The sequence below is a fragment of the Microtus oregoni genome, unplaced genomic scaffold, assembly GCF_018167655.1.
Source record: "Microtus oregoni isolate MIOR12 unplaced genomic scaffold, Mior012 000063F_ref0000156, whole genome shotgun sequence".
NCBI lineage: Eukaryota > Metazoa > Chordata > Mammalia > Rodentia > Cricetidae > Microtus > Microtus oregoni.
Genome location: NW_024543873.1, coordinates 4,702,096 through 4,942,747, shown reverse-complemented (window position 1 = coordinate 4,942,747; position 240,652 = coordinate 4,702,096). Strand labels below are relative to the sequence as shown.

At 39.8% G+C, this 240,652-nt stretch overlaps 3 protein-coding genes and 2 pseudogenes across 6 annotated transcripts; 2 read left to right on the top strand and 3 right to left on the bottom strand.

Moving 5' to 3' along the window:
- Positions 1-11,633: 11,633 nt before the first annotated feature.
- LOC121439856 (ras-related protein Rap-2c-like) lies at positions 11,634-23,461 on the bottom strand. Its single transcript, XM_041640471.1, has 3 exons — positions 23,176-23,461; positions 20,557-20,870; positions 11,634-12,060 (listed from the first exon to the last, which is right to left on the bottom strand). Exons 1-2 carry the CDS (start codon positions 23,446-23,448, stop codon positions 20,592-20,594), a joined length of 552 nt encoding a protein of 183 aa, XP_041496405.1. The 5' UTR covers positions 23,449-23,461; the 3' UTR covers positions 11,634-12,060; positions 20,557-20,591.
- Positions 23,462-50,279: 26,818 nt separating this feature from the next.
- LOC121439891 lies at positions 50,280-51,097 on the top strand (annotated as a pseudogene).
- Positions 51,098-132,936: 81,839 nt separating this feature from the next.
- LOC121439857 (muscleblind-like protein 3) lies at positions 132,937-236,306 on the bottom strand. Of its 4 annotated transcripts, XM_041640475.1 has the most exons (9): positions 236,223-236,306; positions 152,922-153,086; positions 142,674-142,865; positions 141,235-141,471; positions 138,999-139,149; positions 138,203-138,238; positions 135,777-135,871; positions 134,775-134,848; positions 132,937-132,999 (listed from the first exon to the last, which is right to left on the bottom strand). In XM_041640475.1, exons 2-8 carry the CDS (start codon positions 152,973-152,975, stop codon positions 134,792-134,794), a joined length of 822 nt encoding a protein of 273 aa, XP_041496409.1. In that variant the 5' UTR covers positions 152,976-153,086; positions 236,223-236,306; the 3' UTR covers positions 132,937-132,999; positions 134,775-134,791. The 4 variants fall into 4 exon arrangements, with proteins under 4 accessions (XP_041496409.1, XP_041496406.1, XP_041496408.1 ...); XM_041640472.1 differs by lacking the exon at positions 138,203-138,238; XM_041640474.1 differs by lacking the exon at positions 138,203-138,238 and having other exon boundaries at positions 138,999-139,044.
- On the bottom strand, positions 166,657-167,196 carry LOC121439859 (60S ribosomal protein L24-like). Its single transcript, XM_041640476.1, has one exon. The coding sequence runs from the start codon at positions 167,177-167,179 to the stop codon at positions 166,706-166,708; it is 474 nt and encodes a 157-aa protein (XP_041496410.1). The 5' UTR covers positions 167,180-167,196; the 3' UTR covers positions 166,657-166,705.
- Positions 183,969-184,860, top strand: LOC121439858 (annotated as a pseudogene).
- Positions 236,307-240,652: the final 4,346 nt, after the last annotated feature.

Here is a 240,652-nt window from a genome sequence, read left to right as displayed (position 1 = left end):
TACCAGGAATATATGGATACTGTTTTCAGCACACACGTACTAAGAGTGAGGACTGTCTTTCACCTAGTTTTGCTAATTTAGTTATCAAAAGGATGTTTTCATTTCAGACAGTATGCTGGTCTACACATTTTAACAGTTTCTACAGAAGAGAACAATTTAAATTGCTACATAAAACATATATAACCATATATAAATTCACATATAAGAATATATATCATGGGGGAGAGGGAAATGGGAGGAGGGGAGGAGGTGGAAATTTTTAATTAAAAGAAAAGAAAAATAAATAAAATAAAAAAAAATATATATGCTTGTGTAATACACACACATAGAATATTCTTTTTACATTTTTTCTAACATTTATTTATTTATTTACTTTGTGCATGACTATGCTTGTCTGTATAGTCCATGATGCCTGTGGAAAGCTCAGACAACAACTTGAAGCCATGGCTCTAAAGTTCCAGGCTCCAAACTCAGGCCGTCAAACTTGGTGTCAAGCGCCTTTATCCAATGAGCCATTTTGCTGGCTTTTCTTTTTAAATTAATTAATTTAATTTAATTTTGTCTATTTATTTATTTATTTATTTATCCATTCATTTGCTCATTCAGTTGTTTGTGTGAGTGTGGGGGGGGAGGGGCTTCTGTGGTGCATGCATGAAGGTCAGTGGACAGACCTTAGGAGCCAGTTCTCTCCTTCTACCGTGTGACTTCTAGGTACTGACCTCAGGTAGTTAGGCTCAGCAACAAAGGCTTTTAATCCACGTCACCATTTTGCTGGCCCTGAAGTTAAAGTTTTAGGTTCATGTCTATTGGTTCAAATTATGAGCACGTGTGTGTGTGTGTGTGTGTGTGTGTGTGTGCGCGCGCGGGTACGTGCACACAAGTGCATATCTCGGGATTCAGATGAGGGTTTCAGATCCTGTCTGGAGTTAGGGTGATTGTGGGACACCTGACACGGATGCTGGGAACTGAACTTGGCTCTTCTGTAAGAGCAGCACCCATTCATAGCTGCTTAGTCATCCCTCCAGAGCTCCAGAAACCAATTTTGAGTTCGAATACAAACTGGTGCTTTCACTGTGCCATTTTTCTAGATGTTCTACTTTCTTCCTAACACCTTCTCCCTCCTCACTGTTCCCCTTCCGACCTTCAGTCATCCTTCCTTCTGTTCTCATGTCACATGTGTGTCACTCTCAAGACTCATGAGCCCTCGGAGTCCCGCTCTTTGAATGACAGCAAGCTGCTTTGGCCTGGGTATAGCACTGTGGAAGAGGAAGAAGACCCTGATTCCATTCCCAGCATTGAGGAAAAGAAAAAACTGGAAACAAAACAAAATTAAAGCTAGAAAGGGACCCTTCTCTATGCTGTATTTCTACAATTAATGAGAGCCATTCAGAAGCAATACCGGACAGAAAGAATATTCTTGTGTGAGACAATACAGATGCACACACTACACAATGACTGGCCTCCGTTGGGTGAGGGATCTCTGCTTAGATTCCATTACACCTCTCGGGATTCTTTGATAGGGGCAAATAAAGAAACGTATCAGAAATGGAATTATTTGCCAAAGGGAGCGGATATGTTTGTCGCTAACGCTCTCAAGAAAACTTTCATTGGAAACTGAAGTCTCTAATTCTTCCTCTATCCGTAAAAGGTACTTCTGCCTTGACATACACAGGCCATGGAAAAGATAGGAGAGTATTCATTTGTTCAGGAATGGATTGTGGCACCCAGAGATTTCCTTGGGTTGAAGGAACATGAGCAGGACTGAAAATCAACCACGTCAGTTGTATGGGCTGCAGGGATGAGGCAGCCTTTACTAGAATCATTTGACTTGGGCTACAACTTGTCACTTGAGGGTGACAGAGGAAAACATACATATTTTGCCCAAGTCCAGTCCCCATCTCTCTCTAGGCACAGAGTCGGAAGCAAAAAGACTAGAAATTTAGCTTGGCTCACTTTCTTTTGACTGGTGGGTGTGCATTTGCATAGTTGCTGTAGTTGTTTGAGAGAGAGTCTGTGTTGTCCTGGGTTCAAGCTCTTGCTGTCTCAGCCTCCCAATTGTCCGGAACTACGAGTGTGCACCGCCCCACACAGCCAAATTTGCACTAATGTGAACTGGGAGGTTGACAGCTATCTCCCTGGACTGAAAATAGTCTCTGGCTCTGCTTTAAGAATGCCATTCCATGAAAGGATGGAGGGCAGGAGCTTGTGCCTGGAGAGGATCACAAGCCTCCGCACCTGTCAAGGGTTGAGCATGCCCCAGATTAAAGTTACAACGCACACCATTGCTCCCATAGCCCAGTAGCTTCCTCATTCTATACAGAAGTCCTAATAACACGATCATTCTAGTTCTGTGCTTAGTCCAAGAAGCTTCTAGTACATGCAGAAGCGGCTAGGCAAGCAAATTCAGAGTCTAAGTAAAAGACAGGAAAAGAAAGGGAAGGGGCTTGCAGCAGAGAGGACCCGTTTTCAAGAATCTCCAAAGTCATTTGCTATTGGAGGGGAAGGGGCACGAAGGGTAAAAGGGTGGAAAAGGAGAACAGACAGCTCAGCAGGGGACAGACCCCACCAGGAAGTCGGAACCACATTTGAGCCTGATAAGCAAGCAATCTCCAGGGAGCTTTTGACCTGGGAAAATCAGGCTGGGCTTGTATTTACATTTGTAAAAGATTAGTCTGGTTGCCCCACAGAAAGGATCACAACAGAAGGGTGAAAGTGGGGTGCAGGCAGGTGAGGGAGTGTGAGAGGTGGCTCAGAGCTTGAGTTCCAGGATTGGTCTAGCTGAGACAGAAGGATGTGGAGTTCTGGGCCAACCTGGTCTCCAGGACAAGACACTGCACCCATCCCTTCTCTATAAAAAGCAGAGAAGCCTACACAGAAACAAAGAGAATTTAGGGCCAATGCCCAGACTATTGGCCACAGCTTTACTCCTATCCTAGGATGGCAAGAATTAGCAGCTTGACTGGATTTAGAATCACCATGGAAACACACCTGGGAGGGTGCATCTTCAGGGGCATTTCCAAAGTGCTTCACGGGAGCAAGAAGAGCAACCATGAACGGAGGCAGCACTATCCTATGGGCTGGGGTCCAGAACAGAGTGGAAAAGAAGAAACTGAACCCAGCCCTTGCACCGCTCTGTCCCAGTTTTCTCATTGTGGACACAGTGTGATCACCTAGCCCCCATGCCTGCTGCCGTGCCTTCCTAGCATGAGAAAGCTGGGAGCAAAATTAAGCTTCACGTTTTTCCTCTTTTAAGTTGCTTTTGTCCGGAATTTTGTCACAAGCCAAGGAACTCATACACCTTTTTAATAATGCATCCGCAATAATCACACCAAGTCCTGCGATTTCTTCATCTGAAATTCATTTAATCCCTCAGTACTTACTGAATCCTTCTGTGCAGCCAATGGGCATGCTAGGGTTCAAAAACAGGATTTCTTTCTCATCTCAGAGAAGGTGACTGCCTCGTGGAGCTGACTGATTGTGAACCGGTAAATGTGAATTACCGCAGTAGGTACTTACTGTGTACTAGCCAAAGAACCCTCTTCGGGCAAGAGGCTGGGGAAGGGGTGCTGTATGAGATGGGATAGTTTATGTGAGAACATGGGAAGAGAGGGCATGATGTGTGGGATCCCTGCCACCCAAGATTAGTTCTGGGAGAAGGAATGGAAGATGAGCTGGGAGGGGTGGGCCACGCTGACATGTGAAAGTCCTGGCTTCGTAAGATGGGACCCAGAGTTAGGAAAAATATTTAAGCTGGAGGGGCTGGAGAGATGGCTCAGTGGTTAAGAGCATTGCCTGCTCTTCCAAAGGTCCTGAGTTCAATTCCCAGCAACCACATGGTGGCTCACAACCATCTGTAAAGAGGTCTGGCACCCTCTTCCGGCCTTCAGGCATACAGACAGAATATTGTATACATAATAAAATAAATAAATATTTAAAAAAAAATTATTAAAAAAAAAAAAAAATATTTAAGCTGGATAAGAGGGATACAGGCATAAGTAGAACTTTAATTGTATCACTATCATTTTCTCTAAGGGTGTCCAGTCTAGGTCCGTCCTCTATATCACTTCCAGAATTGTAGCAGCCTCTTTCCCAGACCTGCCTGACCCAGGAAAGAGTCTCACGGTCCCGTCTATTGAAGCCTCGCAGCAGTCTCCTCTTCATCCTTCTTTTCAAGCCAGAGTGCTTTCGCGGTTATCTTCTCATTGAAGATGCCTTGAGCCTACCAGGGACTCTCAGGACGTATTTGCTCACACTCTTCTTTCAGAAGCCCACTGGAGATGCCCACTTTGTGTAAATTGCTCTCAGCCTTGAAGAAACAATTCACATCACAAATTCCTCTGACCTTCCCTTGACCCAAAAAAAGGAGATCAAATCCTTTCTCTGGACTCCCTGGCATCCAGTACATGCCGATTTCATTAGAGTTCACATCATATTGCCTCACAGTGGTTATTTGGAAGCCTGTCTCCCGGGTCAGAAGGTAAGCTCTATAGGAACATGAGGCCCTATCATATATCATTTATACCCAGCTTCTAACATCATGTTTGGCACAACCTTAGAACCTCAATGAATGGTAAATCTTTTAGGTCCATTTTTTTTTAAATAAATCGCATCAACACCAAGCAACTTTACTGTAACAAGCAAACCGCTTTTCTGGGCAGGTTTCCATTCCTAGGTCAAGGTAAGTGCTATCTTTACCCAGCTGGAGATTTTGAAAGGTCTATGGCTCAGGAACAGCTGGGCCATAGCTACCAGCGGGACTCAAGCACATACTTAGACTTGATTGATCAACAATTAGCATAGAAAGCCTGGCATGTATTTTAAATTCACTCCTTTTCACTTCTGTACATTTTGGGACCCAAGCAAAGTACTGAAAATATGCTTAGAGCGATCGTAGGGAATGCCATGTCTATACTAAAGATAGTCAGTATGTACAAGACAGAAACCACAGGGAGCTCTGCTCTCCTCCCCTAAAGGGTTCACACTGGCAGGGATATTTCTATTTCTCAACTGTGGAATTCACATCTGTTCACTTTTTAAAAAATCAAATGCCCACGTGATCTTACTCACACTCATCACGCTCAGGAATTCCCTTGGTTTCTCGGCTTTCCATTAGTATTCTTGTTATTCCTTCTTGCAGAGGAAGTTTGCAGTTTCAGGCTCAAATATTTTTAAAATTTATTTTTTGAGATAATATTATAATTACATCTGTCCTCTTTTAAGTTGGAAGGAAAGATTAGCATGGGCTTGGCCTGGCACCTCACCAACTCTCAACTTCTCAACATTCTAGCTGCGTGCAGGAGCCCTGGACTGGAAGGCTTTAAACACCGGGACATTCCATGGTGTTTGCTGAAGAGTATGGAATACGTAGACCCTCCGCATCCAGTTCCTGGAGGACTTTCTGGGGCATCTGGAAGACTGCTTATATGACAGACTGCACAGAGCACTATATGGGAGTACATGCTGATATTCCCAGGATAGTCTTAGACTGGCGGAAAGACAAGCAGCAAACTGTTCCAGAAACCGTTGCGAAAGGAGTTAGGAACTGCGTTTTAGGGCTTCATCACTCATTCAACTGATTCATACAGAAAAGGGCGATGGGGTGGGGGTTGAGTAGTTCAGTTAAATTTAAATGAGGTACAAGCTGGTGAGAAGAACAGTAAGAAAATGGGGGTCGGGACAAAGGCAAGGCAGAGGAGTTGACAAGCAGTCTAGGTAGGAGATCATTTGATGGTTTAGAAAAAAGAGGAAATTGCTGCCTTATTAAAAGGGAAACATTTGACAGCTTGGGGATCTTCATGGGAACATTGTTCTCAGACATAAGCATTGAGTGCAGTTGAGTGTAGAGAGGAAAGGAACCCCGAGGATGGACAGCAAATGCTTTCCTGATTATACATTTTAAAGAAATATTTAAGTTTCACTTAACATATTTTGACCATATTTACTATTTATTCCCCATTCACACTCGAACTCCTCCCAGATCCGCGCCCACCTTCCTGCCACCAATCCTGTTGTACTCTTGAAAAAACAATAACCCATCAAGTCCAATTTGTGTTGTCCATATACTCATATACTCACGAGTGTAGGGCCAACCACTGGGGATTGGTTGACCTACCAAGAGCCAGGCCCTTAAAGAAAACTGACTTCTCTAGCCCCTAGAAGTCATAAACTGTCAATAGCTCCTTCGGCAGGGTGGCTGCTGGCCTCCCCTTTCCACTCCATACTAGAATGTTGACTGGCTTGAATTTGTGCAGCTGGCCACAACTGCTGTGGCTCACTGACAGCAGAACTTCTGTCATGTACAGAAGACCCTGGCTCTTACCATTTTTCCACCCCCTGTTGTAGGGAGAGGGCCCCCTTGTTCTTCCTGGTCATTCGGCTAGCTTAGCACTGCAATAACCACACAGAAACTGTATTAATTAAATTACTGCTTGGCCCATTAAATGCTCTAGTTTCTTATTGGCTAATTTTTACATCTTAATTTAACCTATTTTTATTAATCTGTATATTGCCACGTGGCAGTGGCTTACTGGGTAAAATTTTTAGCATCTGTCTCTGGGGAATCCATGGCTTATCTCTCTCCTACTCTACCTCTCTTCCTCCCAGCATTCAGTTCTGTCTTCCCGCCTACCTAAGTTCCGCCCTATCAACTAGACCAAGGCAGTTTCTTTATTCATTATCCAATGAAAGCAACACACAAACAGAAGGAACTCCTACACCAATCCCCCCATCCCTGAGCCTTGGGGAGAAGCTGTGACTGAGTACTCCAGGCACCCTCATTCTCTGCATTTGATTGACAGTTGATTCTATGCGAACCACTGTCCACCGCACGAAGAAATGTCTCTGAGGAGGTCTGAGAGGTACAAATTTTGAGGGAAGTTATACACTATGTCCATTTATTTATCAGAATAATATATAATGTATAATAATATAGTAGTAGGGTCCCCATGGTGTCTGTGGGCTCATGGCCAGATTTACCGTGTCAGACATTCATCTTATTTGTGGAGCAGGTCTTAAATCCACTCATTATAATGTTGTTCCTTGAATCATAGAGGATTTGATTATGGACCCAAGGCTTTTAAATCCAGTCACATAATTCCTATATTTGACATCTATCTATGATATACTGTTACTTTGGAAGTGATTTTAGAAACCACTATTAGAAACAAAATGAAAAGGCATAACAAAAAAGAAATCCAACATTACCAAAGATGAAGGAAAAAACCCATTTCCCAAGATACCCAATGGATAAAGTATGAAAATCCAGCAGGGAAAAAGGGCGGGGGAGGGGTTGCTAAAAGACAAACACCTGGGTGCATGCCTATTTTGTAAAACATTTGTTGGATCTTCGCAACAAACTAGGGATAAGCACCAAGGATAAACAGGTGATGTAGCCAAAGTTCTTGGAGCTTGCGCTCCAAGGAAGCAGCTCAATTTAAAATACAAAGGTAGAAACCACAGCATTTCTGAACGGGGTAACCTGGGCGATGAAAACTATCTGAAAATCATGAAAGTAGTGTTCTTTACTGAAGAAGAACGTGACTGGGACCAGCTGCACTTCTGATTCTCCATGCATACTGTTAAGTTTGAGCACTGGGTCGGGGGGGAGCAGCTGAGCTCTGCAATGGATTCTGGATACAGCTGCTAAATCAAACTTCAGTTCTTTTTGGCACTAACGGGGCTGGATTCTGTCTGGTAGTCAAAGGCTGCCAAATCCCTGATTTAAGACATTGCCTTTACAATGAAAAATAGCTATAATGAAAATAGCTTATGTCTTACATAAACTCTTAGCAGTATCACACACACATTAAATAGGACCCACAGTACTTTATTGCACGTGGACTGTTACACTGAGTTAAACAGCCATTTCTTCTTCTTCTTCTTTTTTTAAAAAGTCTTGTTTCTTCAAGATTTCTACAAATAAGCCGGGCCGTGGTGTCGCACGCCTTTAATCCCAGCACTGGGGAGGCAAGGCAGGTGGATCTCTGTGAGTTCAAGGCCAGCATGGTCTACAAGAGCTAGTTCCAGGACAGGAACCAAAAGCTACAGAGAAACCCTGTCTTGAAAAATCAAAAATAAATAAATAAAACAAAACCCAAAACTTTAACATTAGTCTGTGAAGAATGCTTCCTGAATGTACACAGACTATGTGTGTGTGTACCTGGTACCTACAGGCAACAGAAGAGGGTGGAGTCACTGGGACTGGAGTTAAGAACATTGTTAGTCACCTGATGTGGGTGCTGGCAACAAAAACGCTTTCCTGGTATAAGTACCCTTTAACTGCCAAGCCATTTCTCTACCCATACAAGATTTTAATAGTACCAATTTGATTCTACTCAACGATGAATTCATGTTGAAAATAATCATTTTTTTGTCATGTGATTTTTCCTTTATGCGCTTAAGTCATGACTTTCCTGTGTCTTAGTTTCATCATTATAAATGAGACTATACTTCAATCCTAAGTAAGTCTTACAGCGCTGGATCATGACCCTAGTATCTTATATTCTGATGGAGTGTAAAGATTAGATTAACCATCTTCCTAGGTAAGAATGACCTCTCAGGACCACATGGAGTAGGTACAGGTGATGTGGGATAGAGTTCCTTCTGAAACTTGATGCTAGTTCTAACTTATCTGCTGACTTTTCCTTAGCTGTTTCTTGTTCCAGGCCATCCTCTTTCTTTGGCTCACCGGGTTAAAAATGTGGGCCTTACTGGATGAAAGGATTCTATTCCTTTGGCCAAAGAAAGTTGGACAAACCCTGGAAGACTGGGAGGATGTATCTAATGCAGCATATATGGGATGCTGGAACAGAAGTCTGTGATTGACAGTAACAAACAAACAATAATAATAGTAATAAACAATAAACATTTTCTAAATGTTGTGACACAGGAATTCTGCCAATTCTTTCTGAATTCCCACATGTAATCCATAGGCACCTACACAGGCATTTTCATTTTAAAAAGTTGATCTTAAGTTTAAAAAGTAAGGTTAAAACACCTACACAGTTCAAGTTAAAAGTACTGGTCTTGACAGTAAATTAAGCGACTGGCAAAACCTTCAAATGGAAAAGACAATGTAGCAATGCACCTGAGTTTGCCCAGCACGTACAAGGCTCTGGATTCAATTCCAAGCACTGCTAAAACAAACAAATCAAATGGCATCCACCCCAAAAGCAAAACTACGGTAACTTTTGAACTTTGTTTGAACTTTCTTAATTTGGTGTATCAAAACTTAATTATACACATAGTACTGTCTGAAATTATTAATCTACGGATAGTTTCCAGCCAACCAATTTGTATTTGGATCACCTTCTGCATATGGACTAAGCTATATGCATTTTTATTCATTTATCATTTCTGAGTTTTTCCAATTGATTAAGCATTACAATTTAGGACATATTTTAAAATTCCCTCTACAATGTCGAAATAGCAATTACGGAAATAAGTGAATACATTTTTAATTTCTATTTAAATTATGTACTATAATACGTATCATGTGGATAATGACTTTCTGCTAAAAAAAAACAAGTTAGCAAATCTAGAACAAGAAGCAATATACCAATAATAATTAAAGACACAAGCCTCAGGAATACAGATATCTATTTTATTAAAAAAGTTACAAACTGGTGGACTGCAGGGTCGTCTTACAAAATGACAAGAATGAAATCTATTGGAAAAATTTTACTTTTACAAATCTTCATAGGTAATTGTTCAATGTTTGTACTTGTTATTGGAGATTTTACCGTTCACTGATAAAGTTACAGTACATTAGATCCATGATAATAGGTTACATGGTTTATTCGCAGAGCCCTACTGCAGTGATCTGAACAACTCCTAAACAGATGCCATAGTAAAGACAAGACATATATTGCATTTAATATTCACTTCTTATCCTAATAAGCAACATGCAATCTATTGAGGAAGCTAAAATAACTTTTGGTCCCTTTTCTTAAAATGTGCTGGAGAATCCACCTTTAAAACCACTTTTCCCCTGATTCCTGTGATCCTAAGTGAATCCGAGTGAAATTTGCTGCTGAGGTCAATGATATTGAACACTGTGATAGAGATAGAGGTGACAGAAGGCGAAGAAGGGAAGGAGGGAAGAATGTCCATAGGAAAGAACACTGTATGAAATCAGTCTGCAGACAATTGAAGTCATCATGAATTACTTGATTCCCTTAGAATTTCACAGAGCTAGTAATGTGGAGCCACAAGCACTTACGCTACTCTGAAATGAGGGTTTGGTTTTAAAGTGCAAACTTAAATGAAGTATTCATTTCAAGCTGTTTGTAAATAAGGAACAATGTTTTGATTGCCTCTACCTTTATAATCTCAACATCAAATCCCAAATTGAAGAATAAGAGCTCACTTTGAGGGAATCTGATCAGGAATCAAATGCAACACGATTTAAAAAAAGGAAATCAAAGCTTAATCATTTTCTACTCATTAATGGCCATGCTGACCAGTAAATCACATGAATGTAAATATCACTTTATTTGAACACCATGCACAAGACAAATTTAAAACTGCCACACCCTTCCACAAACCATCACTGCATATAGTAGAGCTTTTCTTGACAAAGTTATTGAGCTATTATTATAGATCAAAAGTATAGTTTTGGTTTTATTTTATTTAGAAGCATGTTCAAATGACTAAAGCTGGGCTCCTAAAATTGAGAACTTTGGTGCAGTAGGTGAGCTGCAGTTTCTAACTTCTGCAAATTAAAAGGACACAAATTAAATCAAATAAAAACTCAAGAACAAAATACTGTCAAACTTATACAACTGAAAAATAATTGCTAGAAAAAGCACTGGTCATGATGTTAAAACTGAACCAAAAGATTGCTCATTGTAAGTTTTTCTTTCTCTGTTTCTATACCTGCGTTACTGGTAAAATGTTCAAGTATTCAGACAAAATGTGCTGATTGGGTAAACAACATGGAAGGCAATGGCTATTAGAAAGCACATTTGCAAAAATGAAAAAAAATAAAAACAGCCAGAGACTTGGTGCTATTCTCCCTCCTGTTACACAGATTTTTGTCTCTCCTACGAACATGCTTCTTGAAAAAAAAAAACTAAAAAGCAGTTGTGACAGTGCAAGAAAAACACCAACAAATATTGCTTTAAACTACTGTTCAGAAAGACAAATATTAAGAACTAGAAAGTGTACATGATTTTATTTGAATTCAATTTTACATGTGCAGAAGTCTACAAGATGTCAATGACATGCCTGACAGGCAAAACTGAGCTATCTCTGTTTAGGTATACAATTAATTTACCATGGACACAATATCCCTTTTCAAAGGCATTGCTAAGTAGGTCACAACTAAGTTTAGAACTTCACAGAAAGGAAAATGTTACTGCCGCAATTCAATGCTGTAAATGAGATTAACACATGTGAAGGCCTAATGAAATCAAATTCTTCAAGTAAATGCTGTACAATCAACTTCCAATATCACCTGTAACTTTCAGATTGCTAATTACAAAACACATCACAAACTGCACTTGAAGAAAAGGGAAATTCCATCCATACAGGTAAAATGTGATCTTTAGTTTCTTTTTACAACACTGCCACACGTAAACAAAGTCTCAAAGTATTAAGCGACCATTTAAAGGAGAAAGATTTTAAAAACAGGATGAAGCATTGGTACGAGGTAATATACAGAAGTAACCATTTGTTTAAGGCTCAATTTTTCTCCATTATATCTTTCTTTTAAAAGGCATTGAGTAGGTAATACTGAGTTTGAGTAATAAATACAAGTTGAGAAAGTGATTAAAGAAATCAACTAACATATTAAAAATTAACCCTTTCATATTAGCCATCAATAAGAACTTAAAAAGCTATAAAAGGACGGATTGATAAAGAACAGATTTTAAATGTATGGTAAACGTGCTAAGCATTACTGTTAAGGTCCTTGGATCTTGAGGGCCAAAGACCTTATGCACTTCATTAGATGTATGGCAACATGCTGTGATAGAGACAGGTTTACCAAGGCTCAGTTCTGCAAACCAGGTTGTAAAGTTCTCCAAAGCAGCATCTGTGCAAATTTCCTCTGAGTTTTATCTGCAAGAAAGATCAAAGAAATTTCATGAAAACTTAAGAGATATACAGTTGAATATTCAGAAGCAACCCTGACAACAGATCCATATGTATGCATGCATGCTGAAGCTCATTAGTATGGGATCTTAGGGTCTAATTTCACTGTGGTCTCCATCAGTTTAAGTAACAGAATCATTTTCTGCAGATTCAGAAAAGTCTCCAGAAAGTATTAGTGTAGTATGGCTGAACCGGAGAGAAGACAGTGCGTCTGTTAGTAGTTGTTATAATCCTATGTATGACACTTCCTACTCACACATATGTGATATTAACAATATTTGTACTGATTAAAATTATCTTACAATACAGAAATTGGGACAAATGGTGCTTCTGGTTTGAAATGGTGATAGATTTCATTGCTCATTATGAGTTACCTTGTAAGTATACTACTTTTTCCAAAGTTTGGCTTTGTGGGAATTTTGTATGATTCAGAGTGTAGATACTCAGACCTGGAGGGTGACACACAGCAGGCCACACGCCCTACTCTGATCTGCTCTTTTCATGGAACCCTCTCACTCACAAGAATTTCTCCAATAGAGATTTTTCAGTTTCTATCCTTATAGCTGACAGATTTCTGCCTTCCATTTAATACTAGGAGAGAAAAAACTATCATTCAGACACATATTATGCCCTTCAGCTGTGCTGAGTCACCAACTGGCTTCTACAGGAATGAAATTGTGTTTGTTGTTTACTGTAGAAGATAAAATATGCTAGCCTATCAGGAAGAAACAAAAGAAAAGCAACTATGAAGGAGTGCCAAGTAAGTTGGTGTGGGATCTGCATGGGCTCTAGCAATGTCTACAACACATAATTCTACATTCACTTAACAGCTACACTTGTATTAGTGTTCAAAGAGCTTGCAAGAATGTGTTCTCATTAGCTGTATCATAAACACGATCCCTTTGAAAGACATCCCCACTCATCATTATTGAGATTCTGCCCCTAAACACACTAGGAAAAGCTTTCTCCTTAGAAACTATAAGAAACCGAAACACTGCTTTCCAGAGTGGTTGCACAAGTTTGCATTCCCACCAGCAATGGGTGAGTGTACCCCTTTCTCCACAACCTCTCCAGCAAAGGCTATCATTGGTGTTTTTTATTTTAGCCATTCTGACAGGTGTAAGGTGGTATCTTAAAGTTGTCTTGATTTGCATTTCCCTGATCGCTAAGGAAGTTGAGCATGACCTTAAGTGTCTTTTGGCCATTTGAAGTTCTTCTGTTGAGAATTCTCTGTTCAGATCAGTGCCCCATTTTATAATTGGGTTGATTAGCCTTTTACGGTCTAGTTTCTTGAGTTCTTTATATATTTTGGAGATCAAACCTTTGTCAGTTGCAGGGTTGGTGAAGATCTTCTCCCAGTCAGTGGGTTGGCATCCTCAGGAATATTAACCTTCATCAGGCGATGAAAGGAGACAGAGACAGAGAACCACACGGGAGCACCGGACAGAAATCTCAAGGTCCAAATCAGGAGCAGAAGGAGACAGAGCACGAGCAAGGAACTCAGGACCACGAGGGGTGCACCCACACACTAAGACAATGGGGATGTTCTATTGGGATCTCACCAAGGCCAGCTGGCCTAGGTCTGAAAAAGCATGGGATAAATCCGGACTAGCTGAACATAGCGGACAATGAGGAATACTGAGAATTCAAGAACAATTGCAGTGGGTTTTTGATCCTACTGCACGTACTGGCTTTGTGGGAGCCTAGGCAGTTTGAATGCTCACCTTACGAGACCCGGATAGAGGTGGGCAGTCCTTGGGCTTCCCACAGGTCAGGGAACCCTGATTGCTCTTCGAGCAGATGAGGGGGGGGGACTTGATCGGGGGAGGGGGAGGGAAATGGGAAGCGGTTGTGGGGACGAAGCAGAAATCCTTAATAAATAAATAAATTAAAAAAAAAGAAACTATAAGAAAAACTCGGTCTTCTTAAAAGTCAGGCTTAAACATGGAAAGCTAAGTATTAGATTAGAACATGGGTTAAGTTTGAGAAAGTACAGTTTCATCATTATTAAAATAGCAAGAAAAATTCTTCCCTCACAGAGATATTATCTCTATTATATAAGGCAATGTGGGAAAGTACTCCATAAAATGAGGATAAAATATAAGGAATTGCTTTCCTTTTCCAACCATGTTATTGATTTTTAAACCGCTAAGATCAGATCATCAATTCTTCAATATCTACACTAAGGATATTTGATTTTCAAGCTTAGTTAGGATTTATGTATCTTTTAAACCAAAAAGTGCTTGATTATTTACATATAATATTTGACTTCTACTAATTCATATTAGACTTCCCCTGATTAATTCAAAACAGTATACTATAAATTCTAATTTTCAATTTTCAAAATAAATATTCAAGAGCTTGGATTTTTCAGATATGATTACAGCATCATATCTAAGATACTAAATGTGACGGTTTAACACTCTACCATCAAAGTGACAAAATACTTACATCCCACAAACCAGCTTACTAATCACAATTTATATGAAATAAAAACTACGTATCCATGACTTCCCACCCAGACAGCCCTGAGTAACATTCGATCTATCTACATGCCTCCAGTGAAATCAAGTCAAGCAGACCAACTCTGCGTCACACCCAACAATGTTAACATTGAGCATACCTTTAAACAAATAAGAGCCACTTTTTAAAAGAGCAATACATTATAATCCTCTGCAGCAATAAATCCTGAAGCAACTTCTTTCATTAAGCCAAAAGGACAGCGTCTATCATATTAGGAATGTTCAGGACGGGAAATGTAAATGTCCTTGCTGTACAGCGACAGCAAAATGTTCAGTTTATTAACGCTCTCGTCCACTTAAAAGAAAAGCACTCCCGACTCTTTAAAGGCAGTCACTCAGACCAGCGCATTTGCACTCTCGGCTATTACACTGAGACACACTTGATGCAAAGCCTTAACTCGCTACTTTCCTTGTCCACAGGCCAGAGGATAATACTTAAGCTACCAGCCAGCAAACAAATCTTGGTTCTGGCAGCTTCTACTCAAACTCTCACTAAAGTGTTTGGTTTTAATTTTTTTTTCTAATAAAATTATCGGAGTAAAAAACAGAAGCAAACAGTAGTTCAAACACTGAGTCAGTAAGTGAAAAAGGACCTCCCAAGTGTAGTAACCTGGTACACAAACGCACCACACACAGACCTGAAAGAACAAAGATCATTATTTATGTCAGCCTGAAGAAAAAGACAGATTCTTGATTCAGGACAAAACACATCAACAAAGGATCATGAGACACTACCAGTCTGTGAAGTTTTTTTAAGCTTAACTAGAGTTTCCATTTTAGAAACAATGGTATTTACTACCATAATTTTTCTCATTTTAGCAAATATAGACGTGCAATACCAGTCAATGTTTTCTTTCCTTTTCTTCTTTTCTAGTTTCAGACATTTGAAATTCTGGAGATTTAAGCAAGGGACAATCCTAAAAGATAAAATTCTTTTTACATTTTTACTTGACGTTTTCCTATTTGAGCTAAATATTAGTTGTATTAATGAAATTCTGTTATGTGTTCAAGGCCGAATTTTATTGTTGTTGTTACCTATCTTGTTTCATTCCTTTATTCTAATTTGCATGAATCTTATTGGTACTGGAATAGGAAGACCAAAACATTAACAGTATTCATTGTCTCCCATTAAACAGACAGCAAAAGATGAATCCATGCTGGAAGGGAAGCATACATGCTGAGTGCACATGATGAACCCTGAGTCAAGAGGAATGGTTTAGATAGTGTTCTTGTTGCCTAGACCTAAGATTGTCAAATGCTTTACCGTGGTGAATTCAATTCCAACATCTCAAATACTGTCGCCATGTCCAGTGGAAATAATGTGAGGCCAATGATGTGACTCCAACTGCTAACTTTGACTCACACCAAGTAAAGTACTGTTCTCCACAAATATAAGTAGTACTTTCTGAAAGAGACATTTCCAAAACTTACAGCTAATCCAAGGACTTGTGCATATGGTTTTGATTGGATACGTTTTCCCCACAACTGACAGGGTTTCATTTTTTCTTAGTTCCATTATCTTCTGATTTGTACAACTCCATTGAGAAGCAATCCCATGAGAATTGTTCCAGTAGTAAGACTAGAACGCTTCCTCAGAGGCACTTCTCCAGCTCCATGATGCAATATTTGTTAATTCTACTGACGATCCATTCTAAGCCAGGGAGGTAATGGAGTAAAACTTAGCAGTCTGCACATATTTCATTCTATATTAAAAGCCTAATCTTGAGGTGGAGAGGAAGCAATTAAAGAGGGAACATGTACACAGTCTCTCTCTAGTCACACCTCCACACCCAGTGCAGGGCTAATGAGGCACCTATCTTGTCCGAAGTGTCAAACTGAGAACCTTGTGGAGGTCAGAAGGGCTGGGGAGAATCAAGAGTGGCAGGGAAGGCAAACAGCTCTGTTCATCCCTAGTGCCCCAGGTCTACTGTAGGCACTCACGGTACTCTGCCCCAAAGCAAGACTTTCCCCAACCCAAATCCTCCTCTTCTCTCTGGCTCACAATATGAAAAGGGGACTGTTTTTCCACTCCAAGTCTCACGCTAAATAGGGCAGGGGACAGATGATACACTTTTTGCAACAGAGATGCACCCTAGGTTCTACGCATATAAGAAATATTTGCCTTGAATACAAAAATGCCAGCATTTTAAGGTACATTGATTTGATCTTGAGGATCTTCCTTTTACATTTGCTGTACTATCATATTTAGTGAAAAGAAAAAAAGATTAAGAAACTGTTCTTAGTCTACATTTACATTAAAAATCTTGAAAATTGGAATCCATCCTAGTCCATTTAAGAAATAATAAACCCAGCTAGAATAAAATCCCATTCATAGATGGCTGAGCCTCCCAGGAGTCTTTGTTACCATCCCGGGCACTCCACTGCCACGTGAAATGACGTGCTAGTCTTGAAATAAGAATCTCCCTTTTTCTTCAGGCTGACATATATAATGAACTGAGGCTGCCATAAATAATGATCTTTGTTCTTTCATTTTGCTTCCTGGTGTTTGGTACTCTGATGCACCATTTACTGTACTTGGGAGAACCTGTTCCATATCATGCTGAGGAAAATGGTAGAACATTTTTCAGACCTTCAGCCCACAGTAAAGAACACATTTCCCTTTTTAAAAAAAGTTTCCTTCATAACATTCATCAAGGCTGGACTGACATATATGACTGCTTCAAGTATCATTTTAAAAACTCTATTTGCCAAAAGGTTAGACCAAATTATCACATAAGAGATAACCTGAATGCACATCTCCCTTCTTTGCGGACATGGCTAGAACATTTAAGGCTATTATTATGCCTTTTCTTCAGATTCCTTCTGTTTAGGAAAAACTCTCCCTTTTATCCCCTGCACCATATCCATTTGCCAAGGCCCGACTCAAATGCTACTGTTCCCAAGCTCCTTAAGCTCACTGGCTCTTAACGAGGGGTCGCTCAATCCCCACAATCAATGGGTAGTCTGCAATTTCTAGAGATAATAGGTTTTGTCAAAAGTGGAGGGTTGGAGCATAATATCAAATCTACAGGGTAACTGCCAGGGATATTGCTCAACCTTTGATGGCCCTAAACATAGGACAGCCCTCAAAAACAAAGCTCTGAGTACCGGGAATTTCTGCTTTTTCCTTCTTCTCAATGCCCATACTGCTCTGATTTTCTTCCTTTATAGTATGTTATTAACAAAACAGCCATCCTTCTCAATACCATTATACCCAAACAGCACATGTCGACTAAAATAATATCCACCAGATGGGACTGAAACAAGGGCTCCAACACTGACCTAGGCTTTTATGCAACTGCGGCTGCCCGGGGAAACAGTTCCACAAAGTGCTTGCTAGAAGCCACTGTGGGTCAGTCAGTAAGGAAATCAGGATGGCAGGTCTAAAGAATCTGCCACACTTCCTAATTTACAATAAAATGACTGCCAGTGGGAGGGTAAAAGGGGAAGAAACAATCATGGGAGCCGGGCCCTGGAGCAGGTGTTGGGCAACAGACTGGTGAACCAAATTAAAGGCTATTAGAAAATAAATGTGAGGAATTACCAGGAGCCATTCTAAGAGCACTAAGAGATCCCCAATCTCAGCTGAATACAGCCAACCATTAGCAGAAGCCATGGTCTTTCTGTCTTAAGTATTACTACTTCTAACCAGACAAAGTACTTTCCTAAGACGAAGGACAAACCCTTCTCAAGTCACCTTTCCTGTCGAAGTTTGATCATCAGTCTAGATCTGGAACTGCCAGCCTGCAGGGCTCCATGACTCACAGGGACTCACAATCCATCACATACTTGTTCAGGTAACAGTGAGGAAGGACAACCACGAACTCCACTGGCCTCAGGTTACAGACCTGCATACCTATCAGTTCCATCTGACTTGGCGCTAGAAAAAACTCTGCATACAGTGCACACTGTTCTAAAAGATCCTTCAGAAATCCAGCTGATTAAGTGCTTTATTTCAGGGGCCACACCTTCAGCCATGTGCTCTGCTTACAAGAAGAATAAATCAAGCAGAAAGCTATATATTATTACAGAGTCACTTAATAAAAATGTGTAATTACTGGTAGAAGTAACATCTGAGTTTAGTTGCTGTTAATCAACAAAAAACATGAACATAGTAGGCTTGGTATATTCAAGTCCTCCCATGTATACATCCCTGTAAGTAAGAAAACTGAGATCATGAGAGCATACACAGTCAAACAAACTCAGAATTTATAATAAAAATTTAAGGATATCTGTAGAAATTATCCAAATCCCAACAGGCGTAACAATTGACCCTTTAGGTATATGAGACTAATTTTGCTTTTACCCTCCTTTCCTACATTAATAACGAGAAGAACCATTTTTCATGTTTTGGTTAATTTTTTATAAGGATGCTAAAACTGAAACAAAGTACATAGATTTACATCTTCTGTTCAAAAGTGTGAGAGAAGTAGAACTTAATAGTACAGATGCTATCAGCATACAGGACTTGTTCAAACCTGAAGCTCGTTTACAACTTAAAAGACAGATTGCAGAGTCAAGAATGTGGGACTCAATCACATACACAGCTACATAAGCCTGTCCCACCTCAAGAACTACACTGGATGGGCGTGACTGTCAGCATCCATAAGCTAGACCAAAGCCCCAGCAGTGCCTGTATAAAATAACAGATGTAGCTAGAGGTTATAAAGAGGTTTTCATCAATGTTTTCAGATGGTAAAGGCATTTTGAAGAAAGCACCATTGTCATCCTTTATTTTCAAAGGTGACACTACCTGACAAGAGTCCTTGTCTAAAGAGATAAATTAGGGTCTGTGAGTCCTTTCTCTAGGCAGCACAAATAAAGGCAGACCTCTGGTTAGCAATCATGTCTGTGATCTGGCATGCCTCTTGCCATTTGCAAAGCTGCTTCCTAGACTGGAGGTCAGCCCGGGCTCAGAAGGGTCAGCTGCATTCTGATACTGTCTTGCTAGTCTGGCATTTACTGTGGTTTTCTTAATCTTCCACAGTATTGGTGCTTTATATGATTATTTAAATGCTACTCTAAGTGAGACTATTTGACCAATTACAATTCAGCTGAAAATCAATCAATCTATCTATCTATCTATCTATCTATCACAATATATATATATATGCAATTATCTCATTTTAAATGCTCAATAAAGTTTTATATGACCTTATTTTCCCAAAAGCTCTTCAAAACATACTATAATTTATCATAAGGTGTGTAGGTTTTTAGTTTTTATTGTTCTCAGTTGCATTACTTATTAAGCTGAGTAGAAATGCCCCCTTGTGCTTCAGATGGTTCCTTCTGACATATGAGAGATGATTTAAGCAGATTTTCACTTCATCAGGTATTCAAAGGAAGTGAAGGTACTTTGTGACGGTGTAATTTGTTATCAGAGGTCACTTAAGTTGCACAAGTGCAAGGTACAGATGAACTTGATTAAATAATCATTCTGTTAAATCAAGGACTTGAGTAATTAGAAAATTAGTGGTTTCAATTATAGTGGCTCTCTTGCCCAGAATATAAAAGTATTAAAAACATCAGAAAATTATTCATCATCTTGTGATATTATTTTTCAGTGTTCTGCTGTGCATATTGGACACTAAGACTACAGAACATGGGAAAGATGTACTATGGGATGAATCATCCCCTCCAAATTTTATCGAGTAAGGCTGAGAAGGAAAAATAGGAAGCCACTCCTTAAAAAACCAAATCTCATCAATGGCAATACACACAATTTCTTACCTTTGTTCTGCTTATCTGCAGTTTAAAAAGGTTTTCTGCATTGAATGATGATGGTTTTATGCTGAGGAAAAAATGTTATTTTAAAAATACAGAAACTTAAGGTGGTGTCAAATGTATGGACATATTACTATTAACCAGTTGTTTATTTTATACTTGATCAAAACCAAAAGGCCACCTGGCCCGTACAATTACAATTCCACCAACAACTAACCTGCTCGGTATGGCCATGATTGAGGTTTTCTTTTTTTACTGGACAACACAAGTTGTACAACACTGATCTTGCTTCTCGGGGAGGGATGAATAGTTCATTTGCCTGACGATCTCAGCAAAAAGTTCATCCACCATTGATTTACTTTTTGCTGATGTTTCCATGAAAGGACAGCCCCATTCTTGAGCCAGAGCTCTGCCTTCTGAAGACATAACCTCTCTTTCTGGTTCCAGATCCACCTTGTTTCCTATTAGGATTAGTGGAACTTTTTCATATCTCTTCACTCTCACAATCTGATCTCTCATTGGCTTGATATCCTATTCAAGCAATCACAAAGGAAAAGAACAAAATTATATGTTTGCATTCCACAGCAGATGTGTTACAATATCGCAAGAATCATTCCTTGGTATCATATAAAGCTAGAACCACATACTGAAACAAAGACAACAATGTCATTTTCCCCCGTGGACATGAGAACTAGATAATCTCCACAGGCATTGGCTGTGCTTCTGCATCAGGAATATAAAATAGAAAAGTTGCATACTAACCTTAAAATTCATCTAACCACTGCCCCCATCCTCCGTCTATTTCAATTAAAAAATCAAGTTCTCAAATATGATTAATACATTTGCACATACAGATGTTTGGCCAGCTCCCTAAACCTGCCTAGCTGTCTTCATTCCCTGTAACACCTGTTATCCCAGCACAAGACTGCAGTGTCTATGAAACTCCTAGTCATTCAGCAAGAGGGCTTAAGAGAAAGTATTTTAAGAAGTAATCCCCCCAAAAATCCACCCCAAAACAACAACCCCTCAAAAACCCACTTTGTAATGCTTAGAAATCCAGTTTTAAAAACAGATTCATACACATAAATATTTCATTTTAAATTGGTTACTATGTGCTTGGCCTTGTACCACCGAACAACTGTCCTAACAGTGAGCATGGCCCAAGAAGGACACTGCATCTGGAGTGTGGGTGGGAAGTCACACATTTCTTCTCCCATGTGCGTTTCCTCCTGATTTCCCCCACGAAGATCAGAGTCATAGCTGCCTTTCAGTAACATCAATTTTTGGAAAGAACTCTATTGATGTAAGACAATATTAGAGGTTTAGGCCCAAAATTACATTTTTTTTTAGTTTTGTAACTAAAATGAGTTGACTTAAAATATAAAATATGTATTTGAGTAACTCCAGTAAACAGAACACTCGCACAGGTCAAGTACACCCATTCAGTCTTCTCTCAATTGTCAAGCTGCTTTTCTGAGTTCCCTTATGGAATAAGTTTAGCTAAGAATACTAACTTTCGCCTCAAAAAAAAATCTGTGTATCTGCTGAAATAATGCCACAGTTCCATATTCCACACTGATGTCCAGAACAGAAGTGGGTCCAGTAAAAATCTTAGGAGACGCCCTTGAAAAGATTCCCAGCCTCGGGAGAGGCTGCTGATAACAAACTAATCTGAGGACCCCTTAGAAAATACCCTTAGTACTTTCTGAAGGAAATGCCTTTATGGTACTTCAGTTTGGAATCTCAGTCTACCTAAAATGTACTTTAGATTCATTTACTCAGGACTTACTATCTTTACAAAGAAGTTCTTGAAGTTGTTCTGAGGTTACTGAAAAAATTCCTATGTAGCACTTAAACTTCAACTCCTGAAGAATGGGAAACTAGCACATTATACTGGCTAAGGCACTTAAGATTTCTTAAGTAAGCAACATTAAGTGCATACCTTTAAATGCAGAAAAAAAATATCCGTTTCCTAAATCAATGGAGGTCAATATAACGGGTCAATACAAGGTCATTTATTTTCAAAGAATAAATAGCACAATTATTGCATCTCTTAAAATAACGTTAACTTCAGTCTGTTTCCCAGTGAAAGACAGGACGCATTTTCTGAAGCAGCTGGACCAGATCCAGGTTGGCTACCCCGCTGGGATAAGAAAACTGCCCGCGCTCAGCGTTCCCAGTTCCACATATTTTCTCTAAGTATAGCCTACGATGGCAGAAACGATTCGGATCAGCGAGAGAAAAGGAGAGTCATTCTTACTTTCTGGTGGTTAGGAATCCTAGGTACTAGTCCTTTAGACTAGTAACTTCCTTTCTGGCTGCATTCTCTCCCCCCCCCCAGTAAAATACCACGAAAACAGGACTTGCACTCATTTTGCAGCACTGAGATTTAGGATTCCAGTTGAGGAACTTAGAGGCGAACAGAGAAGCGGAGGAAGCAGGCGCACAGGTTTTTTTTATCTATGTGTACGAGATAATAGACTTAACAATTTCTTTCTTCGTGCTCCGTTTACTTGAGATTATCTATGAAATATTTTGTTGAGCACGTTAATCAATACTTGTTGAATTGAATACGCAACTTCAGGTTAGAATAAGGGCTAAATATACGCAGGCTGACCTATTTCGTTTTCACTTTTCTTTTCCTTAAAAATAACTTTAAAATGTTTGTCGATGCCTGTGACTTTAGCACTCTCCAGAAATAACCCAGTGCTTGCCCATGCCACACCAAACTTTCAAAAGCCAAACACACTCATTAACGCACAGCTCAGGCAAATCAGAAGTACATGTAGGATTACCACACCCCCTTCGAAGAAATTACAAGACTCGGTTTGATTACCTGAAAAGACTGTTGATTAACCAAACTATACACCAGGATGAAACCTTGGCCGTTTTTGATGTACAGATCTCTCATGGAGGCAAACTGCTCGGTTCCTGCGGTGTCCAGAATTTCCAGTACTGAGGGGGAAGAGTCCACTTCGATCTCTTTGCGGTAGAAATCTTCAATGGTGGGGTCATATTTCTCAATGAAAGTCCCGGTGACAAACTGCACGGTGAGGGCAGATTTGCCAACCCCTCCGCTCCCTAACACCACTACCTTGTATTCCCTCATGAGTCTCACCTTCACCAACTCCTCCCCAAAGGGGGGAAAAATAACACCCGCTAGCTGCACTGCGGCAAGGCGAGGCAGAAGGTGGGCAGAAATGTGCGAACTGGGGAGGAGAGTGTGGAGAAGCCTAGGGCCCAACCGGGGACAAGGAGGAAGTTACAGGAGGGGGAGGGGAAAGAGCCAAGTGTGGGGTGGGTGGGGATGGGATGGTAATGCCCTTCCTATAGGAACCCAAGGCTGGCCAGGGGGGCGTGGGGAGGAGGGAGCGCCCGCAAGCCGCCACGCGCGCACCCCCACGCGGGAAGGGGCAGGGGCCTCGCTGCCGGGGGCTGCCCGCCACCCCTCCCCCGCCCTGCACACAAAGGGGCCCGGGGACCCCGCTTCCTGCTGGCGCCGCTGCTGAGCCGGCCCGAGGCTTCGGGGTCCCGCCGCGCTCGCTGTCACCGGGGCGGGGTCTCTGGGCCCCGGGTTCCCGCGGGAGTCGTCCAGCCTGTAACGAGGGGGGGGGGGGGGAGACGGGGACGGAGGGGGCGGAAAGGGGCGCACGTTAGGAGTCGCCTGACCTCCACGTCGGCCCCCAAAGTCGCCGCCTCTGCTGCCTCCTTCCCTGGAGCCGCCGCCGCTTACCATGCCGCCTGGGAGGCTCAGTCAAGCCAAGGCCATGGCCACTCGGCGGCCCAGCCTTGCTGCTCGCGGACAGGAAAGGGGCGGGGGCCGTCCAGCGGCGGCGGGTAGCAGCGACTCCAGTGGAACCCACCTCGTTTTTTTTTCTTCACCCACCCCCCACCCCCACCCTCCCACCCCCCCAGCATAAACCCGGAAGGGTTTCCCTGACACACTGGCTGAGGTGCCCCAATTCCCCAAGACTGGACGCGTTCACTTCCGGTGGGGAAAGTCCCACCTCTTCTTCGGGGCGAGCCGGGTGGCGCTAGGGCCGCGCCCTGCTGAGCACACCAGCCGGCCTGGCCGGGTTACCAGTCGGGCCATGGCCTTGAGAAAGGGCGCCTAGGTGAAACCTAAGGCTCCCTTGCCTGCAGGCTGGTAGCGATTGGCCGATTTTTCTCAACCCCTGGCCCGCCAGAGTCCCCCTGACTTCTAGGCGTCCACCAGCTGTTTCTGAGGACCAGATTCTCTTCTTGGCCCTTGCAAGACCGCCAGCCAATAATCTAGCAACAGAGAAAACACCAAACATCCCTAGTCTGGAAGTTGCTAGGAAAATAAAACAGTTTAGGAAGTTGATTCTCTTCGCTGACATTTCTTCAACTTGATGTTTGTCCTGAGCAATGTAAGCCAAGGACCCTCAGAGTTGGTTTGGGCTCTGATTTTTTAAGGTGCTGTTTTAGTCATAAGTGCCACTTTGTACTTTATCAATTGGCATAGCTGCCTCACGTCCCTCAGCAAATACAAGCTCTTTTAAAAAAAATCACAAAGATCAAAACATCAACATTACAAGTAGACGTTATGGTGGGTTGTTCAGTTTTGTTTAACACAGCAGAAATGGGAACCAGTATTCAAGAAACTTGATTGCAAATGTTTGGGCCCGTGAAATAATTTTATTTAATCTTTTTTTTTTTTGTCATCTGCATGTCTAAGAAATTGCCCAGCTGGCTGTTCCACAGTGGGACTTTTTTAAAAGCCATCTTTCATAGCCTTGAAATTCAAAAACAAATAATAACTCTCCTGTTAAACTGAGTTCTATTTTTAGAGAAAATTGTTACTGCTAACTTTCTATTTGTAAACTTTATGTCAGATCCACGGGGCCACAAGGCTGGGCAGTATTTTGGGCTTTTCACTCCCTTCTTTATTCAAGCACACTCAGAAATCTGAGCGAGTCGCTGGCCAGCCTAGTTAAAGTGACTCCACATTTCTTCATTTGCAAGCCTTTATGAGCAGTCTAAAGTGTTAGACATTAGGAAAAAAAGGCGAAACACAGAAGAGGGAGGTCCCATTGTCCCTGGTCAATATTCCCCAATGTCACTTACAGTAGTCAAAGGATAGTTTGGTTCAGTTTCTCCTCGGTGGCAAACTGGTGCAATCTCTCCAGCGAAGTCTCCAGCTCTGCCTCCTGCTAGCCTGGGTCCAGCCTGCAATCCAAGGCACTGCCCCCTGCTGGAAGAGTTTTGGCCTGTGAGCTTGGAGTCTCCCCCATAGGTCATTGTTCCTTGCCCACACGTGCTGTTGCCAGATTTGGAGCTCTGCTGCTCATCGCCCAGTCTGGCTGTCTCCAGGCTGTCTGGTGGAATCCACAGCCCTCCACCAGCCATGCTTAGAACCGAATGGGGAAATTCCTCTTCTGATCCCGCCAGCAATGAGCCGTCAAAGCAAGGCAGTGCTCTGTCACACAACTGTCAAAGCTGTTCTTTTCGAGGCCATCTCACCTGTTGTCAACTTTAATATCTTTGTTTTGGCCTCGCTGAGGAGAAAGTTCTTTGCTTTTGCATATACTGAAACACACTCCAGCATGTAACAGAGTTCTACTGAGTTACTCCCAACTCTCTTCAGTACAGGAAGGTCAAATGGTACACCCCACCCCGTCTGAAGAGCGCTTCAGATCTTGGCCGGAAGGATGCTTGTTCACCAGTTACATCACTTGGTAGGAGATTAGACTTGGAAGTAACTTCGATTCCAATTTATTTCAGGTACTTTTTGATAATTGCATATGTTTAAAATGGAATACTCTGCAGTTTAGAGGCACAAGAGTTATGTGTTGGTATTAAAAATGGCCCGTGGAGGACTAAAAGAGAAGAAAAATGAACAAATATATAGTGAAATGTGAGTGCGATACAGCCTTTGACTCGGAAACAAAGCCATTAATTATGGACTCAGAGCATGATGAGTGGACTTTCATCTTCCAAATAATTCTATTTTTTTTAAAGAGCAAAGAGAAATTATTGTAGACAGAAAGTAATGGTAATCTTTGAATTTTTATTTTATGTATTATTATTGTGAATGATGTGCGTGTATGTGTTTGATATGTTGTGTATGGTGTGCATGCATGTGTTTGATTGTTGTGTATGATATGCATGTATGCCATGCATGTGTTTGATTGTTGTGTATGATATGCATGTATGCCATGCATGTGAATAGATGTTGGAGGACAACCCATAGGAACACCAGTTCTCTTCTTCCATTTTGGATTCCTGAGATCAAACTCAGGTTGCCAGGCTTGTCAGCAAACGCCCTTACCCTTCGAGCCATTTTGCTGACCCTACCGTTCATAATGTTTTGGAAGGAGGAGCTAAATAAGATTCTTAATCGCCACTGCATCAAAAACCAATCTCCCAACCGTTTAGGAATGGGTCTGTCTAATTTAAACAAGCTCCGACCTTCTGCCTGCCTCCCTGGATGGCTCTCTGCTTAGGAAAGTATTTCTTATGAATTATCTGATAAGGTCCCAGTTGTTCACCAACATATTCTCAGTAGGCAGTGAGGGTATAAAGACGATTTAAAGTGGTTTGGCCTGGCAGTTGAGAAGCAGTGGTCTAACTGGTACATTTAAATTGTAGCTCTGCAGCCATCTAGCTGTACGACCTTAAGAGACTTCGCAGCTCTGAGCCTGCAGCTCTGAGCCTGTAAAAGGGAGATAAGAGTCTGACATGGGAATGGAGTGGGGTATTAGAAGGAACCAGCAATACACAGGCCCCTCCAGCATTATGGAGCTTCAACACATACATGTGATGTTTGTACAAGAGTTTAATGGGGATGTGCGTGTGGGTTTCTGGTGATAGAGAGATTGCCGAGCATGCACACGAAGCCCCGATTGGAGTCACCAGCGCCACATATATCTAGGCATAGTGGCCCATGCCCGTAATACCAGCCCTTGGGAAGTGGAAGCCGGAGGACCAGAAGTTCCAGGTCATCTTGAGCTACATAGTTGAGCTTTGAGCACCCAAGACCCTGTCTCCAAAAAAAGCTAATAAAATAAAAAGTGAAAAAAATAAAATGTTAGGGAAGAAAACAAAACTTTTAAAGACCTAATGGGTTCAAATGGCACACCAAAATAATTCTCTGACCTATACTGTTAAAAGCTTCTTGTGTTCTGTTTCAGAGTAAAGTCATTACACGACAGTGTGTCTGTCAGTCCCCTTCCTACACACATTTTTTTTAAACCAAAAGAGTATTTACACTATTCTGCACCTTGCTTCTTTGCGCACTTAATACATCTTGATAGTTCTTTTTTTTTCAGAGCATGTAAGTTTACGTTTTTCTATAAGTTTGTTTTCCCTTCATGCCTGTATCAAATAAACCACGTTCCTAACTGAAGGACAATCTTTTTTCTTTTTATTTGTTCTATGCATATTTTACATCATGTGTCTTGATCCTATTCATTTCCCCGTCCCTTTGCATCTGCACTCCATCCCTTCATCCCCCCAGTAAAATAAAATTTAAGAGAGAAAGTATTAAAAAGGAAAAAAAATAAAAATTCTCGACATGGAAGCTGCAGTGTGACACAGTGAGTCACACAGTGATCCCCTTTGTCCATTACTTGCAAGTGTTCATTGCAAAGAGTCATTGGTCTGGTTCGAGGCCTCTGGTTTCTATTGCACTACTGATGCTGTGTCCTCACTAGGACTCTTCCTGGATATCCTTTCGTTGCTCTGTGTCGTGGAGATCCTGCAGCTTTGGGTCTGCGGGTTAGGTCCCACTGAAAAACAGTCTTTGCTTCCAGTTTCTTGCACTGAATGGTTCGTGCATATGTCGTTGTTAGGGCAAACTTCTAGTTGTTCAATAATGGAAACAAAGGGTACTTGAATGTTCATTTCTTTGAGAAAATATCGCTAAATTGTTCTTCTGAAAGGTCACCCGATTTACATTCTCACCAGTGAAGTACGGCCATGTTATCGTCTTTGTAAATTCTTCCTAGGTATTACTAATTTTAGCATTCTATGGCTATTGTTACTTGCTTTGGAGTATCTAGAGGGCTGAAATAGGCAGGGTCTTAGTCTAGAAGGAGCTTGTGCTTCAGCGTCATAAAGCCAGGCATACTTTCACTCCTTTGTTTCTAAAGCTGGTCGCAGTAGTCTAATTCATAGATTAAGCAAGACAGACAACCTGATCAAAGATTTAGTCTTCCAGACACTGACTGTTCAAAGAAGGTAAACTGTTCTAACAATAAATTTTACCCTTATTGAGGGACCTCAAAACCCATGCCCTTGAGATTTAGATCTTTTTCTTTCATTCTGTACACACCTCCTCTCCAATGGACCTACTGCACAGCTCTCATTCTCAAGAGTACAACATTTTTTTTTACCATGGTATGAAAAAAGAGACTAAATTGTATGTCGAATATCTAAATCATAGGTAAATATTTTCAGTTTTTATATCCATCTGGCACATGGTTAAAGTCTTTGATAGCCTGCTTAAGTTATCCGTTGCTCACTTCTGTTAAGTCTCCTGCTCTTCTTTCCAATCCACGCCTCTGTCAGTTGCTGTCCTTAGGGCCTTTAACTGAAAAATAATGTGCTTCAAGATCTCGGGGAAGAGCCATGTCCTGGGGCCTTCCTTCTTTTTGGCCTCAGATTGTGGAGTTCCTCGATGAATGAGTCAATAGTGTTCTCAGTGCTCACTACAGCCATATTCTGAAGGCTGTCTGCCTTCATGGGTGCTGCAGAAGCCCCCCTCCCACGCCATATGGTGGAGACTCTCTGGGGGTCTTTGCAGCTCCTTCTTGCTTCTCAAATCCCACACTCTTCCCTTGGGACTCCTGCCTCCTGGTCCTTTTCTCAGTTTTCCCAGATATTTATAACATCTTAAAATTTTTTCTGATCTTTTTTCATTACAAAGATTAATACTCTTTGCAAAAGATAAGACAAATGTGTCGTCCCATAACTAACGGAAAATCACCATTAAGATTTTACCATCAGTTCACAAATTGTTACTGTGGTAAATAATTTTAAAGATTATGCAGCCCCTCCACCCGTGAACATACATACAAGAAATAAAAATCAAGTAAAATGTTTTACAAAGAATGGAATTATAAACTTTTGAACACAGTGTCGTTTGTTTACTGAAATATCATGTTCGTACACAGAACTAAAACTGCTTCCTACTGTTACCCAAGTTAGTCTCCCTTCCTACACAGCGGTTGCTGTTTAATCCCATTCAACTTTGCCCTCCTGGAATTTTTCACCCATCCACTGGAATTCCATGAGAGGGACTAACTAGTACATAACCCACAATCCCAGCCTCTGCAGACAAATGTGGTGATATTTGGTTTGTGTTTTAAAAAATAAAGCTTGCTTGAAGATCAGAGTGCAGCACTAAGCCGTGAGAGACCAGGGAGTGGTGCAAACCTTTAATCCCATGACTCGGGAGACAGAGGCAAACAGATCTCTGTTAGTTCAAGGCCATTCTGAGCTACAAGACCTTGAATCTTTCTAACAGAGAAACAGAGCTCACACAAAGGAGATCCCAGCACTTGACATCACGTGTCTTTAATCTCAGCACTAGGGAGGTGGAGAGAGGAGCAATATGGCTGGGTCTGGAGAGAGGACTATAAAGCAGGAGACAGGAGCTCAGTGTAGTCTGAGGTTTGGTGGAGGCGCACGGAGTCTGGAGATGCAGTCTGAGGACAGAATTGCCCCTTCGATCTGAGTGTTGGTAGAGGTAAGAACTCTAGTGACTGGCGACTCTGCTTCTCTGATCCTTCAACTTTCACTTCTGACAGCTGACTCTGGGTTTTATTTATTAAAACCAATTAGAATTCATGCTACAGGCAAACGTTCACATATCAACACAGATGTTGTTTTAGGGCTGTTATTGCTGTGAAGGGACACCGTGACAGCGGCAACTCTTATAAAGGAAAATATTTAATTGGGGTGGTTCACTTACAGTTGCAGAGGTTGGTCCTTTATCACCATCGTGGGGAGCATGGCAGCATGAAGGCAGATGTGGTGCTGGAGTAGTAACTGGGAGTCCTACATCTTGCAGGCCACAGGAAGTTGTCTGAGGCACTGGGCCGTATCCTGAGCATAGGAAACCTCAAAGTCTGTTCCCATAGTGACAAACTTCCTCCAACAAGGCCGTACCGACTTCAACAAAGCCACACCTTCTAATAGTGCCACCTCCTATGAGATTATGAGGGCCAAGTACGTTCAAACTACCACAGTACCCTTAAACATGGATATACTTAACACAATCTGAACTAATTAAATTTTTGTTGCAGGGTATGGTGGAACTTTATATCCAGGCCCTCCCTAGTCAATATTCATTAATTTGTTAAATCATCACACTTGTAGCCAGTGAGTTGTTAGGAAGAAAGACAATTAAATCAACATTTCTAGAACAACCTGGAAAGTACTATGATGGAGATATGGCCAGAGAGTTCTAGAGAGTTTCTTTGAGAAGGTTGTTGGACTGCAAGTGAGGAGAGTCATACGGGTTAGTAGGTAGAGGTAGACAAAAATTAGCCTTGTAATAAGGTTTTGACCTTTCCCCTGGATACTGTTGCAAAAGACATCTTTTCAAACATCAGGGAATACCTTACATTAAGTGTAGGTTGGTGGGCTACAGTACTGGTCCGGGTTCAACATTTGGTGGTGTTGCTTGAGAAGAAATTACTTACCTTCTCTGAGCTTCCATTTCTACAAGTGTAAAGGTCAGATATAGCATCCCCCTTCCCTAAATATCTGGCATGTGGTAGGTGCTTAACTCATGGTAATGATGGTCAGGTTTGAACATCAGAAAACTAAAGACATGCTTTCTGCATTTTTATAATTCAGGGCATGAGGAGCTGACTCAATGGGTAACAGCACTTACTGCAAAAGCAGGAGGACCTGAATTCAAATCCCCAGCACCCATGTGAAAAGCCGGGTGTAAGTGTGGGTGCATCGGTATCTATCCATGCACTAGCACTGCTTGGGAAAGGGACAGAAAGATACTGGGACTTGCTGACCACCAGCCTATTTCATGGTCAGTGAGAGACCCTGTTTCTGGACAATAAGGCAAGAGGTGTTAGAGCAGGACACCCATTGTCTTCCTGTGGCCTTCTCTTACACACATGAGTGTATGAACCTTCACACACATGTGCACACACCACACACATATACAAAACGTACATCCTCAAGACTTAATTATTACGACGTATTTGCCACTGCAGGATACTTCAATTATAAAGGTCGGATTGGATGTGGCAGCAAGTAGCATGATTTAATGAAATAATGAAAATCATTTATTGATTACAGATTAGATACTAGGCATTCAGCAAAGTGATTGCTATACATTTCATTTAATTCTTCCAATTGCCTTAAGAGTTATTTTTGTGGAATAATATTTTAAGATTGTTGCATTCATTTATGCTGTGGAATATTTGTTTAATGATGCAAAGATGGATTACATTACGTTGCAGTTGTTTAACTCTGTGAAGCTGTGTTACTTTGCCTGTGTAAAACACCTGATTGGTCTCATAAAGAGCTGAATGGCCAATAGCTGGGCAGGAGAAGGATAGGTGGGGCTGCCAGGCAGAGAGAATAAATAGCAGAGAGAAGAGGGGGAGTGGGAAAGGAGAGGAAGAGAGGACACCAGGGGCCGGACATCCAACCACCAAGCCAGCTATTTGAGTAAGAAGAAAAAAAGGGGGGGGAGGTAAATAAAGAATATAGAGTAGAGAGAGGTAAAAGCCCAGAAGCAAAAGGTAGATGGGATAATTTAAGAAAAACTGGCTAGAAACAAGCCAAACTAAGGCTGGGTATTCTTTTGTTTGTTTGTTTGGTTGGTTGGTTTGGTTTGTTTTTTTCAAGACAGGGTTTCTCTGTGTAACAGCTCAGAGATCTGCCTGCCTCTGCCTCCTGAGTTCTGGGCTTAAAGGCATGTACCACCACTGCCTGGCAAAGGCCATATATTCTTAAGTAAGAATAAATCTCTGTGTATTTATTTGAGAGCTGGGTGGCGGGCCCCCAAAGACCAAAGAATTAAAAAAAAAAACCCTACAAGTTATACATTCCCATTACTCCCAGTTTTGCAAACCAAAGAGTGAACGCTCAGGGAAGTTTATGGGTGGAAGTTGAATTACAACTCAGTTCAATCTGAGCCTGGAGCCTACCCCGTGTTCATTCACCACCTCCCTCCTTACCAACCAGTTCTGTTTCAATGGAGCGCAGGTCCGAAATGCTAGTGAACAGTGTGAAACAATTTGTATTTTATTAGCCCCATCCTCTGACGTTGAACAAGGCCAGTTATTTGGAACAATTTCATATCCCTCGGGGAACTTGCTGCTATGCCTGGCACAGGACCCTTGACCTTGGGTCTGTGTCACCTTGTGCTGAGATGCTGGGGTGGTCACAATTACCTTTCAAAGTTCTCTGGAGCCTTTCTAGCAAACTGTCTCCTCCTCTAGCTGCTGGGACAGCGTTTGACTGCATGGGTAGAGGCAAGGCATGCTTCATTCTTTTCAACATGGTTATTACAAATGGCAGTTAGGTTTATTGTGTCTATAGTTTTGTGAAACATTTTGATCCTTCCAACAACACCACAAGGTAAGTAATATCATTATCTTGAGTTTAGAGATAAAGAAACAGTACCCTGGTTAAGGTAGAAGAAGAGACAGGCACATTCGTTTCGTGTAAACCTTAGAGTATTAATTTCTCTTTACCTCTATGCCTATAACATTACCAACCACAAATCTAATCCTCTTGAATGTCCCTACTGACTACGTGATTTAATTACTACAAATCCTTCAAACACTATTTCAAAAATGCATACACAGATCAAGCCTCATCCTCCAGAGGTGGTTCTTCCCCTCCCCCACTACACATTCCTTCTTCCTTGTAAATATGTATTATAGTAATTACATGTCAGGCTAAAGTTCGGTTGTTTAGCATGGACTCTTACTATAAATCTGAGGGTTCTTCAATGGCTGAGAAGTATGGTTATGGAAAGAGTGTAGCCTCTAGTCCCAGACAACATTACTTTCAAGGAGACTTGAACATTTTCTGCTTTAAAACATGCAGGGTGTAACTGTAATTTAGGCCTCCACGGACTGTGAAGAATATCTGTAGCAGGTAAGCAAATTAAGAGTAGAGATGACCTGAAATTGGAATTTCTGGACCTTCGAAGAGATGGATATCTAATTGCTTCTTCTGACTGGTATTTAGTGTAGGGGTTGATGTTAGAAAACTGACATAAAGGTATGGTAATGTGATGGAGGAAGGTCATTGGTTAAATAAAAAGAAACTGCTTGGCCCTCATTGGTTAGAAGATAGGTGGGAGGAGTAAACAGAACAGAACGCTGGGAGGAAGAGGAAGTGAGCTCAGACTCCACAGCTCTCCTCTCTGGAGCAGATGCCTCAGAGAGATGCCATGCTCCCCGCTCCAGGGAAGATGCATGCGATGAAGCTCCAACCCAGGATGGACTTAGGCTAGAATCTTCCCGGTAAGCGCACCTAACTGTGCTACATAGAATATTAGAAATGGGCTAAATTAATATGTGAGAATTAGCCTAGAAGAGGCTAGATAGAAATGGGCCAAGCAGTGATTAAATGAATACAGTTTGTGTGTTGTTATTTCGGGCATAAGCTAGCCAGGCAGCCAGGGTGCTGGAGGCGCAGCCCCGCCGCCCATATTACTACAGTAATGTGATAGTATGATCGCTATTTTCAAATGGTGTGTGTGTGTGTGTGTGTTGTGTGCTTTGTGAGTGTAGGTGCGCACATACCACAGCACTTATGTGGAAGACAGCATCCAAGAATTGCTTCTCTCTACATTTTGATTTCAGTGTAAGGCCTCTCTTTCTGTTGGTGCTATGCTGTGTGCTCCAGGTTAGCTGGCCAATGAACTATTGACTGATTGTCCTGTCTGCACCTCCCATTGTGATGTAAGAATTCTGGGAGTACAGATGTCACCACCACATTAGGCGACAGGCCCTCATGTCATTAGGCTTGCCAGGTAAGTAAGTGCCTTTATCCCCTTAGCAATCAAATAATCCCCAGCTAGGACTGGTCAAAGAAATATGATGTGGGAAGTCCTTCTGAATATGTGTTGCTTTTATTGCTTAATGAATGAAGAAGCTTCTTTGGCCTGTGATAGGGCAGAATAGAGCTAGGTGGGAAAACTAACCTGAATGCTGGAAGAAAGTAGGTAGAATTAGTGGGACCCCATGTAGCCGCCGCAGGAGACAAACGCACCAGAACCTTGCCGGCAAACCATGAGCCTCATGGTAAAATATAAAATAATAGAAATGGGTTAATTTAAGATGTAAGAGTTAGCTAATGAGAAGCTAAAGCTAATAGGCCAAGACGTGATTTAATTAATACAGTTTCTGTGTGGTTACTTTGGGAGTCTGGGCAGCCGAGAATGAATGAGCAGCCTCTGCCTACAAAAATAGATTTTTTTTTTTAGTTTCAAATTAACGATAACTTTAAAATCCAGATACTGCCCCACCCTTTGTGTGGGACAGTTAGCAGAATATGCAGAATTCTGGCACTAGGTGTCAGCAGAGGATTAAATTAAAAATATCCACTTTAGTTTTTTTCTAATTTTCTACATTTTTCATAGCTCTTAGAAGAATAAAAGTGTAATAGATTTTCTGGATTTCATAACAAAGACACAGCATATTTCCTTGTGGCTGTCACACTATTGATGTGGAGAAGGTTGGATTGCTGGTGTTCAGAGTAGAGACCTTAGGGAGACCGCCATGGCTTAAGGAATCTTTGGACTACATTGGTCTCAGATATGAAGAGTCTGGAACCTAAACATCTAATTATCTTGTACACAGTAAGATAATGTTCACACTGGCCATAGTGCTTGTGTGGGTCACCTACTGTAGTTTCTTCCCATGTGGACAATATGAACAAAAGGAAGAGGACCAAACGCTCTGAGAGTCATGTGTTTGCTGATCCACGGATGCCTCAGACTTGCTATAAGTAGAACATACTGAAAATCTGGACTGTTCACAAGCCAAAGCTTTATCAGTGCCAACATGGCACAAATTGAAAATTCCATGCTAGAGTTGTGGTCAAAATGCAGGTATACTAAAACTGTAGGCCATTCCCTTCCGGCCCTGCGTAGAAGGTGGATATGAATCAAATGAATTTCCTATGGCTCCTAGATGTCATTATGTCAGTATAAATATCCCAAGATCCAAAAGCAGTCAGAAGTCTGAAATCCTCCAGGCTCTAAGTATTTCAGATAAGGGATCCTCGATCTATATCCATACATTTAGCCTTTTCTTTTCCTGTCCAGCCTGCACCACCCTATTATCATGCTTCCTCCCATGTATTGAAAATAGAACTCAGGATACCACCTTCAAGTCTACCATCATCCTCAGTCCCCAAAATCAAAAACAATTGAAATCCTACCAATCCTCTCTTTACTATTTCTTAATTCTGTCCTGTTTGCATGTGTGCTGTAATATATGTATGTATAATGTTCAGAAACATTTCCATGACATCTTAAACTTCGTAATAGTCTCCTAAAAGGTTTGGGTGTCCCCAATTTTTCTTTATACTTTCATGAAGAAAGGCTAGTCTGTTGATAACTTATTTCTTTCTGTTGGCTTCAGCTATGCTTGGCCAAAATTAAATGCATCCATGTATGTACATGCGTGTGGAAGCCAGAGGCTGATGTCTGGGGTCTTCCTCAGTTGCTCTCTGTCTTACGTTTTGAGACAGGGTGTCTCACTAAGCCTGCAGTGTAGTGCTATTTCATTTGTATTTTAATAAATAAAACTTGCCTGGAGATCAGAGAGTAAAACAGCCGTACTGAATCAGCCTTACAGACCAGGCAGTGGGAGCACACACCTTTAATCCCAGTAGCCACACTACTTTGCCATAGAAACCAGGCGGTAGTGGTGAACACCTTTAATCCCAGAACTACAGAGGATTATAAAATGGGAGGAGACAGCTCTCATCCTCAGTCTCATTCTGAGATTCCTGGAGGCAAGATCACCATTTTGGACTGCGGTAGAGGTGAGAGGCAGTGGCTGGCTGTTTTGATCTTCTGACCTTCAGGTTGAACCCAATTTCTGTCTCTGGGTGTGTATTAAGCATGCTACGCTGCAGCTGTTCATTTGTTTAGACTGCCCAGCCAGGGAACTCCAGGTATCCACGTGTCTCAGCCCTACCATCCCAGTGCTTGGCTGACAAATGTGTTTTCTGTGCTCAGCTTTTCTGCAGATCTGAACTCAAGTTCCTAGGACTGTGTGTCAGACATTTTAAATACTCATTAAGCCATTTCCTCAAGATCATCAGATCTGTTTTCTAAAATTCTGACCTTGCCTACTTTCCAAACCAATTTCCTACTTTTACAGTATTATACTCTGTTAGGAGTGAACTCATTAGAATTTCAATAAATCTGGACTTAGTCTCATGTCTTTACATACAATTGTATGCATTATAGTCTACTGCACTGACATCACTAGGTGTATTGCTCCCATCAACATTACATTCAGACTTACTCTAGTACTCCTTGTGTGTGTTCAAGCACCTGAGATTTAAACTACCTATCCCCAGAATACACCTCAGTCAATGAAAACTGGAATTTCAGTTGCTTAGTTCAACCTTTTACAGGTGGACTTCAGTCTTCTAGTTATAAAGTGTTGTGCTATTAAATTTATCTTGAGATACTGAAAGTCTTACGTGTGTGTGTGTGTGTGTGTGTGTGTGTGTGTATGAATAATGTCTTCCTGGCTTTTATGTGGTTTCTGAAAGTATAAACTTCTGCCCTCATGCTTTCAAGACAAGAACTTTTAAAAATGATTTGTTTTTATTTTATATATATGAATGTTTTGCTTGCATATGTGTATGTACATGCACCATGTACATGCAATGCCTACGATGGCCAGAAGAGGGCGCTGTACTCCTTCAAATTGGAGTTACAGATTAATGGGAACTGCTTTATGGATGCTGGGAATCAACCTTTTACTGCTTATGGTTTAGGCATAATATCTTAACTGTTTTGCCAGTTTTGAGGTCATTAAAACACCTTACATTTTCATCTGGGAAATTTTAAAATTAGCCTTACATCTTTAATCCATTTTGATGTTGTTATTTTATGGTTTGAGTCATGGTCTGGTTTCAACATTTTGCATATGAATGGCTAAGTAGTTGTTACAGCACCATTTGTTGAAAGGGGGATTTTTTTCCCCCTGTTTAGTAGTGTTACCAGCCTTGTCAACAATCAATTAATCATAGGCATCTAGTTTATTTCTGAGCTTTTAGTCTGTTTTGTTGCTCTGTATGTCTACTGGTTTTACCCTCAAAATTAATACAAGATTAAATTTTCAAATGCAAATTTAATAAATATCAATTATAAAAGTTATACTTTTAAGGGTGCTATTAAAATTGTTCAAATACCAAGAAAGTCAAAATATAATTTTTTAAAAAATCCCCACAAGAAAAATTCAGGTTTAACCTTGCAGAATATTTAGAGCCTATTTTCAGTTTCGTTTAGGAGACTAAAGAGTTCAATAGCAATTTATTTACCATAGAAGATATTCACATAGTAGTTAAATGGAAGCAGAAAGAGTGACCATACAAATCGATATAAATGTATTCATTCTTTGGCAATGTTATGCATGTACATAATGTATTTTTATCTTATGTACCCCATTCTGTTCCTACATCCTCTTCTGCTTTCACTGAACACCTTTGCAACAAAGAACCAGTGATTCTATAATGTGAAATACATCAAGATTTTAAGAAAGCAATAATGACTATTTTTAGTTAATATATTATTGAGACTAAAACAGTAATAAAAATACACACTATGCATATTGTGTCATTATAACCCTGATTACAAAGAACAAGGAAAAACTAAGAATATTAAATATGAACAATTAAGCATATTAGCATATTAAGATAAATGGCAATGTTTAAGACATTCAAACAAGGTTAATTTGTTTCAAATCTACCATTATTCTTCAGAATACATAACAGTAAAATCCCTTTGTTATAATTTAATGAATATTCATTATTTGCCACTACAACAATTTACTATAAATAATCCTACACAATCTAAAATTGATGGAATATTTTTTGACTATTACAGATTTTATTAAGCTTTAGAATTAGGAAATATTAATCTTCAACATTTATTTTTCTTAATTCAATGTGACAATTTCATTTATTTTATCAGTTCTTTAAGAGTTTTGAGTTTTGTCCAATGTGTATCGATCACACTCGTCCCTTCTCTCTCTCTACTCTTCCCACATCCACCATCCTTCCTTATCCACTTAACTTTGTGGCCTTCTTTTTAAACCCTTCAAGACCCTTCAGTTTATGATGCCTAGCAACTTTTGGATGTGTGGCTTTTCACTGGAACACGGTGGGCTGATAAGGAGTGACACTCTTAGAGAAAACCCTCTATCTCTCTCCCAGCAATAAACAGTTGGCAGTCTTCCCCGACTAGTGTGGCATTGGATGCCCTATCCCCTCTTCATGATGGCCTTTGGACTGACGTGGGCTTGCATAGGTTTTGTGCATGTTGTCAGGACTGCTGACTGTTTTCTTGTAGTCATGCATTGCCTTTGGCTCTTAGACTCTTTCTGCCCCCTCTTTCGCAAACATCCCTAACTCTTAGGGGTGGGTGCATAATATATATGTTCCCTTTATCCACAGGATATGACAACTTACCTTTAAAAAAGCTTCATCTCAGTTTTCTGTATGCTATGTTTACAGGTGATATGTTTATATCTTCTTTAAAGTCACCATCTAACAAAAATATCCATGTACTTGAAACATAACAAAGATGTTTGACTTCACTCCTTAGTGAGAAAAATATGGATTGAAACAAACTGAGGTGCTAGAAGCATCATAATACCTGACCTCAAATTATATTCTGGAGCCATAGTAACAAAATCAGATACACCTATCAATGGACTAGAACAAAAGACTTTCAATAGACACTATATTTTTTAAACAAAAATGCCAAAAACATACACTGGAGAAAAGAGAACTTCTTCCACAAATGATGTGAAGAGGATTGGAATCTACAGGTAAATGAAAAAAAAACTAGATCTGTAGCTCTCCATTCTGCAGGAAAAAGAAAAGAAAAAAGAAAAAGAAAAAAACTAGATCCGTAGCTCTCCATTCTGCAGGAAAAAAAAAAAAGACCCAAAATCGTTCAATGATATTAAGGTAAGATTTGTAACTTTGAAACCGCTAGAGAAAACAAAGGTAAAAATTCTAGATGTAGAAATAAGCAAGGTCTTTCTGAACAGGACTGTATCGTCACAAGAAATGATCCAATAATCAGCAATGGAATTCCATCAAAACTTCCCCACAGTAAACTAAATAAACCAGCAAAGTAAAGAGACAGTTTACAGAATGAGAAAAATCATTGCAATTATATGCTAAACATGGAATAATGTTTATAATATACAAAGAGCTACAAAATTTTGAGTACAAACCAAAATCAACCAAATAATAAATGGGGTAACAAACTGATAGACAGTTCTCAAAAATTAAAATATTCAATAAAGATATGAAAAAGTAGTCAACATCTTTAACCATTAGGTAAAAGCAAATTTAAATTCCTTTGAAATTCTATTTCATCACAATCAGAGTGTCTATCATTAAAAGAAACAACAAAGGAAGGCCAAATGCTACCAAAAATCCAAGAAAGAAGTAAGCTTTACTTACTAGCAGTAGGAATGTAAACTGGCATAGCTACTATGCAAATCAGTATGGAGGTTCCTTAAAAAACCCCAGAAAATCCCACCACCACATGAGTCTCCTGGGGATATACCTGGAGGATTCTAAGTGTGCACCCCATAGAGGTACTTGCATACCTGCATCTATGTTTATTACTACACTATTCACAAAAGCCGGGAAACAGAAGCAGCCTAGTTGTCCATCAACAGATGAATGGATAAAGAAAATGTTGTACATGTGCACACGAGTTATATTCAGCCATAGAGAAAATGATCATGACATTTACAGGAAAATGGATGGCACTAGAAATGATGTATAAGCCATTTTCAAAAATACAAATGCAAGGTTGTTTCTCATATGCAAAAATAAAAGATTTTACTTTATCTAGTACGTATGTGTTTAATGTGGAGCTATTCATGTGCACAAAGGTCATTACAGTAGTGTAAACAGAAATAGAGAGGAAGAAGAGATCTTAGTTGAGGTGGGAAGGGGAAGTACAGGGTAATGGAAACTCTCAGAAGGTGAGACTGTCTAGAGGAACTGGATGAGACAGCAGGGGCATGGCGGTGGGTGGAGCACATTGGGGGAGGGCAATGAATAAGAACAAAGTACAGGGCCACTAGGCATGGCTCGGTGTATAAAATTCTTGGAACATAAGTGTGAAGACCAGAGTTCAGATCCCCAGAAGTCATAAAAGTAAAGCTGGCTTAGCAGCTGTCTATTCCACCCCAAACGTGCATGCACGCACGCCCACACATACACACACTCAAGCAGAAACAAGGAATCTGGAGGGCAAACCAGTTAGCTATAATAGTTGGGAATGGGCAGCTCTCAGTTCAAGGATAGCCCGTCTCAATAAACAACGAGGGTCAATCTCTGGCCTTCACACACACAGACACACACATATGTTGCACACCACACACATACATAAAAAGCTAACATGGAACAAAATATAAAGATATAGGTATGAAAATGTCATATTGAAAATCATTGTTTTGAATGCTAACTTAAAGTGGTAATAAAATAACATTCAAAACAGCATATTGATTTGGTAACTGGCTTTCAAGGACAAAGGCACAAGTATAGTTTCTGAAGTAACAGACGGATCGTTCATCAGGACTTGGTAACTACCTCCTCCATGGTCTGGCACGCGCTTAGATGTACTCAGTTGGATTAGCTTTACATCAAGAGTTCACTAGCCAGAATAAGTGGTCTGTCTGGTCCATAAATTTTGAGTTAAAGCTGAAGTGTGATCATTAAGAAATGAGATAGCTTTTCTTGAGGGCTCTGTAATTGGCTCTGAAAGCAAGTCCCATTCCTGGCGATGTTTTTAAGTATCAACGTCTAAGTACACTGCCTCCCATGGGAGAACTGTGGAAAGGCAACAGTACTTATCTGGTGTACCGGTGACTTCCAGGCTTGCTTAATTTGAAATATAGGATTATTATGAGTTACAAGCTATGCATGTTGGCACACACTCATAACACCAGCACTTGGAAGGCTGAGGCAGGAGATTCACAAGTTTTAGGAGACCCTATATACATCCAGTCCAGGCCTACTTCAGTTATATCAAGAAGGCATAAGTGTTTTGTTTGTTTGTTTTCTGTGTGGGGGTGTTTCAGGACAGGGTTTCTCTGTATAGCCCTGGTTGTCTTGAAACTCACTCGGTAGACCAGGCTGGTCTCAAACTTACAGATCTGCCTACCTCTGTCTCCCAAGTGCTTGGATGAAAGGCATATGCCACCCCTACTTGGCATTTTTGTTATTTTGACTTTTTAAAACTTTTTTTTTCCAGAGTTGAGGACAGAACTCCGGGCCTTGCACTTCCTAGGCAAGTGCTCTACCACTGAGCTAAATTCCCAACCCCAGAAATAGTAAGACCCCCCCAAAGAGTTACATATTAAACCCTAATTAATACCCTTATTATTATAATAGTATTATTATTATTATCCTCATTGTTATAGTTTGGGAATATGAAACATCTTTTACTTCAGTAAGACAGTATTTGGAAGCAATATGCAATATCTCCTCCTTTCCCAAGATTAATACCCAGAGCCATCTCCGTGAAGAAGACATCATGCATTCCATTTAATGGCTGTTGAAATCAAGTTCCAGGGAAAGCAAATGCTGTATCAAAAATATCAGGATCTTCCTCCATGTTTGCAAAAATCGACTAAAGTGGACTTGCTTTTAGTGCATGGGAATTGTTCTTGCTCAGCAGTCAACAATGCAGTATTGGTACAATAGAGTCGGCCCCTTTTCAGTGTTAGAATACCACTTTAACTGAAGAGAGCCCAGCATCCCTGTCATAAGTGCCTGCCCCAGACTAATGTGATAAAAAATGATTTTATTCATTGACAAATAAATGAAGCATATAACTTCCTTTGCCGGTTGTCTACGGAAGGGCTTCCCTCTGCTGTTGCACGGTTGATATGCTTTATTAAGCGTCACGTCTTTTTGACCCACACTACATATTCATCTTGACTACTAATAAATGTTCTTTGTTCTTTGAAGTCTGGACTACTTAGTCTTCGGGCTTCAAAAAAAAAATCACAGCCAAGGAAATGGTAACTAACTAACCCCTGGTAATGTATTTAATCACTCTGAACATGTTTTCTTTCTTGCACCTGGGAATAAAATTGCCTCTTGCTGCCCCTGGGGGCACTGATGGATGATCCGAACGTGGTAATGTATTTGAATGGACCCTGAAGAAGCATAATATATGCTCCAAAATGCACAGATTTTTCCCGCCAGTGATTACGTGATTGACTAACACGTAGTCACTGTGGATTCGGATGTATGTAATTTGATCTGGGCTCTGAGCTGGCTCCAGAGAAAGATGACTTGCCTGTGCTAGCTGAAAACAGGGGAAAGGAATGGCATGGCACAGCACTCAAGTCCTGCTTCACAAGAGTTTCCTTTGGACAATCAAGTGTGGCAGTGGTTACTGCTCACTATCTGAAGCCTTCCACGTGGTGGTTTATATCAATGAACCCAGTGGGAACTTTTCTCTAAGAAGGAGCTCCCTGAAGGGAGACGCTGATTGGCCTACAGAAGGGAAACAAAAAGAAGAAGTAAACACTCTCAGTGTTAGAAGCAGGGGGGCTCTCGGGGCATTCAGCCCTGACTGTTGCCCATTGTTTGATGGCGGGCTAAGCCCTCTCTGCTCTCTGATTACTCAGTTTCTTTAACTAAAGAAGAGGATGGGCTGAAGGAATAACATTTACTTTACTTGCCCTGCTGGAATGCCGTAGATGCTTTGTCAGTTGTAAAGAGCTATACACAAGGTATTAACTCAAGAAATGCTTATTGAGTGCCTACTGTGTAAAACTCACACTTGCCATTTACCTGCCCTTAAAGTCAGGGGAATTAGGAGGTGATTCAGCCAGTAAAAGCGCCTGCTCCGGCAAGCACAGGGAGCCAAGTTCAAATCCTCAGAACCCATAAAAGAACCCATACAAAATGCCCAACATAAACAGAAATCTTTAATAAATAAATAAATAAATTAGAAAAAAAAAGAAGGAAGGAAGAAAGCATCAAGGGGAAATACATGCGATGGGCCCTAAAAAAAAAACCCAAGAATAAAACACAAGTCAGTGATTCCAGAATTGGAGGGATTCAGAGGAGGGAGACAGATCCCTGGAGCTCCCTTGGCCAACCAGCCTAGTGGAATCACAAGTTACAGGTTCACCAAGAGAACCTGTCTCCAAAATAAAAGCAGAGGCTGACCAAGGAGAGACTTTTGAAATCCACTTTGGGTCTCTACATGCACACAGGCACATACTACCCACATAACACAACACCACAGAAACGCACAAAGCACTATATAACACAGACACAAGAAAGGAAAGGAGGAAAGAAAAAGAGAAACAGAAACAAAAAAAGGAAAGAAAGAAACTGGTAGATAGCTCAGTTGATGTTTGCCTCTGCACCTGAGTTCTACACACACACACACACACACACACACACACACACAAAACCTTGCCTCCCCCACATAAACAAAGAAACTGGTAATCATCACAGAAAGAACATATATGAATTATGATGTAGAAAATCATGAGTCTAGTTGTCATCTGGTCTCCACCAGCATGTGACAGGCATGTCCCTTTTCATAGTAATAATAAAGAAAAAAAAGAAAAGAAAAGAAAAGTCTCCATTCAAGGAACTGGTCTTTCCTTTCTTTCTTTCTTTCTTTCTTTCTTTCTTTCCTTCTTCCTTCCTTTCTCTCTCTCCTGCCTCTCTCCCTCCCTCTCATCCTTGTTTCTCTTCTTTCATTTCTTTTTGTTTTTGTTTTTATAACAAGCTTTCTCTGTGTAATCTTACAGGCTGTCCTGGAATTTGCTCTATAGCCCAGGCTGGCCCCAAACTCAGAGATCCACCTGCATCTGCCTCTTGAGTGCTAGAATTAAAGGCATGTACCACCAATACCTGGCAAAACTGGTATTTCTTAGAAATCATGGTAGTCAAAATAGAGGCAAGCATACTATTTCAAAAGACAAATCAAGTATGTGACTGCTGGGCTGGAACTGATCAGTAAGATGGTTAAAATTATAAAGCAATTCCCTTCAAGTACACAGTTTTAGCGTTTCATTTTGTTCCTTGAACTTAATGCATTGAATTTTTTCACTGAGCAAAGGTTTGCTGGACAACATTGTAATGTGGGATTCCCCTACATATGTTATGTTTTATTATCATTAGTTAATAAAAGAAGCTGCTTTGAGTTGTGGGAGGGCACAATAGAGCTAGGCAGGAAAACTAAACTGAATGCTGGGAGAAAGTAAACAGAGTCAGGGAGAAGCCACATAGCCGCTGCAGGAGACAGATACTGGATGCCAAACAGAACCTTACCAGTAGGCCACAACCACATGGCAATACACAGATTAATAGAAATGGGTTAATTTAAGATATAAGAGCTAGCCAATAAGAAGTGTGAGCTAATAGGCAAAGCAGTGTTGTAATATGCTAGAGTCACTGGCCAAGCAATGTTGCAATTAATATAGTTTCAGTGTGGTTATGTCTGAACCAGGCGGCCAGGAAACAAATGAGCAGCCAGGAAACCAACATTGTGTGTTGTTCCCTGAGCTAGGAGGAAAACTATAGCTCTGGAGTAGAAATAAGCACACACAAATGTGATCCAAAAGAACAGGGTGTAATTATGGAAACTAGAGTATTTCAAGTGGGGAGACCAAAGGAAGCAGCAATTGGTTTCAGCTGGGGATGGAGTGAGATGGAGCTCTGAGTATTACAGGTCAACAAGAGCAAATGAAAGTAACTTACAATGTTAATGACTCATGCCATAAAATCACCCCCACGCTCAGAAAGGTTCAAGAAGAGACCTCACTTCTCCCATGTGGGCTCTGATTCCTCTCTTCAGACACCCTGCCATGTTGTCACTGATGATGAGACCTGGACTCTCATCAAAGCTCTTACCATAGTGTTGTCTAGCTGTCCACAACACTGGTAACTATTCTATTAAACTACACACCCCAGAACAATCTCTCTCAATGTCTCTCTTGAACCTGCATTCAAGACCTGTCCCTGAGAATGTTCATAGAGAAGGTCACCATTGAATATAGGAGAGGGAAGATTCTAGGGCAGAAAGGAAGCAAGGAGCATGGTTATTTCCAGCAGAGGGAAGGGCCTGGATGCAAACACAGAGGCAAAGAAGTTGGGGAATGCAACCAACTTTGCATAGCTGCATTACAGACTGAGTTGTAGTAAGGGAAGAGGCAGAGATTGTATAATGGGATCATTTCACTCTCTGTCATTACTTTATCTAGATGCGAAGCTGAAATCACCTTTCCACCTGCCTTGCCTCTGTTTCATAAAATCCCATCCATTTCAAGTCATCCTGAGTTGGAGGCACTTTCACTTACATGTGAGTTTCTGAAATTGTTTACATATATTTTACTTATAAAAGCCATGATACTGAATAGTGCAACTGGATTTTCAGGGCCGTGCCATCTCTTGCATACTGGTTAAAGGGTTTCTATGTGAACTTTTCTTGTCAGGAAAAAAAAAGCGTTACAAAACAAATCCAAATTACCAGTCTGTCTTCTAGAGCTCGGAGTCAGTTGTTAGCCCAATAAATGTTAATGTTGTTTGGAAATGTTTTAAAGCAAATTCTGTGTGTTCCATGTTGACATTACCTTCACTCTATGGCTTCAAGTGCTACACTGTTCATGAGTCAGGGAGACTGAGGCCTTTCTTTTTTGCTGTGGAACCTATGGACTATTGTGGTCAAGCTCACAGGAATGGATACTCAGTGCTCCTGGGAAGCTGACATGTGAGTGCCCCTTTGTGATATATTCCCCACTCAGAATTGCAGAGTCGTTATCTGTTGTTGACTACAGGCAAACTTGCATGGACATCATTCCTGTCTTTTCAGCAGGGATTGGTCCAGTGCAACAGTCATTTGCCATGGGGGAATTCCATTACCTGTCTTTACCAGCAGGATAGATTCTGTCTGGTGTTTACACTAAAGATGGGGGGAGTTTAATTAAGTTCTTCCAAGTGCTAGATTTACTTACACTATCAATTTACTGCTAAAACCACCATTCTCATTTTGGAGAAGTAGAATAGGACCATATGTCTCAAACTTATCAACTGTCAGCATTTCCAGTAATAGTTTTTCTGCTTAGAATAAAAGGAAGACTCTGATTTTTGAGTCTCCAAAGCCCTCCAGTTAGAACCTTAAGGAAATGGTGATTTGGACCCAAAATGACTATGCTCTTTTAACAGAATGAGTTGTGTAACAAATTCAGTTTCTTCTTTGTCAAATGTTTCATGGAAGAGTTTGGCAGAGTCTTCCAAAGGTAGGTCTCTTCTCCTCTCATCACCAGTGAAGTGTATGCAAGCATTGAATAAACAATACCATTGCTCCTAAATCATCTGCATCTTTGGCCAAGTGACAAAACTTTGGCCTGTGGGACAACGTAGAAAACATTAGGATAAGTACATATATTTATTGGCTTGGAGATATATCCAAAGAGATTAGTAAAGATTTCTGAGTCACAGATACATATTTCATAATCCTATCCCAAAATGTTAGCATGGGAGTTCCCCTTTCTTTTCAGCTCAGATGACGGACTTATGGGTGGAACAGAAATAGACATGCATCTTCTTCTCTAGTTTGGAAACAGAATGTTGGACACATGGATAGATGTTGAAAAGCATATCAACTATCTAATAGAACATGTGGTCTGTCCTCAAATCACTTCGAATGCAGTTGGAAAGATGAGGGTGGCATTGCTATTCAACTCAAAGGAAGTTCACAATAAAGGGTGAAGTGAAGAAAAGTTACTGCATTAAAGACCTGCACCTTACGCTCTGGAAAGACGCATCTGTAATACCACCACTCATGAGGTTATGGCAGGAGGGTGTTGAGTTCAAAGCTAGCCTGGGCACACAGACAGACGTCTTACAAATAGAAAAGTTTTTACAAAAATCTTACAAATAAAGTGGAACACTGAAGCACTGAGTTTGGAATCCCGAGGAAAGATTTGGGAAGGTTGTGATTTGTGTTCTGACTGAAAAGCTAGATAGTTTGTACATACAAAATGAAAGGGAATATGGGACATTTTGATTGACAAAGGAGGAAGAAACTAGCAAGACATAGGCAACAGACTCTGTATGGTGAGCAGAAAGTCAAAAAAAAGACCCACAATTACCTGGGAGTATGTGAGAAGGTTGGCATGGCCTGGTGGATTCCCACTTAGCCTTTTTGGTATAATCTTAAGAATTTCGTTTGGTACTGGGTGTGGTGGCCTCCAGAGCCTGTAATGCCATCATTCAGGAGTTAATGATCTTGGGTGAGTTTGTGGACAGCCTAGTCTACATAGTGAGTTTCAGGTCAGACACAGCTGTATAGTGAGACCCTGTCTCAAAGAAAAACAAAAAACAAAAACAAACAAACAAAACAAAACCCAAACAAGACAAGAAAGAATGAAAGAAAGAAAGAAAGAAAGAAAGGAAGGAAGGAAAGGAAGACGGAAGGAAGGAGAACTTGTTTTGAGAGGTTGGCATGGAGATGGCTTAGTGTGTAGGAGATTTTGTTGTGCAAGCTTGAAAACCTGACTCAGCACCTAGGTAAAATGCCAGGTGTGTCCATGTGAGCATCCGCCACCCCAGTGCTGAGGCTGAGAGGGAGACAAGAAGGTCACTGTGGCTACCATCCTGGCTAAAAAACAGTGAGCTCTGGGTTCAGTGAGAAACTCTGTTCCAAGAGTTTCTATACATTGTTAAATTTCCCAAAGCCCTCCTTGCTACACAATAACATGTTTCAAGGCAGAGAATTATGTCTTTCTCTAGCTGCCATAAGCACAGGCACATGCATGTTAGTGTCTGTACATGTGCCTACACACTCACACACACACACACACACATCCATCCACCTCCCCCATGCACGCGTGCGCACACACACACACACACGATTTGAGTTCCGTGTTCAAAGCAAAAGCATCAGGATCCATTGAAGAGCATAACAACATGAAAAAAGCAGTGTTGTGGGACAATTAGTGTAGGATTTATGGGATTACATATGGCCAGCCAGATGGCAAATGCTCCAGCTGCAAAAATTCTTCCTTGCCCCCACAATGAGCAGTGAGATGAAAGCTGAAAACCAGCAGCAAAGCAGGCTCCGTTGGAGAATAGGACCTAACGGAAGGAATTCAGATGCGAAGGACACACACCTCCACCTGGCTTACAAGGCTGCAATGCAGCATTCTGATATAGTGTACCCAGAGGGAACCAAGGGACACATAAACCCAGCAAAGGAGGAGAGCTACAACAGTGAGAATCTCCCGTGCCTGCCACTCCAACCCAGTTTTTATTTACACCACTATCATTGAACTGCCCAGAAATTCATGTTTTCTAATTCTTCCAGACTGTTGGCCAGAACATGCTTTCTCTTGTTGTCTTAAATGCATCTTTTGTAGATAGAATGGCCACCAAAGATATTCAGGCCATACTCTTGGGATTCTGTGAACATGTTATTGTTTAGCAAGGAGGAATTTTGGAAATTTAGCAGCGTATAGAGCTCATGATAGGGAGGCTGATCCTGAGCCATCTGAGAAGGTCAGTTCCAATCAGAGAACTTTTCTTGTCTGTAATTAGAGAGCTACAGAAAGCAGAGGAAAAAGGAAATGTTGGAGAAACATGAAATATGAGAACAACTCACAGCCATTATATCCACTTTTGCTGGAGGGAGATGTGACATGAAAATTGTGCAAAGGAATGGGGGTGGACTCTGGGAACAAAGATTGGCCTCTGGCTAAGAGCCAATGAGGAAATGAGAACCTCTGTCCTACAAAGGGAAGGAAGTGAATTTGGTGTACATCTGAACAGGCATGAAAGCAAATCCATCTCCTAGCCCCAGAAATAAATGCAGCTATCATATCTTAGACTTTGTGATGCCCAAAGCATAGAAGCCATCTAAGTCATAATTTCCACAATTTTTTTTAACAATGGAACAGTAAGCTAATAAATGGGATCTTCTCAAGCTGGCGAGAACTGTTCCTACAGAGGACCTGGGTTTGGTCCTCAGCACCCACATGGTGGCTTAAAACTCTTTCTAAATCTAATTCTGTGGGATCCAGGCCTTCTTCTGGCCTCTGTAGGCACTGCATTCTTGTGGTACAAAAACAGGCATACAAGAAAAACATACGTATAAAATTAAAAATATCTGTAAAAATGTTTTGTCTTTTTAAGATCCAAAGTTCATAGTATAGTTGTACTCTGACAGGCAAGTCATAGAAGCCCAACAGAGCATCCTTCACGCTCTGATCCAATATCATGCTACTTGGCAGGTTTTCTGACTATGCCCACTAAGGGCTCCTGGGTCAGAAGCGCTTTAGAAGGGTGTGATCATGTGTTGCCGGAGACAAGATAATTAGAAGATATTAGAAATTTGCTCGCAGTATGCAAAGAAAAAAAAGATTACACTATTATGAATTCCCTTTAAAATGTCATTCAACTCTAAGGAAAATGTAAACATAGTGTATTCTTTGGATCAGTGGTGAGTGTATTTCCATTATCTCAAGGATGATAGCTTTACATTGTGGTATAACTCTACTATATGATGGAGGGGGTTGTAAGTAGAATAAATCCCCATGTACTAGTAGATGAACATAGACCCATGGTAATGAATGATAAGATAAGCGTGAATGCTATTTAGAAACATGGAAACAGTTAAAAATTAACAGTTAAACATACAAGTCAAAAGGGCCAGTGAACTGGGAGCTCCCACGCATGCACAGTGAGGCCTGTCTGCTTCACTTTTTGGCTTCTACCTTGCAGCTGCAATGGATCCAAGTCTGAAACACAGCAACTTTGACAGATATTATAAGAGACTGAAGTCCATTAGAAATATCCAGAAAATTACCAGGTCTATGAAGATGGTGCCAGGTGAGTGGGAGAAGCCAGCTCAGGGGTACGGAAAAGGCTCCTTGGCTCTCCATGAGAAGGCTGATAGTAAGGGCCTGGGACAAGAAGAAACACACACCTTCTTATTTGTGTGTCCTCAGGTTGAGGGCTTTGTGGGACCATTCAATCCTCGGGAACTATCCTCCCAGCAGCTGGAGAAGAAGTTATACTTGCTAGGATTGGCGAAAAAATCAGGGGCATATTTTAAGGGGCTCACTCTGACCAGTTTTTGGTGTCATTCAAAGACTTGGAGATGAGTAAATCATTGCCCTTGGATTGTTAAATTCTGGATATGACTTTGATGAAGGCTCTATCGTTTTTAATCAGCTCAAATCTGCTATCTCCTGGAAGACAGAAGAGAAGCCCCCTTATCTCTCGATGCCATTGCAGCTGCTGAGAGCATGAGTGTTTATGAGGGCATCGCTGCTGATGTGCCGCAGCAACACCAGGAATACAATCAGCACATCTACCTGAAGGAGTCCTCCACCAGCAAGCACAGTGCCGGGATGAGAGCTATGGATAGCACCCGCAAGAACGCCTCTGATATGATCGAAAAATTGATGCTGATGTTCAAGCTCACCTGCGTGGCTATCGTCACAAAGGAGTTGATTGAAATCATCTCTGGGGCTGCTGCTCAGGATTAATGGAAATCAAGTTGCATCCTTAGACAAGAGGTAAAGAAAGAAAACACAGTAAACTGATTTTGACTGACTGCTGTCTGTCAGAAGAAAACGGGGTCCACTGAGATACAGAGATAGCAAGGTGCTTGTAAATTATCTTATGACAAACAACTTACCATGAGAAAGAATTTTAAAGTTAAATGTGGCACGTCTGTGGACAGAGGAAGAACAGAAATCTTACTCTTCAGAACAAAGCGACAGAACATAGCAATGCACCATAAATTACTTTTGTAAAAACAAAGACTATTGGCTGGGGAGATGGCTCAGTGGGTAAGGGTGCTTGCTGTGCAAACAAGGGGACCTGAGATCAAATTCCAGAATTCATGTTAAAAAGTCAAATGTGGTTGCATGCAAGTCTGTAAGTCCAGCACTGAGTGGGGTGGAGTGGAGTCAGAAAGATTACTGGGTCTTGCTGGCTACCAGCATAGCTCCAGCTTCAGTGGGAGACCCTATTTCCAGGAAATAAGCTAGAAGGTAATTGAGCAGAAGCCCTCTAGTTTCGCCTCATGAGAGTGTGCACCTGCATGCATATTACACACACACATGCACACACACACACACACACACACACACACACACCACAACTATTTGGAAAAATAGTCAGTGATGGCAGTGATGGTTAATTTTTTGTCAATTCTATACAAGCTGGGGTCATGTGAAAAGGGGAGATTTCAATTGAGAAAATGCCTCTATAATGTTGGTCTGTATGCAAGTTTGTTGGGCCATTTTCATTTTATTAATTGATTTGGAAGGGCCCATCCTACTGTGGACGATAGCACTCCTGGGAAGGTGGTCCCAGTGGTATAGAAAAGCTAGCAGAGCAAGCCATGTAGTACAGCTCAGTAGGCTCCCTTTCTCTACAGCCTCTGCTTTATTTCTTGCCTCCAGGTTCCTGTTGTGAATTCTTGCACTTACTCCCCTTCGTGGTGGATTGTAAGCTGTGAGCTGAAATAAAGCCTTTCCTTTCCAGATTGCTTTTGGTCATGGCAGTTTCTACAGCAGTGGAAAGAAAACTAAGACAGTAGCTTAACATAAAAGTTTATGTCATCCCATTTTCTGAACTACATGCTACCAGTTGCCCTGCAGCTTTCGTCAGCAGTAACTGGAGACAAGAGGCTGTCCTTCTGATGAAGGGTCCCAGAAGACAAAAATCTATACTTTTATTTATTTTTGACGTTTAAATTAGATTTCTTCCTTTTTTGAACTTTATGTTAAAGTGTTTTATTTTTAAAATTAGCATACAAAGTAATGGGTTTGGGTATGGCGTTCCCACACTCACTTTTTTATTGTTGAACCTCCTCCCTCCTTCTCCCAATCACCCTGCCCTCCTCCTGTTGGTCCACTTCCGTCATCACACTAATAGTTTTTGTGGGAGTTTGAATGTAATCTCATGGGAAGTGGCACTATTAGGAGGCGTGTCTCTTTTGGCATGACCTTGTTGGAGGAAGTGTGTCACTGTGGGGTGGGCTTTGAGATTTTCTATGCTGAGGATACCACCCAGCATCTCAGTCAACTTCCCGTTTCCTGCACGCCAAAAGGCAGCCAGCAAGCACCACATCTGCCTGCATGCCATCATGCTCCCCGCTATGGTGATAATAGACTGTAAATGAGCCACCCCAATTAAATGCTTTCTTGATAAGAGTCACTACAGTCATGGCTTCTCTTCAGAGCAATAAAAAACCTAAGACAGCTTTCATGTCACAGGTACCCTGTTACCCTCTTTTGTGCCCTCATCCCATCATTTGATACCATTATTTTCCTCTCTGTCTTCCATTCTACCCTCATGATCTATACACATACCTCCACATATATACATGAAGAAGGACGCGAAGAAGAAATCCCACACTAGCTCAGAATTGAGTATAACAGAGGGTTATTTATTTAGGGGTAGGCTCACAGATCATGATCCTCTGCATGAACAGGGAACAGGAACCGAATCATGCCACCCAGAAGAGAGGCCAGAAGTGTGATTTACATAGGCATATACAGTATAAGAGACCATGCCCAAGTGGGCAGGTAAATTAAAGGCTACTGGCTGTAGGAATTCCTACAGCATATCCACATAAATAAGATTAAAATTTAGGAACCATGTATGAGGGAATGTATCCAGCATTAGTCCTTCCAAGCCTGGGTTTCCTCACTTTTTGTAGTAATTTTCTGTTCTATCCATTCTCCTACACATATCATGGCTTCACTTTTCTTTCTTACTGAATAGATCTTCACCATGTTTATGGACCGCATTTTCTCTAGCCACTCGTCTGTTGATGGACAGCTCAGCTGGATCCACACCTGGCTATTGGGAATCGTGTGAAACAATAAACGTGGAACTGTAAGTATCTCAGAGTCATTTGGGTATATGCCCAGGAGTGGTATAGCTGGGTTTTAATTTTTTGAGAAGCTCCATACTGATTCCCTTAGTGGCTTCATCAGCTTTTCAGTTTTAAAAAAGAAGAGTGTGGAGTGCACCAGTTCTGAGCAAGGAATAATTCTGGACATGAATATACAAGACAGTAGCACAAATCTTGATCAAGACAAAGTTCAGTAGCATGAGTTGGTACTTTGTAGCAGGGAGGCTCTCATGTCTATCTCCTCAGAGTAACCAAACCAAACAGCTGTATTTCATTCATAAATGACTTTTTACCAACGTTGTCTTGTCTGAATCCTATAAGGCCAAGCTCATCTAGTTAATGTGTGAATAAAGATGCAGCAGCCAATAGGATCTAGGACTGACTTGAGGGACCCCAGTTTCAGTACCCACTGCACAAAAGTGCTTTTGCTACTGCTGTTTTTAGGGTTAAGTGTGAGCTTAACCCAACAGGACAGACTTAGCTATTATCATAGTTAGCGTTTCTCTTGTTATGAAAAAACATCATAATAAAAAGCAACCTGGGGAAGAAAGGGTTTGTTTCAGCTTACTGTTTCACAAGACAGTCCACCACTGACAGAAGTCAGGGCAGGAAGTCAAGGTAGGAGCCTGGAGGCAGGAACCAAAGCAGAGGCCATAGAATAGAGAGCTGCTTACTGCTTCCTCCTCATGACTTGCTCAACCTGCTTTATTCTAGTACCCAGGATCATCATACCAGAAGTGGTACCACCCGCAGTGAAATTAATCATCATTCAGTAAAATGTACCCCAGGCTTGCTCACAGGGTAATTTGCTGAAGGCCCTTCTCAATTGAGGTTCCCTCTTTCAAAATGACTATCTTATGTCAAGTTAACATAATAGCTAAGAACAGCTACCCATCCCCAACCTGCCAATTAACAGTGGCTTTTAAGGGGCAGATGGGAAATGGCTCACTCAGGAAACTACTTGCTACTCGAGGGTGAGACCCTGAGTTCAGTTAACCAGAACCAAAGTAAAGCTGGACACAGATGTGCATACAGCTGTTATCACTGCACTCCTACTGTGAATTGGGAGGGACAGACAGTAGCATCCCTGGAGGCTCAAGGGCCAGGAAAGCTGGTATACATAGTGGTGAACAACAAGAGAGGTTATCTCAAGCAGGAAGGTCAGGACTGACGCCCATGGTTCTATACCGACCTCCACACACACACTGTGGCACATGAATACTCTCTCCCCTCTCCTTCTGCCCGCCCTCTCCCCTCTCACTTACACACACTTACATACACCCCACAAATATTAAAAATGGGCCTAGTGAGATGGATCAGAGTTTAAGAGCTTCTATTGCTCTTGCAGAGAACCTAGGTCCAGTTCCTAGTGCTTGCATGGTAGTGCATAACCATCTAGAACTCCAGTTCCATGGGATTCAACACCCTCTTCTAACCTCTGAGGATACTAGGCACGCATGTGGTATACACATATACAACAGCTGAAACACTACTAGATATTAAATAATACAATAAATCAGTCTAAAATATTTTAAATAGAGAAAAGTATTAGTAAAAAAGCAGAAAGAAAGCGTCACTGACATGAGAGTTAGGTTTAAATAGAGGGCAAGATGTGTTCATAAATAAGCAGTCTGCTCAGGGGTTAGTCTCAGCCTTCCATTGACACACCATTGTCTTGCTTTTGTCTTGCAAGGCAATCTGACAAATTGTCAGGTGGGAAATCATTCTTGAGGAAAAGTTCTTCCTCTGGCTGTCACCATGACTTACCCCTAGGCAGTTTTACTCCTATTTTCATGTCATATGTACATATATATATATATATATATATATATATATATATATATACACATATACATACACACACACACTCTCTAGGAACCACAAATGAGGGAAAACATAATATTCATCTTGTTGCAATTGGCTTACAATGCTTGTATCAGCTCTGGTTGCATCCATTTTCCCACAAATAACACAACTTCCTTCCTTATGGCTGAAAAAATATTCATTGTATATAAGTATCCTACAATAGAGGAATGAATAAGAATAATGTGGTATAAGTCATGGGATTTTTGTGGGCCCCTCCACTTGGAGTGCAAACACTTGGTTAGCAAATTCCTACTGCTCACACCTCTGCTGCTGCTGTTGCTCCCCCTCATCTTCCCCTTTTGTTTGATTATTTATTCATTTGTTACATTCATTAATTTGGAGACAGGGCTGTGTCACATAGCCCATGCTACAAAGAAGGTCTATGCCGCAAACTTGCAGCCGTCCCCTCTCCTCTCTCTGCCTCCCAAGTGCTGTGTGCAGGCCTGAGTCCCTGGCCTTGGTTTCAACTCTTGCAAAAGTCCACCATCAGCCTTCCTACTCCCAGTCTTTCTTCTTTCTAAAGACAAAATCATGGCCAATGGAGAAGGGGCACTAGAAGAGACAAGCTGAGGCAGTAACAGAGAGGGAAATTAGGTTCCAGTCCCCAACGTGTTCATCTGATAAGAGCCTCCAAACTGAGTCTTGCTACTGCTGGCCTTCTGGGCAGAGGATACACTAACAAAAACACAAAGGAGGCCATTGCCCATAACTGCCAATCAACCCACAGCGGGCGTGTCATAGTACACCATTTATCAGCCTTCCTGGATGGAACCAAAACGAGTCTCCAGTGCCTGTCCCACCAGATTTTCTTTAATTGCCTCAACTAGACATTTGGCAGGTGGATGCCATCCAGACCAATGTCCAAATCAGCACCTTAGGAACTCCTGCCAAGCTAGGAGGAGCCTGGGAAGCCAGTTCACTGTGGGAATCTCTGGAGAAGCTGAGCTGGATAAGTCAGAGATAAAAGATGAGGACTTTGCTTCAGAGCTTTGCAAAGGTTAGCTCTTGGAATGTCCCCATTGTTAGGGCCAGCCATGGCAACCCAAACACAGCAGTGCCTTCAGAGCTTTGGCTCGGTTGCTAGAGTACTTTTCTGGCATACAGAAAGTTCTGGTATTCAACCCCAGCACTGCAGACATGTTGGCACACTCCTACACTCTCAGCACTCATGAGGTAGAGGCAGGGGAAGTACATATTCAAGAGACCCTATTTAAAAAAAAAAAACTGAAGCCTGGAGAGGAAGAGATGGCTCAGCATTTAAGAGCACTGGGTGCTTTTCCAGAAGCCCAGGGTTCAATTCCTATCAACCACATGGGGACTCATAACCACCTGTAACTCCAGTTCCAGGGAATCTGATACCCTCTTGTGGCCTATGTAAGCACTACACACACATGATACACAGACAAACACACAGCAAAACACCCATATGCGTTCAACTGTTTTCCTTGTTTATGCATCCTAGCCAAAGCTTTCTCTCCCTCCCTTATACAATGTGACCACTGTTGTAGAAGAGATAAGTCGAAATTGTGGTGACTTCGAAAAGTGCCTGGAGAAGGGGAACCTCATCTCATCTGGAGGACATGAAGTCAGACAGGGTTTTCAAGAATAAGTAATATCCAAAATGACATATTAACCATGGTAAGAAACCCACAATGACCAAGCCAGGTAGTCATTGTCAAGGAATTCAGTGTCCAGTGAGGAGGACAGACACAGATAACAAACACCTTCTGCATTAAATGTCTGTGGAAAGGTAACCCCAGTGTCCTGTGGGAGTCCAAAGAATGAGCTCATAACGAGAGGGGAGCAAGGGGATCGCTGTTCCAATGATGACTCTTCCTCAGTTGGTTCTTGATTTGGGCACTGTTGTTCTCAGAATGGGCCTGGGTCTAGAGACAGTGATTTTAAAGTGGAAATTATGGTAAAATGCGCTTATTACAGCTGCCCTTGTTAGTTTTCTGTCCATTTGCCACAAGCTAAGGTCATCTGAGAGAAGGAAACCTCAATTGAGAAAGCACCTCCATAAGATCTTCCTGCAAGGCATTTTCTTATTTAGTGATTGATGTGGGAGGGCCCAGCCCATTGTAGGTGGTACCAGCCCTGGGCTCATGGTCCTGGGTTCTATAAGATAGCAGGCTGAGCAAGCTATGAGGAGCAAGCCAGTGAACAGCAGCCTCCATGGCCTTTGCATCAGCTCCTGCCTCCAGGTTCCTCCCCCTGTTTGAGTTCCTGTCCTGACTTCTTTTCATAATGAACTGTGATGTGGAGTGTAAACCAAACTTGCTTTTGTTCATCGTGTTTCATCACAGCAATAGTAGCTGCAAGTAAGACAATAGTGAACCCTAATTCAAGGTGAATTATGACCTTCTAAGAATAAGAAATCTAAATGTAAATTGTTATATCTATGCATTATGAACACAGAAGTCAAAGGATGCCCACTGACAAACCAAGACAATTGGCCTCAGAAGCAGTAAACCGAGGCAACAATTGTGTCTTAGAAACTAGGCTCTGGAAGTATGAGAAAATAGATTCTGTTGTTTACTTGTGTAAAGTCTGTTGTGGTCTCTTATTGTGGCCTATGACAACCAAGAGACAATTCTTTACACTGACTTTAGAAGGACTCTTGACTACTGAATTAGTTGTGTAAAATATCTTCATTTTTGTTTGAATATATTTTTATTTTGAAAGTGATAAATAACAGACCTTTAAAAATTAAATACCAAATTAATAAAGAGAATGATCATGTTAAATATCTTGAATCTTTATATTAAATAAAATGTGGAATATTTGTTTTATTCCAAAGATTTCCATAGTCTTGCGGTTGATATGCTGCTTTCCTAGCCCATCTGACCTATTTGAAACCAGAAAGATGAGAAAGTGTGAAATAAGAGAAAGCAGTTTTAAAAAAATAATATACTCTGTAGAGAAAGTAAGTAGGATTTGTGGAAGAGAATGTATCCCAAATCAGCAAGGTGAGGAGGGGGAATGATGTGTGTGCATGTGTGTATGTGTGTGTATACATAAATGTGTGTCTACACAAATATATGCACACTATATAAATATATAAAATGAATCACCAATCATGCAGTTTAAAGAATGAAATTGCCCTTAAAGGAGTGGCCTACAGGGTTGTATTATTTGGAGATCATAGTACCTCTAGGATGAAAGACATGTTAATCCCCTTTAAAAATCCCCTCAATGGGGTAAAGGGGATTGTATCAAACTTAAAACCTACATATCCAAAGAAACACTTAACACATTAAAGAGATAACCTATGGGATGGGAGAAAATATTTTCAAACCATGTACCAGATAAGAAGTTCATATCCAAATTTGGCAAATTTTCCATAGTCAGAGGTTGCACATCTTCAAATCCCATCAACTTGATGTCTTGAAATATCTTTTAAAATTGTGCCTGTAATAAATACAAACAAAATTTTTCTTGTGACATTCCTCAAACAATACAGTTCGACAGTTGCATGGCTGGGCAGGGGCCACTGGCAGTGGATTTATCCCCACTGCATGTGCTGGCTTTTTAGGATCTTATTCTCTTTGGATGGATATCTTGCTCAGCCTAGATGTAGTACTGAGGGCCTTGGACCTTCCCCCAAAGCAATGTGCCTTACCCTCTTTGAGGAGTGGATGGAGGTGGGGTAAGGGGTTAGATGGAGGGAATGAGAGGAGGGGAGGGAGTGGGAACTTGGATTGGTATGTATAATGAAAAAAGATAGATTGTTTCTTTTTAAAAAAATAGAAAATAAGTAAAAAATAAAAATGTTTAAAATAGAACTCAGGAAATTGAAGCAGGATATTGACAAGATTTTTGTACTCCCATGTGTGTTGTCAAGATAAGGAATCATCATAACTGTTCCTCAATGGATGGAAGGAAGAGAAAATTTGATGCAGGCAGACATACAATTGACTATTTCTCAACCTTAAAGAAGGAAATGCTTCCATTATCATCTGAAGGATGATGAACCATTTAGAACCTTCATAGTCATTAAGACACAACAATTTCATTGTATCATCTGCTTTTGGCATCAGGATGATGATACAAGTTTCACTCAGAACTTTTGAGGAATTAGAAGAGACAAGACCGTATGGCCGAAAACCTGAAGTAAGTGTGTGTGTGTGTGTGTGTGTGTGTGTGTGTGTGTGTGTGGCAAATGACAGATGCAAACATAAGGTATATGGAGTATATATGCTAACAGAAAAGAAATGCCTACTAATTAAAATGTCAAGTAATAGAGGAAACAAGATACACCATACAAAAGACAGAAATTGAACTAAGTCATTCAAAGATTAAAATTGAGCCGGGTGGTGGTGGCGCACGCCTTTAATCCCAGCACTCGGGAGGCAGAGGCAGGCAGATCTCTGTGAGTTCGAGGCCAGCCTGGTCTACAAGAGCTAGTTCCAGGACAGGCTCCAAAGCTACAGGGAAACCCTGTCTTAAAAAACAAAACAAAAGATTAGAATTGAAATAATTTAAGAACTCACTATATCTGTATACAGATGCTAGAAGAGAGGATTACTAAATGAGGGAACATCTGATTGTCAAAAAAGAAGAGAAAGTTAAAAGAGTGTGAGTAAGTGACTTTCACATGGCTTATTAGTATTACTATGTCTTAATTATACACGTTAAAGGGACTCACTGTGATATCTTCACAATGCATACATTATACTTGGCAATAGCCATCTGTCCTAGCTCACTCTTCTACCACGGTCATCGGCGTCTCAGTGTAGTTTTGACATGCATTTCTTTTTTTCTCTTTTTCTTTTTTGGTTTTTCGAGACAGGGTTTCTCTGTAGCTTTCGAGCCTGTCCTGGAACTAGCTCTTGTAGAGCAGGCTGGTCTCGAACTCACAGAGATCCACCTGCCTTTGCCTCCCGAGTGCTGGGATTAAAGGCGTGCGCCACCACCGCCCAGCTTGACGTGCATTCCTTTAACTATTGACGCTACTGAGCACTTTCCTGAGCCAGTATCTTTCTATGTAGCTCAGGCTGCTCATGTATAGGGGAGAGGTCTCAAGAGTACATGTGAAGAGAAGGAGGGTCAGCTATCTCATACTCTGTGTCTTTGGGTTCTACATTATAGATTTATCTATTACAAATCAAAAGTATGTTTTAAGTTGCTGCCATATTCAACATGTCATTTTTCTCTAAAGAACAGAACCTCCCAAATATTTTCTCCCTATTTATATGACAATAGTTATTATGAGTAATCTAGAGATGATTTAAAGTATCTAAGAGGATGTATGGAGATTATATATGACAATCTTCTGTAAGAGCTCTGACCATTGGCAGATTTTGTTACCTTCTGGGCATTCTGGAACTAATGATCCATTATTGCACAAAATTTTCCTTGGGAGATAAGAACAAACAACTACTCAATCCAGATGACCAACCAAAGTAATGATACCACTGATTTGGTGAAGCGGTGAAATTTCTGGACTTAGCTATGGATCATAGGTGATGGGTTATTTCCAGGAGTGTAGATGACCCCAAATCCTCTGCATCACTAAAAAGTCTCACTCCAGAACAGAGAATGAGTTTCTTTTCAGTTAACCTTCCACCCCCTCCCCATATACCCTAGCCTTGTACCTTCTGATTCCATGCGGCCAGATGCAGCTTAGGCACGGATACATTCATTTGGAAAGGACGGTGTTGGATGGAGAATCTAGAATCTTAAGAGAGGATTTGACAACCCTCCCCATCACCACCACACGTTTTTTTCTACCAAAAATGTGAACAAGCCTGAACCTGGGTGTCTCTTGCAAGTAGTCACAGCTTTTTCGATTTAGATGGCAATGGTCATTACGCCCAGAGGACAGAATTCTACAGCACCAACCATACGAGAGTATATTCCATATCTCTTTGGTTGTTCACCAAAGGCTCAAGACCCAGATACTCCCAGTTCAGGAATCACGAAGCAGGTGGAGAAACCCTCTGGAAGACTCATAAGCAAACACCCAGATAAGGGGCTTCCTCCCCTTCTGTGCTTGCCTGTTTGGAGGTTGATAATTGCTCAGCACTATGCCTTCCCAAGGAAGTCGAGCCCCCACCACATATTCTTCCAAGTCCTGGTTTCACTCAGAAACTCTCACATACAAACGCATGACGTCATCTTGAAGTTCACATCAGAATGAGTTCAGATTACATCTTACTTACTCCACGGGGCTCATTGTGCTGCAAATGTCGGAGCCATATTTACTCCTAACTCTGCTTATTTTTGCTTCTTTGACAAGAATTATACTTTAACCAGCTCTGTGAAAACATTAATTTGCAGATCCGATCACTTCCATGTTTATTTTGGGGGTAGTTGACGGTATATCACCCAAGAAGATGACAAGTGGAGTAATCTTTGCATTGTCACATCCAGGGTGTCCATCTTTTATCTTATAAATGCAGCCAAATCCACCGTCTCAGTTACTGAACGGGAAGAGTAGTATAAATAATCAAAATGGCTGGGGGAAAGTTCATTTGGATTTGTTTGGGGGGAATGTACCATAGTTGGTCCTGCAGCAACAACAGGTGTTCCTAATTACGGTTTTGCTTAGGCTAATACTGGAATTAGCTTGCCTGCACTGAACGTATTTATGTCAAGAGCATGTGTAACTGAGTGGGAAGAAGTGACCCAAAACTCTTGATGCTATTTGATATACAATTTGTGTGTGCAGTCTGGAGTTCTCTATTTTTAACTGACCTATCAGACAGCACGCATTACATGAAAGGTACTTTCCACATTGACAGGAGGCATGCCAGATCCAAAGATGCCATTAATTTCTTCGATGGCTCAAGATCTCCCTCTGTGATTTACCCTGCAAGCTGTCTTCTTTCCTAACAGCCTGGCAATTGCGATGTTTGAACCTGGAGGAATTTGGGGGCAGGCGTAGCTGAGAGGCAAGAGGAGGAAAGCAAGGCATGTGGTGGACTCGGGATGAGACGGCAAGCAAGGCTTCAGCCAGCATCTCTTCTTTGCTGACTTCAAAATTCCTCTCTCTGGCCCCAACCTCTCTCCCAACTCTAATGGGGTGTGGGTCTGCCTATTCATCTCCTCTGGAATAGACACAACACACACCCCAGTTACGTTTCTCCTCTTCAAATCCCCTCCGGGATTCATTTCATCGATGATTGTAATATCTCTTCTATCCAGCCTGGGCCTAAGAGTTCAGTAATCATCGCTGCCAACCTCTTTTCCGCTCCGCCACACAATCTTCAGCTGTTGCTGCTTTAGCCTCTTGATTGTCATTTGGATTTGCCCATCGATGCCCTCACTCCCGCTTAACCCAGTCTTTATCGAGTCTTGTCTCTTTGACACAACCATTTTCATATACGGTGTTCTTGCATTGCATCTTGGCCCCTGCCCCTAGCCATCCTCCACAAGACAGAGACCCAGAAACACTGTCAAACGGAATTGTATGTTGTGCCCCGTGCAGGCCTCACACTGTCTTCCTTGCGCATTTGCTTCTGGAGATGCATCCTTTCAGCAAGCTCTCAAGAGCCAACTCCAAATCCCCGTCTCGCCGGAAGCTTTTGTAATTCCTGCTTGCAGCTGCAAATGTCTTCCCCTTTCTTCAAATGTCCCTAGTACTTTCTCCCTCTGTTGTTGTAGCCCTGTTCCCATTAGTATAATGATCCTTGTGAACACAGGGTGCAAAGTGCAAGAGGGGAGAGTCCAGTCATTTGAAAGTAGCTGAGAAAACTCAGTTCACTCACACGAGAAATCTGAGTCTAGTTTGCAGGCCAACTGCACGTCTGTAATTTTGTACACAGATGTAGCCCAAAGACCAGAGGCTTGCCACTTCCGATCTCAGGCCCACTCACTGGACATAGCAAATCAGAACCCGAATTTCCACGTGGTCCTAGGTGATTGCTGGGCACACTCAAGTTTAAGAAGGGTACTGCGGTTTTGCATAAGTGGGGGGGGAGCCACCTCCAAAAGAGACACACACCAGGTCCTGTCATTAATTCAGTCCTCTGGGGCATGGTACTAGCTTCCGGGTCAGTCGCGCAGTATGTATTGCTTCTCTGAATTTACCAGTCCTGTTTCCTTCCTACCCTTAATTTGGGGGTAGCCCCCTTCCCTGAGAACCTTGTCTCCTATTGGCGAGCTGCGGCCGCACAAAGCTGGCCCCAATTAGGGACTGGGATTCCGTACAGCCTGCCTCAATGGATGTGGTCTCTGGCCAAGGTGTGAGTCACACTCGAGTCCTCTGTTAAACATCAGAGAAAGGAATGCCACAGGATGATGTCAAAGTGAGCTTTGGAGCCAGCCACTCCAAAACATCTGGTGCCTGAGGAGTATTCTGAGTTTGCATGAAGAGAACACAAGAGCAATTTGGAGTAACCATCGTGTTTAGTGTCTTCTATGAAACATCTTTGTTTTGTTCCAAAGAGGTAAGTAAATAAGTGATATTTGGAAGAAAGATAAAACAACAACAACAATAAACTACAACCCACCCCCCAAACTCCACTAAAATGATTTTCCTTCCTTCCTATTTTTTCTCTTTCCTGAGATCTTCTGAACAAGAACAGCCTTCCCTTGTTTCCTAGCCTTTCTCTAATTATCTCAGCACAAGCTCGGCCCTTTGCACCCACTTTGTTGGCAGATGCGGGTGGGGCCCATGGAGCACACTCTCACTTCCTTCTCTGTGTCACAGAGAAGCTGGGAATTAGAAAGGCTCTCGAGTTGAGGCAAAGTAGCTCACCCTGGGAAGTGGCAAAACCTGCTGCATTTGCCTCGGGCGTGTTTTTGCTGATAAATTACTGCTCCTCAAAGCTCCTGGCCTCGGTGGAGCTGTTCAGTTTCTAATCAGAACCACACCCAGACTGTGACAGGAGTGGTTTCTGAGTGCCCTTGTGTCTGATGGGAAGAAAGCTAATACTGTCCTCCTGCCACTAAAGTGACACAAAACCCAGAAGTTGCTGCTCACTTCTGTGTCACAGACCACTGACTGTGTGTATTTAATGAGTATATATTGTCAGATTAGGTCTTGCTAGTCAGTGACATACATGTTTTAAATTTAAAAAATCTGAAAGATGATGACACACTCTTGGTAGAAGCTATACAACTCACGAGAAGTTGCCTCCACACAAAAATCGCGAAATAAACACATTTTCCTTTGAACTGTTTCTCCATTTGCTGAGTGTAAGGGTTCTTTTGAAAACAGATGTGTGTGTGGGGGGGGGTAAAATGGGTTAGTTGTGAAGATTGGCAATTAAAAATCCATAGGACAGAGCTAACGAGATGGCTCTGGCGACAAAGGCTTTCACTTTCAGCCTAGGTACCCAGTGTGATCTGGGACCCAAATATGCTAGGAGGAGCAATCCTCTAGTTTGTCCTTTGACTTCCACGCACAGATCACAGCAATGCACGTACGCACATGCGTGCATGTACATGCACACACACGCACACACACACACCTAATACATAACTAACTAAATGAATAAATTACACAAATTAAAAGAAAAAAAGCAAATCCAAAGGGCAGGTTAGCAGCAAGCAGGAAAATCAGGCAGGGATTTCCATGTTACAGAATTCCTTTTATGGTATTACGTGATAGTTCTAGAGTTGAAGTTTCATTTTCTACAGGTCATATTTGATTCCATGTTTTATATGCTCAGTCACAGTAGTAGATAAAGGTAAGGCTAGCCAGGCTTTCTCGAAGAAGACTACATAAGTACAATGTATCAACACAGGTTAACTACCCTGTGTGATTAGAAAGCCATGAAAGTCTACGGTATGGTGACATTTGTCCAGTGACTCCAGCATGCATAGCAAGAGTCTGTGAGGCAGTGTTTAGGCAGCCTGTGAGTACACTTTGTATTGCTGTATCAAAATGCCTGAGTTTGAGTATTTTCTTTAAAACTCTTTGCTTATCTTAGAGTTTTGGAAGCTTTAAGTCTGAGATTTGGCAACTTCATCAATTCAGCGCTTTGTAAAAGCTTTGGTTGTACATCAGGACATGGTGGATAGCACCATGGAGCACGTGTAGAAGAGAGAGAGAAGTCACTTGGTGAGACAGAAAACAAGAGGGATCTGGAAGCTAGGCATTTAAAAAAGATTTATTTTATTCTAAAATTAAATGCACATGTATTGATGTGTGTGAGCATGTGAGTGCGAGAGCCCATGGAGGCCAGAAGAGGGCGCTGGATCCCTTGGTACTGGCAGGTAGTTGCGAGCAGTCTGCTATGGGTGCTAGGAACTAAACTTGGGTCTTCTTCATTTTTGTTTTGTTTTGTTTTTATTTTTAAGCAACACATTTATGTGGGAATTATGGGGAGAACTATGCAAATTACATGAATCCCTTTTAGGGGGACTGTCCCAATGAGCTAATTATTCTTCACCTGGCCCTGCCTCTGCAGCACATCACCGCTTCAACACTCCTGTACTGGATAGAGGCTGACACATAAACCCTTGCGGGACCCACTCCAACCATATTTAATGGATAACAGAATCAAACTCTCAAGGTGTCATATGTGTGACTTTTTTCCTGGGGAGACACAAAGAAACATCTATCTGTCCCAGATAAAGAGGAAACTGAGAAACTAAAAAGGAAAAAGTATTTGTTTCAATTATTTACCAGGGCATGAGCAACCCCAAGATTAGTTTCCTGTAGCATTTATACTGGCAGCCACATCACAGAAAAGTCCCAGTCCCACCCATTGTTTATACCTTGCATAATCTCAGAAAGCAGAAGGGTTAATTGGCCTGATCTTGGGAGGATCTCAGGCAGGTGGTCATAGGTGCCGTGATTCAGGATAGGGACAGTCATACGCAGTCAAGAAGAAACAGCTTCACTGCACACATCAACCAGGAGATGGCCATGGTATTCCAGGCCATATTTTCCCCTTTCTATGATCCTAAGCAGCGAGCCTTCCCTGTGTTCAGAGCTTCTGATCCTACACATGGGACCCTGGAGTTCACTCTCAGGAAGCAGAGTAGCAACAAGGTATGAGTAACTGGGAGTAACTTCGTGTGTTTGTCAACCAAGAAATATGTACCTAGAGTCTGCTCTATGCAGTGTATTACATGTCCAGTTTACATGGGTTCTCTGGATTGAAACTCAGGCCCTAAAATTTGTATGGTGGGTGATTTTACCAACTAGACTATCTCACCACTGCTCTTTTATCTATATATTCATGATACAAATTCTTATTAGATATACAATTTGCAAATTTCTTTTTCATAATCTGGTTGGTCTGCTTACTTTTTTCCTGATGATGCTTGAAATGTTTTATTTAAAAAACAAACTCATTAATTTTACATTTTAGATTTAGTGCCTTAGATATTGTATTTATAATTTTCATCCAGGTCAAAGTCAGAAAATTTTCCTTGTTCTTGTTGTTTGAGACAGGGTTTCTCTGTGTTACCCTGGCTGTCCTAGAGCTCTGTACACCAGGTTGTCCTTGAACTCACAGAGATCCACCTGCCTCTACCTCTCAAGTTCTGGGATTAAGGCATGAATCACCATTGCCTGACTTTATTTTTTAATCCAAAAGCTTTATACATTTAAGCCTTTAACCCATTCTGATTTAAATTTTGTCTATATGATATATGATAAGGATCTCTCTTTCTGCATGTGAAATTCAAGCATCTCAGATTATTCGTTGAAAAAACCCAATTCCTCTTTATTGACTCACATTGCCGTATTTGTCAAAAATCAATTGTCTGTGAACAGATTCTCAATTCTGTCTGCTGCTATTGTGTCATTATTAAACACTTTGATGTCTGTGCTTCAAACCAGGTAGCGTTTTCCTTTTCAAAATAATTTCTTTATTTTTACATGCATGTTGGTATGGGATTATCAATTTCTACACAAAAACCTGCTGCAGTATTGCTGACACTATGGCATTTTATTACAACATCCACTTCAGGCTAATACTCCTGCTGACAGTATTCAGACTCCTAGCTTCTGTTATTTAGATCTTTATTTTCTCTCAGCAGTCATCTAGAGTTTTTGGTGCCTAAGTCTTTATTATATTTTTTATCGAATATATTCTGAAGCATATTGACTTTGATGCTAACATGAATGGTACTTGAAAAGCTTTGATTTTCATGATTTTTTTCTATGACATACAAACACAGCTGTCATTCTTTTAAACTATTCATTCATTTTACCGTGTGTGTGTGTGTGTGTGTGTGTGTGTGTGTGTGCATATGCGTGCATGTGGGTGTTCCTTGGTATTTTCTACACAGAGGATCCTGCCCTGTGTCATGCATTCAATTTTCTCTCTTCTTTTTCAATATGAATGCCTTCCGTTCCTTGCATTTACTTATTTACTTTCTACACTTGATAGCGCCCCCAGAGAAATGTTGAATAGAAGTGAGGAAACTACAAATTCTTGCCTTGTTCTCATCTTGGGAAGCATTCATTATTGCATCACTGAATAAAATATTAATCCGTGTTTCCTTTGATCTCATTTTTGTTTGTAACATTCTTATCAATGTTAGGAAGCTGTCTTACCTTCCTAATTTGTTGAGAGCTTTTCTCATGAATTTATGTTGGCTTTTAGATTTTTGGAAAATCTCCTCCTTCTCTTCTCCTTCCTCTATCCTGTTTCTGCTTTTATTCTCCTCCTCCTTATTTCCCTCCCTTCATTCTTCTTTTACGTCTATTGAGATGATCTTTGGTTGTTTGTTCTCTATTCATCCCAATATAATGTGCTACATAATCAATATTCAACAACATTACATATCTGAAATAAAATTTATTGGGACGTGTATATCACAGGTACGTCGCAATGAGTTTTATTTCAGATATGTAATACATAGATCCACCTAGAAAGGGGAAACAGACAAGATCACCTGACAAGATTGAGAGCATGGGGCAGAGGAGGGAGAGTAGGGAGGGCATAAGGGAAAGATAGGGGAGAAGGGGAAGGGGGAGGAGAACTTGAGGGAATGGGATAGTTGAGATGGAGGAAGGACAGAGATGAGAGCAAGGAAAGAGATGTTTTGAATGAGGGAGCCATTATGAGGTTAGCAAGAAACCTGGCTCTAGAGAAATTTCCAGGAATCCAGAAAGATGACCCCTGATAAGACCCTAAGCAATAGAGGAGAGGGGGCCTGAACTGACCTTGCCCTGTAGTCAGACTGGTGAATATCTTAAATATCATCATAGAACTTTCACCCAGCGATTGATGGAAACAGAGGCAGAGACCCACATCGGAGCACTGGGATGAGCTCCCAAAGTCCATTTGAAGAGTGAAAGGAGTGAAAATATGAGCAAACAGGTCAAGACCATGATGGGGACACCCACTGAAACAGTTTACCTGAGCTAATGGGAGCTCACCAACTCCAGACAGACTGGGAAGGAACAAGCATAGGACCAAACTGGACCCTCTGAATGTGGGTGACAGTTGCAAGACTGGGGCAGACTGAGGGGCCACTCGTCAGTGGCACCAGGATTTATCTCTACTGCTTGTTCTGGCTTTTGGGGGAACCTATCTCTTTAGATGTATGCCTTACTCAGCCTGGATATAGTAGGGGGGCCTTGGACCTTCCCCAAAGTGATGTGCTTTACCTTCTCTGAGGATTGGATGGGGATAGGGTGGGGGGCTAGGTGGAGGCAAGGTGAAGAGGGGGAGGGAGTATGGGATTGGTATGTAAAATGAAAAAAGATAGTTTGTTTTCTTTTTAAACAAACAAACAAATAAATATAATCAAGTCTGTAAAGTTCTTTTTCCAGTTTTGGTAGACTGTGGTTTTGTTGTTGCGATATTTTTGGCCTTTTAGACAATATTTCAGTGTACTATGATAAATAAAAACCCAGAGACAGATATTGGGGTTCAACCTGAAAGTCAGAAAAACAAAACAGCCAGCCACTGGCTCTTACTTCTGCCTGAGTCCAAAATGGTAACCTTGCCTCCAGGAATCTCAGAATGAGACTGTGTGTGAGAGCTGACTCCTCCCATCTTATTTTCCTCTTTAGGGTGGGGATTAAAGATGTACACCACTACTGCCTGTTTTTTATGGCAAACTAGGGTGATCACTGGGATTAAAGGTATGTGCCACCACTGTCTGGTCTGTAAGGCTGACCAGTGCAGCTGTTTTACTCTCTGTTCTCCAGGCAAGCTTTATTTATTAAAACACAAATGAAATAGCACTACATTTCACACTGCAGCCCTGACTGGAGTGGAAGTTGATATATAGACAAGGCCAGTCGTGAGCTCACAAAGATCTGCCTTTCTCTGCTCCCCAGTGCTGGAATTAATAGTATGCACTACCATGATCAGCCCAATTTGCCTTTTTAAAAGGAACTTTTTTAGTTAGTTACATTACCCTATTTGGGGCATGAAAGTTTTTATTAGTATTTGAATTTAATCTATTTAATTTCAGTACTGGTGACAGTAACACCCTCTCTGTCATTCCCGACATTGCCCATCTGTGCTTTTTACTTGCTTGTAGAGTCTAGGGATCTTGATCGGGTTCATTGTCTCTGCCATTTTGTTGAAGAATTAACAGGCAGGAAAAATCTCAAGGACAACAGGTGGCATTGGAGAAATCCCAAACGCCACAGAGTACAGCAGACAGAATCAGCAGGTGAAAGGTGTTTAGTCAGAGCGAGGAAGCACACCCCTGCAGCACACACAGTGGGAAAGACCCTCTGCAAAGCAGAGAAGGACTCAGAAAGCCAAAAAGTCCAGCTCTTCTCTGGGGTTGAGGGTTTTAAAGTCTCTCAAGACTTTTCTTCCCCTAATTGAAGAAGATTGGTCAGTTTGAAGAAAGATTGGGTGGTTGGTTGGCTTGGAACTGTGGTACAGCAAGTCCTGATCAGGCCTTCAACTTGCCCAGCCAGTCCATCAGCTTGTGGAATGCGAAAGCTTAACAAGGCCTTTGTTTCAAGATCTCAGGTTTTTGTCTCAAGTCTGGAGGGGAGGATGAGAAAGAAGTCGGTCAACTTAGAAGTTTGCTGCCTTCATTACCTAGCTATGCCCCCCCCGCCTATATCTATTATCCTACCATAGCGTCTTCCTACCTCTTACTTGCTTTATCTTTGGAGTGGAATCATTTATCACATCTTCTTTTCTTTTTTTAATGGATTTTCAAGATAGGGTTTCTCTTTGTAACAGCTCTGACTGTTCTGGAACTTGCTTTGTAGACCAGGCTGACCTCGAGCCTCAGAGATCCACTTGCCTCTGCCTCCTGAGTGCTCAAAGTAAAACTGTGTGCCACCATGCATGACTCTTACTGAAATTCCTTAATTTTTTCAAGGAAGCCACTTTGGTTCAAATGATGTTCTTTCTGCATACTTTTCCATCTTGTTAGTTATATTTCCCTTTTGTATTTACTTATGGCTTTAACTCTTTTGTCCCCCTCTACTTCTGATTTATTTGATTTGCACTACTAGGAAAGTGGCAAGCATCTACCACTGTGCTATATCCCCAGCCCTCCTTTTATGTTTCTATAAGATCTCACTTCATAGCTCAGGCTTCCTCAGTCTCTCAAGTGCATTATGTTAGTTTTATAAGATCAGGTATTAGAGTGAGATGTTTCTTTTTTGATATTAGGCATTTGATTAAATCTAATCACTCTTCTGAAATTTTTCTTAACCGAATCTCATAATATCTCTCTCTCTCTCTCTCTCTCTCTCTCTCTCTCTCTCTCTCTCTCGTGTGTGTGTCAGAGTTTGATAACTGGCGTCTTCCTAGTTTCTCTTTATCATAGCTTCTGAGACAGGGTCTTTCACTGAATCAGGATTCATTGATTCAGTTAGGCTGTCTGCCCAGTAAGCTCTCAGCTCTGCCTCTCTCTACCTACCCAGCTCTGGTAACACAGATGCATACCACTTGGCCCCACTTTTTACAGATCAAATTCAGATCCTCTTATATTAGCATAGCAAGCAATTTATCAATGGAGTCACCCCTCTAAACCTCTCTAAATTTTATATGTTACGTTTTCATCACCCTTTAGACCCAACAAAAATCTAGTTTCTCTTTGTATAAACTGGCAACATGAGCACTCCATGGTATCGTGGGGGGGGTATTGTAAGTATGGGATAGAGAACAGGCAGAAGCATCTGAAAGGGTCCAGAGCAGAGAGAGAAAGAAGTAGACTGAACATGGCCAGGGCTATCTGCAAGAGAAGGGGGAATAGTGCGGTGTAGAGAACAGAGAAAGCATATTGAGAGAAGCGGTAGCAGAGCAGAGACAGAGAACACTAGTATGTTGAGAATAGCGGGGTTATAAGGAGAATACGTAACTGGAGGAGAGAAGGCCATGAGCTGGAAGGGGTTTAGGATAGAGGAGTCTGTGAGATGCTGGGATGGAGTCTGAAATGTCTAACAGGTACTTGTGACACAGAGGGAGCCTGGAGGCCAGCATGAACTTTGATGTGCTAATAGACACCATGAATAGCCATTTGTCCCTTCTGCCAAAGCTAGTTGAAATGATTCCTTTTGGTAGAGGGGAACAGGCTTCACAAGTTCTTGGGAATGCTGGCTTTTCTTTATCTTCCAGAAATCCTCCTATAGTCCATGTTGAGCCCATTGGACTGCCTTTTGGAGTTGGGGGAATTGAAGCTTCCCTTGGAGCTAACACTCTCACACCCCTTTCTTTGACTAAGCAGGTTGTGTGTATGCATGCAGTTTAATTTTTTAGTATTGGGGGATTTATCCAATTCCTTTGTATTTTCAATTACTAGTGCATTGAAAACCTTTGTGACATCTATTTACTGTGTGGGCATATATGGTGGGGGGGGGCACAAGCCCCACAGAGTGCATGTGGAGGGCAGAGGACAGTTTGTGAGAGTCAGGTCTCTTCTGCATCTTGAGAATCTAACTCAGGTCACCAGGCTTGGTGGCAGGCACCTTTACCTGCTGAGCCATCTTACCAGCCTTTACTGCATTTTGTTTATTGAGCATACTTGGTATAGTTTCAGTTGTTTCAAATTCACTAAAGCATTTCCTGGCCTAGAATACAGTTTATACCGGAGAATATGATGTCTCTGCCTTACAAAATGTGTTCACTGGTTGGGGAGGAAGCTGTTTGATGGTATTTTTCAAGCTTTCTACTTTATTGGCACTTGTCTGCCTGGTTGTTTTGTCAATTATTAAGAAGAGTGTATTAAAATATCTACCCATTGTAAATTATCTATTTCTCTTTTTAAATCTGTCACTTTTGATTCATGAATTTCGACACCTTTGTTAGTTGTGCATACATTTGTAGTTCCTGCCAATTATCCTGTCATTATTAAATGCCTTTCTTACACTGTAAGAGAATTTTCTGGCTTGAAGTCTGTTTTGTGTGGATACTGCCACTTCAGCTCTCTTTGCTTGGTGTCCCTTTCGCCATTTTTTTTTTCTTTAGCACCACCTGTCTTTGAATATAACACGTTTTTCTGTCTCCAGCATCAAGTGGTTTTAACCATATATTTTAGTTTCTTAATACTTTCTCTAGGAAATATAATTATCATCTTAACCCAGCAAGTCTACTTCTGATTAATATCAATTTAATTGTGGAAACCTATTTTCTATAAGAGAGTTCCAGCTCCTTACCCTACCGCACTTTGTTGTGGTTTGATTGTCCTATGGCATATGTGCTTTGTTCCTTTAGAAAATCTTACGTCTTTTAGAAGGAAGAGAAGAAATTAGAAAAAAATAGATCCATAAGGTCTTTTATCTTCACCCACTCTTTCTGGTACTCATTGCTATTCCCCGGGGCTGGAAGTCAGAAATCATTTCCTTCCACCTTGATGGCATCCTTTACTATTTCTTATCCAGCAGTCCCACTAGCAAGGAATCCTTAGTTTTTATCTTTTTTTATTGAGAAAAGGAGAAAAAAAGAAAAAAAAAACAAGTTTCCACCTCTTCCCAGCCTCCCATTTCCCTCCCCCTCTTAGTTTTTATCTTGAAATATCATCTGTATTTCGCCTTCATTTGTGAAGGATGAATTTGGTGTGCACAGAATAGGTAAATGGGGTTACATTAAACTGTAAAGCTTCAGTACAAGAAAAGAAGTGGCTATAGCCTAGAAGACTGCTTGCAAGTCAGACATCTAACAACGAGTAAACATCCAAGCAATTCTACAGGAAGTAAACAACCAAATAAGAGAAGGGCAAAGGAATGAAATAGAGTAGCTGTTCCTGAAAAAGAGGACATATAGGGGTTAACACACCCAAGAGGAAAAGGTCTGACATCTAGAGACTGCTAATGAAAAGATCAGGGCCACCTCACTTCACACCCTTTGCAAAGGCCAGAGATAAATAGTGTTGGTGAGGAAGTGAGGAAAGCAGACCTTTGCACACAGTTGAGGGAAATGTATCTAATTATAGCCATGACTGAAAACAGCACGGGGTGGCCTTCAAAAATATTATATATAGAGCCACCATGAGATTGAGTAACCCTGTAAGCGGGTATACAGCTGAAGGAAAAGAAACCAGCGCGGGAAAAGAGGTATGTGCCCTCTCAGGCTGATAAGAGCACTGGTTAACTGAGCTAAGAGATGGAAACGACCTAAGTAGTCATCAACAGATGACTGGAGAAAGGAAGTGTGGCAGGTTCACTCATAAGCGTACTATCCAGCTGGTCAGAAAATGTTTTATCATCTGCAATGGCATGGATAGGGTTAGAGGCCTTTATAACTAGTGAAATTAGCTGGCCAGAAATATGATTAGCAGAGGCAGGAGATGGGCTTCTCAGGGGAGACCCGGCCTCACGAAAGTGGGCAGTATACTTATTTTCAGAGCTGTTGCACAGTATAGTCAATATGCCTAATAGCTGAATAAAACATTTTTCAGTGCTACAAAAGTGGATAATAAATATTCTCTATGTAGAAGATGGCAAGTGTTTGAGATAATGAATGCCTTGCTGTGTTGATCTGATTGAATACTTCTATGTTGTATTAAAAAGGATAACACAACCCTCACTCTTGCAAATATATAGTTATAAATTATCCTTAAAAAGGAGATTTCTTTGGATGAAGTCTCAAAGACCAGAGTAAAATTTTGAGGGTAAGAGAAAGGTATTTTGAGTCTGGATTATTGAAAAGGCCAAAAAAAAAATATCCCCCCCCCACAAAACAGAACAAAACAACCAAAAAATAGATGTGATGAAAACAGCAGCAAAAGATGGACAGGTTAAGGAGGGGGAGAACAGTTTTAGAGACTTATTTTGAAAGCTTCTTGTAGGCAATAGAAAATGTAAGCCTGAAGCTAGGGAGCAAAGAAAAAGCAGCCAGGAACTTTTCACATTAATACTTTCATGCAGTCATAAGCAGAAATCTAGGGTCACCATTATTACTCCTTTGAAAATACATGCTTGATCCTCATTGCTCTTAATATTTATTTAATAACCCAGAGAGGGAGATTTGTTGTTGCCTCCCTCCCTTCCCTCCCTTCCCTCCCTCCCTCCCTCCCTCCCTCTCCACCCCCTCCCTCCATGTTGTTTTCTTTTCCACGGGAATCAAACAGAGGGAGGCCATAGGGGGAGGAACACACTGATTAGGGGAAGTCATGGAACAGTGGAGAAGTTGAGAATGGAAGAGCTAAAAGGCCCGGAGTTCATAGCAGTCGCTTCCTCCACCACCAGCCTCTAAAACAGCGCTTCTCGGCTTTCCTCATGCTACGACCCCTTAGTACAGTTCCTCATATTGTGATAGCCCCAACCACAACATTATTTTCATTGTTCCTTCATAACTGGCATTTTGCTACCGTTGTGAATTGTAATGCAAATATTTGTGTTTTCCAATGGTCTTAGACGACTGCTCTGAAATAGTCACTTGACCCCAAAGGTACAATAGCGCCTCATAGGTTGAGAACCATTGCTCTAAAACCATGTTGGATATGCTGATCTAGCCCGAGTGATTAAGTTGATCTACCCTGCGTGATTAAGTCTCTCCTCCTTTACTTTCCTTGCTCTCAGTTTTTTTCTTTTTCTTTTTAAGGTTCAGTTTTGCTTTGCCTGCATGTACGCCTGCGCACCAGAAGAGGGCCTTAGATCCCATTGTAGATGGTTGTAAGCCACTATGTGGCTGCTGGATATTGAACCCAGGACTCCTAGAAGCACAGGGCTGCCAGTGCTCTTAAGCACTGAGCCATCTCTCCAGAACCTGCTCCCCGTTTTCAGTGAAAGGTTCACTTAGCTTCCTGAGATGCCTATCTATGTCTTTGTGCCAGTTGCTTTGGTCTTGTCTTTGATTTCGTTTTCCTCTTAGCGTCTACATCGAGCTTTCTCTCAGGAGAAATTTTCGTTCTTCAGGAGCTCAATATTTTGTCCTTCTGTTGGCCCATTTTTCTGTAGAAGCTGGGGCAACTCTTGAGATCGAGTTGCCCTGCCAGTGTCTGTGAACGACCACTAGGTGGCAGTGTCTGAGAGCATTGCTAGTCATGGTATGCTTGCCTGCGCAGATGTAGGGTGCTTCACTAGCTGGCTTGATTTTAGCCTGTGTAGTTTTTTTAAAAAAATTCTTTTCATATATTATTATTATTATTATTTTGGAGGAACACACATACCATGGTGTACAAGAAGAAGTCTGAGGACACCTTTCAGGGTCCATTCTCTCTGTCCACCATATGGAATCAAACTCAGGCCACCAGTCTTGCTAGCAAATGTCTTTACCCGCTGAGCAATCTTTCTCTATTCTTTTTTCTGTTTTTCTTTTTCTTTTCTTTTTCAAGACAGGGTTTCTCCGTGTTGTTTTGGAGCCTGTCCTGGAACTCGCTTTGTAGACCATAGAGCGATCACAGAGATCCTTCGCCTGCCTCTGCCTCCCCAGTGCTGGATTAAAGGCTTGCGTCACCACCACCCAGTTCCACTGAGAAATCTTGTATTTAATGCCAACTGGTTTGTATTTAATGCAAACTGACTTCCTTTGTATTCCTAGAGTTGACCCTCTGTCTTTATTTTCAGCGTGTGTCATCGGTGCCTGAAGAGGACTCACTGAGTCTAACACGATCATTTATACATGGGGAAACTGAGGCAAAGAAAGGGCCAAAAGCTTGCTCAAGGTCACATAAAAAATCCAAGGCAGGCCCACAGGCTAGTCTGATAAGAATCAGAAATCGAATTTGATCCGCTGATTGTGAATCTAGAATCTTTGGGGAGGGGGAATGATACAGGAGAGCATGAAGAAAATGGTTGCTGTGAGACAGCAGCCTGGGGCTTCCGGTGAGCCACGGGGCCAAGACAAAACAGCCCTGGGAGAGGGCTGAAGAGTGCAGGCAGGCCCGTTTCCAAACGGAAAACTCGAGAACTGTGACTACTGTGAGACTCAGTGAGAATTCCAAGATAGGACTCAGTAGGCTTGGGCACTTACTAGGCAGGCTCAAAAATGTCAGGCTTCCTCCCTACTAACGTCAAGAAGAATCTCCAAATGCCTTCCACCTCCAGGAGTTCCGTTTTCAGTGTAAATTTCCACTACATTTGAGTCCCTCTTCAACTTTGCCTCACGTTCCACCATGAGGTTTAGCCCTTCAGCTGAGAGATTAAGTTGAGCTGAAAAATTAGGTCAGGGCTTCTTTCTACTGCAGATGTTCTCCAGAGACGCAACCCCGAGCGATGACCATCAGCTGACTCGAAACCCTGGCCTGTCACATTGTCTCTCTTCCACTTACTCATGAGAGTCTGAGCACCTGGCCTCTGCATCCCACGGCTCCCTTTGTCCTCAGGGCCTCCCAGAAGGATTGGAGAGCTCTTGACAGCTGTGAAACATCCATAGGAAGTAAGTATGACCTCATACTAATGAAAGCGGCCTCCAAATAAAGAGGCTCTTTAAAAGCAGCCTTTCTGAAAAGTGGCAGGGGGGGGGGCAACCCAAGAGCCCTTCAAATTGTTAAGAGCACACCAGTGCCCAAGCAACATGGCTTGCTGGATCCAAGGCCTAGCAAACCTGCTCTCCCCCTCACTCCACAGACACTTCTTCTCTGCGCATGGAACAGTTGTGTGTCTCTGTGGTAAGCGCTGCTCACTGCACAAAGGTGCTTCTCTGCAGACGCCTGAGAACTGCATTAGTGTAGACATACGGCCATATTATGATTCATCTATAGCAACCGAGGGCTCCAAACAATATCCGGAAGTGTCACTGACGTTCCAAGCACCATTAGATCTGCCGAGTCGATAGCCCAAGAGGTAGAGTAGAAATGCGGGTATTTTGCTCTTCCTTCTGTTATTCTGGGCCCCTGCTCAAAACAAGTACCTTCTTGGGTCACTCAGTAAGGGGCCAGGGAGTAAGAATTGACTATCAGAGTAAGAAATAGAGTAAAAGTCACAGGCGCTTACCAGGCGTTGCATCTTTTTTTGGCAGTAAGAGGGGCCAGATGCAACACTATCATTAACCTTAGCAGGGATTTCTTGACATGCGCTGTACCGTGCAACTCCCTAGACGTTCCAGCCAGGTAGAGCCAGCCCTCTGTTTGTTTGCTTTCAGAAGCAATCTTACTGGAAACTGAAATCCTTCTGAGTCAGCCTCCAGAGTATACAGACGATGGGCTTGCGGCCCCTTATCTGACATCTGGCTCCTGAAATTTGTTGGGTTTATTTTCCAAGTGTTGATCAACTGTTTTCTACTTATATTGTTATCTTATATATTTTCCAAGTGTTGATCAACTGTTTTCTACTTATATTGTTATCTTATATATTCAGGCTGCATTGGATGTCTCAGATGGTCTTCAGCTGAAATCCCAAAGAAGTAGACTCTAATGCCAGGGAAAGAATGGACTTGCCAGCTATCAAGAGCAACCAGACAAAGAACAAGAGCTTCCTTCTGCTATGTCCGTATATAGGCTTCCAGCAGGAGGTGTGGCCTGGATCAAGATCTGGATTAGAAGTGGATCTTCCTACCTCACATTAAGAAAAAAATCCCTCACTGGTGTGCCCTCCACATTTGTAATTATATGTTAACTTCAGATGTAGTCAAGTTGACAGCCATGAATAGTCATTACCGTTAACAAACCAGAGGATTCTTTTCAGAGACTGTCATGCTCTCTTTTGTGACTTTCTACTTTTTCCCAAGAGGCAGGGATTCTGTAAATCATTCTGTAGAATAGACTGGCCTCGAACTCACGGGGATCTGCCTGCCTTTGCCTCATTTGAGTGCTGGGATTAAAGGTGTGCGTCACTACCACTCGGCTATGACTCTTAGTTTTGAAATTTGTCTTAGTAATTGATTCTGGTCACACAACTATTCCGCATCTCAAAATATGTGGCTTTCCCATTATCGCACCCTGCCCCAGTCTTTGCTTGGTACATGTGTAAACAGTAGACCCAGTTCATTTTCAGTGCTCATGCTTCTACCCTGACCAAATTCTAAGCAGTTCCTCAAATATATGTGGACAAAACACTTACCAAAGAAAATTTGCCTGGGTAGAAAAAACACAGTTATGGACATTATCAAGTTTGCAAAGAAGCACAGACAAGGCCATCTTGTTCAGCTTTTTGTTTTTAGATGAAAAGACACGTTCAAATGAGTTATGACCTGGATAATGTCCAAAAAGTCAGTGATATTTTGACTAAATTGTCATCTTGATGGTACACTATAACTAGCATGTGGTTCAGAATACACATTGGTAGTTTTTAAAACAATATCAATCGCTTTATAATTTCAAATTTCCAGAAAGTATCCCAACAATTTCATAAATTTTTTATTTTTTATTTTTTTTTTATTTTTTCGAGACAGGGTTTCTCTGTAGCTTTGGAGCCTGTCGTGGCACTAGCTCTTGTAGACCAGGCTGGCCTCCAACTCACAGAGATCCGCCTGCCTCTGCCTCCTGAGTGCTGGGATTAAAGGTGTGTGCCACTTTTTTTTTTGTTTGTGACTTGTCATTCAACATAGAATTTACCCTTAGAAATTTCTGGTCATCTAAAACACTGGCACAATCCTCTCTCTCTTGGGCTGGTCTCAGGTATCTCAGTCCAGTGTTTTGCTGTAGATCTGTGTATCTGTGTCTGTCGATGCTGCTTGAAGTTTCTATGATGACAATTAAGGTAAACATCAGTCTGATTACAGGGGAAGTCAATTTAGGCGTCCTCTCCACTGTTGCTTGATTTCTTCGAGAGATAATTCTTTCTCATTCTGTGCTTCTGACCCTTTCCTCGAGGATGAGGGAACAAAGAAGTGTTGATCTGTTTTCAGACTTTGTTCTGCCCCTTTAGTCTATCGGTCTGTCTAGTCTATTACCAGATTTTGGTAATAACTATCTGAAGCTTTTTTTTAATCATACATTGGAATTCAGAAACACAATATTTCTAGCTTTATATTTTTTCTAAAGATTGTTTTGATCATTTGTGGCGTCTTCTGTCATTCCATACAAAAGACTCTGTTTTTATAAGTGGGGTCTGATGTCTTCCAGTCTAGGCTGCTGTCTCTGAGTTCCCCTGGGTGGCTATACTTGTCCAGACTCTTTAGAATTCCAAGATTAGCAAGACAGCTGTAACTCTGGGTATCTCTGGAATCAAAGGCATGGGGTTCATGCATAAAAGGCTTTTCCTTCTGGGGAGGGGAGGAGTTAAGAGATTGCATTGAAAAGTTTTATTACATTCTTATGGACTTCTTTTATGTGCTTGTTTATGAATAGGTGTAGGTTTACACATGCTAGAACATACACATGTCACAGGACAGTCTGCAGAGACTGGCTCTCTGCTTCCAGCGTATTGGCTCCAGGGATGGAACTTAGGTTGTAAGCATTGGTGACATGAGTATTTACCTGCTAAGTGGCCTAAGAGATTTCATTTTATTTTTTCATTTGCTTACCTTGTAGTGAGTGGTTCTATCAGACATTATTTTGTTGTGTGACCTTGAACAAACCTTTTCTAATTCCCGAGGCTCGATTTTCCCTTCTCTAAAATGATGAAATGGTCTTCTAGTTAGCTTCAGATGTCAAGTTGGCACAGCTCTGAGTTATCTGAGAGAGTCTCATTTGGTGAGTTGCCTTGATCAGATTGGTAGTAGGCATGTCTGTGGGGTATTTTCTTGACTGTTAATTGGGGGTCCTAGGCAACTATGACAGTTACCGTCCCTAGGCAGGGGGTTCTAAACTATATATAGGAAAACTAAGTAGGCATGAGGCAGTGGTCAAGACAGCATGCTTCATTGCTCCATGCCTTGTGCTTTCTGCTTCCTGCATTATTTCCTGTTCTGACTTTCCTTGGTGATGGGTTGAGAGCTGGACATGTAAGCCAAATAAACCCTTTCCTAACCAGGTTGCTTTTGGTCAGTGTTTTTGTCACGGCCACAGGAAGGAAATTAGGACAAATGGATAGATTTCGTTGGGAAGTGTCTTGAAAGATGTAGTCAAGTTTGTTTCTACCACTGTATAGTAAGTATCACCTTCTCCAGTGATAATAATAATCTTGTCTCTAAGGATCATTATTTGCCAAATCCAGTTAGAGGCATAAAACTTAAAAACTGCTTCCTTCTGACCGAGCTCCCTTGGGCGGAGCACCTTGGGCAGTATAGTCTCACAAGTGCCAAGTATTCTTGTCTTACTTGTTTTCTATGTAACCCAGGATGACCTCAGACTTCCCATCCTCTCACACAGCCTCATCTGTCTGGTATCACCCATGCAAGACAGAGTGATAATCGACTTATGCCTGGGAGTAGAAATGAGGCCAGCCTATGAATGTGTGAGGGCGCACTGAGACTGTAGGGCAAATGGGAATATCAAAGACTCGTCAGGCCCAAGAACTTATTGGACACACCAGACCAAGGAAAAGGTGTAACTCCCTCACCTGGACACTATAAAGGTGTGGACCTCTAGCACTATGATAGCAAAAGCTCCCACCAGCCTGTCGTCTAACCACTGTGTGTGCGTGTGTGTGTGTGTGTGTGTGTGTGTGTGTGTGTGTGTAACGACTGGCAGTTAGAGAATGCTGGCGGTCCCCAGGGCTTCAATTCAGCTTGGTCAATACTGAGGTGGCCTAGTTGACTTTGACCTGCCAGTTCATTCGTTCACCCTCCTGGAGTTGCTGGCCACCCATCTTCCCATTCCTTTGTCCGGACCTGGTCCTGCCCTTTCACCTTGGCAGCTAGACCTATGTTAGGTTACAAAACCTATGACCCAGCAGATGCTGCTTTCTCAGCTTCTTTCCTGTACCTTATCAGAAGAGAGGCTCTTATGTCCCTATCAGGTTCCCTGGCTTTGCCTTCTCAAGCCTCTGTGAGGCAACAGACAGGCAGACAGGTGGATAGATAGATCTATAGATAGATAAAGTTACTGTGTGATGGGCAATGTAGGATCTGAGAGTTAATATTTGTAATTTAATATTGGAATAAAGAATTGTTGTCATTGAGACTGACGCATTTTCTAAGTGTATTATTATTCAATAAATGCTGACATTAAGGAAAGACATATTTTTTTATTTGAAGCACTTTCTCTCTCTCTCTCTCTCTCTCTCTCTCTCTCTCTCTCAGACACACACACACACACACACACACACACTGGTTAAAGGGGCACTTGAGGAAATACATTCTGGGGAAAGGAAGTAAAAAATGTAGAAGTTCTGAGGTAGACACAAGTATGTTTAAAAAACAAAAAGAAGCCAATAAAACTGTAGGGCTATGAGCAAAGATGACCAAAGTAGAAAAACTAAGCAGTAACTAGAATCGTGCCACAGAGGTCAGAGTAAGAAATATGGATTTTATTCTGTCGTGAATATGCTATGTCATAAACATAGATGAATTCATCTGTCTCTCTACATCTAGAATTTACTGAATAACAAAGATTACATTACATTACAATCCTGATTTCTCTTGGTAGGTTGACAATCAGGTTCCTCCATTCCAATCTTATCCATTAGACTACTACCCTTCACAATTGTGTATGTACGGTGTGCATGTACGTGTGTGTGTGCATGTGTGTTTGCGTGTGTGTGTCTACGTGTGCAGAATGCCTAGGAAAACTGTGAAAAGTGTACCAACTTCAGAGAAGCTTGGGAGCAGAGATCTGATTGAGATGTGAGGAAAAGTCTATCGTAGACCATTAAGAAACCTTGTAACCTGTAAGCTTACAGCTGTTCAGACACATAAGCTGTTCAATGTAGATTGAAAAAAAAATATTATCACTTTCCTTAAGGGCAGGCTATCCAGTATGTCAGTTTCAAGTAGACTGTCACAGGCAGAAATAGAAAACTGTACTCAAGCTGAACCTAGGAACAGAGGCAGAAGTCCTTCACTGTGGCAATTTTCCTGGATAAGGCCATGTCAAGTGACCGGGTCAGTTTGTTCCTTCCTTTATTGTCCCAGATAAAGAAGCTGTATCTAATGTTATTGGTCAACTCTTGTGTCTTGCGTTTCTGATGGGATTTACTATATTGTCAACAAGTATTGCTATTTTCTGGAGTGCTGGCAGATGGGAGTTGTTTGCTTGTGTACACAAGATGTAGCATCGTTCTTCCTTGTCACTTACACTCAAAATAGCTCAGGTTAAGGCTGCTGCTTTTCAGAATGGATTATTTCAAGGCTAAGTACAGCCTGAAGGCTGCTATTCCATGCAATACAGACTAAACTAGAGTGGGTCCTGCTTTTAGTCTTCCCTAAGCATTTCTCATATAGTCCAAGGTCAGAAATAACCAAAATGTCCAGTACCTTCTGAAGGGACAAAGGAACTGTGGTGTATGCATAGACCTGAGTATTATAAAGCTGGAGGAAGGAATGTGATATTGACGCACGCTCTAACAAGGATAAACCTTTAAGCACACTAAGCGAAAAATCCAGGCATGTCCCACAAAGCTTACCTTCCTAAGTGCACAGCTTAACGGCTCTTAGCTTTCATTTTTGTTTTTTTCCGAGGTCTGCAGAAGTAGCTCCGGCTGGTTTTAAACTTGCTACATAGTTGAGGTTGGCCTTCAACTCCTGATCTTTCTTCCACCTCCTCCCGAGCTAGGAAATTTATTTTTAACATACTCCCAGGGTTTTGTTCTCATCAGCACAGTCAAGTTAGAACATCTTATCACCTTAGAAAGAAATGGTGTTTGTCAGTGAAATTGTTACAATATGAAGCTGGGTTTGGTACAGTGTAAGTTTGAAGGTCAAATCAAAATATTGGGGAGGTGAATCAGAAAGTTAAGAGGAGAGAGCCAGTCTGGGAACACAATACTGGGAGTGTTTCTGGTGACAGGGACTGTTGCAAATTTATTTTTCACTTGTTTTCTAATGAAGATTCAGACTCTATATAATGCTGCATTGAAGAGTTGTTATTAGGGATTTAATATTCAGAGGAAAACGCCATCCATGTGGACTCTAAAGAGACTTTGGATTAAGAAGTCACTCAATCTCTATAACCCTAACGACCCCTCATTCCTGAGCTGTAGCTTCTGCTTCCTAGGGATCTGTGTATATGCTCCACTCAGCTTCCAGGGTACCCATTTCATTTTCATCTTATGCTCACACTATGGTTTACTCTATGCATATTTAGCTTCATTCATTTTCCATTCACATACACATTTTGATTCATACACATTTTGCAGCTATACCCTCTTTCTCTCCTCCCTGGCCTTTTACACTATTATCAGCGAAGGTCTGTATTTTTATAAACTACATAATACATAGTTCCCATTTTAAAGTTAATTATCTTTTCTTAAAATAAAAAATGAGGAATACTTTAAATTTTTATTCAAATATTTACCATTCTGGACCACTTTGTTTTCTTGTTCAATTCCAATTTCTAGCTGTTGTAACTTTTGCCAGAAGGGTTTCTTAAATAATTTTTTTTTAATTGTGAATCATCCCACAAGAAAGAAATCTCTTACTTTTTGTTTGTTAGGAAATAGTCTTTATTTAGCTTTTCTTCTTGAAGCATATATTATTGAAGAATATTTGGGAATTTAAAATTAGGTTCCCTTCTGTTTTGTATTGTTTCTGTTGAGAAGTCTGTAGTCATTCTTATCTTTTTTTCTTTCTTCCTTTTCTTGAATTTTCTCCCAACATAACATCCCAATTGATTAATTGGGAATTTTATGCAGTGTTCCCCAATCTCACTTGCTTCCCATTCTTTCCAGGTCCACCCTCCCACTCTGGTCCCCCCCCTAAAAAAAAAGACAAAAAAATACACTACATCCAATTTTTGTTGTCCATATACTCACTGGAGCATGGTCAGAATCCCAGTGTTCAGCCCCTTAAAGATAACCGAGTCATTCTTTTGTTTAATCATCTATGTAATATGATTCTCCCCAACCCACTCCCCTGATAATGTTGAAATTTCCCCTTTTGTAACAGGGCCCTAGTGACATGGGATACCCCTCTGTTAATAAAGATACTGGCTTGGCCTTATAGGGTAGAACAGAGCTAGGTAGGGAAAACTAAACTGAATGCTGGGAGAAAGAAGGGCGGAGTGAGGGAGAAGCCATGTAGCCCCCACCCCTGCCGGAGACAGACGCCAGATAGAACTTTACCTGGTAAACCACAGCCTCATAATACAGATTACTGGAGGTGGATTAATTTAAGATATGAGTTAGCCAGAAATATGCTTAAGCTATTAGCCAAACCATATTGCAAATGATATGGTTTCTGTGTGATTATTTTGGGGATGAACAGCCAGGAACAAACAAGAGGTCTCTTACTACACCTTAGACCTTAGCACAGTGGTCCTCCACCTTCCTAATGCTTGCTCCAACCCTGTATTAGTTCCTCATGTTGTGGTGATCCCAATGATAAAGTAATTTCTTTGCTACCTCATAACTGTGATTTTGTTACTGTTATGAATCATAATGTAAATATCTGATATGCACGATGGTCTTAGGTGACACCTGAGAAAGGGTTGTTCAAACCGCAAGGGGGTCACAATAGACAGGTTGAGAACCTCTGCCTTAGCACAACTAACACTGTATCAAAAGGAAGCATGTAGGCCCCATCACCTGCCGAAATGGGAACAAAGACCTAATTCTTTAAAATCTAGTCCATAGTTCCAGGAAAGTCCCTAAACTAACTGTGTGTTTTGGATTTTGTAGTTCTGCTTCTTGCTAACTGAAGTGCAACCACCAGAATGTGGGTTTGTACATAAAAGACAAAGGGTTATAAGGCTCAGGGCTGCATGATTTGGGAAAGTTCCCTGTATGGTGGACAGCCAGCAATAAAGATTTTCTCTGGTGGTCTCTAGTTGTCTTTCCTTAAAACTCAAAATGTTACTTATGGATTTTCAGAGATTTTGATATGGTATGTCTTTGTGCTGTTTACATAATGTTTTCCCCATAATGTTCATTGAGATTCTTTTTTTAAATTAATTAATTAATTTATTTATTTATTAAAGATTTCTGCCTCCTCCCCACCATCGCCTCCCATTTCCCTCCCTCTCCCCCGATCAAGTCCCCCTCCCTCGTCAGCCCAAAGAGCAATCAGGGTTCCCTGCCCTGTGGGAAGTCCAAGGACCACCCACCTCCATCCAGGTCTAGTCAGGTGAGCATCCAAACTGCCTAGGCTCACACAAAGCCAGTACGTGCAGTAGGACCAAAACCCATTGCCATTGTTCTTGAGTTCTCAGTAGTCCTCATTGTCCACTATGTTCAGCAGGTCCGGTTTTATCCCATGCTTTTTCAGACCCAGGCCAGCTGGCCTTGGTGAGTTCCTGATAGAACATCCCCATTGTCTCAGTGTGTGGGTGCACCCCTTGCAGTCCTGGGTTTCTTGCTCGTGCTCTCTCTCCTTCTGCTCCTGATTTGAACCTTGAGATTTCAGTCCGGTGCTCCAATGTGGGTCTCTGTCTCTGTCTCCTTTCATTGCCTGATAAAGGTTAATATTCAGGAGGATGCCTATATGTTTTTCTTTGGGTTCACCTTCTTATTTAGCTTCTCTAGGAACAGTCATCCATTGCTGGTGGGAATGAAAACTTGTGCAACCACTTTGGAAAGCAGTGTGGCGGTTTCTCAGGAAATTCGGGATCAACCTACCCCTGGAACCAGCAATACCACTCTTGGCAATATACCCAGGAGATGCCCTATCATACAACAAAAGTATATGCTCAACTATGTTCATAGCAGCATTATTTGTAATAGCCAGAACCTGGAAACAACCTAGATGCCCTGGATGGAAGAATGGATGAAGAAATGGAAGAATGGATGAAGAAAGTATGGAAGAATGGATGAAGAAAGTATGGAATATATACATATTAGAGTACTACTCAGCAGTAAAAAACAAGGACTTCTTGAATTTTGCATACAAATGGATAGAAATAGAAAACACTATCCTGAGTGAGGTAAGCCAGACCCAAAAAGAGGAACATGGGATGTAAGCACTCATAATTGGTTTCTAGCCATAAATAAAGGACATTGAGCATATAATTCGTGATCATTGAGATTCTTGAACATGCAGGCTTTTAATTTTTATCACATTTATATCTAAAAATTGGTTATTTCTTTGAATACATTTTTCAACTCTCGCTTCTGTTTCTTGGGACTTTCAATTACATGTGTTTCCATTATGAATTTATATTCTTTGTTTTGTTGGCATTTGTTTTTCTTCTTCTTCTGTATCATCATGGATACCCTTACTATGTTGCCAAAACACTGAACCTTTTCTTCTGAAATGCCTGGTTTGCTATCAGAGTCCATGCCTCTGAACAGTATGTTTCTGTTTTGCATTATTTTCATGTTAGAGCTTATATTTTTTCTGATTTTTTTAAACTGCAGACAAAAGTGTCCCATATGCATTCAGGGCCTTCAGAGGTCAAAAGAGGGTTTCAGATTTCCTGGAACTGGAATCACAGTAGTTACGAGCTGACATGTGAGCTCTGGGAACTGAATCCAGAACCTCTGACAGAGCAGCAAGTGTCAATCCATCTTTTCAGACCCTATTCTTCAGGTCTTGAGATTGTGTTTTAGTGTTTGTTTTCCATTTCTCCCTTGATTATGTTCAAATATTTTCTGAGCTTGTTTAAAGTATCAAGTCATTGTGTATTAATGCATCCACTCTGTCATTTCTTGTTCTATCACTGACTGACTTTTCTCCTAGTGTTAGACCCATTTTCCCATTACTTTTTATATTTAATAATTTTAAACTAGCTCATATGTTGTTGAGTTTCTGGACTTCTGTTATCTTCCTACCACAATGTTGGGTTTAACAGGTAGGCATTATAAGCTAGTTGTTCATTGCAATGTATTGTCTTGCCTTTTTTTTCTTTGTTGTTGTTGTTAAAACAGGATTTTTATAGAATTTACCTATGGGTTCTTCTGCCACAATCCTGTATCCTTCTTAGGTCTCTGCTGATTTCCTGCACATTACACAAATTCTGTTTCCTCTGAGTGGATGGAATTCTTTTATTGCTATGTGACCTGTGTAGATTTTTCTGCTTTCAGCACTCTTGCTGTTTCCTTTATCCAACCACATAGAATTTTCCCATAAACATGTATACAGCAAGAGACTCAAGATGCCCCTCGTGGTTGTCAACTTGAGTATATCTGGAATGAACTACAGTCCAGAAATGGAGGGCGAGCCTGTGGTCCAGATCTTGAGGCAGGAAGGCACACCTTTAATCTGGACCACACCTTCTGCTGGACACTTATGTCAGTACGGTAAGGATGATGAAAAGAGGACGTGTTTGTTCTTTGTTCTTTGCCTCCCTGCCCTTGTCTTGTCAGCATATCCATTATTTTAGAGGCATTAGAGCCTACTTCTTCGGGACTCCAGCATCTACTGAAGACCAGCTGAGACATCCAGCCTTGTAGGACTGAGCAGCTACTAGATTCTTGGACTTTCCATTCACAACTAGCCATTGTTGAACTACAGCCTGCAAGTCATTCCAATAAACTCTCACATATGTATGTAGGTATATGTATATATGCATGTATGTGTACACACATATATATTATACATAGATAGATTCATTCTTTAAGTTCTGTGACTCTAGAGAACCCTGACTAATACACCCTCTGAGCCATCTTACTTGCCCTAAATATCTTTTCTTATGCCTTTCCCTCCTTTTCTATGCTATATGCAATAGATTCCACTCAGCTTAGCCTCCCACGTACTGTTTTCTAAATTCATTATGTCTAGTTTACTTTACTTAAACGAGTTCTTTCTCTTTACATATGAGAAAGAGAGCAGGGCCCATTTTCCTTCCTTCCTTCCTTCGTTCCCTCCCTCCCTCCCTCCCTCCCTCTCTCTCTAAAACACAAAATTTGATTATGTAATCCTGGCTGTCCTAGCATCTTCTATGTAGACCAATCTGGACTTAGAATCAGAAAGATCAGCTTGTTTCTGCTTCCTAAGTACTGGGACTAAAGGTGTCCACTGCCACCCCTGTTGGACCCTCTTTCATTGCTCTTTTTTCTCATACATCAAAAACCTATGCTTCAAAAATATTTTTACAGATGTATTTTGCCCTAGCTTCTAAATGTGTATGATGGGGAAACAAGCTTAATACTAATTACTCCATGACAGAAGCAGCAGGTCTTTGAAAGTATAGTATGTGTCTTTTGTTTGCAGTACCAATAAAATCAGGGCCCTATACATGCTAATCAAGTGCTGTACCAGTTAGCCACATCTCCAGCCACAAAGCATGATTTTGAGAGCACATTCTGACCTAGTTTTTCTGGTCATTATGATTTTGCTGATGTCAACTCATATCTATTTTTTTAAGACCCAGTATGTGCTTTCAGTACTGTATTCTTTTAGAGATGATCACCAACCGTATAAGCCAGGCTGACCTTAAAGTTGTGATCCTCCTACCTCTGCCTTCCAAATGCTGAAAATGTAAGTATGCACCGCTGCGCCTAGCTAAGATTCAATGCCAGCTTTTCCAGAGCCCTCAGCTAGAGATAAGCTGCCTTTCCTTTGTTCTCCACACTACATGGATTCATTCACTGAAAATCTAAGCAGTCGTACGATGAGCTCTCTGCAGGTTCCAGGCACCACAACAGACTTTGGAGACATATCAAGACATTTCTCCTCTTTAAAAATAAGTGTTTTCTTGAGATGGAGGTTATCTACTGTGACCATGCTGTGCCAGGAAGGAGCATGCCACTCAGGTCCCAGTGAAGGGACACATAACGTTTGAGGGAATCTCAGTCAAAACAGTTCCCAGGAGATGTAATAGCTGGGAGATATGGGAGGGATCAGATGCGTTCTTAGCACTTTCTATTCAAACCCTCAGGGCCCCCCACTGACTGTGCAAACTCCTGGAGCCCAGGGATTATGTTTTGTTTATTTTCCCTTTACTCCCAACATAAACCATTTTGGTCACAGGGTCTGGCACATGCTAATAAATGTTTAGCAATTATCTGGAGGCATGAAACTGGAATATCTTATCTTTCTCTATTTGATCTGTCATCAAAAAAAAAATAACTTCGAACTGCAAAATAGTCTCACCACTAAAGTTCAAAGAAAGCAGAGCTGCAGTTCTAACCCTTGGCGACCCCGGATATGGGGCCATCCCCTTGTTGAACTTCATGGAAAGAAGTCTTGAATACATCAGTAGAAATAGTATAGATACTTGGCTACCATCTGTAAACCATGCTTACAGGAAGTTCTCAAGCCGACCTGCTGTCTGAGCTGGGAATGAATCCATTGGATCATCTCCCTAGTCCAGCTCAGATGCTGTTGCTCGCCTTATTACTCGGGTGATTGCCTGGATCCTTTGATTGGGTCCTGACATGAATTAACGATATGACTAGACTTCATGCCTGTCAACTTGTAACTGACAGGCATACATGATTTGGATCGATGTGTTGCGATAGAAAGGAGTCCATATACCTGAATGCTGGTTTCAGCTCTTTAAGTCACATTCACTATTGTATATCAGGCCTTGGAATGGAGCTCACTTGTAGAGGGTTTACTTAGTATTCATGGAGCCCAAGGTTCTATGTTCTTCTCCACCAATACTAGGATCCCTTAACTGAAATGTGTTGCTTCCTGTGGAATACATACCACTGTTATTACTGCTCTATCGACACATAGCACACTGAGTAGTTTATAAGCAAAAGTAGCTGCCACCATTCAGAAAGATGGAATTCCAGAAAGAAGATGTATCCCTCAAGAGCTTGCTGACCATGCCCAAGATAGCTCCTTCTCGCTGCATCCTTGCTTGGTAGAATGGAAAGGGAATAGATACCATGTACTTATGTGGTGGATAGCCTGAAAGAAAAGGATAAAGTCCCACAAACCTTTTATAAGGACACTAATGAAATCCAGAAAGGTGGAGCCAAACCGCCCCTTAAAAGTCCTTATCTTACAGCCCTGCTACATTGGGGATTATCTTTCAACATGAATTTTGGAGGAACATGAACTTTCAAATCATAAAAAAGTTAGATTGCCCAAATTGAACTGTGACATTTTTCTATTGATGTCAGCATTTTAGCCTTCAGATAATTATACAGGCAGAGGAGAAATGAGAAATTAAAATACACAGGATTTAGAGCGGGAGACATGGCACAGTGGTTCAGAGAACTTGTTGCTCTTGCACATAACGAAGATTCAGTTCCCAGCACCCACACTGTGCCTCACAACGGTCTATAATTCCAGTTCCAGGGGATCCGTTTCTGGCCTCCGAGGACACCAGGCATGCAAGGGATAAAAAGTTTTATATGCAGGGAAAACACCTGTGTACACACATTAAATAAATTCACAGGACTAAATCCATTGAACCAGAATCTAAGCATTTAACAAAAAATTTCAAGGAAAGACTATGTAGAAAATGTGGTTCCCAGACTAAAGCTGAATCCCATTTCTCTGGAAAGTAAGGCACTGCATCTTTGAAGAAGATACTGATATCCAGTTTTACCCCAGGAAAGAACAACTTTTTTTTTTTCAAGAACAACTTTTACACATATCCCAGAGTGGATAGCTACTTGTAATTTTGATGTGGTAGCAGGTTCTGGAAGAATCAGTGGCAGTTCCTTATGAAACAATAAATGGCCCATGTGAAACAGACAGTGAAAAAAAAAAAACAACACTGCAGATCAGTAAACTGACCCACCAGAGAAGGGCACTCAATGATGGCACTGTGAGAACGTTGGTTCATATCATTCCTTGTTTCAGGGAGCCGTCCTGTGCATTGGAGGAGACAGAGTGCCTGCCTGGCTTCTTCACTCCATACCACTCACATTCCTCCACTGGTACCAACCAAAAATGTCTTCAGACATAGTCACGTATCTCCCGAGAAGAGGAAATCCCTGCCTGCAAAGCGCTGCCCTCGAGAACAGCAGGACAGTGAGCTGGCTTGACTCTCAGGGCATTGGGGTTCCCTATAGGTTTTTTGTGGACATGGTTTTTGGCCCCTTTGTTTAGATGTGTTAGCAGCAATTGAGCAGACAGCTGAGAAAACAGCCAATCAATAGTCAGGAGCTGAATAGAGGAGAAAATGCGGAGCCCAATAGCCTGGATATACACTCCCGTCTAATTCAGAAGGAGGAGGTATTTCTGTCAAGAGGGAGGCTTTAGATTCAGAGAGACCTGTCCCTAACCACAACTCTCACTTCCTCCCTGAACCTTACTTTCCCCGACTGTATACACACGCATTTTATTTTCAGTTTGTTTTTGTGGTCATTTTGTTTCTTTTCTGAGACATGACCTTGCTATTATAAGCCAGGTTTACCTGTCTTAGCCCCTCAAGAGCTGAGATTATAGCACCATATCTAGCTTAATTTTAATATCTGTCATGGCAACTAATGTTGCCTTGTCTTCTAAGATGGAACATTGGTTCATCTGCTAGAACACTGAAGGAGGAGCTGCTCCAGCAAGAGAGGAGATCAGAGCTGAAATAAAACAGACAAGAATAGTTTGGAGTTCCCAAGGGCTTGCTATACCGATGAGAAGAGGCTGAAAAAGAAAGGGGTTGGGGAAGGAGCCAGTACACTGGTATACATGCTATAGACTAACCCCATGATTAACCAGAACTGCATGAAAGTGTGTGTGTGTGTGTGTGTGTGTGTGTGTTGGGGTAGGTGGTGGAGGGAATGGGAGGAGGGGAGGGAGTGGGAACTGGGATTGGTGTGTGAAATGAAAAAAAACATAGCTTGTTTTCTTTTTTAAAAAAATAAATAAAATAAGAAACAAGAAAAAGAAAAAAGAAAGTGTGTGTATGTGTGCACGTGTGTGCGCACACAGTCATGCTTTAGGAACACGAGCTGGTGGCACAGGGATATAAATAACACAGGAAGTAGGGGAATCACGCAGCATCATAAAAAATGTGGGTTGAATTTTAAACTTTCATCCCAGTGGGTTTTGAATGTTGAAGTAAACTTGATCTGGGGTCAAATCCTTTTGGGAAAGGGCAAAGTGACACTGAGAAGGCAAGTTTAAAAGGAGTGGAAATGCTTCCTCAAGCTACGCGAGGATGAGAGACAGTGTAGGTAGATAGGAAGTGAACGAGGCTTAGCACGTATTGCAGAATGCCATAAGCGATACCTATAGTCTGTAGTGGCATTTCGCTTGTATTTTAATAAATAAAGCTTGCCTGGGAATCAGGAAAGTAAAACAGCCACACTGGCCAACCTTACAGACCAGACAGCAATGACACACACCTTTAGTCCCAGTAGCCACACTGGTTGCCATAGAAATCGGGTGGTGCATGCCTTTAATCCCAGTGATGCACACCTTTAATCCCAGCCCTGGAGAGGAATATAAGATGAGAGGAAACAGCTCTCAGATACAGTCTCATTCTGAGACTGAGATTCCTGGAAGCAGGACTGCCATTTTGTGCTGAGGTCGAGGTAAGAGCCAGTGGCTGGCTGCTTTGTTTTTTGGATCTTCAGGTTGAACCCCAATTTCTCTCTCTGAGGTTTTATTAATAATGCTACACTAGTCAAGGAAGATAATTCTGAAATTTGGTTGGAATAGATGTAATCAAATAAAGTAGTTATGTTGGGTGCCATGGTGCATGCCATTAATCTCAGCCCTCAGAAGGCAGAGGCAGATGGATGCCAGTGAGTTCAAGGCCCACCTAGCCTATACAGCAATTCCCAGGCCAGTCAAGGCTATGCAATGGAATTATGTCTTTAAAAACCAATATAAACAAACCACTTGCTAGCCTTTGGGAGGGGGCAGTGCTATCTATTTAGGTCACCATATGACATTAAGAACTCAGTGACCATCTCGCTCTGACTATTCCGTGACTGGAGAAATTGTGCAGACTCGGATTTTGCCTCTCTTAATCCTGATCCTTTGCTCTCCATGGCTTTTCTTTGACATACATCTTCCTGTTTACTGTGACTGTCAAAGATTATCCTTGTGTCTTTGTCCATTTCCCAGGCATTCAGCCATTCCTAGAACTTAGTGTGTGACCATCAGCTAAAGTCAGAATCCTTTGAACTGCCCTTTGATCTATTCATTAGACCTCATATCTCTACATACAATACTGCTGATAGCTGCGTTTTTATTAACTTTTCCCCAAGTTTTAATCCTAACACTAAAATACAATCCCAATATACCCCGAAAATTGTTTTAAAAATCTATTATCGATGTGTTTTTACAGTTACTGGAGCGGTAAAATTTGCTCTCAACGGCATCATTACAATTTTCCTGTACTTAGAAAATGTATTTGATCCATGTTTTAAAGCCAAACTAGGGGGAGAAAGTAAATAAAATTACAGCCATCAACACTACTTAAGACTCAGCCGCCAGCGCCACATACAGCGGCAAATTGCTTGTAAACACATTAAAGCTCTTCTCGACAAAAGTGGGTCTTTTCTTTCCATCATGGTAAAATCTAGCCCCTTGAGAGGATGGCGGAGATAGAAGCTCGGAAGAAGCAAGATGTCCTTTCTGCATGTAGCCCAGCAACCTGTGGGCATGTAAGAATAAACAGTGGACCAATTCATCTTGGCATCCCAAGATCAAATAACCCAGACTACAGATTATATCTGGTGGATGGAGCAAGAGGGAGTGGGTGATGAATTTGCCTCCTCCGAATCCACTACCATTGCATAAAGCTATCCTTGGGGCTGGTAGGTTAATAAATATCAGAGAGAATCCACAGTCTTTTCTTTGTTAGCCTTGAGTCCTGAAGCTTCTGAGCAAGTAGGTGTCTGAACTGCACCCCATTCTCCTTCCCATACACCAGACCCTCCAAAGTTGCTGCCTTGTGAATGGGGATCTGGAGATCCTAAGCCTGGAATGGGGAGAATGAAGTTAATGCCAATGGAACGGTCCAGAAGACCACAGACAACATGAAAATTTCCATATCTCTGAGACATAAAAGCAGTGATGGATGGGTTGTGGGTGTAGCTCCCTGGTGAAGAATTTGCCTGACATGCACAGAACCCTCGGTCCAATTCTTGGCACTGCAAAAGGAAAAGGTAAAAATACCCCAGAATCAGACTACCAGCCATTCGAGTGGAAATCAGTAGTTTCTGTTGCCTCTTTGCTTGCATTCTCCCAGGTAGGTGAGTGCATTGCAGGCGGTTTTTAAGTATCTAAATGCTACTACCTCAATTCTGTGTACTTATCGTATAGGAAGTATCTATTCGTGGAGCTTAACAGTAAGATTTCCCCAGGAGCTTAAAAAGGGGACTCGTTACAAATTGAATCCCTCTTACTGTTTTCTTCCAATGCAATGTTCTAAAACTCCCTGTTACTCCAGTGCTCCTCAGTATCCTTTCAGCTTCAGGGTTCAAGGGTAACTCTTGTTTTGGGAGACTCTGTTAGACTTAAGCATTTAAGGCCTGAAAGTAATTCTTTTCTTATTCTTTTCATGGCAAAAGCAGCTCAAAACCCCTAAGCAGTCAGAAAGCAGTCTTTCTTTCTCATTGGAGAAATTTCAGTCTCATTGGAGTTTGGAAGGCTTGCCACAAGGCTATCATAGACTTCACTCGCAAACAGCTTTTCATTAAACATGACTCAGAAGTGCTGAAATCCAAAGGAGATGGATTACAATAATAAACAATTTCCAAATGTCACAGACCAAAAAAAAAAAACCCATAGATGTATTTGAATGGGTTCTGTGATTTTTCATAACAAGGAAAATAAATAAAAGTAAATGGTCTATAAAAATAGACTAAGGAAACTTTGTTTAGAGCTTGGAAGCAAGATGTATTTCTTCATTCGTACCCATTCACTTCCTCATTCTTGCCTACTGTCATTGAGTTTCTAAATGGATTTTCAAATTAGCTTCCTACAAAGATTTTGCTGTCATTTTCTACTGTTACATTTTCATACTTCCTATGAAGCTGTGATATTATCTCAGGATCTCTGTTTAGTCTTAAAGAACTTTAAATATTTTTATTTATACTGTTTCTCCCTCCCTCTCATCCTCCCCACCCTCTCGTGTGTGTGTGTGTGTGTGTGTGTGTGTGTGTGTGTGTGTGTATGCTCATGCATATATGTACTCATGCACACATGCATATTCCTCCAGTAAAATTTCAGCTATGGTTTTTGGGATGGCCTAATAAAAAAGTCATTCTTTTCTGGGACAAAGCTGGATATCAGTACCCTGTTCTTCAAAGAGCACGTATGTGGGGGTCAGAAGATAGCTTAGTAGTCAGGTCTCTCCGTCTACCCTTCAAAGGGCTCTGGGAATCAAACTTGCTTCACCAGAAATGGGCCATCTTGATAGCCCAAGATCTGCTTGTGGTAAGAGGGCACCACATTCATGTTGTACCCATGGAGGCCAGAAGAGGGCAATGGATCACCTGGAGATAACCAAAGGTCGTGAGCCAGCTGCCAGGTCAATCCAAGGAAGTCATGTCTTGCAATGTCTTCCTCTGCAGGAGCAGCAACGCTCTAAACCATCTCTCCACTCCCCAAGTTTTCGTCTTTTAAATTATAATCCTGGGGATAGGCCCCTTACCTAACTCAGTAGGCCCCTAGATATAGAATAGTTATCCACACATTCGCTCAATCAATGACAAGATGATGAAAAGTATGATTGAATAGGGTGTCCAAAGTGAACCATCACTAGAGCATTGGGACTTAGCCTGTTTTTCTGCAGCTTTCCTTCATTGTTATGTAGCCTCTTCCCATAGGATGACAGTGACTCCCACCATCTCTTCCCTTCGTGATTCCAACAGAAAAATGGGAGCACTTCTTTTCTAGTAAGTCCATCAGAAATCCCAGGTTTGTGATGTATTTGGTGTAGGTTGTGTAATCTGCTTGCCTCTGAAGCTACTGCTCTGCACATTTGTGCTGACCTTTGTCCTGTATCCAGCCCTAGGACTGAGTAGGGGATGAGGAGCTTGAGCTATGAGCTCTGTTGTGGTTCCATTGATTAGGCTTCGATGAATTGCATTCTGAAATAGTTGTTCGGCAGTTATAAAGTAATAGCTGTTGATTTTCAAGCATATATGTTGGGTAAACAGCGTAAGATTCGAGTCATCAATAATTGGAGAACGTAAGAGTGTTTGAGAGGTTTTTTTTTTCTTCTGCATGCCTTCCTTCCAGCTGTGGACTTTACTCTTTCATAATTATTGGATTGAGCTTTGAGACATTTTCCTACCTCACACAGATTTTTAAGTTATTTACTTATTTATTATTTTATATGAATGCTTGCCTGCCTGCGTGTATATACTCACCAAGTGAATGTCTGTTGCCTTAAGAGGTCTAAAGAGCAGGTCAGACTCCCCAGAAGTTAAGATACAGATGCTTGTGAGCCCCTGTGTTGGTGCTGGGAACTGAACCAGAGTCCTCTGCAAGAGCAGCAAATGCTCCTAACTGCTGAGCCATCTCTTCAGAGCCTCTGATATTTTTAATTCAGTTTTATAGGATTTATATTATTATAACTATCTTCTCTGCCTGTCTAGCATTTCAATACAATTCCAGGACAATGACAAGAAAACAAAAATCTAGATTTTATGTATTTTATGTTCCTTTTCAATTTCTTGCCTAATTATTCCAGTTCTGTCTCTCATGCACAGGAAAGATGCAGGTGTGTTAATGATGCTTCTTCACATCTATAGGCAAACTCTGCTCTTTGGCCCTAGAAGCTCAACTTCAGCTGCTTCTGTCACAGAATGATAAGAGGATGCTGACAGTTCGGAGTGCACAACTATCCACGCAACCCATCCCATCCTGTACATTTTCTCTAAGGACTTTGGGAGGAACTTTGGAATCATATTGATCCCTCCCACGGGTCATCACAGATTGCATACTTCTCTTCAACCTTGGGCAGTCTTCAGTCACGTCAGATCCTTTTCCCTTTCCTACCTTAGATTGGAGATAGTTTATGTTAGATGAGCCACCAATGATGGCAGGGATTTTTCCCTTCCCTACCTTAGACTGGAGATAGTCTACGTTAGATGAGCCTCCAATGATGGCAGGGGTTTTTGTTTGTTTACTTTCATTGTTGCTTTTTTTTTAAGCTGAAACAAAAAACAGAGGAAGGACTCACATGCCTTTAAAGGGATCCAGGTAAGAGCTGCTGCCTTCAGACATTTGTGAAGCTGTAGCATGGGCTTCCTGCTTCACTTTGCTTCTTCTTCAGCATGCACTGATGATCAGGCACACTGAGAATAGGGAGTATGCAGCAAAAGCATGAAGGGTGGATTTTTTTTGTTTTATTTTTTGAGACCATAGTTTAATCACAACATCTTTTCCTGTTATCTCTTCAACCCCTCCAATATACTCATCCCCCTCTCCCTCAAATTGATGGTCTCTTTTTCACTCTTATTGCATGCATATGTCTTTCTATATACATATGTCCCTAAATAGAACTTGTTGGCTCCATATAATGTTACTTGCATCCATCTTTTCCAAGGTAGACTGTGTGGCACTGGGCCACTAATTGGTGTCCTCTTCCCTGGGGAAGAGCACTTCTCCCATTCCCGGCTTGCCCCAGTTGCCTCTTTGTCTAGGGCTGAGGTTTCAAGAGCTTTTCTCAGCCCAGTTTACCATGTTCCTTGGTGTCACCCTTGCTCAGCTTCTGTTTGGGTGGCCATGGTGGTGAGATTCTATGGGTGTAGCTTCTGATGTTACTAGGAGACACAATCTCACAGCAAAATAGTTGATCCTAAGATTTAATTCTATTCAAAGAAGAAACTATGAAGGGCCTATTGTGATTCGGTGTGATCATGAAAATGGCACGGCATTCAATATCAGGGGTATCCTGGCTTGTTTAGGGATGCCTAACCCACTTGGAAATATGAACAGAGGTCCCCCTGAGAAAGAAAAATGTACATTGCACTTTAGAATTGAGTAAGATCTAGCTAAGCCTGGGGGGTGGTGAGAAAACCATGCCTGGAACACTTCTGTGAGGCTTCCAGAAAGAAGTAGGGCTTTCTGGAAAGTTAAGGAACCCCAGATGGTTCCAATGAATTTTGAATATAGAATAATAACCAAAGTTGGAACTTGATTGCAACCGCTTGAGCTAGAGCAGCAGTTCTCAACCTGTGGGTCACATCCCCTTTTGTAGGGACAAGCAACCCTTCCACAGGGGTTGCCCCAAACCATCAGAAAACAGATATTTACATTCTGATTCATAACAGTAGCAAAATTAACAGTTGTGAAGTAGCAACGAAAATTGTATTATGATTGGGGGTCAGCACAACATGAGGAACTTCATTAAAGGGTCGCAGCATTAGGAAGGTTGAGAAGCAGTGACCTAGAATAAGGCTTTACCGTAAATTCTAGAAGTAGGACTAAATATGGGGATGAGGAAAAAGAAGGCTCCAGGTGGGGCTCCTCGTTTTCCATTCTTGGTAAGTCAGTGGACTATGGCCATCACTTACTGATAGCAAAGACAGGCACAGAAGCATGGCTGATGGGGTAGATCCAGACTTCTGATAGAGACATGTCTAGTTGGAAATGTTTGAGAGACAGCCAATTGGATCATGAAGTCTGAAGCTCTGATGTGAAATGTCTGTGTTAGAGATATCTGCCACAGGAATGGGTGAAATCACCTTAGATTAGAAGGCCCAGCACTACTAACAAGTAGAATAATAATTATAATAATAGGGCCTTAATTGAGCTTTAGAGATCCTCATTTTCTCTTTGAGTAGAGGAAAAGAAATCATTAAAAAATAGGAAAATAAATGCTGTCATGAAAGTCAAAAGAAGATTTTACTTATTTATTTTGACATCTAATGAATTTAATAGTGGGTAGCCTATGCATTTCCAAGTCACATAGTCACATAAATGCCAGTACCACAATTAATTAGGAAGGAGCACTCCATCCCCCTCTATCCCCAGTTCCACTCTGGTACTCTTTGCTCAGCCCCTCATTCAGCCCTGACAACTAATTGGAGTAGGGAGGTCGCTAGTTAGTGCCTGGCTGCTCAGACCTGAAATAACCACACAGAAACTGTATTAATTAAATCACTACTTGGCCCATTAGCTCTAACTTATTGGCTAACTCCTACATATTAATTTAACCTATTTATATTAATCTGTGTATTACCACAGTCCTTTGGCTTACCCACTAATGTTCCAGCGTCTGTCTCTGGTAGGGCTCCATGGCTTCTCTCTGACTCTGCCTTCTTTCTCCCAGAATTCAGCTCAGTTTTCCCCACCTGAATCTACCCTGCCCTATCAATAGGCCAAGGCAATTTCTTTATTCACCAATAATACTCACAGCATACAGAGGAGAATCCCACATCAATTAATGATCTGTCTTCCATTGCCATATAGTGTTTTGCCTTTCCAGAATGATGTTCCAAGGGAATCATGAATATCCTTTTGAGTCTAGCTTCTTTTAGTTGGAAAAAGGTGCACCTGATATTCATCACTGTTCAATATGCCGGGCGGTGGTGGCACATGCCTTTAATCCCAGCACTCGGGAGGCAGAGGCAGGCGGATCTCTGTGAGTTCGAGACCAGCCTGGTCTACAGAGCTAGTTCCAGGACAGGTTCCAAAGCCACAGAGAAACCCTGTCTCGAAAAACCAAAAAAAAAAAAACTTGTTCCCAATTATTGATGGGTGACATCTACTGTATAATTTGTCACACTTCATCCATTCTCCAGTCGAAGGACTTTTGGGTTCCTTCCTTCCTTCCTTCCTTCCTTTCTTTTTTCTTTCTTTTCTACTCTTCTTTTGAGGCAGGATCTCAGTATGTAGCTCTGGCTGGTCTGCAGCTCACCACATGGACTGGTCTGGCCTTGAACTCACAGAGTTCCACCTGCCTCTGCCTTGTGTTGGGATTACAGGTATGCACCGCCACATGCAGGTGTTAGGTTTTCTCTAAGACACTCTAATAAGTAAGTGGAAGTATTCCCACAGCCATTTGGCTTAAAATATTGGTGCATAAGGATGTTCTATATTCAAAGGAACAAAGGACACATGTTCATAGAAAGGACATGAATGGACTATTTGTCCTGTTGCTGGTTCATTAGGTGGCCCTGCTTTTCAAGCTCCCATAGATACAGAATATAGAAAAAAGGGGAGGTGCCTCTGAGACTCCGAACATTCCATCGCAAATGATGTTGAGCAATTACTGCCCTTTTCTTTAAAACTTTCACCTAAGTTGAACAATCATTCACTTAGATGCGTACTCGTGTAGAAAAGAGGTCATTCTCCACAGAGAGGCAGTAGAGCACCAAGTTTGGATGCTGACCCTGAGGCCAAATTATATGTTTGAATACTACTTTTGTTGTCTCACTATCTGTTTTTCCATCTCTGAAGGCGATAATTATACCAGCAGATTCCAGTGCGAGGCCGGAATGTCTTAGTACAGGTCACTGGTGTTAGAACAGTAGCTGGCACATAGCACTGCCCCGAGACTGAGAAGTTCTTGATATTTTTTTTGTCAGTGCAGCAAGGGTAGTTGTTGAGATATTGTGGTTGCTCTCCATCTACTTTCATTTTCTTATATACAGGACTATTTTAGATTATTTTCGCTGCCAGGATTTAGTGAGTTGTGTTGCAGGGTATAAAGTCTGTCTTCCCAGACATTGAATTCATGGAATCCCAGAGATGGGAATGGAACGGAAGGGAAGTAGCCATCTTTAGAGTATACAGAGGCAAGAGTTTTTTGGCAAGCCTTAAGAAGGTCTTAGCTACCAGTCTGGGAAGAGAAGAGTACTGGGGTCAGTGCCTTGGTCAACTCCCAGTGGTAATAAATTTGAGGTCAACTTTAGAAGTCTGGCTAGATTCTAGGACCATGTTGTTTACTTAAGCTGAAGTGAAAAGAGTATCCACGTAGTCCACGGTTCTAGTGGTTCAAGAGCACAGCATGAATATTCTGTTGGCTTCTGATGGGGACTTCATCATTACAGCAGATGCCAGGGAAATGGAAGAGGAAATAGGAACACAAAAATAGACCAGACATGCTACATGCTTTAAGAAAACCAATCTTAAGATGTATTCATTCCCTGGGAATCCTGGCCAAAATTTATCAGAGTCTTTAAAGACTTACCTTCTATTTTAAATTTTCATGATGACAAACACTATTTGAACATCACCGTAGGTCATGAGACTTTATGGATTGACTGATCAACCTGGAGTGAACGCTATTATTGGCAGAGGCTTTCCTTCTGGCATTAAAAGGCAAACAGCTGTGCCTCACCGTTGGTCCCCAGAAGTGGTAAATTAGAGCTGCTAATGTAATTTGACTCTCTCACAGTCCCGTAGAACTCTGTTATCCCACTCTCCATTCACTTTTTGGTTGAGTGTCTGGGAATTTTTTTTAATTAAAGTATTTAAAGTATTTTTTCCATAGAAGTTTTATTTTAAAATTTTATTTTAATACTATTTTATTTTTTGTATGCATGAGCATTTGCCTTCATCTATGTCTGTGAACCTGTGCTTATCTGAGGAGGCCCCCGGAGGTGGAGTGGTAGGTGGCTGTGAACCACCAAAGGACCCTAGGTCCTCAAAAGAGCAGTAAGTACTCTTAACAACTCAGTCATATCTCCAGTCCTTTGGTTTTTGATAGAATCTCATTCTGTATCCCAGACTGACTTCCAATTCACAGTCTTTCTGCATCACCTTCCCAAAGTCGGGGACTGGGAAATCTTGCTGGGAAACGTTTCTTTGTGTTTTTGTTTTTGTTTCTTTGAAATGTAGTTTCTTTGAAAAATATAGTTTCGACTAGCCTTAAACTTACTGCATTCCCAAGGATGACTTTAAACTTCTGATCCTCTTGTGTCTGCTCCCCAAGTGTTAGGAGAACAGTATGTGCCACCACACTTGGGTTCTGTGGTGCTAAGGATGGAACTCGGGGCTTCATATATGGAAGTGTTCTCCCAACTGAGCTTCTTTCCTAGCCTGACTTTTTTTTCCTTAAAAATAGGTTTATTTTATTTTATGTGTGTATGATTGTTTTGCCTGCATGTATGTATCTGTACCACATTTGTGCATGGTGCCTAAGAAGGTCAGACAGGATAATACAGCTCCTGCAACACAGGGTGGGGAAAATATGTCTACCACGTAGCTCTGGAAATGGAACCCAGATCCTCTGCAGGAACAGCATGTGCTCTTAGCTACGGAGCCATCCCTTCAGCCCCAAGATATTTTCCTAAAGTGGCCATATGGAGCTGACTTATCTTGGAATCTTCTTCTGACTTCATTCCTTCTGCCTAGGACGTGCTCGGAGGCACAGCCTGTGGCCCTAAACTGAAGGGCGCAGGTCTGACACGTCAAGACTAGCAGAGCTTTACGTTACTTTAAAACACGCAGGCCTGCTGAGGCCCATTCCGTGCAGCCTCAACTAATCACCTACCCCAAAGGAGGGAAACTGTGGCTGAAGTGAGCAGATCTGAGAACCAGGGGTAGGAAGAGAATATACTCTGTTGATTGGCCCTTTATGCCGCTCTCAGCAACTTGAAATGAGCTGGAAGCATATTGTGAAGCTTGTACAGGAAGAAGGCCTCCATGGGCTGAACACTTGCCTAGCATGCTTTAGGCCCTGGAGAAAACAAACAAACAAATGAACAATAAGGTGTCATAGTGATGAGCAGAGGGTGGTGGGAAATGCCTGTAATCTCACCACTCAAAAGGTGGAGATGATAAAAAACATTAATGATAACCTTTGCTGGAGAGGTTGTGGAGGAAGGGGTTCCCTCATCCATTGCTGGTGGGAATGCAAACTTGTGCAACCACTTTGGAAAGCAGTGTGGTGGTTTCTCAGGAAATTCGGGATCAACCTACCCCAGGACCCAGCAATACCACTCTTGGCAATATACCCAAGAGATGCCCTATCATACAACAAAAGTATATGCTCAACTATGTTCATAGCAGCATTGTTTGTAATAGCCAGAACCTGGAAACAACCTAGATGCCCTTCAATGGAAGAATGGATGAAGAAAGTATGGGATATATACATATTAGAGTACTACTCAGCAGTAAAAAACAATGACTTCTTGAATTTTGCATGCAAATGGATGGAAATAGAAAACGCTATCCTGAGTGAGGTAAGCCAGACCCAAAAAGATGAACATGGGATGTACTCACTCATATTTGGTTTCTAGCCATAAATAAAGGACATTGAGCCTATAATTCGTGATCCTAGAGAAGCTAAATAAGAAGGTGAACCCAAAGAAAAACATATAGGCATCCTCCTGAATATTAACCTTCATCAGGCGATGAAAGGAGACAGAGACAGAGACCTACATTGTAGCACCGGACTGAAATCTCAAGGTCCAAATCAGGAGCAGAAGGAGAGAGAGAGCACAAGCCAGGAACCCAGGACCGCGAGGGATGCACCCACACCTTGAGACAATGGGGATGTTCTTCTGGGAACTCACCAAGGCCAGCTGGCCTGGGTCTGAAAAAGCCTGGGATAAAACCGGACTTGCTGAACATAGCGGACAATGAGGACTACTGAGAACTCAAGAACAATGGCAATGGGTTTTTGATCCTACTGCAAGTACTGGCTTTGGGGGAGCCTAGGCAGTTTGTATGCTCACCTTACTAGACCTGGATGGAGGTGGGTGGTCCTTGGACTTCCCACAGGGCAAGGAACCCTGATTGCTCTTTGGGCTGACGAGGGAGGCGGACTTGATCGGGGGAGGGGGAGGGAAATGGGAGGCGGTGGCGGGGAGGAGGCAGAAATCTTTAATAAATAAATAAATTAATTAATTAAAAAAAGAAAAGAAAAGAAAAGAAAAGAAAGGTGGAGATGAGAGAATCCTGGGAGAATACGAGTTTGGGTTACAAAGCAAAACCTAGCGTTAACAAAGGAAGAGAGAAAGAAAGAAAGAAAGAAAGCCTAAATGCTCCATTTTAAAGATAGCATAATCCTGAGAAAGCTTCCTTGTTCACACATGCTTGGAACATCTACTGCTACCAAAGGAGGGCCAACACTTCACACCGTCTGTGTTTCCCTGTTGTAATAAGAGTTTGTAATGACCAATATACAATAGCCATTAGAGTCAGATGTGTGAGGAACCCGGGTGTCTGGGAAGAGTTCTCAGGCCTGTTGCCTGTTAGATGGTGTGGTAATCTAAGGCTCTGACTTGGTGGCACATCTTCCTTTGACTGCCATCCAAGAAAGTGGAACATGAATCAATTGTGTGTCTGCGTGCTTGGAGTCTAATAGTTTTCTTCCATAGCTATTCTCTCTCTCTCTCTCTCTCTCTCTCTCTCTCTTCTCTCTCTCTCTCTCTCTCTCTCTCTCTCTCTCTCTCTCTTTCCAGAAACCCAATTGTCACTTGGAAAAAACAACTATACCACGTTCCATAAACTAGCTTACTTTGAATCATGCTGATGCCTCTCCATAAAACTAGGCAAGAGTATTTGACAGACCTTTGCGAGCACCCTTAGAGGAGGAAATAGGCCTTTTTTTCTCCTTTCCTCATTCTTTTGCCTGGAATGTAGACATCATAGAGTTTTATCAACCATCTCAAGACACGAGGATGAGGGTTCTACCCTAGGGATACCAGAGCAGAGAGCGAAAAGGAAGCTGTGTGTTTCATAATAGCTCTCTATAAGTATACATACTTTTATAAAAAGTTTTGATTACAGGTAAGCCATTGTTCATTACTTGTTCTTAGAGACATAAAGTGAATGCTAAGAAGTTACCTACAGAATGGAAGTTAGAGAGTTTGCGTTGCCTGAAAAACTTGAAGCATGGTCCCCAAAACCATGTGATTTTCCAACCCTTAGGACAGTCCCCAAGGCACTTATCTCCTATCTACAGGAAGGGAGTTGCTGAAATTGTTTACCCAGAGGGGTAAACGGCAGCAGCTCTCTCAGGACCAGACAACTAGGACAAGCTGTGGTGGGAGGTGATCTCAGAGAAGAGAATGTGGGACAAACGGCGAATCTTTCAAGACCTCGCTCCATCACTACGTCGGAGTTCTTACTCTTCACACCTGGTATATGGCAATTGCTTTGATACTTATTGTGAGGTCTTGCATGTTGTCTCTACCTCTCACATGTTCAAATGGTTTTTATTTACTTTATCTAGTTTCCCCACAGAGTTTTGACATGAGACACTAGAGGTTTTGAATGGCTACGAAAAAAATGTCATTCACCTTCAGATGTGGCAGCATGGACAGCTACCTCAAGACCTGGGAGAAACATGGAAACATGGAAGGATTTAGCACTTGAAGTTAGACACACGTGGGGGACATGAAGTTGGGTAGTTTCTTTTCGCACAGGGCATTGGTGAATTTGAACCTCTTTCTGACATGCCTGTCTATTACACAGAAACCTCATGTAAGTTGCCCAGGCTGTCTCGAAAGGGTATAGTGTTTATTTCAGATAGTCCTGTTGTCTTCCCAAGCTGTGTCTGCAGTTGTGGGAACAGTACTGTGTGTTTTCCTTTGAGGAACATGTTCTGAGATGTCCCTCTCTACCTCCTCTTCCTTTGTCTCTTCCCTGCATTTGTCTCTCCCGCCCCCTGGTTCTCCATTCACGTACGGAGTTTGAAGGGAGAGGTCTCTGGTTCAAAGTCTCCATATAAACTTGAACCTAGTTAGTCTAAAAGTTCCATCTTAGAGCTTCAGGTGTGGGCATGTGGCCCAAACCAGGCCAAAATAAATCAGGCTTAGGAATTATACCGGACCTCCTCGGAACGAAGTACTGTCCCCTCGATGGGTTGTCATTTAGGTGCGAAAATGGGCCTTCTAGAGACTGCAGATGAAGAAAGGAGAGCGTAGATTCCTAACCCCACAGCTGGAGCAACAGCACACAGCTGAGCCAGGAGACAAAAACGCCCATGGGCATTTCACTCACTCACCTAGCAAATGCACTTTATTTTCAGTGCTGGGTGTGGCACCAAGGCCATCACATCTGCTAGGCAAGTGCCCTACCATTGAGCTGTACCCTAATCAGGGCCCTCCGTTCTTAAATCATCTTCACTTTGATTTTTGCCACTTATAACCAGAAGTCTTGTAAATACTCCCCTATATACTTTCTGCGTACCACATCTCCCTGACCCATTTTGCTTACAGAAAAAAAATCACTTCCTGATAGTGTCTGTGAATTGTTCCACGGTGGTGTAGGTCCTTTCCCCCTTTCAGATTAGGCAAATAAGCAAAGACTTTGTTTTCCCTTGCTTTCCATCTCTTCGGGCCAGGCACAAGAGGCCAACAACCATCTGCTTTGTTGCTCGTCTTGCTGTGCTTGTTTGCTTTCTCAAGCATTGCCTTATTCAGGGAATTAATCTGGATAGTCCAAGAGTGGGAGGGAATAGAAGCAAATGTTTGAAAAAACACAGAAAACAAACAGACAAATATGAGAGGGTTTGGGGAAACCCCTTAAACAACCAAGAAGATAAAACGGAAGAGTGTTCAATTGTTATGAAAGCCCATTGCTTCTATGTGAAATGTCCTGTGTCTTTGAAGTGCTCCGGGAGATATAACTGAACCGCCAAAGGAAATGGAGAGGAATTCCGCCTTCTAGCCTTGAAAGGGAATTCTAATGCCCAAGCTTACTGTAGAAGAAGCGGAGTTATCTGCTTTTAGTTTTCAGTTGTTGAAAGGAATAGGCAAAGACCTCTAGCATTTTAAGTATGCACTGGAGGTATTGAACTATGTGTTGTGCAACCATTATCACCACCAACCTCCAGAGCTCTACATATTTTGTGAGGCTGAAACTCTGTCCCAGAGAGGAGGAGCAAGGAAAGAGATATCTTGATGAAGCAAGCCATTATGGGGTTAGCCAGAAACCTGGCACTAGGGAAATTCCCAAGAATTCGCAAGGATGACCCTAGCTAAGACTCCTAGCAATAGTGGAGAGGGAGGGCACCTGATCTGACCTTCCCCAGTAATCAGATTGGTGACTACCCTAGTTGTCATCATAGAACCTTCAGCCAGTAACTGATGGAAGCAGATGCAGAGATCCACAGCTAAGCACTAGGCTAAACTCCCAGAGTCCAGTGGAAAAGAGGAAGGAGGATCATATGAGCAAAGGGGCAAGACTAAGATGGGGATACCCCTAGAAAACAGCTGACCTGACCTAGTGGGAGCTCACTGACTCCAGACTGACAGTTGGGGAACCTGCATAAGACCAAACTAGGCCCTCTGAATGTGACTGACAGTTGTGTGGCTTAGGGAGTCTGTGGGCCACTAGCAGTGGAAGCAGTATTTATTCCTAGTGCATGAACTGGCTTATTGGAGCCCATTCCCTATTGAGGGATATCTTGCTCAGCCTACATACAGGGGGAGGGCCTTGGTCCTGCCTCAAGTGATGTGACAGATTTGTTGACTCCCCATGGAAGGCCTTACCCTCTCTGAGGAGCAGTTCGGGGGGGGTAGTGGGAAAGTAGGGGGAGTGGGAGAAGGGGAGGGAAAGGGAACTGGTATTGTTCTGTAAAATAAAAAGATTGTTTCAAAAGAAAGAAGAAAGAAACTGTCCCAATCAAACCATAAGCCCTAGTTCTCTTTTCCCAGACCCTAGACACTACCACTCGACTTTCTGTGTCTCTGAATTAGAACATTCCTGGTACCTTCCATACACAGAATCATACAGGAGCCTGTTCTGGGAATGAATTAGTCTTTGTATGCTCAAGATGTTGTGTTGCAGGATTCCCTTCTGTTTATAGGAAAATGATATTCTAATGCATGTATATAATATATTAATGTATTCCATCATTCAATATATAATTTACTCATTGATAATAAACACTTGGATCAATGTCACACTTAGGCTGTTGTGAATAATACTGGTATGGATGAGGGTGTACTCTTGTATTTTTGAGACTCCGCTTTCCATTGGGGTTGGTGATTCCTTATGGCAACTGTTTTTAATTTATCAAAGAACCACAAAATTACTTTTTACCATGGCTGTTGAAAGGAGAGAGGGTCCCTTTGTTCTGGCCACCAGGCTAGCTTACACCGGAAATAATCACACAGAAACTGTATTAATTAAAATACTGCTTGGTCATTAGCTCTAGCCTCTTATTGGCTAACTCTCACATCTTGATTTAACCCATTTCTATTAATCTGTGTCCACCTCGAGGTCGTGGCTTACTGGGAAAGATTTAGCATGTCTGACCTGGCGTCTCCATGGTGGCTCTCTCTCTGATTCTGGTTTCTTCCTCCCAGAATTCAGTTCTGTCTCCCCGCCTACCTAAGTTCTGCCCTATCACCAGGCCCAAAGCAGTTTCTGTATTAACCAATGAAAGTGATACAAATACAGAAGGACCTCCTACACCACATGGCTATCATGTTAATTCTCACCAGCGAAGCACCAAACATTTTTGTGCTTTACCATTCTTAATTTTCTACCAACACTTTCCATTTCTTCTGATGTACTCTGGCCATCTTTGTATCTACGAGTTTTGTTTTCTATTGTCTTTGTTTCCCCACTATCCAATGATGCTGACCTTTTCCCCACGTCTATTGGCAGCTGTTTGTGTATCCTGCTTGAGAAAGCATCTATTTAACTCTTTGCCTGTTTTCCACTAGCTTCTGGCTTTGGTTATTGTTGCTCAAACTGTATGATGTCACCCTTAAGATTTTATAACAAAATTTTGTCACCCTCAAACTTCTTATAACATTTTAAGATTGTTATCAACTACATTCATTTTGTGTGCATGTGTATGTGTGTGTGTATACACAAAGAGCCCTGAGGACAACTTGTGAGAGGTGGTCACCTCCTTCTACCGTGTGTGTCCCAGGGTTCCAGCTTGCCAACAGGCAGCCCTACCCTACTAAGGCATAGTGACTAAGCCATCTCTATGGCCCCAGCTACTACTTTGTGATCAACTACACTATATGGTAGAAATATAGTCGTGGTCAAGGCAGAGATCATGTCTGCAAGAATCTAAAGGGTGAAAGGGAAAAACAAAAACAATTTAATATAGTGTGATAAATCTAGCGATAATTATGATTGTAGTATTAAGAATTTCGAGGAGATTGACTGTGACAACTTGTGAGAGCAAATGAGGGAAGTCTAAAGCTTTCCTGGGATCACAGTACTTAAGCCCGGTCTCAAAGGATGTTATCCAGGCAGAAAGGCATCTAAGCAAGAAAAGAAACTATTACTGCACGTGATAGCAGGGTGAATGCTAGAAAACACGAACTTTTGCCTGCTGTTGAGGGAAATCTAAAGCAGGCAGTGGGAAGTCCTAGTAGACATCACAGGCTAGTTTAATAAAAAATATTTTAAAAGATAAGACAGGATCTCATATATCAACCGCTGGCCTTGAATAAAAGCTGAGGGCAGATTCTTGATCATGCTGCCTGCAGTACTTCTAGGCAAATAATCTACCAGCCTGCCACATTCCCATCCCACGATAATTTGTGTGTGTGTGGCACGGCTCCAAAAATAGAGTTGTATGTACATTCTGCTGAACACAATGAACCCAGATTTCAACTGCCTCAGGCACAGCGCTGCTGACCCCAGCAAGCAAAGACTAGGAAGCTGCTTCAGGTAGAACATTTGGCACTTATGTGAAGAACAGACTGAAGGCAAATGTTAGTTTAGACTAACCAAGCATATAAAGAACAACCACCAGGACTTGGTAGGGTGAAGGCAGTGAGGAGAAACCAATGGAGTTTCTAGTTTGGACAGTTTGCGGGGGGGGGGGCAACTTACAAGAAGGGGAAAGGGTATGAATTTAGAGGCAGACAGAAAGCTTTGATTCACTTTGAGATTCCTGGCTAGAGGTGTCTAGTCTACAGTGCTCATAGTCTCACAACTTTCATTGGTCATGAAGAACTAATTCAGTGCGGGGATTTTCAGAGCTTTAAAAGAAGCCATGGTGGACATGGTGGTGCATACCTATCATCTCAGGACTTGAGAAGCAGAGGCAGGAAAATCAGGATCTTAAGGCCAGGGTCAGTTACACAGGGAGTCCAATGCTGGTCTGACTTACTTGAGACCCCGTCTCAGCAAAATCAAATAAACAAACAAAAGCTCAGCCATGGCAGTAGCTGTGACAGTGAGTCACCTTCTTTAAAATCTCTCTCACACCATAGCCTCAAAGAAGCAATAGGTCCTATAAAACCATAGGACTCTGCTCCCTTGGGTATAACTAAATACAACAGGGATAGACATCTGCCTCAGATAGGCTCAGCTGGATTCTTTCTCACGAGAACCAAGCACTGGAGTCCAGGGAACAAGTCCGTTTTTTGGTGGGATATCAAGTTCGAAGATAATATTGATCAACGGTTTTCAATATCTGGTCCTCAGAATATGAAAACGAATTCTCTGGGAACGTATTAGGAATGCAAATTCTCATATCCCTTCTCACGGCTGCTGGATCCGAGTCTTGAGGCGCTCCACAGCAATCCGTTTTCCGGGTCTTCCAGGTGCCTCAGATGCAGGCTGTTGTTAGGGAAGCCTGCTCTAACAATAGTGCTAGAGTCTGGTAGGTGATATGAAGGCTGGTGGTCATAAAGCAGGCAGTCAGGAGGGCTTGCAGGAAAAGGCACAGGAGCAGAGAGAGGCATAGGCAGGGGCTGGGGACTGGAGCATGGGCAGAAGAAAGAAGCTGCCTGACAGTCTTCTAGAATGTGAGGCCTGATTGCTCTTGCTAGAAATTGGAATTTGTGAAGTTTTGTCTGTCACAGCACAAGCATCTTTTTGTTCATCTGTATACAGCACAGGCTGCCCTCAAACTTGCTATATAAATGAGGAAGATTTCGAACTTCTGATCCTCCTGCGTCCACCTCCTGAGCGCTAGAAATGTTGATGTCCACCATGCCTGGCTTATGCAGTGTGCTGGGGACAGAACCCAGGGCTTCCTGTACGCTGGGCATGCACTGCACCAACTGAACTACATCCCCAAACACCAGATACTGTTCATTTTATTTTATTTATTTATAGACAGGGTCTCACTATATACCCCAGGCTGCTATCAAATCTGTGATCCTGCTGCCTCAGCTTCCTCCTTGATGGTATTAGAAGCATGATTGTTATCCCGGCCTTAAAAGTATCTTTTATTTGGGTAGCTATTCTCTCTCTCTTTTTTCTTTTTATTTATTTATTAATTAAAAATTTCTACCTTCTCCCATTTCCCTCCCCCTCCTCCCACTCCCTCTCCCCCTCTCTCTCCAGTCCTAAGAGCAGTCAGGGTTTCCTGTCCTGTGGGAAGTCCAAGGTCCTCCCCCCTCCATCCAGGTCTATCTAGGAAGGGGAGCATCCAAACAGACTAGTCTCCCACAAGGCCAGTCCATGCAGTAGAATCAAAACTCAGTGCCATTGTCCTTGGCTTCTCAGTCCGCCCTCATTGTCAGGCACATTCACAGAGTCCAGTTGATCACATGCTCCATCAGTCCCAGTCCAGCTGGCGCTATTCTCTTTTTTACTTAGAAGTATCTCAACTTGTCAGTGCTTTTCACCACTGCTTTGCTATGCATTTATAGTGGGACTGTTCCTCCAGATTTCAGAAAGGTCAGCAGCTAGACTTGGTTGGTTCTTGTTTTTTTTATTATTTATTAAAAATTTCTGCCTCCTCCAATCCCCCCAATTCCCTCCCCCTCCCCCCACATTCCCTCCTCTTCCCTCTCCAGTCCTAAGAGCAGTCCGGGTGCCCTGCCCTGTGGGAAGTCCAAGGCCCTCCCTCCTCCATCCAGGTCTAGGAAGGTGAGCATCCAAACAGACTAGGCCCCCCAAAAGCCAGTACATGCAGTAGAGACAAATCCCAGTGCCATTATCATTGGCTTCTCAGTCAGCCCTCATTGTCAACCACATTCAGAGAGTCCAGTTTGATCACATGCTCGTTCAGTCCCAGTCCAGCTGGCCTTGGTGAGCTCCCATTAGATAAGTCACACCTGTCTCCGTGGGTGGACACACCTGTCGCGGTCCTGACTTCCTTGCTCATGTTCTCCCTCCTTCTGCTCTTCATCTGGACCTTGGGAGCTCAGTCCAGTGCTCCAATGTGGGTCTCTGTCTCTATCTCCACCCATTGCCAGATGAAGGTTCTATGGTGATGTGCAAGATTTATTTATTAAGCATACAATGTACTGCTGGCAAGGAGATTGTGAGCCACCATGTGGGTGCTGGGAATTGAACTTGGGACCTCTGGAAGAGCAGCCAGTGCTCTTACCCTCTGAGGTATCTCTCCAGCCCCTGGTTCTTGTTTGAGAAGCCAACGTTAGACAGCAGAGGAGTTGGGAAGACTCATTGTGCAAGACATGGATACTGACTTTGAGATTGCCTACCAAACAGTAAGGGAATGTTAGCTGCACTTCAATGGGTAAGATTTGTCTTTTTATGGCCTATTTTTTTAAGCAGGAATCCTGCTAATTGGTTTAGCTAAGGACCACCTCCCACAATTTCTCCTCAAATGAATCCTCCCCCATCAAGATGGATCCTTTACCATCCCCCAGGTGGTGCTCATCCCTGGCCTGCCTTTAGCAAGAATCCTGTTAGAGCAGTTTAGTCAGAAGGCTCCCTGGACACTGACATTTCCCCTCAATAAATTGCAGCCTGTTCTCAAACATGCTTCTGGGCTACACATTTCCTTATAATATCTAGAATTTAGTCCGGTTTAATGACATGCACACTTTTCCTCAGGTCTAAAAGAGAAAAAGAATCTGTTTTAGCTATCCTGAGTGTTGCACAGCTTTGTTTCCTTGTCAAGTGATAGTGGGAGAAGGAGAGAACAAGGAAGCCAAAACCAAGCCTAAGGCCCAGCATGAAAGAATATGTCCTTACAGACATTCTTGCTTCTGCAGTTAGCATTGTACTCTTAAAGTGGTATTGTAGCTTGCGTCTCGGTCCTGTGGGCTTAGATGTGGAAGCACATTCCCAGTAGGGAGAAACTGCACCTCAATCCTATTATGATCTAGTCTCACTTCAGCATTGCAAATATCGTGATGGGAAGAATATGAGTGCTAAAAGCCCAACCTATGACCTAATTACAGATGCACAAGTCCTAGCACAGACAGGCAAAACGTGGAAAACAAGGTACCGAGACTTCTTCAAAACTACCAATTCTGTAGGAGTGATTCCAAAGGCCACGATGAAATAGATGAACTGCTATCAAAACAGATCACAAGAATGACCAAGGATATCAACAACGAGGACAAATGACTTGAAGGAGAATGCAAATGAGCAGCTGGAAGAAGGGAACCAGAGGGTGCTGTGCAAGAGGAACCAAGGAGATGGAATGACTGAAAAGAGCCATTCTGAAAGCTGGTAAAGGAAAGCCTCAGTAATCAAAAAAATTAGAAATCACCAAACGAATGGCTCAAGGGAAGGCAGACTATCAGGGTCTGGAGACAACAAGGTAAACAAATTAAAATATCTAAGACAGCAGTGAAAACAGAATGAATTCCATGAGCTGAAAGTGTGAGGTTCATTGGACACCATTTAAAGACCAAAGTTATGAATTGTGAGCATAGAAAGAGGGACAGTAGAAGATTAAAAGCATATTCAATAACATAACAGCATGGATTCTCCAAATGTAAGCTTCAGCTACAAGAGCCAGAAGGATCTAGGATGTCGCAAGAAAAACCACAGAACAACTAACCTGGGCTCATAGGAACTCACAGAGTCTGAACCAGGGAACCTGCATGGGACTGACCTAGGCTCTCTGCCTATATGTGACAGTTGTGTACCTTGGTCTTCTTGTGAGAGTGGGATCAGGGTCTGTCTCTGACTCTTTTTGGCTTTGGGGGTCCTATTTCTTGTCCTTGGCTTCTCAGTCCGCCCTCATTGTCAGGCACATTCACAGAGTCCAGTTGATCACATGCTCCATCAGTCCCAGTCCAGCTGGCGCTATTCTCTTTTTTACTTAGAAGTATCTCAACTTGTCAGTGCTTTTCACCACCGCTTTGCTATGCATTTATAGTGGGACTGTTCCTCCAGATCTCAGAAAGGTCAGCTAGACTTTGTTGGTTCTTGTTTTTTTTATTATTTATTAAAAATTTCTGCCTCCTCCCATCCCCCCATTTCTCTCCCCCTCCCCCACTCTCCCTCCCCATCCCTCTCCAGTCCTAAGAGCAGTCCGGGTGCCCTGCCCTGTGGGAAGTCCAAGGCCCTCCCTCCTCCATCCAGGTCTAGGAAGGTGAACATCCAAACAGACTAGGCCTCCCAAAAGCCAGTACATGCAGTAGAAACAAGTCCCAGTGCCTTGATCATTGGCTTCTTTGTCAGCCCTCATTGTCAACCACATTCAGAGAGTCCAGTTTGATCACATGCTCGTTCAGTCCCTGTCCAGCTGGCCTTGGTGAGCTCCCATTAGATAAGTCACACCTGTCTCCGTGGGTGGACACACCTGTCGCGGTTCTGACTTCTTTGCTCATGTTCTCCCTCCTTCTGCTCTTCATCTGGACCTTGGGAGCTCAGTCTAGTGCTCCAATGTGGGTCTCTGTCTCTATCTCCAACCAAGTCTAGCTGACCTTTCTGAGATCTGGAGGAACAGTCCCACCTTGCCTAGTCTTAATACCTGGGGAGGTGCTTAGTCTTACTTCAACTTGATATGCCATGTTTTGTTGATATTCATGAGAGGCCTGCTCTTTTCTGAATAGAAATGGAGGAGCAGCGAATGGGGGAGGTAGAAGGAAGGGACTGGAGGAGAGGGGAGGGGAAATAAATAAATAAGCAAGCAAGCTGTTTTTAAAAATAAAATAAAATGGCAAAAAGATAAGAACATGAAAAACAAAACAAAAAGTCCTCTGCACGTAGCATTATAGGCAAAACCTAAGCGCACAAAACTAAGAATGTTGAAAGATGCACAGAAAAACAAACTCAACTAAGAATGTTGAAAGCTGCACAGAAAAACAAACTCATGAGGAAAGCAGCTCGAAGCTGCTGTGTTAAGCTGTGTCTTAACAAATAAAGCTTGCCTCAAGATCAGAGAAGCAGTGCAGCCAGCCACTAGAGAGACCTTTTATCTCTACTCAGAGCAAAAGGGTGATGCTGTCTGTCCTCAGAGTGACTCCTCAGACTCCATCTCAGACTGCATCCTCAGACTGCAGAAGTCTCTACCAAACCTCAGACTGCATCTGAGCTCCTGTCTCCTCCCACCTTACATTGTATTCCTCTCTCTGCCCAGCCATATCACTCCTGTCTCTACCTCCCTAGTGCTGGGATTAAAGGCATGGGATCCCAAGTGCTGGGATCACCTTTGTGTGAGCTGTTTCTCTTTTAGACAGATTCAATCTTGTGTAGCCCAGGGTGGCTTTCAACTCACAGAGATCCCTCTGCCTCTGTCTCTCGAGTGCTTGGATTAAAGGTGTGCACCACCGCTGCCTGGCCTCTAGTGGTTTAGCTCTGCCTCTGATCTTCAGGTTAAAACACAATTGAAACATCACTCTAACAGATTCCTCAGCAGATATTGTAAAAGGCAGGAAGGCAGGGCAATGCCTTTCAAGCTTGGAAAAGCAATGATTGCCAACCCAGATAGTATATCCTACAAAACTCTCCTTCATAGCTGAAACAGGAGGAAGACTTTCCATAAAAAACACAAACTAGAAGAATTCACTAAGTAGAACTACAGAAGGAATCCTATGCATGAAAGAGAAAAATCAATACATCCATGAAGTCACAGGAATGAATAAAACAGTGGAGCAATAGTTAAGCAGGAATAGGGAAGCAGCAAAACATCACATAAGCAACAAATTGACTGAAATGAACATTTAAATAGTAACTGAATATTAGTGGTCTCTATTCTCTAATCAAAAGACATAGACTAGCAATTGTATTAAAAACCGGGACAGATTTATTTCTTGCTAACAAAGTAAGTACCTCCCTGGCAAAGACAAACACAACCTTCCTGTATAAGAATGGAAACCGGCATTGCACATAAATGGAACCCAAAAGCAGAAAGATGTAGACACAGGCTAATATCTGACAAGGTGGCCTTCAAGACAAAACTACTCAGAGGAGCTAAAAGGTCACTTCATATTGATTAAGGGCGCAATCCACTGAGATGTATAAAAGTTCTAAACATATGTGCACCAAACATTGGCACTCCCTATTTCATAAAACAAACACTACTGGATGTAAGGATACAGATTAACGTCGGCACAATAATTATGGGAGACTTAAGTACTTTACTATTATTAATAGGCAAACCATACAGAGAACTTCAACAAAAAATCAGAGTTAAATGGAACTATAGATCAAATGGATTTAACAAACATCTATTCTACCTAAGCAGTGCAGAAGACACAATATTCTCAGCAGCTTGTGGGTCCTCTCTCTAAAGTGGATTATATTTTAGGAAACAAAGCAAGTTATAAAAATACTTCGCATTTTGAGGGAGCAAGTAGCATTATATGAACTGAGCAGGCTATATTTTGGAATATATATATGCATGTAGTAACAATTCACGAAAAAGGGGGCATTAACTTAAAAGAGAATAAGGAGGGGTATATGGGAGGAGATTTGGAAGGAAGAAAGTGAAGGGAGAAATGTAGTTATGTTATAATCACAAAAATAAAAATAGTAAAAAACTATTTTGCAATAACGTCTTGTATTCTACCTGACCACATAGAATTAAATTAGAAATGTATAGCAAGAGAAACTACAACAAATACACAAACTTGTGGAGATCGAAGGGTCATCGAATAAATCAGAAGGGAAAACTAAAACGTCCTGAAATCAAATGGGAAAAAAAAGAGAGAGAGAAAGAAACTTTAAAACTTCCTGATTCAAATGAGCAAATAAAACATACCAGAGCCTTTGGGATTCAGTAGAAGTGTTGTTTTTCTCTTTTAATTAAACATAGAATCTTTTCTCATTCAGTATAATGTGAGTACAGTTTCCCTTGCTTCTACTCCTTCCAGTTCCTCCCCACCTCCCCACTCATCTGGACCTACTCCCTTTCTATCTCTCATTAGAAAAGAACAAGCTTCAAGGAAAGAAAAACAAAACATAATATGATAAAAAGAAAACCATCATATTGAAGTTGGACAAGCCAAGCAAGCAGAAAAATAGAAAAGCTCCAAGAGAAGGCACAAGAGTCAGAAATGCACTTCCTCTTATATTAGGGGTCCCATAAAAACACCAAGTTGAAAGTGATAGTATATACAGAAGACCCGGTGCTGATCAGTGCAGGCCCTGTGCTTGCTGCTTCAGTCTCTGTGAGTTCAAATGGAACTTGTTCTGTCTGTAGGAGCCTACATTTTTCAAAAGCAGCCACAAATAAATAACTTAATGGTGTACTTTAAGGCCTTAGAAAAGTAACAACAGAAAACAAAACAAAACAAAACAAAAACAAACAAAAAAAGAAAAGTATCAACAGGGCAAGTCCAAAGCAGTAGGTAGACAAATGATCAAGGTTAGTGTGGCAGTTTGAACGTCATTGGCCCCATAAGCTCATAGGAGTGGCACTATTAGGAGCGGTGGCTTTGTTGGAGTAGGTGTGACTTGTTGGAAGAAGTATGTCACTGTGTGGATGGACTTGGATGTGTCATATATGCTCAGGTCACGCTCAGAGACTCAGTTTACTTCTTGTTGCCTATGAATCAAGATATACGACTCTCAGCTCTTTCTCCAGCACCATTCCTACCTGCATGCTGCCATGCCCTGCTGTGAAGATAATGGACTAAATATCTGAACTGTAATCCACCCTATTAAATGTTTTCCTTTATAAGAGTTGTCAAGGTTATGTCGTCTCTTCACAGCATAGACAACTGAACTAAGACAGTTAGGGAAAAAATAGTTAATTAAACCAAGAGGAACAATACAAATTATCAGTGAAACAAAGAGCTGGTGCTTTTAAAAGAATAAAGATTGAAAAACTTATTCAAACTAACCAAAAGAAAGAGAAGGCTCAAAGTAATAAAATTAGAGATCAAAAAAAAAGGAAATTTCACAAAAACACCAACGAGATTCAATGGATCATTAGGTTATGTGTTGAAAATCTATATCATTAATAACTTGGACAACCTACAATAATGAATATGGCAAACAAGATGGCTCAGTGGTTAAGGGTGCTTGCAGCCAAGCCTGAAAACCCGAGTTCAGTCCTGGAAGCCCACCTGGGAGAAAGTGAGAACAATTTCCCATCAAGTTATCATCTTCCATACACAATTCGTGGCACACATGAGTAGTATGTGTATGTGTGTTTGTGTGTATACTGTAAAAATGAAATACGTTAAAATAAAAAAAATGAATAACTTTCTAGGCACATAAGGACTTACCCAAGTTAAACCTTGAGAATATAAAAATGTAAGCACATCTTGTGAGGATGCAGGCAGGGCATGAGCAATTGTACACAGTTGGTAAGATGGTAACTTAATTCACTCACTATGGAAATAAACATACAAGTGTCTAAAAATAGTACAAATAGAGCTAGCATATGACCCAGCCATACTACTCCTCGGAATATCCTGAAAATTATCTAAGTCATCGGCCAACAGAGATACTTGCACATCTGTAGCTATTGTTGCACTATTCACAATAGCCATGTTATGAGACGAGCCTACTGTCTCTCCCAGATGAATTGTTATCGAAAATTGTTTAAAAAATGGAATTCTGCCTTCTGCAGGAAAATGCCAAAGAATCTGTACTTAGAAAGACAAATATTTAATTTTTTCTCTTGAATTTTAGATTTTATAAGGCTACATAAAATCATTTATATACATAGCATATGAAAGTAGAAGCATGACTGAGTGAGAAAAGGGAACTACTGGGGAGAAAAGAAAAAGGAGAGAGTATGGGGACTTACTATTGTCAAAGTAATGGTACACTTGAAAGATATTGTAGTTATAAAATAAATCACTATGTAAAATACATATACACCAATTTTAAAAATTAAAACCATTATTTAACAAAAATTGCAACGTTAGAATGTATAATTTACTCCATAGGAATTGAGAAACTAGAACATTTTTTTAAAATAATTTTTTCTTTGCTTTGATGTGCTATATTATTAGAATCACAATTGTGATTTAATATTTAAAATATAATAGTAAATCCATTATGACTATAACCCACAAAATAGACTTACATTATTGCATACCATTATATTTAACATATATTAACACTTGAAAATATAAATCTTTTGATAAAAATACAATGTGTTGTGTATACATGTATGTGTATGTAGAGATATGTGTGTGTTGTATATCTATATATGTGATTATATATTTGTATTTTATTTTGTTTCTTTTTACTTAAAATAGATTTTCTCATATAATACAGTGAATGAAGTAAATGAAAATTTTTGACTTGGGAAAATGACTCTCACTGTTACATAGATGGATCAGAAGGAAGAAAAATTGGAAGGGGGAAATGCAAAGTGACACAGCAGTAAACATATATAGTAATAATTTTAATATACTACTTAAGGGGTTTTAACCCATTATCACTCAAAATCATTTTACTGGGTTTTTTTGTTAGTTTTTATTTTTGTACACCATTCTTACAACATCCAGAGTGGTACATTATTTTTTAAAATATTATTGGGATGGGGAAGAGGGGAGGGTCAGAAAGGGGGACAGAGATTCGAGATAGAAATGGTAGAATCAAGAAACAGAGAACAGAAAAGGAGGATGAAGAGAGGATGGGGAGGGAGGGAGAGAGAGGGGGGGGAGAGAGAGAGAGAGAGAAAGGGCAAATGTGAGCACATGCCACAGATTGCATGTGGAAGTTAGAGGACAACTTGCAGAAGCCTTGTTGACAGAGGTTTCTGTCCTGCCTGATCCCGCAGCCATTCATCCCCAAAGAAACACACAGAGGTCTACATTAATTATAAACTGGTTGGTCTATTAGCTCAGGCTTCTTTTTTTTTCACTTTTCTCCAAACTTTATTTAGAGTTAACTTTCAGAAGAGAGCTTTCCATTCTCCTAATACAACATTTTCTTTTATTAATTTCCAAACACATTCCAATCTTTTCTGTCCCATCTCTTATTCCACCCAAACCTGCTAATATTTCTGGCCATGATTCATATATTACATCTGGTCTTGGCTCTTCTGTGTTCACTTGAATCTACTTTCTCTCATTACATTTTCTCAAGACTTATCCAAAACTTGTCTACCCTAAGCTGAAACGGAGACACTAGAGAAAACATACCTTTCTCTGGATCTTGATTGGGTGATTTTATGTTCAAATCTGCTGCTGCTTCTCCTGAAAGGGTACATGTCCCCATGCTGAAAGCTGGACAGTTTCTCTTCCAGAATCCGAGACTTGCCCTCCACATGGCTCTTGGCAAAGTCCTCTAAATCCCCTTTCCTGGCTAATTTCTCTGAAGCCTTTCTTCAGAACCTGTCTCCCCTCCTGTGTTTTGGCTCCAAAAGATAAAACATCGCTCCTTATAATGGCCTAATTTATTTTCACTCAGAATTACTGTTTTAAATTTGAGTTTTTATTTTTTATTTATTTTTATTTTTTATTTATTTATTTATTATTTTTGTTTTTCGAGACAGGGTTTCTCTGTAGCTTTGGTGCCTGTCCCGGAACTAGCTCTTGTAGACCAGTCTGGCCTTGAACTCACAGAGATCTGCCTGCCTCTGCCTCCCGAGTGCTGGGATTAAAGGCGTGTGCCACCACCGCCCGGCTCTTATTTTTTTATTTTTACTTAAAAATTTCCACCTCCTCCCCGCCTCCCATTTCCCTCCCCCTCCCCATCCCCTCCCCCCATCCCCGTGCCCCTCCCTCTCCAGTTCAAAGAGCAGTCAGGGTTCCCTGCTCTGTGGGTAGCTCAGGCTTCTTCTTTTTTTTTGGGGGGGTCCCTGTTGGGGAATCGAATAGCTCAGGCATCTTATTAACTCTTTTTCTTCTTTTTCTTTTTCTTCTTCTTCTTCTTCTTCTTCTTCTTCTTCTTCTTCTTCTTCTTTTTACAAATTTTCACCTCCTCCCCTCCTCCCATTTCCCTCCACCTCCCCCCATTCCCCCTTTCCCCTCCCTCTCCAGTCCAAAGAGCAGTCAGGGTTCCCTGCCCTGTGGGAAGTCCAAGGTCCTCCCCCTCCATCCAGGTCTAGGAAGTTGAGAATCCAAACAGACTAGGCTCCCACAAAGCCAGTACCTGGAATAGAATCAAAACCCAGTGCCTTTGTCCTTGGCTTCTCATTCAGCACTCCATGTCAGCCACATTCAGAGAGTCCGGTTTGATCACATGCTCCATCAGTCCCAGTCCAGCTGGCCTTGGTGAGCTCCCATTAGATAGGCCTCACTGTCTCAGTGGATGGGCACACCCCTCACAGTCCTGACTTCTTTGCTCATGTTCTCCCTCCTTCTGCTCCTCAATTGGACCTTGGGAGCTCAGTCCAGTGCTCCAATGTGGGTCTCTGTCTCTATCTCCATCCATCACCAGATGAAGGTTCTATGGTGATATGCAAGATATTCATCAGAGTGGCTATAGTATAGGGCCAGTTCAGGCGCCCTCTCCTCAGCTGCTCAAGGAACAAGCTGGGGACATCTCGTTGGACACCTGGGAACCACTTTAGAGTCAAGTTTCTTGCCAACCCTCAAATGGCTCCCTTAATTAAGATATATACTTCCCTGCTCCCATATCCATTCCTCCTCTATTCCAACTGTCCCATTTCCCCAAGCTCTCCCCATCCTCCCCTTCTCACTTCTCTCTCCCCATCTCCCCTTATCCCCGTCCCACCTCCACCCCCAAGCTCTCAATTTTTGCCTGGAAATCTAGTATACTTCCAATATCCAGGAGGATAACTACATGTTTTTTTTGGGGGGGGGACACCTTCCTATTTAGCTTCTCTAGGATCATGAATTATAGGCTCAATGTCCTTTATTTATGGTTAGAATCCACTAATGATTGAGTACATACCATATTCATCTTTTTGGGTCTGGGTTATCTCATTCAGGATAGTGTTCTCTATTTCCATCCATTTGCATGCAAAATTCAAGATATCGTTGTTTTTTACCACTGAGTAGTACTCTAATGTGTATATATTCCACACTTTATTATTAACTCTTATAACTTACATTAGCCCACAATTCTTATCTTTGTTAGCCACGAGACTTGGTACCTTTTATCAGTGAGGCATTCTCATCTTGCTTCCTCTGTGTCTGAATAACGACTGCAGACTGAGTCCTCTTCCCAGAATGCTTCTGTTCTGGTCGCCCTGCCTATACTTCCTGCCTGGCTACTGACCAATTGACATTTTATTAAACCAGTACAACTGAGAAACCTTTACAGGGTACAAGATCATTGTCCCCCATCTGAAGCCATTTCAGTGCTTCCACTATGTGAATCCTGAGGCCCAAACGTAAGTCACAAGCGTGGTGGCAGGTACCCTTACCACCTGATTTCCCCAAGAATGGTGCATTTGAAAATCATGACACTTTCTCAGGATCAGAAATACGGAATAACGAATGTCACTCTATGTTGACCATGCTCTTTGTTCATTTTTTCCTTAATCGTTTTGAAGATTTTCTGGGTCCATACTATCATCCCAATGGTTCTTATCATGCCATGCATGTTTAAGTTCTAGAATGCTTCTTAAGGTGTCCATCAGGTTAAAGGTTCTCTATCCCCGACTGCTGGATCAGATCATTTTAGAGACTTGCTTGATATTATCATTAAGGTCTTCTAAACAAATTTCAAAAATGTGCATGCTTCTTTGCACAAACGTCTCATTTGCTGGCTGCACTTAACTAGAGCTCTAGATTGTAACTGTTAATCACCTGGCCTCGGGTAATTTCAGACTGTCCTAGTATTACTGACCCCAAATGTATTTTAATGTGAACACTATTAATAGGAATTTAAAAGAACCACAACATCTTGAATGAACCACACGAATAATGTTTATTAGTGAATAAAAGCGAACCAATAATCACTTACAATATACTTGTATAATTAACACAATTACAGCCTCTTTTAACTGTTGAGTTTACGAACCCATAATTTTCAATCTTTTAGGTCCTGAAAGGTAAAGGTGATGCTTCCATCCCGAGCTCATTGTTTCCTTTTAAAGATTCGTCTATTATGTATACAACACTCTGACACCTTGTATGCATGCACACAAGAAAGAGGGCACCAATCTCATTTTAGATGGCTGTGAGCCACCATGTGGTTGCTGGGAATTGAACTCGGGACCTCTGGAAGAGCAGCCAGGGCTCTTAACCTCTGAGCCATCTCTCCAACCCCCACAAATAAATTTTAATTTGCCTTTCCCTGATGGCTTAGGATGTTGAATCCTTCATCAAATATCATTGGCTATTTTTTCTTTTTTTTTTGCCCTATGGCAGCACACATTTTTTTTGTTTTTATTGAGCCATACAATTTTTCCACTCCCCTCCCTTCCTCCCCTGTAGCGGCGTAAACGAATGCAGACAGAGTGTAAATATATAGAAATAGACTTACAGAACCACCGTTCCTGCGGAGACCAGGAAAGCAGAAGCCAGCGCTCGGAGCTTGCTCGCCAAATTTATAGGCAGACATTAGCCCGAGGCGAACACGCCCCATAAGGGGCGGGACTTATCCCTACACTCCCCTCTCATTTTCTACTCTTTCCTGTGACCCCCACACTCCCAATTTACTCAGGAGATCTTTTCTTTTTCACCTATAGATCTACATAGAAAAGTCAATCTCATTTTTGACTACCCTCTGCTTGAGAGCTACGTTGATGCTCATTGGGTGGGTCGGCATCTTTTGTGACAAGTCTCTTCAAACGGGTTACAGACACACCTCAGCTTCCTTCTGTGCCCCCTAACTCCAATTGCTCAACAGGCCATCTGCTTTAACAGGTAGTCTTTCTGCTATTTATCTGCTGTTACTGTTTTCACCAAACTCTCATTGCACATCTCTAAGAAGGCTCTGCCTTATACTACATACAGGGAAACATGTCCAATTTTAACCCATTTTCATGTGTGTCTGCTGTACCTTGCAATGAAAACTCCTCCCTCTGCTGTTTCCATACACAACACAAAACCCTGGGCTACTCTGGTCAGAATGTGTTTTTAATACTGATTTCTGTATCTACATGACAATTATGCATTTGAGACGATAACCTATCTGTGTAGTTCTAACAAATCTTAGCCCATGCCCTGGAGGTTACCCCCACTAAAGTATTCTTGGCTTTATTCTCCAGATACACACTACCTTCCTGCTTATGGGCAACGTGTGAGCCAGGTACAAAAAAGAAACATCTCCAAGGAGTCAAAGGAAGAATTCAGTACAGAGTCAATTTTTTAAAAATGAGAGTGTGTGTTCATCTGTTTAATATTAATATCTGTTTAATATTAATTAATAAGTATAGCCATTAGATTATGATAGACCAGAAGAGGCTGGTCCATAGGGCATACTCTTAAGATGCTGATCATACTCTGGAATCTTCAGGTTTTCACTATCTAGTTAGTCTTTTAGGTTCATCATTATTTGGGAATCTTGTGGACAATTATAAAAATACAAGCATTTTCATCTTTTGGCCCTCTTGAAATGGCAATTTCTATAGAAATTTGAATTCTTTTAAATGCCTAGACCGGATGCTCAAGGTTTGCTTCAGTAATACACACCCCTGTTATCTATGCATGAAGGTACCAGATACTGAATGGCTTGCTCCACAGGAGAGACAGTACATTAAATACTTTCCTTCTTTAGATTGTAGTTTTTCTCTTGAATTTCAGTTGTGAACAGGTCTCTGAAACCTGTTCAGTTGGGAACAGGTCCCAACAGTAAGGTTCTGATAGGGAAGACTCCATATGTGTCTGAAGACGTAGGCTTGGTAAGTCATGAGACTTTTAGAAGGCTAGAGACAAGTCGGGATGAGTAAGGTGGGGCACAAAAGGATGCTGTGGAATAAAGTGAAAAGTTCCCAGGACAAACTGGGTTGATATCTGCTTTTGCCTACAGGTCAACCTCTGAGCAATAGAAACCCTAAGTTTCCATTTTGACAATAGACAATAGGGAACGTCTGCAATGAATTATTAAATAAAACAAAAAATAATAACATAGTTTCTACTGTCCCTCAAACTCTAAGACACATTCCACAATACAAGAGAAGTTTGTGTGCACCGGTTACCCATTTTGTCCTACACTTTCTCTATGACATAGGAAACCAGTGTTGTTCAGTTCATTCTTGTCAAGACGGGCATCAATGGTTTTAGGTTTCTGAGGGACAATAGAAACCATGATACATTTTTATTTTACTAAAATGTAACTTTTTGTGTTACTAACTACAATCTTATGGGAAAAATACAAAGGAAATGAATATATCATCTACCTATTTCAATATACTTAAGGCATTTGGAAATAAACATAGTATGTGTATGGAATATAACACTGAGCCAACACACAAACTTAAACTATATTAGAGTTATTAATATCAAGTTTTATACACTAGAACATGTGTGACTTCTGGCTGAATGTGTGAGTATGGATTCATAAAAGAAGACATATCAAAGAAATTTGCAAACTTTATTAAAAGAATAAAAAATAAACACAAAAAGTAGCATACTAAAATGAGCTATATAATGCACACCTCTAAACACAAACAGAGAATACAACACCGTAACTTGAAAAAGTCCAAACATTTGCAGTTGAGGGAATGAATTTTTGCATTTGGGGACAACATATTATGTGAACAGTTTTTATTTGTAAAATATTTTGGTCACTACTTAAGCTTTTAATTGTTGGACAAGGCTAAGAATTTTCTTATTATAGTATTTGGTTTTTTTTCCTGAGACAGGGTCTCTCTGCATAGCCTGGCCATCCTGAAACTCACTTTGTAGACCAAGCTGGCCTCGAACTCACAGAGATCTGCCTGCCTCTGCTTCCAAAATTAAAGACATGTGTCACCATTGCCCGGCTATTATAACATTCTTAAATTTCCATTATTTTTTTGCCCAAGACAAATGCTTCCACTATAATTGTTAGATAAAGGTATAAGTTATCCCTTTAAAATCGTGCAAAGGAGTAAGCTAGCTCATCACGTTAAACAAATTAATCTACCTGGGCTGCCATGGGGGAATCAAATCATTTAAGGCCATGGAATTTGGATTAGTTTACACAGTATAGTGAGTGAGACATCACCTTCTAAAAATGGACTTCATTTCAATGATTGGATTTGGGAAGCAAATGGCTCATTTTATAACTAAAGCAATAGCTATAATAATAAAAAGAAGCTTTTTTTGAAAAGGCTATTCCCAGATTCGAATGAAATGATGGTCATATCATTCACTCAACTGCTAGACACAAAAGACACAGCAACAAAACAATTTGGTTTCTGTCATTAACAGATAGCATCTGTATACAGAAATAAAGCTTTCAAACCATGTAGTTCTATGACAGTCTTAAGGTTGTGGATTTGGGATAAAAAGCTCACTTAATTCTTCTAGGTCTTGCTACAGAGGTATTTTAACAAGTAACAGGATGTGAAAGAATACTAGTGAGGATTCTTGCAGTATCTATAAAGAGTGGCAACTTATTTCCAACAAAAGCACTTTTCATTTTTAGGTACACTATAATTGAGGAAAGGTTCTATATAAACATAAAATTCGTCTAGGATAATCCAGATTTTAATGTCAGTGAGAGATTCACTTATAGGCAAGGGCAGATAGAGGGGCTATACATTATGAATTAGTCATAACTTAATACCAATTGATGTCATTTTCTTACTTACAGATTCGCAAGGCAATGTCCACATAAAGACATTGTGAAATCACAGGGGTAATAAGGCTGATGTGGGCATAACTAACTACAAATGTATGTTTACATTTTCTATCGGCCAAAATGGCTGCTCAGATGGTTAGGATGTTTGGTATGGCTGATTCTTAAGTGATGAGGAGCTGAGGGAAAAAGAAGAGTAATTTCTAGTCAACTGACTCTAAGCTACAGGATTCATGTAAGCCTTGGGTGGCTTTCTGCCTTTGGTTTGTTTCCCATCTTTCATTTTCTTCCCTTTCTTCCTTTTGCAGTGGCGGGGAGGGAATCCAGGGCTTCACTCTTCTAGGTAAGTGCTCTACCTCTGAGCTATGGTCGCAGCTCTTTTTCTGTCTCTAAGAGTTAGCAGTATGGGTAGCAGCATTTCTTAAGAACTACTCAAAATAAAAAAAAAAAGAACTACTCTCAGTTTAGGACCGGGTCCTTCATCTATATGAATGATACCTGCCTCAAGATGGGAAGGAATCTAAGTGCCAGTGGTGATCCATCCCTTAACCTTTCAAACTCCCCCCTTTGCCTCGGTGCCTTGTGGGGGCAACAATCAAGTTCCTTGGCTTTCTGTAAGTGTGGCATGAAAACTGTACAGAGTGGGTAAGATTGACACTGTCTTCCAACTTCCATGTTATGCAAGCTTTGGGTTGGTCTCTTTTGCTTAGTTAAAACATTATCAATTTATCACTTAAATCCATACTAATTGATGTATGTATTACCTATGAAGGATGAAGTCTGTTTTAATTGCATTTGAGATGAACTATCTTGTAATGGACAGAATATTTTTTCCTGCTTTCTAGAATTGAAAAAAAGAAAGCCTCTGCTGGGAACCTTACCCACTATGTGGTGCATGCATGAGTGTGTAGTGTGATGTGTGTGTGTGTGGGTGTGTATTTTTACAGTGGGAATTAGTCCGCAAAGAGAATAATCTTTGCTAGTAGCCTTCCTAAAAGGAGTGTTTTTTACTTTCACTCAGTGCTGTTAATGGGAATCTGGCATATATCAGCAGGCTGAGCTTCCGGTGAACTGTGGCAAACTAGCAAGCGTCCACAACAGCACTCGGCACTGTGGTTTTGCTAATTCTTAGAGCAAAAAAAAAATCTTCCTTCTCAAAGCCTCAGAAAGCACTCTCACCAACTTTCTGCTATTACCACAGACTTCTTACATTCTAAAAAGGTCCAAGGTTTGCTTTCACGGACTATGTACAGAAGTGCAAAAAAGGTGTGTCTCACACATTCGCACCCCAACTGAGACAGTCAGGTAACGGCAGCATACGCTTCTTAACACTGTTCGGGGACCGTTCTGTAGTATCTTTACATGTGCTTTCACAAATACTAGTTAATTTCAAAATGCTGAATTATGCTTTAATCCTCACATATTCTTGTATCTTATTCCAGAAAATAGGATTCTTTTGATAGCTACAGATACTACATGAATAGGTAATTTGGAACGAAGTTATGAAGAAATGTCAGGTTAATATATATGCCATGCTTGTTCTGGTGTGAAAATACTGTATTACCCCATCAACACAACCAATTCTCTAAACTATAAAGCCTGACTCTAGAACCCGTGTGTTATAAACTTTGTTGAGTCCGATAAGAGGACACACGTCCAGCTTTCACACGGGACTCAGGGCTTCAAACACATCAACAGTTTTGAGCTGTATCTCCTCTATGTTCACACTGTCATGAACCACATATAGCTTACCAATACAAGTTTTACATGCACGCATGTCTAAAGGTAGCCATGTTGTAGTTTTGTTGCCAATGCAACAACTAAATATATTTAGCTGACAACTATTATTTGTGTACCAAGCTAAACTTGTTCTTAAACTGTGAATTGTAGAGTGTAGTTATGGGCTGTAATCTATACTGTGTTATGGTACCGTGTCAGTTTAGAGCCTAAGAAATGGTGGGATAGCCTAATACATGTAGTAAAAACTTAAACTTTCTCAAACTTTTCTTCAAAATTAAATTCATTAGTTACTGAGATATAAAAATGTAGTACAATAAAAACATTACAAACTAACACTAAAGAATGAAAACATGGCACCAATTAGTGACGGGGTACTCGGGAGCCTCTCTTTACAGTTTGACTTGACTATCTGCTAAACTTGCAAAACAAATGTTCAAATCTTTTATCTATTTTATTCTGCTATCTCTGACAAGCACTGGGAAAATTAGGCCACTATCTTATTAAATCTACAAATCAAAATTGGGAATTGGAGGCCCCCCCATTTTACTTATTTCCATTTCAATGTAAGTGAAATATAGAAGAGCTTTTTTTTTTTAAAGGAGAAAGAGAACTACAGCTACTAATCATTCTGCATCCCACAGTCCATCCCACCGATTGACAGATCTCAGCAAACTTGGGCTGCAAATTCACCTAAGGGCACCCTCACCAACAGTCTTCAAAGACAAGGAAAAGAACCAATGGACATGGCAAGGAGCGCACGAGCTGCCTCAGCCGCCTCAATCATTTCCTACAAGGTAGTGTAGATGCCGTTCCTTCTTCACACATCACTGTCTGACTGGTCATGCCACCCAAAGCTAATTCAAGTCAAAAAGCACTAATTTCCTTCGGTTCCTGCTGATGGCTGAGAGCAGGCACGGGTTTTTTTTTTTCCTGGAGATGAACAGAGCTGAGGGCTCCCATCAGTGGACAACACTTATGGCAAGATGAAATGCTTTAGCATGCCCAGAAATGGATGTGCAAGATGGATGGAACGGGGAAGATTGCTTTCATGATCAGATGCAAATTAAAGTTCAATCTAGAAAGGTGACATCAAAAGCAACGGCTGGGTGTGGATTCATGCTCCAATTTCAAAAGTAAACACTGTATTTCAATAGCAATTTCATGAATCTATTTAATTTCAGTCCCTATTTAAAATATTAGGGTCTCACAGTGCTTTTTGTAAAAACTGAAACTACTAAGCCCTTCTTCAGTGACACGTTTAGATTGCTTATTGTATATTTGACATGTTTTATCCAGGTTTCAGCAGGCTTGCAAATTTTGGCACAAGGCTGAGAATATGGGCAAAACTGCGATTCTGGAGAAATAAAAATAGAGGCCATTGCAAAACACAAAGACTACAAAATGCTAAGTAGGAATCACAACTGATTAGAATTTAGTTTATTTACAAATGATTGAGTAAATTTTTATTTAGAGTCACTGATTTGTTGTGACTTGTCTTGTTAATTCAATTTATAGTCAAATGACTTGTTTTCTTCAATAAGAACATTAGTCATTGCACAACTAAAGAGTGCCAACTTAAAAGTTTCCTTTCTCTCAAAACTCGGTTAAATTTGATGAATATGTTCGAGCTTTGAGCTTGCTTTCTTAAACTTCACATACACAGCAACTTTCAAAATGTCATCGAGATGCGTTGCACCAAAAAGACAACTACCCTGAATGTTCATCACTGAATCTCTTCCTAGAACTAAGTCAACGCTAGGATTTTCCAGTGCTTAGAGCAATATGAGAACAGCGCATCTCTAAGTCTTCATCTATGTCTCTCTTTGTCCAAAGTTTAAGAAGTTCAATGAGATAGTATGTTGCATCAAAATGTCAAACTACAAAAAGTACATTTTGCAAAAAAACATTCTCATAGCTACTAAGAACTACATCTAGTCTAGCTCAGGTACATTCTTTCTGGAATGATGATTTTAGAAAACAGAAATTAAGTGGTTCAAAAAGCCCACACAGGTAAAAGGACACACAACTCTCAGTCTCTAAGTTGAGGCAATAATTAGCAAAGGGCAGAGGCCCAAATATACAAACAAGACGATTTAGAAATAACTGGTGAACAGGATTCACCTGGATAATTAAGATCAATAGGATACCAATCACCAGAGGGAATTTCTTTTTTTATTCTGAGCCGATCTGATCTGCTCTGAGTTGGAGTCGCAAATGTTCCAATGAAAGATGTAAAAAGGAGGAACAATTGGTTCCCACGATGGTTAGGCAGCCTTAGGCAAGTCACAGGGCCTGTCTCTCTGTTTTATCAACCATGGAAAAGGCAATAAACTCTTTGCCAACTCCACTGTTTTTAAAATCAATCCAATTACCTTAAGGTATCCCAAATGTTTTCTCTTTGCTTGTGATTTTTATGAAGAAAAACAACCTTTATATGTACAAAAATTTGATGATTTTATACCTTCCAATGGGAGAATACATATTGAGTAGAAAATATTAAATATACTTAAGCTGTTGGAATATATTTCTTCCCTTTTATAATAATAGTAATATTAATAATAGCTATGTAAAGTAGAAAAGGTACACTGTATGTCACAGAAATTGATGGATTACTATTTGATATTTGTGAGATTATTTTGTAAGTATTAGTAAGAAGTCATACCACACATCCATGGGATATTGCTATTCTATACTAGACAAATGATGATAAAACTGACTATAATTTTGAAGTGCACATAAAGGAAAATAAGTTCAAATGAGCCAAAAATAGGTTTTGTTTTGAGACATAAAACAACAAAAGCCCCCAAACTGATGTTAAAATTTGGACAGGGAAACCCTTGTCAAAGCTTGCTACTTCACTGCAGCTTGTAGGAAACTGGAAACTCAGTGGAACTGAAGTGAAAGACAATTGGGGAAACCTTCTCTAGTTCTGCATAATCAGTCAGTCATTTTAAATGTCTCCCTGACCCCATCCCTGCCAGTTCTCCAAACCTGTGCTCAGCTCTTTCTGGGATCAATAGAGAAGATTGTCTATTGGGGGAGGTAAGGCCTCATTTGGAAACAATTATCTTTCACCTGGATTGACTTCTGCTAGGCTGCACCTTATTATTCAAAGAGTCGTCTAAAGAACATGAGCCATTTGCATTTGGAAAATGACACTTGTGCAAAAGGCTACACTGCAAAGGTTTTACACACTTTCTGCCAGTACATAAAAACTGTCTCCACGCCCACATCTCTCTTCTTGACTTACAACCTATGATTACCATACCTTTAAACGAGTAAGTAGCAGTTTCTCAACTGAAGATGAAAATGGCTCAATTTTAGACACTCAAGCTGAGAGAAAGGATCCCTGTGACACAATAAATGTAACAGCTACTCTACATAATTTTTATACATGCTCAGGTATTTATTAGAATGGGAATACTTGATTTTCAAATTATTTAAGAGGAGGGTTTGAGGTTAACATCTGAACTTTCCTATCATATGTAGGTAATTATTTTTCTCTTTTAAAAATTGAGTATATTATTGACTCTGCAAGGTCAGATCTACATGTAAAATTCTATAAACAGGTTTTGTGTATACTCAGAAGTGAGGCCTGTTAAATGTATGCCTCAAGAAACTTATAGAAATGTTTTGAAGAGTGCATATTAACATGAACCTGTCATGTTTTTCAATCACACTGTTCCCCACTAATGACATTTAATTGAAATCAAATACCACGTATAAACAATAAAACACTAGCATGGAAAAGCCAAACAGAACCCAATTTAATACAATATATCAATGGGGAAAATAGTACTGGATATATTAGTTACATTCTACATCAATCCAATAGACTATCCTGTAAACAACACAGTAAGGTAACACTTCAGAAACAGAATTTATCCACCATGAATGTATAGTAAGCTTACTACAGTACTCTGCAAGTTCACTTAACATCAATCATTTTTGGAAAAAAAAACTAGAAAACTTTATGGTTAACTTCAATATGATAATCATATCAGATGGGTAATTCTTGTAATACGGAGCTGATAATTCAAATAAATGTCAAAGCTATATGGTTGTATTCTATATGCTAACTCATATACAATTAATAATCCATACTAGGTAATACACAGTGGTCAATTTTCTATTCACTTTAATATCTCCAAAGATTTTTGAATGCTTTATTTTCAATTTTCAGCTGGTGTATGTGCTTAATATATGGACTGCACCATGCTTATTGTCGTGTTGGTAGAAGAGGACATACGAGAATACATATAGAAATGCCATATGGAGTTTCTTGCTGAGACATTCTGATACTCCGTAACTCTGCTGCTCAGAATTTCAACTGAAATAGAAAACAAAACAAGAGAATCAGTAAGAAATAGTGAAGGGTTATTGAACAAGGTGTTAGGAGACTAGTTCTTATTCCTTCTATAAGTGAACTAAGCCAAGATAGTCTCCACTCTGAATTTCAGACCCTATGTCTGTGACAGCAGGGCTAAGACAAACAATCACTAAGCAGACATATACCTAGGACAGTCTATGGAAGATTCCCATGATGGGCCGTATTTAAGGCACTACCTAGTAATGGAAACCATTTTGCTCATGAACCAGCCATCAGTTTATCTTAGTCATCAGACAGGTACCCCTGAGATGTACTTAATACCAAACACTTTGAAAAGGTTCAATAGTAAACAAAGATTTACACTTTTAGCTGAATATCTTACACTGTTGCAGAAATATCTCCAGTAAGTCATATACTATTATACAAAATGACATTTTTGATATTTGGAGAAAATTTTTACACTGGTTACATGTGAAAATTATTATATTCTACCAAATGTCTTATTTTTTTAAAGGAATCAAGTAGAAGAAAAACAATTCTTCAAACATATTTTATGTAAATCCATTTTGTTTGGATTTTCTTCACCTATGAGAAATGAGCAAGTATTGGACAAACCTCCACTGTCATGTCTAGAGATTTCTCAATTTGCTACTATCCCAAAGAACACCCGTGAAAACAATTCTAACTTCCAGCTCCTTCAGATCTCCCATGTCTTTTCAGAACATTTCTTATGACTGAGGGGACCTGCTTATCTAGTGTATAATAGCTACGGGCTTTTGTCTGAAACAGTGTTAGGGACTTAATAATGGGAGATGGTGAGTTAGGGAAGCAGCAGGCATATCAGCTACCTCCTCCAACCATGTGACAAATCCAATGTGAGAGTCCTCCAAGCTCTCCACACCTACAACTGTACTGGAGCAGGTTCATTTGTTAGGTCTCTAGAGTTCAGGGACCTAGGATTTTTAAGTATCTTCACCAGACATGTTCCATGTGAATGAATGCTTGAACTCAGTGTGTGCTGCTAATGGTCCCTGGACCGGGCAAAGGAGAGGTCAAATGTTAAGGGTGGACAAAGAATGAAAATAATGACTGGACTGCTAAATTATTTTGTATGTCATTCAAACTTCCAAACAGCTAATGCAATTCTACTTATCTTACATGGGAAGCAACATACTGTAACCTACAGAAAGAGCACAGCATTTTGTACTGACTCAAAAACATAACACTCACTGTCTTTAACATATCAGCCAAATTCCGACAAATTTACTTTGTTACTTAAACAAAAAAATGAAGCTTAAAAATCTTAAAATCTTAAAGATTCAGCCCAGTGTGGTGCTGCATGTCCTTGATCCCAATACTCAGAGACAGAGGCAGGCAGACCTTTGAGTTCGAGGCCAGTCTGGTCTGCAAAGTGAGTTCCAGGACAGCCAGGGCTACAGAGAAATTTGGTCTTGAAAACAAAACAAACAAGTAAAAAAGTTTCAAGAATTAAAATTCAAATGTGATTTGTGCTTTTGGCTTAAAAAAATCTTGCCCCTTTGAAACTAGAAAAACATTACTGAGTCTATGAGCTCATTAGAAAAATATAGTAACAGCTGTCATCTCTATATCACAAAAATCATCTTTCTGGCATTTCAGTTTCAAAATTTTTGAATTCAGGCAAGTTCAAGTTATAAGCAATGTCTTTACATGAAAATGTTTACTCAAACCTTAGCAAATACAACTGTGTAAATAAAAGATACAACCTACAAATATCTATTAATACTTAAACTTACTGTTCTACTGGTAACTTCTACATCTGAGAAACAAACATGCTCCTATTCAGTTCATCTATTGAAAAGTGGGGCATCTATAGTAGTAAAAAAGATTTCAGATTAAAATGATTTCTTAGGAGAATCCTGTTTATTTTTCTCACTGCTTGAGTTTGTTACATCAAAATGATGATCAATTTCACTGAAACCTTTAAGCATATTTACGATTTCCATTGTGTCAATTTTGCAGAGCAGAGGTTGGAGTGTGGTTTATCCATCAAATGAATGTTGTGTGCTTCTTGACTATCATGATGGAAATTTAAGTAGCAGCTTTGGGGCAAGTGAGCACTTTGATAAGGCAGCACGGGTATCACAGTACTCAGGAGCTACTGTACTAATTGCCTCACAACTTCAAGATTTCCTAAAAATTGGCCACTTGCCCGTGACTCTGCTTGAAAAATCTAAACCAAACGAAAGTGGAAACAACACAAGTACATCTAATGTCTACAAGAGAAGGAATTTCTGATGTAATCACTGGGTGATAATAAAGATGCGCATTCCTTGGAAAGAAATGTGATCGCATGCTTTCTTTCCAGTGGAATTGCAAGTAAAGGAGATGTGTTTACTAAATCTAAGTTCAAACACAATAACCAAAAACAAGTGGGGGGGGGGCTGTAAAATAACTTTTCCTCTTCACCAAGATGAGAAAGCTTTTAAGACATATTCAGTACAGCATATACACTTGAGGATTGGTGTGGTAGCAATAAATTGATATAGAAAAACATGAATAATATCTGCTTACCAATTAACAATGGGTAAAATATTGCCAAGTAATCCTGAGAAAATTGAAAATCATATACAGTACCCTAATTATACATAAAAAACAAAAGTTCCAAATCTAACAACTGGTTAAGAAACACATAAGCACATGGACCAATAACTTTCACCAATCCAAAAGGTATATACTGTGCTTTTTCAACACATTGTGGTTATCTAAGTCTGAACAGATGAAATAAATGGCCAAACCTGATTGCCTGTAGTTGTTGGAACGAAGGGAACGCTGGTGGCAGGTGTTGCTGCTGCAGACACAGTGGAAGGTGTAGCACCGTGCATCATGGGCACTTTCAGTAGGAAATCATGGAAGCAACACATGGAAGGGTGAAGCATTTACACAACCATGACAGATACGATGGAATGGGGCATAGCAGATATCCCAGCAACAAGCCACGTAACATCATCATGATGGATGCATGCAATCAAAGTCAGTGCAAAGCAGCACAGCATGGAATGGAGGAAAATTTAAAGAGAGAAAGGGGAAAGCCAATTATAATTACCATTAAGGATAACAGCCATTCTTAACATTTTGAGCAACGTAACATTGTAGTGTATTCAAAAGGATGAATTTTCAGGACAGGTTGTAATGAATGCATATGAAAAAATTCTGCTGTTACCAGAACTACCTAGTAAAGCTAGCTAAGCAGACAAGTCACTGAGTTGAGCAGTCAAAATTAATTAGGGTATTGTCAACTGGTGTTTGAATTCACTGACAAGTGCTGTTACTAGATTTTTCTGGTACAAATGGCAGTTTTACGTGTACTTACCTGCTCAGCATATAAAAAAGAACAGTGGTTCTGTCGAGTATATGACAGAAGAGAGGGTATGAAGAATACAGTGGACTATGTATTCAGCTTGGTAAGTTCCTTGGAAATTTTCGCTATTGTCAAATACACAAGTGGTTCATAGTAAATCTTGTCTTCAAAAGAAATATTAGAGCTACAATGACTAGCAGCTGCAAAATCCTTTTCAGGATGTTTTGCTTTGCTTTGCTACTTTCTATTTCATTCTCAAAGCTTTTGGATGCTTTTCTAATTTACAGCTTATTTTGGAAATCCAACCAGGGAATTAATGTGTGAATGGGAAGCATACATATATAATAATTTATCAAGTCTACCTCAGTCAAATTCAGATTTCCTGAAAGTCTACGGGCAAAGGGAATGGCCAAGAGGAAAATGCAATCAATGCCAAAGTAAGTAAGACTGTCCCCCAAATAGTGATTAACAGAAACTCCATAGCTGTCCCTTTTATCCATCTCTGGCTACACATTTCCTACAGTCATCCTTCATTGTCTCACGAGCTAATTCTAAAACCACTCATGTTTCTCCCATTGGAAGTACAGCAACTGTGCAGGAAGCAGCAGTGCCAAAGCATGCAATTGCATTCATAAGCAGAGTTCTGAAAGGGAAAGGACAAGGAAGCAGCCCCAAGAAACAGGTCACAAATTGTGAAAGCAGAGACACATTTCTCAAAGTTGCAGACGTCTGTTCTTCCACTTACATTTACAGAATGTTCCTGTTAGTATCAACGCAATGCTAATTCCTATGGTGACAGCTAATCCTTCAATAACAGGCCTCATCCTTTTGCCAGGGTTCAGATCTTGCTGTATTTGTGCTGTTTCTATGTGGTCATCATTTTGACCTTTCTTTTTTATCTCAATAGCTCCGTAATCACTTTAACCTAGCATTGGGATAGAGGTCAAGCTGCTGCAAATTCTCTAAGATGAGAGGAACTGAGTTGGTAGGAGAAGCCAATATGTGTTCCTTTCCCCCTACTCTAAACAAAAGTAATTTCTCATGATCTGTTTCTGGCTCCCATGAAGACTATAGGAACTGTGACCTCCCAGTGGTTTTCTCATTTTCTTTTCTATTAATGAAATACAAACTCTCTTAGGGAAGGCTACCATATTGTGGTGGTGGCTAACTAAAAAACTGTGTGTAATTGTTTATTCCACTTGATCTTAGCCAAAAGTCTGAGAGGATATGACTGGTAGTTTAAAAATCACATGGCAGATGATGCTCCATCCTTGGATACTACAGAATCCAAAAATGGGCTGTAGAGATGGCTCAGCCATTAAAGAATAAACTCACAACATATATATATATATATATATATATATATATATATATATATTGGTTGTGAGTTTATATATTCATATATATATATATATGAATCCATCAAAGAACACGGCAGGATGGTCTAGCTTTGCTTAAGTCATCCTTTCTCAACATCTTTGTAATAAATGCTTACACTATAAGAGTAACTTTGGGAGGTGATTGTTTCATTGCAGTTAATAAATTATATATTTGAAATGTATTTTTAAAATAATAGATACCAGACTAAGAAAATTATCAAGTTTCACTGTGGAAAGAAACATTTTAATATTTCAGTTGCTGTTTTTAGGATAGGAATGGAAAAGGCAGGACTAAAATTTGGCTACAGTGGCAACCTACTAGAACTTGAGAAATAAGTCTACTTTGATTCCAAAGAATACCATATTAAACCCTAAATACTCAGAAAATGTCCACTCACATCACCTTATCACTTATGTGTTTATAGCCACAGTAGAAAAATGCTTTTAGGTTAGAGAAAGTTGAGAATTTTTGTACAAAACCTACCAAAAGTTGAAGCGGGTGCCATGCACAGTATTGGCCCTGTACACCATGCAGAAAGCGTGGAAAGTAAAGAAAAGAGAGATTTCATTATTCAGGACTTATAGATAGAAGTGAATTTAAACTAGAAAGATCATTTTTGCAATATCAATGAATCAGCACATGCAGACTAGTAATCACCCATGCTTATAGTTACAGGTTAGATTGAAGACCACAGACCCAGGGAGTAAAAGTAATTCATAGGTTAAAAAGAACTTTATGTTTTCTTTAAAGAACTGAGTCCAGGGCTTTGCACATGCTAGACAAGTTCTCTATTAGACATACAATCCCAAATATTTACTTTCACTTAAAAATAATTTCCAAGAGTTAGAGGCTAAAGCTAACAGCTTTACATATACTATAAATTTATTATACATTTAAGGATTTTAAAAATTATTGATCTTGTTATATCACAGTTATATGGACTACAGAATTTTACACATTGAAGTTGGAAAATGCTTTTGACAGATAATTCCTACCTATGAAATAATGACTACAAGTCAAGAAATTAGATGAGATAAATTCAAGTGTATCAACCAAGTGAATCAACCTTCAGAAGCAAACAAAAACTCTCCTAGTTTAATTTCCATCATTTCCAAAATCATATATTATTCTAGATAATAGCAAATTAAATATAATTGTTTTATTTTACTTGTAGTCAAAATGCATGATGACTATCCTCCAACGAAAGCCCTTTAGAAGCTGCTTTGCAGTATACAAATTCAAACTGCTAAACTCTAGATTCCCAGAACTGTGCTCTCACCTGTAGGGATAAATGCCGGCTGCGGAATCTGCATGTTAGCCAGAGCCTGTTGGTAGTGGAAAACATTGGGATTAAAGACCGGGGTGGCACCATTGGCCTTATCAAGGGCTGACCTCTTTGGTATCAGTTGAAGTGCACCAGGCGGCAGGGCCTATAGCAAAGGGATGAAACAGTCATTATTATCAGAGAAGTAAAATTGTCCTCAAACCAAGCAAGTGCCAATTATCTAAGATACAACCTGGGGAACCAACACAGGGTATCCACGGAGTAACACTTTACATAAGTAGTGGGTACTCAGCAGGGAAACAGCTACAAAGACTAGCTGTTTCAGTGCAAATAGTTAGTATGAAACAGAAATATAAAAGGAGCAGGCCGTTTCATGTCCCTAATCGATAAGACTTGGGACAGGATGTGATAGAAAACTCGAACAGCAAATTGTCATACACAACTTACTTCTTAGATGTAAGTAACAATAGTAAACAAGTAAACAATAGAAATGAGAAGAGCAGAAGTGACAGGTAGAAGAGAACAAAGATTCCTGTCTATTAAAGTCCCAGCATGGACGGAGGGGATAAATGGCATGCAGACATTGGCATTATAATACTATAGTCCTGAAAAACAAAATCGAATTTAGACAAAGACCTCAGGTTCAAATCTTCTAAGTGTAAATGTAAAAATTCACCTGTAAGAAAAGGCAGGTGAATCATTCCTCTCTATCACCTATCTCACTCTTGTGTTAGAAATTTAAGTGAAATGTAAAGCATTTGCAGTTTTTTTTTAAACAGAGGCTCTCTGCACAGTTTAGTATAAAATGTTTGATTCATTAAATAGTTTTAATTCTAAAATCTATCAAAACTTTTAAGCCCTTCTTCTATGTCTAAAGTTCTCTCAGAATCTCACTGTTTTTTTTTTACTGTCCAAGGCAGATCCTAGATCAGAGTCACTGGAAAAGTTTAACATTACTTTGCATTTTTCCTTCAGCAAAATATGTGCTATTTCAGTAAGTGCCAGCAACACTGAGGTGTGCTTCAAATGCCTCAGGAGACAGGAACACTTCTACGGAGAAACTAGCCTTCCAAGTACCAAAACGAGTCATGCTATGACCTCCTGATGCCCATGGATACTAAAAGCCTAAAAGGATCTATATTTTCTTTTGAGAACCCTTCCTCTGATGAATACATTATTTTGACTGTCAAAATAAGTCAGATGAAAATAAACCAAGTAGCTTTAGAGATGCATAATTTCCAGCTTTCTCTGAGAACAGATTGCAAAGTTCAATGACAGATACTCATTTGTAAAATGCCAGTTTTCATTCCAAATGCCTTTTTTCTAAACCATCGAGGTGAAATGCATTCATTTAAGATTTTACCAGAGCAGGACAGGAGGTTCCTCATTTGCATGCACATATAATTTGGTGATTATAGACTTAGGGGTTGCACAGGCAAAATGAAGCTTATTTAATTTTGTCCCCCACTGGGAATATGGGTGGAGATCTTGGTAGCAAAAATCAAACAAGCAAAAAATGTGGCAAGCAACATATCAAAATAACTCATAGTTGTGAAACATTTGAGTAATTTTAACTTTGACTTCTAACACTACAGTGTTACAATTAGTTTCTCTACTTACTTCAGTTAGCGTTATCAATCAGAACTAACTCTTGCCCATAACTGCCTGCTAGAGCAATTCAAAGGAGAGGTCTTTTCCCTCAGTCATGTCCAAATCTCCCTGAAGATATGGCTGCCTTCTGCCTTGATCTTCCCTTCTGTCTGCACCATACAGCCAGAACAGAAAGGTAATCTTGACCTTTGGGAAATTCGAGCTGTTTAATACCCTATCTTTTTGCACTGTGTTTTCAAAGGGCATTAAGAATGTGAGCAATAAAGCATCCATGAAAGTGGCTCATAGAAAACAGAAGCAACTCTGCCACCTTTGAATATTCAGGCTAGTCAGACTATAACAGGCACTCAATATGATTTACTGTTTAAATCATATAATTTACCTTTCTCTAAAATTAAGAAAAAAAGAATAGTGAGTTAAAAATAATCATGAATAAAGCTTTTAAATAATTATCTTTAGAAAGTCTTAGCAAATGAAGTAGAATATATAGGTTCTTATTGTCTAGCATGTAACTTTGGCTATTCATATTTAGATACACTTGAGTAGTCAGTCTTTTGTGCATGCAAAATAATAGACAAAGTGGGCTTATATGAAGCCCACAGTCCTAACTTGCTCTTACCATTGCAGCAGCCGCTGAATGGTTCATCTGGTGATGAGCTGCCTTGAGCTTGGCTTGCAAGTGGGGAGGAGGATGAAAGTACTTGCATTTCTCCCGGGAGCATCGGCCTTTAATGTAATCCATGCAGATTGTCACAGTATTGTCAGACACTTCAATCATAGAAACATCAGTAGGGTGAGCGTAGCGACACTCACTCTCCCCACGGGTACAATTTCCACGCTGAAATTCACGGCAAACCTTAAACAGGAAAACAAACACACACATACATTCCCAGTGATGAGTGGAAGGTGACTGGCTTTATTTACTTTCCATGAAGATATGAAGGTCACATACACATTTTGTCATTTATGTAGGAAATAGCAAGAAAAGATGAAAGGTAATAGAAAGCAATATTCGCCCTAAGACAAAAAAAAATAAATTTTTATATTCCATGAGGGGTGTGGAAATCACATTTTCCACAAAATGTCTATTTGCCTTACACTGACATAGTAGGACCTAAAGTATTACTAAAAATGTGTTTGCACCTTTAATCCCAGCACTCGGGAGGCAGAGACAGGTGGATCTCTGAGTTCAAGGTCAGCCTGGTCTACAAGAGCTAGTTCCAAGACAGGCTCCAAAGCTACAGAGAAACCCTGCCTCAGAAAACCAAAAAAAAAAAAGCTACAAGAAAATGTGTTTTAATCCTGAAGTAAACATATACCCTCAAATGTAATTATTTCTTTAAGGCCTAGGGTGATTCTTCAGCACACAGCAATGTTACATAGCCAATTTGTAAACCACATTGAGTCACGTGTATATTTAGATTCCATTCTAATACATGATTAGGGATTCAATTGGTTGCCAATGGAGCTGACTTTATAAGAAATAAACCAGTTATTTTTCCTAGCGAACAAAGAATAGCTATTAAAGGAAAATTAAAGGGAGCCAATAAATCAAAGGATGTTTGAAATTTCTTTTAAATTCTTTAGGTTTCATATTTACTATGAAATACATAGTTCTTCACAGGAGAGAGTGTTTAGATGCTATTCATAACCCACATCCATACAGCTTCACATTCTATAACTGTAAAATGTTAGGTTCATTTTTTTTTCAGTTTATCATTCTAGAAAGTAGAGACTCATGAGCAAATCCAGTTAATCCATTCTATAAAGTTCCACATGGGTATAAAGAAAATTCTCACTCAGACTTCCTATAGAGTGGCTCATGTTTGGGTATACTTGAAACAGTGTTTGACCTACTGCACAACAAAATACATTCACTTCAGAACAAGGTCTAACTGAAGTTAAAAAAGGTTAACATTCTTTCTCAGACTCCTTATATGCTAAAAGGTACTCGGATATACTTATTTAAAACATTCAACAAATTAGGCTCTGAAAATGTACATTATGCATAATGTTAATATCCATTCTACAAGCATTTATATATGTATCCACAAATACCTCCAGTCTATCTGTACGAGCTGGTTTTGGGGCAGGAACTCCTGGCAATGCAAGAGGTGGATTTCCAGGAAACAGAACTGGAGTATTTGGTAAAAAATCAGCAGGAACCAGGCCCATCCCAGGATGATGCATGTAAGGATTGAAAGCCATGGCAGGATTAGCTGCAAGCGATGGATTCATAGGAAAAGATGCCTGTGTTCAAAAGAGAGAAAAAGAGGTAAACATATCCTTCTTACTATTTATTACACCGGGCATTCTCAAAGAAAGCATTTCTTAAGATACTATTAGCTTTTCTTTTCTTTTTGAGATTCAATAATCAAATCATTTTATTATATTTATTATATAATTATGTCTTTTTACTTTATATTTAAAATTATAAATTATATATTAATTTTTGTATATTTATATTATATTGTTTTATCACTTCACCTTTCCCTGTCCTCCTTCCAAATCCTCCCATATACCCTTTCCTTGCTCTCTTTAAAATTTATGGCCTTTTTTCATTAATTGACATACATATGTATATACTACTGTTATATAATCACCACTGTTTCTTGATTTTTTTTTTGTCTTTTACTAATTGCCATATAGGAATAGCTTTTAAAACGACAACTATCTATAGGCATGAACTTTACTGGTAAGCCAATTTTTTAAAAAGCCGTAATTTTACCAATGAATGACAGTACATATAAACAAGATTTCTCTTGCTTCCTCACATAGCCATGCCTTTAAAAGTGGACTCTGTGTACTCCTGGGGGTCCTTTTCCTTTCACTTTCTCCTTTCTCTTCCCAGCTGTAATGCTGCCTGTCCCATGTCCAATCACCTAACAGTGGCCTTCTCTCTTTTCTTGGCCAACTGATATTTATAGAAGACTTGAAGAAGGAAACAGTAATTTAAAAAATGTGAATGCTTTACCAATTTACCATCTACCTAAAATGAGGATAGTATTGTCATTTTACTTTTACTTTATTGTATTTTTACTATTTTACTACAGGTCCTGTTTCATAAACTCAGCTCTCTTACCCAGCCTTGTCTTTATCTAGGGGGTAGAGGATACTCATAGTTCAAAAGGTGGCCCTAGAAATGCTATGAGGATCCCTATTAGGGAAGAAGAGATCAGATAACAGGAGTTCCATAATTTAGAGTATAACTAGTTAAATAAAAAAGGCCTTAGAAATGCAAAGGGCTAGTACCATATTGTCTCTCTTTACAGTTCCTGCATTCAAAGAGATTGGTACGTGTACTGCCTTTAGTATCAGGAATGGCACATTTTACCCTCTTACTGTGCTCTTTTCCAGTTTGTGCATCTTTTCTTTTCGATGTGGTTATCATTTCATTGATAGTTCTCTTGTCCTCCCTAAAGTACGAATACTTAATGACTTATAGATATAATTGAAGGTACACTTTAAAGATAAATTTTAAGTTTAATGAACGAATAATAAATATTACTTATATATTTCCAGTAGCAATTTAATAAAGTAATAACTAGTGTTATCTCACTGTATTTTACTAAGTGCATTTGTTTTTTCTTGCATGTTATCTCACTGTATTTTACTAAGTGCATGTGTTTTTTCTTGCATTCATTTTCTTTCTTTCATTGGAGAAATCAAGCTGCACCCACAGCTGCTAAGTTGCAGTCGAAGGGCTTCTTCTAAATACAGGGAGAATAGGAATCTAAGTCTTGTGGGGTCATATATATATATATATATATATATATATATATATATATATATAACCTCCACCTCACCTTCCATGCTTACTTGGAATGTTCACTGGCACAGCCACCTGAAGAAACTCTGAAGGCCAAGCTGGCTGCTAAGGAAGTGCTCCCACTTTAGCATTCCACCTTATGTAAATGCACCATTTACATAAGCTGTGGGTTCTCTTAGGAAGACCAGAAAGAATCCAGCTCAAAGGAACTGGGCTCATTAGGGTAAGGGGGAAGCATTTTAAGATGAAGGGACCACACTAGATGCCAAGAAAGATGATAGGGAGGGACTCAGAGGTTTGAGGACAGATAACCTTGGGCTGACCAAGCCCAACTAAGTCTTATGATGGAACAATTCTCAGAAACCTGTCAAAGTTCTCACCATCTTCGGGAATTAGACCTGACAAGTTCTAATAGTTCATACTCTTGTCCAAATCAGCAAAAATCTTTGAAAGAAAAAACCCTACATTTGAAACACAGAGCAGTTTTATTTGTTTTCTCTCAGATTTTTATAGAACTTTCTCATTGAAGTCACTCTCTCAATTCCAGATACATTTTAATTTCACTTTTTTAAAACTGAAAAATTACAACTATGATGTATTGAACAGAAACAAAGGCTAAGGGGTAGATAAACTTTCAGAGTAAAAAAAATTAAAAAACTAACAAATAAGTAATTTAAATCATATTCTATTAAAGCCAACCCTAATGTTTACCTAAGCAAGGCTTTCTTTTTATGGCTCTAACCGCTCTATATTTTTTTTGTTCAAGAAAAATTTTATGTTTACCTTCTTTCTCTTTAAGGTTATTTTAATCTACTTAGGGTAAGCTATTTCTTTTAACAGTATAAAAATCTGTCAATAATAAGTCTATATGAAAAAGTAAAACGATTCCTGGACATGTTTAGTTATTTTTAAAGATTTAACCACAAACTATACTGGGTTGTAATTAAATTTTAAAATTGGTGTTGTAGCTTTTATGACCATTTCCTCTTTGAGTATAAATTTCATTCTCTAACACTTTATTGAGAGGGAAGATCTTCCGACTGCAGCCCTGGAGCAGAGGCAGGAACTTCTGAGCTGGTTATTTCTATTTTCTCACTACTACCTTTGCCCCAGGCTAACTACTCCATTTTATGAACCTGAGCATTCAATGGCTTACTTTTGACTAACAGCCACTGGTTAAGTCAAGCAGCCTATAACTTGAATGCAACATCGTGTGCATTCAGTTGCAATAAGCTAAGGAACTTAATCCTGCTTCTATGTATATCATAGCTCCTCATGGCAATTAAACTAACATGAACCCATTTTTGAGTTATTGTTTATTTTTAAAGAAAAGGATAGGGGTAGATTGTGAGTATGTATGCTGGGGCTAGAACTCATGGCCTTATACATGCTAAGCACACATTACCATTCAACCACATCCCCCAGCACTAAGAAAAAGGTTCTTACTAAATGGAATCTGATTTCTCTGTATAGCCTGTAGTAATTTACACATTTCAATTGCTTCTGATATTTAAAGTTGAACTAAAATCATTTATTAAATATTTGAAAATATGAGATGTTTTCTCTCACAGCCAGAGATGTAAATTTTCTTTTCTTTTTTTTTAATTGATTTTTATTGAGCTCTACATTTTTCTCTGCTCCCTTCCCTGCTTCTCCCTTCCCTTTCAACCCTCTCCTAAGGTCCCATGCTCCCAATTTACTCAGGAAATCTTGTCTTTTTCTACTTTTCATACTTCTAAAGTCAGGCAAAGTGTTAAGAATGGTGCAGGTAGCAGGCTTTAAGAGACAAGATCACTGGTTTGTTTCAGGACTGATTTGTCCTCAGAGTCTAGCAGTTTTTTCCTATCATACAATTTTCTAAGACTTCTTGGGCACTAGCAACAAAGCCTAGAAACTACCATGAACTCAAGAAATGCCTCCTAACATTTAGGGGAATGACTTCTGACAAAATGTCTCCTAAGCTTTTTCTTCTGGGACTTTCTGAGAGTCAGCTAAGAGCTGCAGGAAGTGTATACAGAAAAACCTCATATATATTCACAAAATTTGTTGACTGGATCTTAGGAAGTTCAAGAGCCCAGGGACATCTACCACTGTCACAGATTTCTGGCTCCTCATAGGCTTGTCCAACTCATGGCCCACAGACCACATGAAGTTGGAGAGAGCCCCAGCACAAAATCAAAAAGTTACATTAGACGTTATGAGATTGTTTTGTGATTTTTAATTGGATTGCACAGTTCTCAAGCATGAACTTTGTAGATGACAATAGGTTGGACAAGCCCAGGTGAATAAGGATCCACAAATCAAGATCCCTCAGGCAAATCCGACCTGCCCCTATTTTTGTATAAAAAGCAACCTGAATTTTATATATTTTAATGCTTAAAAATATTAAAAGAATAATATTTAGCAACATGGAAATTACTATATGTTTACTTTGATGTCTATTCATTGATTTCAACGTGCTGCTTTGTAGACCTGTATTACAAAACATTATGGAAATTTAATTCATCTCAAACACAAGAATTCTTAACACACACACACATGTTTATACATATTACTCGGTGATTAACTATGGGGAGACAATAGTTGGAACCCTACCAAGGTAAAATTTGAATTACCCAGCAAATATTCTTCTTAAAGTACTCTGAAGCCCCTTTGAATAGTAAAGCAATTTAATAAAAAATTCTCTCCTTAACCAGTTACCTGTTGATGGTCTTGATGAATTTCATATCTTAGCTATTGTGAACAGTGCAGCAATAAACTTGGAAGACAGTGTCTATCTCATAAAATGATTTTAGTAACTGAAGTCTAACACAAATTTACGATAGTCCTAAGGTTCCCAGCACATGGAACATATAAGTGAGAAGATGAAAATGCTAAGTACACTGATTAGCATTTCACATTCTATGCATATGTAAAATTATTATAGTGTGCCTCATAAATATGTGGGTAAGTATGCTTCTATTTAGAAATTAAGAAAATAGCAAAAATTCCTCAAGTACATGTGTCTAGTTTGTAAATATTTTTGGTACACTAACTTTTTAATTAAAATGAATTATTCATCAAGTTAGTATAAAGAAATGAAAATTAAATGATATACCAAATCCATTGCTTTATCTTTCTAACACAAGTGACCTACTTTTTCTCAATAATATCCAACATCAGTTACAATTATTGATGGATACAAAATATTTTAAGTGATTTAAATGATATCACAGCCTGAACCCCACAAAACAGCTGTGGCCTTCCTTCTCTGAACTTCTATTTAGAGGTAAAGACTAAGCATTTTCTCTTACTTAAGGGTAAACATTTGTTAGCAATTTGTTGACTCAATTTTAATACCAGAAAACAGGGCCCTTAAATTTTACTAGCACTCATAATACCTCCCCTTTACTGTTCATTTGAAGACTTTTATGTTGTATAAAAGAAGTAAACCCTTTTAATCATCATCAGGCTTATTTCTGTCAGAAAATTCTGAAGAACAATGAGCACATGGTTGTAGTTTCTATCACATTTCTACTAACTGTTCATGAAGGGAACAGCTGAGTAAACTGTGTAGCATAATTTTTACTTGGTCACCTATTGAGTGATGTCCTCTGGGGACAGAAGCAGTCAAAAGGAAGGCTGCAGAAGGCCTATATAATTTCAAGCCTAGTTAAATTGTACCTTAATAATTATGAGTTAACTTTATAAACAAATGAAAGCTGATAGTAGTGTTTCTATATGAATCATAATTGTTAATATTAAACCACTCTAGCCCTTGAGAGAGCTAAGGAAAAAAGTTCAAGGGTCAGAAGTAAAAAATTGTCCTTAACGCCACATGGCACTTCTGATCTTAATAATTATAGCTGTCTTTGGGTAAAAAGGAACATTAGTCAGGTAGGCAAATGATTGGTCGACTATTTTGAGTAGAAGGGATAAAGAGGTGCCCAAAGGAAGGCATACAGCACAGTTCAGATCTACCATTATTTGGTGGAATGAGAAGCTACAATAGAGGTTAGGAATTACAATAGAGTGTCCAAACTCAGATCAGCATAGGAAAAGAGCAAATGATTATTTCTATAGGCAGACAGCCTAAGACCTTATAAGCGAGGCAATTTTGACTATTCTGACGAATGAGCAAGAAAGAATAAAAAAAATCACTTGTTGGTTACTGCTATATGATAATGACATTCAATTAAATTTAGTATTCCAGTAGGAAAGTGAAAACTAGTTCAAAGATACAGTTTGTGGCATGAATTGTGGTGATTTCACGGGTATATGTTCACCCCCAGGGACACCAAACTGTGTATACTGAATGTATACAGTTTTTGTATGTAAATGATACATGAAATATTTTTTAAATATTTTTAAAATAAAATTATTACTTGGCTTTAACAGAGTATGAAACAGTTTTTCTCCCCTGAGGAATGGGAAGAGCTAAGATGAGCAAAGAGTCCACAGGTTGTATAAAAATTTCAATGCAAGACCAATATACAAAAGAGTACTAAGAGTTCCTATTACTAAGTTTTGGACAAAGGCAATCCATCAATAAAACAATAGAAGCAAAGACATAATCTTGCATGATAGTTAGAAAGATAACGCCATAGTAGAAAAAGAATCGCCCAAGGGGATAAACATATGGAGCACTTGGGAAGAACCAGAAATACTCTTTCAATATCTCACTTAAAAGATAGAGTTAGACATTCAGTTTTTGATCCACTCCTCATCTGTCTAATGCCTGGTACAGAGTATATGAACCAATAAATATTTACTAAGGGGAATGAGGAAAGATTCCTAAGCCACTGCTTGATTTTGATTTATCAAATTCAAAAATCAGAGAGCAAAAGAAACAAAAGTAGTTTAAAAGGTAGTGGTAGACTGAATGACTCTACCAGTTTTTCAATTAAGGAAGATTTTAGGCAAACAAATACTCCCATTTTCGAGAAATATGTGACATGTTAGATCAATCAGTTTGAAAAGCACAAGGTACCTTATCCCACCCACATGCATACATGTATGTTATATGTATGTGCATATTTTTATTGGTTACTAGTTAGTAGTACCAATTCTAATTAGCTAGATAGTACCAGAGGCTAAGAAATGAAGAGTTTCATCAAATGGTTTTTGTGATGTAACAGATCAAGCTATTTAACTGCCTATTTTTAAATTACACATAATAAGACATATTTATTGGATACAATGTGCTAAATGAACACACACATATATACACTCTCCCCCTTATATGTGCATTTATACTGAATTTAGAATTTCAGTAGAATGAAAACCATTTTAAAGATATACTTTGTGTCACGAATTATTCAATTGTGTCATATTGTGCACTGCATGTATATAAAACATATAAACATGATACTTTCCATCTAACTGTAAAATTCTAACCACTGACTCACCTCTCTCTTCATCTGTTCTCTCCACTACCTCTCCTAGTAACAACTATTCTATTCTCTAATTCTATGAGAACAGCTTTTGATGACTCCATATGAATGAGGTCATAATGGTAAAATATATTACTGCAAACTGTGTTTCTAGGAGGTTTACTGTATTACTACTGTAAATAATATCCATTGGATATTTAAAAGAGTACATGAATAACTTAAATTATTATTGAGCATTCCTTAAAAGCAAACTAGAAACTTAGTTTTTTACAGATGGTCTCCTGGTAGCCATCCCGGTGACAAACATTTTTTAATATATAATTTATTCTATTCTATTTTATTTTTTTAAAGATTTATTTATTTATTATGTATACAACATTCTGCCTCCATGTATGCCCACACACCAGAGGAGGGTGCCAGATCTCATTACAGATGGTTGTGAACCACCATGTGGTTGCTGGGAATTGAACTCAGGACCTCTGGAAGAGCAGACAGTGCTCTTAACCACTGTGCCATCTCTCCAGCCCCCCTATTTTATTTTTTATAAAGAAAACAAACTATCTTTTTTCATTTTGCACACCAATCCCAGTTCCCACTCCCTCCCTTCCTTCCATTCCCTCCACCTATCTCCACCCCCATCTATGTATGGTCTTACAGTATCATAATTTCTTTATAGATATACATGCATCATCATCTTTAGTAGTGAAAATCCTTATCACTAAAATTCTTCAGATCTTTAAAATTTTTGCTTTATTTGAGAGTTTTCTAGCGTGTCTACCTTCTTTCTATTCTTCTACAGTGTTCTTTTGTCTCCTGATAATGCAACTGGAGAACGAGAATCAAAAACAATGGCTTTTTAAATGCACTGGAAAATGCTAGGGAACCACATTGTTTGCTCTACCTGGTAAACTTAATAAAGTGAAGAAAATGCTTTCAAAGATAGATATTTACAGTAGCAAATGTCAGTGCAGACAAACTTGCCTGCTATATCAACCATTCCACTTAAATTGATAAAGTGTGGTGTTTATTCATTGTGCAGTTACACTGAACAGAATCTCTTCTCTTGCTCTCATTCTTTGTAGGGTGACATTCCCTTTATCTAGGAGCTTATAATAAGCAAGCTACATTCAATTTTCAAAAGGCAGATGCGCTCTCCTGGTATCCTAGAAACAAATCAAAGTATGCTTTGTGGAAAGACCTGCAGTTCAAGCCAGTGATGCAAATGGTTATTAATTTGCTATCACACAAACAGAGGTCCGGAAAATTTTAAGTAAAATTTATTCTGAGGACAAGCATCAAATTATTAGTAAGGGGGCTATTAAAAAAGATAACAGAGCAGTTCATAGAAAAAGTAGGTACCACAGAAATTAAACAAAATTATACATTATCTGTATTATTGAGATCAGGATTCATTTTAAAGACTTTTTTTTCCCAAATTAGGGTAGTAAATTTCACTTAAAATTACACAGATTAGCTCAATTATAAGAGATCTACAAAAGCAACTTCCTAAATCATATGAGGAGCATATCAACCGTCTCAGTATTAGATTTTTATGCAGATAATAGTTACAGAAATTAATCTATATTAACTTATTATATCACAACAGCTACCATTAAATATTATGAGGTAGGAAAATTCTAATTGTTCCCTGGGGGTCTTCTATGTAAAACTTATATAATTCACACACTTTGTTTGGGACTTGTACCATGATAAAGCGGAAAAATAGTAGAAAATATTTCTTTTGTTTATTCCCATGTTGTCACATTTTCGGGGTTCACAAACATGTCTACTTTTCTGTGATTCCCAGTATCTTCCCACACACATGTTCAGTAAGGAGGAATTGTGATCCTTCAGTACACAGAAGCCCAGAAAAGTTCAACAAGTACTTTGACCATGTAAAGTATGACTGAAGGTTAAGAGCTCTCCAAAGAGCTCACTGGTTACATGAGGATTAATTGATCAACATAATTATCCACACTGAGTTAATAGGCTAACATATCTGGCAAACTGATGGTGATTAGATTACCTTAATCTGTCTAGATATTCTCGAAACAAGAGTATCATAAGAAAAAGCATCAAGTACTCAACAGCCTCCTGTGGTTGGACTTATGTAAACGGGTACGCTAGCTAGAAGACCACATCAACATTCTGCTCCTTGACATCTAAATCAGTTTTGCAATGAGATAAGCTTTACCGAGACCAGGTTGTTCCACTCCCATCTTTTCACTGCATCTAAATACTACAGACAACTTTCAACTTTCAGGGACAGCCACTGATGGATGGGTAACAAAGGAAGCACAGTCCTTTCAAATTGGTCTTGTTAATGGTTAAAAGGAAGCAAGATAGGAGAATTTGAATGAGAAACCACTGAGTTAATCTGGAGATGTGAAGAACTATAACAGAGAGGGGACAGTTTTCAATTTCCACGGAGAGGTGCTAGACTAAAACACAAATTTATATTTTAAGGTGTCAGGGCAAGATTAATTTTCAAAAGCATAATATGAATAGATGGAGTTTAATTACGTTTTTTAATGTCAAGCTCATAGAAAATAGGAAACAACGGAGAAATAGTAACCACAGGACAGAAGGGCAACAATTCAAATAAATGCACCATGTTACCTACTAGATTGAACACTGAAATAGAAAGAGCACATTAATGGAAAACCTAATGAAATCCGAATAAAACTTTGAGTTTATATAATACTCTTTGGATACCAGCTTCTTGGTTCTTGTTGGATGCTGTGTTTGAACCATAGTGAAACTTCACCTCACAATTAACAACAAAGCCACAAATAACAAAGTTACCAAATAAGAGAAATTTGTTTGAATTAATGTCCTACAAGTCAAATGTTTCAGTGTAATATTTCCGCATTTTACAATTCCTCAAACCCTCTATAAACGCAACCAAGTTTTTAATCCAACACACTCGATTGCTTCCTTCATATGAACAGCTCTGAACTGGCAATTAGCACACAGGCACTGCCATAAATCTTGTAGTACTTAACTTTCCAAAGGCCCTGCAGAGCTATTTCAATGTAAGCATACGTGCTTTGCCAATAGACATGGAGCTGGTGAGGAGCAGCACCCAGCATTAGAAAACAGTCATACAGCAACCAGAAACCCCCACGTACACTGGCAGTGTGCAAAGACTCTGCCGCAACTTACAAGAGATGACATCTGAGCGTTCTGGAGCATAAGCTGCATCTGCTGGGCGAACATGGCTGCGGCAGTCCTCTGTTGAATCAGATTGTTTCTCCCATTAATTTCCAGCTGCGACTTTAAATGGGGTGGGGGGTGTAGGTACTTGCAGTTGTCTCGAGTGCACCGACCCTTAGAGCAAAAATTTAGACAAATTTTTGTTCAGTATTTTTAAAATTCTGACATGACTAAAGAAATAATAGAAGCTTTTTGAACTCTAAGAAGCCACAGTCACAAGCACTATCCACGAAGTCACTCATTTCCTTTTCTTTCCTGTCCTGTAAAACTGATACTCTTAAATCTTCATCTCCCAGCAAAAGGAACTGAGACTAGGAGAAATGAAATGACTTGCCTATGGAGCACATACATAGCTGCTAAAAATGAACTGGAATGAAAATTTAGTTGGTCTGATTCCATAACTCTCTTAGTTGCTCTGTTTTGCTTTACTTTGATATGCGTCATATCATATTTAGAACATAAAGTATTAGGAAAGGTATGTCATAAAATGTAAGTAGAAATTAAAAAGTTAAATAAAAATCTTTCAGTAAGAGATATAAAATCATTTGTTTAAGACCTGGGATCTGGCTCCATATGTAAAACTAATTAAGAAAATTCAGGGAGGATATTTAAGTATTATGCACAAGTATATAAATTCTGGACTTTATTACCTCAGACATTCTAGGCTCCAAAGCTTTTTATTTCCTCAAAGCCTTATGATATAAAAAATATCCTTGAATCCAATGAAGTTTTGATAATCTGAGAATAAATCTGTATGTCTGGCAGTCATATTGCTCTTCAGGTTCTAGTAGCAATGTCCTTAGGTCATTGAGATACTTGAAGCTAAAGTATATCTTGGATTCAATTTTTTATTCATAGACTAAGCACTTTCAAGAGAGGCTAGTATCTGAATTCCATTGAACCATTCCTAGTGGTTTATGTCTGCAATCCCAGCATTGTGAAGACTGGGCAGCAGGACTGCCATGAATTTGAGGCTAACTTAGGCTACAGAGTGGGGCCCATTTCAAAAAAGCAAATGCAAAATCCCCACACGCCTTTGATGTCACTTAAATGCTGACTCAGCTGCCGATTATGAGGTAGCAAAGTGTCACTGGACAAGTTGTTTATTACAATGTCTTAATACGACCTATCACTGTATTTAACTATGACCTTTACATGAAGCAACTAACAACTACCCTGTTTGGATTACTAAATCCGCCATATGTCTTTTAAGATAAGCACAACTGCAAGTAAAACATTTTTCCCACAGATGTTGATTCTTTACAGTGCATGAAGTTATCTGAGGAGGAAGACGAAGGGAGGAAAAAAAAGCAACCTTTTCATTTTGGACTGAAGAATGCAAGTTGCTAGACTACTTGAATTCCCAGGAGAAAAATGAATTAGTTCACCAAGAGTTTTTGTTCAATACATCCTATGCATTTTACTTATTTGGGATACCTAAATGGTATATGCATTTATTGACTCATATTTCAGTATCTTTCTATGAAGACATTTCTACAATTTCACTGAGAAACATGGTGTATTTCAAAATGTTTAACAAGCTATATATAATACAAACTTGAATGCACTGTAGCTGCTCTTTCTTGAAGAGTCCTCATTAATTCATACATGTATATATATATACACTTGAATGGTAATTGAACATATTTATGAGAGAGTATAACCTAAAACCTAATGTGAAAAATTGGAAGTAAATTTATTGCTATCATTTTTCCTTTTGTTTCTTCCACTGGTAAACTTGTTTTTAACCAAATTAAATTAACTTATAAAATCTAATAATATCCTGACTTCAAATATATCTTTACATTTTATTGCTAAATATTGGAAAATGAAGAAATTATACATACTAAGAGTTAGAAATGTTATTAAGATGATTTGCCTAAGTTCATACAAGTAACTTAGGAAAAGCTCTACAACTTCCACACATACACGGACTGTAAGGAAATTTTCACCTACAATGAAAATCACAATCTCAGGGGTCTTTCCCCCAAAAAACCATGAACATCGTTTCACATCTACTGTACTTCTTTTAAAGGCTATGACAGTCACAGGGATTACAGTACTTAGATCCGTCACTCTCCAGCAACATAACTAAGGCTATCTGGCTCAAAAATTCAAAGCCTAGAAGATGCATAGCACTTGGTGACTTCCTTCATGCCATGGCGGTTTATACTTCTACTTCAGCCTTCTTGCTACTCTTTCCAGACCCCAGCAGCAAAGATTTCCCCAAGGCTCAGGCTAAATCCTGTTCTCTTCTCCCATCTCATTTTCCCAAAGAAATGGAATTGTTTCAAGTTGCAGGCAGCCCTGTAATTGTCCAGATCTTAAATCTCAATTTATCTCTGACCTCTCTCCTGAATTTCAGTCTTTTCATGAGCAGCTGCAGCTGCATTTGGGGCTCTTGCCCTCTAACCAGGTGGAAATACCTTGCCTATCTCTCATCTTGCTGCACACTCCCATTCGGGAACATTGCATCAATTCCTATGGTTTGGGGCAGCAGTGAGGAAAAAAAAATCAGGCAGCTGCTGAGCAGGATTGTCTTGGGTTGCAAAGCCTAGATAGCTTAAGACAATTAGTATTATGTAACTATGGAATATGATTTGTAACCCCTCTGCAAAAGAAAAAAAAACAAATACATCTTTTATATTCAGAATTTCAAACAATAGAATGCCTTTTAAAGGGAAAGAAAGGGAACTAGTTGGGATTTTAGCATTTGCTAAAAGTTACAGAATCTTCCTGTAATAAAAGAAAGAAAGAACAAAGGAAGGAAGGAAGTACACTGTATCTGGCACATTTTCTGCCAACCCAGAAAGAAAAAAAATTGAACATGCCTTTATGATTTTATATTAATGTCCATTCCAAATAGTAACTTTCTTTAAGCTTTTCCCCTGGAAACTAATGAGTTTTTTACAAAGCAAAAAAAAAACAGTACACAGAAATAGAAAAATATGGTGTAAAAATTACATCAAGTTGGGCTATAAAACCAAAGCATGGGATCTGATGTAGCATGAAATAAAAAAAAAAAACGAAAACAAAAACTTATTCGTCTTAATTATGAGATTTTAATTGATTTATAAAGCATTCTTTTTTGAATGACAGAATCCATAATTTAATTCTGTAACTATGCAAATGCGCAGCAATACTACCTTACCAGGGGCTGTTACTTATGTTAAAAAAAATCTTATAAAATACAAAATCTACATTTTTCTAACAAAATAATACATGAGGAGACCATGTAATTTAATATCTATCTTATCTATAATATCTATCTAATCTGTGGAATATACTGGTAGAAAGGAAACCAAGCCCCTCATAGAGTTTTTAAAACCCACTTCAGGATTCAGGGTAATATATTCATTCATATGCAGATCATTTGGTGATAATAAACCTTTAGATAAGGTTCATTGTTTCTTCAAGAATCCCAAATTAAGTTACAGATTTAAATATTGTAATTGACATGATGGGAGATATAAATGTAGATTATGACATTTGGTAACCCTTGTTTTTCATTCTTAGCAATAAAATGGCTTTGGTAAATCATGTATCTACAGGATAGGATGTGGATGGGGACTATCTCAAAAGACTGTTGCAGTCCTTTGGAAAACAATGACTACAGATTACAAAGGTTCCTCCCATGATGTCCCTGGGACTACTAAGTATGAGTGGGCCATATGACAAGCTTTCACAATGGATCCATAATAACCCAGTACCAATCGTGACTTTGAAAATTAACCCTCAAATTCCACAGTCAAGTCAATGGTGTCCCAAGCCCTCTGTATTCTTCTCTAGACCCAGAGAGTCAGAGTTGCCATGTATTGGTAAGTATTAGACCATGTCCTGAAGTCATAAACATTAGGAGAAAACATTCTTTGGCCTAAGAGATTTTATCCTAAAAACAGCAGCTAAGGATGGCCAAGACATTTAAGTCGATCTTCCCCACCCCTTAGCCATACACAGTGACTTATTTTAAATAAAGGAGTTAGAGAGTGAGCTCATTTATGCTTGCCTCAATTTCCCTCTTTTCCCACTTTCTTTTCACCTTAAAAACATGTTATTCTCCCCTGGTTGTCATTATGTTATTAAGTTAAGCAACTAGCACAATGATTCAAGAAGTAGTTCTCTGCTCAAATAAGTGCTCCCACACTGATGAATCTTCCAGCTACCTCTTCCCCCACCTACTGCCTTAGAAAATGCAAGCAAAAGCAGCAGGAAGAGGGGATGGCTGATGACATCTGTGAACCACATCCACATCAAGAAGTTGATAGCAGACAAAGGAGGAACTTGTGGAGCATTGTAAAACCTCCCAAATTCAATCTATTGCCTTTTCCTTACCTTCAAGCTTTTCACACGTGAATAGAAAGCCTTTAACCGAGAAAGAAAAGTAGCATTGTAATGATTCAAATCCTACCTAAGTCTGGGAGTTATGAGAGAGTCTGTCAGCTAAAAGAATACTATGTAGTTGGTAGAAAAAAAACCTATGAAAAGTACTTTTTATGTTCATGAGAATGTCCTGCCTTCTATCAAAATAAGAAAAGGACCCTAGGAAGCTGAAAACTACCCTCTGTCAGTTACTGCATCTTTAACAAGAAAGCTGTTTATAGAATAACTTCCTTCTTCATATACATTTGGATTTGTGGGGGTAGGGATGAAAATAACCTCTCAAATACGATTATACCTGAATTACCTTTTCAAAGACATAATCTTACTGGTCTGCCAAACACAGCAGCTAAAAATTAAATGTTAAACACATCACATATATGATTTGTTCAAGAAGAAAAATAGTTATTCTGTTTTAACAATCATGTAGTAAAAGAAGGAAAAAGTCCTGATCTATGATGTCTCACTATAACATCTGTGTGCTCACAGTTATGGCTTCTCAGAGGATGTAGGAGTGAATATAGAATTTGCATTTCCCAGGCACTAGGATGTCTGCTTTCTGCAACCATCACAGACCTATTGAAATCTGGAAATATCTGAAAGGACAAAAGGAGAGTCGACATCAACCCAAGCTGAGTGTTAGCCAACTATCAGCAATTAACAAATCCCCATTTTGTTTCTCTTGGAGTTCTGGTTTTCAGATAATAGGGATAATCTGCACAATTTTCTCTTCCCAATAGTTTATCACCAGTCAATATTGATGTATCATACTAAGAGTATCCTTGAAGTGCTGCATACCACCTTTATTATACAATTGAAGTGCTGGTTAGAAAACTGGAAAGAGAAATTTTAACAAACCATTTTTAAAAAAATATGTTGAAGGCAAAAAATGAGGCTGAATACAAACCACCAAGGAATGGGCCAGCTAAGTGCTTCTCTGAATTACAGTCAACATCCCCTTCTTCATATAATTGGAATCCTGTTTCTTGAAACAACTCAAAGGTACATTTCTCAGGGCAATCATGGCTTCCATGCAGCCAGCTATCAAATCTGAATAGGCAAGACTCTGGGAAGAGAGTAGAATTTTCCTGCTTTGTAGCTGTGACCTCCAAAGAACGAAGAAAGGATTAAGCTCAACAATTGTCTGTTGTTCTAGGAGAGCTCACTAAGATAATTTGAATCTGAGAATTGAAACATTTTAGGGTTGAACCAGACTTGAAGGAACATCCTGTGTACCCCTATCTGGCAGAGAAAGAAAATGAAGGCCGAATGGGTGAAGGGATTTGTCCTAATTCACAAGCAGCTTAGTAAGCACAAAAGTCAAACTTCCACATTCTCACTACCCAATATGGAGTCTGTTCGACTGACTCTGTGTCTGGAGGATTGTTCCTGAAGCCTTCTCCCCACCCCCAAGGCTCCCTTATCTCTCCCGCTTTTGTGCCTCCAACTGTATACTCAGCATTGCCCAAGCACTTATCACTAAATACATCAATAAATTGTTTGCATGCCTATCTCCTTCACTAGACTTCTAGTCTGTCTCTGGAAAGAACTCTGTCTTCCTCGTCTTTGAATTCCCCCAGGGATGTATCTGCACCTGGCGAATAGTGGCCACACAAGTTTTCTAAACTTTGGCCTAACCATTTTATAGAGCACCACACTTAAAACTTCTCCTTGCTCTCTTTTCTATTGCCTTTTATGAGATCCTTCTTTCTCCAAGAAAGAGAATAATCAACACGAGACTCCTAGTTGAATTTTCTAAAATAAACTAATATTTCATTTAGGTTTAGAAAACAGCTGTCATGATTATGAACCCCGAGGAATATATGATCATCATGGTCGAAACACTCTAGTAATTTGGTATAAGTGAACCGGAAGTGACATGAATCCATGAGGCACACGGACATCACCCCTAATTTTAATCCCAGGAGTCTTAAGATCCCCCAGAATATATCCCCACCATATTGGATAAACAAAAACAACAACAACAAAAATTCAGCCATTGATCTGTATCTAATCAGCACCTGGTCCTGTCCAAGGGGAGCTCTGTATTTCTAGGGTCAGTTTACAGCAAAGTGCTTCTCTGCCTGCCCCACCCCTACCCAGAATTTCTCAGAACATGCTGTAGGTCAAATTTCCTAAGCTACGTAGACAAAGGTGGAATACAGGGCTTTAGGAGAATCACAGCACGTAGAACCTTCTTGTGGCTTTCTACTATAAATACTAACTTTAAAGAAATACATTTCGCTCAACTTCACCTTAGTTCACATTAAATATTTACTTTTGAATAATCACGGGCTTGAATTTTTTCTCTGAAAAATTTCAAAGAGTAAATAACAGTAAAAAAAAATCTACTTGTCGTCCACAGGCAAAGCAAGCTGACCTCACCAATATCCCAAATCTACTTCTGCGCCACCTCCTCCCACGCCGCATATAGTTTTTACCCCTGCTTTAACCAAATACCTTCAATCATTTTAATAAAATTTTTAACTGGATCAACAAACTCCTTGTGAATGAATCATTTCCATTTAAAAATAGCCAGAATCAAACTAAACTCTTAAGATAAACACATTGGTGCCAAGTTATTATCAGCTTCAGAAGGCACTTCTGGTGATAAGCATTCGAAGACGCTGGCTTTCAGCATCTGGCTACAGCTAACATAAAATGCCATTAAATAAAGAAAACTTCGTGTATTATCTGCAAAAAACAAATCCATGCAATCCAACAGCGACTTACTACACAGACTTTGTTATGAAACAATATAAAGGGTGTCTGTCTCTGCCCAGCAGCCGAATCTACTGTACTCCAGCTCCTTTATTTCTTTGTCCAGACACCCCGTTCAGCATCTACCCCGTTCAGCAATTAGGAAGCCAGGACAAAAAGAACACCAGCTGCTTGTACCCTTTCTATCCCGCTAAGGCTTTTGCTTGGAATCCTACCTAGAGACGTTAAATTTATCAAATAAAAATACAAGACTCCTAATTTAGTTTGACTTTTAGATAAGCGATCTAAGTTTAAGTATGCTCCATTCAATATTTTATCTGGTAACTTTCTCCACATTCTCTCTATGCTATGAATGAATTAAATAAAGTCAAACCCTCCCTCCCAAATCCCTTTTACTCACTTTACCAAAAGGCCCGGAGTTGCTCCCTTTTACGGGACCCATGGCCCAGGATCAGTGCACCAGTCACCCAGAAGGAATGCTAAGCTCCAGCTTACCTGTCCAGCTGCAAGGAACTGAAGGAAGTTGCCTGTGGGAGCAGGCAATTTGTTCACTACATAGCTCCTCCCATCACAAGCTTCACACCAATCACTTACTCTGTCAGCAACTCCACCTTCCAAGACACGGAGGCAAAACTGTGCACTTACTTATTTGTAGATAAGTGACTATAATGCCTATTGGAGCTCCCTCTTCAGGTTAAGACGAGAAGGCACATGTAAGTGACTATTTTGTGGAGCTGGGAATGGAATCTGGGCCTCCAGCAGAGCGCGCTACTTTTGAGCTATACTCCCAACCTGACTTCAAATTTTTACAGCAGATTTTCCGAGCACACACAATACTGCATGAAAACGAGGCTTTTATATTTTTAAGGCTTTCTTTTTTATTTGTGGGCTCGGAAGAAGTTAAACAGAGAGGCTGGCTTTTTCTTTCTTTTGTCTGTTGAATACTCAGATTCAAGCAGAAGTGAGTCATCTATTAATGTCCAGGAAAATGAGTGATTAGTGTCACATAAAATTTATGCAATTGCATACTTCAAACACAAAACTGAAGTAGCTTTTTCAGTCAACGCTTGATTACTCCTATTAAAACAAAGGAAAAGTCAAGGCCATGCTAATTCTAATGAACAAAATAATATGTTCCAGACAATGGCTGTAAGAGGTTCACATTAGTTCACATCACTGAATATAAATATATATCACAGAAGTGGCAATCAATTTAGTAATAAATTGACAGTCACAGTCCCAAATTTATTTTTATTCATTAGTAATATAGACTCTTAGAGTGGAATTATAAAACATCAGAATTAGTAAATTCTAAATGAAAGAAATTATACGATGCTGGGGAACTTTATACATTAATGGACATATAACAGAAACATTAACTGACAAAACTGGACAGACCCCTGGAAATCTTTTAGTCCAGCATTTGCCAGAATGTTTACTCCAGACTAGGTAGGAGGTGCAATGAGTCCTGATGAAATAGTTGGAAGAAATGGCATCATGTATTCCTCTCTCAGAGAATGAAAATATACAAGGATCCCATATGGCCTGCAGTAAAGAAATATGCTCACTTTTGTTCACTCAGTATTTTAGAACATTTTTAATTATTAAAATCTACCACATTACATCAAATGCCCAATGCCATCTCTCTATAGAGTGTCTAGTGAAAATCCCATCAAATTCATCTTTCTAATGCTACAGATAAAGAAACTGAAGCTCAGACTAGAACTCATGAAACTGCATAGGGCAAGGTTGTTTTCTGGTTGCTGTTTTTGGTTTTGTTTTCATTTTCATTTCTCTCCTAAATTGAAAAAGAGCTTTTCCATTGCAATGTTTTTTTTCTCTCTCTCTCTCTTTTTGTTGATGTTGTTTGTTCTTTTGCCTAGACTCGATCTCCTCAAAGCTAACAACATGGACAATTTTTACTATAATTGCTACAAAATAACATCCCAGTATAATCTTCCCAAGGCCTCTCAGAAGCTGTTAGCTTCATCAGGAATTTTGCCATGCTTGCTGTGTCTTTCTTTTGTTTTAAGGCTTCCTCAGGCAACTTTTCAAATAAGAACTTCAAGTCACCTCTGTCTAACTGGCTTTCCTATGTTGGGACTTCTCTCCCCTGGAACCAAGCCAGTTACTCCAGGTTTTCCATGACTTAAGGGTCTCAAGTGAGTTTTAACTGTACTAAAATTCAGGAAGTAGGAAGGTATTTGGCAATTCTCTCCATTCCTATGGGGCTTAGTTATATGCTATGCTTAAACTTTGGGGTTTCCATTTAGCAAAATTAAATTTCTTGCCTCTATGTAAAATAGATTTCATACAAGGATTTAATTTAGATAAATATCTTCCAAATATGGAAATAGAACATAAGATGAGAAAAATGCTGATTATTGTTCAGACTTAAACGAGTTTGTTTTGCAAGACTTGGTGTATTGTTAATAAATTTCTAATTATGTCTCAAAACACAGGTACCTATCAATCCACACAAATGTTGTATAACGGGTATATACAATAATGGACTTAATATTACATTTTAAAATTAGGGGCATCAAGATAAAAATCAGTTGTTATTGTGCTAAAAATGAATATTCCTTTAGATAATGAATTTTAAGAGCATAGCATCAAAATGTTTACAGGTTGTTGCTAAGTTTGTAAGTGTGAGATCATGTTACAAAACTCAAAAGGAGAGAAATACATTCACATTAAAATTATTATTCTCTACACACTCCTATCATACTCACAACTAATAAAGAAAAATGCAATTTCTAAGCAGGAAATTTTATCTGGTGACACAGACCACCTCTAAAATGCTTGGCAGCATGCACCAAGGCACATTTTGTTAGTCATTTCATATATATTTATGCATATCTATTCTAAGTCCATTATTTAATATTTATTTACAACTGTAAGATCTAGACTCAAGGCAGTTGAGAGTATCATACAAATTCCAAAATAAAACTCCAAATCCCAACTGTGGTATATTTAAATAAAGTGGTATTTTCATCAAAATGTATCTGAAATTCATCTAAAAGATATGTCAATTCCCTCTCTTGTTCTGTAGACATGAAAACAAGAAAATGATTTTGTTGCCTTAACATCCACCAACTTTCCTCAATTTCAACCGAATTCATAGATCTGTGTCTCAGAGATATAAACTGAATTGACAAAAAGTTCTAAATGGTACTGCTGCCATAACTTTTTATAGTGCGTTTTAAAATGATCTTCTCCAACTCTGGTTCAGTAAGCACAGCACTCTTATTAACTCACCTGCTTTTTTTGGTGAACTGTTAATATTTGACAATGATGAAACTGTTCCTAGTTAAAGACCTAAACAAGGCTATCTACAAACAATGTAACTACAATATGGGTTAGTTTAATAAAGAGATTAAGGGAGGTTTTCTATTTTAAAATAAATTAACCCTTCAATCATAAATGTCTCATGCCTTTACAGAGAAAAAGTTGAAATATGATTGTTGCCAAAAGATGCCTATATCCAAATCCCAAACAAGGAGAAAACTTAAACAAAGCAAAGAACAGAGAGAATTAATTAGCTATGTTTAAAATCCATCAACTTTACTCTTGAAGTCAATTTAAAGGTTTGGAAGAAGACTTACACCAAGACTGGTGCCCTTGTAATGGGGTGGCACTTTTTACAATGTGAAAACTTGATATTCAGCACAGAGAGGCGTACCCATGCCACACAGGGCAGTCTAGTCTGCGTACTCTATTAAATGGAGTCCTCCATTTGGTAAGGGAAAATAAAACAAAACAAATCTACCCCAGCTGCGTTGTGTCTTCCTTGTCAATCAGGATAAATCAGAAAACGAGTATTCGAAAAAATTGAATGAGTTTGTTTATGCTTTCTATATAAGACAAATCAAATTCCATTCTACAAATTATTTCATAAAGCCAATAACATAAAATAAGCTAGGAAGTGTAAAACATCAACATGCAGGTCTTTCACATGGATATTTCTACTAAAGGTAATAGGAGTATGTTTTATCTTATACCATTTCATGTTTTGCAGTGAGTTTATTACACACTACATTCTATACAGACAAGTGAGCACTGATGTATTAAGCAATTAACACTATAAGTATGTATGCTGGAGGAAAGTTGTACATACAGTTTTATGTTAGGTTACTTGCCATGAGACTATTGTTAATACACATTTATATTTTCCACTAATCCCATCACAGTAAAAAGTCATTTTAAGGATTTATAGCATGATATAAACTGGTTTAATTTTGGGAAGTTGAGTCAGTGTCTTACCATGTAGCCCAGTCTGGCTTCAAACTACACACACACACACACACACACACACACACACACACACACACACATGCATATATGTGTGTCTGTATATGTATGTATATGTACATGTCTAAATGTGTGCATGTATATGTGCATATATGCACAACCTCTCAACCCTCCTGCATCAACTTTAGGGTATTTGAATTACAGATGTGTGCACTGCACCTAGTTGGTTTGCATTTTTCCGGTGTGTCCATCTGAATATAGATGGATGCCTTCGTTGCGTATATACTATACACTGGTCAAAGTGTTCTAAAGGCATTACCTCATTGACTGTTTATAATGGAGAAAAGTGAAACACAAAATGAAAACAGTGCCTAAGCTGACAGAGATAAAAAAGGAACAGAGTTTGGACTTTAACCTAGGTGCTTTATCCTAGCCACAGGTCACATTCTGAAGACCAAGATAACTTACTGCCTTGTAATACTTTGGGAGAGCTAAACTGAGGCTAGTTTAATAGATGATTTCTAATAGTTCTACTAGCTGAATCTCTACCTTCCCTCTAGCAAGGACTTAACATGAACTGATATTAGATATAGCCAGAAACTATTTAATACACAAATATATGTGTTGAAGGAGCTGAGGGCTGCGTTCCTGCAGCATGGCTCCCGGCCGCCTGGCTAGCTTATGCCCCGAAATAACAACACACAAACTGTATTCATTTAAACACTGCCTGGCCCATTATATCTAGCCTCTTCTTGGCTAACTCTCATATCTTGCTTAACCCATATTTAGTAATCTGTGTAGCACCACGAGGTGTTGTCTTACCGGGAAAGATTCAGCATGTCTGACCTGCGGCCATCTTGGGCTGGAGCTTCATCGCATCTGCCCTGGAGAGGAGTGGCATGGTGTCTGGCTCACTTCCCTTCTTCCCAGTATTCTGTTCTGTCTACTCCACCTACCTAATTTTCTGACCTATCAGGCCAAGCAGTTTTCTTTATTGATTAACCAATGAAACAACAGATTGACAAATGATCTTCTCACATCATATATATGTATCATAAGATACTTTTTTAAAGTACATGAGTATTTTGAGTGAACAGAAAATACATAGAGAAGGTAACTGAATGCTAAATATAGTCTTCCACAGGTGGTTCAGTGGACAAAAGGCGCTTGTTGCCAAGTCTAAAGATCTTAATTTGATCTCTGGTTCCCACAATGTAGAAGAGAACAGACTCATGCAAATTGTCTTATGACCCTCACATGCACACAATAGCACATATGTACATAAGGACATACACATAAATAAGTGTAATTAAAACTAGTTTTCATATAGCATACTAAATATGGATATGCAAGTATTCCTGTAATTAGCTGACTTAGGAGTCTTTCTGTATATGCCCATAAGTGGTACAGTTGGGTAAGATGATAGCCTTATCTTTAGTTTTTTGAGGATCCTTTTTACTGAATTCAATAATGCCTACCTAGTTCACATTGCCACCAGTAGTTTATGTAGTTTCTTGGTTTTTGTCATTATCACCAGAACTTGTTTTCTTGACAAAAACCATTGTGACTGAGATGAAATGAAATCTCAAAGAAATTTTAATTTGAGTATCAGATGGCAAAAGTTATTGAACAATTTTTGAAATAATTATTATAGTTACATTTATTTCTTTGAGAAGTAGATCATGATGGTGTGGGAAGTCTTTCTGTATATGTGTTGCTTTTATTGGTTAGTGAATAAAGTTGCTTTGGCCTATGGCAAGGCAGAATAAAGTAAGGTGGGAATTCTAAGCAAATAGAGGAGGAAAGAAGGTGGAGTCAGAGAGATGCCATGTAGCCACCAAAGGAGAAAGATACCTGGGGACCTTACCAGTAAACCACGATCCCCCTGGTAAAATATAAAATAATAGAAATTGGTTAATTTAAGATGTAAGAGCTAGCTAGAAATATGCTTAAGCTTAAGTCAAACAATATTACAGTTTCTGTGAGATTATTTTTGGTTTGGGTAGCTGGGAAATGAACAAGCAGCCTCTGCCAACACCATGACAGGTGAGGAGGAGATCTAAAAGGAGAGGGTAGGGGAAAACAGGAGTGTAAGGGAGTAAGAGTGGCATGAAAGCAGATGGCAACAAAGGGACCAGCCATGACATGGAGAATAGGAGAGGACAGAGGGAGGAAACAAACAACAAAAAGTATAAAGATGCATATTTATGAAAATAACACAAGGAAACCCATTTTTCTATAACCTCAGTGCCAGGAAAGTGGATCAGGTGGATCTCCAGAGTTTGCTGACCAGGCAGTCTTTCAAAGCATGTACCCCCCATGTTTTTTTTTCTTTTTTTAGAGTTTGAAATGGACTTTATTCAGAACTCTGATCTACCAAGTTAGCGTTTTCCACCAACTCGGGGAGCAGAGACCTTCACAGGCTTCACAATCTTTTGTTTAGGTGCTGCTTTTGCGAGGGCCTTGGCAGCAGCCATTGCGGTCTTCTTGGATGCCTGCTTAGCCTTTTTTGCTTCCTTGGCAGCCCTGATGGCCTGCTCTCGCTGGGCTTTCCTAACTTCTGGTTTCTGATTCCTCTTGGCCATTATATCAGCAAGGGATGCACCAGTGATGGCCCGCTGGAATTTGACGGCGCGGCGGGTTCTTTTCTTTTGAATTTCTTCCGACTGTCCTTTTTTGTGTTTCCTTCTGTACAGGACAGTCCAGTTTATCTGCCGGGGATTCCTTTTGGACAGGAATGCGGACTCGCATTTTGCATTAAGAAACTGGAAAACCTTCCCGTCGGTCCTGGCGTAGCGCCGCCCGTGTCCGGGGTAGATCTTGTACCCGCTGAAACTGCACAGCTCGACCTTCATGATGGGAGCTGCCACCCGGCCGGTTCATAAAAATAAAGATTCTGTCTCAAAATCAAGGGAGAGAATGGTAGAGAAAGACACAGGACATCAACTTCTAGCTTCCACATGTACATGCACGTGCACGTCCAACACACACACACACAAACACACATTTAAAAGGAAGGGGACACAAAAATATGCAGCAACTAGTCAGTCACTGAAACAAAAAAGAAAGTCTTCCATCTGTCCTAAAGTGGAATGATTAGTCCTCTTTCAACACCATTTCAGCTCTTTGTCAATTTGTAAGGGAGAAACAATGTTCAATTTTCAGGAGCTGGGTCATGGGAGCTTAAGCACAAGCCACAAGGCCCAGCAAAACTCTGCTGAGAGAGAATCAGTGGGGAAAGATTGGCACTTTGTGACCATTCTTACCACCCTAAGGGAAGAACTTTAAAAACACATTGTTTTCATTCTGTGTAGGCTTACTCTGATCACAAGTGTTTGAGTGCTGAAGGTTCAACATTTTCACAAAGTGGAGAAAAACTCCAAAGGGGACAAAAGTTCAACCTCATTTTGAAAAGAACAGTACAGATTGTTCTTCTGAAGTATTCCATTCCGGTAAGAGCAGAGGCAAATGGCAAATCAAATAAAACACTCACAGTATCTCACAAAAGCCTTCCCCCACCAAAAGCATAGTGCCGTGAACTTTGTGATTTTCAGATATAAATGAGGAGGTGGTTACATCATGTAAATACATCAGTAATGTACACATATCTACTCTTCAATTTATCATTTTGTTCTTTTCTACAACTTTTAAAACATATGGTGCTATAGACATTTGCTGATGTCAAGAATTTGGCTCGTATGATAAGTGATTGAGCAACTGAACACACTGAAATGCATACTTTTAGAGATAGCATAACAACAAAAACCCAAGAACAATGACATAGCCATTATTATGAGAATCAACCATTTATAACTGATTATTTTGGTTCGAATCTGCAATATTCATGAAAGGGTCATGTGAATAATCTTACCACCAAGATGGTAACTCTACTGGCAAGTGACAAACTTTAGGATATTAGGTCCAATTGTAATCACTTGGAATGTTTACTAGAAGTCAATTTTGAGACCTCAACCAGTCACAATCTCCCTTTCTCCTTCAAGCTTTCTCTCTGTCTCATCTATCTATCTATCTATCTATCCATCCATCTATTATCTATCTATATTTTCTTTTTGACTTCCATAAGGTGGGCAGGCTTCCTTTGTCACAAGTTTCCTATCACAGGACTTAAAATATCCAAAAACAGAGAGCAGACAAAAACCTCTGAAAGTCTCTGAAAGTGTGAGACAAAATACATCTTTTCTTCTTTTAAGGTGTTTTTGTAGTAGCAACAGAAAACTAATTGACTATTCATACTGTCAATGTATTTTTCCTAAACTAAGAAGGAATAAATTTCAATATGAATGCAGATTTTACTGGAAAGAAGGCTAAACTGGAATCCATGTGCACTAGATTGTAATTATTTCAAATCATGTTAGTTTGCAAATAATTCCTAATTCCATATACTTTGTAGGCTTTTGAATAACCATAGAGACTAGGAAAAATTAATATGTTTTGGAAATAATATCATATGAAAAATGTATCTTATTACTTTTTCAATAAAACTAAAATACTAGTTTATAGTTAGTTATAAACAGCCTGATAATTTACAAGTACTTGTATCATTTTAGCTCTCTATTGTAAGTAATGTTTTATATTCTATATAGCTCTTGATTATATAGTAATATAAATTATCAAATGCCTAGAACAATTATTTATACATAATGTTAAAAATGAGGTCATTCTTATGAGAACTGGATATTACTATTAAGCAATTGCTGCTACCACATCTTAGCGTTATTTATAGTAGGTGGAGAAGAACATAAAAAAGCAGAGACACATATTACTCTCATTTTTCTATTTCACTTCATATAACCTTTGCCCTCTCCTCTTCAACTGTCAAGAAACTAGCACTCAAGAGACTAATTCTTCTTCTATTATTACAAAGGCCTACATTATGATTTAGGAGTAACAAAGCCTAGAGCAATCCTCAGTGGTAGAGCACTTGCCAGCATGCCAAAAGCCCCAGGATCTAGTCCCAGCATTCAGAACATATAAAAAACAAGACTTCTGAAAATTAACACAACAGAAAATTATGTTTGAATACTAATGCAATATATAAATCATTTTTATTATACACAAAAGCATAGAACATCACAATCTTTGATACAGTTTTCCTAACATTATTGTGGCCAGTATTGTATTTTATTTAGAACATTTATTAAAAAGATACAAAATATGACAAGTCATTAGTAGTTTCCCATTAGTGAGAAGGATGAAGCAATAAACAGATTTTATAATAAAAATAGTGCATAAAAAGAACAGATGAAATTGGGAGGGACTAGCTGTGGTGGTGGGGCATGGAAAGGATTGGAGGGGACGGAATGGGACATATTGATCAAAATATGTTATATATGTGTGTGCTTGAAATTCTTAAATAAAAACCCTTAAACCTCCCTGCAAAAGAATATATTATAAAAGAAGACACTAAGTGTGGCTAAAATACTAATGATTATATACAGCAAATGGATTTTAAATATTATATAAAGTGGTTAAGTAAAAGTTGAATCTCATTTTAAATATGGTTATTAAAGAGTCAACTCATTTCCCGTTTTTCCTATCAACAGGCCAACCTTTTGGAAGCTAAGATTGATTCATATTGTAAAGAAGGCAAAACTTCTTAATTATTACATATTTATAGACATAAATGATATGTATATACATATCATATGAAAAACACACATACAAATGCACACCAATTTTGTCCTCCTACTTGCTGCTTATAAAAGTTTGTAGGTCCATAATATTGAAAACAGAGAATCAGAGATACAGAAATTCACTAGCCTTTCTAAAGCATTGTAACAGATACATGGCTAGGACAATTTTATTTCTTTTCAATTTCACACATTTATCCAACAATATCCTCCTTGGCTAGTCACCTACACAAAACTCCATGAGAAGTTTCTATATGGCCCACCAAAATAAAGTTCTATGATCAAAGAATTTTAAGGAATGTCAGGATGTGAAGCAGTAAACTACTGTCTTAATTGAAGAAGTTCTCAGAAACTTCCCCCATATGATAAGCACTGTGGTGCTTTGTTTAGGAAAATGTAGCCGGCTTTCCAAGGGTCTGAGTCCTGTGAATCAGACACCATGTTCTCCCACATCTGAACAAGAGGGGAGAAACAACAAAGGTTCTGCAGCATTGAAATATCATCTTGAGTTGTTATAATTTATAGTCATAGTTTTCTCTAAAGTTTTTCAAATATTTGTGATCATCAGAACCACCAGGAGGGTTTCTTGAAAAACACTAGGCCACAAATACCTCTTGATTGTCTTTTCCGGCAGGTATTGGATGAGGCAAGAGAACATACATTTACGGCAAGTGCCCAGATGAAGCTACTTTTGTGACCCTGGACTCTTAGGGCATACTGTTCTATTCATCGAATAATAGATTTAGCTATTTATCAAGAATTTTCCTGTTACTGATAATTCGAATCATAAAAGGCCACAATGAAGAGTTTCCTATTTTTATTCCACGAATCTGACATGGTGCTAGCAGTGACGCACAAGTAGCCAATGTAGATCACTAAATGAAAGATTGGGCTTCTCAAAGTTCCTAGAAAATCAATTCAGTTTCTGATTACAAAAATAGGCCTATTATGCCTGCACCAAGCGGGGTAGGCGCTTTGTCTGCGAGCTGCCCAACCAGAACGGAGGCCTGATCTTTCGGTGCCAGGAGACCCAGCATTGGGGTGAGTTTCTGGCCCACGGCGCCAGCCTGGGACGGGGAGCTCGGGGGTTTCTTGGCCCCCTGTCCTGCTTGGGCTCTCTGCAGGGCCTCTACTCCCCGGGTGCTGCCTCTTTCTTCCTGGCCCACCCAGCTTCCGTCCAGAGCCCTCCCCACTTCGCCCCCACTGCCCTCTTTAGGCGCGTGGCATCGCCCAGCCCAGCCTATCTGGGCGCTGGGTCCGAGTATCCGGGGCTCCCAGGGGGCAGCAGTTCCTTTGTTTCTGTGGCCTGCCTGCACCAAGCGGGGTAGGCGCTTTGTCTGCGAGCTGCCCAACCAGCACGGAGGCCTGACCTTTCGGCGCCAGGAGACCCAGCATTGGGGTGAGTTTCTGGCCCACGTTGCCAGCCTGGGACGGGGAGCTCGGGGGTTTCTTGGCCCCCTGTCCTGCTTGGGCTCTCTGCTGCCTCTTTCTTCCTGGCCCACCCAACTTCCGTCCAGAGCCCTCCCCACTTCGCCCCCACTGCCCTCTTTTGGCGCGCGTGGCATCGCCCAGCGCAGCCTATCTGGGCGCTGGGTCCGAGTACCCGGGGCTCCCGGGCGGGCAGCAGTTCCTTTGTTTCTGTGGCCTGCCTGCACCAAGCGGGGTAGGCACTTTGTCTGCGAGCTGCCCAACCAGCACGGAGGCCTGATCTTTTGGCGCCAGGAGACCCAGCATTGGGAGAGCCAACATTGGGGAGAGACAGCTTTTGGTAGGCAAGGAGACCTAATCCGGTAAAAGAAGATCCATAGGGAGCATTTGGAAGAAGAGATGGGCCGACGTCAAGGCAAGAATTCGCCCAACAAGCTGAAAAGCAACATGAAGCTACCAGAAACAAGCGACCTCACAACGGGAGGACAAGAACCCCTTAATCAAGAGGAAGGAGAAAAGATTGACTTCATGAAAGTGATTGACACCCTTAAACAGCATGTAAAAAACGCCCTTATAGAAATGGATGAGAAATATAACAGAAAGTTTGAAGAATTGAATAAATCAGTGAATGATACCATAGAAAACCAAGGAAAAACAATCAAACAGATAATGGAAACAGTTCAAGACCTGAAAACTGAAATGGAGGCAAAGAAGAAAACACAAACAGAGGGCCGTCTGGACATGGAAAATCTAGGTAAACGAATAGAGACTACAGAAACAAGCATAACCAGCAGAATACAAGAGATAGAAGAAAGACTCTCGGATTCTGAAGATACCATAGAGAAAATAAACACACTGATCAAAGAAAACAGCAAGTCCAACAAACTCTCATCACAAAACATTCAGGAAATATGGGACACAATAAAAAGACCAAACCTAAGAATAATAGGAGTAGAAGAAGGAGAAGAAGGGCAGCTCAATGGTCCAGAAAATCTATTTAATAAAATTATAGAAGAAAACTTTCCCAACCTAAGGAAAGATTTTACTATGAAGGTGCAAGAAGCATACAGAACACCGAATAGGCTGGATCAAAAAAAAAACATCCCCTCGCCATATAATTATCAAAACACAAAGCATACAGAATAAGGAAAGAATATTAAGAGCTGCAAAGGAAAAAGGCCAAATTACTTATAAAGGTAAACCTATCAGACTTACACCTGACTTCTCCATGGAAACCATGAAAGCCAGAAGGTCCTGGATAGATGTACTGCAGAAACTGAGAGACCATGGGTGCAAGCCCAGATTACTATACCCAGCCAAGCTTTCATTCACTATAAATGGAGAAAATAAAATCTTCCAGGATAAAAACAAATTTAAACAATACGCAGCCACAAATCCAGCCTTACAGAAAGTAATTGAAGGAAAATCACTAACCAAGGAGTCCAACAATGACCACAATAACTCAGACATCTAGAGACCCTTCACCAACACAAAACAAAGAAGGGAAACACACAAACTCTACGACTAAAAAAAAATGACCGGAGTTAACAACCACTGGTCATTAATATCACTTAATGTCAATGGACTCAACTCACCTATAAAAAGGCACAGGCTAAGAGATTGGATAAGAAAACAGGATCCAACATTCTGCTGTTTACAAGAAACACACCTCAACCACAAAGACAGGCACCTACTCAGAGTAAAGGGCTGGGAAAAGGCCTATCAAGCAAATGGACCTAAGAAACAGGCAGGTGTGGCCATACTAATCTCTAACAAAGTTGACTTTAAACTTAAATCAATCAGAAGAGATGGAGAGGGGCATTTTATACTCATAACAGGAACAGTTCATCAGGATGAAGTCTCAATCCTGAACATCTATGCCCCTAATATAAAAGCACCCACGTACATAAAAGAAACATTGCTAAAATTCAAGGCAGCCATCAAACCGCACACACTAATAGTAGAAGACTTCAACACTCCTCTCTCACCAATGGACAGGTCAATCAGACAGGAACCTAACAGAGAAATAAGAGAATTAGTGGAGGTAATGAATCAAATGGACTTAACAGACATCTATAGAACATTCCATCCAAATAGGAAAGAATATACCTTCTTCTCTGCAGCTCATGGAACCTTCTCGAAAATCGACCACATAGTCGGTAACAAAGCAAACATCCACAGTTACAAAAAAATATTAGTAACCACCTGTGTCTTATCTGATCACCATGGATTAAAGTTAGAATTCAACAATAATGCTACCCCCAGAAAGCATACAAAGTCATGGAAACTGAACAGTCAACTATTGAACCATAGCCGGATTAAGGAAGAAATAAAGAAAGAAATTAAAGTCTTCCTGGAATTCAATGAAAATAAAGAAACAACATACTCAAACTTATGGGACACTATGAAAGCAGTCCTAAGAGGAAAGTTCATAGCACTAAGTGCCCACTTAAAGAAAACAGAGAAAGCTCACATTGGAGACTTACCAGCCCACCTGAAAGCTCTAGAAAAAAAAGAAGCAGACTCACCTAGGAGGAGTAGAAGACTGGAAATAATCAAAATGAGGGCTGAAATCAACAAAATAGAAACACAGAAAACAATACAAAAAATCAATGAAACAAAAAGCTGGTTCCTGGAGAAAATCAACAAGATTGACAAACCACTATCCAAGCTAATCAAACGGCAGAGAGAGAATTTGCAAATTAATAAGATCAGAAATGAAAAGGGGGACATAACCACAGACACAGAGGAAATTCAGAGAATCATTAGATCTTACTACAAAAGCCTATATGCCACAAAATTGGAAAATGTAAAGGAAATGGATACTTTTTTAGATAAATATCATATACCAAAGTTAAATCAGGACCTGGTGAACAATCTAAATAGACCTGTTAGTCGCGAAGAATTAGAAGAGGTTATCAAAAACCTCCCTACCAAAAAAAGCCCAGGACCAGATGGTTTCAATGCGGAATTCTACCAGATCTTCCAAGAAGATCTAATACCTATACTCCTTAATGTATTCCACAAGATAGAAACAGAAAGGTCATTACCAAACTCCTTTTATGAAGCCACAATTACTCTGATACCAAAACCACTCAAAGACTCAACCAGGAAAGAGAACTACAGGCCAATCTCACTCATGAATATCGACGCAAAAATCCTCAACAAAATACTGGCAAATCGAATCCAAGAACACATCCGAAAAATTATCCATTATGATCAAGTAGGCTTCATTCCTGAGATGCAGGGCTGGTTCAACATACGAAAATCTATCAATGTAATCCAGCATATAAATAAACTGAAAGAAAAAAACCATATGATCATTTCATTAGATGCTGAAAAAGCATTTGACAAAATTCAACATCCATTTATGTTAAAAGTCTTGGAGAGATTAGGGATACAAGGGTCATACCTAAATATAATAAAAGCTATATACAGCAAGCCGACAGCTAACATCAAATTAAACGGAGAGAAACTCAAAGCCATCCCACTTAACTCAGGAACAAGACAAGGCTGTCCACTCTCCCCATACCTCTTCAATATAGTGCTTGAAGTTCTAGCAATAGCAATAAGACAACATAATGGAATCAAGGGGATTCGAATTGGAAAGGAAGAAGTTAAACTTTCGTTATTTGCAGATGATATGATAGTGTACATAAGCGACCCCAAAAACTCCACCAAAGAACTCCTACAGCTGATAAACAGCTTTAGTAATGTGGCAGGATACAAGATCAACTCCAAAAAACCAGTCGCCCTCTTATACACAAAGGATATGGAAGCAGAGAGGGAAATCAGAGAAGCTTCACCATTCACAATAGCCAAAAACAGCATAAAATATCTTGGGGTACATCTAACCAAGGAAGTGAAAGATCTATTTGACAAGAACTTTAAGGCATTGAAGAAAGAAATTGAAGAGGATACCAAAAAATGGATGGACCTCCCTTGCTCTTGGATTGGGAGGATCAACATAGTAAAAATGGCAATTCTACCAAAGGCTATTTATAGATTCAATGCAATCCCCATCAAGATCCCATCAAAATTCTTCACAGATCTGGAGAGGACAATAATCAACTTTATATGGAAAAACAAAAAACCCAGGATAGCCAAAACAATCCTATACAATAAAGGATCTTCTGGAGGCATTACCATCCCTGACTTCAAACTCTATTACAGAGCTACAGTAATGAAAACAGTGTGGTACTGGCATAAAAACAGAGAAGTCGACCAATGGAATTGTATAGAAGACCCGGATTTTATCCCACAAACCTATGAACACCTGATTTTCGATAAAAAAGTATAAAATGGAAGAAAGAAAGCATCTTCAACAAATGGTGCTGGCACAACTGGATGTCATCTTGTAGAAGAATGAAAATAGACCCTTATCTATCACCGTGCACAAAACTCAAGTCCAAATGGATTAAAGACGTCAATATCAGCCCGAACACACTGAACCTGATAGAAGAGAAAGTGGGAAGTACCCTACAGGAGCTGGGCACAGGAGATCGCTTCCTATGTATAACCCCAGAAGCACAGACATTAAGGGCAACATTGAATAAATGGGACCTACTTAAACTGAGAAGCTTCTGTAAAGCAAAGGACATAGTCAATAAGACACAAAGGCAACCTACTGATTGGGAGAAGATCTTCACCAACCCCACAACAGACAAAGGTCTGATCTCCAAAATATATAAAGAACTCAAGAAACTAGACTTTAAAATCCTAATTAACCCAATTAAAAAATGGGGCACTGAACTGAACAGAGAATTCTCAGCAGAGGAAGTTCAAATGGCCAAAAGACACTTAAAGTCGTGCTCAACTTCCTTAGCAATCAGGGAAATGCAAATCAAAACAACTTTGAGATATCATCTTACACCTGTCAGAATGGCTAAAGTCAAAAACACCAAGGATAACCTTTGCTGGAGAGGCTGTGGAGGAACGGGTACCCTCATCCATTGCTGGTGGGAATGCCATCTTGTGCAACCACTGTGGAAGTCAGTGTTTCGGTTTCTCAGGAAATTCGGGATCAACTTACCCCTGGACCCAGCAATACCACTCCTGGGAATATACCCAAGAGATGCTCTATCATATGACAAAAGCATTTGTTCAACTATGTTCATAGCAGTATTATTTGTAATAGCCAGAACCTGGAAACAACCTAGATGCCCTTCAATGGAAGAATGGATGAAGAAAGTATGGAATATATACACGCTAGAGTACTACGCTGCGGTAAAAAACAATGACTTCTCGAATTTTGCAGGCAAATGGATGGAAATAGAAAACACTATCCTGAGTGAGGTGTCCCAGACCCAAAAAGATGAACTTGGGATGTACTCGCTCATAATTGGTTTCTAGCCATAAATTAGGGCCACGGAGTCTACAATAGGTGAACCTAAAGAAGCTAAGTAAGAAGGTGAACCCAAGGAAAAACATATAGTTATCCTCTTGGCTAAGGGAAGTAGACCCAATTGCCGGGGAGAAAATTAGGATCTTGGGGGTGGGGTGGGATGGGGGTAAGGGGAGATGGGGAGAGAAAAGGTAGAAGGGAAGGAGGGGGGATTTGGGGAATCAGGAGAATTGGGATAAAGGAAAGGTGGATAGGGGAGCACGGAACCACAATTCTTAGTTAAGGGAACCACTTTAGGGTGAGCAAGAGATTTGACCCTAGAGGGGCTCCCAAGTGCCCAACATGAGATTCCCAGTTAGTTCCTTGGGTAGCTGAGGATTGGGAACCTGAAATGACCCTATCCGAGAGCAATACTGACGAATATCTTGCATATCATCATAGAACCTTCATCTGGTGATGGATGGAGACAGAGACAGAGACCCACACTGGAGCACTGGACTGAGCTCCCAAGGTCCCAATGAGGAGCAGAAGGAGGGAGAACATGAGCAAAGAAGTCGGGACCACGAGGCGTGCACCCACCCACTGAGACAGTGGAGCTGATCTACTGGGAGCTCACCAAGGCCAGCTGGACTGTGACCGAAAAAGCATGCGATAAAACCGGACTCTCTGAACATGGCGAACAATGAGGGCTAATAAGACGCCAAGGACAATGGCACGGGGTTTTGATCCTACTTAATGTGCTGGCTTTGTGGAAGCCTAGCCAGTTTGGATGTTCACCTTCCTAGATATGGACGGAGGGGGGAGGACCTAGGACTTACCACAGGGCAGGGAACCTGGACTGCTCTGTGGACTGGAGAGGGAGGGGGAGAGGAGTGGGGGGAGGGGTAGAAGGGTGGGAGGAGGGGGAGAAGGGTGGGAGGAGGGGGAGGGAAATGGGAGGCTGGGAGGAGGTGGAAACTTGTTTTTTGTTTATGTTTTTTTTCTTCCTTTCTTAATAAAAAAAATTATTAAAAAAAAATAGGCCTATTAATTATAATGGAAAGAAAGTACATGAGAGCTCTGGTTCCATGGTGAACATATTTGCTCTACATCATTGCCAGAGTGCTTTTCTGAATGTTTGTTGAGGACCCAAATGGAAGAGAAAAAGCTCCCCAGCTCTCCTTAAATTCATACCTTCAATGGCTTCAGAAAGTCCCAGTCATTCGAAAACATTAGCCCTTCTCTTCATTCCTTAGAAACATATCTGGAAAATGTGACGTAAAGGCAAGAAAATGCTTTTACCTTAAAAGTAGCAGCCCAATGCTAACTACAGTGTCTCAATATGGATAATCTAAAATTGAGGATCAGCAGATCCCTAACCCGCAAAGCAAGCACTGGATACAAAGTTCATCTGTAGCCCTGGAGACAGCCGGATCCTGAGAGCTCCCTTGCTGGTGTCTCCAGGCATTATGACAGAGAGCTAGAGGAAGACACCCAAAGTCCTGCTCTGGTCTCTGCATTTACATACATGGACATGTATGTGGACACAGACACGCCATCCTCTTTCCTGCACAGTACTAGGTAAAGAGTCAAGAGTTTTAACCATGCTACCGCTGAGCTACATACTCTCATCCTCTTTAAAATAGTGAAGAAAGTATCAAAAATTTTTGCTTATTTTTTTCATTTTCCATTTTGTATTAAGATTAGTTGTAGCTGCATTTAATTCATTTGTTCTTTACTTTTACTTTAGACTGAAAAGTAAGTGTACTAAATGCACAATATGATATGATTATCACTGGAAACCGATTTTAAATGGAGATCTCCAGTTTCCAATATGGAAGTGCTCAGAATACAATAACATATCTAAATAAAAACTACCTAGGGGTTTAATGAACTGCAAAAAAAGCAACTCTTCCCGTGTTGACCAACTCTATTTCTATTTATACAAGTATATTCTTCTTGGAAATAACTTACAAGAAAGGTATTTTTTTTTCCAATAAGGTCATTACATCAGGTCCAAAGAGTAAGTCATTCACAGTAGGAATGACATGATATTCATTTTTAAAATTTGATAATTATATCAACGTATTCCAAATGTAAAGTAAAGTTCATCACTGGGCCCCAAATGTAGCGCAGAGCTTTCGAGCAACCAAAAGAAAATACGAACATGCATCAAACTACATTGCTTTCTCCCTGATCAAAGAACAAATATGATACTAAGCACCTCTCATGTTAAAAAGACTGTGCCAAGAAATGGATGAAGAAACAAAGAGGACCTAGTTTAGCTCCAAAGACCTCATGGAACTTACCCACGAAGGTCAGTCTCATCTATCCTGAAGTTGCAGAGACTAAGGAAAGACTGAAGGAATTCTGGGACAAGAAGCCTGTTGAGGGTGTGGGAAACCAGGAGAGGAAGCCAAGGTGACCAGGATATCCATGGTACTGAGGAGGAAGGGCAAGTTTGATGGGGAGACTTACGGTTTCCCTAAGGCATCACTCATCACGGTTTTGCCTTTGCTCTTTTTGTGGAAAGCACAGCAGTTTCAAATGGCAAAATGATATAAGGAATTCTCTCTCTGGGAGAAGGGTCTTTCTTTGTTCCCCTCCCCAAACACATTGAAGTATGTGATTTCCTCATTACATTTTCATTATAGTTTGGTTTCAAACATGGTAATAGTGGAGCTAAGTTATTTCAAAATAAAAAGACTGCCTAAATAGATGTTTTCTACTATCCTTTTGTGGCCCCTCATTGTTTCTTCCTTCCTTGCTTCCTTTCTTACCTTTTATAATCTGTGACTTATAGCAACGTCATTTTTTCCTTACCTGTTTCTCTAGTGGGAGAATAGGAAAATTGGGGGGAAAAGAAGGAAAGTGGGCAGGAACTCATTATATAGCCTAAAATGTCCCTGAGTTTCTGATGCTTCAGTCTCCAACTCCCAAATTCAGGAACTATAGGCACTGGCCAAAATGTCCCTCTTATCTTTCCTGTTTTTGAAAGAAAGTAGAGTCAGCTGCTTAAACTGGCTCATATCTTGGTTACAGAGTATTTCACATGGCCTCAGAATATTTTATTTTGAATACCAGACATTGCTATCTAGGAATGGCCATAAAGATGGAGAAAGTAAAAAGAGTTTTACTCACTTAAAAACTCAGCATAACTCATAATCCTACCTAGATAATCTTCAGGCTACTCTCTTAATATCTTCCTAATTCATTTCAAAGGAGGTTCTTTTTACTAAATTGCAATTATTGAACACTTTTTGAAGTGTTAATGTATGGACCTCTTTATTGGAAATTTTTTTTTTGCCTTCCTATGCTCAGACTCCAAGAATTACAAGCATCACGGAGTATTTAGAGAAAGTTATCAGTTTAAGTATATGTATGTGTTTATCAAAGTAGGCAATAATGTTTGTCAAAAAATCCTTTGGAGAATGATCTCATTATCATTAATAATGATTTCAATAGTACTTTGATTGGTAAGCTACCTGTGTGTGATCAAATGCAATTCCAAACATTTTATACAAATTTATGCTTAAAGTTTACTGGATTATCACACCAAACATACATACATATATACATAGCACATACATACATATATATTCATTTATAAAAATATTCTGGACTTCTCAGAGCTCTAAAATAAAGCCTAGAGTCCTAGCTCTGTACTGTCTCTGTGTGCTGGAGACAAAACTCAGAGCCTTGTACTTGCTAAGCAAGGGCTCTACCATAGAATCACGTCCTTCGCCATTCTCTGAATTTTAAGCCCACTCCTCTCCAGTTCAAGCTCTATGCTCAGGCCTGTCTAAACTTAACACCAAACTCCCCAGACACTCCAGCTTTCCCCTTCTGACTTTGCTTAGCTTTTCCTTTCTGACTTGAATGTCTGCCTATACCTTCTTCAAAGAATACTTCAAACATACTTCTTCCATGACTGTGTCTTTAATCTCTACAGCTGGACATAATCCCAGTCCTGTCCTTCCTGTGGACTCTTTTAACTGTGAGATAATACATGGCTTATGGCACATGCTAGAGCAGCCTTATACCAAGAGCTCCTGCAAGAGTCACGCCTTCCATAATTTTGTGCTCTGTACAGTACTGAGCCCAATCACTGCCTAGTAAGTAAGATGTTTCAGTAAATGTTTGTTAAACAAATCATATCTTTGGGGATTGAATCCATATAGAACTTCCAAAGGATACAACAGAACTTTAAGCATTAAATAACTCCTGACATTTATAAAAATTTTGGTAAAGAACCACAAATAGCCCTCCAAAGTATATGCCACCAAAGGCTATTGTTGGAAGAGAAACACGGGTGGCAGGATTCTCATGATTTACTCAAGGCCACACAATGAGCCCTTCTCAGAGCTGTTAGTCTAAGGTAACATTTTCTCTATGTATTGACACTTGCTGATATCATATCACATTCCAAATATTCTAATGGTTACATTTGTAATTCACCAAAGAAAGAAGCATTTAGCAAGACGATTCTCGGGCATTCTTGAAAAACAAGACAGTATCTTTTCTTCAATGCTATGTACTGGCAGAATGAAAATGTTCATAATTTTAATGTTTGTCAGTTATGTTTAAGACCAAATTTGTTTCCAGAACTAATTTTTTTTCTGTGCTGGGGATGAAAATTGGGGTCTTGCAAGTATGAAATATATTCCTAATCACTGAGCTGCAGGCCCTGCCATTTAAATTTATTTCCATATAACTAACTTGCTTGAGTACTAAAAATAAAGGAAGCAAACTATGCTATTAGAGAGGCTAGAAGAAAATTGAAGTTCATGTAACTGATAAGCATAAGCATTAACAAAAGAAAAACAAATCTTGGGGGATTAGGTTATTTGTGAAATCCTTAAAACGAAATTGCAGTGCTCTTGAAGATGTCAAAAATCCTCAAATTGTTGTGTTACTATTACTATCTTTCACAAATAGGCCCACGAACAAATATTTGAACACAATGTGACAAGGTGGTCTTAAAACAATCTTATCTCTGGGTCAAAGATTAGGGATAGTACAATGCTATCCACACAATGTATTCCAGGGTATAAAACAAGCTAGATAAAGAATATGAAGTCACAGAGGGAGAAAGTTTTCTGGAGCCCCCAAATAGAGAATAAATCCGTATCACTAGCACTTGAAATCATTAAAGAAGGAGGACTAGAAGCTGGAGGCCAGTCTGAGCTCAGTCAAACTCCATCACAAAACAAAACAACAGAAAGCAAGGCCTGTGAAAACAGCTCACTGGCAGAACTGATGGCTAACAGGCAAGAGGCCTTGGATTCCATTCCCAGCAATGCAAAAAGGCAACAGCACAATCTGTTCATTTTGATGCAGAAAATATACAGTATTGCTACTATGTAGGTTGTCAGTGAATTGTGTCCAACATTCACAATATGGCTTGGTTTAGGGGATTTGTTGTATCTACCGTGGGCTCTATACTTTCAAATTTAGGGACAATTTTAACAGTTTGGAAACTATCCTCACTGTCTATTCTTTACCCAGAAGAAAGTGGATAGGACTAAAAGTTATTTTTATACCAACTTCTAGTGTGTCAAAAACGAGTTTCAACAAAAAAGTCCATTTATGATAGAAAACATTCAGCTGGAAGCATACATTTAATAAATGCCTTTGAAAAAGTCATAGCTGAAAAACTATTTCTAATGAATGATACTATATCCATATGTTCTTTAACTAAATAAGATTAGGCATGACAGTACATAATATTGCACAAATGTATCATAAACAAGATACAACCAAGTGGTGGTGGCGCACGCCTTTAATCCTAGTACTTGGGAAGCAGAGGCAGGTAGATCTCCATAAGTTTGAGGTCTACAAGAGCTAGTTCCAGGACAGTTGGGACTGTTACATGGTGAAACCCTGACTTGAAAAAAAAAACAAAAAAAAATTAAAAAGATATAAAAATGATTTAGTCTATCTCCAGTGACTATGTGGTTAAGCCCAGATACAGGAGGATCATTTAAAAAATAAAGCAAAACAATGAGGACTACTGAGAACTCAAGAACAATGGCAATGGGTTTCTGATCCTACTGCACGTACTGGCTCTGTAGGAACCTAGGCAGTTTGGATGCTCAACTTACTAGACCTGGATGGAGGTGGGGGTTCCTTGGACTTCCCACAGGGCAGGGAACCCTGATTGCTCTTTGGGCTGAGGAGGGAGGGGGACTTGATTGGGGGAGTGGGAGGGAAATGGGAGGCGGTGGTGAAGAAGAGACAGAAATCTTTAATAAATAAATAAATTAAAAAGAAAGAATTAGAATAGAAACAGAACAATAAAGAGACTGATTCTAAAAAATAAAAAAATAAAGCATGAACAAAATGGAATCATTTATTGGCTTAAAAAATAACATCAAGACAAAAAGTATAAAAAGTGTGAAAGTATAACTTAAAATGTGTAATTACATCTGACAATGAACTTGACCTTGGCTAAGGTAACTGGCAGTATAGGAATAAAAACACTGAAACATGCTGGGCATGAGAGCTACTCATTTACTCAAACACTCAGGAGGTAGAGGTAGTGGTTTTCTGCGTGTTTCGGGCCAGGCTAGTCTACACTGTGAGTTCTAGGACAGCTGGAGATACATAGAACCCCTCTAAAAATTTAAAAAATATATATAAAAAATGGAAAACTAAATAATGCTAAAACTTTAAACAAGATTACATATCCAGGTTATACAATAATAATCACAAAAATAGATTTCAAAAACCCAAACACCACTTATGTAGTTAAATACACGCAGGAAAATGAAAAGCTAATGATAGCAGATGGCTATAATTTCTCTCAATCACAAAAGCTTGATGTGGGATGCCCTTCTGTGTGCTGTGCATATGTCTTATACCATTAGTTAATAAAGAAGCTGATTTGGCCAATAGCCAGGCAGAATAGAGCCAGGCTGGAAATAAAGCATCTATAAAAGGGACAAAGAAGGGAGAGTCTGGGAGACACAGCTCCCAGAGAAATAAGATGTGGGGTAACAACTCATGAGTCTCTTGGGAAAATATAGACTATTAGAAATGGGTTTAGTTGTAAGAGCTAGTTAATAATAAGCCTGAGCTAATAGGTCAAACAGTTTGTAATTAATATTAAGCCTCAGAGTGTTTATTCGGGATCTGACAGGCAAGAGAGAAACCTCCATTTACATAAGCCTGTAAGTTGAAGATCAAATTACACAGAATTTAGAGGAAAAAAGTCACTTTAAAGATGGTACAGGCAGAGCAGCCTTCAGAGATCCCGTGGATCTGTGTCTTGCTTCAACAGTGTTTGGACGGAACAGACCCAGGGCCTCCCTTTGTTAGCTTCCACCGCTCCTCATCTGCAGCCGCAGCCTCCGGGACCATCACCTCGCCGCCTTCAGCTCCCAGGACCAGCTAACACCGTCTCTTTGCCGGTAGCTCCAGACTGCGTCTCAACCATGACCTCCCAGATTCGTCAGAATTATTCCACCGAAGTGGAGGCTGCCGTGAACCGCCTGGTCAACCTGCACCTGCGGGCCTCCTACACCTACCTCTCCCTGGGCTACTATTTTGACCGGGATGACGTGGCTCTGGAGGGTGTAGGCCACTTTTTCCGCGAATTGGCCGAGAAGAAGTGCTAGGGTGCCGAGCGTCTCCTCAAGTTACAGAACGATCGCGGAGGCCGTGCACTCTTTCAGGATGTGCAGAAGCCATCTCAAGATGAGTGGGGTAAAACCCAGGAGGCCATGGAAGCTGCCCTGGCCTTGGAGAAGAACTTGAACCAGGCCCTCTTGGATCTTCATTCCCTGGGCTCTGCCCGCACAGATCCTCATCTCTGTGACTTCCTTGAAAACCACTTCCTGGATAAGGAGGTGAAGGTCATCAAGAAGATGGGCAACCACCTGACCAACCTCTGCAGGTTGGGTACTGGGCCCCAGGCTTCTCTGGGCGAGTACCTCTTTGAGCGGCTCACTCTCAAGCATGACTAGGAGGCCTCTCCTTCTGAGGGGCTCCCACCTCTGCTCTGCACCAGCCCGCCTCAGGACCTTCACCCTAACCTCTCAAGAAGCCACTAGGCAGCTTTGTAACGCCCTGGAGCCCCTCTCAAGTTTTGGACCAAGTAAAAATAAAGCCTTTTGAAGCAGCAAAAAAAAAATGGTACAGGCAGAAAGTTTATTTCTTGGGGAGGGAATGAGCAGTAAAAAAAGTTTATTCTCTGGGTACAAAATCATGTTCCTAAAAAACTATCCCCAAGTTCCAAATGTACCTAAGTACCTGCTAGACACAGTTCACAAGAAATGATTTGGAAAAGGACAGTATTTACATTTGGACTTGAGTTTTGTGCATGATGATAGATATAGGTCTATTTTCATTCAACATGTTGATATCCAGTTATGCCAGCACCATTTGTTAAATATGCTTTATTTTTTTCCATTAGATATTTTTGCAATGAATTTATAGAGCTGTGTTAACAGAAACAAAATTATTTATTTATTTATTTGGTTTTTTTGAGACAGGGTTTCTCTGTGTAACAGTCCTAGCTGTCCTGGAACTAGTTCTAGTAGACCAGGCTGGCCTCAAACTCCCAAGTGCTGGGATTGAAGGCATGTGCCACTGCCACTCAGCAACAAAATTATTTTTATATTGTCCTAACATGAAAGAGTTTCTTGATAACCAAGGGCCTGACATATAATACAGTTTATTTTTTAATTTCAGATTTTCAAGTTTCTCCTATCAGATGGGAATAATATAATCAAATTGCATTTGGCAAATACTTTCCTGTTCGAATTCTGAGTTACATATCACCAAATGCCCAACTGCAACTTTGCTGCAAGGAAAGAGAGCAATGACCTTGAGCTATGGTCCTATAAAACTGCACTTTAAGTAAAGTGAATTAGAGTTGAAGTTATTTTTTTTAAATAATCTATTTTAAGGTTGAACAGCTACTACAATATCCAGGTGATTGGTAACAGATATCACCAGCTAACCAGAGCACTTTACTAGTAAGTAGATAACAAGATCAGACATCAGGGAGCATTATGAAAAATCATCCATCAATCTGGTTAGTGAACGAAACAATGCAGTGTTTGGGAAAAAGAAAGATAAAGGGGACAGAGACAGCCCAGTTGTTCTGTTGTTTGGGACTTGAACAAAGCTATCATCATAATGTTAAATAATTTTGTAAGCCTACAGTATCTCCTTTCTGTTCTACATTTTGGAACAAACAGTCTAAATGATTAACAATAAACTAAGAGTATGAGTCAGGCATTAAGGCTCATATCAGTAATCTCAGCTCTTGGGAGGTTGAGTCAGAAGAATTGTTTAGAATTAGAGAATGGTGTGGGCTACATCTAAGACCCCATCTCAACAATAACCCCAGAATGAGAGCTAAAAATGAACCATAAACCTTAATTAAAATACCTTTTTGACATTTTCTCCATTTTTTCTTCTCATGTGATAATGATTCAAATGATTGGAATCATCAGGTTCTTCTGATAATTTCGCAGTGATCTTGAGAAATTAACTCTTTCTCATTAACTCCAGTTTCCTCATGTATAAATGGTAAAAAGATTTTAATTGAATAGTCTTTCAGCAGCCAAAATTCTCAATTTCCTACTTTTCTTTGAAATACTATGGACACGAGAACTTCTTCAATTATCTGAACCACTGAGCCTTTGGGGAAATCTAAATAAAGTCCCTACTTTAGGTGCTTTGCTTAGTGCTAATTTTCTGGTTTTGATAATTTTATTATGAATAAGTTGTTGACAGTAGAGGAATCTGGGTGGAGTGTGCAGGGAGTGCTTCAATTATTTTTGTGATTGTTCTTTAAGTCTAAATTTATTTCAAAACAAAACATTGAAATAAACTGAGACTGTTTGGGTACTAATCATGAATCTATTTTTCATTCAAGAGATTTTTTAAAAAAATTTTTCCCAAAAGACTATTATAAATGAAGGATTATTCCTTTCTAAGGACAATATCAAAGAAGATATTTTAAACTCAGGCATTATTTTCTGTGACTCTCTTTATAGTAGAGGCGAACCTCACAGCCGGAGTTCATAAGTGGTTCTGTGTCTTGTGTAAACCTTAAACTTATGTTGCAAAGAGTCTGACTTTTGGCAAGTTGTGCCTACGCAAACATGGATGAACACATATTCAGTCAAAATAGTCTTTTTGTGTGAGGTGCTGGAGATTGAACCCAGGGCCTTCACCATGCTGGGTAAACAACCACTGTGCTAAGCCTTAACTCCCAAATACTTAAGTTTTAAGCTAGTAAAAGCTGCTGTGATTGGTGGCTCTAAATATAGAACATATGGATCATAGGGTTGATTATTACCTACAAAGATAGAGTTATATGTCTTAATGACAAGTTTCACTTGTTATATTATCACTGTGCTTGTAATCATACATAAAGCGTGAAGACATACTTTAGATGTCTTTTGTGTGAATTACACTCCCAGTTCCCATCATTTACAAATGTATATGGATTAACATAATTATACTTTGAGTATGACTGCTCTTACGGCTTAAGTAGTAAGTAGTTTTTACAAAACTACCAAAGTACCGACTATGACAGGTAGGTATGGTTTCTGTTGATCTGCTATAATGAAATACTAAAAGTACTTTTGTATTTCCTGCATAGCAGGTAGATGGTATCATACACTGCTTCAAGAATAGAGTGGAAGATTCAAGATATGCCTGATAGTTTTGATGCAGAGTAAACTGGCTATGAAAATAACCACAGATGATCTTTTGTTAAATCTAAGAGGAATTCATTTAAACTATCAATCTAAATCAATGACAGCATGTAATGCCAGGGAATCAGTATAAAATGGGTTAAACAATACCAAAGGGAAGTTTTGAAATGAATGTATCAAGAAGACAGGGCAACTGAGTAAAAGTAAGTGGCATAGCAACATGACGTGAGACTCATCTATGTAGCAGAGAATTAGTCTATAGGCTTCACAAGCTAGACTCCTATCTGAAAATGGCACAACCTTCATCATTAAACATGCAGCATTCACACAGTTATGCGCACAGCTCTTCAAGCACAATGCATGATCATCCATTCAGCTCACCCTCCTATTTTTATGACCTCTGCTCATCATGAGGTGAAAATGGGACACAGTATCTATTGTACCTATTATGTAGGCAAAGAATCATCATCTGGTTGAGTAGTTAGTGCTAATGGAACAGACACACATGCACAAACACACACACACACACACATACAGACACATATGCCCACGCTCATGCACACACGCATGACCTCAAAAAACAAAACCCATAGCCCACAAATCATCAAATGATTGCTTCATTTCTTTAACCACTGATGAAAAAAAATAAATTTTAACGGTGCTTCAATTATACAAATTCAAGAGGGGCAACGAATGTGTCAGCAATCATTAAGGTATGTTCTTTGTGTGTTGTGCATATGATAGGAGTACAATCAGCATAGGTCAATTACCCTCATCTTAGTATAACTTTCATGCATATCTTGCGTAAGTAGCAACATAAAAAAAAACTACAAAGCTTTTGTACAACCATGGAACTCTGATGAATGTGCTATCTAAATGGCCAATTAAATATATAAAGCCTTTTAAACTAATTAAACGGCTTTATATAGAGGTTTTCATGAAAAGAAATTAAAACTGTAAGAATTATGTAAATCATCTTTATCTTGTGTGACTGATCATCAAGATATTAACACAATGCCTGAATTATTTTAAAAGAAAAGGATCCAGGAGAGTATACAGCATATGAAAATAATTAAGTGATGTATTTATATTCATTAGTCATTATTTAGTACTTGAATTAATCATTTTCCAAGCTTTAATGTCCAGTACGTGTTTTGTAAACAACCACCTTTCATATTATTTTTCTCAATGTGTTTACTTTATAGTAAGAATTCTTTTGCCCTTAATAGGAACACTGACATAAAGTATATCATATCCCTCGTTCCCTGATGCCTAGAAAGAATCTATAGTTTGTAATGAATTCCCTATCACAGAGTGAAGAACAGAACAGTGATGTCTAAATTCTAGAAATAAAATCAAAATCAGCTTCATAGCGATGGATTTGGGCCCACGAGTTTGCATCACTAAATAATGAAGTCTACCTAAATTGAACCCTTTTTAATAGCCCCTAAAACAAACGATTCACTAATTGCAAGAAAACCATACACGTGATTCTCTTTGTAGTTATACCTGTTTCTTGTTTGTGTTGTCTCTTTGGAATCTCCAGAGACAGTGAAAGTTAGGTAGTGAAGGCATTTTGTATTTATTAAAGAAAAAGTTACCAAAGGTTTGAGAAAAAAAGGAGCCCAAGGATGAGATTAGTGAGGCTCTGGCTCTATTCTAGATCTCCAGAAACAAGCTGACAAGAAGCCTACTGCAATGCCTGGACTTGCATGTGCTCTGGTGAATGAAAGACGTCACTACTTAGCTCAGTGCTCTTTTTGGCCTCAAGGAACAAACGAGTACTGCAGCAACAGACTGAAAGAAATAGACTGTAGGCAGAGCATGAATGAGGAAAGAAGGAAGAAACAAACCCTTCTTCTGAGACAGTGTCTCACTTTGTTGTCCTAGCTAGTTTTATAGCAATATGCCAAAAATTCCTAGACAATGAGGTTTTAAGTTGTATGCTTAGTCTGACTTTATTTGTCCTCTGCGAGCTGACTGATCTTAAGCATTTATAAATTACTAATATGCATAATAAGATATATATATATATATACTAAAATTCATCAAAGAGTTTCTTTGATGCATGAGAATTTTGATCACTGTATTAAAAATCCTAATTTCATGAGCTGCAGAGATGGCTCAGTGTTTAAAAGCACTTGTTGCTCTTGCAGAGGACCCAAGTTTGATTCCAAGAACCTACATGGTTGTTCACAACTATCAGTAACTCCAGTTCTTGGAGATCTGGTGCCCTCTTCTGGACTCCATAAGTACCAATTACACACGTGTGGGCAAAATATTCACAGATAAAATAAAATGAATAATTCTAATAAAAATTTTAAAGTCTAAATTCTATGTAGAAATGAAAATCTCATGAGATAGTAAATTAGTCAGCTGTGGTGGTGCATGCCTGCAATCCCAGAACTCAGGAGGCAGAGGCAGGAGGGTTGCTACAAATTCAAGGCTAGTCTGATCTACATGGTAATTCACGGACCAGACAGAGACATATATGGAGAATCAGCCTAAACTTCAGCAAGGATATAATACCTCAGTCCTACAAAAATTTGTGAGTGTTTGTTTTATGAGTATATCTATCTTGATAAATAAACTACGGCAGAATGAGTCTCCAACTGGTTTAGTTCAACATATAGAAAGGCTACATCTTGTCTTAAATCAAGTAATACGTAATTTTATCCTCTTATTGATCTTACTTTTCTAGCACATTTTCCTTCTAAATGTCTAGAAATGGACACACTGAAGTACTTATGTGCACTCACCTTCAGAGAATCAAAACAGGCCACCACACGGCCATTTTCGACATGGCAAACTCTTGGCGGATGGGCAAACCTGCACTCTGTATCAGCTCGAGAGCAAGTTCCTTTCTGAAATTCTCTACAAACTTCTAAAGTCAGCCACTGGGTATCTCGAATGAGAGCTACACTAAAAGTTGTCATATTGAAAGCAAAATGGCAATCAAGTGCACCCTCCTTCAGACAATAACCTGTCAGTGGATGGTTCGAGGTGTCTAAGTGAATCTGAAGCAAATGCGGAGTGAGAGAGAGCAGGTTGCTTTGATGGAATGTGTTTGTTTAGCACTTAGTTTCTCAGCGAAGGCAAACCTAATCTGGCCAAACACAAAAAGCTACTTAAATCAACTTTGCATCAGAATAACCAAAAATCAAATTAGAGACCAAGTCCTAAGAAGGCAACTATTAAGGTTAAGATAAGATATTGAGTACTATATTTTGTTCCTTTACTGAATTTGCTTCAAATAACTGGCAGACTTTCAAAAGAATTCTATGCTGTCTAGTTGATGTTTTCAATTATTCTTACAAAAAGCATATGTTGCTGGCTGCCCTTCACTGTGTGGAATGGTCTCAGATCAAGGGAGAAAAGTCTGTCTCCCCAATTCTTTGCTCTAAAGAATAAGATTGGGAAGATGTTACAACCTAAAAAAATAGTTTCGCAAAATCAAGGGGAGGGAAAATGACTAAGAAAACTGAGAATGAGAGAAAACAAATCAACGGGCGAGTTGCTGACAGTGAACTACTAGCACAGCAAGTTTTGTAGGGGCCGGAGTGGGGGAGGGTGTATGGGAGAGAGCTTGGAAAGAGAGCTCTAGAGTAGAATCCAAGCAGCAGAGTTTTCAGAAAAGGCACTTTTCAGAACCTGCAAGAAAAAAATAAATGAAATTAGCTAAAACACTCTAATGCTTCCTTTCAAACTCTAGACTTGGAAAGAAAAGTAGCTGCATCCTCTGTAGGACAGGAAGCATTGGCACACTGACACTACAACCGAGTACAATCCGTACCCAGTTTACTTACATCAGTAAAAGGGCACTTCCCAGTGTGAACTTTTTAGAGTAAAAGCAAGCAACTGCTTAGATACTCTTGGAGTGCAAAACTGGGCAACATTCCAATCTCTTAAAAATGATAGCTTACTTTTTGATATGTTCAGGATAGAAATTCATTGTGGAGTCCACAATGCAGAAAATGCCATGACAGGCCCTTACATATTCAATTTACTTGTATGTGTGTCTGGTTTTTAGAGGCTCTAGGAATCTGTCTTTAAACTAAACTTATCGACCAATAGCAGCCTGTATAATTTGCTCTCAAAATTCCGAGCCCAGGAATTGCTGAGGAAATGTGAATTTCTCTGAAAGGTGACACGTATGCATGGGAACATCTATGAAACAATGATGCCACAACTAGCTGGAGACTCGCTTCATCTCAAGTGAAAGGAGGGGTGGAAGCAGAAAATGTGCTTTCAATTTTAGAAAATTCCCTGGGGAATATAAGACGGTGTTTCCTGGGTATATTTCTGGGCTATTTGTTAGTCTTCAAGAAAGAAAGATTTCAACATACACAAGTAGGTGAGATAGAAAGCACCGCTGAGCAACATGCTAGGTATTATGCAGCTTGAAGATTTGCAGTTATCTTGGTGTCAAACAGCAACAGTGGCAAGCAAGTCAACTGGCAAGAAACATGCAAGGTTAATTTGCTGGCGACAGACTATGCACACATCCTGAAGGAAGAGTAAAACAAAAGTCAGCTCTAAGTAGCCTATAAAGGAACTATTTGTTAATGTCATCCAAAGTACACTTAACGCTCTTGAAAATACTTCACTTAATTTTTATACATGTTCAACCACTGTTTGTTTGTCTTTTCCATAGTTCAGAAGAAATGTAATGTTATTTGTCTTTTCCGTTATCATTGAGAAATTAAATGCCCAGGAAATGCAAGTAAACTTATCCAGTCAATGGCAAAACATGTTTTTATCCCTCTGACTAATCCTTCAGAGAAAGTTTGCTAAAATGCGTTGTATGTGACTTATTCATGTTCTTTCAGCTTACTGAACTAGTTGGTGTGTGACTAAAGACTTGGGGTCATTGATGTCTTGGGAAGTATTACAGTTCTCCTTCAGAAGCAAACTGTTCTTAATTTCACCACTTTCCACAGTGGATTTTCTAGTGCCCTTCTGAAAAACTTAATGGCTACTTGTGAATATGGAATTTCAGTTAGTTACTCCACTCTGGGCTTAGGGGTATAGTATGGGCTTTCAACAAAAGCTCCAGGGTTACTGTCACTGTGCTGAAGACCCCTTCACATTGCATTGCACACAACCATGTACTAAATGGTTACAGTTGTTGGGCAAATGAAAAAAATGCAGCAGTGGTTATGACAAATTTCTGATCGTTTCTCAATATGTTAGACAGTGCTATACAACCTAGCACTTCAATGCCCCAGTATACATGTAAAATAATTGAAAAAGTCCTCAGATTCCAGCAGTGTTTACAGAGACATTATTCACGAATCCAAACTGTAGAATCAACCTATGAACAGATGAAAGGATGAACAAACTGTAGTATATCTACATAATGAAATAGGAATGGAATGGTGTGACATGCTGTAACATAGATGAATCGTGAAAATATTATAGGAAGAAAATAAGTCAGTTATCATGGATTCATTATGTGAATTATTTATAGTAAAATCCACAGAAATAGAAAACAGATTACTGAGTAATGAGTATAGGGACCTCCTTTTGGAGTGATGAAATGTTGTGAATTAGTGGTTATGTTTACACAGTTTTAAACATAATAAAAACTATTTATTATTTTATTATTACTACTTTTTGAGACAGGGTTTCTCTATGTATCTCTGGTTGTCCTGGAACTCACTATAAAACCAGGCTGCTCTTGAAATCACAGAGATCCACTGCCACTGCCTCCAAAATGCTGGGATAAGAGTGTGCGACCAAAAAAAAAGAAAAAAAATAAAAGAGTGTGCGACCAACCCTGAAAAAATTGTCCCCTTTAAGTGAATAAAGTGGAAAGTATATGAATTATGGCCTGATGAAGCTATTAACTTTTTTAAGTCTAAAGAGACACAGAAGCAACACCAGTAAATATATAAAAAAAGCAACTCTGTTGAGTAATGAGATTCAGTAATGGGAAGTAATTCCAATCTTTCTTGTATTCACCTTAGACATTAACTCTCAGCACTGTTAGCTAACTAAGCTGATTTCCATGAGTAAAGCCAGTTTACATATTTGAAGTGGCTTAGTATATTGTGGAAAATAAATGAAAAAGTGTGCTCTGGAGTGTGTAAGTTTACATTCACACTTAATTCTACAACTAACTTACATAGGCTGCCTGAACATATATGAAAGGAAACAACCACAAAAAGAATATTCATAAGGTTGAGGATTTGCTCTGAACATAAACAGTGAAGATCTGGAGAAAGACTTTTTCTACAGAGGCCCATCATGTAGAGACACAGATATAAATTATAAATTTTAATTTTGAACTTCTACAAATGAAAAATGCAAAAAGGAACTGGCCTCTGGCCATGCATTCTATGAAACATGACGAGTGGGAGTGGGAGGAAAAGGAATTTTTTATTTTGCCTATGACCTTGAATGGGACCCTGGCCAATTCCTCGATCTGGTTCTAGCCAGCACATGTCTTCCTTCAGGGTGAAAATATTTGGGGAGCTGGCTCAGAAGAAATGAGGTACAACAACAAAAGGAGCTGGTGAGAATGTGGAGTTCTCTCACGCGGCTGTACTTGAAAGACAATGCATAAAAACTTATATTCTTAAGATCACCTTGAGACGAAACGACAGCCTACAGAAGGGGAAAAGATCTTCACCAATCCCACATCAGTCAGAGGGCTGACCTCCAAAATAAACAAAGAACTTAAGAAAATTGGTCATCAAAAGAACAAATAATCCAATAAAAAATGGAGCACAGACCTAAACAGAACTCTCAACAGAGAAATCTAAACTGGTTGAAAGACACTAAAGGAAATGTTCAACATCCTTAGTCATCAGAGAAATGCAAATCAAAACAACTCTAAGATTCCACATTACACCTGTCAGAATGGCCAAGATCAAAAACACTGATGACAACTTATTCTGGAGAGGTTGTGGGGAAAAGGGATCACTTCTAGACTGTTGGTGGGAATGCAAGCTGGTACAACCCCTTTGGATGTCAGTGCGGCGATTTCTCAGAAAATTAGAAAACAGCCATCTTCAAGACCCAGTAATACCAGTTTGGGCTATAAATCCAAAGGATGCTCAACCATGCCAAAAGAACATGTACTCAACTATGTTCATAGAAGCTTTGTTTGTCATAGCCTGGAAACAACTTAAATTTCCTTTGACCGAAGAATGGATAAGGAAAATGTGGTACATTTACACAATGGAGTACTACACAGCAGAAAAAATAACAACTTGAAATTTGCAATCAAATGGATGGAGCTAGAAAACATCATTTTGAGTGAGGTAACCCAGAACCAGAAAGACAATTATCACATGTACTCACTCCTAAGTGGTTTTTAAACATAAAGCAAAGAAAACCAGTCTACAAATCACAATCCCAGAGAACCTAGACAACAATGAGGACTCTAAGAGAGACATACATGGATCTAATCTACATGGGAAATAGAAAAAGATAAGATATCCTGAGCAAATTGGGAGCATGGGGACCTTGGGAGAGAGTTGAAGGGGAGGGGAGAGGAAGGGAGGGGAGCAGAGAAAAATGTAGAGCTCCATAAAAATCAATAAAAAATATACAATTGTTTCCAGGTTCTGGCTACTATGGAGAACTCAAGAACAATGGCAATGGGTTTCTGATCCTACTGCACGTACTGGCTTTGGGGGAGCCTAGACAGTTTGGATGCTCACCTTACTAGACCTGGATGGAGGTGGGTGGTCCTCGGAATTCCCACAGGGCAGGGAACCCTGATTGCTCTTCGAGCTGACGAGGGAGGGGGACTTTATCAGGGGAGGGGGAGGGAAATGGGAGGCGGTGGCGGGGAGGAGGCAGAAATCTTTAATAAATAAATAAATTAAAGAAATATATAATTGTGACAAAACATTCTAGGATCACGTTTTAAATACTGATAATGTTCACTGTCCATCTTGTAACATTGCTTTGTATTACACTGTTTATAGGTAAAATGCTAAGATGTAAGTAACTACCTAAATAAAATGGATTGTATGTTTTAAAGCCCCCCTTCCCCCGACAAAAAAGATTACTTTGTTTGGGGGACAGTAAAACTTTAGCCTCATTTCTCTATATTTGAACAACAGAAATAAAATTTGGACTTTTTATTTATAGTTCTCTAATGCAGAACATGAAATTAGTGCATTTGTTTTTTTCTGTATTGCAGTTTCTACATGCTCAGATTGCATTGATCTTTGGATCGCTCCAAAAGACTGCAGTTTTTGGTTGTTGTTGGGTTTTTTTTTGGAAGTGCTGAGAATGGAACCCTAAGACTTTCTCATGCTATCTCAAAATACACTAAGCCATGAGTGATAAGTGAAATATTCTTATGAAAGAAATGAAACTCATAAAGCTAAACCACTTGTTTAACATTACTAAGCTATGAGGGGTTGAGCCATGACCCCAGGCAATATCTTCTGACTCCAAGTCTTGTGCACATATCTTGACAGAGAGCATTTATCTCCCTTGGGAATCTCAAAAGAGGAAAGCTAGTCATTTTGTGGTATACTTATGTTTCCTTCACAACATTCCATTCTTGCCTGGTAAGCATCATCACTTTCATAATTCCCCAAGTTGTGCTGAACCAACATATATTCAGTATCTGCTATGTGCCAGACACTATTGAGGATACTGATAAGATCTCCGTTTTTGTGGAATTTCCTATGTTCATTTACATAAAGAACTAATCTAAGATGCAGAGGTCTGGAAAGATTATATATTAGAGTTGGTAAAGGGTTGGAAGTGGACAATGGGTATTGTGAATTCAAACAAACTTCTTTCTAACTCACCATGAATGGTACACCAAGCATTATGACTTAATACCCATAAACCCACTCTCAAACACTTGCACAAAAGGGAGTCATGAAGAGAAATACTGAAGAATTATTCACACTAAGATTTATTGCTGCCTATATTCTTCCTGCAGAGTATTCGACTGTTCTCATTTTACAGATGGGGAAATTGAGGTGGAATAGGTTAAGTAATTAACTTGCCTAACTTCTTCTAGCTAAGTAGGTGCTAGAGCGGTGCATGCAGTTGGACTCCATAACCAATCTTTTAAACCATATCAACATACTGCGTCTTTCTAATGGCACAGATGACTTTTTTTGTTATTCTAGCTGATCTCACGACTTATCTTTGCTCTGTTGTTAGAGTACAAACCCCTGATAGAACAGGGTTTCTTAGTTTCATTGCCTTTTATCTTGTCATCAGAATTTCAAATACTGTCATGCTTCTAAGGGTGGGATGGCACTCTAATATTACTAGCATTTCAGCTGGACCTTGCCAGAAAGGAACTACATTACTGAGCACCTTTTAAGTGTCAGAGTTCTGTCCACCTCTCTAGGTTTTGAATTCACTAAGAACAGTAAAGTTGAGTATTTTCTCACAATTCTAAATTTCAAATAATGCTCATCTATAAGACCACCGGGTAAAATACAAGAAAAGTATAAGCACTTAAAATTGCATACACAATAAACTCACCAATAAGTGCATCTTTTGAAAAAGTAAACTATGTTTTTTAAGGATTCCTTTTATTTTTCATAAAAATTATCACACACACCAAACAAACAAACAAACAAACAAAAAGTAGGAAGAACGACTTTCTCTTGATCTGACAGAAATAGGAACTTATTCCAGGAGTGCAAGCTCGCTACCGTCAGCTACTTTTGTTCCATTTCCCTACATTCCACATGCCTATGCCTTTTCTCCACTGTCTCTATAAACCAGTATACAACATAGAAACATGGACAATGCCCAGTTAGTTCTGAAGATTACAAAGCTACAGTGGTTGAGGAGGCACTCCTTAAATTATTTTTATAGGACTCCAGTATGAACAGTGAATGCAATGTTTTATTTCTTTCCATTTTAAACTTTCCTGAATAACTTCATTACCTCTGAATTTCTTGTGGACGTTTATTTTGGCTTTACAAATATTCAACACACCTGCCATATACTGCTTTAATTGGCAGGCTGACAAGATTTAAAAGTCTTCAAGAATTCAAATTTGCTTCAGGTCCTGGTTCCCTCCTTTGTTTTGGTTAGTAGCCCAATACTGCACCCTTTAGGGTATATGGGAAGCGCACAGCACTGCAGATGGAGACCACAATTGAATAAGTATCATACAGAACACTCAAGTCTTCAGTCCAGAGAAAGGAGGAAGACTATAATAGAACATTCCACCCATATGCAGAGCATTTTCCAAGATTTATTTCAACCTTTGTTGCATTTTCCCACAATAGTCCCAGGCTAACAAAAATCACATACCTTTTTAAAAATAGCAGTTAAGTCAAGTTATTCTGTTTCACAAACCCATGAAATGATCTACTTCAGTTCAAATCTGTGGTCATAAAAGAAAAAATAGATGGAATGATTTCTTCTGATCATTACTGGACAATCAATGACCCTCATTGTGTCAAATGGGCTCATCTTTTGGGAAGTTATGTCTATTTTATTTATTTTTAGTGTATATACACATGCCTGTAAATATGCCATGGCCCACACGTGGAGGCCAGAGAACAAGTTTGGTAGCCGATCAGTGTCAGAGCATAAGGCTTGCATGGCTAGTGGTTTCTCTCACTGAGGTATCTCACCAGTATTCAATTTTTAAAAATCTCATTGTCTATAATGAGAAATTTTTTAAAATTTAGTCAAAATTTCCACTGGAAATTTTTCACTCAGCACCCCCATTCAAAATAATAATAAAAAGCTATCAAATAATGTTTATTTATCTTTAATTATTTATAAACATCCCAAGTACTTTACTAAGTCTTCTTTTGTAGTACTGAGGATTTAACTCAGGTCCTCAAACATGCTGTTAGGTATACTCCATAAACCACATCCTCTTTGGTCAAAAATGTGAGTCTTGAAAGAATGATTATGTGTCAATAAGGTAAACTGCGGTAGCATATAGTGATTTTGCAGCATAAAGAAATCCATCAGTATACTTAGGAAGCATCCAGTGAGGGCTTTCCTACCTGAATTTATCATAGTATTAGAGCAAATAAATGTAGACTCTCAGTCTTAACAGTTAGCATTCATTCATTATTATGAGCAGTTTTTAAAAAGTCAAACAACAACAACAACAACAAATACTGTGGTTGAAAATATTGGGAGAGTCCCAAATATACCCTCATTTCAAAGACCAATGCTGAAGTTTTAATAGGCGTAAAGGGAGATTGTTATGAAAATGAATTCTGTGGAAGTGTACATATTAGAGCACTGACCCTTGGTGTCTGAAGTTACTATTTCTAGAGGTTTTAATCACACATACGATGAAAAGATGTGCCTATAAGTCAGTTGTTTAGAACTCATGGCGATGGGGACAATGGCTGCTTTAGGAAAAAATGAAGAGTAAAATACTGGGAGCACAAATAGTGCAGAATATTAAACTTTATTTCTCTGTCTTCAAACAGGCCAAAGGATGTCCTCCTTTCAAGGTTTCAAGTTTCTAAACTTGATATTTTCTTCATATTCCAGAATGATTTATACTAGGTTGTCAAAACCAATTCTTCATAGAAAAATTCTTTGTGCAAAAATTTAGAACTTTAAGTATTCTGGCCTTTAAACACTGTTTAATTAAATGTCAGAGAAGTGGTTGATGTATTTGCAAATGCTAAAGAAAGCTGTGTGACTACAATGCAGTCATAATAACATCACTCAGCCTAGATGGGACAAGCTCTCTTCTATCTTCTAATGTCAATCGCAAAAAGTTTCAAAGGAAAGATTTAAAGACCCCCCACAGCGGAGGAAAGCTATAAATAAAACAGGCTTCAAGGTTTTATTTTTATTAGGGGGGTGGGGTGTACATGTGACTGCAGTGCCCTGAGAAAACAAAAGAGGGAGTCAGAGGCCAGAAGAGGGAGTCAGAGGCCAGAAGAGGGAGTCAGAGGCCAAAGAGGGAGATGGATCCCTCTGCCTAGAGCTTACTGGATGAATGTAGGAACTTAACTCACCACCCTCAACAGGTGTATGCTCTTAACTGTTGAACCACCTCTCCTGTTCCCAAAATACGTTTAACAGTGAGATTGGAAAGCAATATCTGAACTCTGTAATGTAAGTCATCTTTCAACTAAACCCAGTTTTCTACGTCTGGAAATGTGGCTGAGTGATAGAGTACCTTGCCTGGCATGTCTAAGGACCTGAGCTCATCTCTAGCACTAGAAGGAAAAGAGGAAGGAGAAAAAAGTTTAAAAAAAAGGTAAACAAGAAAAAAATTCTATGAACTTTAACTGTTTCAGCTCCCATTTGCCTCAATAAGTTGGGAAATAATTTTTGTGCCTATATTTTAAGGCATGTTAATTAAATTCAGACTTCTGGTTTAAACAAGGGATGTGTCGAATATTTAAAACACCCCAAAGAACTTTAAATGGGTGCCCAGTAGTTATCAAAGCTATTGAGGGATAAAAATAACCTATTGATTACTTCAGTCTTGAACAGAAACTCAGGAAGGTTCATCTCCTGGGCTAAGGTAACTGAAGCTTTTAATGTACAAATGAAGGGCCGACGATCTAATTTCATTACATATGCTACATGGGGAGTCTGTGTTCTGAATGGGTGGTGGAACCCAGTTGTCCTGGTTTATTTAGTTTCTTTCAGTAACAAGTCAGATCTGTGTTGCAGTTAATTCCTGGCTGTGGAGGAATGTTCACATACTGCTGACAACCAAAAGCATATCCTCAGCAGCTCTGAATCCACACAGGAAGCGCAACCCGTTCCTTTTAGGTTATAAGTACTTAGAGAAACTATAGGTCTGTGTCTCCACTAGTGTCAGTGCAATTTCACTGACACCCTTCTTCCAGTTCATATAATACCAGCCTAAAATGTTAAGATCCAGCATATTTCTACTGTACTCTTAACTTATAGAAGTTCACTTTTTTCTGCTACATTCTGGCCAGGGTAAATGGGTTCCATATAAAATGTTCTCTGAATTAATTTCTAATCAACATGGATACTGGGAATTGTATTGATTTAAAACTCCAAGAGTGATTTCAGGGTTCACAAAATAGTCAATGAAACATGAGGGTATTTTTGTCTAGCTGAATACACCCTACCATGCCATACAAACACTGGTATCTTAGTTAAACAGTCTTCACTTGTAGTTGCTAATGATAGTTAACACTGAGGAGGTTCAGAAGATTTCTCAATGGGTAAAGTCCTTTTCTTGACACACTGGAACCATAATTCTGATTCCTAACCACTGAAGAGGCAGCACAGTACTGAGTACTGAGGGGAAAAGGTCAGAAACAGGGGGATCTCTAGAGCTATTTGACTAGCCAGCACAGCCAACCAGTGAATTCCAGATTCAGTGAGAGGTCTTGTCACAAAAATATGGTAGGGAGTGATTAAAAAGTTTGGTATCTCAACCACTATCCCCTACATGCATGTATATGCATGTATGTACATATGCACATACCCACACAAACACATACATTATATGTACACACAATAAAATAAAAATAGTTCACATTTATGGAACTCTTATCTTGTGCCAGACAAGACGCTATTAATTTATAGCCACTACCTCCATCGATTATCTCTAATACTTTCTAAAGTGTGTACTGCTGAGAAACAATGTTAAAGTTTAATTTCAAAGCAGTCTCTCAGAAACTTAAATTCTAGATTTGACACTAAACAGTTGCATTGAATTTTCCAACTTTTAAATTTCTCAGAAATCATGAGAGAGTTGCGAATACCAAAAATGTCCTCCAAGTTTTCAGTTTTCTTCCCAGCTCATGCAGTCACAATATGAAAGCAGATTATTCAGTGAAACCCAGAGGAGTCTGAATTGCTTCTAGTATTGTAAGGGCCTATCTTCTCATGCATATCTAGCAAATATGTTTGAAAACGTGCCACACATTGGGCTCAAAAATCACAATCAAGAGAACATGTGATCTAGAAATCTGGCATCCAGCTGGAGAGAGGAAGTGTAATAGCCTTTGGGCCTAGTAAATCCCTTTCTCAATAACAAAATTTATTGACCCCAAAATAGCTATCCAAACCAAAGTGAACACTTTGAACCAAGCTTTAGGAATTACGAAAAAAAAAACCTATAAAGTTATAATATTACAACAAGGTTGCCAGTATCTTCAAAAACTCAACTCTTTCTGTTGCTAACCCCTGAGCTTTCTATATTCAAACCTGGACTATGTACATCACTCAGAGAGGGAAAAATAAAAGAAAGATTCTGACAGTTGAGGAAAAAATATAAGTAAGAACCTTCAAAGAAAAGTAGGGATTTGAAAGTAAAACTCAGGGTACTGGAAAGATGGATCAGGGTTTAAAGCACTGGCTGATTTCCAGAGGGCCCAGCACCTACAGGGCAGCCACAAACATCTGAAGTCCATTCCCAGGGAATTCAGTGCCCTCTCTGGACAGGGAATTCAGTGCCCTCTCTGGACAGGGAATTCAGTGCCCTCTCTGGGCAGGGAATTCAGCGCCCTCTCTGGCCTCCACAGGCACTGCATACACGTGGTGCACAGACATGCATGTAGACAAAACACCCACACACATTAAATAAATAAAAATTTTAAATACATACAGAGAAAATAAAGCCCAAAGGAAATGTTGAAATTGAACCAGTCAGAGTCTGCACACCGAGTTCAACAAGTAAAAACAGGCATATAAGATTACAAAGAACTCAAGAACAATCGCAGTGGGTTTTTGATCCTACTGCACGTACTGGCTTTGGGGGAGCCTAGGCAGTTTGGATGCTCACCTTAGGAGACCTGGATAGAGGTGGGCGGTCCTTGGGCTTCCCACAGGTCAGGGAACCCTGATTGCTCTTCGAGCAGATGAGGGAGGGGGACTTGATCGGGGGAGGGGGAGGGAAATTGGAAGCAGTTTAGGGGAGGAGGCAGAAATCCTTAATAAATAAACAAATAAATAAATAAATAAAAAGATTTACTGTTTGTAGAACTCAATAAAAATCAATTTAAAAAAAAAGATTACAAAGTATCATATATATGGAAATGTGGGAAAACACATTTATATGGAGAAGCTAGTTTGACAGGGATGAAAAAAGAGTAATTAAAAAGTATTTTATGCATATATGAAAATGTCAAAATAGAGATTAATTTAAAGGAAATCACAAAAACCCTTTCATAAAATCATCATAAGCAGCCAGAACAAAAAGAAGAAGGGCTTAAATACTAAATTAAAGAGAGTATTTACACTGATGTGGAGGTGAGGAGAATGCCTAGAAAAGCATATAAAACTCCATACTAAAGGTACCGTGTTGAATTTATAATTTTATAAACTTGTATACAGCATTATAGGGGAGATGAGGAAATTAAGGTTAGCAGTACATAGCATCTATGTCGTAAGTACTGAATGAGCTAAGTGATTAAATTTGACAGCCATACAGCTGAATATATACATGAAAGGAACAAAAAAGGCCTATATTCTGTTTAATAGAACAGTATAATCTTACAAAGAATCATAAAGGGCTGGACATGATAGCATGCGGTTTTAGTCTAGCACTTGAGAGTCAAGTGATTCTGTGAGTTCGGGGCGATCCTGGTCTACATAAGAGACTTCTAAGACAGCTAAGTCTATATAGCAAGACCTTTTCTGAATTATTATTTTTTTTCCAGAAAATCACAAAGGTTCTTGTCAAATTCAAACTTCAATTTATGCTGACGAAACCTAAGATTAACCCCCTAAAGTCCTATCATATGTTTGTACCACTAAAAATAGTCAAACCGGAAGGAACAAGGCAGTTTTCACATTAGCAATGCCTGCAACGTGACATTCCATTATCAGTTTTTTTTTTGCTTGTTTAAAACAACAGCATGACATTTATTTGAGTAAATCCGAAGATTTGTAGTGTTAGATGGCCTAGTAAAAATCAACTTATATTTAAGTGCACAATCTCTTCTTTACTATGCTTACATTTGATCGTATGCAATCTAACATGAAGAGTTTTAATAATTACATAACTATTATTTAAAAATCTTTCTCAATAAAACACAAATTTGATATGAAAATTGTTCTCCTGTAGTTGATATTCTTGTGTGTATGTGAGTGTGTGCTGTTATCATGTTTGTTAAAAATCAAATAAGACTCGTTTGGTAAGGGAGGAGGATTTGAATAATTCTAGTGTTGATCAATGCGCAAATGCCAGTTCTAGGTTGTAGGCTGCAAATAGGCAGATGAAAGTCATTAAGTCACTAGGACTAGATGGTTAGAATCCAATCACTGAATTCACCTTAAGAGTAATTATCCATAATTAATTTTCATAATTTTATTCTCTAAGCATTTGTTCAGATGCTGAGTGTTCAAACATGAAAAAGCCACAGCCCCTCATTTACTCCATTTCTCAACATTTCAAATACATTTTAAGCAAAAACTTCTTAGTGAGTAAAAATACTTTTAAGAACTCAGATGCTATAAACTTCCCTTTTTACAAAAGAACATGTTTAAACCTAAAAACTTACTGATGACTAGGCCCAACCATACTTTTATTAAGAACTACCCTATTCTTTGACATGTCCCATTATCTCTTAAACTGTAATTCTGTCTCTGCAATAAACATTCATGGGAATTCCTTGTACATCAACATTGCCTTCATTGCTGGAATGCTTCTCAACTGCTACACCTCCTTCCTCAAATACTCCTGCATACATTAGGGTGTGGCTTCCAGTGCCACCATTTCATTCAAGCTGCCCAGATTCAGTAACTGAAGCCAAGAATAACATTATTTTGATTCTAATTTTGCTAAGGTTAGAAATGTATCTAGAATTTATAATTAGTATAACACCATAATATCTGGCACAATTAGATTATTAGGTAATACTATGTCAAATGTTTCCTAAATAATAAAATGCAATATGTATTAGCTGGTGATTATATATTAAAATAAGAATTCAAAATGCTAATTGTGCTTAGTAAGAGACTACTTATAAAAACTGAAGTTTCCTGTATTCATTTCACAAATTCTAAGTTCTATATACAAATTTATATTTTAAGGCCAGGTAGAATTATAAAATATACTTCCTTAGAAAGAGAGAAAATGTGCTCATTCTTCTAGAGTCAAGTTCCACAACCCTAGCAAACAAAGGAACCAAAAGATGTTCAAAACACTGTCCAAATGGACCTCTCCATCAAGTACACATATCATAATTGTAGCACTATTTCAATGAGTTTTTTTTTCAGAGCAGGACCTAGTCTCTTGCCAGAAACCTAGTAGATTTTTCAATCCACCTTCTAGCTCTTTTCTAAGAGAAGAAACAAAGTTTCGAAAAGAGAAGAAAATCCACTATTGTGTATGACACACAATAAGCTTTAGTATAATATGGCCACCTTTGATAAGAATCTTAGCAGAAAGAAAATGCAAGATAGATTTGTAAATCTCTGGTATAAGGTAGGTGTTGAATAAACCCAACATTCAAATTGGCATAGAGGTGGATTGTTAGAAAGTTAGAAGAAATGAAAACATGGTTAAATCATAGTAATTTTGGTGTTTTTAGATTTGACTTTTGCCAAGCTGAACATTAGAATTAAATCCTCAGGCTGAGAATGCAAGGACTTAGATGGAAAAAAAAGTAAACCACTACTCTGGGGACATAGTTCAGAGCTGATGTAACAGCATCCTTTGAGACACAAGAAAAAAAAAAACTTACCCAGATATTAGCAATATCAGTTAAATCAATCGGCAGGAGTTTTATATATTCAAAATAAAGGGGAATAAAGGGAATTTTAAAAAGCAGAACCTTCCCCAGTTTTTTAGAGTATCTTTTATGGATCCTCAAAAGGAAAGATTCATTTCAAAATAGTAAAGTATAAAAATGAAAACTTTAGGTAGCTGGGTACTTGTTAATGAGAACAAAAGAGAAAATTTAAATGGACCTGATTTTTTGAAACACATAAAAGAGTTCTCAGCAGAGCGTAATAGTTAAAAATAAGCTTTAGGAAACAGAAAGCATTGTTCATAATACCAACTCTTTCTTACTAATGCAAAGGCCTTAACCAAGTTACAAAGCAACCCATGCTTCAGTTTCCTCCTCCATAATGTAGTATCCATGGCAGTACCTATCTCACAAGCTGTCTCATAGCTCGATGCGGGCTAACATTAGGATGCACTTACATCAGTGGCTCATGAAACATAAAAATGAAGCACTCTTTAAAAGGCTTATAAATGTCATCATAAAAAAACTTACAAATAAAAAATATCACAGACTAAAATGAACCACCCACAGCCTGTACATCTCAGTGAATTTGCTTCCATACAGTTAGTCATTCTGAAGCTGTGCAGCTTCACATTGCATTTTACACTTTCATTCATTATTGGATGTATTTTTGCATTTATTCATCACCACACTGAAAAATGAATGACTGATTCAGAACTAAAGAAACAATTAGCTTTATATCCTATTTTATAACTGGTTTGTATTGCCTACTGTCAGTCCTTCCTCACCCCTTAATATTCAGCCTTTCTTGTTCTCTTTTCTCTGTGTTACATGTACCCACATTTTCTGCTGTTTGCATATATACACACATAAATTTTTGGCTATGTTCTACATATAAGGGAGAAAAAGAAGATTTTCTTCTGTGGTTATGTAACCTCACTTAATATTATACATTCTAAGTATATCCATTAATCTGAAAATTTTCTAATTACACTTTTCTTTAGAGCTGAATGCCATTCACTCATTTACATATTCCAATTTCATTATCCCATCATCTGTTGATGGACAGGTAGGTTGATTCTAATGCTTTGCTATCGTGAATAAAGCAGAAATAAACATAGAGTGCAAATATCTTTATGATAGGGTATGGAGTTTTCTGGGTATATTCCCAGGAAGGAAATAACTGGGTCTTATGGTAGTTTTATTTTTTGAGAACTCTCTAAACTGTTTTCCATAATGGCTATATTAATTTTCACCCCTATCGACAGTGAATTAACGTTCCTTTTTCTCCACATCCTCCCCAGTATTTATCATCATATGTTAGTGACGATATATGTTCTGACTGTAGTGAAGTGGTAACTCAAAGTAGTTTTAATTTGCATTTCCCTGATGGTTACAGATACTGCTCACCTTTTAAAACAGTGTTTGGTCATTTTTATTTCTTTTTAATGAAACCTTTATATTTCATTTTCCTATTTATAGATTGGCAGCTTTATTTCCTTGGTATTTAGTTTCTGTAGATATCTGTAAAGTCTAGGTGTTAACCTCCTTCTTTGAAGTGCAGCTGGTAAACATTTTCTCCCATTCTGTAGACTGTTGAACGATTTTGCTAGTTTGTGTACCCCCAAACCTCTACATTGGGATTGTGCCACTTTAGATGGGAAGCTGGACAAGAAACATCAAAATCATCACACAAAAGCAAGATGCCAGGGGCCAATGCTATTTATTTTGTTCACTTATTTGGACAATGCTTGGGGATGGAACATGGGGCTTTAAACATGCTACACAAGTCCTCTACTGCTAAGCCACAACTCCAGACACATAATTTTTATTAGAGTATCAGAAAGGAAATGCATTGTTAACTATGTCCATAGTATTTTTTGTTTCTGTTTGTGTGTTTGCTTGATTCGTGCTTTAGAGTAACAAGAAGGGCCAAACAACCATATAAAAGATCCTCCTTCCTTAATGAATCTACTCGGGAGATTATAAACACTTAGAGATTTGTAGAGATGGCAGATCATTAAGCTCTGGATTGCACTTGTTTTATGAACTACAAACTTCTAGAAATATAAAATGAAAAGCTACATCCGATTTGAAAACTCTTTTCTCCAAAGGTAATATTTCTTGTAAATCGCAATGACGATATCTATGCTGACAAAAGAAAGAATCCCTGCAGGATTCTTGTTTACTTTATCATGAATGGGAAAGTAGTATCTAGGAAGATTTCCCAAATGCAAAACATTGCATTCAGAACAGCAAATCCAAAAAGTACATGAATGAAAAATAGAACGAACAGACCTACATATCTCCATTATATCCAAGAATTGGTGCTTTTTCTCTGAAGGTGACTCATCATGAACTTGTACAAGACTTGAAGTGAAGATGCATTTCCCCACATATTTTGCTTTACTGTGAAAGCCCGAGTCACTGACTCAGAGAGACAACAGGACTACAGAGGATACATGACTACAATAGTAATAAAAATGAATGATTGGCAAAGAGCTCCATTCAGACAAAGTTGTATACTATATTTTAACCTTGGAGAAAAGTTTAAAACCCAACCTCCCCTCCTTTTCTAGTATGTTTCCCCCACTCAATATTCTATCTTCTTTTCACAAACTCATTTTTTATGGCATGACAATACATATTGTCAAAGAACTAAAGCCACTTTACCTAAAAAATAATTTAATTTATTTGAACAGGATGTCAATACAAATACTTTCAATTGTCAGATTTAGAATAACAGCTTCCTTTTCCAAAGCAAAATACAACTACATGAGGGAACCTGCTAGGGAAGTTCACAAATGAGATTCATTACTTAATGTAAATTAGTTTTGATGCAACCCAGGCATCCAAGTCTAAAAGAAAGCCAGAGACACAACGGGTGATGAAGTTATCAGCTAGTTAGAAAAGAAACCACGGCCACACAGGGATTTCCAGAGAACAAGGGAATACATAACAGACACCTGTGTGAATATAAGACTAAAACCTAGCACAAGTGAGCATGCTTAAGGCTTGAGTGCATGAGTATGTGTTACTCCGTTTGTATGAGTGAGAGAACATGTGCATGTATGTAGAGTTGGTGGTGGTAGAGGAGAAGGAATGGCTAAAATCTTAATATCTGTTACAAGAAAAGGAAGCGAGCCTATTAAGACACTATACTATATACACGTCTCAGTTATTTCCTATGTAAAATGTGCCATAGACTAACACTTCGTCTAAAATTGGGTGTCAATCATTTGGAACAATTAGAAGCAGCAGGGAAATAATTATCTAGGGCAGAGGAAGTGAGAATTATGAGCATAAAATGTACAGGAAGTTGTACATAGGCATATTGTTCAGAAATTTTGTTTGGTTTTGGTCTGGCTTTGTTAGCCTGAACCCTGAGTATGTGAGGCAAGCGCTATACCATTGGTCCACAGCCCCAGCTCAAGCTCCAGGGCTTCTTAATACACAAAACAATTTAGGTAAAAGGAAAAGTTCTATCTAAAGAAAAAAGAAAGGGAATAAGGGAGAAAAATTTATTTACATTATCCACCTCATTCATTCAAATGACTATATACAAAAGTTATTATAAAACAATACACTATTTTCCACAATACATTTGATCTATTTCTTACCTGGTTGAGTGTGTATGCTGGCCACTTTAATAGACAATGTTCATAGAAAGAATAAATTTGAATCACTTGTATATTTTAAAACTAGTCTATTTTCACCACAGAGGCAGGCCAAGTGTTTACAATAGACAACTGGCGCTGCCTAATGGCAGAGAATAGAATTGTAAGCAAAGTAGCTAGTCAAAATAAGCAGCCAACGTAAGGACCTATGCAAACACAATGTAATAAAAAGTGTGTGAGCAAGGGATGTGCAGTAGTTCAGAGCTTACGTAGCCGATATCGAGTTTCTTCAAAAAACAAACTAAAAATAAACCTAACATATCACCCAGCCATCTAACTCCTGGATATTTATTCAAATGACTCCAAGTCATTTGAGATCCTTGCATAGTAGTGTTTACTGCAGCTTTATTCACAATAGCTATATTATGGACCCCATCTAAGTGTCCTCAACAAAAGAATGTATAAAGAAGATAGGGTTTATATACACAATAAAATTCCTTCAACAATAAAGAAGAATGAAGTTATGCAATTTTCAGAAACATGGATACAAACTAGACACAATATTAAGTGATCCAAATTGGTCCTCAGGAAGAAAATGTTGCATGTTTTCTCTCATTTGTGGGTCCTATACTCTATAGATTAACAAAATCATATATTTGTACAAACATGGAAGTAGAAGCAAAATTATCTAGAGAAACCAAAGGAACCAATGAGAGGGGAAGGGGCTAGAAAGTTAAGACTTGCCGGGTGTGGGGGGAGTATCCTCCAAGTACAATATATGCCTGCATGTATACAGCTTTATAAAACCTATGTATAATAAAAATTTCAAATCTAAAATAAAAAGTAAAGCAACTAAAATAATTCCTTTAAATTACTTCTCTTTCTCATTTTGTGGTACTTCAAATATATACAGATCACTACAACTTGCATCATTTGCATAGTAATTTCTACCAATAATCCCTCATAATCAAGCATGTTCTGCATGACTGTCAAAACTAACACAGGCTAAGCTATCACTCTGCATTTGAAATACTGGCTGAAAAATTTTAAAGTGTAAGAGGATAATGTGACATTGGAAATGTGAACTCACAAAATAGCCAGGAATGGTGGTGTGAACCTGTAATCCCAGCACTGGAAGCCAGATGCAGGAGAGCCATGAGTTGAGGTCAGTTTGGGCTTCATAGGAAATTTGGTATCACCCTTGGCTCTATAATAAGTGTGATCCTACCTATAAAAATGGGAGCAAGGAAAGAGCTGAGTTCTGGGTTCCATTTTCAACACCAGAGAAGAATTGGATACATATGAGAAAAGCATATCATGATTTTGTATGTGTGTAAAACGCAACATAATAATAAAAAATAATAATGATTATAATAATGCCAGAAAGCATTAGATATGTGAAATTGATTCAATTAACAAAAATCCTGGATGAATTTTTAAATTATGGTTACTAGAAACCACTTTTGACAGAAATCTTTTCAAAATATCAGTTGTCCTTTTTTTGTCTTGGTAAACATCATACATAAAATCGATTTAAATTTTCGCTGATTTCTACACAGTAAGACTAATATTTTGCATTCTTTCAACCCCACAAGCTCTACAAGTTGCTGAGTGTTTTTGCTGAAAGCCAGGATAGGCTGAGCATCTAAAAACTCAAAATCTGATGCCACAAGTGGAAAATTCCATGTCATGAAACTTTGTTTCACGTATGTATTTATTTAAAATAATGGTTAAAATTTACCTTCAGTCTATACATCTAAGTTATAAATGAAATATAAATGAATTACATGTTTATGCTTTGGTTCTACCCCTCAAGATATTTCATTGTCTGTAAATAATCTCAAATACAAACTATTTCTTGCCCTCCAAACATTTTAATGAAGGCACCTTCAATCAGTACCACTCTTGGTTGCAAAATAATTTTCTCAACACCCAAATATCTATGACAAAAGTCTTATTATTTCCAGTCCTTCAGAAAAAATAAAACTGCTTGAGTTCACAAAATCCCTCATTACAGTTACTTCTGACTTATTGAAAAACTATCAGACAACATGGGGATGAGTAAACTTTTAAAAAGCCAACCCCTCATACATTAATATTTGCCCCTTCATCAGTGTGGAGACAATCTTTATTAAACTCTTTATAAAACTTTCATTGTGCTATCGATCACAGGATAGTGAGAACAAGTTAAGTTTTTCCCGGTAATCTAAGTCATTGCTAGGAAAAAACAGTTTACGTTGAAGGATATATTGAACATGAGGTGAGGTCACCCCCAAAAGCTCATTTTACATAGCAGTCCCCCTTCTCACTCCCTCACCTCCTCCCGCTTCTTCCACCTTGCCCCCATTCCATGTCACCATCCACTCCTTAGAAAGGGTAAGGCTTCCCATGGGGAGTCAGCAAAGTCTGACACTTCACTTCGAGGCAAGCAAGAGCAAGGCCCTCCCCCCATATCTATTTTTTGTTATTTAAAATTTTTTATTCAGACAAGTTACGTGAAGGTTGTATTCATGTATTTGGAATTATATAAACATACACATATGTGCTTATGGCAACAAACAATAAGTAAAAGTAGGTCAAGGATTTGAAAGAGAGCAGGTCGAGTATATGGGATGATTTGAAGGAATGAAATGGAAGGGGGAAATGATTAAGCTATATTGTAATATCAAAAAAGAAAAGAAAAAATGTACTTATTTGAATATAAAAATAGTAGATATAGTCCAAATGTCAATCAACTGATAAGTAGGTACACAAAAATATAATATGCTCACACATAATTCAAGAATAGAAACAAACAGCAGGGGTTGGAGAGATGGTTCAGTGACTAAAAGCACTTGCTGCTTTTGCAAGGAACTGGGATTCAGTTCTCAGCATCCAAATGGCAGCTCACAGTCTTCTGGAACTCCATTTCCAGGGAATTTAATGTTTTCCTTGGCTTCTGTAGGCATTACAGAAAAATATACATAAAATAAAATAATCTTAAAACCAATAACTATAAAAAAACCCATGAACAGCATACTGATACATACTGTAACATAAGTAAGCCATAAAAACATTACCCAGCCTCAAAAAGCCAAATAATATATAATTTTATTTATATGCAATGTCCAGAATAGGCAAATTCATAGACAAAGAATGCCCCCTAGTAATTCCGTATAGATGAAGGGGTGGGCTCATAGCTAAGTTGTAGGAGGAAGGAAAATAAAAACTGTCAAGCTAGCAGCATTGAGAATTAAAAATATCTGTAAATATAGTATAAGCTTTGAATTGTAATTTTACACAGGGCATACTATGTGCTACATGTATTACATCTCAATAAAACCACTATTACATGCTTCACTACAATCTATCTTGAACAATATAGTATTTTCATTTTAAGATTATAGAGGTTAAACCAGTAGAGAAGATCTGATTCCAACTGATTGAAAAGCAATCAGTTGGAATAGCTTTGGAATCCTGTTCATTCTTTGACCTTTTTAAGAAAGTTTAATCTTAACTGAAATCCTCATTTGACCATCTTCATTTCTAAGAGTACTTTCACCTGCTGGACACTTTGCCGTATGTCCTTATACATGCATCATACCTCAACTTCCCCACCATGGAGCACAGTGCTTTCCATATTGCATGTGTTCATTGCTTTGATTGTTTTACCAAAGTTTCTTGAGAACTTACTAATATTAATTATTGAGATACATGCATCATACCTCAACTTTTCCATCATGGATCACAGTGCACTGATCCTTTGGCACAGGACAATATATATGAGTTACTTTAAAAATCTCACTGACAAAGAGATAAGCACTCAAGTTCTAATGCTCCATGGCCAAGGAAAAGGACTAAACAGGAAGGAATATCCAAGCTTCCCTCCCATTTCCAAGTATAGGTACTCAAGAACCTAGGTGGTTTGGTTAGACATAACTAATCATCAATCTCTCATCGTATGTATGCCATTTAAAGGGGAGTATGTAATCATTTTGAAGAATAGACTAATAAAGTATGACGTTTCAATTAAACAACAACAAAAATGGCAGCAATTATGCACAGTATTTATATTTTGCACTGGGCACTGTTTTAATAAGCACATTCACGTGTACCACCAATTCATTCATTGCTCAAAACAATCCTGTAAGACAGGTTCTTTTACTATCATCGTTTTACAAATGAGGAAACACACAGAGAGAGATTAAGTAAATTGGCTCAAGGTCTACAGAAGAAAAGTTGCAATCAAATTCAGACATGTTCTAGAATGTTCAGCGTCAGTGACTAATCTGTACAGCCTCTCCTGGGTATAAAATGCAGAGCATCGGGGCTAAGACACATAAAGAACAAATACTTTCTACAAAATATATAGAGGTTATTTAAAGTGCCATCAAGATATACAATGTTTAGAGGTGGCAAGCCATGTTAAAAATAGCTCTGCTTGAGATTCCTTTACTAATAAAACATGTAACTGCATGTATCTTAGATTGATGCTGAAATGAATGAGTATTTGATATACTGGAACATTCACTTTAACATCACTATCTTAATAAAATGTGAGTGTCTTTTTATTGCATGCATATACGATGTGCACACCAGCCACTTGAAGGGACCCGATTCACACAGACTCACCCTCAAGGTTTCAGCTTCTCCAGCAAACATGTCAATCCATTCCATCTTAGCACTTGGCATCCTGGTAGAAATGATGCTGAACTGGATGCCTGACCATGAAATCCTTAAGGGTACATCTTATTCATCTCAGTGTCTATCTCAATAATCCATATTAGTAAATTCTCAAGAAATTTGGTAAAACAATCAAAGCAATCTTCACATAACTTGTCTGAATAAAAAAAAATTATTAACAAAAATAGATATGGGGGGAGGGCCTTGCTCTTGCTTGCCTCGAAGTGAAGTGTCAGACTTTGCTGACTCCCCATGGGAAACCTTACCCTTTCTGAGGAGTGGGTGGTGACATGGAATGGGGGCAAGGTGGAAAAAGCGGGAGGAGGTGAGGGAGTGAGAAGGGGGACTGCTATGTAAATTAGAAAAGATCGTACAATTCCATTATGCCTCCTGGAGCACCAAGCACACACGTGATACACATACATACATGTAAGAAAAACACTAATGCACATAAAATAAAATTTTAAGAATCTAAAATAACAGGTACTACCATAGTAAACCTCACATTGTACAAGTCTGGAACATTTAGGAATGTTGTTACTGACAATATTGTGTGCCAAGCACTTATACTTCATAATTCCATAGTTATTTCATGATGCTTCTCTTCCCAAACCCTTCTAACCTTAGAATTCCATAACTTGGAAGCAAATTGTAAATCTACATGTGCTATTCCAGATGTTCCCTATTTTTTATCCAGTTCTCAGCCCCAGTCGGCCAACATGTGAAAACACGGGTAGCATACTCAAGTTCCCAAACCAGTTCTATACAAAGTTCTATAATGCAAATATGGGAGCATAAACATAGATAACTGTTGGCAGTTAAATCATTACGTTTATGTAGCAATGCTTCTACTCATTAGCAGAAAGCCTCCAGGAATGATACTTAATCTCTCAGAGCTCAGGATCTCCCATCTGTAACAAGAAGATTGCAAAGAACACCAAGCTCACAGATAGTTATGCTGAATATTAAAGGACATAGCATCTGTAAATTGTTGACCAAGGAGTCTCGCATAGAATCAGTGGCTGCTATTACAGGTTCAACATCCCTAATCTTAATATGTGAAATCCTAAAACAAGAGTTTTTGGACATTGACATGGTACCTTAGGTACAAAATCCCATAACATAAGACTGCAGGCTGGGCGTTAGTAGCATACACCTTTGATTCCAGCACTTGGGAGGCAGAGGCAGGCAAATCTCTGTGAGTTCAAGGTCAGAGTAGTCTACAAAGCCAGTTCTAGGACAGCTAAGACTGTTACACTGAAAGCCTTGTCTGGAAAAATCAAAGTTGGGGAGAGTGAAATAAGAAAGAAAAGAATTTGCTTCATGCAAAAATTTATTTTTTAATATATAAAATTACTTACAAAGTATAAATGAAACAAAAATGAAGTTAAGGTATAGGCTTCGGTCTAATCCTAATGGTATCTCACTGCACACAGTCAAATAATCCAGATTTTTTTTTAAAAAATCTTAAATCAGAAACACTTCTGACCTCAAACATCTCAGATACAGAATATTCAACCTGTAACATTATATCATTTTTTTCCTGCCACTTCCTAACATGACCTCAATATTCCTTTTACTTTATTCTACTTACTATTGGATGGTTCTGGAGTTAGACCTACTCTGAAACTAAAAATTGGTTATCATCTAACATTATACTTAAGTAAACTTATATGATAAAGTATTTTATTTGAGGCCAGTTATTGCACAGGGAGAAACAATTCAGATTCACACCTACTATGCACATACATGAACACAAATACCAGTAATAGAGTAAGATAGTCTAGAACTCTTGGTGACGTTTAGGTTAAGAATTTTCCAGTATTTGCATCTATTCCTATTGCAGGAGATGAGAAAGTATTTTGCACTTAGGATGTCCTATTACAAACTTGTAATAGGTCAACTATAAGTGTTTTTAAACAAGACATCACAGTAACTAATAAAATGATTGCTGAGGCAATTTCCAAAGGTTATATGTAGTGAGTTAAAGATTGTTTCTCTCACAGACATACAGAGAATCATCAGGTCATATTTTGAAAACGTGTACTACACAAATTGGAAAACTTAAAGGAAATATACAACTTTCTGGATAAATATCACTTACCAAAATTAAATCAAGAACAGATATGCAAATTAAGCAGACCTATAACTGCTGAAGAAATAGAAACAGTTATTAAAAGTCTCCCAACCAAAAAAAGCCCAGGACCAGATTGTTTTAGCTCAGAAATCTACAAGATTTTCAAAAAACTAATACCAATACTCCTCAAATTGTTCCACACAATAGAAAGAGAAGGAACATTGCCAAACTCTTTTTATGAGGCTACAATTACCCGGATACCCAAACCACAGAAAGACATTACTAAGAAAGAAAATTACAGACCAATTTCACTAATGAACATTGATGCAAAAATACTACATAAAATACTGGTAAATCGAATCCAAGAACACATCAGAACCATAATCCATTATGATAAAGTCAGCTTCACCCCAGAGATGCAGGGATGATTCAACATACAAAAATTTGTCAACATAATCCACCATATAAACAAACTGAAAAATATGATGTACATGATCATCTCATTGGATGCTGAAAAAGCTTTTGACAAAATACAACATCCCTTCATGATAAAGGTCTTGAAGAGAGCAGGGATATAAAGAACATACCGAAACATAATAAAGGCATAAAAGCAGACAGGAGGACCAATGGAACCAAATCAAAGACCCAGATATTAATCCACACATCTTCAAACACCTGATTTTTGACAAAGAAGCAAAAAAATATAAAATGGAAAAAAGAAAGCATATTTAATAAATGGTGCTGGCATAACTGAATATCAACATGTAGAAGAATGAAAATTGATTCATATCTATCACCATGCACAAAACTCAAGTACAATTGGATCAAAGACCTCAACATAAAGCCAGCCACACTGAACCTCATAGAAAAGAAAGTGGGAAGTACACTTGAACACACTGGCACAAGAGATGACTTCCTAAATATAACCCCAGTAGTACAGACAATGTGAGAAATAATTAATAAAATCAGACCTCCTGAAACTGAAAATCTTCTATAAAGCAAAGGACACAGTCAACAAGACAAAACTACAGCCTACAGAATGGCAAAAGATGTTCACCAACCCCACATCAGACAGAGGACTGATCTCCAAAATATACAAAGAACTCAAGAAAATTGGTCATCAAAACAACAATTAATCCAATAAAAAATGGAGCACAGACCTAAACAGAGAACTCCCAACAGAGGAATCTAAAATGGCTGAAAGACACTTAAGGAAATGTTCAACATCCTCAGTCATCAGAGAAATGCAAATCAAAACAACTCTGAGGTTCCACCTTACACCTTTAAGAATGGCCAAATTCAGCCAGGCGATGGTGGCGCACGCCTTTAATCCCAGCACTCGGGAGGCAGAGGCAGGCGGATCACTGTGAGTTCGAGACCAGCCTGGTCTACTAAGCTAGCTCCAGGACAGGCTCCAAAGCCACAGAGAAACCCTGTCTCGAAAAACCAAAAAAAAAATGGCCAAATTCAAAAACACTGATGACAACTTATGCTGGAGAGGTTGTGGGGAAAAGGGAACACTTCTGCATTGCTGGTGGAAATGCAAGCTGGTACAGTCCCTTCAGATATCAGTCAGAAAATTAGGAAACAACCACCATCAAGACCCAGCAATACCACTTCTGGGTATATACCCAGAGGATTCTCAATAATACCACAAGGACATGTGCTCAACTAGGTTCATAGCAGCATTGTTTGTCATAGCCAGAACGAGGAAACAACCTAAATGCCCTTCGACTGAAGAATGGATAAGGAAAAAGTGGTACATTTACACAATGGAGTACTACACAGCAGAAAAAAACAACATCTTGAATTTTGCAGGCAAATGGGTGGAGCTAGAAAACATCATTTTGAGAGAGGTAACCCAGACCCAGAAAGACAATCATCATATGTACTCACTCATAAGTGGTTTTTAATAAACAAAGAAAACCAGCCTACAAATCACAATCCCAGAGAACTTAGACAACAATGAGGACCCTAAAAGAGACATACATAGATCTAATATACATGGGAATTAGAAAAAGATCTCCTGAGTAAAACAGGAGCACAGTGACCATGGGAAAGAGAGGAAGGGGAGGAGAGAAAAATGTAGAGCTCAATAAAATCAATAAAAAAGACTTTTTTTGTCAAAGGAATCCCCAAGAATAAACAGCTACCAAAAGAGCTTAAAGTGACAGCACTGAGGTTCTTGATGACACATCTCAGCTGCTTATGACCCTGGGTAATTAATGGTCTTTTGTGTACCTTAAGTTTGGAAGGTGTAAAATAGGACTACTAAGAGCACCTGCATTAAGAAGAGTGTGGGGAAAAAAGAAAAAGGATTCCAGGGTTGCAAAAGTGAATGGTTTGCTTACCATTTCTCCCTGGATTCTAGAGACTGCTCTCTATCTATCTATCTATCTATCTATCTATCTATCTATCTATCATCTATCTATATCTCTCTCTCACACATGAAGTTGTGTTGCTTCTTGACTGAAGGCAAATAAATTACAACCTCTTTTGTGTGAACTATGCATATTACATATATGAAGGGTAGAATTTTCAGTTTAAATGTTGCAAGAATCGAATCCTTGATTAGTTAAAGAGGTTATGCAGGAACATTGTCAACACAGATACTTAGGAACACCAGTGTACTCAGAGTAAACGTGAAGGAAACAAACATGAGGTCAAGTTTGCATGTGGAGGCAAGATGGAGTTCTGATGGTGAACTACCACAAGAAAAATTGAACACAATTTGCTTGGAAGTGAGTACTCCTCAAAGCTCCACAAAGCCAGACTTCCTGATTTTTGAAAAAGACAAGGGACTTGGCATCCTAAAGAAAATGCTCCTCTGCATGCAGCACAGATGGTCAGAGGGGGAGCAAAGGCTTTCACTGAAAGGCCATGTGAAGAAGAGTGTGTTTGGAAATGCTCTCTCATCACTCACTTTTGTCCTCCTTGCTGGAATCGTTCCATCTTAAGTTTAACAAGCACATCATCATTTCTTTGGTATTTATTATAAGATGAACCACACAAACACGTGCATGCACATACATTACCTTCAAATGAAAACTCATGGAGAATTACAGATAATTCCATTTTCTGTAGGTTTTTACTTCTAATTCTCTTAATTTCAATGTATAAATCCTTATAAATATAAGATTTTCCTGCAATAGTATTCTGAGAATACATGCTATGAATATTTCTCAAAACTCAGAAGCATCTACCTATCAATTCAATTTCTTTGAGGAATCTAGTAAGCAATCATAATAAGAAACCAGAGTACAAACCCTAGCAAGAGAGGCATCCTTTGGTAATATGGAAGAAAGCTTTTGAAGAGATATCAGAAAAAAATAATTAAAGATATCTAGAGTCATCAAGCAATCAACAAGCAATGTTTGCATAGTAGACTGAGAAAAATCATAGAAAGCCATATGCTTAAAATAAGAAAGACACACACTTATGAAATATAACTTTAATGCAATTTAATCCTTAGAATGTGGTATTTATTTTACCCATGAATTCTCAGGCATTCCATCTAGGAAAACTTCTTTCAAATTGAAGTCATGAAATTTGCAGGTAAATGAATGCAAGTATAAAAGATGGTATTAAGTGAGGTAACCCATGCCCAGAAAGACAACCATTGAATGTTCTCTCTCATCTGGGTCTCCTAACTCTAATTATTATAATGTGAGTTTATAACCTGGAGTAACCACACAAACCAGGAAAGTAAAAAAGGACAGTGGAAAGGGTGGCACCAGAGAGTAGAATATCAGGATACAGGTGATTTGAAGGGAGAAACAGAGAATTAGAGGGAGATCTTTAGTTAGGAACGGGGAGGGAGGCCAATACTGAAGAAGAGGGAGGTAGGAGAGTAAACTAACAGGACGATTTAAAAAGCCATAAAATATCTCTCTCTCTCTCTCTCTCTCTCTTCATATATATATATTCAGTAGCCACAGACTACCTAACAAAACCCCAAACACAGGCATGAAAAGCCTCCTTTTGAGTTGTTGGTCAAGGGAATACAAAAGATTCCCAAAACAATGCAGACTTTACTGCTAAGGTTGAAGGTAAGTCCTTATTGCTGAAGACACCATGCATTTCTGACTCAGGAAAAAATATGAGTTGCATCTGACCTAAAGAGCCTGCTCCCTGCGGTCTAGCTTTCAAGGCAGCAGAAGGTGTCATGCAAGCTTCCAAAGGAGGAAATCAATCAATAGTCTTACTCATCTGTGATGCCTATGAACCACAACAATCAGCATGACATTATAACCCTATGGGTGCAATAGTGACACGCATACTTTACAGTAACCAATAGCTCTCTATTTGGACTCAGACTGCTCAACAAGAGGGAAATCATGCCTGTTATTGGAAACATAGCTAACTACCTGGGGATAGTGAAGTCATGGATCTTAGAGTAGAACCTTCAACCACCACTTTACTAAGTCATCAAAATTCCTCACAACATTCTAAATATTTTTCCTTATACCCACAACCAAGCACAGCTCTCATGCTTCATTAAAGGAACTTCACTTTGTAGCAGATAGAGACCATTCTAGAAAACCATAGCTGATCAAAATACAGAGTGTGTTACCCAGCTCCAATTAATAAATGTACAGCATGACTCCTGCAACAAAGGCTCAGGGAACATCATGGAAGAGGTGCAAAAATATCATAAAAGCTAAAAGAACGGGAAGACTGCTATAAGACTTCATTTTTGAGAAATGATAGGGAGGCTACACCCAGGAAAAATCAACATTATGACTTTCTAAACATGAGTTGATCACAAGGACAATACCAACTATCATGCTAACATGGAAGGGGGAAAGCTTTGGGGGCCCCAACTTTAGATAAAGAACTACAGGCAATTAAGGAATGCTGAGCAGAAGAAATAGCTTTCCCCAAACTGGTTATTCAGTACCAAGTAGTCATCCCTGAAATCATACACATACAAGTAACACCAATTATATAGATTGTGTCAGTGCATTTGAGGAAGGGTGTTATATGGTAAGTGTTGGAGAAGAAAAGGGAAAAGGAAAAATAAGTAATTACATTTTAATTTTTAAAAAAATTAAAGTTCTTTCCTTGGGGCACGTGATAAAGCAAACCAATTGAGAAATGCTGGTTTTGATCATTGGTACCTCTACAATAACCTCAAAGATGTGAGTTTTTATGGTTGTAGTGATTCACACCTATAACCACAGTACCTGAGAGGAAGAAAGATAAGGAGCTAATCCCCAAATCATTAGGAGAATATGAGATGAATAAGAATGTATTGCTCACATGGGAGATATATGTAAAAAATACAGAAAGACTTGTGGGTGTAGTTTTAAGTCTGGAATGTACTAGACACCAAAGAGAATACCTGATTTGTAGAACAAATTATATTTCATACTGTAAGAAATTTTGCCATAACAAAATTAAAGTACCTACCAGACCATCTGGCACACAGTAATTGTTCAATAAATGTCAGTTGACTCTGAATAAACACCTATTATAGGACATTTTTATTGGGTGTGAAAATGGGGGTTCAAATTTTATTCCTATATATAAACTCCTGTCTACAGATATTAAGATTGATTTCAAAGTCTAATCCATTCCTGGAGGTGAAGGTGGCTGTAAACACTGGCTCTCCTGCCACCCAAGGGTTCCCATGTCACCGTGCCTGTGCCTGACAGCACAGAGAATGATCACGGAAGCCTCAGCCTCTAACATCTAGATTCAAGTGCTTACATTCGATGCCAATAGACATACCAAGCAAGTCTTGAAAAGCTCTATAGCAGCACCAAAGCAATACCTGTTAATTTTATGTGCTATCTTCCTACCCCAAACATGTCCTAGACATGGAAAGGAAATCTCTCAATTTGAGAAACATGCTTTACAAAAATTTCTTTATAGGATTCTGAGGAAACCAAACTGTAAAAAGAAAATTTGCCATTTTGAAAGAGGTTTGCATTTTTAGTTTGCTTTGGTATTTCTTTTGTTTATCTAAGATGAGGGATGTCATGAGCAAGGGCATCCTACTAGTTGAGATATCAGGATTTGTTTTCCTAATGCCCAATCACTGCTGGCCGCAATTCTTGCAAACAAAGGATGACCCTCTCACAACAGCTCACAAAATGTCCACTAACAGCAATACCAACATCAGAACATTCTTTTGGATAAAACAGTTCAACAAAAATGAGGAATATAGCATAAAGAATGACCCAAGCAAAATCAGAAAATTTTGCACCTCCTTACCCCTTTCTCCATTCCAAAAGGCCATCAGTCTCACTGATTACTGAGCTTAGTCACCACTCACAATAAACAAACTCACCTATCAAGGGCTTGGAGTTTTGTATGCACCTTAAAATTTCAAATGTAATTTGTAAGGGATGTTTCACAACAGATCACAGTACAATTTTTAAACATACTGAGAAAAAACTAGAATGATGTTACATGACTGATGTAATGGGGTTTTGTACACCCTGTCAAAAATTTGCTTCTCACTATTTGCCATATAGTCCATAATAACTGCCCCCCACCCAGAAGCCAAGGAAAAATGTAACTGACACCCAAAACAACGACTAATCTTGTCTGCCTAAAATGCCTAACCTGCTTGCTGGGCTAAAAATTTTGAATAACTCCCACCTAAGTCCCACTTATTCAACCTACTCTGTAAATGTTGCTGGTAGTACAAGAGATACCATAGGCAAAGGTGGCCTCTGCTTCCAAACGTTAAGAAATTTTGCTTTCTAAAAATAGCTTTAACAAATATAATAAGAAAAAATGCCACTACTAAGATCTAGAAATGCAAGCAAACTCACTCATCAATGTATTTAGTTTTTTATCATTGTGAATAAAATACCATATACAACGCTTTGTTATGATAGCTTGATTCTTATGGTGGTTAGTATTTTTACATATAATTTAATAAATTGATTGCATATTACACGATGATTAGATGTATGCCTTTTTCTATTCTTAAGTTTTAAATGTAACATCTCTAAGGAGGGAGTTAGAAATTAATTTATAATCACAGACTTTAGGTGCTAATTCCTCAGTGCTGAGATTTTATTTTCAGGATTGTAACTTGAGTTTAAGAAATAAATGTGTGTGAAGCAAAGCCCAGTTGAATTTCAAGTCCTCGGAGCTGAGAAATTAGCACTGCTTTAAGGTTTTAAAGTATACACACAAGAAGAGGCCTTTGTGGATGAATTCAATACATGCAGGACAGAAAAAAGGGAGGAAATATAGCCACAGATGTAGGGAGGGTGAAGACAAGATATGTATGATCCTATCAGAGGAACAACAGTACTCTAGAAGACATTTTCCTCCCACCAACGATTTGAGTCAATGGAATACACCCAGAATACACACATGTCTAAGGATGATTCAAATCTCCTGACGGACTGCATTCAGTGTTTAAAGTCACATCTGATCAAGGAGATAAATCTTTTTCATTTTCTATTCCTGGGCTTAATTATTGGAAAGGTGATATTGTTATTGTCTTCCTATTTTGAATAATCATTCCCATGAATACATTAGAAATTTAGAAACAGAGACATAGCTACCATGGCACATAGCCAATATCACTCAAAATGTTGGCACCAAAGTCCCCAGCATCTTGATACCATCCTCTTAATAATTCAAAAAGGAAAAATATATTCTGACCTAGTTTGAATTAATATATCCTAAAACACTGACTTATAAACTTTTTGTTGATAGTAACAAATAGTAATAAATACACTTTATATTCTAACTGAACACACATATGCATGAATTTTAAGTAAGTCTCACTCAAAATGCAAAATGTCATTAGATAATATGTTCTGATATTTTCTTACATTCTATGTAATTTTGTTCAGAAGAGATGCTAAGTGCAACTGACTACGCGCATTTCATTGTATTCTGATCAGTCATTTCTTGACACTTGAACACTTCAAGGAGAGAACAAACAGGCAAACAGGATAAGGAAATATTATTATACCTAAATATGGCAGGGTAAGTCTTCAAATTTGTCATCAGTAATTCAGAGGGAAATAACTTGAACCTTAAAATATTATGTTTTCAGATTACCTGTACAACAAGAGTTTACTAAGAAAAATAGTAATGTCAAGAAAATGAAAGACATATTTAAATTTGTGGAGCAAACTATTTAAGGTTTTGGAATCATTGTTTAACTTCAGCCGTGTTGTTAATTATTCATGACTGTAATATTCAGGCCAATGGGATATCTGCTTAGGAAAACTTGGTTGGCTCTTAGCCCAAAACAGTTTATAAGAATATTGTCATTAAAATTGAGATCTTGGGGGTGGGGTGGGATGGGGGTAAGGGGAGATGGGGAAAGAAAAGGGAGAAGGGGAGGATGGGGGGAACTTGAGGAAAAAGGAAGATTAGGATAAAGGAAGGTAGGATAGGGGAGCACGGAAGCACAATTCTTAGTTAAGGGAGCCACCTTAGGGTTGGCAAGAGACTTGAACCTAGAGTGGCTCCCAGGAGCCCAAGCCGAGGTCTCCAGTTAGTTCCTTGGGCAGCTGAGGATAGGGAACCGGAAATGACCCTACCCTATAGAAATACTGACGAATATCTTGCATATCATCATAGAACCTTCATCTGGTGATGGATAGAGATAGAGACAGAGACCCACACTGGAGCACTGGACTGAGCTCCCAAGGTCCCAATGAGGAGCAGAAGGAGGGAGAACATGAGCAAAGAAGTCGGGACCTCGAGGGGTGCACCCACCCATTGAGACAGTAGAGCTGATCTACTGGAAGCTCAACAAGGCCAGCTGGACTGTGACTGAAAAAGCATGGGTTAAAACTGGACTCTCTGAACATGGCGAACAATGAGGGCTGATGAGAAGCCAAGGACAATGACAGGGGGTTTTGATCCTACTTAATGTGCTGGCTTTGTGGAAGCCTAGCCAGTTTGGATGTTCACCTTCCTAGAAATGGACAGAGTGGGGAGGACCTAGGACTTACCACAAGGCAGGGAACCCGGACTGCTCTTTGGACTGGAGAGGGAGGGGGAGAGGAGTGAGAGGAGGGGGAGAAGGATGGGAGGAGGGGGAGAAGGGTGGGAGGAGGGGGAGGGAAATGGGAGGCTGGAAGGAGGTGGAAACTTGTTTTTTTTTTCTTCCTTTTCTCAATAAAAAAAAAAACCTCAATATAAATCTGACCACACTGAACCTGATAAAAGAGAAAGTGAGAAGTAGTCTTCAATACACGGGCACAGCCAACCACTTCCTAAATATAACCCCAGTAGCACAGACACTGAGAGCAACAATAAATAAATGGGACCTCCTGAAACTGAGAAGCTTCTGCAATGAAAAAGACACAGTCAATAAGACAAAAAGGCAGCCTACTGAATGGGAAAAGATCTTCATCAACCCCACATCAGAAAAAGAACTGGTCTCCAAAATCTATGAAAAACTCAAGAAATTAGACATCAACATTCTAAATAACCCAATTTTTAAAAATGGGGTACACAACTAAACAGAGAATTCTCAACAGAAGAATCTCCAATAGCTTAAAGACACTTAATGAAATGTTCAACATTCTTAGCCATCAGGGAAATGCAAATCAAAACAACTCCGAGATACCATATTACACCTGTCAGAATTCAGAATGGCTAAGATCAAAAACACCAATGATAGCTTATGCTGGAGAGGATGTGGAGAAAGGGGAACCCTCATTCATTGCTCATGTGAATGCAAACTTTGAAATTTACCACTTTGGAAATCAGTATGGTGATTTCTCAGAAAATTGGGAATCAACCTACCCCAGGATCCAGCAATACCAACTCTTGAGAGTATACCTAAAAGACGCTTAATCATACTACAAAAGCATTTGTTTAACTATGTCCATAGCAGCATTATTTGTAATAGCCAGAACCTGTAAACAACCTAGATGCCCCTCAATGGAAGAATGGATAAAGAAAATGTGGCATATTTACACATTAGAGTACTGCTCAGTGGTAAAAAAACAAAACAAAACAAAAACAAACAAACAAAAAAAAAAAACCCCACTGACATCTTGAATTTTGCATGCAAATGGATGGAACTAGAAAACACCATCCTGAGTGGGGTGACACACACCCCAAAAGATGAATATGGTATGTACTCACTCATAAGTGGATACTAGCCATAAACAAAGGATACTGTATCTGTAGTTCATAATCCTAGAGAAGCTAAATACCAAGGTGAACTCTAAGAAAAACTTATATACCTCTACCTGGAAAGTTGAAATAAACAAGATCACCTGAAAAAAAAAGGGAATATAGGGGTGAGGAGAGAAGGGAGGGTAGAAGGAGAAGAGGAGGAGAAAGGGGAGGGGTGAGGAGAACTTGAGGGAATGGGATAGTCGGGATGGAGGAAAAACAGAGATGACAGCAAGGAAAGAGATATCTTGGTTGAGGGAGCCATCATGGGGTTAACAAGAAACCTGGCTCTAGAGAAATTACCAGGAATCCACAAGGATGACCCTGGCTAAGACCCTAAGCAATAGAGGAGAGGGTGCCTGAATTGGCCTTCCCCTGTGGTCAGACTGATGAATAACTTAAATATCACCAGAGAACCTTCATTCAGCAACTGATGGAAACAGAGGCAGAGACCCACATCAGAATACTGGACTGAGCTCCAAAGGTCCAGTTGAAGAGTAGGAGGAATAAGAATATCAGCAAAGAGGTCAAGACCATGATGTGGAGGGCCTTGGACCTTCCACAAAGCAACATGCCTTACGCTCTCTGAAGAGTGGATAGGGGTGGAGTGAAGGAGATGGGAGGAGAGGAGGGAGTGGGAACTTGGATTGGTATGTATAATGAAAAAAGCTAGTTTGTTTTCTTTAAAAAAAATTAAAGAAACTCATTAATCTTTAAAAAAAAAGAATATTGTCATTAATCCAAGCTAGCAAAACTTTAGTGACTCATAACATTTAAATTCAAATTTTCAAATAATAAACGTATGTTTCGACACATAACTTTTCATTTCATCATTCACCTTTCTGCTTTAAAAGCTGCTGAAGGAATCACCTATACTAATAACAACTATAATAGTTTATAACAACTATAATAGTTTATTTTTAGAGTATTCAAAACTTCAAAACTCCTTTCATTTTGTGAATTGTAATGACCAGAAATCCCTGGATTACTGAATATTTTAAAAGTATATGATGACATTTGCCAGACTCAAAACTGAAACTTAATATTCAGTTTGTTCTGCATGTGACAGATGATCCAATCCCATGAAGAAATCCAGGTGTCTGGCCTTCAGTGATTGCCTGTGTTTGAGAGTTCCAGCTCACTCCTACCCCCCACCGAGTTTGCACAATAGAAAAGAACTTGAATTTCAAGTGAAAGAACAAGCCAAGCACTGGGGTGGGGAATGTCACACAAGTGTTTTCATGTGGATGTACCTACCGAAACACCTCGGAACAGATGTTTATCTTTTGTAAACTTTCACCTAGTTGGCAAATTGGAGGCTTAGCAAGCTCAGGGGAGTGAAGGGCAGGCCAGGAAGTCAGGGATTCCTAGACGTGAACTCAGCCTTGGTCTTATTCTGTTTTTGCTCTAAATCACTGCCAAGTTCTTCGCACTTCAGCTGGTTTACAGCGGGCAAGAATTACTGAAGAACAAAACTGTTTCCTGGAGATGTTATGGGTTAAATGGTTACTATTACAGTCCCCCAAGGTAATTCCACAAAAGCTAAAGCAGGCTTGATGAACATTGTTTATTTCATTATATATTAGGAGGTAACATACAATGTGTATACCTGGTAACTTTCCAAGGGTGAGCCATCCTTTCCATTCCTTTCTAAGTTCTTGTCTACTTTACTCACAATCAGTCCACCCATTAGGAAACTCAATCATGCGATATTGCAAGTCTTTAAAGTAGCTGCACCACCTTCTAACTGAGCATTTTCAGGCACATAATGGGAAGTTAGGTGCCCACAATTTTACTGGACCTCTACGCACTGGCAACATAAAGGAAATATTCTTCTGCTCCAAGACCCTGTTTGACAACCTAAGGGAAAGACTTAGCATGCTCCCGTTAAGAAAAGAGGGCCCATTCCCTATGCCAGGGGGTCCACCTCTGTAGCAAGCTCTGCCGCTCCCTGCTCTGGGCAATTCAAAAGGTAGAATTCAGTTTCACTTTCCCCCACCACCTCATGAGAAAGGAGAACTGGCCCCTTCTTGGCATTTAATGCATGGTCTTCTCCCCCTGGATTTGGACTGTTGGTCCTTCCAGCCAGTCATGAACTAGCAGGAAATGCCCTCTGCAGCAATCACTATTGTGTAAATAAAGTCATAAACTTTTGGAGGCCAGTGCAATCCCAGACCCCAAAGCTGCACATGTCAGGGTAAAAAAAAATCTTGATTGTAAAAGCACTGCCTTCCAATTTAAACTCAAACCACATGATTCAGTTCATAAAATATACAAAATATGCAGTCCAGTGACAGATTTATTGTGGCCTTACAAAATAAAGAAAAAAATCTCTATATGGAAAACACAGCTACTTTTGACCCAGGCAGCCCTCAAACAGGAAGTTTAAAGCCAATCAGCCAGCTGGGGCCTCACTTAGTTATGAAGGAGACCAGGGCAACCAGCATTTCCTGTCATTGCTTGTCACCATTTTAAGCACTTTTATTTAAATTATTTTCTTAGATAGATAAAAATATTTCTGAGATTTCTTTGGAGATAGAGACAGACAATAAGAAGGGCTAATGTATGAACCATGACTAAAATGAAAACGTGAACCTTACAAAGTACCCTGCATGAAGCCGAGATGACACAGTCTATCCTTTGGACATTTTGCTGCATTTTAATGAATGCTGGACCGGTAGACAAAATTAGTCAACGTATTTAAAGTCAAACACTAGAATTACTGATATTGGTTGGCTGTTTCCTATTAAATGAGGATCAACATTATGCAGCGTGGTTTTCACAAACCTGATCAGGAGGTATTAGAAATTTCAGACTGTAGCATCACAGGAAGTAACTTCTTACTCTTTCTCTTACCCTCTTATGAATCATCACCATCATTCTACAAAAGGACTTGTTCACAGTCAGTGTTATGTTCATATATGAGTTACCTAACTGAATCGTGTTGTAGATCCCTATTAATAAGATTAGGAAAACCATATTGTTCACAAAATACAGAGGCATTCTTATTTTTTTCACTAGTATGGTGAAAAGCAATGCTCTGTGGTACATTTTCCAAGCCAGTCAAATTCTCAGTCACAAGAATTGGTGGAACAGGCAAGTTTAAATAATAAATGAAAAATCATTTTGCCTTGCTATTATTACTACATAGAATTTCTCAATATATCCAAATAAGTTTCTCCACAGAACAAAGTTTATCTCTCTGAAAAGGGGGATTTATTTATAATAAAGAGGCAGCCAGTTGACCTAAAGTTCTGCTAAACAGGGCAGTGGTGGTACACACCTTTAATTTCAGCCCTTGTGAGGTAGAGGCAGGCCGATCTCTGTGAGTTTGAGGTCATCCTGGTCTACCAAGTTCCAGGACAGTCAGAGATACATGGTAAAACCCTATTTCAAAACACAAAACAAAAAAGTCCTTCTAAAACCTATGGTTTACTCCAAAAATGCCTTCCCTTGAAAGCCATGTCAATCTGAACCCAGCGTCAAGCTTACCTTAAAACTATACTGACATAGGGTCTGTCTGTGGCTGAGGTCACTGCCCTAGCCATTCATAGAACAGAACAAATTACAGCGGCTCAGCACCCCACTAGTCCTCCCCAATTTTTTATGTATTTGAAGCTTGTAGACATAAACCACAGCTATATAAGGTGCACTATGTTAATAAGGTTTATTTTATGCTGTCCAAGTACTTGGCTGGGAGGCTGTCGGGATACTAACATAAATGAACTGAGACTTTAAGTTTTCAAAATCACTGCTGAGAAGAAATATTTCCCCCAACTTCTCTAGGATTCTTATCAATTACAGGCAGCAAAAATTTTCAGAAACATCAATGTGTCCGTTAACAATAGTACCGACTACCACACAATTGTCTGAGCAAGCTCCTGACTGAAGTACCGAGCCTACCTTCATGCCCTGACTCTTGCTGAATATATCTCTATATAATTTAAACACAACTCAGAAGAACTACTTTGTAGTACAGATATATAATAATTTGGGCTTTCTTTAAGAAATATTTCACTAGAGCATATTAATTATGCAGTATGATAGATTTTGTTTTTCCACTTTTGTCCATGTATAAAATGTACTTACTGTATATTCACTTCTATTAACCTCTTATTCACACTCCCTTTCCCCAAAGCATCTCCTCTTTCTCAATTAGTATCCCAAGGAATTTTATACCTTGTTTTAGATTGCAAACCTAATCTTTTTAAAAGACTACTACTTTACACACACGCACACCACATGCGATACTTTCGTTCTGTTTTTTTTTTGATCCATGAAAATAAAAAACTAAAAAAAAACCTAAAAAAAACTAAACAAACAAACAAAACAAACAAAACCCAAAATGTGAAATTCAAGCTTTTCAAACTACTCCCCAACAAGATATCCCTCCCACCATGTTCTCCAATATACTCTGTTAAATGTAGTTTTTTCCCATATTGTCACCTAAGGAGAAACTGTGAGAGTTCTACCTAAAAAACAATAGTCCTCTGGCACAATGATATTTGTAAAGGATCAGAAATGGCAGCTCCTGTGTGGGCTTTGCTTTCCGGATACAGCAAAAACAGTCCCATTCACACCTATACCTTGATAATAGAAACTGCAAATCCAACCTGTAAGTGAACAGGATCTGAAAAAGAGACAATGGCCAGCATCCTTTTCCTATTTCCCGTGTCTTTATCACTTTCTAAACTACACATGACAAGAGGCATCCGAGTAACAGGATTTCTTTTAGCTCTCTTTCTAATCTGTAGAGACAGTTAAGAAGAACTGCATCTACATACCTTCATGCTAAAAATGATTTGCCTGCGATGCAGAAGATGTAAATTAAATGTAATTTCAGATGACAGAAAAGTAGCAGTTAGCTTTCAGGTCACTCTTTAGGTCTTATTTTAAAAGCTGCCTTTGAATGCTTATCCCTGGACTCATTCTGAGTTGCCAGTATGGCCCTCAGCAAGACATTCAGCCAAATATAAATTGTTGCTCATTTTCTCATTAAAAACAGAAACATTACTTAAAATCACAGGGAAATATGTATAAAAGGCAAGAGAAAATCAGAAATATCAATCTGTTCTTTAATTTACTAAAGATTTTCCCTAAAAGAGAAAGCATTGAGGATATAAGGAAAAGAGATCCATTAGTCTACCTACCAAGAAGATGCTGGTACATTCAAGGATACCTGAATGAGCCTAAGGAAATCTTTACCAAATTTCCACACAAATGTAGGCGGCCAAGGAGCTCAGAATTCTCAGAACCAGAAGGGACACATTAAAACCAATTTGAAAATGTAAAACCAACATGGAAAACCCAATCCAGCCAACCATCAGTCTCTAGGATGCACACATGGCTTGAGGAGATTAAATAGGCCAGCAGAATTCTCCAGTGTCAAATCCCTGCATTTCTATCTAGACTGCCCTTTCTCAGTTGTAGGCATTCTCCTTCCGGCCAACAAATGCACTCACTGTAAAGGTATAAAACAAACTCCTACGCAAAATCATAAACAAATCATTTTTACTTGTGAGCCAACTTAATGCTGATGCAAGGACTTGAGAGTGGAACATATTATTTTAACAAGCATGACTAATTGAGTCTTAAATTTCTAATCTGGCTCCTCTTCCCCTTGACTTTTTCTTTTCATGGTTGTTATAACGAGTTCTAAGGAGCTGGCATGGTGATGCATGGCTGTAGTACAAGCTACTTAGGAGGTTGAAGGAGTCAGATCATTTAAACCCCGGAGTTTGAAATTACTTTTGGGAAAACTGTGAGGCCCTGTGTCAACTACATTTCATAAAATAAGCTCTGGGGTCACAATGATTCTAACACTATTTACATAAGATAAAAAAATCTATACACACACTCAAATCAAGTCTCTTTTCATTGCTGCTTCCTCTTTAGTTCTAAGAAATTCACCCTTTTTCTGAAAGTGCACTACCTAGCGTTAAACATTTCTAAGAAACAGAGAAATATTGTTCATATTAAATATTGGTTATAGTTTATTGTCAACCTGTTTTTCTTTTATTTCCCATTGGGAAAATGCCATAAATGAGTATTTTTCTAAATTTCAGGGAGAAATCAATGTGTGACTGCAAATACTGTTCTTAATTGACCAAAATCTGTACATTTGTGTTCAAATATATGTTTGTATCTATATTCCCAGACACTTGTGGAATACTTTTATTTCTGAAACAAAAATAAGATCTCATCCTGAACTATATTATTTTGCCCATCAGTCTTTTAAAGGCAAGATCATTCAATTTAATATCAACCAGAAAATAATAATGGGTTTACACTGCACCTTTTAAAAAGGGACTATACAATTTTTTTTCTACTCTCTTTTATATCATTAACATCTGATATCGTAATTTGCCCTAATTCTCAATGTTTTCCCGCATGGTCCCCTGATTGTCATGAGGCCAGATATAAGTATCCATATAACTGTACAACCATCAAGGTCCCTATAGATCTGAAAGTATACATTAATACAGATCCAACTGCTTCTTTTTGCTCTTAATTTTTGTTTCTTTGTTGAAAGTGGAACTACTTGCACCTAGACAGTTTGTTATCTTAGAACGAAAAGATTCACCTCATTTTATGTGAAACTCAGCTTTCAATTTTTGAAATGAATATCATATTATACTTAGAAAGAAGCAGAAAAATCTACAGAAAAATATAATTCTGGTTTCTGTTTCCTTAATATCATGTACATTTATAATGGTACAAACCCATCTGTTTAATCATAACCCAAGAGCCTGGCACATACCTGTAATCCCAGCCTCAGAAAGCTGAGCATAAAGACTAGGAGTTCGAGGCAAGCCTGGGCTACATTGTGAAACAAGAACAATAAAAATCAACACTATGGAAGCATCTTTATGACATAAAGATGACTGCAACCAGTATCTCTTGAGCATTTTAACATAGCAGTGGCCATTATTTTCTTTTCGCAACAGGACACGATCAAGTTACTTGTCTAACATGCACTGTAAGTCATTCTCTGCATTTCCTGAATCCCTGTTTGTAATCCTAGCAGGCAGAATTTTATTTCAAAAGAAGAATTCTACCACTTTCTTGACTATTTCACTAGAAGCAGGTTACGTGTAAAATTTTATGAATGAATATCTTCATCACTTTAAAGCCTTAAAGGGCTTTTCACTCCCTTTCTTCCCTCCCCTTTCCTAGATGCAAAGACAGCTGAATGAAGAACAGAATTGTACTTCAAGCTATATTGTCAACATCTGCACAACAGCCAAGAGCTTGTCACCGTTCCAGCAATGTGTAGTACTGTGCAGCCACTCAAAAGACAAAACCTTTTTTATTTCCAAGCTGCTTTTCACTTCTTCATTGTGTGAAGTTGGAAAGATAATAATACACCTACTGGCTAAAAGGATAACTTTCACAAGTTCCTGGAAGCACAATGAGAGGCAAAAGAACCCATTTGAGGCAAGAAGAATGCAATTAGGAGAATGTACATTGTAATCCACTTTACATTTTAGGTTCTTGCAAGTGTACAAAAAGGCTTTCTGTTTAAATTAAAAGCAGTGTACAAAATCTGTTCTTTTGTGAATTTATAGCCTGCCGTTTTCTATATAGATGAGCATTTATTAAACGGCTATGTGTGCAAGGCATCATTTAGCTATAAGATGGGTACGAATAAATCACAAGGCTGCTTTGGCTACCAGCTCATAGTCATAGGTTTTATCCTCCTTAAAAAGCAGCTGTTACGAAAGGCCTGAAGAAAACAGTTGAGGAAAAGCTATTTTATAACAGTCTTGGGACTCATTAGGCATTCTTCTGGCAGCAAGGGAAATCAGAGAAATGAAGTGCCTCTTCCAAACAGAGCGAGCATGCAGTTGCCACCTCTACGCCAGCCCTGGACCCATTCTCTCACCATCAGTTTCCCAGCAGCCCTTTCCTTACAATTTTTCTAGACTCTCCAGATTCATCCCTATACATGGGAGCAGAAGAGGAACTGGGAAACACTCTCACACCTCTACTGCTCTGGCCCCACGGTTTAATGTTTTCACTTTTTCAAATGATGTCTTTGGGCCACAGTAACTCCTTCCTACAGCAGCACCCACAGAGGTGACCCTTATAGGAGTGAGGACTAAGTTTGAAATCATTAAAAATGAGGGACGTTGATTTTTGCCATCCTTCCATTGCAAAAACAAAAACAAAAAAAACTGCAAGTATCTATTGCTCTACCTGTAGCACTTCCTTTTTCAACTGTGAAGCAATTGCTTCCCATTGCTCTCTGAACAATAACCCGAAAGCAGTGTGGAATTATTATACAGTAAATTGCACTGTAAGCAGTGTGGGGCTTTGTTTCTAGGTAGACTGACTGCAGCACCTGGACAGAAAAACTGCACCAGGCTTTATTAGGAGCAAAGCAATACTTTCCTTTTTTTCCAGTTTCTACTGTGTAGGAGAAGTAAAACGCACAGGGGAGTAGAATATTTATCAGCTGAATTAGAGACAAAAGTCTATTTAGGCTATGGTTAGAGAAGTTTTTGTAGATATGAAAAGTATTTCCCCCAAAGCATTAGGAACTAGAAAACTTAAGTTGATTTAGTGTTTAATGCTTATGAAGGACTAAATTTGCATAGGCAAGAGAGAAAATGTGACTGTGTTCAGGAAAAAGGCAAGCTCATCGCTCAACAGGCCTTTCATGGAAGGAGGGATTATCTGGCTGAACCCTGGCAAGCCTTGGTGTCCAGTCCTTCGTTCAGGTATCTCACCAGTCTGCTTGCCGACTGCCCAGGGAATCACCAAGGGAATCACTAATGAAAGCAAGAAACCAGCACTGTGATAAATCACCAACTAAAATCTTGCAGCAGTTTTATTTTAATTGATGCTTTCTCATGAACGTTACGTACACATATGGAGAAGCTGCGGGATCAGAGGCCAGTTTATAAGGAGTAATTAAGAACACCTAAGAAGAGAACTCCCTAAAAACACATTAGAACAAACAATTCTTCAGGTTTACATTTGTGTCTGTATGCGTGCATGTGTGCATACTTAACAATAAACAGTGTTCTGAAAAACAGAAAGTAGGTGTACCATAACCATCAGCAAACAGCACAATAGCCTGTTAAAGTTCAAAAGTACCCTTGCTTCAATTTTATCTTCTTACCATAGCAAGAGACTGAGTGCTAAAAACTACAGCTACCCTTTATAATGCTCCCCTACAACGTACTACCCTCATGTCCTTCGGCCCCAGGTGAGAAAAGCAAGCTGCCCAAATTTATTGACCCAGAGACGCGCTTCTGCTGCAGCATCCCACGGAAATGGGAAAGTTAGTTGTTATCGGAAAGGGTTTGGTAATGCCATGCCATGCAAGAAGTTCCTTTCAATTAAAAAAGAAAGAGCAGAAGGAAGAAGAAAGGAAAGAGACGGAAAAGAGAAAAAGCAAAACTTAAAAAATAATAACGCAACAAGTTGCAGTGTTAATTTCCCTTCTACTTGCCATTTCGCCGGAGTGGAAAAAGTTTAAAAAGCAGCGCATTTCCCTGGCGTCTTAGCCAGGCAGCCAGTGTCGCGAACCCCAAGTCCTGTCCAGCCTTACCTTCTGTCGCTAGCACAAACCCAGAGGCTAAGGGGCCCTTGCTCTCAGTGGCAGCGGTAGGGGCAGAGGCAGCAAACAGCGGCACATGCCATCTGTTAGCGGGAGAAGCAAGAGAAAAAAAAAGCAGCCCTGCGTGAGGTGGCCCCGGGGCCGAGAGAGCCTTTAGCAGGGGTGTCTAGTGGATGCCGCCATTTTAAAGCGAGGTTCCTGAAATCATTAGATATAAGCAAATTAAAGCCCGCCCCACCTCCAGAACTTCTGGCCGGAACGTGCCACTGGCCTCCGAGTCGAGCGGCGGCAGCCAGCGGGGTGTCCAATGTCAAGTCCAGCAACAGGCACTGGGGACTCTGAGGAGCCTGACCACAACCCCCCGAGGTGCCATCTCCCCCCCCCGTCCCGCCCCCACGCCCACGCTTCGGCCTCCAGCGGAAAAACAAGGCTAGTCCGTGGCGTGCCCTCCGTGCCCCCCCACCCCTGTCCCCGCCGGTGGCCCGCTGGCTGGAGGAGGGGCCCGGGAGCCCAGCCTCACCCCCTGCCCCCCCCCATGCCGCCTCCGCTTGGTTCCGTCCTCGCCCAGCACACCTCTGAGCACTCAGTTCCCCCGCGGGCAGCGGGGCGCCTAGCGAGCCTCCCTCCCTCCCGGGCCACCGGGCCAGCGGCGGGGGAGGGGGGCTCCCACCGAGGTTCGCGTTTGCCCTGGCAATCGCCCCCCCTTCTCACCTCCCACCCCGCAACCCCAAGCAGACCCCCAGGCAAAGGCCTGTCCTGGCTTCTCCCACCCATCCCCCCCCCCCCCGCGCCCCTGCACCGTACCCCTTCACCGTGCATCCACCCCCAAAAGTCCACCCTACCGGGGTGACCCGACGCTCGGGGCTTCCGCAGTGCCAGCTGCGCTGGGGCCTCGCGGAGAAAACTCGGCTGCTGCTTCTGACGGCGACAAATTTCTTCTTTAGGCGCCAAAAAGGCAACTCGCGCCCAACTCTGTGAGCAGGCAGCGAGTGGTGCACAGCCAGCGGAGCGAGCGAGCGAGCGAGAGAGTGAGCGGCCGTCCTCACCTGCCCTCCTCGGGCCGGCCCCGCCCCGCCTGGCCAGGTAGCGCCACTCAGCCCAGCCGGTCGCCTTGTAGCCTTGTCCTCGGCCGCCTGCCACCGCCACCCTCCCACCTTACCTGGACGAGGGAGCGACCGCAGTGGCGGCTCGCCGGCAGGGCGACACGCGCAGCAACTCAGGCGCCTGCTGGCTCAGATTCCCGCGCCAGCCCAGGACTGTCTTCTGCCTCCTGGCGGCTCGCTCGCAGAGAGCGCCAAAAAAAAATAAAAAGTGGCGCTCGGAGCGGGGGCACCTTCTTCCTGGAGGGGCGCACTTTCGCGCTCCCGACCGCGCACCGACTGGGGGCACCCTCTTCCTGGAGGACGCACTTGCGTCGTGAACTCGAGTCTTTGTGTGACTCGGCCATTCGCGCCGGCTCCCCCCGCCCAGCACCCCCCAGCGGGCCAGCTGGGGCTTTCCTCCCAAGGGGGTGTGGCGCCTCGCCCCTCCAGGAAGCCAGCCTGCCTCGCCCAAGGGGCCTTTTGTCGTGTCATTGGGACCTGTGCCTGGGGGGGTATGGGGAGGACCCACAGCAAATCATACCGCTTGGGATGCACAAAAGCAAAGCTGGAGGGAAGCGTGTTGTTCTTACCCTGGTGGCGAGAGCTGGGCCACTCCAAAGTTTCTAGAGCTTCGGCGGTGGCGGCGAAGTGCCAAGGAGAAAGGCGACACAGTGCGCTGTGTAGCGCGAAGTTCTAGGTTTCTAGAACTTCCGAGACAGGTGAGGGGAAGTAGGGAATTCCAACAGGACCTCGATCGATAGGGATATCAACTCACAAAGGGTTAAACACTCACCTGTGCCTTCCTGGGTCTCCTCCTTTCAGTAAAAGCCCAGATCTTCTATTTCCCTCTAAAAACTTGAGAGAGGAAAAACGTTAATCAGAGGAAATGCTTCCCCTACTTCAAGGGAGTTTTACAGGGTAGGAGGAGCCCTGAGGTAAGATGCCAGATACTTCTGAACAGAAAATGGACAAAGCGAATGCGATTTTATACTTTGATTTAAAAATGTGCATCTGGGCATCTAAATTACAAGTTTCAATTTAATACAAGCGTAATAAGAGCACCAGCTGTCTCTTAATTGGAGCCCCACAATAATAAACGCGTGCTTTTTTTAATTTTATGAGGACAATTGTAGATGATAACACACACATATGCAGGATCGTCCACGAGGAACTCATAGCAATTCATGGCTGCTTTCCTGCATGCAATCAACTGCTTCAGCCTAGAGCTCAGCTCTGTAAGCTCTACAGAAAGTGCACAAGCATTGCGGGACATATTTAAGTTAGGTTGAGGAGTGGAGTGAATTCTCAGGCTAATTATACTTTTTAATACTGCCAAATAGAATTCAACTAATTTTAGGCAAGAAATCAATCTCTGCGTGTTAAATGCAAAATAATAAGAGCAGGCCAGCAATGGTTAGGAGAAGACTGGGCACAGACTACCATTCACATAATTGAAAAAACTCCACAATGGCATTTGGCAAGAATTGTGAAAGTCACCAGGACAATGTGTAGGGACACTGTCTGACATTTCAGAGTTATGACTAGGATCCTAGCGTAAGTCAAAACAAGAAGGACTTCCTAGTTACCTCATGAATTCCTAACCACTTCTCCCACACCTTCTTTCATAGTTGCCAAATTCCCTGAACTACTGTAAAAAGTCAGACTTGTCTGGCATCTGGGAAGTGGCTTTGCCAGTGCAGGAACCACCACAGAACACTAAAGAGGTGTTGCCTACCATGGGAGACTAGAAGGGCAAGGCTGAATTATATAACTTTATGCCCAGTGACCCAACAAATGAAGAACTGATGTCAGTGACTCAACAAAGGAGTCTTTATACTAAACTTGGGCAACACCAGTTCTCTCACCTCTGTCCACCATTGTGATCCACCTGTCCTGTGGGACGTCCAGGCTTTGCTGGCCCTGCTTTATTGCTCTGGAGTCGCTAGAATAACTGTTTGATCAAGAATTATGGGGCACCGTAAGGAATGTAAGCATTTGGTGAACACGATACTTTCAACATTATCTCTTGCTTGAAAATGCTAGCCAGTGGAAAGAGCAAATGAGACTAGTATTCTCTTCCCCACACTGGAAGGAAGAATAGTCTTCCAAATAGATTTTAACCAATAAACAGTCTTCCATTTTTTCCAAGTAGCAACCTCCCCAAATAAAATGAGGCAAATTTCCATGCCACTGAATCCACTGGGGAGTATTTTTACTTTTTATTATTTATGTATTTATTTTTATTTTTAAAAAGAAAACGAACTCTTTTTCATTATACATACCCAATCCAAGTTTCCACTCCCTGCCCTCCTCCCATTTCTTCCACCTAACCCCCCCAACCCAGCCCCCTCTAATCCTAAGAGAGGGCAAGGTACTTTGCTTTGGGGAAAGTCCAAGGCCCTCCCTACTATACCTAGGCTGAGCAAGGAATACATCCAAATAGGATCCCAAAAACCTAGTCCAAGCAGTAGGGATGAATCCTGGTGCCACTGTCAGTGGCCACTCAGTCTGCCCCAGCCATACAACTGTCACCCACATTCAGAGAGTCTAGTTTGATCCTATCCTTATTCCTTCCCAGTCCACCTGGAGTTGGTGATCTCCCATTAGCTCAGGTAAACTGTTTCAGTGGGTGTCCCCATCATGGTCTTGACCTCGTTGCTCATATTCTCACTCCTCCCATTCTTCAACTGGACTTTGGGAGCTCAGTCCAGTTCTCCGATGCAGGTCTCTGCCTCTGTTTCCATCAGTTGCTGGATTAAGGGTTTTTTTTATTTATTTTTTTATTGACAATTTCCACCTCCTCCCACTTCCCTTCCCTTCCCCCACCCCCTCCCCCTCCCTCTCCAGTCCAAGGAGCAGTCAGGGTTCCCTACCCTATGGGAAGTCCAAGGTCCTCCCTACTACCCCCAGGTACAGGAAGGTGAGCATCCAAACAGACTAGGCTCCCACAAAGCCTGTCCATGCAGTGGAATCAAAACCCAGTCCTTGGCTTCTCCCTCAGCCTCCACCATCAGCCACATTCAGAGAGTCCAGTTTGATCACATGCTCCATCAGTTCCAGTCCAACTGGACTTGGTGATCTCCCATTAGATCAGTCCCCACCGTCTCAGTGGGTGGACGCACCCCTCGCGGTCCTGACTTCCTTGCTCATGTTCTCCCTCCTTCTGCTCTTCATATGGACCTTAGGAGCTCAGTCCAGTGCTCCAGTGTGGGTCTCTGTCTCTATTTCCATCCATCTCCAGATGAAGGTTCAATGGTGATATGCAAGATATTCATCAGTGTGGCTATAGGATAAGGCCAGTTCAGGCACCCTCTCCTCAGCTGCCCAAGGAACAAGCTGGGGAATCTCCCTGGAAACCTGGGAACCCCTTCAGAGTCAAGCCTCTTGCCAACCCTAAAATGGCTCCTTTAATTAAGATATCTACTTCCCTGCTCCCACATCCACCCCTCCTCCATCCCAACCATCCCATTCCCTCAAGTTCTCCCCATACTCCCCTTCTCCCTTCTCTCTCCCCATCTCCCCTTATCCCCCCATCCCCCACCCCCGTGCTCCCAACTCCTATTCGCCAATCTTGTCTACTTCGTGGTAACATTTAAGATATTCATCAATCTGACTACAGGGCAAGGCCAGTTCTGGCACCCTCTACTCTATTGCTTAGGGTCTTAGCTGGGGGTCATCTTTGTGGATTCCTGGGAATTTCTCTAGAGCCAGGTTTCTTGCTAACTCCATAATGGCTCCCTTGATCAAGATATCTCTTTCCTTGCTCTTTCCTTGCTCTCATCCTTGTCCGTCCTCCATCTCCACTATCCCATTCCCTCAAGTTGTCCTTGCCCCTTCCCTTCTCTCTTCCTCTTCCCTTCTACCTCCCTTCTTCAGCCAGACTATCTTGTCTGTTTCGCCTTTCCAGGTGGATCTATATTTGTTTTTCTTGGGGTTCACCTTGTTACTTAGCTTCTCTAGGATCATGAACTATAGGCTCAATATCCTTTTTTTTATCGCCAGTATCCACGTATGAGTGAGTACATACCATATTCATCTTTTTGGGTCTGGGTTATCTCACTCAGGATAGTTTTTTTTTCTAGTTCCATCTGTTTGCATGTAAAACTCAAAATGTTATTGTTATTTTACTGCTGAGTAGTACTCTAATGTGTAAATGTGCCACAGTTCCTTTATCCATTCTTTGGTTGAGGAGCACCTAGGTTGTTTACACTTTCTGGTTATTACAAATAATGCTGCTATAAACATAGTAAAACAAATGTCCTTGTAGTATGATTGAGCATCTTTTGGGTTTATGCCCAAGAGTGGTATTGCTGGGTCCTGAGGCAGGTTGGTTACTAATTTTCTGAGAAACCGCCATACTGATTTCCAGAGTAGTTATACAAGTTTTCATTCCCATCAGCAATGGAGTGAGTATTTTCAAAGGCCACAAGAAATTACTGCACACTCTCCTCGGTATTTTAGAAAGGCCCATTTGCAAGTGTAGATAGACCATGGAATTATTTTCTGC

Coding starts and splice junctions, on each gene's coding strand:
- LOC121439856 (XM_041640471.1), bottom strand. CDS start 23,448: ATGAGGGAATACAAGGTAGTGGTGTTAGGGAGCGGAGGGGTTGGCAAA. Junction 20,871..23,175: donor TTAATCAACAGTCTTTTCAG/GTAATCAAACCG, acceptor TTGCTTGAATAG/GATATCAAGCCAATGAGAGA.
- LOC121439859 (XM_041640476.1), bottom strand. CDS start 167,179: ATGAAGGTCGAGCTGTGCAGTTTCAGCGGGTACAAGATCTACCCCGGA.
- LOC121439857 (XM_041640475.1), bottom strand. CDS start 152,975: ATGTTCGCCCAGCAGATGCAGCTTATGCTCCAGAACGCTCAGATGTCA. Junction 142,866..152,921: donor ACGCTCAGATGTCATCTCTT/GTAAGTTGCGGC, acceptor TTTTGAACACAG/GCATCTTTTCCTATGAATCC. Junction 134,849..135,776: donor CAACAACTACAGGCAATCAG/GTTTGGCCATTT, acceptor TTACTACTATAG/ATGCCCCACTTTTCAATAGA.